At 35.4% G+C, this 236,595-nt stretch overlaps 6 protein-coding genes, 1 long non-coding RNA gene and 2 pseudogenes across 11 annotated transcripts; 6 read left to right on the forward strand and 3 right to left on the reverse strand.

The window, feature by feature from the left end:
• The first annotated feature begins 33,734 nt into the window (after positions 1-33,734).
• On the forward strand, positions 33,735-35,131 carry LOC146136223 (uncharacterized; annotated as a pseudogene).
• Positions 35,132-45,830: 10,699 nt separating this feature from the next.
• LOC146136224 (U6 spliceosomal RNA) lies at positions 45,831-45,921 on the forward strand (annotated as a pseudogene).
• An 18,976-nt stretch (positions 45,922-64,897) lies between these two features.
• On the forward strand, positions 64,898-102,849 carry LOC146136225 (laminin subunit alpha-5-like). 3 transcript variants are annotated; one of them, XM_083395030.1, is made up of 72 exons: positions 64,898-65,118; positions 65,222-65,478; positions 66,255-66,491; positions 66,732-66,902; positions 66,985-67,079; positions 67,168-67,283; positions 67,520-67,729; positions 68,639-68,773; positions 69,012-69,152; positions 69,261-69,433; positions 69,577-69,679; positions 69,841-69,961; positions 70,102-70,321; positions 70,422-70,565; positions 70,633-70,835; positions 70,949-71,105; positions 71,392-71,560; positions 72,685-72,807; positions 72,897-73,083; positions 73,202-73,351; positions 73,443-73,572; positions 73,644-73,807; positions 74,500-74,709; positions 74,802-75,013; positions 75,117-75,238; positions 75,374-75,514; positions 75,623-75,748; positions 75,854-76,053; positions 76,162-76,318; positions 76,384-76,526; positions 76,607-76,718; positions 77,002-77,151; positions 77,218-77,311; positions 77,567-77,758; positions 77,837-77,997; positions 78,077-78,215; positions 78,298-78,465; positions 78,648-78,851; positions 79,022-79,198; positions 79,281-79,418; positions 79,480-79,631; positions 79,926-80,027; positions 80,463-80,561; positions 80,842-80,988; positions 81,053-81,194; positions 81,483-81,692; positions 81,794-82,008; positions 82,128-82,280; positions 82,560-82,703; positions 82,965-83,061; positions 83,132-83,296; positions 83,388-83,545; positions 83,624-83,791; positions 83,927-84,066; positions 84,865-85,042; positions 85,151-85,281; positions 85,860-86,040; positions 86,115-86,299; positions 87,031-87,126; positions 88,274-88,406; positions 88,573-88,710; positions 91,810-91,937; positions 92,519-92,689; positions 96,537-96,709; positions 97,710-97,835; positions 98,823-98,937; positions 99,009-99,258; positions 99,486-99,654; positions 99,799-99,948; positions 100,101-100,238; positions 100,316-100,441; positions 102,208-102,849. In XM_083395030.1, exons 1-72 carry the CDS (start codon positions 65,001-65,003, stop codon positions 102,351-102,353), a joined length of 11,196 nt encoding a protein of 3,731 aa, XP_083251156.1. In that variant the 5' UTR covers positions 64,898-65,000; the 3' UTR covers positions 102,354-102,849. The 3 variants fall into 3 exon arrangements, with proteins under 3 accessions (XP_083251156.1, XP_083251157.1, XP_083251158.1); XM_083395031.1 differs by lacking the exon at positions 71,392-71,560 and adding an exon at positions 71,870-71,993; XM_083395032.1 differs by lacking the exon at positions 80,463-80,561.
• A 10,394-nt stretch (positions 102,850-113,243) lies between these two features.
• On the reverse strand, positions 113,244-120,256 carry LOC146136226 (methionine--tRNA ligase, mitochondrial-like). 2 transcript variants are annotated; one of them, XM_083395140.1, is made up of 4 exons: positions 119,753-120,256; positions 119,551-119,675; positions 117,463-117,590; positions 114,480-114,699 (listed from the first exon to the last, which is right to left on the reverse strand). In XM_083395140.1, the coding sequence occupies exons 1-4, from the start codon at positions 120,088-120,090 to the stop codon at positions 114,619-114,621; spliced, it is 672 nt and encodes a 223-aa protein (XP_083251266.1). In that variant the 5' UTR covers positions 120,091-120,256; the 3' UTR covers positions 114,480-114,618. The 2 variants fall into 2 exon arrangements, with proteins under 2 accessions (XP_083251265.1, XP_083251266.1); XM_083395139.1 differs by lacking the exon at positions 119,551-119,675 and having other exon boundaries at positions 113,244-114,699.
• Positions 120,257-129,600: 9,344 nt separating this feature from the next.
• LOC146136227 (FHF complex subunit HOOK-interacting protein 1A-like) lies at positions 129,601-177,195 on the forward strand. The gene is made up of 23 exons (XM_083395526.1): positions 129,601-129,839; positions 135,911-136,070; positions 143,986-144,098; positions 144,170-144,276; positions 145,041-145,199; positions 145,453-145,564; positions 146,201-146,359; positions 148,567-148,653; positions 150,260-150,427; positions 150,610-150,689; positions 150,777-150,975; positions 153,871-154,090; positions 155,526-155,688; positions 156,891-156,961; positions 158,212-158,574; positions 158,703-158,833; positions 166,496-166,594; positions 166,903-167,075; positions 167,252-167,400; positions 167,968-168,146; positions 168,283-168,454; positions 174,933-175,030; positions 175,278-177,195. Exons 1-23 carry the CDS (start codon positions 129,714-129,716, stop codon positions 175,503-175,505), a joined length of 3,516 nt encoding a protein of 1,171 aa, XP_083251652.1. The 5' UTR covers positions 129,601-129,713; the 3' UTR covers positions 175,506-177,195.
• Positions 161,748-162,741, reverse strand: LOC146136228 (uncharacterized). The gene has a single exon (XM_083395581.1). The coding sequence runs from the start codon at positions 162,594-162,596 to the stop codon at positions 161,748-161,750; it is 849 nt and encodes a 282-aa protein (XP_083251707.1). The 5' UTR covers positions 162,597-162,741.
• A 4,178-nt stretch (positions 177,196-181,373) lies between the features above and the next one.
• LOC146136229 (uncharacterized) lies at positions 181,374-189,343 on the forward strand. Its single transcript, XM_083396184.1, has 8 exons — positions 181,374-181,514; positions 181,887-182,037; positions 183,393-183,604; positions 184,007-184,163; positions 184,412-184,528; positions 184,782-184,970; positions 185,138-185,352; positions 189,284-189,343. Exons 1-8 carry the CDS (start codon positions 181,374-181,376, stop codon positions 189,341-189,343), a joined length of 1,242 nt encoding a protein of 413 aa, XP_083252310.1.
• On the reverse strand, positions 186,730-209,619 carry LOC146136230 (uncharacterized). Its single transcript, XM_083395367.1, has 9 exons — positions 209,501-209,619; positions 205,449-205,525; positions 204,598-204,676; positions 201,957-204,510; positions 201,729-201,796; positions 198,891-199,013; positions 196,326-196,467; positions 195,123-195,860; positions 186,730-187,314 (listed from the first exon to the last, which is right to left on the reverse strand). The coding sequence occupies exons 1-8, from the start codon at positions 209,556-209,558 to the stop codon at positions 195,275-195,277; spliced, it is 3,687 nt and encodes a 1,228-aa protein (XP_083251493.1). The 5' UTR covers positions 209,559-209,619; the 3' UTR covers positions 186,730-187,314; positions 195,123-195,274.
• Positions 209,620-227,166: 17,547 nt separating this feature from the next.
• LOC146136231 (uncharacterized) lies at positions 227,167-229,450 on the forward strand. 2 transcript variants are annotated; one of them, XR_014501575.1, is made up of 3 exons: positions 227,167-227,263; positions 228,625-228,724; positions 229,312-229,450. It is a non-coding gene; the product is annotated as an uncharacterized LOC146136231 (long non-coding RNA). The 2 variants fall into 2 exon arrangements; XR_014501576.1 differs by lacking the exon at positions 227,167-227,263 and adding an exon at positions 227,499-228,334.
• The last annotated feature ends 7,145 nt before the right edge of the window (positions 229,451-236,595 follow it).

Consider the following 236,595-nt stretch of genomic DNA (forward strand, 5'->3'; position numbering starts at 1 on the left):
TGTTTTGTATTGCTCTAGGTCAGTGGTTCCCAAACTTTTTTGACTTGCGGCACCCTACAGGAATGATAAATTATTCGCAGCACCCTTGCTTTTGTTGGATGGTTAACTTAAACATTACAATAAACAAGATTGAAACAGCACATTTACTGTGCAACAAGGTTGAAAAAAACTTTTGAATTCTGGGCATTTTTATCATACACAAAATATTGTATTAAGAAACTTCATTCTAAAGAATTTTAAATATCTCCTTGGCACCCTTGAGCAATATAAATGGCACCCCTGTTGAGAACCACTGATAAAGACGAAAGGTGTGCTTAAAATTTTGCGTTTCGCACATGAAACTTAAGAAACAACGCTGCTGATAGTGGAATTATGAATGTATTAAATATTTATTAGTTAATAATATTGCCTAACCTACCCAAACCACAACCGCTAACCAGCACCCTAACCCAAATAATGTTCGTTGTAGCAGCAATGTAGAATGTAGACCAGTGCCAAAGTTTTCCCAACCTAATTACCGAACTTCGTCATTCGCACTACTATAACCTGATCTGCAAATTTACAATACGACTTATTGCTTAAGCCGTTTATAAATCTTCGAAAACAGAAATCCGAAAATTTGCAGTACTGTAAACGGCTTTAACAATAAATCGTATTGTCATTTTTACAGACCGGTTACACCTATTAGTATTCTATGGTTACACCATTGTGATTTCGGCGAAATAACTTTTTGGTATTTTTTCATATCTGTTTACCACAAAAGCAATTTTTGTCTATTTTATAATACTTATTGCAAAATGAGCTAAAATTGGCAGAAACGCTAGTCTAAACACCTCTTATTTAAATGATATTGGAACTCATCCCATTCGCTGTCTTTCAACAAAATAAGTTATTTTAAATAACTTTTTCGAAGACTTACCATGGCGAAATACGCGAAATAGCGACGGCGAAGGAATTTTTCCCTTATTGCAGAATGAGGTGATAATTGCAGAAAGCAAGTTTAAACACCTCTTATCCAAAAGACGTTGGTCAATAACTCACCCCATTAACCTTTTTCACTAAAAATGACTACCCATATCGCAAAAATTTCCATTCCTTAATTGTATAATAGCAGTAGGCCGATGTATAGTTTATAGTAATACCACCATTTCCAGTAAAATGATTGTTTTGGATACTGAGCATGCGCAAATTCTCATAAAATATTAAACAAAAGTAAGATCGATTTAAAACACTTTCTGTGCCGATTTTCTTAAATCTCTACATCACATATTAAAACATCACTAAACAATATAATGATCGTCAAAATTTTGCCCTATTTGCCGTTTTGGATTTGCTCACAATATTTGAGTTAGGGTGAGAGTTGGTGTTTTTTTCAAGTGTAGAGGAACGACGCATGTCTGTTTGTGCTCGTAATTATACCGTTCTGGCAAATCCAGCCGGCATTTCGACTTAATTAATCGCACCTTTACCCCCTTTTAGTTCGTATTCTAGAGAAAACGACTCTACGCAACTAACTACAGTTTTGCGATTTGAAATTAGAACTGAGTTTTAAGACGATCCTTTTCTGCATTATAGGCTATTTAAAAGTGTTTTGCATTGGTTGTTTATTGTGCCTTGCAAGTACTATTTCAGACGTTACATAGTGTCGCACAATCAGCTACCCCTGAAGTTGTTCGTTGGCCGCCAAGACAAGGAATTCGCGAACCCTCTTTGTTTGAATACCATGATTCCCAACACGTGCTGTTTCCAAATTACACAAATGTCCGACGTTCTGCGTTTGCTGGTCGATTCGTGATCGGATCCTGGGAAGATTTTAAAGAAGAAGCGCGGCCCAACAAACTGCTCGAGACCTTTTTCGTTTTCCAGGGAGGAGGGAAATGATGTAGAGGAACGACGCATGTCTGTTTGTGCTTGTAGTTATAGCGTGTTCGCCTGGTAAAGTGTTAAATATTTCACCTCGATACTCATTTCCTTTCGTGGCCGTTCTGGCAAATCCAGCCGGCATTTCGACTCAATTAATCCCCATCGCAATCGCTCTTGTGCTATATAGTGTCACGCTACTGCTGGATAAAACTCTACAGTCAAGATGCATGCCTCACTTGCGAGACGTGTTTTTACTGCGCTGTAAGCTATTTCATTGAAAGCGAACTATGTTGAATTATTTGAATGTACAATAAATTTATAGGCGACCTGACAGTACGCTCTTTGAAGTGCAATGACAGTTTGTTTAGTGGAGTTAAGATAGTACGGTGGTCATGTCTCCCCTGTTGAAATATACACAAGTAATATTATTAGGCCTTTATACTTATTTTTACATATTGATGACTTCGTTGCAATTTTAACTCTAACAACTCGTTTCGTCAGTGTTAAAATAAATGTGGTAGTGTTCTAGACCAGCACCAAAAAGTGTCCTATAACTTTGACTAACCTATTTGCTATTCAAAAAGCTAAAATCAGGTCAAAACAGAAGGTTTACTATGAAAATAAAAAAATATCGGCCATCAATAGGATGGAATTCAAAAACTAGGATCATCAGTTTACCTCAAAGAGATTATAATCTCTACCTTGATCCGAGATCAACATTTCAAACTCGTATCAAATTTAATCCGATATAGTAACGCGTCATTTTGATTCGAGAAAATCGGTGGATCATCCATTTAGAAAAGGCATTTTTGTTGATTCTTTAAAATATTTAACTGCAGCCGATTAAGATTTTGTAGATTTAAAAAATAATAATACGTAATACCGGTATTATAAAGCCGGATACCATAATTTTAACCTTGGCTGTTGGCCTGTTGCGATGAACGCTGGCGCTGGGTAGGCACCACTGTCCACTACGCCACGGCACTGATCTCTATGAAACCTGGATAGCGCAACTAACGGCACGCGTGTCTCAGGCACACAGGCAGACCAAGAATGTCGATACCTAATGGTTAAAATGACAATAAATGCAACCCCAATAGTAATTTTTAATGTTTATGCGTCGGATAAGGACGATTCAGGTTTTTTCGACAATTTATTCGCCGTAGCCTACATTTTTTGCCAATGCCACGATAACCATGGGAGGGGACTTTAATCTAGTTCTGGACAATGTCCTATAGACCTAGACCAAAACGAAAGTAAAAAGCACGGTAACCGAAAAGCAAGAGAAAGTCTTTTGCAATAGCCTACATGACATATTAAAAACTTAAAGACATTTTTCGCCACAAATTTCCAACCGTTAAAAAATTCTTAAGGCTTCAGAAACTACCAGCGGCATCATCGCACTTTGATTTTTTTAATTGGAGGAAATCTCGTCGAAAACGTTAAAAATGTAAACAACGTTAAAAATGTAAACACCCTGTATAATGTCCGACCATCATATGGTAACTCTAGGGGCTGATATTAACCCAGCTCCACGCGGCAAAGGTTACTGGAAATTTAATACCTATCTAATAAATGACCAGCGTTACAAGAAAAAAATAACAACGGTAATCAAATACTATAAATATAAAAACCATATAGGTGCAACCGATCCTCACGTTTGATGGGACGCCTTGAAAGCAGTGGTTCGGGGAGAAACTATAAGATACTCGGCCGAAATAAAACGAAGGCTGAATATTAAGCAGAACGATTTGGAAAAACGCAGATTAGGGAGAAGCAAGACGCTACTTTAAATAATTCTAAAACAGGATTAGCCCCTTGCACAAAAAATTGTCCAAACTTACAGCGGAACTTAACCAACTAATGCTGCACCAAACCAAGGAGGGCTCGCTGGGCCGAGTAGGGCGATAAAACTACAAAATAGGCTACGTTTTAAACTTGGAAAAAAGACATTGCGAAAAGAAGGGTATTAACAGACTCTGACCAAACCAACATTTTGGACGACCTGGTCGGCTTTTACAGACGACTCTAAAACAATACGGAAATCTATTGAACAAAACCTCAATCGCTTTAAAATTAAAAACACTATAAGATCTCCCAAAAATTAAGGCAGATCAATCAAAAATACAAGAAGCGGAAACAACAGAAGCGGAATTCTTCACCGCTCTTTGCAACATGGGTAAAAATAAATCCCATGAGCTAGATAGACGGTTTTCCAGCAAAGTTGTATATCAAATTTTGGGACAATATCAAATGTGTCTATATGGCAGCTTGGCGACATATTGTAATACGGGTAGGCTGTCATCTTCTCAGTCAAAAGCAGTAGTTACTCAACTTCCAAAAGCTAATAAAGATTGTCTTTAACCGGAAAATTTTAGACCAATAACTCTACTGAATGTAGACTACAAAATTACTTCAAAAGTAATTAACACTAGGGTCCGAAATGTACTAAAAACGACATTATTTTGCCTGGCCAAAATGGTTTTATTCCGAAACGATACATTGGGACTTCGTATATGCAGACTTAGCTGCTTTCGGGTTCGGTGACGAGATTAATAAATTAATCGAATGTTTTTTATCAAAATATGTCGTGCGTGATTGTTAACAACAACTTTTTATCACAATCGTTTAACGTTGAACGTGGCGTATGCCAGGGGATCCTCTCTCTCCAACTTTATTCGTCCTGTGCATTGAATGCCTTGCCGCTGCGTTAAGATAGGGCCGTTACAACGGCATCACGATAAATAGCAAGGAATTCGAAGTGTCCGTTTTTGCAGACGACACCACGATATTTTTCTATCGGGTGATGATCCATATTTTACAAAAGTCTTTCTGAAAATTGAATACTTTGGCAAAATGCCAGGCTGCAAAGTAAACATGTACAAATCAAATGCGTTTTTTGTCGGAACAAATCGTAAAAACAGTAACAAATCTATGGAACAAAGTGGTCTTCTATGGCCATTAGGCACTATCAAATACTTAGGCGTTGAAATTCCTACTAGCCCGAGAAACGACACCGATCTAATTGGACAAAAACTTTACACCACTGCTGAAAAACAGTCACATAGTATCAAATATCTGGTGCGCAATGGGTCTCTTACTCCTCGTAAAAACAACAGTTATCAAGACCCTTATGATCAAATGGGTTGGATATAAACGGAGAGTAGGCCTACCTACAATATGTCGCATTGGCAAATAAATTTAACTTTTCATTAAACAAAACAGATTTAGTCAAATTCATTAAATTAATATCAAGTCTCCCAGAAGTGTGATTCGGGTAAGCACAACAACGTCACGATTGTGAAGAACCGAAACATTAAAAATATATAGTCACCAGTACAACTCCAAAAACAGTTTACGAACAATTACAAACGACAACCCTCTTTCCACGTAAAGCTCAATTAAAATGGCACCGGACCTTAGTTGCGGGAATGCTCGTCTGCCATGGAAAAGCATCTATCGTAATCTGTGCAATTCAACAATCAAAAAAAAATTAAGAAGCTTTCAGATTAAGTTCAACTTGCGGGCGCAATTATGACAAATGATTCACTTTATTCGTTTGGTAAAGTAGAATCGAACGTATGTACTTTCTGCAAAAAGGCTACCGAAACCGTATATACCACCTGTTTTATTAGTGTCCTGTGACGTGTTCATACTGGGAAAACGTGAGCGCGTGGTATGAAACTAAGAGTATTGTGTAAATCCTGAACAATTACTCTTTGGATTGCACAAAGATGGACCGTGCAAAACATTTGTGAATTTTGTCCTTTTATGCGTAAGATATGTAATTTATCAATGTAGATATGCCGACAGTGCCCCGATATATGTTAAGCTTTTTCGCTATGTTATCTTCTGTGCAAACTTCCGAGAAATATTCGGCTTTAAAAAGAGGAAGTATGGCGATGCACAAAAGTAAATTGTCGTTAGCTGCCTGAAAGCTATTCTATTATAATTTGCTTTCCTTGTGCTTTTTTCGCCATTTTATTTATTAATAAAAAAACTAAGATGTTTAGTAAATACAATTGACCTTGTTTTCTTTTTGGAATTGACGGCTCTGGGACGGTAGACTATAATAATCAACATTTTAGTACCAAGCTGATACTTCGTATACTGCTATTTCATGACTGGCATTAGACAAATTTATTTTGGAGTTTGTTAACTTAAAGCTAACGAGTGGGACGTGATAACTTTCCAGTGCAGTTGTAAAGATTGTAATCCGGTTTAAATTTAGCGCCATGTTATTACGATGCTGCAATGGATTAAATTTCAATCCAACTTGAACCTTAATCTGATCAGGCTTCAAAAGGTACATGTAAACGGGCTTAGTGATGATATTTCGTATTGGATAGGATCGCGATAGTTTTTGTCCAAAATATCGGGTATCGGCATCGGATTAAAATCAAGTATCGGACATCCATAGTTGTAACGTCAACTTAAATTGATAACATGAATACATGCAACCCTTTCACCATTTCTACAAAAAATCACTGAGCATCAATTGTTTTCCTAACTTGTATATTTGTAATTTTTGACACCAACGTTGAGTATCGTGCTTGGTGATGCTGGCTAGAAACTTTTTCTTTGAATATGTTTTTCTTCTGCGTAAGAACAGAACGGCATCCTATTCACTGTTAGGCTGTCAACTCTCTAAAGAATGCAAAAATAAAATCATAATAAAAAAGCGGCAAGTAAACGAAAATAAAACCATGTCAGATTTGTTTATGCCGGGTCATATTGTTGATAAAAATCATCAGCTACCTAAATCCTTGTCATCAGCTACCTAAAACAATGTCGCACTGAATGTATGACATTTCAAATCAACTTGACCGGGTGTTTGCAGCCATTTTCGTATGACGGACCAGTTTAAAACTGAATCTTTATCACGGACCGGTCTCCTAAAAACAATAAATGCTCAATAATGGAAATTTATATCAACTTTGATATAATGATAACCTTAAGCTTGTTTTGCCGCAACAAGTTCCTAAAAGTGGGTATGTAGTGAGACAACATATAGTTACGTCACAGAAATTCTAAAATATTTGAAATATGAGAAAACAAACGATTAATAAGAAAACAACGACAAGCCGGAACCTTAACGAGTAGCAGACCGGGACCAGTCCGCGACCCGGAGATGACCGCTGACCACCCATGCAAAACAAATGTCGACCTTCTCTCGTGATAGATCACAGAATGGTCTAGCAATGCTAGTATTACAGTCATGCACTTTGTAGAGATGTTAAACAACATTATATTTCTGCGGAAAAGGCATTGTCAGTATATGTGAGTAAACACGAAAACAGTATAGACCAGTGGTTCCTAACCTTTTTGATTCCCGTGAACCCATTTAACCGCTATTCAAAACTCTTCCCTACTTCTTAGAAAATTAGTACCTGCAAATATACCTTTAAATATGTCGATACAAAGAGACTATAAAGAGAGTATGCATGGAATTTAATTTGGCTAAACATGATAGGTCAAGCCGAATAACAGAAGGATGGCGCTTATCTTAAAAATATATTGAAAAAAAATTACCAATTTGTGCATCATTAATACAAACACTGAAAGCACTAAAATCCAATATCGAAATTCCCACCATAAAACTTCAAAATCCACCCCTGGGGGTGATTCTCCCAGGTTGAGAATCTCAAGTAGACTATAGCAACTAGGCAGAAGTTTCTTATATATGCTACTGCTAACGTCTGCCTAATGTTATACTGTTTTTAGGTTTACTCAGATATGACGATGTCCTTTTGTATCTTTTTTTAACATCTTTACAAAGTATCTGACTTTAAAACCAGCATATAGCTAGACCATTCTGAACTGATTTGTGTCATATTTGCATAAAACGAAATATGTAATCACAAAAAATGTTAGCCATTACCTGAAATGTTTTGCTGGTTACAACAGTTTCACGTCTGATGACAAAAGATCGTAGAGCTGCAATACACATCGCCTCAAATTCGTCAGGAACGCCACAGTCGAAGTATCGAATACGTTTTGACAAAGCCTGAAAGTCAAATAGGCATGGAAATAAAAAACGAAGCTATGTAGTAATTCTACCAAAAATCATTTATTTTCCCATTTTGATGTAAAATACTCCACTGTCCCCTTTTACGATGTTAAACCTTAATGGGACTCCGGCAATAAAACCTTATTTAGCGACTCTACCAATAAGACCGACATTAGCATAACATCAAATAAAAAAAAAACAGTTCAGGATAAGACGAAACCCCAACTAATACCTAATAGTCGGGTTAATATGTAGATTGCTCCTAACTTCATCGCTGTTTCCCCCAATAATTTCACCCCTAATCCAATTTATTACCCCAACCATTATCAATCCCTAATCCCAAACAAAGTGTCTGTTTTTCCAACTGTCCAGTGGAAAAAACAGTGGCGCCAAACTGGCGGCGCCCAAACGTCACACACCTTCTTCCAACGGTTTTAGGTGTTATTCTAGTTATTTAGTTCTTATTCTTGTGAGTTTAGGACTCATTTTTTTCACTTTCCGACGATTTAAGATCCCTTCCTGTCGTAAATATTACTGCGTGTTATTTTGTATATTTAGTTCGACCTTAATATTTAGTTCGAGTAGCTATCGCGACCCAATTTTCACTAGTTTTTGTAAGTTCACAAAACTTAAGACATCGACATTATCAAGTTCGGATTTAACTAATAATAGTCATGTAGGCCAGTGGTTCTCAAACTGGGCGATATCGCTCCCTTGGGGGCGAAAACCTTGGAGGGGGCAACAGGGGGGCGAAAACCTTGGGAGGGGGCGATAGAGCGTACTCTAAATCCGGTATCGGCCACTTACCGCCCGCTATCTCTTTTACAAACTGGGCACGCGGGCATTCACCATATATCTTTTGGGTATTTTAACTATATACGTAAATGTAAAAAAAATTCAGTTATATATGTAGTATTTTTGCATTTTGAGGGAATATTCTTTCAACCTAAAGGCGCCCCGCATAGCGTTCAACTATCAAAAATCTTAGTTTTGCAAACTTACACCATAAAATAGATTAATGATTAAATTTATCGCGTTTTCCTAGTATTTTAATTACACCCTTTCATTGTGACCCTTGCTCTATAAAAAAGTTTAAATAATCACGAAACTTATTTGTTTATCTGCAAGTCTAGTGTAAAGGCTGTGAATAACCTGGTACAATTGTGACGTAATAAGAACAGAACAAATATTTTAACAAGTTACTAGAAATCTCTGTTCCATTGTGAAAAGCAGTTAATTTAAGTTCAGTTAAATTTGAAGCTAGTTTAGTTCAGCCATAGACACTTTTATTATAAACTGAAACCGTCACCTCTGAAAGCTAAAAATATGTCCTCGCCATCAAGGAAGTTGCAAAAAATTCAGAAAATCTAAGTAAAAACACGTCAATATAACTGTACTTATTTAAAATTTGCTTTGTTCCACATGCAGGACCCGTTCAATGTGCCTTGTGTGTCCAAAATGACCACAAACACAATGATAAAACAACACTGTGGCAACAATGTTGCATTAAACTTACCAAGGCTAAAAGTAAAATTACGGATAAAACTAAATTAAACCTCTGGTACCCAGGGCCGGATTAAGGTTTTCATGGACCTGGGGCTGTATGGTAGTCAGGGGCCTATTGGTCTATTTTCATTTTGTTTATAGGCGTAGCCAGGGGGAACAGGGGCCATATCCCCTAAAAAATGTATGAATATTTTACTCTTAATAATTTGTTTTTTTAGTATTGATGAGCAGTACCACAACAGTGCCACACCTTTAATTGTCATTCACTGTTACGTCATAAACGATGCAGTTAATATTACATTTGCTACACATTAATGTAGTTTTACTACGGTACCTTTAGTCAGTTTTTGCTCTTTCAATGGTTTTTGAGTATTGCGTTAACACTCACTCAGTTGCCGCTCGAAACGGTTTCCTAGCGTTGTTATTTGGGTTTATTTTAGGTTACGGCAGTTGATACACTGGTAAAAGCTAAACAAAAAAGTTTAAACTTTTATCTTATCAAACTGATCCAATTAACGTGTTTTTTCCATCTGTTTATAACGTCATCGCTGTATATTTTTTCTTCAAAATCTCGTTTTTTATACAAAAGTAAAGCTAAGGAGTGCAACCTAGATTGATCCATAAACTAACGCATTAGATTCAAACATCAGACACAGATACATTCTTCATACAAAAGATACCTCATTTTCATTATTAAATCTAAAGTCTAAACGCTTTAGCGTCTTTGCTGCTTTTTACGTTAAAATGGTGTTATTTTAGCAGATCTCTTCAGGCAGTGATTCTTCCAGTTCATCTGGGTAATACTTAAACAAGGTTTCAGCATAATGGTTTAGACGTGGTATCTAAAATCAGTCCAACTTTTGTACTACATCACATTCTTACATGTTTTTTTGTACTCTTATTGGAACGTATAGGGAAGGGGTGTTCAAATGATTTCTGCCATGACCTTTGTAAGTGAGGGCGGACTGGGCGAGCGAAGCGAACGCGATTTTTTTTAGGTATACCGACATTTCTTGCAAGTTTTTATTACATTGCCGAAAATACAAAATGTTAAAAAATATATCTCCAACATTTTTGAATAAGTTTTCCATTAACAGTCACGAAGCGCTGATCTAGTTCAAAAGACCGCATCAAAACGTAAACAAGCCGGACGTAGAAAGATGATTCGCGCGAAGCGGGAAAATTTTTCGCACTTACGTAGTTAAAATAGTCAAAAAGTAATTGAAATGGACTCGCATCTAGTTTGTCAAAGAGGCGGCGGGCCGAATAAATTACATTGGCGGGCGCATCCGGCCCGCGGGTCTTAGGTTGCCAACCCCTGTTTTAGACTTTAGGTCTTACAATAGCATCGAATTGGGGCTTTCTGTCGCTGACTGATATCCTCAAAATAACGCGAAAAACATACCTTTTGAAAGCACGAATAAGTAATAAGGTTTCCTAGTTTGACCCGGTATGAAGAATATCGCTGATCTATTGTTTACTCTACACATCTGGCTTTGTCACGTCGCAATAAAACCATAGCGTTGTCTGTTGCGGTCAGCTGTGGTTATTTCATGACACTTCTCTTAATTTTTAAGTTACTGTAGTTGGTTTTTGTCAAATAAGGTTGCTGAAATGACCAAAACTCTATGTAGAGTTAATCCTAACATTGGATAGGTTATTCAAATTCTTACACAAGGGTCGGCAACCTTTGTGTAGTAGTCGCGGGCTAAAACCAAACTCAGTAAGGTCTCTGCGGGCCGCACAACATATGTTAAATGAGATTTTGTGTTATTTCAACTTTATTACAATTGTGAATCAGGTGGGCCTCGGATTTTTTTGCACTTTAAAAACGTGTTTATAATTACTTTTAAGGAGGCAGTAAAGTCTTTGGCGCAATTTCGAAAAGCGTATACTTGGTTTAAAATTCGAGTCCACACGTCGCCACGTGGCCAGTCGGAAATTTTTCCCCGTTTATCCCCGGGCCATCACGGAAAATATTTATATCCGGCTAAAGTTATATAACCCTGACAATAATCGGTGATATATGACATATTTTTCTGGGTTATTTCTGTCGAAGCTTCATAATCATCGGCGCTTCCCAGAATTTTGGTGATAAATGTGGTTTTCGTAACTTATTCGGCGATTACCATATTTTCTGGGAAAAATCGAACCTAACCACAAAGTTGTTTTTTTTACTTTGTAGACTCGCCTATTTTAACAGTTTCTTTGCTAAACCAAAATTTTAACCTATACCATACACATATGTAATAATGTTTTGGGGGTTACTATTTTTACTTGGGTATAAGTTAGCTGTTATAATCTTTATAGTTTTCTTGTTTAGGCAACATATTTAGCAAAGTTAAGAAGGTATATTTAGATATGCTGAAATAAAATATGTTAATTGATAAAATTTATTACATTAGTAAAGGTTAAGTTGCCTGAACACAAATCTTTTGGAAAAGTACTATTCGTACCAACGCTATACACATGGTTTCCTACTGAAGGCAACAATACTGGCTAGGTTACCCGCTGATTCAACTTTCCCCGCTCTGTCATTGCAATTTATTATATTGCGTTTTTTTTTATTACGAACGGCACGCATATTTTTAAACTCCAGACGTCCGATTGGCCGATATGCGGATGACATCACAATCAAGTTTGAACGATTATTGTTAAGACAATTGAAATCACAAATCAGTTGAAAGCAAGGCTGCCACTCGTAGGGATATTACCCTACGGTAGGGTATTTTCGCCTAAGTAGGGAGTAGGGAATACCTACGGGATAAATGTACTTTGTAGGGAAAAGTAGGGTATTTTGGTAAAAAAGAAAATTTGGGGGATCAGACACTTGCAATGGAGTTATTTACCAAGTAGACCTACTATTAAATTATACAACTTGTTATTTGTTTTAAATTTATGATTTTCCCATATTTTAGGACGACTTATTTAAAAACGAGATTGATTTGGGGCTTCATTTTTTTTGTATAAATTTACTCCTATCTAAATGTGGTAGCAAATATCCGTCATTCCGCATCGTTTTTACTGTTTTTGTCTATTTCCTATTTGTTGAAACAGGCTATTTTCCCGGCTCGCCTGTTTACCGAACTTCGCACTGCTGTGACCGGATCTGCAAAATTGCCTCACGATTTATTGCTAAAGTCGTTTACAGTAGTGTAAATTTTAAAGTTTGTTTACGGCGTACTGTAAACGGCTTTAGCAATGAAGCGTATGTAATTTTGCAGATCCAGTTACAGTACAGTAGCGCGAATTTTAAAGTTCGATAAACGGATGGGAAAACTTCGGCACTGGTCTTAATCTTACGACAACGAGATAATATTGTGCAGAAGAAGGCACTAGCCGTTTACCGAACTTAAATTTCGAACTTTGGGGACCGGCTCATTTTTCTAAAAATAGAAAATTAAAAATATAGCTTCAAATTTGAAGTACGGCAACAGGTTGCCAGGCAAATTGCCTCTTCCTATTTTGTTTTTTTAGCCTACTTACGTCAATAGAGTCGTTATAGAGCCCATAGATCAACCCGCCATAGCGTAGGGAAAACGTAGGGTAAAACTTGCATGTGTAGTAGGGAAAACTGAAAATTTAGAGTGGCAGCCCTGGTTGAAAGCTATAGGGCAGCTGAGTGTTAGACTTTTTCGTTAGTTGTTGTTTTCTTTTTTTACCTGCCCTAAATTTTTTACCTTAGCCCTAAAGATCAGGTTAGCTATCAAATATATGTTTAGGATAGTGTAGGCTAAGCTATATTTGTAATTATATTTGAAGTTTTATATCAGAATAAAAAAATAAATTCATTGAATAAAATAACTTTTAGCAAGAACTAAATTTGTATCTAAACAAAGTAGTAAACAAGCTCCATTTTACATCTGTTGACAAGTTTATTTCTGTGGCAGGTGCACATCCCAGATTTTTTACGCAGTCTAAAGTCACATCTAAATATTTGTATTGAGCATAAAAATCCTGACTAAATACCTGGAAATCTTAAAAAAACTAAAGATATCGACATGAAGTGCCAATAAATGCCAACACCAACATGGCCTCTGGGATTTAAAGCTGATAGATGTTAAAGATTTTCCTAATTTGGGCGGCAGCTTATCAAAATTTGCAGGTAAGTTAGTTAAATATCATACTGTATAAAGTGCATGTGATTTTTATTTACTATTTCATATGTTGGGCTCTAATGTTTTGCCAATAGTTTTTTTTTAATTTTGTAAACGAATTATGTGTATTTTGGACTGATTTTAACTTAAAATAATTTTGCTTGTCAACAAATAATAATCGCCCTTCTTATTAGTTACAAGCTAATTTTTTAGGCGTTCTCCTGTTCATAGGTCACAAAGATCAAACTGCATCTGTTATCGACTACAAGGTGCAATAGACTGGGATGGTGGCAGAGGTGCAAGAAGACAAGCCAATACCATTGCTAATAAAGAAAACACAGAACCTGTGATGACCACTCCCTGCGAATCAAGTCCGATATAGCTGAACCTGTGTTGACTGACTCATTTTCAGAATCTATATTTCTGACAGTGAATAAATCATACAAAAGGAACCTTCAGACAATTATTGATGTCTTTTTAAACTGCAGTTTGTTATTGCCTTGTACAGTTTCTATTTCTGTGTTTCTTTTTGTTTCTTTCCATATTTTTAACGTGCATGAATAAAAGCTCAATGTTTTTTGGTATACCGGTGCATGAATAAAAGCTCAAGCGATTTTTTTGGTATACCGGTATTTCTTTTAAATTTCTTGTTTTTTGTTACATTTAAAAAAAAATGGTTACAAAATATTTGTCGATTATGTTTGAATACGTTTTTCGTTTGTCCGCGACGCACTTGGCAGCTTTCCACGGCGCAACGGTAAAGAAGCGCTGATCTAGTTCAAAAAGAGCATCAAAACGTAAACACACTGGATGTATAAAGATCATTAGCGCGAAGCGCGAAAATTTTTTGCATTTACACACTTAAAATAGTCAAAAAGTATTTAAAATGGACTCGTGTCTAATTTGTCAACGAGGCGGCGGGCCGGATGAAGTATATTGACAGGCTGGTTCTGATACAGATTTGCATTAACAACAAAAAAGCTTTTAATTGTACTTGGATATAAGTTAGTTATTATATAGTCGAGGTCAGCGTACGGTCACTTAAGCCGTCTCTGCAAATCTGAAAACCGACGCTTTGCGCGAGTGCGCGAAACGAATTTTACCATTTTTTTGAAATATTCATTATATGGCGCCATAAGCTCGTACACCACTACAAAGCTTAAAAATATGTCTTATTTTGGCAAAAATAGGCCATACTACCTAGGGAACCGCGAAAATAAGCTGCCTATTAAGTAAAAAAATGTACATATTTCTTAGTTTGGGGGGGGGGGGGGCATATCGCCCCCCCCCCCCCCCTAGATCCGCCCCTGCCGCTGTTATAGTAGCTTCATTTTGTGAAGGAACAAACACGCATAGACGTCAAAAGCTAGTCGTCTTATAAACGCCTCAAAATAAGCATGATATAGATATTTTACTGTAAACCAGGGGTCGGCAACCTACAGCCCGCGGGCCGGATCTTGCCCGACCATGAAAATCATCCGGTCCGCGACCTGTTTTACAAGCTGGACACAAGGTCATTCCCATTTTAACTAACTATGTTTAAAATACTTAAAAGCCACAATACGTTATATAAAATTGTTTTATTACGGCCCGCCTAGAAATTATTGAGTTTGCTTTGGCCCAAGACCCGGAAAAGATTGCTTTAAAGCAACGGTGTCCAACCTGCGGCCGTTGATGAATAATTGTGCGGCCGTTAACACGTATTTTAATAAGCATGTGTTGGCGGCCGTGGCCGTGCTGGCGTGCGTTAATGGTAAATGCTAAATGCAGATTAGAATTTTTTACGACTTTAGGGAGTGCAGCAGTTAAATCAGTGAGCTAAGCTCTTTCGCTACATTCTCAGTGAACAGATTTCTTATGTGCGCTAAAAAACCTTGATTTCATTGATTGATTGATATAAAAAGAAATCAGTGTAAGACAGGGGTCAGCAACCTACGGCCCGCGGACCGGATCGGCTCGCCAATGTAATTCATCCGGCCCGCGGCCTCTTTGGACAAACTAGACACGAGTCCATTACAAATACTTTTTGACTATTTTAACTATAGGTACCGTAAGTGCGTAAAATTTTTCGCGCTTCGCGCGCATGATATTTCTACGTCCGATTCGTTTACGTTTTGAGGCTGTCTTATGAACTTTACCATTGAACAGTGGAAGGATTAGCGCTTCTTTACCATTGAACAGTGGAAGGCTGAGAATGGGGGTTGCGGACAAACGGAAACCGTATTCAAAAATATTGGGCATATATTTTTAATTTTTATTTTTATTTTTGGCAATGTAATAAAAACTTGCACGAAATTTGAAACAAATGCCAGCATAGCAAAAAAATGCTGAATTTGGAACTTTGAAACAGGTCTAAAATTAGACGGTTTTTTTATGTTATCGGTCAGCCAGACATTCGTCTACCATTGCTAGTCATCAGATTGGCTAAGAGCATTAGAGCAGGGGTGGATCCAGAGGGGCACCTGGTCATGCCCCCTAAAAATATTATTTTTGACAAATTTTAATGCAAACACACCTTTTTCGCGCTTTGCGCGAACTTCATCTATCTGTCGTTATTGTATTTTAGTTCCGCTTGGAAGTAAATCAGTTAATATAAAAAGTGCTATTTATGTCATGGCATATTGCGACGCATTATTAATGAAATCCAATTTTTACATAAATGCTTGTGTTTATAGCAATATGCGATTATTTTATGTGCCTAGGCCCAATTCGACTAAATTAAAAGTTTGGCCAAATCTAAACCAAATAAACGCATTTTTTTTCGCGCTTCGCGCGATTAATCTGCATTTAGATTTCATATTTTACCACGAGTTCGTTAGACAACAAAACGTTTTTTTAAGATTAATTATGTTATGATGTCACGATTTGACAACTTTTTGAGTCATCCCTAACAAATTTTAACTTGCGGCCGTGAGGAAAATAGGACTGTCAATGCGGCCGTCAACAGCTAAAAGGTTGGACACCCCTGCTTTAAAGCTACCTGGCACCAGTGGCGATATCATTAGATTGTAGCTTTACAGTTATTTTACAAAGATAACGTCGGTTGGTCTTAAGTTGTTGCGGTGGGCCTGGGGCTGCAGCCCCCGCCTTAATCCGCCCCTGCTGGTACCTATACTATATCCAAAATGACCTTTAAAGAAGAAAGATATGACACATTTTGGTGCAAGGCATCCAACAAATACCCGCTTATATGGAATGAAGTAAGAATATGGATTCTTTCATTCCCGACGTCTTATTTGGTCGAAAAAGAATTTTCAGCCGTTACGCTATTACTAACAAAACAAAGAAATCGCCTTTCCATTAGAAAACGTGGTGATTTACGATTATACCTTACTAAAATGTGACCAAATATTAAAAAGCTCGTTGAAGATCATCAAGCTCATCCATCTCATTGAATAACACCATTTACTGCGTTTATCATGCTTGTTCAATATATTTGTAATAAAATTCGTTCTTTCCGTCTTTTGTATTAGAGAGGGGGGCGATGATGACGTATATGTTGCTGTAAGGGGGCGACAGTGCTTATATGTTTGAGAACCACTGATGTAGGCATTCGTGTTACCTGTGCAGATAATATAATCTGTACTGCTTTTATATGTTTTGACTTTTTTATTAATTTTATTATTACTTTGCTATAGAAATGCATTTTACTTTGCTTATAGGAGCTGACGATGCCAGTATAGGAGAAATATATGCCTACGTTCCTTCAACAAATAAGGAAGTAGGCCTAAATAAGAGTAAACCAATTGTCGTTATACCTTCTCAATCAGAAATTTCAGAATAAGGCCTATATACAACCCTTCATTTAACCCCACTCCTAACTTTATCACTAACTGCCGTAACCTTTAGAAGAGGCAAACATCCAGTGCCAAAACAGTGCCGTACAAACCAGGGCGCCGAATCATCGGCAACAAACCGGTCGATTTTGCTTTAATAGAAAAGAGATTAAAAAAATGGTGTTCTAGCTCGATTTAGCTGTGATTCTAGCTTAACGTTTATAGATTCTCATCGTTGTATCGTTATGCGTACGTTTATTACGTCGCTTTTAACATTGTTATTTATCGGTTGTTTATCTCAGTATAATTTGATCATCCAAAAGTCATTTTGACTACGTTTACATTGCCTGTTTTAGCCCCGTGAAGATGTTTGGCCGTACCAACCAACTCAGTGCTATCTTTGCAAGATGTTCGGCCATTTAAAAAAAACTGTCAAATTCGCCGCCCAATGACCACCAGACAAGACCCTTTAAGAAATCCAACAGCGACCTTACGCCAAGGACCACAACCAAGCGTAAAACTACATCAAACAAAGACAACCACCTGAACAACCAATCAATGTCCACCTAGAGCAACCTTGCCCAAACCCTCGCTTTGCCAACCTTACCGAATGACCCTCCATCATTACAAACCAACAAGCCACCAATGAAAGAAAAAGAAAATTTTCTTTTAACACGTCCACCTCGTCACCAAGCTATCCAACTTCTCTCAAATGTAAATGCGGAACCATCGCCAATTACCACACAGAGGAATATACCACCATTTGCCCAAAATGCCAAGCACTGTACTGCCTTGTATTCGAAGCCTTTTTCCCCAACATGTTTAAGCAATGCCCTACATGCCTCAACATAGGTCTACAAACCACACTGCCACAACTTCGGCCAAAGGTGTTATTCCTTTGTTTAACACAAACGATTTAATATGTTGCTTAAAATAGCAAAAATTGTTGGACTTTTTTGCAATAGTAATGGGTAACAGTTTTCCTATTGACTGATAAAAAATGATTAGATTGTCCTTGGGGAAAAATTTGCAATTTGTTGTGTATATACAGGGTAGGCTATATATGCTAACAAACAACAAATTACACAAAGACTAACCTTTTTTTCTGCACCCGGGCTGCTTTGAGGATTATAACCTGAATCATTGCTTGATGTAAACATAAACGGAAGTGACTGGTCTGAATTCAAAAAGTCGTTACATTTTTCCTCTGACCGTAAGATTTCGTTGTCAGGTGGGCGGGGATTTTTGTTCTTTTTCGTTATAGAAGGTTTTTCATCAACGGTCGAAAGGTTAACTGGTGCGTTGTCAACCGGTGAAGAAACGAGGTCTTTTGCAGATTTTTCTTCGAACTTAAGATTTGTCTCTTTCTAAATATGTTTTAAAAAATAAAGTTTTAATGTTGTTTGCTATGCCCACAAAAATAAATTATGGACACATAAATAATTTCATAATGATAAAAATAATAAGACAAACAATGACTACTTTATAGGTACAGCTGAGATCCAAATAAACCAACAGTTTAACCTTAGGCCCTACGTTTTTTTAATTTCGGAAACGAGCTCAACTTAGTAATCACCACCGAACATACGCTTATTTTTTACAGAAAATTACATAGATTACATGGTACCATGGAATTATATTGACAGTTAAAGCGTGTGACATTTGCAAACTCACCAAAGGATCCAACAGGGTGTTAATCTTCAAAAATTCTTTTGCCAAATCTGGAGTATATCTGAAAATTACAAAAAAATACCGACGCGTTGGAAAGAACGATTTTGTTGGAGTGAAATAATAATCCCATATTGCGAACGATGCGGCAAAATTTACGAACAAGTTCTCTGCAAGAACCTTTAACAAAGGATTTCTTAAACTTTTTGGGCTGCGCCCTCCTTAATACAATTTTTCGAAACCCGCGTTTATAAAGGCAGTGTTTTCAGATAAATAGTAACATGGCAGTGCAGAGAGGCACTTCTATGTAAAATCGTTTTGATACCTGGGGTGAGTGGGGTGTTCTTAAGCTAAACGTTTGTTTGGCAATTTAATTATGTTAATCAAAGTTTGTTTATTATGTCACAATCACGAATAGTATGAAGGTGAGCTGCAGATTGCTTTGTTCAAATTTATTTTTAACAAAGATAATACGATTTTAGAAAGCACAACACATTTATGATAGTTTGCACACTGAAAATTTTCATTGATTTTTAGTTTTTTTGTTATCTTATTAATACAACTGTCTTTTTGCTTTTCTGCTCAGTTAGCCTTTACTCTTTTTTTACAAATTAGTGTTTTGTCTACGATAATAATTTACTTGTAAATAATTCCATGTGCATCAAGAGCTTTAAAATCTATCGTATCTAACTCTGTATTTCGGTTTGGTACGGCGTCATCAATAATTTGCGCACTTGTCTGAGGTCGAACTTCCACATCTTCTGGCTTTATCTCTTCTGGCTATAGAGTATAAAGCAAATATTCGAGCGTGTTAACCCACATATCAATGTCGATCTGACCTATGATTGTAAGACTCCGCATGGCATGGCGTGCTTTTCTTCTTTTAAATATGGACATGATATCGAAAGTGATTATTAAAATTACAAGTTTCGCTAACTTAAAGTAGATAACAATTTGTTCTGCAAAAAAATCTCAAGTCATGGTTAAATTAATAGAATAGATTGTATTTCACAGATATTTTTCTATTGTCCGTCCCTGAAATGTAGCCTATTCCCCTTCGCAGTTCAATTATAGGTTAAGGCGGGAAACCGTTTTTTTTATATGTGAAAATCGAAACTTTAACACTCGACCTCTGGATAACAAAATCTGCTGCAGAGTTACTAAAATCCGAAAACGTGAATAATGCAAAACAACATTGTAGTAGAGGATGAGGCACATGATGGAGTTCCGCTCACTATATTTTGTTTAGTACCGGTAGTTTAAAGCTGGAGTGTTTAAACCTACATCGTTGGTGACTTAAATAAAAAGCCCTGAAGCATTATTAATTTATTTCACTTAACTCAACTCAACCGAAAGAAGATTGTGAAAATCACAAGCAACTATAGTTTAAATTTAAAATAATTCTGCTAAATATAATGGACATGTTTATAAACAATCATTTTATAAAAAAAACGACCAAAAAATATTCAACAGTTTCTGGGCAATTGTAGTAATCCGAAAATAAAATCCCCTTTCTTAAATTGGGTACAGTAATTTAGATATCATTCATTTTACCTTTTGGCTGGGGAAAATTTGCTTTACTAAAAACAGAACGAAAATGTCAGTTACATGCATATTGAAAATGCTTTCTTTTAAAAAGCATTATTTCATTTAATGCTTTTTAAAAGAAATTATTTTCAATAATATTCTTTTAAAAAGCATTATTTCAATTCTAATTTTAGCATGCCAGTACTTCAGTAATAAGGTTTTGAAACCACTATCCGTTTTACCCAACAAAAGAGATTTAGTGCAGTCTGTATATGTTGTTGTACGACATACGTGTACCGTATAAGTTTAGGCTTGCAAGACATTTCCTAGGTTTGGGACCTAAATGGTTTAATCATCACAAGAAAAGTACCGTACTCGAATATCTACATTTGGATTCTGCTTGGCGACTTGTGCCTCACTGTGGGGAAGTGTAGGTGCCTAAATTTATTTGTTTACCTGACATAGTCAAGGAATATAATTGGCTTTATAAAGAGATGGAAAGCTTTGCGAATGACAGTTGTGGAAACGTGTTTGAAGTAGTTCAGCTATTCAGGAGATATTCAACTAGGAGGAGATGAGTCATCTTATCAGGGATTTTAACTTATCCAAAAATGAAAGGATTTTAACTTATCTAAGTTGCAGAAATTTTGGCATTCCTATTTAAAGACAAAAATTGTCTTGGAGGTGAAGCTGTTATTACCTTCTACTGAATGGCAAAAAAAAGGCTTTTGTGGGAGACTACACAATGAAAATATACAGGGACGCCGGAACGATTTCAGGGCAAGGGGGGCGACTTTTTGGTAAGGGGAACATAGACCGCAGGCGAGCGTAGCGAACTGAAATATCGGGGGGTCCGGGGGTGCCATCCCGGAAAATTTTTTGCGCCCACGCCCTCTAGATTGGCTTAAAATGGAACCAAAAATGTTTTAACAAATGTCAAACATGTCGTTTTACGAATTTTTTTGCATTTTTCCGTAGCTCAAGCCCTACTCCTGTCGGCCCTGTGGACTAGTAAAAGTTACTTGAATTTTCTAATTTTTCTATTTTTAAGTTAAACAATAGAGCAAGCGAATAAATTGTAATTTACCCTAAATTCTACTGGTATAGCGGTTTCTTATGCATACAAAAAACGTTTATTAAGAATTGTACACTTTTTCACCAGCACTCCCGTCGCATAATATTTAACGTTGTGAAAGCAATATATCATTTTTCATGAAAAGGGCACTGACCAACGAACAGCAAGCATACTGCAATTGTTTGGTTATGATCACATTTTTCCGGTTATACCATGAAATAAACCAGTTTTCTATCGCTCACCGAATTCGGATCCAGGAGGTGTCAAGAACGCCTAATTTTGGTATGTGTTAGACCGGTTTGAGAGAAGCCGCAGTGCGTCCTCCTAGGACCTTTCTAATATGCTGTTTTGCGAACTTATAAGTTATATTTTCGTTTTACTTTTAATGTACGATAAAAAATCGCGCTGCTAGAAAGTATTGTTTTACGGGTTTTCACTGTGACTTTAGCCTAAAAACGCCCTGAACTTTTTCAAGATGCAATTTCAACCAAATTAATCTGGTTAATAAAATATTTTTGCGCAAAACGATAACTTCTTTGTAGTTTGTCGATTGTGTAGTATCCAACATCTCTCTTAAAATTTCAATAAGATACGCGCACGGTTTCCGCGAACATGCTACGCTTATAAAATGCAGTCTTCCAAATTAAAAGTTTTGTGCAATACGCAAATTTTTCGCGCTTCGCACGCACTAGTTTCACCAGTCTCATAACACTCGATTCCTTTTGCGCACAAGTTGGACGATAGCAGCAAGTTTCTGGAGCTTATATGTCTTTGACGATGCCTTGTGGCGTGTTTTTAAACATTTCATGCACCGACCAAACGAAAATCGTTGATCCGCACATAACCTATGATTTATGTGGCCCGTAAAGAATATGCAAGAAATATTGTGGCCCGCGATGCAGTAAACCTTGGACCACCCTGGTATAGTGTTCCAATTTTAGAATCGTTTTGCAATCAAAATATTTTATTTATTTTCATTTTTTGCAGCTTCAAAACAAAAATCACATTCCCAGATACGGTGACAAACTGGCACTTGACGCCTAAAAGCTTTACAGTCAAGAAAATTTGCAGGCTTTTTTGACTTAAGGTCCAAACTGGCGACATTGTTGACGAACGTCATATAATTGAATCTTCTAGCTTATTTAACTAGACGGGGGTGCGGTTGTTGTATATTTTGTCATGAGGTATATTTTCAGGGCTTCGGTGTGTTTTTTTTTTATTTTAAATTTAAAAATTATTTTATTTTTTAATATTGTTAATTAATTTCATTTTTTATTGATTCAACTTTTTATTTTTTTTATTTTATTTTTTTTATTTTTGATATTTGATATTTTGTATTGTATATTTTATATTACATATTTTATATTTTGTTTTTTTTTTCCTTAACTTGTTTCTGCAAGCAAAAACAGATATGGGCCGAAAATTTCTCCATTTAACTTGTGGCTTTAAGGCGTAGGATTTGGGAAATGATCGAAATATATATTTGATAAACATAATTTAGGTAGATAATGCGTACGGTCATGTTATTACATTTTGACCACCTAGCATGTTTAAAAAGCAAATATTATCATTCTCTTTAAATGGTTTAACGTCCATGGTTTGCTATATTTTTGCCAATTTTTACTCAAAATATGTTGTGTTGTAAGAGCAATAATTTTTTTTACTTAGAGAGGCCTCTTTATAAAAGGCAAGTCGCATGCGCCTAGTTTTACTAGGCAAGCCACTTCCAACACAAATGTTGCACGCGCGGGACAATAGGGCGCAGCAGGGATGCCAGCAGCCGCCTCGTCGCGACGCGAACTGAATAAAGCAAGTGATATGAAAGCATTCTGTATTGAAGGTTTTCTGACGTCACACTTTTGTTTTTTGTCCCCCAATTGAAGGCGCCTAGCGGTGCAGCCTCATAAACCTCTACATAGCATACATACCACTCTACGTCATAAAAAAAAATTTGGAAGTTCTACGATGTCTACTTTTTGTATCATGCTCTGGACAAAAATCGGTCTGAAAGATACCAAGCAAACCATATCAAACCAAAAAAGAACTAGACGGGGGTGCGGTTGTTGCATATTTTGTCAGGGGGTATATTTTCAGGGCTTGGTGTTTTTTTTGTTTTTTTTTTAATTTGAAATTTTATTTTTTTGTTGATATTTTGTATTGTATATTTTATATTATATATTTTATATTTTTTTCCTTAACTTGTTTCTGCAAGCAAAAACAGATATGGGCCGAAAACTTCCCCACTTAACTTCTGGCTTTGATGCGAAAGGGGTTCAAATATGGCGTCGTAGTATTTGGGAAATAATCGAAACATATATTAGATAAATATAATTTGCGTAGAAAATGCGTACAAGCATGTTATTACACTTTGGCCAGCTAACATGTTTAAAAAGTCAATATTTTCATTCTCTCTAAATGATTTAACGTCTATGGTTTGCTATACCTTTTCCAAATTTTACTGGGTAAATTTGTACCATGCCTTGGTCTGAGCAATCACTGTTGAAACAGAGTTTAAATCTGTAGTTTTGAGCAATATGCAAACACGTTTATGTGCCTAATAAGCCACCTTTTATATTGAAAGTTTTGCCAATTTAAATCCAATAAACGCAATATTTATTTATTTATGACGCCATGTTATGACGTAGCTTTGTAACGTCGTCGTTAAGAATGCGTTAAACCTAAGCTTTTTGTTGTTGCGGCCCTTGTATAATTATATTTGTTTAGGCCTGGTGTTGATATGTTTGAATGGTGTAACAACAGGTGCTAACAGAGATGTGTCCACTGCCTCAAGGATTCGCACTTAAATTTGCGGTGGTGAAATATTTTGTGTTGTAAGAGCAATAGTTTTTTTACTTAGAGAGGCCTCTTTATGAAAGGCAAGTCGCATGCGCCACTTCGAACAAAAACGTTGCACGCGCAGGACAATGAGGCACAGCAGGGATGCTTAAAGCATGCGATATGAAAGCATTCTGTATTGAAGTTTTTCTTCCACTAGATAGTAGTAGATAGCTGTTATGAACTAAAACGATGACGTAGCACTTTTTTTTTTTTTATGAATATTAAAAAAAAAAATGAAAAGAAATAAAATCAATTTAAAAAAATAAATAAAAATAAACACTAAGCCCCGAAAATATACCCCCTGACAAAATATACAACAACCGCATCCCCGTCTAGTTATATGGGCTGAAAATTTATTTTCGGGACATATCTTGTTTTTGCCGTTATTCTTTTTTGGTTTCCTATGGTTTCCTATGGTTTCCTATGGTTTCCTATGGTATGTTTCAGACCGCTTTTTGTCCGAAGCTTTATAGAAAAAGTAGACATCGTAGAACCTTCAAATTTTCAGACATGGCGTAGAGTGGTATGTAGGTGCTTTGTAAATTTATGAGGCTGCACCCCCAGGGGCCTTTGCTTGGGGGGTAAAAACCTGAAATATTGCGTTTTAGCACTTTCTAGCTAACGACAGCCATCTAGCAGCAGAAAAACTTTCATACAGAATTCGTTCATATTCGCTTGCTTTGTCCAGCTTGTGAAGTGACTAAGCGACTCACCGCCTGCTGCGCTTTATTGTCCCGCGCGCGAGACTTTCATTGTGTGAAGTGGCACGTCGCTCGTGCGACTTGCATTTTAAAACGAGGCTTCTCTTTAGTAAAATTACTTAATGCTGTTAAGAAACAACTTATTTTACCGCCGCAAATTTAAATGCGAAATCTGGTGGCAACTCTAATCCAACATATCAACACCAGGCCTTCACAACTTAAAATTGTGTGTTGATATGTTGGATTGGAGTAACATACTATACAGGTGCAAATAGCAAATATTCTCCAAACACGATTTTTCCAATATTCTCCAAATCGTATTTCATCGTATTGTCGCGGTAATACACAAAGAGGTAAGGCCGTGAATAAACTTTCACCCACCGTACAATTAACGGAGGGAAGCATTGCGAGTAGAGATGTTCAAAGCAGAATATCGGCGACTCATTTATAATGCTTGCGTTCAATGGGGCGTTAGTTTTTTTACGGGCGACCAACTACTTCACGATAATCTTCGCCTAATAATTAAGTGTCAATAGACACTTAATTATTATTTATCCGCCGCAAGTTTAAATGCGAAATCTTAAGGCAGTCTACGCCTCTTTGTTAGCACCTGTCGTGCATCTTGCTCCAACCAGCATACTACCAACATCAGGCCTAAACATCTAGCAAAACTTTCGATTTAATAGTTTGCGTATTGAGAACATAATAGTGTTTTTCATATTGTTTAAAACTACAGATTTAAAGCTTGTTTTAACAGTGATTGCTCGGCCCAAGCCATGGTAAAAAATTACCGAGTAAAAGTTTGCAAAAGTATAGCAAACCATAGGCGTTAAACCATTTTTAGTCTTTAAGAGAATAATAATATTTGCTTTTCAAACACGTAAGCTGGTCAAAATTTAATAAAATGACCATACGCAATATCTACGTAAATTCTATTTATCAAATATATGTTTCGATCATTCCCCAAATTCTAAGCCATATTTGAACCCCTTTCGCATCAAAGGCATATTTTAAGTGGGGAAGTTTTCGGCCCATATCTGTTTTTGCTTGCAGAAACAAGTTAAGGAAAATGAAAAACAAAATATATAATATAAAATACACAATACAAAATATTAAAAAATAAAAAGTATTAAATAAAAACAAAAATAAAAATAAAAATAAAACATAAAAAATGAAAAATGAAAAATAAAAAAATTAAAAAATTAAAAATCAAAACAAAAATAAAAAAAAACTAAATCAAAAATATAAATAATAAAAATAAAAACATTAAAAAATAAAAATATTGAAAAGTAAAAATAAATAATTAAGTCAATCAAAAATATTAAAAAAAAAATTGAAAAAAAAAAAAAATTAAAAATTAAAAAAAAATAACACTAAACCTTGAAAGTATACCCCCTGACAAAATAAACAACAACCGCACCCCCGTCTAGTTCTTTTTTGGTTTGCTATGGTTTCCTATGGTTTCCTATGGCATGTTTCAGACCGATTTTTGTCCGAAGCTTTATAGAAAAAGTATACATCGTAGAACCTTCAAATTTTCAGACATGGCGTAGAGTGGTATGTAGGTGCTTTGTAGATGTTTATGAGGCTGCACCCTTAGGCACCTCCAATTGGGGGACAAAAAACAAAAGTGTTACGTCATCGTTTTAGTTCATAACAGCTAACAGCTATCTACTACTATCTAGCGGCAGAAATTATGAGGCTGCACCCCCAAGGTCCTTTGCTTGGGGTGAAAGAACATGAAATATTGCTTTTTAGCTCTTCGTAGCAAACGACTGCCATCTAGCAGCAGAAAAACTTCCATATAGAATTCGTTCATATTCGCTTGCTTTTACGACCTCGGGTACCAATTTCACGACCTTAGTTATCGTAAATAACAATTTAGCGTGAGTTCTGTTTATTTTTATCTTAGCGCTAATGTTCTGCCTCAGTAAGAATATCGGCCTGATTCTCAAAAATACCAAGAAACGTAAATACCATTATTAATTATTTACAACAAAAACGAGCTTGCGCATTACAATAAATTACATACATTTTCGACTAAACAATCAACAACTGCAATCCAAGACTTTTACATAACATTTTCCCTTATCATAGAATATATCTTCAAAACGGCAGCAAATACATAGCGACAATGCGCTAACAATCTATAACAATCTCTAACAAATACCCATGCATACTAAAATAATAACGAAACATAATCCAAAAATTTTGCCTCAATTTCACAATAATCACGTAACCTCACATGCTATAGTGATACACAGATTCGCGAGGTAAATAGCGTGGTAACCGGCGCCTATGAAATGCACGAATGTTTAAAACCCGTCGGGGTACTGAGTGTGTTAATTTAGTATTCCTTAAGTATAATTACTAACGGCTAAAGATGTTGCAAGACCGCAACACTTGCTTTGTCCAGCTGGTGAAGTGACGAAGCGATTGGACGCCTGCTGCGCTTTATTGTCCCGCGCGTGAGACTTTCATTGTGACTGTCCAAAACTGGGCGCGTGCGACTTTCATTTTAAAAAGAGGCTTCTCTTTAGTAAAATTACTTGATGCTTTTGGGAAACAACATATTTTACTGCCGCAAATATAAATGCGAAATTTGGTGCGCCTACACAACTTAAAATTGTGTGTTGATATGTTGGATTGGAGTAACATACGAAACAGGTGCAAATAGCAAATATTCTCCAAATACGATTTTTTCAAATATTCTCCAAATCGCATTTCATTTTATTGTCGCGGTAAAACACAAAGAGGTAAGGCCGTGAATAAACTTTCACCCACCGTACAATTAACGCAGGGAAGCATTGCGAGTAGGGATGTTCAAAGAAGAATATCGGCGACTCATTTATAATGCTTGCTTTAAATGCGGAGTCAGCATTTTTTCGGGCGACCAATTACTTCGCGATAAGCTTCGCCTAATAATCAAGTGTCAATAGGGTGTATTTACCGCCGCAAATTTAAATGCGAAATCTTAAGGCAGTGTACGCCTCTCTGTTCGCACCTGTTGTGCATGTTGCTCCAACCAACATACCAATATCAGGCCTAAACAACTAGCAAAACTTTCGATTTAATAGTTTGCGTATTAGGCACATAATAGTGTGTTTCATATTGTTTGAAACTACAGATTTAAAGTCTGTTTCAACAGTGATTGCTCGGACCAAGCCATGGTAAAACTTTACCGAGTAAAAATTTGCAAAAGTATTGCAAACCATAGGCGTTAAACCATTTTAAGTCTTTAGGAGAATGATAATATTTGCTTTTCAAACACGTAAGCTGGCCAAAATGTAATAAAATGACCATACACATTATCTACGTAAATTCTATTTATCAAATATATGTTTCGATCATTCCCCGAATACTACGCCATATTTGAACCCCTTTCGCATCAAAGGCATGAGTTAAGTGGGGAAGTTTTCGGCCCATATCTGTTTTTGCTTGCAGAAACAAGTTAAGGAAAATGAAAAACAAAATTATAATATAAAATACACAATACAAAATACAAAATACATAAAATATACAACAACCGCACCCCCGTCTAGTTCTTTTATGTTTTTTTGGTTTGTTTCAGACCATTTTTTGTTTTTTAGTTTTACAGGGAAACTATAATTTGGAGAGACTTCAGATGTCCATACAAGACGGGGGCGTATATGTAGATGAGCCTTTAAGGGTTTAGAAGTCTATTTACCTAGGGGCCTTCAGCTGGGGGTAGAAATTGGAAACAAAATATGACGTCATCGTAAAATTGGTTTTAGCTTTGTACTCCTACCTAGCGGTGGCAATATTTCCTAAAAAAAGGATCTGGTTAAAACGACACCGGTTATACCGACTGTCTCGCGTTAAAAGCGACAAAGGGGCACTGTTAAAGCAGCGAAACAGATTCCGCCAAGGGAGTACATTCTACTTTGAAACGCCAGACACAAGTATGTCAATATTTACAGCCGAAACCTAAACATCTTCCCTGCCATCGGCTGTTATCTGCAATTACGAAAACTGTCCATTATGTTTTTATAAGCCTTTAGATATGTGTATTTTTATTTTTATCATTAATGCATTAGGATATCATTAATGCATAACCATAGTATAATCAATTCTTTGAAATATATCACGTCACAAACACGTACTACGCTATGTTATGGATTCTACACTAAAAGCTAACATTGTATAACGTTGTAACTCTAGTATGATTTAGCTCTTTTAGTTTCTACTGCTTTGTTGCGGAATGAAATAATCTTTGGTTGGCTGTAAAATCTAGAAACTGATGCCTGGCCGCCCTAAACAGACACCGCGTAAAGCAATCTGATTTCTGTTTAATGTCGCGTACAAACTGCAGTGATGTGGTTCTAGTGACCTCCATTGCAGACAAGAGAACGAAAATACGTAATGAATAGTAAAACAGTACTAAACGAAAATAATTAGGCTACGCTTAATCAAAACCGGAAACTTTTACGCGCCTGCAATTACACAACAACGTTTATTTATTGATTCGTAAGGATTAGGAAGGATTACAATTTTGAACTTTAACTGGAAAAATTAATTACCCCAAAACTGCAAAACTTTTCGCTTGCAATGGTAGAATATATTGGGCAATTATAAAACGAATTCAGTCTTTGAATATAATGCCACAATTGTTTTGTTGTATTTGAAATTTCGTTAAAGCACCAACAATTTTAACGACGAAACCTAGTCGATATCAGGCCGTTTTAGCCAAAACACGCACTTCAAAGAAACATTAAAATCTCCATTACTGGGATTAACATTTAGAACGCAAAGGCCTGGCATAATAAGTTATGTCAAAAGCCGAATATTGGATAAGATCAATTATAAGTGTGTAGTATACAATTTTAACATTGTGTACAGCTTTTTGAACTATAATTTTGATAGCCATAATAGGTTAAAAGGAAAAAGTTGTGGAGGCTGTCTCGCGCTAATAAATGACAAGGGGGCACTTTGATTGCAGCAAAACAGAGTACGTCAAAGCGTTGTGTTTTGCTTTAAACCGCCACCAGGATCCCAAACAAATACAGACAAAACCTAAACGACTAAACGTATCCCTGGCTATCGGATGTTATATGTAATTACGAAAACTGTTTAATATGTTTCCATAAGCCTTTATATTTCGCAGTATAACCAGTTCATCGGAATGCATAACGTCACATTAAAATTGGGTGCGCAATCTAATTTTTTATCTGAATAAACAAATACAGAATACGGTAAGAAACATTCTAATTAATTATAGACTAAAATCTCACAGTTAAAGAAAAAAGGTAATTGACGAAACTCCGCAAATATTTTGACATGATGGTAAAATCAATCATCTATTTATACAATGAAGATGATAAATGATTTTTTATTCACAAGTAAACAAAACAAATCTGTTGGGGAATACTATTTACTAGGGTTGCAAGATTTTTTACATAATTTCTGATAAACAAAACGATGGTTTAAGGGGCATGAAAAGGCCGGAAACGTCCGAACGTTTTACATTTTTAAGAAACTTGCTGTTGTCACGCATAACAGTGCACAAACAAGAAGCATAAGTTAAGTGTTTTTGCGCAATGCGCGACAATGTTTTTGTTTATACCCTGTTCGTTGTTCGTATTTAAAAAACGGATTTTGGTAATTGCGCCTCAAATAGAGGGTCTATAACCTGGTACGGTACCAATAAAGTTAAACTTTAAAACTTAACATATTCGGCTTTCATCTTTAAAATTATTGTTTATTATGTAAATTTATAGGTTCCAAATTATAAGCGGGTTCTAGTTAAATAGTGTGACGTTAAATTATTTGAAGCTCTCTACGCCTACCTAACGACAGTAATATCTAGCAATATATCTCCCTTTTGTAGTGTTCGCCAATATGCTATTTATGTAAATCAAATCGCTAGTAAACCATTAAAATAATACTACGAATCCCTTGTTTATTTTTCATTGGTTAACAACCCAACAATCTGGTGGTTTTATAGCAAATTAATACAAAAAGTTGATTTATAAGAAAACTGTTGGTTTTACTTAATTCTAATTTAGATAAAAAAAAATGATTAACAATCTTGTAGATTTTTGTGGTTCGGGCCCAAGGGTTGGGGATGCATTTTTTTGAAAGGGGTTTGAAAAAAAATAATTTTAAAGATACTGTTTTGTTAATAAAATATTTACTCCCGGGTGGAGACTATTGTAGGTTTTTTATTAAAAGGGGAAAATAGTTTTTTTATTTGGTTTGAGGGCAAGGAGGAGAGAGGGTTAAAACAATGAGCGTTTTTTGTGGTAAAGATATTTGCATTTACGTCAGAAGGGATGGCAGAGAATTTTCGGCCCATATCTGTTTTTGCTTGCAGAAACAAGTCAAAAGAAAGTGCAACTTAATATAAACCTTAAAATGAGTAAACCAAAGTGTAATATATTATATTACAAAAAATAACCTGGTAAATAACGCTATTTATAATGACCCAATTATTAAACCACCCATGAAAATAAGGCCTTTTAAAAATACTCCCGACAAACAACCGCAACCCTGTCTAGTTAAAATATTTTATTCATTGATTAATTTTTATTTTTGGCGCTTTAGAACAAAAATTCCATTCCCAGAGACAGTGACAAACTAGCACTTGACGCCTGAAAGCTTTACTTTCAAGAAAATTTTCAGGCTTTTTGACTTATGGTTAAATCTGGCGACATAGTTCACGAACGTCATATAAATCAAGCTTCTAGCAATGCTTCTCTGCTTTATACGATGTGTGAAACTTTATTTTATGCTGGCCTTGCCTCTTCATGTATTAACGCGACAATAAATTCAAATACGGCGAGGTATTTGGGGAATGATCGAAAAATATGTTTGATAAATATAATTTACGTAGATAATGCGTACGCGGTACGGCCATGTTATTAAATTTTGGCAAGCTAACATGTTTAAAAATAAAATATAATAATTTTTTTTAAATGGTTTACCGCGTATTGTTTGCTATGCTTTTGCCAATTTTACTCGGTAATTTTTTTACCATGGCTTGGTCCGCACAATCACTGTTCAAATAGACTTTAAATCTGTTGTTCGAGCAATATGCAAAACTCTTTTATGAGCCTAATAAGCACCTTTCAAATCGAAAATTTTGCCAATTTAAACCAAATAAACACAGTGTTCTTAACATTTATTTTTGTATGACGTCGCTAAAAATGCATTAAAGTAGAGCATGTTGTTGCTGCGGCCCTTGTATCATTATATTCGTTTAGGCCTGGTGTTGATATGTTTGGATGGAGCAACAATTACAACAGGTGCTAACAGAGAGGTGTACACTGCCTCCAGGATTCGCATTTAAATTTGCGGCCGTAAATATGAGCATTAAGTAATTTTACTAAAGAGAAGCCTCTTTTTAAAATGCAAGTCGCACGCGCCCAGTTTTGGAAAGTCTCACGCTCGGGACAATAAAGCGCAGCAGGCGTCTAGTAGCTTCGTCACTTCACAACCTGGACAAAGCAAGCGAATATTAACGAATTGTGTATGGAAATTTTTCTGCTGCTAGATGGCAGTCGTTAGCTACAGAGAGCTAAAACGCAATATTTCAGGTTGTTGCCCCCCAAGCAAAGGCCCATGGGGGTGCAGCCTCATAAACTTCTACAAAGAACCTACATACCATTCTACGCCATGTCTAAAAATTTGAAGGTTCTACGATGTATACTTTTTCTATAAAGCTTCGGACAAAAATCGGTCTGAAACATGCCATAGCAAATCATAGCCATAGCAAACCATAGCAAACCAAAAACGTATGGCGGCAAAAACAAGATATTTCCCGAAAATAAATTTTCGGCCCATATAAAAAGAATAGCGGCAAAAACAAGATATGACCCGAAAATAGATTTTCGGCCCATATAATAACGGCAAAAACAAAATATGTCCCGAAAATAAATTTTCGGCCCATATAATAAATAGAATGTACGTAGACGGCCATGTTGTTAAAATTAGGCCAGGTATAGCATGTTTAATAGCAGATATAATCTTTCTCTTAAATAGTTTAACGCCTATGGTTTGCTATACTTTTGCCAATTTTACTCGGTAAATTTTAATCATGCCTTGGTCTGTGTAATCACTGTTAAAACATCATTTTAAACTGTTGTTTCTAACAATATGGAAACACCTTTATATGCCTAATACGCCACCTATTAAATCGAAAGTTTTGCGAATTTAAACCCAATAAATGCAGTGTTCTTAGGTTTATTTTTGTATGACGCCATTTTATGACGTAACTTTTAAACGTCATCCCTAAAAATGCATTCAACTTTAGTATTTTGCTTGCTGCGCCCTTGTACAATTTTAAGTTGTGTTGGCCTGGTGTTGATTTGTTGGTTGGAGCAACATGCACAACAGGTGCTAACAGAGATGTTTACACTGCCTCCAGATTTCGCATTTAAATTTGCGGCGATAAAATATGTTGTGTTGTAAGAGCAGCAAGTTTTTATACCAAGAGAAGCCTCTTTTTAAAAGGCAAGTCGCACGCGCGGCTTATTCCCTTGGTGACAACGTAGCTTCGTTGCTTCGCGACTTTAAAAAAGCATGCGAATATGGATGAATTCTGTATTGAAGTTTTTCAACCGCTAGATGGGGTGCGGTTGTTGTATATTTTAACGAGGGGCACATTTTTAGGGTTTCATTTTTTTTTTAGACACTCGAGGAGTGCACATCTAAATGGAGAAGGCGAGTACAAGCTATGCACAAGCGGCAGTAAGAAGCGCAGGGAGTGCGCTGAAAAGGCCAAACTGTCTAAGTTTTAAATCTGAAAGAATGCTTAAACGAGACGAGTTATGGCAGTTGTTAAAAAAGGCTGATTTTCCTATCAGTGAAGTACTTGGAATTGCAGAAATGAAAGGAACGCAGGTGGATGTGACCTGCACAAGTAGACTAAACGTCTAAGAATTACAAAGTAAGGTGGCTGGAATATCCTACATTAAAAATGTTCGACTTTATGACAGTGACCTTATCAACGTGGGAATTGGCTGGGTTCCAATACCGTTTCAAAATGACATAATCGAAGAAACATTGAGTCAACATTATGGAGAAGTTAAAAAAATGATACAAAAAAAAGACAAGGTTGGATTGCTATCGGGAATGCGTATAGCCACTATGAACAAGACAGATTTGTAGGGAAACCCAATTCCAAGTTACATAAGAGTAAATAGCTTTGAATTTTACGTAACTTATCATGGACAACAATTTACATGCAAGTATTGTGGTGACGCTGGACACAAGCAAGCGAATTGCCCAAAAGGAAAAAATGATTTTCCAGAACTACAAAGAAACAATGGCGGAAGAGTGGAAAATGAAAACCGGCGCGCTAGACTACGCAACCAGCTACTGATAACAAGTTGCCAAGCAATGGAAGATTTGCGGGGAGCGATAAGACGAACAAGCAGGATACCCCAAGCAACATTGAAATCTCAGAAAACAACTCCGACAACGAAAATGCACTGTCCACATGGTTTTCACCGGGCCGTTCTAGCATTGAGCATACTGGTAAACCAATCATAAATAGCCCGAATCCTAAAAAGAAAGTTCGAAGAAGTCCCGAATTGCTACCAAACAGCAAATCACAAAGCATGTGTGAAACGCCGATCTCGCTTGTATGCCCAGAATGCCACACCGAAAGTTGCCTGGCACCAGAAGCAACCCAATTCTATTACTACAAGTACAAACATGAGTTCAACATATCCAAATCATGCTGCGACGAAGAAACTACAATTTTGGTGCCTACCCAGGAAAAGGCTATCAGCTGCCCGAAATGCACAGCGGTGATGCTTTGGATGCCCTGCTGCAAACAATTTCAACCGGAGTTTGTGACGAAGGACAACATATTTGAATGCGTACAATGTAACAGGTCCTCAATTGCATGTGTGTGTAATACATTTAATTCAGTTCCGAAACTCGCAATGAGCAAACAGTGCTCCTATAGCTCATGTAACTATAAATTAATCAACTGTAATGGCGGGAAAAAATCCAACGAATGTATCGAACCAAGTAAACCGTTTCGATGCCTATGTGGACTCGAATATGACGGTGACATAGAACTTGGGGCGGAACAGAAATGATAGCCCAATTGTATTTGTATTATTTTTGTGAATCCTTTTTTTTTTTTTGCCTAATGTTGGCAGATGGAATGAGGAGGAGAAATTGTTTGGTCACATGGTACAAATCGCAGCAAGGGGGTAGCCATTTTATTTTCCAAAAACTTAACGTATTCTATTAATCAATTGTCAGCTGACCCAAGCGGGAGGTATCTCATATTAACCATTAAACTTGGTGATAAGCAATTAACATTAAACAAAGGAAAGGTTAAACAATTAACAAGGAAAGGTTAATACAATTTTAAACATATGGTCGTCCCGCGGTCTAACTCTCTTGGGTCGTATATGTATTTTAAAAAGCCTTGTAATACCAACGTTAATTTACAAATGTAGTGTGCTACCAATTATCCTGCCGAATACTTTTGTTCGTCAATTAAAAAACAAATTATTTCAATTTATCTGGAGCTCCAGCTGGGAAAGAGTAAAAAGAAACTGACTGCAAACTTTGAACTAGGAGGTGCAAATATGTTAGATGTCGATTCGTATATTTTTTAGATGTCGATTCGTATATTCGCACAGCAGGTCACTGTGGGTGTCAAAGAGCGTTAAATTTAAAAGCCAAACTTTTTACTTGAAGCCTCTCGTCTATGCGAGAATACACGAACACTCAGACTTACTCGATTCGGAGGGAGAATACCTTAAGTATGACTAATTGGTAATAAAATACGACCTTAAACCGAATAACGAAGACTTCAAATCCTTCATTAAAATGATTGCTGCCTTACCACCCGAATGGGACCATACTGACGACATTTCGAAACCTAAAGTGTGCTTAGTTAGCAAATGTGCGGAGCTGTTTCAAATATGTGACACTCCAAAGGCTCTTTACAATAAAATTAAGAAGAAGTATGCATCGGTTCCCCAGCAAAAGCAACAAAAAAATTGGGAGCGGGACTTATGCCTTTCTCCAAATACAACTCCTTGGCAAAAACTGTATTGTAATGTCTATAATTCAACAATTGAAACCAAGCTACGCTCTTTTCAAATCAAACTTAACCTACGTGCGATAGTAACAAACGAAGCATTACACTCCTTTGGGAAAACTGACTCCGACCAATGTGTTTTCCGTCGAAATGCCCCTGAAACTATTTCACACGTATTTTATTATTGTCTTCATATTGAAAGCTATTGGGAAGAAATAACATCTTTGATTTCTTCAAAACTTTTAATTTCATTGCAAAACGACCCTGTAACTCTCCTGTTTGGAACTGGTGTTGACAATGATTTGTTGAATTGCTTACTGTTATGTGCGCGCTTCGTTATATACCGTTCTAAGTATGCAAAGACATTACCGACGTTTTCCATGTTTGTTTTTATGATCAAGTCTGTAAAACACTCTGAGTATATCTGTGCTTTAAATTCAGAAAATCTCGCAATTCATAAAGTTAAGTAGACTGGCCTTTAGCCCAACCTGTCGCTTCTTGATCTAGGTGCTATTTTTTATTCTCGTCCGTCTTTCTATTTTGTTGTTTCAGCGTAATAAAAAAAGTTTAAAGTGAAAAAATAAAAATAAAAAAAAATAGAAAATATATTTTTAGGGTTTGGTGTTTATTTTTTTATTTTAGGCCTAATTTTTTGTATTTATCTATATTTTTTTTATTTTTGCTGTGTTAGTGGGCCGTTATAAATAACGTTGCTTATATCAGGTTTGTTTTCAAATATTATTAATTTGACTTTGGTTTGTGGTTTAGTACAAACGTTGCATGTTCTATAGTTTCCTTAACTAGTTTCTGCAAGCAAAAACAGATATGGGCAGAAAGTTTCCAGACTTAACTTATGTCTTAGATGCGAAATGGGTTGTTGCCGGGGTCTATTTTCATTATACGTTAGTATATATAGATTGTTAATCCAGGAAAAGAAGCATAGCAGGTTGGTTTAATTTTACCAAACGAGTATTTTCTAGAAGTTTACACAAAATTATCACTAACTCCAGAAAATTAAAAACAACAGTAATAGTAAAAATTGATGAATATATCTACGTTTATTAAGAAAAACCCTTTCACTTGGTAAATGCATGTTAGTTTATTTCACTGTTAGAGCACTAACTAGTTTAAGCTGCCCAAAAACTGGCAAAACATGCCACAACCACGTCACCCAAACTTCTCGTGATTGATGTTTTGAGTGTGACAAGTTCGTGAACTAACTTAAATTAAAATTCAGTTTTCGCATTAGGGAATTTAATACAGCGCAAATTACGAACATTTATTGCCAGGACGGTTTGATGACTTGAAAAAAAAAAAGGCAATATGCATGCCTTGGTTTTTGCGATAAAAATAAAAAAATGTTGTGAAAGTGACTACAGGAGTAAACTTAAGAGTTAAACTAGACAGAATGTCACAAACAGCCTTATTGACTGAATTAGTGCGGCACTCTGCACCTTCGCCATTGTTTTTGTTTTTTTAAATTGTGTAATATTTATATAATGACACAACAAAGCGAGTCAAAAGGAAAAAAAGAAGCGAGATAAAACACGTGTCAGAAAGTGACGAATTAGAAGGGAGACATTAAAATACAGTTGGCGATTCGGGGTTACTTGTACTGAGCTTAAAAATAGCCCTGTCCACTTGCAGAGAAAGTCATTAATTTTATAATTTTATTTGACCAAACGGAGAAACAAGACTTTCTAATGCATCGCAGCAGAAAACACATTTTATTTCAGTCTTTAATTCCAAATGACCACCGGAGGTAATTTTATCTGAAAACCTCTGTTTGTTTTCCAAGGTACAGTCGTAGTTAATTTGATAAAGTTCGCCCCAAGTGATACGGTTTACCTTCGACATTGTTTTTTTGTATTACTACGCGATAATAAGTTACACGGCGGAAGAAAAAGACGCACGAGAGATAAAAAATAGATAGCACTTAATAAGAAGCGACCTAGCGCAATATGGCATTCTGATTGTTTCACTGCTTTTACCATGTTCTTGAACGTTATTAAAGAAGGCAAAGTTTTGGCGTATTTACATCGATAAATCACAAAGCGAGCACAAATCAGTAAACAGTTTAGCCAATCATTCTCATTTACAGTACCAAACAGAACAGTTACTGGAATGGTTTGTAGGGATACAACAATTTTTGATGAAATCCAGGCAGTGAGTTCTTTCCAAAATTTTGAAACATGTTCGCAACAGAAAAACACATAGAAAATTGTTTTAACATTTAAATTCTCGGCATAGTGGTAATTGCCGCTAGAATTTCCTCAAGCGTGATTGGGCGCTCGCTCGATGCTTTCTGTATTGCGTCTAGTCTCGGCAGATTTAGTGTCGATAAGTGTACGTTAATTTGTGTCTTAGTATATTTAGAATCGCAATGTTAGTAGAGACGTTTCTCTAAGTTTAGAAATACTTCGAGTTTTTTTTTTACCCTTCTCTTCCCAGCGCGCTCTGCTTCTAATCATTGTACCTTGTGTACGCCTTTCAATCAAGTTATCTAACTCCAGTTTTAATTTGGCCAACTTATCATTTTAAACCGTGTTGGCTTGATTTGTCAGCGATAATTTCTGTTCAATGTCTTCTATCGCCCGTTCTAAATATTGCTGTTGGCTGTGGTTTGCTCGTTTTACTTTGGCGCTGTGTTTAATGGACTCCCGACGGATTACTGCTTTAAGAGCATCCCACCGAGTGTGTGGATTCACCTCTTGTTTAGGATTGTTGGCCACATAATCACGTATTGTGCGCCTCGTGTTTTTTATGTATTCGTTGTTTAGCAAAATATTTGTGTTTAGCTTCCAGTATCCTTTGCCACGAGGAGGACTCGAGACTGTCATCCAAAGAGTTACTATTTTATGATCTGATTTAATGCCTGGTGTGATGTTTGCGGAATCTAGGTAATTTAATAATGACTCCTTAAAAATAAATCAATACGCGTGGCGGTCATGGGGTTCACCTAAAACCTTGAGTATTGGCGGGCCATTGGGTGCAAATATCGAAACGCATCACTTAACTTGTAGGATTGCATGTGCGATACAACTCTCGCACGATAGTTTCGGTTAGAACGAGAGGGACCCTATTTTTTTTTATCTAAGTTACCCTGCAAAATTGTATTAAAATCAACCCTCAAAATTAACTCCGAGTTGTCAATAGATGCTAGTTTCGCAAATAGTCGATCAAATAACATAGGATCGTCGTTGTTTGGGGCGTACACGTTGCACAATTCGCACTCTTTGCCTTCAACCGTTAACGAGGCAACCAGATACCTCCCTTCGGGGTCTATTTCTAGTTCCTTAATCAACATCGAGGTATTTTCTGTCAATAGAATGGCAACTCCTTTACTGCGAGTAGAGCCATATGCATATGCCCATAATACTTTAAATCCTCACTCCATTTCCCATCATTTTTCTTCCCTTACTGAGGAGTGCGTTTCCTTCAAAAGGACAATAATAAAGTTTTTCCCTCGAAGAAAGTTAAAGATTGGCTTTCGCCAAAATAGTAACCATAACACGTGTAATTGTTCTTCTGTACTCCTAATCCGATATCTCAGTCATATTCGAACCTGCAACTGCAGTTATTTAGCGGGCTCGGTTCAATAACCTCGGCGGACATTTTCCCGCAACTGCAGTGTATCAGTTTATATTTGCATGGATGATTTGAACATTTCTTAGACATGGTAACGTTTGGAAGGGCATTTACAGTGTTACACACACACACACACGTTATTGCGTACCTTTTGCATTGAATGTACTCGGAACATATTGCCGTCCATTCCACTGTTCATCCAAAGGCACCAAAAAGAAGACGGTGTCATCACAGCATGCGTTGGTAATCCTGTCCCCTTGTTTGCATATGTAGCAGTAAAATGTCGGCATTGGGGATCCAGAAGACTGTCCGTGTGACAATTTAGGCAATCCAGTGAGACGGTAACTTCGCTCATGCTTCTTGATTTACTGTCAGGGAGAAAAGGTGGACTGTTGCGGAGTCGCTTTCGGGATGTTTTTAGTTGTAGGATTCTGGGTTGTTTTTGTTATCAACGGGGATTACACCAACCCCGGGCAGTGAGTCGTTTTTATTCTCAAGCGTTTGCGCTGCAGTTTTGTCACCCGCTTTAGAGCGCAGAGGCGTTGATAAGCTGGTAATCTGGCCTGGCGCAATTGCTGATTGGTTTGCTTTACTGTGAAGCTGTGGGTAATCAGATTTTCGCTTTGCGGAATCAGCTTGTCTGTGGCCAGTTTCGCCACAATACATGCAGATAATTTTTTGTCGGTGGTAGGTAACATAAAATTCACAACCGTTCTTTCGTATATAACTTGGTATGTTTTTTTTTCTAAATCCGCTTTATTCATTCTTGCAATCCCCATTCCCGTTAACAAACCTTCTTTGTCTTTTCTGTGTGTCATTTTTTAACTTCTCCAAACTGTTCTTCAATCCTGTTTTCAATAGCTTCATTTCGGAGTGGAATTGGTACCCAACCAATTCCCCCAGTAATCACATCGGACTCGTAAAGACAAACATTTCGAATGTGTGACACATCCAGTAGTATTCTATGGAGGTAAAGCACATTTTGCCTGGACGTACACGTCACGTCTACTAGAGTCCCTTTCATTTCCGCAATTCCACTTTTTTTGGGGAAAAAACATCAACCTCTTTTATTAGATTCCAAAAGTCTTATCTAAGTCTTCTCTTTTAAGCTGATTAACTCCTCTTAAGCTTAAACAGTTAGGCCTTATCAGTGCACTCACTACACTTTCGCCTGCCGCTTGTGCATAACTAACTTTTTTGTTCATTTTGCTCCGTGCTCTATAGGAGCGCCAGTCTCGAAAATGAACCTTCGCCATCTACATAATAAAAGAAAATATTTATGAGATGTGTGTGTGGCAAGATGTTCGCCCGGTCGGTCGCTGGCAGAGCAACGGCGTCGTCGACTAACAGTCGCTGGCAGAGCAAGGGGTCGTCGGCTAAGAAAAGGAGGGGCGACTCCCCGTCGACTAACAAAAGGAGCGGCGACTTCCCGCCGTGTGCTCGCCTCTCCCCGGGCGGGTGAGCGACATAACACATGTTATAATTTATGTTGACAAACGTATGCAACTATCCAAGTAAAGACTCAAGTTTAACAATGCCAAATTTAGGCAGAGTTCGCAAAATATCGCGTTTGTTGTCGCAGTAAGTAAAAGATAGTCCAAGTTTAATTTACCTGTCGGGAAATAAAAAAATAAAAATTTAGGCAGATTTCGTAAAATATCGCGTTTGTTGTCGCAGTAAGTAGAAGATAGTCCAAGTTTAATTTACCTGCCGGGAAATAAAAAAATAAAATTAAGTATATTTACTTCATAAAGTAAAATTTTAATGTTTCCAACTAAGACTATTATGCTTAGGAACTTATTGATGCCTGTTTACGCGTAAAATTTAGTTAGAGTTCGCAAATTTACGAAGAAGTTTATTTTTATTTTTAAGCCGTTTGTTAGCGATAGTGATTGAGGCCAAAGCCTAATGACTTCTTACAATGTGTTTACCCACGCAATACTTAGCAGAGTTGCCTTGGTAAAAATAAAATTTCATGTGGCCCTTGACGCGGGGTTCAGGCTTTCCACTAAGACTGCCCGGCAAAACCTACGCCTTACAGTATATACCCTACTTAACCTGGGCAACGCCGGGTATTTCGTCTAGTTATTAAATATAATAACACTTGACCCACCTTCACCCAAACGCTAACCCCCACCCTAACTCAAATATTGTGCGTTGGTTTAATAATTGTTTTAACGGGGTAACACTTAAATTAGTGAGCGTTCCGACCATTCCGACCATTCATTATTCCGTAAATTAGTATTACCCAGCGCAAACACGTTGGAATTACGTTAGTAATGTCACTTTGCTCGTATAGGTCGAGCCTGAGTTTGGCTTTCCTTCTTTTGTCCCACAATTTAGGCCTATGTACGGCATAGTTACTAATATTGTGTTTGTTAAGCTTGGTTTGAAAAGTAAGTTGCCTGAAAATTTTATTGCATAAAAAATGTTCTTGTTTAGGAGCGTCGTGTTGATTTTTATTAGGTGCTTCGCGGTCCCAGAAAATTGTCTCGCGGACCCCAGTTTGAGAATCACTGCGCTAGGCGCTTCCGCGCGGTTCACAGTTATCTTTTTTATCTGTAATTTATAAAAGTCAAAGTCATTCTGTAACCCATAAACAGTTTTACTGTTATCACATGGTATATTTATGTTAACGAACGTGTGCAACGTTCAAAACAAAGGCTCAAGTTTAACAATGCCAAATTTAGGCTGAGTTCACAAAATATCGCGTTTGTTGTCGCATTACGTAAAAGTAGTCCAAGTTTAACGTATCCGCGCAAAACTTTTTTTCAAGCGCAATTACCTGCCTGGACATAAAAAATCAAATTAAGTATATTGGTTTAATAAAATTATTTAACGTATTCGAGCAAAACTTTTTTTTAAGCGCAATAACCTGCCTAAAAATAAAAAAAAATAAAACTAAGTATATTTTCCTTAATAAATGCCAAATTTAGCTTACTTTGGCGTTTAGTGCAAAGGTTTAGCAATTTTAAATTTTTTTAAACATACTTAAATAAAAGAATAAACGTCAGGAAACCTACAAGGATTTCGTACAACAAACGTGTTTAACTACGCAATACTTGACAGAGTTCGCAAAATATTGCGTTTATTGCAGCAGTTTAACAGTAGGCATTTGTTTTTTCAATAAGGATTTTTCTCACGTTTGACGCAGTTTAGCACCGGGATTACGTATATCACGTAATTAAGCAGATTTAAACAATTGCTGCTACATTGCTACAACCTAAAGTTTTACGTCTGAAAGTTATTCTCAATTGACAAATGTTAGGGGGTTTCGTTACAGATGTACGACATGCTTACCCAAGTGATGTGTGCTAGTATAGTCGATTATTTAGTCGTACCATTTCAAAAACATCACACAGCATTGCACTTTGTTTGCATGTTAAATGCAAAGGGCGCGCGTGCGACTTTTTGCAAAACATCTTGACGTATAAAGGTAAAACGTTTCCAAACATTTATAGGGAAATAACCTGTGTACATTGCCTTGGTAAAAATAAAATTTCCTGTGGCAAAATTTCTACTTTATGTTTAATAGCTTTTTACAGTTTGTTTAACCACGTAAATGAAGCTTAAGCTCGCAAAACATTGCGTTTATTGCAGCGTTTTCCGTAACATTCTTTCATAAGACATTAGGACACTTCACAGATAACGTACAGCAACCCTAACCGAGTATAAACTACGCAACATTTGGAATAAGTTTGCAAGATATCGCGTTTATTTCAGCTGTTCGAACACTAAGCAAATTTTCTTTTTAAACGTTTTTTTTTCGTTGGACGTATTTGCTTGAATTTCGCGCAATTTAAACAATTGGTGCTACGACTTTCTTACGTTTGTTAGTAATTTTTGATCGACATATGTCACGGGTTTTTGTTACGTAAAATATGCGATACGTGTTTAGCCAAGATTGTCTGTTTAGTAGCTCCATTTTAAAAAACACACAACGTTGCAATTTTGTTTGATGTTAAATAGTATGTTTAGTAGCTCCATTTTAAAAACACACATCGTTACAATTTGGTTTGAAGTTAAATATATTTTTTTAAATTATCGGCTATAACTTACGGCTTCAGGAAAAAGGTTATACAATGATGGTAACACGTGATTAGTGATTAAATGGTGAGGGCGCGTTTGCGCCTTTCCTTTAGTTGCCTATTTCAGACACAAAACTGATTTTTAAACGTTAATTTTTCATTTTTACACTGTTTTAACCAAATGCAAAAATAATGGGAGTTGACGGAGACCAAGAATTAAATCTTTAGAGCCACGCAGATAAGTCACAAAATTAAACACGTCATTACATTAATGCCGCTTTCACACAGGCTGTGGGGTGTTGCTCTGATTGTGGGGAAGCATTAGGTTAACCTTTTATTAGACACAAGATATGACATGATTTGAAACACATCACAATCCTCACATGATTTGAAATTTCTATTTAGTGACACGTAATGCAAACGTTTAGGCATAAGCGAATTTGTTATGGCATTACAACAAATATGTTTGCATTATTTAAGCCTCTTACGAAGTTCTTGCGCTATCCGTAACATTACCTTTTGGGTATATTCTGATTACCACATTTATCTTCCATAATCATTGGGTATAACATGAGGCCAGTAGCAACGTAATGTGCAATAGTGATAAAGAGCCCACAGGATGATGGATTGTTTCATTTTGTCACAGCACACAAAATTCAGGTATACTTTGTACATTATGATGATTATTGTGGTGTAATTCATTTTTAACCAGTTAAAATAACTGATAAATATTATATTTAACCTGGGCAACGCCGGGTATTTCGTCTAGTTGTTAATATTTGTGACTTCATCTGAGTCGGTCTGCGCGACCCCTAGTGGCGGAAACCATCTTATTAGGACAAAAAACTGCCATATAAAAATAATTTTCTATTTCTACATAGGTTCTCACACGATTAACACAATAATTCGATTTTTAAAGACGATCAAAACTTACATATATATATATTATATATATATATATGTATATAGGTTTTTAAGTAGGCCTACTCAATTTCACAACAAAAACTACAAGGAAGAATTGAAACATTCTAGATTTTCTGTTTGTTAAAAAAAGTTAATACCATCATCAACGTCTAGCTACAAGAAAGGTTCATAATATGAGTATGAGAAAAACAAATAAGCCTAAAACATTTAACAAAGCACAAATTATATTACTGTTTTGATGTCACCCTTACTAATATTCAGTTTTTTGTATTTTTATTGTCAGTTAAACTATACATTAAGCCCTATTTTGCTGATATAAAAAATTGTCTATACCTCGTCGCTCTGGTGTTCCTGTGGTTTTCGTTTTAACTTGTCGAAGCTGTAGTTGATCTTTAATCCACGCAGATTGATACCATGTTCCAATCCGAGACCATCGCTGGCATTCATGTGCCACGTCAACATACTGCTTGCTGCACAGAGATTTAGCACTTTAATTTTTTACTAAAATATTAGGCGATAACAAATCAAATGTATGCTTAGTTTTGTTAACCAAAAATAACTAAACAGGCAAAACAAATTAAGTCTTCATATTTACAAAAAACACATATTGGACAATTATGTTACAGTGAAAGTTTATAAAATTTATGCATGTGCCTGTTTAATCACAGTAATTTTAAAGCTAAAAAAGAAATATATATATTGGTATTTATATCGCTTAGTATTTTTAATTATACACATTCTAAACTCCAATTTAAATACACTAAAACGTACAATATTTTCGTTGCGTTCGAGTTTTTTGCCAATACGGTGTGTTGTAAGTGCTAAGCGATTTCCACCAAACATCGTCAGCAATTAGTTTCCTAAATCAGTTTAACAAAGTTATTGGCTGATGATGTGTGCTAACTCAGTAAGCCTTTAACTCATACCTTGGCTTGGTAGTCTTTTTTAAGACCTTTTGGTGCTTTTGTGGTGATTTTTTTCGTTTTTCAGGATGGTTTCCACCTATATAAATCAATAAAACACATTTATTAGGTCATCATATTTTTAAGCTTAGCAATATATATATTGTACTTCTTATAAATGCTAAACAAAAAATATAAACCTAAATGCGTGTTATCCACAAAACAATCCACAAACAATTCTGTTTTTGTCGAAACCAGGAGTGGATGTATAATGGTACAAGGCATGGTACCAAGGCATGGTAAAAAATTACCGAATAAAATTGGCAAAAGATTAGCATGGCCCCTGCGCAAGGATGACACGCGTTAGCCGTTTTATAATAATGATTATAATTGCTTTTTAAACATGTTACCTGGCAAAATTTATTAACATGGCCGTACGCATTACCGGTACCAACGTAAATTCTATCAAATATATTTTCGATCATTCCTTGGTATGTTTGATTTTTGTCCGAAGATTTGTAGAAAAAGTAGAAATCGTCGAACTTCCAATATTTCAGACATGGCGTAGAATGGTATGTAGGTGCGTATTTCAGGTTTAGGAGTCCGCTCCCCTAGGCGCCTCTGATTGGGGGACAAAAAAATAAAAGCGAGACGTCATCATTTTAGTTCTTTACAGCTATCTATTCCTATCTAGCGGCAGAAAAACTTCAATACAGAATGCGTTCACATTGTTGCTGTATTCAGCTCGCGAAGCGACAAAGAGGCTGCTGGCATCCTGCTGCGCTTTATTATCCAGCGCGGGCAACGTTTTCGTGCAAAGTGGCTCGTCTAAGTACAACTAGGCGTGTGCGCCTTGTCTTTTAGAAAGAGGCTTCTCTTAGTAAAGAAAACTTATTGCTGTTACAACACAATATATTTTACCGCCGCAAATTTAAATGCGAATTGTGGAGGCAGTGTACGTCTCTCTGCTAGCACCTGTTGTAGTTGTTGCCCCAACCAAAGGGCCGCAGCAAGCAAAATGCTATGGCCGCAGCAAGCAAAATGCTAAAGTTTAATGCATTTTTAGGGACGACGTTACAAAGCTACGTCATAACATGGCGTCATACAAAAAAAAATAATAAGAACACTGCGTCATTTATCATATATATACTTTGATCATTCCATAAATACCTCGCTGTATTTGAACCCCTTTCACATCTAAGCCATAAGTTAAGTGGGGGGAATTTTCGGCCCATATCTCTTTATGCTTGCAAAAACAAGTTACGGAAACTATAAAACATGCAACGAATATATTAAATCACGAACCAAAGTAAAATTATTAATATTTGAAAGTAACCCTGGTAACTATCGATATTTATAACGGCCCACTAACACAAAATTTTATTTTAATAAAATAAAGTAAATTAAATAAAAGTAAATTAAATACAAATAAAAAATAAATAAAAATAAAAAATTAATTAGAATAAAAAATACCAAGAATATAAAAGCAAAATAAGCACCAAGCCCTGTAAACATATCCCCCAACAAAATATACAACAACCGCAACCCCCGTCTAGTTCGTTTTTGGTTGTTATTGTATGTTTCAGACCGATTTTTGTCCGAAGCTTTATAGAAAAAGTAGACATCGTAGAACTTCCAAATTTTCAGACGTAGAGTGGTATGTAGGTGCGCATAAGAGGTTTAGGAGTGTGCACCCCTAGTGGCATACGATTGGGGGCAAAAAAAATAAAACATTGTGACGTCATCGTTTTAGCTCTCTGTAGCTATCTACTTATACCTAGCGGTAGAAATATTTCAATCCAGAATTTATTTATATTCGCTTGATTTGTGTAGCTCGTGAAGTGGAAAAGCGACTCACACCATGCTGCGCGTTTTATTGTCACTGGGAAAATAAGCAGCACATGCGACTTTTCAAAACTACATATTTTACAGCCGCACATTTAAAGACGAAATCTTAAGACAGTGTACACCTCTCTGTTAGTACTTGTTTCGCATGTTGCTTCAACCAAACATATCACCACCATACCTGCACAACTTAAAATTGTACAAGGGCCACAGGAAGCCTAATACTAAAGTTGAATGCATTTTAGGGAAGATTTTACAAAATTGCATCATAATATGGCGTCATACAAATATAAATTTAAGAACACTGCGTTTATTTGGTTTCAATTGGCAAAATTTTCGATATGAAAGGTGCTTATTAGGCTCATAAAAGAGTTTTGCATATTGCTCGAACAACAGATTTAAAGTCTATTTGAACAGTGATGGTGCGGACCAAGCCATGGAAAAAAATTACCGAGTAAAATTGGCAAAAGCATAGCAAACAATACGCGGTAAACCATTTAAAAAAAATTTTTATATTTTATTTTTAAACATGTTAGCTTGCCAAAATTTAATAACATGGCCGTACGGCGTACGTATTATCTACGTAAATTATATTTATTAAACATATTTTTCGATCATTCCCCAAATGCCTCGCCGTATTTGAATTTATTGTCGCGGTAACACATGAAGAGGCAAGGCCAGCATAAAATAAAGTTTCACACATCGTATAAAGCAGAGAAGCATTGCTAGAAGCTTGATTTATATGACGTTCGTGAACTATGTCGCCAGATTTAACCATCAGTCAAAAAAGCCTGAAAATTTTCTTGAAGGTAAAGCTTTCAGGCGTCAAGTGCCAGTTTGTCACTGTCTCTGGGAATGGGATTTTTGTTTTAAAGCGCCAAAAATAAAAATTAATCAATGAATAAAATATTTTAATTACAAAACGATTCTCAAATTAATTTTGCATAGTCTCTACAAAGCTAACGTATAATAAAATGAAACCCTGACAACTACACCTTTCGCATCTTAGACATAAGAAGGCTGGGCCCTTTAATTGGGGGGCAAAAAACCTAAAATAGTGTGACGCCATCGTTTTAGCTCTCTGTAGTTATCGACTCCCATCTAGCGGTTGAAAAACGTCAGTACAGAATTCGTTCATATTTGCTTGCTTTGTTGAGTTTGCGAAGCGACAAAGCGACAGATACCACGCTGCGCCTTTTATTGTCACTGGTAAAATAACTCGCGCGTGTGACTTGGCTTTCAGAAAGAGGCTTCATTGGAAAATAACTTATTGCTGCTACAAAACAACATATTTTACTGCTGTAAATTTAAATGCGAAATTTGGTGGTAACGTAGACCTCTCTGCTAGCACCTGTTGTGCATGTTGCCTTAACTAACATATCAACACTAGGCCTAAACAACTAGCTTTCGATTTAAAATAGGTTGCGTGTTAGGCACATAAAAATGTTTTACATATAGCTCGAAACTACAGATTTAAAGTCTGTTTTGACAGTGATTACACGGACCAAGCCATGGTAAAAGTTTACCGAGTAAAAATTTGCAAAAGTATAGCAAACCATAGGCGTTAAACCATTTTAAGAGAATGATAATATCTGCTTTTTAAACATGTTAGGAGGCCAAAATGTAATAACATGGCCGTACGCATTATCTACGTAAATTATATTTATCTAATATATGTTTCGATCATTTCCCATATACTACGCCATATTTGAACCCCTTTCGCATCAAAGCCACAACTTAAGTGGGGAAGTTTTCGGCCCATATCCGTTTTTTCTTGCAGAAACAAGTTAAGGAAAATAAAAAATTAAACCATAAAATAGACAATACAAAATATAACATAATAAAAAGAATAAAAAATTAAATTAATTAACAATACTAAAAATATTAAAAATAAAAAACAAATCAAAATTAAAAAAAACACTAAGCCCTAAAAATATATGTGCTTTGTAGAAGTTTATGAGGCTGCACCCCCAGGGGCCTTTGCTTGGGGGGCAAAAACCTTAAATATTGCGTTTTAGCTCTCCGTAGCTAACGACTGCCATCTAGCAGCAGAAAAACTTCCATACAGAATTCGTTCATATTCGCTTGATTTGTCCAGCTTGTGAAGTGACGAAGCGAATAGACGCCTGCTGCGCTTTATTGTCCCGAGCGTGAGACTTTCATTGTGACTCGTCCAAAACTGGGCTCGTGCGACTTGCATTTTAGAAAGAGGCTTATCTTTAGTAAAATTACTTAATGCTCTTAAGAAACAACATATGTTACCGCCGCAAATTTAAATGCGAAATCTTGAGGCAGTGTACGCCTCTCTGTTAGCACCTGTTGTGCATGTTGCCCCAACCAACATACCAACATCAGGCCTAAACATCTAGCAAAACTTTGATTTAATAGTTTGCGTATTAGCCACATAATAGTGTTTTTCATATTGTTTTAAACTACAGATTTAAAGCCTGTTTTAACAGTGATTGCTCGGACCAAGCCATGGTAAAAATTTACCAAGTAAAAGTTTGCAAAAGTATAGCAAGCGTTAAACCATTTTAAGTCTTTTAAGAGAATGATAAATATTTGCTTTTCAAACACGTAAGCTGGTCAAAATGTAATAAAATGGCCATACGCATTATCTACGTAAATTCTTTTTATCAAATATATGTTTCGATCATTTCCCAAAATCTACGCCATATTTGAACCACTTTCGCATCAAAGGCATAAGTTAAGTGGGGGATTTTTCGGCCCATATCTGTTTTTGCTTGCAGAAACAAGTTAAGGAAAAAAAATATAAAATATGCAATATAAAATATAAAATATCAAAAAATTAAAAAAAAAAATTTTAACTCGAAATTAAAAAAAAATACCAAACCCTGAAAATATACTCCCAGACAAAATATACAACAACCGCATCCCCGTCTAGTTCTTTTTTGGTTTGCTATGGTTTGCTATGGTTTGAACCCTCAGGGGCCTTTGCTTGGGTGGCAAAAACCTGAAATATTGCGTTTAGCTCTCTTTAGCTAACGACTGCCATCTAACAGCAGAAAAACTTCCATACAGAATTCGTTCATATTCGCTTGCTTTACAGCTTGTGAAGTGACGAAGCGACTGCACGCCTGCTGCGCTTTATTGTCCCGCGCGCGTGAGACTTTCATTGTGACTCGTCTAACACTGGGCGCGTATGACTTGCATTTTAAAAAGAGGCTTCTCTTTAGTAAAATTACTTAATGCTCTAACAAAACAACATTACTGCCCCAAATATAAATGCGATATCTGGTGGCAATGATCTGCTGGCAATCAAATCTGGTGGCAATATACGCCTCTCTATTTGCACCTGTTTCGCTTGTTAGTCCAATCCAACATATTAACACCAGGCCTACACAACAAATTTTGTATCGATATGTTGGAATCGAGTAACATACGAAACAGGTGAAAATAGCAAATATTCTCCAAATACGATTTTTTCAAATATTCTCCAAATCGCATTTCATTTTATTGTCGCGGTAATACACAAAGAGGTAAGGCCGTGAATAAACTTTCACCCACCGTACAATTAACGCAGGGAAGCATTGCGAGTAGGGATGTTCAAAGCAGAATATCGGCGACTCATTTATAATGCTTGCTTTAAATGCGGCGTCAGCATTTTTTTTCGGGCGACCAATTACTTCGCGATAAGCTTCGCCTAATAATCAAGTGTCAATAGGGTGTTATTGGGCGAGCGAGCGTCTAGCGCAGGGGTGGGCATGTAGTTCCTTTGTCGTATTTTGATTTATTATCCCGGTATTACATGAAGAGGCAAGACCAGTATAAAATAAATTTTCACCCATCGTAAAGCAGGGAGGCATTGCTAGAAGCTTCATTTATATGACGTTCGTGAACTCGGTCGCCAGATTGAATCATAAGTTGAAAAAGCCTGAAAATTTTCTTGAAGGTAAAGCTTTCAGGCGTCAAGTGCCAGTTTGTCACTGTCTCTGGAAATGGAATTTTTTTTGAAGCGGCAAAAATGAAAAAATAAATGAATAAAATATTTTGATGGCAAAACGATTCTAAAATTAATTTTGCATAGTATTTACCAAACTAATGTATAAGAAAATTAAACCCTGGCAAATACCCCTTTCGTATCTAAGACATAAGTTAAGGCTGGTGATTTTCGGCCCATATCTGTTTTTGCTTGCAGAAACAAGTTAAGTAAATAAAAAAACAGGCAACGTTTATACTACACCACAAACCAAAGTCAAACAAATAATATTTAAAAGCAACCATGATAAGTAACGCTATTTATAACTACTCCATGTTTTAACATTCAAGCTTCGCCTACAGTTACCTAACAATATTGTTTTGTACGAACGGAAAAACAAGTTTATCATTTTTTTGAAAACTGGGAATTTGTCCAGCGCCGCATTCTACACTTTAAAGGTCATTCATAACACAGGACCGCGGTCTGTTGAGAAGACCTGCACGTTATGACGTAAATTTGTGCATGACGTCATCTATAAAAATTGCATGTGGAAGAAAGTTATTCTACGTTTCCCTTTGGTGTAAATATACGGTAGATGAAGGATAAGTTTGTGTGACAGTTCAGAATTTTGTCTCAATCCATAATTCTCCGCGTACTTTATGAAAATCACTATTTGAAAGCATTGTTTTTGTTTTGGTAACAAGTTTTCGCTTAAATAAATCTCACTATTTATCACTCACCTAAAGAAATATCTACGTATTTTTACGTCATTCGTGCCGATGACTTAGGTCAGACATTGTTGTAAGTTTCACTTTGATGTATGACTTAAAAACCAAGCACGATTTTTGTAATTAAATTCTATCATACTAAATCATAGTTTTCCTTTTAGCAAGTAATACAGTAATACACGGCGACTCGTAAGGCGGACAACTCCTTTCGACCCCTGATTGGCATCCACTGGTCTACGTGCTGGTACATTCATTCACTTTTGTGAAAAACTATGGTTGAAGGATAGACAAAACTCTGGTTAAAGAATGGGTTATGTTTGTCACACGGTGTAACAAGGCTTACTTTTTCGAATATCGGTCTGGCGACCGTCTTGGTTGCTTGTTTCGTGTAAATAACATTCACTTAGCGGTTGGTCTTGATTCCCATCTGCTGGCAAACGTCTCAAATCTCGCTTGTAAAGCATTTGTGGTGCTCTTGTAGAACAGTACATATCGAGAAGGCCGCCCGTGCACACATCACATTGACAACTGTAAATGAAATCTTAAGTTCGTACACTGAAAGTTGTTTAGATAAAACAACATTTTCAGATAAACAAAATTTCACACACAGTTCTATTTATAAGGTGAATGAGATTTATTGTGTTAAAGTTCATTGGAGTCAGGAGAAGCTATTTTTTTTAAGTCTCCTACAAGAGTGGTTATGAGTTTGATTTAATATGTTGTTTCAGCATTTGTAGTAGGCCAACATTTACAACATTCAGGATTACAATGCAAAAGTCTTTTTGAAACCGTAAATCGACTTTATACTTACTTCCAACTATCTACTTCAGAAACGTCATGAATGAGAAGTTTCCCGTCTTTGACCTTTTTACGTACATATTCTGTGTCCTCGCTGTTCTGTTGACAAGACGAGGATACACTTTCCAGAATCCAGCTATTTTCAAAAAACGAACTTGATGGATTTAAGTCCTGTTTATTTGTTACATTAACCAGGTTTTGAAAGTTCTGCCTGTTGAACCACCATCGTTCGTAAGGGTTTGCGGCATCTTTAAAAGCGTTTTCCAAAGTGCAATACCTAGAGGCAATATGTACAATGACGAAAGTAAATCGTGCTAAATGATTTTTCTTAGATCCAATAAACTTACATGTTGTTTTTACGACTAAATATCTCTCTTTTTGTCCTTTTTTTGCCCAAAAGCATCACACGATATAGTGGATTTAAAATTGAAGAGTTTATATGTGAATTTTTGTCTCTTGACAAAAGCTGCTCGCGGTTTTGGTCCCAGGATATTTGGCCAACAGTGAATCTCCTATTAGGGAAATAAAATAGTTTATAATTTTAAACCACACTTGCAAAACTTTTAAAATCGAATCCAAGGTGTCAACAGGCCATGCCCTACCAATTTATCTATATGTTTTTAACGAAATATTTAAATGCCAAAAAAAAACTCTCACCATCGTTTGATAAAGTGTTTCTCAATTTCGACACCTGAATAGCCCGCTTATCGTAAACACAACAGCGAAGCTGTGACGTCCCAATTTTATTCCCCTGACATTTTATATTGTAACATAAGACAAAGAGTATAAATAACTTCAAATTTGAATAATATGAGCCATGCCTTCGTATTTCTTCCACAATTTTCTCAAAATATGAAGTAAACTTGCTCTGGATCGATCTTAAAAACTCTAACCATATGAACTACTGCAGTGGGCGACCCAATCAAATTAAATGGCGAACTATAGGTTGAGAAACACTGGTTTAATATAGGTTTAACTCGTTTAATTTTTTATAAAAGCATATAGCTAGTCTTTTAAATGTACTTAACACTGAAATTATATCGGGCATGTTTAAATTGCAATTTTTTTCCAAATTACTATAGCCCTTTATAAAATCCAATTTCTGTTAAATTAATCTAGTGCAACAGAAAAACTGGTGTACTTGATTTTCAAACAGGCGTTCTTGGTCTCCTAGGGATACGTTAAGCGATTTTAGGAGTAACGTAGAAGTTCTTACGAAATTATGTCAGAGGATTTAAATAAGCAGTCATATTTGTAGTTGTAAACTTATTCTCTACACCAGTCGTTCTAAAACTGCTTAAGTTAGGACCCCATTTAGGCAGGAAACACATCGTGCCTCCTCCTGTTAACGTTTAAAAAATATAGTTTACAGAATGTCGCATTGTAGATTTCTGAAAGCATAATAATGACCACGAATTGGAGTTTAACTGGCAAGGCATTAAAATAATATATTTGTTAAACCCACCATGGGAACCGAAGGCCACGGTTAAGATACATTGATCTATTTAAGTGATTCAAACTGTGTGTCGACTGTCTATAGGTACGCTAATGTTCCTCGAGAGGTTTCTAAGGGTGGGGTTTGGGGTAGGGTTATTTGACTAAACTTTTTTTCCAAATGACTGTTTATCTAGATTTGGGGTTTACAGTTATACTAAAGAAGTCTTGATAGCTTAGTGTGTTTTTTGCAGATAGGCATTGGTAACTGGACCATGTCACCTAATAAGTGTTAAGTAAGAACATTATATTTGTAAATAAAATAGATTTTTGCAAAAAATGTGCAGCTGTTGCTTTTTGTAAATTGAAACTATAACCTGTGCGACCCACGTTTCATACTAAATTTCCCATTGTTTTATTAAGTACAACATTATAAAAAAAAACAAGGTTGGCATTAACATGACTTCAACATATTTTACGTTTTGTCTTACCTAATTCGTTTTTGATGAAATTCAAGTATTACACAAACAAATAAATAACAGTTTGAGAATCACTAATGTATAGTGTGTTTCATTTAGCAAGATCCTAGGTTTTGCTGCATTACGGTTAACCAAGATGGACAATATCAACCAATTAGCCCTAGAAGTAAAAAGTTGTTTTTCCACTGCAAACAGCTAAGTCGAGGCCTAAAGGTGTTGGTTGCAATTAGGTGCATTTTAAGTCAAATAATAATAATTGACTGTTAACAAACACATATAAGTTAACACCTATTAAGCGCTTTACGAATTTTCGTGACATCCTTGACCAATATTTTCATATTCACTTGTAATTTTTACCTTTTAAACACTTTTCGCTGCCTTCCCGACATGTCAACGAAACAAAGTGGTTTTCGCTCATCCAAAACCGGGTTTCCCAACCTCAACACCGTTGGTTCCGGAACAATGGCATTTGAGTTATTACAAAGCTCCCACAGACTCAACAAATTATGTGTCGTACATTCGTGGCACGACGTTGGCGAATTTTGTGCTCTTATTTCATCCAGCGTAGCGTGTAAAATTCCATCGCGAGTCAAAACCGTGTGTAGTTGCTCTACGCTCGTGCCGTAATACGTGAAAGTGATTTTGGTCAATTCTTCGCCGACTTTGGTGTGGTCTGCCAGCATATACAACACTAAAATCACCCACCTAAGACTACTAACCGCACGGAAATAAGAAATGATTACATATATGCCGTCAAACATTTTGCTGTAAATATGTGCTTTGAAATTAAAAAGCAATTATATGCTTTGGGTAAATTTACAGCAGCCATGTCGTGACAAAACATACTTTAATAAAAATGGCATTTGTTAAACGAAATAACACTTGTAGGTTTGCAACTATGTTCTTAGTACAAAATTAGAAAATAAAATACAAAAGCTTAAAAGTCAAGCACAAATTTATCGGTAAGCAACCGTTAAAATATACCGGGTACCTTCGTGATTAAGTTGACCTAAACAACTGGAAAATGGGTGATTTTATATTCTCACCACTTTTTAGCGTCCCTGAAATTGCGGTCCAACCTACGTCTGAACTGGTTGACAAGCGGGCAGTAGGTGGCGATTTCATGCAAACTCGTGCTTTCGACATCACCACAGTGTCATAAATGTTTGTCGTATAACGAAAAATCTGCAAAATGTTAAGTAAATATATTGTTAAAAGAGTTAGGTTTGTTAAATAACTCACTGAACTGGATTTTGTATAGTCAGATGGGGTCATATTAGCCTAAAAACAACTTATTAGGGTAACATTTTTGACGCTATATTTGTTAGACAGAAACTGAAAAAAAAAAATTTCTAGCAAAAAAAAGATGTCGCCGCAGCATGTACTTTGCATTTAATAAAATTATTGTTGTTAGTTTTAAAAAATGTAACTAACGACCTTATTCTAACAAACCATATCTATGGCAAATGTAGACACATTTATAAATATCTAGGATTTGTACAGAGGAGTACACAGGGTATTTTGCGCCCGGGAACAAACTATAAAACTGGCGCCTTCTCCTCCATGTTTTATCACATTTTCTAATACATTAACATAATATACCTCACTTTATACGGAAAAATCATTCAAATTTTAATACAACATTGTATGTTAAGAAGAAGCAGCCTCATTTTGGCGCCCCTGTACCTTAGCGCCCGGGGACATGTACCCCACCTGCATTTTTTTCCTTTTAAAGACCGTTCGCCGGTTTGATTCTTATGTCGCTGCCAAATATACTCAAAAATGGCATTGAAGCTACTAAGTACAAAATATTTTGGTATGAGAATGTATTTATTTATTTAGAATTTCTAGGTCTGTTAAAAACATGGGCGCAAAATCCTACCATGACTAATCGCATGATGGAAATGTATCACGTGACCGATCGCAGGTTGGAAAATTATCACGTGACCGATCGCAGGTTGAAAGCTGCTTGAACTATAGGTTTACATGCTATCTGGTTCACTGAGGCATACATCATTAACACAATTGTTATAGTGGCCCAGCGATGCCAGCGCTAGGGTTTTCCATCTAGGTTTTTTGGAGTTCATCTAGGTTCCTAGATTTTTTCTTTAAAATAAAGAAAATCAGGTTTTTTAATAAATAAATGTTTTACAATATAATATTTAGAATAATTAGAATATTAGATATAAAACGACAAGCAAAAAATAAGTGAAAAAAATTTCAATATAATTTATTTTAAAATTGTATTTCATATTCGTAAAAACTCGTCCTAAATATGAACGTAGCCCGGCATTCTACAGTTATATTTTTTAAGGTAGTTACAGTCAACTTTTTTTAACGACTTTTATTTCCTTTAGCGACGCTTTTTTATAAGCTAGCAGTATTTAGATATGTTATTAAAGTATATTCTTATTTATCTGTATATTTTTAAACTAAAGATTTTTTTCCGTTTTAAAAAAAGTTTTGGCTAGCAAAAATTGGTTATGCAAGACGACTGAAAACGTTTATAGTTAAAATAAAAAAGAGTGTAGAAAATTGTTGAAATATGCATTGGTTTGTGAATGAAGATTAGGAACAATAAGTAAGGAGAATCACTCTGAATAGAGACACTAGTTATTACTAGGGCGATTATTTTTTGACTTGTCAAAAAAGTCAAAATTTTGTCAAAATATACACATTAGGTCAAAATTTGTCAAAGTTATTTCAAGCCAAAATCAACCAAAAATACACATAAATCATTTGCAAAACTAAAAAAAACTTTAGTCACTAGTCAGCTTTTTGAAACTCTTGTTCAGTTTTCGTTCAAATTTTATCAAAAAAAATATGTGTTGAGTTATATTCAACGAGTCAACGACATTTTAACTGTATTATATCTTCATTAGAGCAATATACGGTATACGCAAGCTTGCAGAATTAATCACCTTATAGCTTTGCTTATCGCATTAGGCTCAGCTCAAATTTCGCTTTTGTATTAAACAATTGTTTATCTCTGATTTGGACAAATGTGTTGAACAGTATTTGCTGTCTTTTTTCGCTTGTGATTTGCAATTATCCCATTTCCTATTTTAATAACTAGGTCTTGTTAATTTTTACGTTGTATTTCAACTGTTTACACAACATTTCCATAAAACAAACAGCGCCTTGTTTGTTTTCCTTTTTAAATGACAAAAATCTCAATTGACAAAAATCTCTCAAGAATGACAAAAATCTTTCAAGAATTTTCTTCAGTTTTGCATAAATCCGAAAAAAAAAAAAAAAATAATAATCAAGTTCGAATTTTTAGGTAAAAATTTCTCATTTTGTATGTCAAAAAATAATCGCCCTGGGTATCACATATGAAGGCGGATGTTAAATAAATGATGTAAGTCGGCTACTTAGTTTTTTTAATTGCAATCCAAGTTTTTCTATAAATTTTCGCTGGCAACCATGTACTGTCTGTTGTTCTCGCTCGTTTTACTACTAAATTTTGTAGTTTATATTGCTGTTTTTTTGTCAATTTTTCGTTAAGCAAATAATCGTACAACTTCTTGTAAACCCCTTGGAGGTCGAGACCCTCGGCCTCAGTTGAAGCCACTGCTATGGGTCGGCTATTTACTCGTTTAACAATGTCGTCTTAACTTGAAATTATAAAAACTTCTTAAGACTACTGTCGTTGTCCCGGCGACGGAAAGTAATCTTAATACGTCCCCACAAAAAGAATAACACAATAATGAATACGGCCTGTGTTAAAGGGTATTTAATCGACTGGCGTAATATTCTTTTCGGCTTCTTATTTGATAAAACAGGTTAACACATAACCAAAATTCGTGTGTTTGAAACGGATCAAGTAAATATTTGCCTGAAGCGCGCTACAATTGGCTAAGCACGTCACGCATTAAAAATCCATTTTACTCTCTATCTGGGATAAACCTTTATCTTTAATATATTTTGAAGCAGGTGAGGACGCTCGGGAAGTAATTGTAGACATGGTGTTTTTTACACAATGTGCGCAAAGTGTGCACGCGGAAATGTCCACATTTTCACTGATTTGTATATGACAATATAACCTTTAATTTTTCTCACATTTTCAATTTCCAATGGGCCATTTTTTCTCAAAGCGATTTGTTCAACGCAAGTTAATAACAATTTTAAGATTTTAAATTATGTGTTACATGGCCTGGTGAATTGACATAGACGGCAATATTGAACATCCAAAATAGCGGCTTTCGCTAGGTGTGATGACCTGGAACTTTTTTATATTTGACATGTTAGGCCCTAAATGACACCAATCAGTAAAAAAGATTTTTTTATATTTTTCCAGATTGTCCTTTTTTGCCTTTAAATGGGGTAACTAAGTTGAAGGCTACTAAAACTCAACACCAACTATCCAATAGTTGTATGGCTAGACATTACTTGGCCAAAAATTATTTAGTAAAGTCATTTGCCTAATTGACTTCAGTCAACATGTTATTTTATGTCAGATCATTCATTACTATGTTGACTAGTTTTTAAATTGCATTAAATTTGGCACCTTTTGCAAACTAAGACACGCATGTGGATAAAATAATTTACTATTGTGCACTGATCTTGTGCATGCAAAACTCATGGACCCCATATTTGTAGAAAATACCTCTCTGTACCCCTGGTTGGGAAACACTGGCCTAGACAGCGACAAAAAAGATAATTTAACAAGCTAAGTTTCATGATACATTTATAGACATATAATATCTCAATCGGAACTAGTGATTTTCTTATTTCGAGGATTTTCGAGTCTTCGGATAGTCACATTCAATATTTTAGGATTTTTTTAGTTAAACTCAAACTTGTGGTTTTCAATATAACTTTAAAAGTGTATGGACAAGTACTTTTTTGTTACGTTGCGTAACCTATTTTGTAAAACGTTGACAGTTGGACTACCAATCTGTTTTGACATTGAAAACGTTTTTATTAAGAATGAATAGACAACTAGGCTAGTACGCAATCAAGTTTTACTTGCATTACAAAACAGAAGTTGCTAATTGTCTTGTGTTATCGAACCCGCAGTGTGGTATTATTATCGCTAACGTTATCTTCTAAGAGCAATTTTCACCAAAGTGCGAATTCACCATTGTGGATGACCTAGAATAACCTGCGAACTAGGTCAATTAAACAAAGGAACTCCTGCTTTTCACAAAACACAACGATGTCCCTTTTAACAATGCTAGGCGGTAGTAAAAAAGAAAACGAAAACTAAAGTAAAAAAGAAACGAAAGGCTCTAACAAAAGACGCCGCAAGGCGTATCGCCATCCTGACAGGTTGGTGAGAGGATTGACAAGTAACAACAATATCGTTAACATTGTCACTACACGTTCCAACCTAACCAATGTTGTGCTTAGATTAAACGATTTTTAAAACATTGACTATTGTAGTAAATATAAAAAAACACCCGCAGTATAAAATTTAGGCACGGATTGTTTATGTAATATTCAAATGTATGCAACTTGTACAAACAAAGATAACGGTTTGCAATTATGTGTCGCATATTTCAGGCTATATCCTTGCTATAATTTTTATTTTTTAGATATAATTGATTTATCAGAGATCCCAAGGAAATTATCTGCGGGTGCTTGTGTATTGCCATACAACAAAGCTGCAAAATTACATGGCCGGCTTCCTCCATTTCGCGGTATGTTTGTTCCAACATAAAGAGCAGATCGCCTTCCGTCACCCTTAGAGATGTACAATCCGACCATTTATTGCTGGCCACAAACGGCCAAAACTGCGACTCCTGAAAGTAGCTTTAGCTGATGTTCACTTAATTACAGAGAGCATATAGGCTAGTTAGCTATGAAAGTTAGTAGGCTATGCTGGGTGTTTACCTTTATAAAACACCATTCTTCAATTGCCCTTTTAAGGGTGCTTTGAACATATACAAATATGTCAGGGAAAGCAAACTAAACAAAATGGTAGAAACAAGTTTAAATACTGCTTAAACACATATAAAAAAAAAGACTCAAAAACAACTGTGAATAATTAAAACAATAAAATGCCTGCTTCATATACAAAGAAGTATACATGACAAACAACGAATTACGGGGTTGGGAATCACAGCTTTAAATCATCAATTATATATTATGTATAAATCAATATTCTATATATTAAAATTCGTTGCTGTTGTTTAACTGTATGTTTTTTTTCAGTTAATCAAAAAAGGTTTCAAAACTTGCAATTTACCTTCATCTCATGTACCGTCAGCAAAGGATATTTTTGGCCATAAACTTCGGCGAAGACTTCAGAACGAGTTTGTTTTGGGTCATGATAATCAGGCGTGAATTGAAGCTCGTGCACCGCTTTGTGTAAATCTTCATTTCTGAGTAATTATATTTCGAAACATTTATTACCGAAATCTTTTTCGCATCATTTTATAGTCTTCATTTACTTATGATATCGGTTTCTCTGTTTTTAGAGGAGTGTATTATTTTCACTACTACTTTTGTGACTACTTTTGTGCGGCAAGCAAATATATCCAAGGCTCAGTCATACATAGAATACACCACATATTGGGATCGGAACCATACGATTTTAAACTTTTAATTTGATGAGAAACTGTACCAAACAAATTGTAAGTGTTTTAATAAAGATTTTTGCTACCGTTTGAATGTTGCCTACGAAATTCTGTCTATGCTATATATACCAAAGGTGGCCAAACCGCAGCTCGCGAGCCGCATGCGACGCTTTAACCAGTTTTATGCGACTCATTTAAGTTTTTAGGTTGTTAGGTGTCAACGTTAAAAAAAATAATTCGTAAAATTTTGACGACAATGTATCGGAATGATATCATAGGCCTACCTACAGTATGTCTAACTGTAGCCAAAGCAAAACCTGCAACGTATTTAAATCAAATGTAGTGTAGTCTAACGAAGAAGTTTTTGACTCTCCGCCTAAAAAATTTAAAATTTAAATAAAAAAAATTAGTAATGTGTATTATGGGCTTACCGTACCATATTTTCATCGCCACAAATTAGAAAAAATTTGCGAAAAGATCTGACAAAAGTACAATGCAAATCGATTTTACTTTTCAAGAATTTATCACTTTTTTGATTTATACATATTCAACAAAGTAACATCACAAAAACAAAGCAAATTTATTTACCAAGAATATTTTATGTTTTCCCTAAATATTTAATAAGAATCATTAATAACTAAAATGATTAGAACTAATTTTGCGCCGACAAATTAATTTACTTAGGTCTAATGCCCATAAAATCACGTAGAAATATGTTTCTATTAAAAATATGAGCCATAAAACGCAATATGAATAAAGAAAGGCATTTCGGAATTATAGGTGTCCTCGGAAGACAATTCATTTTCCTTCGGAAAAGAGGGCAAATCCCTATAAAAGAGAATGTATGGTAGCTCTAGCGCAGTGGTCGGCAAACTGTAGGCAGAGGCCAAAATGTGGGCCTTTTAAATACTTTGTGCCGCGAACTATCCAAGTTAAAACAAATAAACGCCATTGGGTTCCAGCTGCACATTTGCACACGAATTCGCGCAACAGCATAGTTTTTTAAAATTAATAGTTTTATTACATAACTTTGTAGAGGTAGGCTTGCCATACGTCCCGGTTTCGCCGAGACAGTCCCGGTTTTAAGGCCTTGTCCCGGTGTCCCGCCCGGTTAACCAATTGGTCCCGGGTTTTCCAATTTGAAATTTACCAAAAAAAAAATGAAAAAATGTAAAACTCTTGAGATAGCCATTTAGCAAAAAACTAAGTAGCCTAATACTTACTTTTCATTTTTGGTTTGTAAGGCTGTCAAGCAATTTTTTTTTTTTAACATAAACTAATTATTTTCCAGCGGGTGTTATGAAATATTTTGCTGGGGGTGAGGTTGCTGGGGCTAGTTCCTTTTTTGTGTGTGGTGAGTAAAAAAAATTAAATGGATATTATCCGTCGGGTGCTTGGAGATATCTTTTTGAGAAAGGTAAGCGAGCGCCGTCGCAAACCGGTCACCGTTAAGCAAATTTTATTTTCAAGGATTGTTTTCACGTATGACGCAGTTTGGTGCCGGTATTATTTGATTAAAATTACGCAAGTCTTAACAATTGCTGTTACAACTTAAAGTTTAACGTTTGTTAGTAATTCTAGATCGATAAATGTCGCGGGTTTTCAGCATTACAAATCAAATCGAAGTCATAACATACTGATTGCCCTAATAGAAATAAGTTTTAATGTTTCCAACTTAAGACTTATATGTTTAAAAACTTATTGATGTCTGTTACCGCCCAGAATTTAGGTAGAGTTTGTAAAATTTCGCATTCAATGCGGCGGTTTTAATAGTAACCAATTTTCAGTTTCAAACGAGATTTTACTCACGTTGGACGCAATATGGTACAGGGATTACGCATCTGCTAAAAGGATTTACGTTTGTGAGTGATTCCAAAATTGCTTTTTGGTTACATACTTTGTTGCATTGTTACCGCGCAAAATTTAGGTAGAGTTCGCAAAATATCGCATTCAATGCGGCGGTTTTAATCGTAGCCAATTTTCAGTTTCTAACGAGATTTTACTTACGTTGGACGCAGTACAAGGATTACGTATTTGCTGAATATCACGCAATGCGAACAACGTCTGCTATACAACTTAAGGTTTTACGTTAGTGAGTGGTTCTGGTTTTCGTTACGTAAAATATGTTTGACGTGCTTAGCCGTTGAGTATTTATCCGATTAAATGCTGCTTCCACACACGCTAAAGAATGTGACTCCATTTGTGGGGAATCGTTGAGTCAATCCATTTCACGCATAATAAGCAAAAAAAATAGTCAAGGGTCTACCAATAAATATACTGTGTAACAATAAACGATTAGAGAAATTAAAATGTTATGTTTACGACTTAACACACTAGATAGAACTCAAGCCAGGATATTACGCTATCCGTTACATTACTTTTTAGTAACATGGTAAATGACCTTTTCGGCAATAATACGCGACTCAAGCAAATGACGCAGTATACAACATAATATATAATGGTTTTAAGAGGCCAGCTTGACGAAATCTTACATTATGCTTGAGAATGATTTGGTCCGGGGAATACGGATTTGTTATGGACACAGCGCCTTTGCCAACATGTACGGCCTAATATTGTTGCTGCTTTCACGAGGGCCGCATTCTACTTTAATTGCAGAAAGTATTTATCCGACTCATTTTATTCACAATACAGAACACTACTTTCGGTTACAATTTAAATTACTTAGGCAAACCACCCTTAGAAAAAGGGCCCTGAAAAATACCCCCTGACAAAATATAAAACAACCGCAACCCCGTTAAGTTAATTATTGTCATTAAATTAATTTGTATTAGTCTACATTAATTGTTTTTTCAGTTTTAAATATGCGTCCCGGATTTACGTTTCTAAAAAATGGCAAGCCTATGTAGAGACATTCTAAAAATTTACATGGGAGCCCCAAACAAAATCCTTGATCCATCCTAGTTGTCGTTGTGGTTTTACGTAGTGGAACTTTATTAGCTCATGAAGAGGAATTTGGACCGCTGTAAGTTTGTCGACCACTGACCTAAAGTATCGCCATCCCACGTCTTAAAAAACACCAAAGTTCGTTTGTTCAGTATATAGTAAGAGGCTATTACACTACGTTTGTTTTAATTACCTCTCCAAGTTTGGATTTATCTGGAAACTGACCTTTTTCCTTTGATGAATAGCGAACCACCTTGCTTTTGAATGCAAACAATCCAATACGCTGGCCTTAAACATTTTATTGGAAAATCAAATATGTAATGAACACAAGCGTACAACAAAATATTTATAGCCAATGTGGCGTAATAATAGGTTATAATGTGATGTATTTCAATTACAACCGAAACAGAAATTCGATTAAGTTATCATCATGGCACGGCGACCGGTAAACACGTGCATTGAGATGCAGCATTGAATGCCTTTCACGTTTATTGCTTTTGTTAGTCACACAAAAGCTGGTTATTATAAAACAAGATTTTGTATTAATTCTATAAAGTTACGTAATCATGAGAACAAAAGAAAAAAGGTCTACGGCGACTTGAGAAGAGTAAATACCGCCTCAGAAAGGAAAGAAAGGCGGCGCGCTTTTTTCGTGCACTGGTCCATGTAAATACTGTGTTGCCTGTTGCTCTTGCAGCTTTCGTTCAGTGAAACTTGTTAGTAGCAGGAGAGCGCCGGGTTTGTTCGAGAAAAATTATTGTAAAACAGCCAAGAACAGAAAGCAAGGGACAAAAAGGGTGTACTTTTTGCGGTAAAATGCTGCGCTCTGTTATAGCGTTATGCCTGCTGGTTGGCTGTTTTGCCGAACTGGCAGAAGATCACTTCGTCTTCGAAAAAAACGTATTGACACCTCCTTACTTCAATATTGCAACTGGTTAGTGCAGTAGTTCGTTTTATGTAAATCGTGAAGTTTTTGTTAAAAAGCGGCGTGCTTCTGTGCTAAGACTAGAAATTTACATGCATTTATTTCATTTCAGGAAAGAAAATAGATGCATCCGCAACGTGTGGAACAGGCGGACCCGAACTATTTTGCAAACTTACCGGCGGAACCAATTTTGAATTTAGCGATGGCCTTCATCAAGGACAAGTTTGCGATGTATGTAACGCCAATAATCCTGCAAAGGCCCATCCAGTTAAATATGCCATAGACGGGACTGAGAAGTGGTGGCAGAGCCCTCCGTTGTCTCGTGGAAGCGAATACAACAAAGTAAATGTGACGATTAATCTCGGACAGGTAAGAAAATTAAATGTTATTGTTTTTCGAAACTGCAGTGTATGTCCGTATGACTTTAGGTAAATTAAAATTTAAATACACCTGTTACATTGAAACGTATATATTTATTAGCAATACAAAGTGTTAATTGTAGTGCAAGAGGTTTTCAAGTAAGGAAAAACATTACAAATTGTCGAAGGGCGGTCTCAAAGGTATCCCGCTATTTTCACCACGCCGGTTTCCGCTCCAATTTGCTTGTCTGGAAACTTGCCTTTTTTTCCTTTTCCCGGCCAGACTAGGTCGCGTATGCTTCGCCCTGTATAGGCCATTTTTTACGTCTAGAGATCCCAAGCAGGAAACGCTGGTATCCTAATTGCGACAAAATTGGCGGGTATATTTCCTGCAGAAAGGCCCAATCACTTCCACGTAATTCTCTTCATACACATGTTGGTGTAACCTGTATGGATTTAACTTGACTTCTTTCCAAGCGATTTAATTGTTTTCAATTGTAACACCATTATTAATTTAAGTTAAAGCCCAAAAATGGAAGCCCCTTCTGTAAAAAGATCTGTGATATACACTACCATAGAGCCACACAATTACTTAATGATATCAGAAGCTTGGTTGACTGTTCAAATACCTCTTATGTTTCTTATGCTTAAATAATTGCTTACACAGATATATTTCTTATGCTTACATAGTAATTCTAATATGTTAACAATGGAGGTGCTGTTTCAATCCTTCAATTGTATTTTAGTGAATTTATGAAAGTTTTGTAACATTTCCTTGACATTTAGGTGTTTCATGTTGCATATGTATTGATCAAATTTGCGAACTCTCCGAGAGCTGGTACTTGGGTTTTGGAACGTTCCTCAGACCATGGAAAGACATTTCAACCCTGGCAGTATTTTGCCAACACAGACAGCGACTGTTATAATCTTTTTGGCATGGACAGTCTGGAAGAAATCACTAGAGATGACAGTGTTATCTGTACGGCAGATTATTCTGGTGTGGTGCCATTGGAAAATGGAGAGGTGATGATTATTTAATTTTGTTACTCTTTAAAAAAATGAGTTTTATTGTGTTTTAACAATGAATAAATTTTGACATGAAATATAAAAAAGCAATACTATATTGACCTAAAAAATTCAATCATTGCATAATTAAATGTACTACTTTTTAACAAATGCATTTAATTGATTAATTTGTGAATTGACATTTGACATGTATTTATGTTTGTACCTGAATGAAAACACCTTAATAATGTTTTCCAGGTTATTGTTTCAATGGTGAAAGGACGACCAGGTTCTCATAACTTTTCGTATGCTACTGTACTTCAAGAATGGAGTAAGGCAACTGATATCAGACTAAGATTTCTAAGAACTAAAACACTGTTAGGTCATTTGATGGCTGTTTCAGAACAAGATACAACCGTAACAAGAAGGGTAAAGATACATTTTTTGTCACTTTATAAGTTTATAACTTGCATATACTACTCTTAAATACTTACAAACCTTGTATTTTTAGTACTACTACAGTATAAAGGATATAAGCATTGGAGGAAGGTGTGTATGTAATGGACATGCTGATACATGTGAGGCAGATGAATATGATCAGTACACGTAAGTCAAGTTACAGTTAGTTTTATTTTCTTAAGGCCAAAAAATATTTTTTTCTCCACCAAATACAAATATATTTTTTTTTTTTTAGATTAAAATGCCGATGCAGACACAACACATGTGGAGACAGTTGTGAATATTGCTGTCCAGGATTTGAACAAAAGGCTTGGAGAGCAGCAGTACCCGAATCCACCAATGAATGTGAAGGCAAGCAAATGAATACATAAATATTTATTTATTTATTGAAAAGCAAGAATATTTATTTTATAAATCTTTCCCATTTTGTTTGAACCGGAGTTATTTTGTCATGTCTTGTTTTTTAAATTACAAATGTTGATTTGATTTGATTTTAAATATAAAATTCTTGTCACAATTTGTTGTGTTAAATTTCGTGTAAAAACTGTAAGGCAACTTATAATTTATTGTTGTTTTTACTCTTTCAGCATGTAATTGCCATGGCCACAGCAGCTATTGTCGATATGACACTGATATATCTCAGCGAAGATTGTCACTTGATCTGCAGGGCAACTACGAGGGTGGTGGTGTTTGCATCAACTGTACACATAATACTGCTGGTATTAATTGTGAGCAGTGTGCAACAGGTTATTGGCGTCCATTTAGTGTCAACCCTAGAGATCCAAATGGATGCAGGCGTAAGTTTGTATGTTTTAAGAAAAACAGATTTTATACCAACTGCCCAGTGTGGTAAACATATTATATATTATATGTCAAAATCAAACCTATTCAGTGTAGTTGTGTTGAAAATTTTCCATTGTTTTCACAAAAACAAACAACATATATACAATATACATATACTTTCTCAGTTTTTCCTCACCCAACATCACACTGCTTCTTATTTTCAATTTTCTTTGACATTCATGTGTGTTTGCTACTCAAATGTTGCCAGACTAACAAACAAATTAAACTAGGAACTTTTGCAATAGATGTTAATTGTGAATGACAAATGTGGTGCTAGAGCAACAAAAACATTTTGTCTAAATGTGTAACAAATACTCTTAAAATTTGTTGCCATTGGGCGTTTTCTTGAACATGCACAGGCAGTGCACATGCAGTTTTTAACTCTTAACCCAAACTTATATGTTACTCAATTACCATATTGACAGAATACATAAATGAAGGAGATGAAATAGTTGATATAGATTTGAATCCAATATCTCACCATGCTTATTATCCATCACAACAAACTTTCATTCAAGTTTCATCAGTTCACTTGGACCGAAATTTTCCCTTCGGAAGAAAATATTATTATTTTTGTAGGTTTTTCACACACGCCTTGCCTTTGCTTATAAAAGCAAGATATATCTACATTCTACACTGGCAATGATTAAAAACAAATGATGCATTGAAATGACACTTGTTGATTGTCTAATCTTGCCACTCTCTTTAACACACCTGCACATTTGTAAAATTGTCAAAAAATTAAAACAGGCACATTGCATTCATAGTGTTTATATGATTATGTTGGAATACTCTGCATGGTACCACCACCATACTCATGGAAATGTATTTATTTTACTAACGTTTAAATTATTTTATTGCAGCCTGTGATTGTAATAGTGCTTATACACTTGGATCATGTGAGCCCAACACTGGTCGCTGCTATTGTAAAGTCCAGTATGCTGGGGATCGATGTGACCGCTGTGCACCAGGCTACTACCAATTTCCAGAATGCAAGCGTAAGCAGATTAATCAATGTTTGTTGTGTAAATTTGTTCTTACAGATATGATACAAAAAAGTGGTAAATGTGTGGCTGACAATTGTGTATTAAACACATGAACATGCATAATCAGTGGCTTTACATGTTTAGAGTGTATTTTGCCATTTTCAAGTGTGTATTGTTTAGACACTAATGTCTGTTCCATGTGCCGTACCACACATATTAAACCTCTCATTAAAATATATTATTCTTACAGCTTGTGATTGCTACTACAATGGAACTTTAAATGAAGTTTGCTTGCCAGTAAATGATGAAGCATGTCCTTGTCGATACAACTTTGCTGGAAAGTATTGTACGGAATGTGCACCAGGGTTTTTTAACTTTCCTGAATGTCAAGGTGTGTTGTACCTACCAATAACTGTCTGTTAAAACAGTTTGCAACAAATGTCAAATCCTGTTGTATTGTTGCACTAAGATCTTTTTAAATGTAGTTTTTCAATTGCAGTTTGTGACTGCCATGAAGATGGTGTTGCCTCAGATGTGTGCGATCAATTCACTGGTGAATGTCCTTGTGTTGATGGTTATGCTGGAGCTATGTGTGACCAGTGTGCTAATGGTTATTTTAATTATCCGCTTTGTCAAAGATGCCAATGTAGTGATGTTGGAACTACGGCAGAAGTAAGCTTTATTTGAATTAGTTTAGCTTTATATTTTCTGTTGAAACTTTACCCTTGAAAGTGGAAATATTTGTATTAAGAAATATAATTTGTTTTCTTACCATGCCTTGTTTTTGTTATGTTGGTTCCGTTTTACTTCTATAGGTGTGTGATGCACAAACTGGGGAATGTTTCTGCAGTGAGAAATATTCTGGGCTTAGCTGTGATGATTGCAAAGCTGGATATTTCGGATTTCCCCTTTGTCAGGGTATGGCATCTAGCATTGTTGAAAAAGCAAATGTGGACATACTTAATGTGCTGCTTTTTTATTGTCACTGTTTTTCGTACTAATATTGAATCCTGAAAATGTTCATTATGTTTTGTGGATCTAGTTCTATTTTAGTTTACTTATAGTACCTTTTTCTTTAGAATGTCAATGCACTGATCCAGGTAGTCTGGACAATTCATGTGATTCAAGAAGTGGACATTGTGTATGCAAACAAAATTACCAAGGTGATAGTTGTGATCAATGTGCAGCTGAATATTATGGGTGAGTATATATACATATTAATGTATGTGTTTAAATTGTAAGGGAGCTGGCAAATTACATTTAGTGCCAACTAGTATTAGTTTGCCTTCTAACTTTATGAATGTATTTATTTAAAACATAACTTTGTTTTTTTATTGTAGTTATCCAAACTGCATTGATTGTGCATGCAACGTATATGGTTCTCTTAAAACTACATGCGATCCTGTGACTGGAAAATGTCTTTGTCGGGACAACATCAATGGTCAGAGATGTGATGAATGCTCCCCAGAATATTTCAACTTCCCTAGTTGTGAAGAGTGTAGTTGTGATGTCAGAGGAATTGTCTCTGTTGTGCCTGGAGTTTGTCTTGCATTTAGCACTGTAAGTCCAATAGGTGCAGTATTTGTGAACTAGATTCTACTTAGTATGCCTAAACAAATGAGATATATATCTTAATTCTTTCTATGCTTTTTTGTGTTAGGGACAGTGTGAGTGCAAGGACAATGTCATGGGAAAGAACTGTGATGCGTGTAAACCACTTCATTATGACCTTGAGCGTGGATGTGTAAGCTGTAACTGCTTTATCCAAGGAACTCTTGATGGTGTTGGCGAATGCGACAGAGAGGTGGTGCACATCAATTAGTTTATATTTTTTCTCACTATTTTCTTTAAATCCTTATAATTGACTAAAGGATGGTCAGTGCTGGTGTCGTCCATATACATGTACCCAGCGATGCTCACAATGTGAAGATGGGTTTTTTGGACTTGAGGAATTAAATTATCTTGGTTGTACCAGTTGCCAGTGTGATGTTGGTGGAGCAATGACCTCTCAGTGTGACAAAAATGATGGCCAGTGTCGGTGTAAGGATGGAATTGGTGGCAGGCGATGCACCAGGTATTTTTTATGTCAAGTTTGTCATATTTTATGTTAAGTTAATAAATGGTAAACTTGTACTGTAAAAACAATTAATTAAATGTTTTTATGTATTGTTTTTTATTAACTTCTAGAGCACTTGATGGTTTCTTTTATCCTACGTTGTATCAATACCAATATGAGTTAGAAGATGGACAAACCCCAGATAGCAGAATTTTGCGTTACGGATTTAACAACACCGTTTTTCCTGACTACAGCATGAGTGGTTATGCTGAATTTTCTGTTGTACAGGTAGTTAAATTGTTATTCTTAACATGTAGCTTCTAAGTATGTAAAAGTAATAGCTTGTGTTTTTAAATTAGTTTGCTAAGTTGAATCAAATGGTCTTTAATTTGTCTTTATATAAGTGGACATGTTATTTGGGTTTCATATCGCTAAATGTAAACATTTATATTGTTGTTCTTGTGTGCATGACTGTTTTTCAGTACCTTAATTTTAATAAGCTTTCTATGTTTAAGTTTTAACATTTTGTATTTAAAACAAAAAAATTAACCATTTGTCCCAACTAATATCGCAGCCAACAATAGTGATGCATTTGTTGATGGAACAGCATAACCTGTATCGTGTGCTTGTGCGTTATGCTAACCCAACTGATAAGGCTATTGCTGGTAGTATTTCATTTTCGGCTTATTTGGATGGAAATGGTCATAGTGACAACTCAAGTTCGGCAAATAAATGTCATGATTGTAAGTGGCATAACTTTGCTAGAATTGGTTTGCGGTAGCGCATGGTTTGCAGTAATATTTTGACCACATAAATGAACAGCATCATTTTTTCAATGCATGAGCAACACGTTTAAAAAAAATTATGCCTTGAATGAAGAATGGTTTGACAGAGTACATTCCTGTCATATTGTATGTTTTAGGAGTGCTTTAATTTTTTGCATGATGTGTAACTTATCCACATATGAATTCACTTTACTGACCATTTGAGACTCCCTGTTCCCTGTTTTTGTAAGCATACCGTTACCTAATTTGTATAAATACCACCCCCAGCGAAAGGTTATTGTACCTGTGACCATCTACAATGGTGGCTTGTATCGACTGATGTTCCGCTACGTCAATGCTGGATCAGCGGCAACAAGGGTGAATGTAACAGTCACACCAAATTCTGCTTCAGGTTTATTTTAATTATAAAATAGTGTTATGTTGACTCTTTACAAAAAAAATACTACCAAGTAAAAATATTTGTTCGGCATGATGAATTGATTTTTAAGGGTTATATGCATGTGTTTTGGTTACAAACATGTTTTACACCTGTGTAACTTAATGAACTTTGGAATTGCAATTTACTAAGAAAATATAAATAAATTTGCACCACACCAACATCAAAATGATTTTAACAATCACCCACTACATACATGGCACACAAAAAATAAGACGATAGGTATAAAATTATTTTCATGGATTTTATGTACAATGTGTATTAAATTTTGCATGCTTTTCTGCATGTATATTTGTATAGGTTATTTTCTCAAAATTAAAAAAAGCAATATTGGAGAACCGCTAAACCGATCACACCAAATTTTGATTATGAATTTAGTCTGAATATCAGCACTCAACATAAAATTTGTGATAATATGAAGTTATTATATGTTTGCACAGACATGCCACTGAACAAAATTTATATTTATTTAATTATTATTAAAACTAAATGTAATTGAAATACGTGAATCTCTTGCAGACAATAAACTGATTCTGCTCTCTTGACTATTTATATTTAGGTTTATAGTATAAACCGGTATATATAGCATAAAAGTTTGATTTTTCATAACATCAATTATAACATCAACTGTTGTTAAATGACAAAGGTACGGATCAAAGCATACCTGTAAACTTTGAAGTTTCAAATAACCCTCGAATGCTCACCGTTTCAAATCCACCTGTCCTACTAAACCGTGGAACTTGGATTGTGGCCATTGAGGCTCAGCCAGGTAATTGGTTATATCTGCTCTATGAAATTTTTCTGTGTTTTATCTGCGTCTCAAAACGTTTAACCATCATTTGTATGTGTGCAAAACAGGACTCCTTATTGATTACCTGGTTCTGCTGCCTTCAAATTTCTATGAACCCGGCATCTTACAGCTTTCAGCTACGAGCCCATGCATCCCAACATTAACTGTCACAGGAAAAGAGTGTGTCATGTTTACACATCTCAACTTAGCCAAATTCCATCCTTTAGATGTGACTAGTCAAGTAGATAGAAGCAGGTAAACTTTTTGGTGTTTAAATGTATGTTCTTTGTATAAAGAAAAGCAAGGTCATAATTTGATTTTTAAGGTAATTTGAAAGCTAACAAATATGTTCTACATTATCTGCCTCTTTTAGGCTTTTTAGTCCTTCAACTGCTCACCCAGAAATGGTAAGGATTGATGCTACTGGGGCAAATCCTGAACATCGGTCCCTTTTAACTGAAATGAACTTACCCAGAGCTGGAAAATATGCTCTTGTTTTGGAATATTCAAGCAATGTTAACAGGTTTGTTTCCTGTCTTTTTGTTTACTAAAACTATTAAATCATCTGCTAAAGCTTTTTGAAATATTAATTTTAATGATGCAATTTCCTTCAGAATGCAAAGAGCTAAATTGACAGTCACTGATGGAGCCACCAATTCATACAACTCAAAATTTAACATTTATGCTTGTCCATATTCGTTTTTATGTCGACAAGTTGCCCTTGGAGTCCTTAATGATGTTCAGGTTGGTGTTTCTTAAAATCTAAGTGGTATTAAATGCCTGATAGTTTTATAATATTTTTGTGTTCTCTTAAGGTGTTTGATGTGTCCCTTCCTGTCATGCGGGTTACCATTGACTCTGAAAGTGGCGACACATTTTTTGTTAAGTCTCTTACTGCCATTCCATTAGAAGACTGGAACATGGAATTAGTTGAACCTAAAGCAAGATGTATTACTTTGACTGGACCTGAATTTGACCAGTATGTTGTCGGTGAAATAAAACCTTTTGCTTAGCCACTAGGGCCATGATATAATTATGGTAATTTATCAGGATGACTTTAAAGCAGGGGTGTCCAACTCAAACATGCCGGCGTGCCAATTTTTAGCTTATAACTTCTTCCCATGCCAGAGATTCGTAACCGAACCAGTTCTTTTTAATCATAAAAGCGCTTATTTTACCAATAATAAGAACGTTTATTTAAACTTAAAAAAAAAACTGTCTAGTAGAAATGCGCATCACTACATCAAAGTGTCTCTCGGTGAGCTGACTTTTGTTTCTTCACATCAAGCTATATAATATTATGTGAATTCTAGCCTCCACACAGCATAATGTTACTATATCAAAAGTAATTGTTGGTTGTCGTGATTGCCGCGATTATTTTATGTTGTGAACAAACAATGGTATATTGCAAACAAATTGGCTGTATAACAAACTTAGTATTTTCTGACAATTGGCTGACAAAACAAACTGAGCTTTTATGGCAATTGGCTAAATAACAATTTTAGTATTTTTTGGGAAGGGCTTGCGTGCCATTTTTTATTAGGTCACATGCCACATTTGGCACGCGTGCCGCTTGTTGGACACCCCTGCTTTAAAGGGTCTATTTACAGCTGCATACAATCAATAAACATCTAAGAGTAAAATTGTTTCAAAAGTGTTTCTAATTAATAGGTGCATTGCAACCTCATACAAAGTTCCATTTGGATCTTCACAATTTCTGCCTCCACAATTATCTACTGACATAAATGGAGAACAACCACCAACAGACAGGCCAGATTCTATTAGAGATGAAAATGTTGATCTTGTTTATCTTGATGGTGCAGATGAAAACTCCAATGAACAAACAACATTGCAAATTCCAATGGACTTGAAACCTGGCCGGTAGGTGTAAATTAACATTTAAGTTGTTTTAGGTAGTATTTTTAATTCAAAAACTTATTGGTCGACTTATCCTAATTTTCTGTTATTTGCAGATATGTTTTTTTGGTTCAATACTACAATCCTGATTTTACCAGCTTTGCACCACGAGTGGTTATTGATAGTGGCGTGGCCTCCACTGGATCTGCCAATGTCTCATATTGTCCATTTAGTGAGGGTTGTAGAGGTGTGGTGACAACTGATGATGGGCGTGTTGTCATTGATGTTACTGTGCCAACTACTACATTTACCATGTCTGTTCCAGAAGGTTAGAATTTGCAAAATGTAGCCGGTTAATGACCTACTACATTCATGCTTCTGGTCTGTTGTGGGGCAAAGTCCTTTTTTACAAGTTTACTTATACTTTGCAGATAAAGCCTTTTGGGTTCAATATATTTTGGTTGTGCCAGAAGAAAATTATCACCGCAGCTTGTTGAATATTGTTCCTATTGATAAGTCTAGCGATTTTATTCGTCAATGCAGTGATGGACAGGTACCTACATCATTTGTATTTTAATAGATTAAATTAATTTCTAATGTCTCTTTAAACATAAAAAATCATGCCGGATGTCTCTATAAAAAATTATGCTGGATGGTTTTATTTTTTGTATAACATATATTTTTATAGGACTTCTATAGGACTCTAAATAATCCAAGTGAATTTTGCCGTGAATCAATATTTTCACTGACTGTTGATTATAACGATGGAGGTCTCTCTTGTAATTGTTCTGGAGCTGGAACAATTGGAGGCGGAGATGCATTATGCACGGTTTGTTTAAAACAATTATTTATTGCGTTTTGCTATTTGTTGCTGGACTTAGTTTTAAAAACAATTATTTGTTCTTAAAATAATCTTGTAATGTTTAATTGGCAACAGGAATACGGAGGTCAATGTCCATGTAAGCCAAACGTTATTGGACGCCAGTGTACTACATGTAAGACTGGCTTCTATGGTTACCCTGAGTGCAAGCCATGTGATTGTAATGGAGCTCTTTGTGACACAGTAAGCATTGTTTTAAAAAATGTCTGACGTAACATGTTCTGCCTTTAAAATTGATATTAAACTATGGTGTTTGTAAACTATTCTCATTACATATTTTTATGTTAGGTCAATGGAGATTGCATATGCCCACCAAACACTGTGGCTCCTGGATGTAACATTTGTGCCCCCTTTACCCACTCCTTTTCACCTGTTGCTGGGTGTGAGGATTGTGAGTGTGATGTGGAAGGTGTTATAAATATAAATGATACTGGTTGTGATCCCATTAATGGACAGTGCAATTGCAAAGAACATGTTGCAGGCCACAAGTAAATATACCCCATTACTAATATACTATTTTCTGGTATATATATATAAGTGTAGCTAATTTATAGTTAGTTTAATGTAAATTTTAATATTTATATTTATCCTGATAGATGCGACAAATGTGTACCAGGCTACTTTGGCTTTCCTAACTGTCAAAAATGTGTTTGTGATGAACGTGGGTCAGCATCGCATGGTTGTGATAGCACAACAGGCCAGTGTATTTGCAAAGAAAATGTTGAGGGACTACAATGTGATCGATGCAAAGAAGTAAGTACTATTATTTTACACTTTAAACATGTTATCTGTGTCATTTAATAAATTTCTCTCTCTAGGGAACAATATACCTTGATAGTGAAAATCCACAAGGCTGTACAAAATGCTTCTGTTTTGGTGTCGGCACAGGATGCAGTCAGTCTCAGTATCCATTCACTGAAATCTATGATATGGAAGGATGGCGACTAATAGGACTTGTCGAGTATGTCTAAAGAATAATAAAACCAAAATGAAGGTAAAGCTGTAATTTCAAAAAATTAATTTCGTTTTGTGATTGCTTAGTGATCCTGATGTTGTGAGCACTAACAATGGACAAACAATAAACGTTGATGTTGATCTCTATGGTGGCCAGAAAGAACCTAGCAAACCAAACCTGTATTGGGCGGCACCAAAGGTAAATTATATTGAAAATCATGTTTTGAACAATATGAAAACTCAAAATGATAGGCTGTACCTTTAATTTTTGTATGCCAACTATTCCCACCAGATATTCTCAGTCGTATAATTTAAATTAACAACCAACTGAATGGTTGAAAAAAAGTTTTTTTTTTTGTAGTTTTTGTAATTAGTTTAAAAAAATTAAAAAAAACTGAAACAAACAAATATGAAAATATTTTATGCTGTCTTTGTGCAGTCCTAATATGCACATGTGGTTTTTGATCTATTTGTTTTTTAAGAACTATTCCGGAGATTTTGTTGGATCTTATGGTGGTGAACTGAGATACACAGCAACAGATTCAAAAGGTGGTCGAGGTGATTCAGATGCCGGTGGTTCATTTGAAATTGCTGCTCCTTTGCTTGGAAACATTCCTGATGTCATACTAAAGGTAAACTGGTTGACTGTTTTGTTTTTTGCTGATCATCTGTAAAACAACATATCTATATTTTTACAGGGTAATAACTGGGAAATTGGTTGGGTGAATCCAGATCCATCTACAACTGTTCGTCTCAAGTTGATTGAGGAAAACTTCAAATATGTTGACACTGGTAACATGTCACACATTTTTGTTTCTAATTTGGCCTAACTTTTAATTTTTCAACTTATCTAAGTTTCTGTGTTTTATACATTTTTAATCGCTGACAGCTAGACAGCTGTAGTCTAGCAAAGTTACTAGGTGTTACTAGGCAAGGTAAAATATTTTATGATGTTAAAAAGATACATATATTATATATATATCGCTAGCAAAGTCATGTCAGTATATCCTAATTCAAATCATTTGTTTAAACATCGTATTTTTACAGGAGTACAAGTAAAAAGGCCGGATATGATGATGGTGCTAGCTGACCTCCGTGCTGTCCACATTCGAGCATCCCCTGATATTAACATTAGAAGTGTCTCACTTGACAATGTGGTCATGACAACAACTGATTATTTCTTGCCAATTGGATCTGCTCCAGCCATTCCTGGGGTTGAAGAGTGCTCCTGTCCCCCAGGTAAGTCTTATAATTAAATTATATCCTATTTATTTAAATTTGTTTATTGCCATGTTACAATAAACTTAAACTTTGCAGAATATGTTGGACATTCTTGCCAGGAGTGCAGCAGTGGCCATTACAGAAAAGAGAATGGACCTAACCTGGGTTTCTGTCTTCCGTGTAACTGTTATCCAAATTGCATTTCCTGTGATGAAAGTGGAGATCTAAAACAAAATGACTCTTGTCTTCATAACACAGTAGGTGTATTTTAAACTTTAATGTCAAAGTACCTTTTAATGAAAACATTAATACAATTCACTTCCCATTGTTATTTAGGCTGGTGATGACTGTGGAATTTGTAAAGATGGTTACATTAAAAACACAACAAGTGGTAAAGTTGAATCATGTCAACCATGTCCCTGCCCGTTCCCAGATGTTGATGGGAACTTTGCTGATACCTGTGAAGAATTGGATGGTGAGCATTCTGGAATATTGACATTGTTGTATTTTGCATTAAACAAAATGTATTTCTATATTTTCGGGTCTTTTTTTTAAAGGTGAACTGATATGCCATTGCCAACCTGGATATGCTGGTGAAAGATGTGAGCTATGTGCCTCTGGTTATTTTGGCAATCCTGCAATCCGTGGTGGCTCATGTCAGAGATGTAATTGTCATGGCAACCTAGATCCCAACCTAATAATGGAAATTTGTGATCCTTTTACTGGTAAATTTTGAAGAGTTTTATGACAAATAACCTTATCCTTGAAAAGTTATTTAATTTCAAAACTCAATTGGTTTATTACAGTATGTCATTGTCGGGTCACTTTTATTCATTAGTTTTAATTATAGATTTATCACCTTTTGTGTTTTGGACATGGTTTGTAAATATATTATAAATATATATAGGTGCATGCAGTGACTGCATGTTTCACACTGGAGGAAAATACTGTGAGCGTTGCGCAGATGGTTACTTTGGTGACGCAATCATCTCTAAAAATTGTACAGCATGTTCCTGCAACTCCTGTGGGACTGCTGTCTGTGATCACATTATGGGCCACTGCTCCTGTCAGGCAAATGTCATTGGCAAACTATGTGATACTTGCAAGCCAGGTATTTTTTTGATATTATCTTTCTTCAAAATTACAACCTACAGACAGGCCGGAATAGAGCATATTTTAAACTTACCAGGTTATATGATTGATAATATTTGATACAGTCCAGCTGGTCATGGTGTTGCATTGAAAAATGGGATAAATTTAAAGGTTAATATTATAATGCAGGTTTCTATAATTTTCAAACTTGCACTGGATGCCAAGGTTGTGACTGTGCAGAGGGTGCACTGAACTCTCAGTGTGACATAACAACCGGACAGTGCCTTTGTGCACCAAACATTGTTGGCAAGGCTTGTGACCGCTGCGCTCCAGGATTCTATGATTACTCACCGATGGGATGCAAACGTAATTTGCATAAAATATGCACCAATTTGTTTTTAATGTTGTAACCCTGAAATAAAACCTGTTTTTCAAATTTTGAATTTAGCTTGTCAGTGCCATAACAATGGGCCTTGTAATCCAAAGAATGGCCAATGTGAGTGTCCCCCTGGTATTACTGGTGAGCAATGTGACCAATGCAAACTTAAAAGGCACATTCTACAGCCTGGACAGGAAACATGTACAAGTATGTCCTAATTAAATACCACTTTAATGTTTCATTATTGTAATGATATTTTAATTTTTAGAATGTGGTACCTGTACTGATGATTTGTTGGATGATGTTGAACCTCAGACAATGAGAGTGCTTCAGACAATTAGTGAACTTAAAAATGTTTCTTTGGGAGTATATGCGTATAGGAGACTAGAAAGCCTAAATGAACTAGTCAGTACAGCAATGGTGGGTATTTTTTAGCGACCTGCACATATTATTTCCATTTTTTTAATTATATTAATTCTATAACCAGAATCACTGAAATATTTTTACACAAAACCACAGCAAACTGTGATCTAGACTTGATATGGTACAGTAGATCCCCTTTTATTTGAAGTTTATGGCCAAGTCGTGAGTTCGAACCGCATCGCAGTTGTTTTCTAGTCGGCCTTGCTTGCCTGAAATCCTAAAGTGATCAACTGAGGCCCCTGGTATATCATTAGTATCTTTTTGTTCAAAAAAGTTTATTATATCTTGTAGAACAACCTTGAAATGGATGAGGGTTTAATTTCTGCGGATGTTACGAATGTTCATGACTTGTTGAATGGAGACTTCGGTGTGATGTCTGGCAGTGGAGTAAATGTAAGATTAATTTACCATGTACAGATACTATATTTTGTGCAGTTTACTAAGTTCTTTACTTAGTTTAATTTTTTTACAGTGCTTGTAAAAAGCAGTTGTGTGATGCTTTTTCTAAGTTTTAAATGTGTTTGTATATGTTGTAGAACCAAAATAAAGTAATGTAATCACTAGCCTTAATGCTAAAGTGATTAAAAATGATTTGCATGTTCTGTTATTAATGTCAATTTCAATGGTTTAGAATCTAAACTTTAGATTCTATAATGTGGGTTCTAAGCAGGTTTGTGGAGTCCCGACTTCACTCACTTATGACTCTTCGCAATCAGCATATATTTCACCTATAACATTATATAGTTTACATAGTCTTCCGTCGAGTCTGATCCCATTGAAATTGCTTGCTTGCTTGTTTAATTGTGGTTGGCTTTTTGCGCTATACAGACAAACGAGATGTCCGGGGCTTCATCAACTGAATTAGGTGAAATGACATCATCGCCAGTTAAAGAGCTTGATAATCAAATTACAAAAATTGAGAATGATGTGAGTAGATATACATTATCACCCTCATTCAGTGCATGCTGTCATCTGTACTATTGTTGCATTATTTTTCTTGCTTTTACCTTTTGGTGTGGTTTATGGTAATTAAATCATAAATTGCCTTCAGCAATTTTATCTGAATTACTGCAAATTTTAAAACTTTATATAATAATTTTGCACCATTTTCTTGAAAAGAATTAGTGACTTTTGGTGTTTATTTCATGTATTTTATAAAACATTTTTACACTGTTAGAGCGTAGAACATTATAGTATAACCTTTCAGGTTTCCCAAATGTGCAATCACACTGATGTTTTGATCAGCCGTGTGCGCTCCACAGAAAACAGAACAATGAATGCTTTAACAAATGCAAGAGATCTTGATGGTATTTCTTCCGAATTTTTATTTGAAACAAAAGATTTGTTACAAAAGGTGGGAAGGTGTTCTCAGGTTAAAAAGAGAACCAAAAAATAAATTATTTTTTTAATTTTGACAGTTGAGTAAAGAAGCATCTGGTGACTCTGATGACTATGCTCAAAAACTTTTGGATGCAGAAGCAGTATTGCAAACTATGAGAGAACGCGATTTCTATCCATTGCAGAAAATTGCTGATGATGAACTAACTCTAGCTCGTGGATGTAGGTTCTAGCTTAGGGTTATTTTAGTTTTGGCTTCCTTATTGTATCATAAAAATGACCAACCCCTTTTCTTATTTGTATCAATGTGACATATCCAGTATAGCATACCCATTTTTTGTCATTTTAGAAAGAACTGGTAAGCAAAATAACAAAGATAAGGTTTTTGTTCAACAAGCAGAACCCTACATTTTGTTACAAATACATTATCCTAAAAATTTATTTTTCTAAAATCTTATCACTGACAAAAAAGCAACTATTTGTTAATATAGAGATGTTTTAAATTCACAGTACTTGATCAAATGATGCTTGACTTCACATATCCTGCAAGTAATGCCTCTGCTAGTGTTGATGCTATCAGTAATGATCTAAACACCACACACAATAAGCTTAAGGATCTCAGGGCAAAAATGAACAATGCCACAGATCAGATAAATAGTGCAAGCACAGCAAATGCAGTAAACAGCAAAAACCTGACCAAGCTGAGGAATCTGATCAATGGTGAGTGTGCATGTGTGCAGTGGCCACAATCTGACTGTTTTGTCCTTGATTGTTTCTTTAAAGAACCCCCTTACTAAAAGCTGATTACTGTCTTTTTTCAGATATTGAATCAGATGCAGCAATGGGCACAGATCTCCTTGGTGATGCAGACCAGCTTTTAAACACTACACAAAGCTCTGTAAATGGCCCAATAAGAAATGGCATTGACGAGTTGGGAATTTTACAGGATGGTCTTGAACAAGAAATGAATGACCTTCGGCCATTTTTTGAAAAACTTCACAAGGATTTACAGATGGTCATTCCCATTGCCAATGAGGTTTGTGCTTATATAATTTTGTCTAGTTTTTTTAGGCTACTTACTGTGTGTAAGATTTTCTGTTTCACTGAGAGAAGCTTAAGTAATTCTTCATTTCTTACAAAATTTTAAATATTTAGTCACTTGCCAAGGCTGAACAACTTGCTGAAGATGCTGCCGCTCTTCAGCGCATAATTGAAAATGATGTTGATGCTCAAGATGCTGCAAATGCATACCAAAGAATTGTCATTGCTATGACAAAAGCAGCTAATGCAGCTGATGAAGCTCTCCAGGTGCAGAAACACAAATAGTAGTGCGGCGGTGTTTTCAAATAAATTCCAATGTATTCTTTGTATTTTAGTTAGTTTTTTGGTAATCATATGTTAAGTTCACCTCAAAGAGAAATGTAAGTGGTTTAAACACATTGTAGTTAAACAAGGCTCACTTTTTGGTTACTTTAAACTCTAATTGGGTAGATTGCCAACCTACTGAAAAAACACCAAGGTTGACAAGCTATTAAACGACATTTTATAGAAAGTATAATAACAATTTTTGCTACATAAATCTTGCAGGATGCAATACAAGCTGAAGCAAATGTTGCTGGTCAAAACCTTGAAGTTAAAGCGCAGATAGCTGAGAACAAAAGCAGCATCGTTTTATCTGAAACAGAGGATCTTAGGCTGAAAGACCTTGCCAAATTGCAGCAAAATATACTGGTGTGGATTGGCTTACTTAAATAAATTAAGGCTATAATAATCTTGATAGATAATTTATTTATTGTGTCGGAAGTTAGTTTCCAGGTAGCAGCGAAAGACTGTAATGTTGGTAAAATACATGTGTAAGCACACGGTTAGCATTAAAAAACAATAAATAAGAAAAAAATTATAAAACAACGGTATATCAGCCGCAATGGTGCAATAACTTTTTGTCTTTCCTGCTATTCTGCAGCTTTTATATGAAACTATATTAATGTTAAGGACACCAACGCAAATCTCACACACATGGAATCCCAAAGCAATGATGTTAAGACTGAGCATGCAACTATTATGAAAAAACTTGCTGCGCTCAGCCCTGGTAAGTTTTGTATGTTGGCTATGTGTTATAGATATTTCATGACATTGTGCAATAAAATGTATTATTTCAGGAAATATTGAAACCACTGTCAATGAAACAGTTACAGTAGCAGGACATGCAAGCAACTTGGCAGACGAGGCTAACAAACAGGCTCATGACTTAGAAGAGCAAATTCGCAATGCCCCTGACCCCAATGTTGATCTTGCAAGAGAACTTGAACTTGTCAGATCCACCAGTAAGTATACAGATAAGACTAAATGTTGTTGGATATTTAAAATTCTTTATTCCTTTATAAATGTGTAATGTAATGTTGCAATGTTTGTCAGTGGCAAGTTTGCCAGACATCACTGATGCAGAACAACAAACTAATGAATTGATGGCTAATGCACAACGCTTGCAAAAATTGGAAGTTGATTTTTCAATGGTTCAAAAGATTCAAGACATACAAAAGAAGATTGCCCTTACCAGAAATGTAGCCAACAGTGTAAGTAGATGGTTTATAAAATACCGCAAAATGGAAGTGTGTATGCACCTAGTAATATGATTGTTATTGGAATTTCAGGTCAGATCTTCAGTTAAATTCCAGTCTGGTCAAACACCACTAGAATATGTTGAGCTACGTACCCCAGTTACTGTTGTAAAAACTGAAGATGCTCTTTCAGCTGAATTCCTTGTCCATTTAGATGCAGCCGATGCTGACAATTCACTTATGTTTATTGGTGACGCAAAGGTATGTACGTTACATTTAACAGTTTTGTCTGTGTTAAACTAGTTAATATACTGTCAGCTGGGTTTTTTTAATATCATGTATGTTGGTAGTTCAATGGCTTTACCTAACATGCACTTTTTTATTTTTATTTTGCAGTCTATGGATGGTGATTACATGGCAGTAGAGACAAAAGGTGGCATTGTAAACTATCACTTTAAGGTTGGCAATGGTGTTGGTACCCTTACTAGTGACAACATTATCAACACTGCCGCATGGCACAAGATAACCATTAAAAGGTTTGTATATTTTATACATCTTACCAACCTTTAGTTCTGATGAAACTGTGAAAACAAATACACTAGCAAGAGCAAGCTAGAATAAGTTGAATGGCATTGTAAACATCCACATGCTAACTAATAGATAGAGACACAAATTGTGTTGTACTGTGTCAGAGTATCTGTTTCACCATTTTAGTTTGTTTGGGGTATTTTTGCAAAGGATGTGATTTAATATTACATTTAGTCAAGTAAAAATTGTATTTTGCCCTTCATTTCTTATTAGTTTCCTATCGCTTTTATTTATAGTTTAACAGCTGGTATTATTATGTGTGTACAAAGCTTAGTTAATTTTTCAGATACGTTGGGTTTAACCAATTCCTAATCTGCTGCAGACAATGCTTTAATTGAGTTTACATTGGCTATGCCTAAACTGGTCTGCTCAAGTTACCCTTTTTATTCTCATACTGATTTAGTGATACCCTACCTTTTGGGTAAACATGCTGTGGTCTGACCTGGCCCCAAATAATCCTTACTCATTACTATGGTGAAAAAAGCTATGGTGATAATTTTAATTAAACAAATGTAATGTTTACCAAAATTTGGCTAAGGTTTTCATACAGCTAAGTTAGATCACAAACTAGACTAACATGCTCAGTTAATTAGTATCAGTACCCAACCCAGTATCGGAAGAGTGTTGTTCAACTCATCTGGAATCTAGTAATGCACAGATTTCATCGGACATCTCTATGTGCAAACAGTTTTTGTAATAAAATACAACCTTTATGTATGCAATAAAATGTTACAATGGTTTGGTAGGCGTGGTAATAAAGGAACGTTAATTGTGGAGTATCCAACTGAGCCTGGCCGGGGAGATGGTTCTGCAGCCGCTTCTACAAATGCAGAAGAAAAGTCAACAATCACAAACGGCACAAATTTGATTTCAAGCATGGCTGCACGAAATATTGACTTTTACTTGGGTGGATTACCGCGACCGGTACTTATTTGATTTTAAGTTCTGTGTTTAAGACAAATTTGTATGCTTATGTAAACTGGTTGGTTCTGTTTACCAATCTCTACCTTAACGATAACTATATTAAACTAGGCTCCAGCTGCAATGCAAAACACCCAAGCAGATGCATGCATTAGTAATGTGCACTTAAATAATGAGAGTGTAGGAATATGGAATTTCAAATCCTATAATGGACCAAAGCCAGGAAGAAACTGCATCAGCGGGTAATTCACTTAAATATTTATTTAAATTCAATAAGTTGTTCAGTTGTCTTGGGTTGTAAATGTGAAGGGCTCTTTTGGTATTAGTTATTAACATGGTGAATAGAATTAAATTGAAACTATTACTTTATATTCCTAATTTTTAAAGCATAACATTTCTCTAGAAAATTAATTCGATTTGCTTGATACTATTTTTTGATATTGTATGATAATAATCATGTATTAACCCTAAGCAACAAACAAAGTTCTAACAATACTAAAAAAAATTTAAATTTGTATTGCATATCATTTTCTTCACTGCATGTTTAGCCTGTTGTCTTGCAACTTTTTATTAAAACCTTTTTTTCATTTCACGCTTACTAAAAGGCCGAATGGTTTGCTGGCGGAAATACCTACAGATAATGGGTAAGAATCTAGAATATTGCATGTTTCAACTCAAATCAGCCTAATTAACACCATATATTATGTCTATTTTATTTATTTTGTTTGTTAAAGCATGCCACAGAACAATATAATGATGTTTTGGTATATTTTGTTTCTGTTAATACAAAGGACATGGTATTATTATTACCTGTTTGTAGGCCATCAAGTTTGAATGAAGGAAATGTACGTTGGAGATTCCGTGGATATGGAAGTTATCTTCGAATTGCAAGGGATCAAACTCCATTCCTTAATAGGGAAAATGTTACCGCTCACTTTGTTGGATTCACCATTGACACTTTTCAGGATAACAGTTTACTGTTTTTAGTTGGAGAATCACCTGTAAGTTTTTCTAACCTGTTTTTTGTATAATAACAATAAGACAAAGGTGTTTTATCTTCTTAATTCATTCACAGGAGCAGTTCATGGCACTGGAAGTTGTGAATGGAAAGTTTAAGATGTCTTGGAACTTTGGTTTTGCTGATGGCCCCGTGAGCTCTGTGGTGGACAATGTTCCTGATATAACTCAAAACAACCGTGTTATTATCAGAGCTGGTGTAGCACCAATGCACAAAGTCATGGTGATGTCTGTTAATCTCGCGTAAGAACCAATACTTTTTCTTAAACAGAAAATTGACAAATATTTTCAAACCTACAAACTTGAAAGGTTTGTTATAAACTAAGGGTCGGCAACCTTTTTCTAGTCGCGGGCCAAACCAAACTCAGAAAGGTCTCTGCGGGCCGCTTTTAGTCTCTGCGGGCCGCTTTTTAGAAGAGCTAACTTAGTTGACAAAAATTTTACGCACTTGCGTAGTTAAAATAGTCCCAAAGTATTTTAAATAGACTCGTGTCTAATTTGTCCAAAGAGGCCGTGGGCCGGATGAATTTTATTGGCGGGCCGCATCCGGCCCGCGGGCCGTAGGTTGCCGACCCCTGTTATAAATAAAACTACAAATATCTTTACCACAGGAAGCTTAATATGGACTAGTTTAATCCTTGAAAAAAATATTACCAGACTACTTTTACCCCTTTTTGTATCTAATTTTCCATACTCTTTACAAAGTTAAAATTTCGAAAGAAATGTGCAGTTTTTAGAAGCATAATAAATAAAAATGTTGAAAAACATGATTTGCTATGCTTGCTAGAGTTTTTTTTTAATTTCACAAAACATACAATTAAGCCAAATGTGTATTTGTATATACATATAAAAGGTTTGCATGATAAAACACTTTAGGGAAAAGTAAACCCATCTAGTTATTTGTATAATGGCTTTGACCACATTCAAGCATATCATCTAGTCTCTACAATGTGTTTTAATATGTATTATTTCAGATTAAAGCTGCAAACTAAATTTCCTGCGGACAGCAAAATTAACATTACAGGAGATGTGTACATTGGTGGAATGTGGCAGAATGATAAAAATCCTGCGTAAGTTGTGTTATCATTTGCCAACCTTTTATGCCCCGTGGCCCCCTTCGAAAGGCTTTTAATCCTCGTGGCCCCCTCGATTATAAAAAAAAACTAGCTAGAATTTGTGGCGGCATTATTTTTTCTTCAGGAATTCTTTTTATCACAGTGATTTTTAGGTTTTGAGGGTAGTAACATCACCACCGAGCAGTGCAGACACTGTGCACAATTATGGCCGTCTCGTCTAACATTTGTGAAGCCAAAAGAGACAAAACTCTCTCACCATTTGCAAATTTTTGACATTTGATAACACAAAACCTTGTTTAAGCTTTGTGTAAAAACATATTTTCATTAGTAAACCTCTGAAAGTATGTGCAATTCAACTATCGTTCTGTTAAGCTTGCTTTGACCACGTAACACAATTAGTTTTGCAACAAAATTTATCAATGGAACAACCACAAAACTGAGTAAACTAGAAAAACATAAACGTTGGTTGTAAGTGATGTAACAATGTTTAGCAATTAGGCGACAGACAAAGAATTACAAGCTAGAGACATAGGCCTAGTCAGGGGGCCTGAGGGGCCATGCCCCCCCCAAAAAAACAATTATAAATATTTTACTCTTAATAATTTGTTTTTTTAGCAGTTATGAGCAGTAGGCTACCACAACAGTCGATCACACCTTTAATTGTCATGCACTGTTACGTCACAAACGATGTAGTTAATATTATGTTTCCTATACATAAATGTACTTTTACTACTTTTAGACATTTTTTTCTCTTTGAATGGTTTTAAGTGTTGCGTTAACATTCAGTCAGTTGCTGCTCGAAACGGCTTGCTAACATTGTTATTTGTCTTCGTTACGGCAGTTAATACAGTGACAAAACCTAAACAAAAAAGTTCAAACTTTTTGCCCCCCTTCCAAATTTTTTCGTCTTGCTACGCAACTGGCTTGAGGTCGACTGTTGCAAAACGTAATATTAGGAAAATAAAAATATTAGGAAATAAAAGTGTGCAAATGAATGAACGACTAACTATTTCTAATCAGAAATTTAATGGGACTCTTGTTGTATGTTTGCCCAACTTTTTGATTTGAACAAATCACATACTTATTTCTCTAAGCGTAGATGTTACTTCTTTTTAGCTATAATATTTTTTATTATTTTTAGATTCCGCAGTGTTTTGGAGAATTTTGACACATCATATCGTGGCTGTCTTTACAGTTTAAACTTCAATGCTCTTAACTTTGACATTCAAGACGCAACTGAAAATATTGGTGTTACACGTGGCTGTAAAAAAGAGGTTTGTTAGTGGTGATTGTCTGTAAATCCTTTACAAATTTTGCATCTATTATAATTATGAACATTGTTCCAGAGCTAGTCCCTATTTTTTAATAATAAACTTTAGTATCCCGAAGAGACCGTAGTGAAATTGTGCACAGTTTTGTAACTAATATTTTCATTTCAAGGATGCTCAAAACCTAAAACTTCAAGGCTCAGATTACATTATGTCAGATTCCGGAATGCTTAATGCAGAGCTTGATGGTACAGTTGTAATTAAATCTGATCATCCAAATGGATACATTTTAACTTCCAAGGATGCAGAGGTAATGCTGTAAATGTATGTTTGCCCATTTTATGCATGTTTTCTATAATACTCTTCTAAAATTTGTATTATTTTATACTTTTGGGCATGAAATTGTACTCATTAATTTATTAACCGCTTTTAACATTTATTTGAATTTCCTTTTGGTTGTTATTTTGTGCCCTTTTATATTTGTGTGATAAAACCATGAGTCGGCAACCTTCTCTTAGGCTCAGGCTAAAGCCAGTGTCGCCGGACTGTGATAAATTTGATAAACCTGTATCACGGGCCAAAGCAAGTGTCAGTGTGCCATAAAAATACATTTTTTTAATCTTTGAAACAAAATCATAGATATCTATCTTGACCAGATCTGGTCCGTAGGTTGCCGACCATGGTGATAACTTCAATTGTCTTGCTGTGTGTTTGTTTTTTTAGTGCCAGATCATAATTGCTTAGTGCTTTATTATCAGTAATATTGTGGTGACACACTCGGTCAGTGCTTCTCAACTTTTTTCACTTTTGTCACACTAACAGAGCACAAACTACTTAGCAACACACTACAAAGTATATGTTTATCGATAATCTACCACATCAGTCAAGCCACCATTCGAACCGGACAAGTAACCAGACAATTGTGTTATACTTCATATTTATGCCTAATGTAGTTTTTAAAACAGCAGCAAAGTTTAGGCAATGTGAACCGAAAAGATTATAGTAAGCACAAAATGCCAATAATTTTATAATCACATTTCATCGGTTTTGACCATATAACTATTCTTTTCTTCGTAGTTGAGTTACTATTGAAATTTGATTTGTGGCGATTTAATGTAGCATAGGTTTTAGAAAAGTTATACATTAAGAAAGTTCATAAAGTTACTACTGAATAATTACATAATCTTGAAATGCTTGTCTTGATAAACATTTTTCAATGTTTCTTCTACTATTAGATAAACCCTTCTGGCATGGTCTCGCACTGATAAGTATGTAAATACTATAACCCCGTTAAAATTTAAAAAGCTTTTGAGCCACCATAATCAACTGCGCTAAGTGATATTTTAATGAAAACAGTATATGCTGTAATAGTAAATAGCAAGAGTATTCGTGGGCATGACGCTTTGTAATATATTAAAGAACTGCACACTGCAAACTTAGTTTTGTCTCGCTGAAAAAATACCTCTACTGTTTTAATTTTGAAGTACCTTTTGCTCATAACTTGCCCAATATGCATATGCACCTTAGTTTTACACCCAATTAAAAAGTGGTTTATTTGATTTAAAATAGTCTTGTTGCACACCATCTAGTTATGTCTATACTTTGGCGTTTTTAACTTTGATTCCACTACCACTAAAAAGCACAAGCAAAAAAGGATTTTTGGTTGCATTGTATGGATTTAGCAAATTTTTCGGTTAAATGATTTAGCAGGTTGCATACCAGACTTTGCAAAAAATATGACCCTTAGTTGTAGCCTTATTAAGAGGATATTGGATTTTATTGAGCCAAAAGTAAAACAACATGTGCTTAAAAGCACACAGGATCAGCTTGTCCTAATAACATATTTAACAAAAACTAGATTTTGTACCATTAATACAAGTTTCCCCTTACTCGGTGAAGTTTTCTGGCTTGAAAGAAGATAAAAAATATGTGTTCACAAGATTTAAAATAATGCATTTTATAAAGTAATTTTAATACAGCACACCTTTTTTGACAATGTGTGTATGCACTTTATTAAAAAACCTGATTATCCAAGGTGAAATGTTTGCATGGTTTGCAGAATTGAAATGTTTGCATGGTTTGCAGAGTTAAATAGTGTTGTTTCAATCTGAAGTGTTTTCCGTAAGTTCTGCTTTGCTGTGTTTGTTCTGGGATTGTTTGTTGTTCATCAAACAAATCAACCTTTTTTAAAGTATTACACTTCTAAACAGAATCCATTATTGGAAACCAATAAAATACATCCCAAAGTTGTTGATCCAAATTCCGATGATAAACATTCTGCTCTTGACAATCCCATGTCAACAGCCCCCATCCGGAATTCTACTAAACCAGAGTTAAATGGCCATGATGACGTTGTAGAGACAATTCCCTCAATTGTTACTCCTGTAGCAAATATTCCTACTGCAGATGATGTTGATGAGGAACCAGTTTATGCAGCTTACGAGGAAGATCCCTTAGTTGGCCTTCCCCCAAAAGATATCCAACCTGATAGTGCTAGTGGCACAATGCTTCCATTAGTTTTGATTGTAATTGGTGTTGTGATTACGATTGTTCTTGTTGGAGCTGTTGTCTCATCATTTCTTAAATCAAGTCTTTTATCGAGTGGTACTTCAGCTTCCCCACCATCTGTGCCGTCAGAAGAAATGCCTTTAAATAATGTACAAGTTCAGCGTACAGCTCAAATGGATTGGTGATTCACTTTAGTTATTTATGTACCACACTGATTTGTTGTAGCATGTAAATAGCCACTGAAACCATTAGGCGTTTCTAAATTTTTCAACACAATATTTATTATACACTAACTTTTACAATCCTAATTGTGTACCGTTTTTTATGGTTCGCTTGTTTTTAATTTGTTAAATTTGCCACTGAGGTACGTCTGTAACTGTTTCCATGTTAGATCGGTACAGTGTTTTTTTTTTTAATATATTTTACATGAATGAATAAGATAATGTTTTTGTAATCTTTACCAACTCCTTTATAAATATTTTGCTAAAAGATTTGGCCCTGTTTATTGTTACTGAATCATATTTTTTAAACACGCTTTACCCAGTGTTGATAAATGTTGATTTTTCACTACATATGACAGAGTAACTACCAATAAAAAAATTGTACATAGAGTAATGCACTATTTGCATTTTGTTTTGTCAAGCAAGAAAGAGAAAAAATCAGTTTTAGGTAGCAAGTATTTAACTGTTTGTTTGAATGAACATTGAGAATACCTAATTACCATAATAAATACTTTTGAAAATTTCATTTTTATTTTTTTATTGTTTTTTTATCAAATAATTAAAAACACCTTTGGTTATCACAATTAACAACATAATTTCAAATGTTTGCTTTCGGTAAATATGTCATCTTCTATTTCATTAAATAAAGAACACCTGTCTATATGTTTTTAATTGTGTAGAACCAGGCAAGCCTGTTCTTGAGAAATGGTAAAGTAGTTTTGGCACGAAATAATTTAGAGTTGGAAACTCGCTTATTTTATGCTGATGGCAAATCTCACATGATTCAATTTTCAACAAGTTCATCTGGGTAAGAATTCTTAAATTTTAAACTATCTATTACAAATATTATTTTGTTCTATTACCGAGTTCTGCCTTGAACTTGTTTTGGGAGGGGTTTCCAGTTAATTTCATTAAATATTTAGAAAATTTATTAAGGCAATTGTTTCACCTAAAACTGTGCACAAAATAGTGAACACGAACACATTACAATGCTTGCTGCTAACAACCCTAGTATTCCACATTGATTGTTGCTAATAAAGTTTAAATCACTGGTTTGGATGCCTTGGTAAACCAATGTTTAGTTTAGTTATGAAGGCATAGCTATGTTGCACAACAAAAAATGTTTAATCTGGTTATGACAGTAAACATGTCAATCAGATATTAATTTTGTCACATTGTGAACCCTGGTTTGCATTTGTCATTGTTCCCTTGTCACATTAAGTTAAGATGAAACTTAGTAAGTTTAAGAAAACAAACTGAAGACAAACCCTAATGGTGACGGTTTGGCAGCCGACAGCAAAAAGACATTACCAATGTTTAATTCCAGATTTTGTTGTATAATTCTGTGATGCTTAAAACAAGCCAAAACAGATGTTTATTTTGTCACAGTTTTGTGCTAAACGTTGACAACAGTGAAAACCTAATGAAAGAAGATTTAGAAGAAATAAGCATGCGAAAAAGACGTCAATTGGATATTCATTCTAATGTTAAACTATATATTGGTGGAGGAAATGATCTGTCCATGTTTCAGGGATGCATCAGTGATATTTATCTGCAGAAGTTAGTAAACGATTTACTTAAGCATTTCAAATGTTTTGACTGCTTTCGTGGTGTTAAACAGGGGTTCTGAAATTCTTGGCTATAACGTTAGTTTGGCACTATTTGTACAAATCGGTATAGGTCTGGTTTACCATGACAATAGCAACAGGCTTTGTACTGCCACACAAGCAAAATAGCACCCCTCCAAAAAGTTTTGCTTTTGAGTGCATTTACGAAAAAAATATATACATGTCTATGTAGATTGCAAGTTTTGGTACTAAAAATGACATTTTTACATCTAATATATCATTTTTGTTATATAATTTACAATCACTAGTGTTATAAACCAGTCATTTTGAAATGATTTAAGTTCGAGTTAAGTCATTTAAAAATAAGTTCAAGTCATTATTAGTACAAGTAAACTTTCAAGTCAAGCCTTTGACATAAAAATATAAAATTAAATCATTAAAATTGATAAACTCGTCCTTATATAAGCAATATTGCAACTAAAGAAAAGGTAACAGCAAGCAAATTGTTTACAGTCTAAAATAAATAACCCAAATTTATTAAACAAAATTTAATGAAAACACTTATTTTATATATTTAATGAAATTACTTTAGTTATTTGACACCATGATTCAAGTAGTGCAAGTAAGGCCAGGCTAAAAAAATACTAACCTGCCATAAGGTTTGAACTCACAACCTCCGGCCATACTGGGACACAGCCGCTTTACCAACTGAGCTTTACAGGCTTAGAGGGGAGCAGGGGTCGTCACTATACAGACCATGTTTTTAGACTAAAAGAAACATTGTATAGACATTAAATTAATGGAGTTTTTGATATCCAAGGTGTTCTTTAGCTAAATCTGTGTTTCTCAACCTCTTGGTAGCAACTCAAAATTGTGGGCTGTTGATTTGGTTGAATCGCAGACTGCAATATTTTTTTTAACAATCTTACAAAGTGTAAAATCACATGGTAGCCTAAAGCATAATTAAACTTAAAATCTGTGTAAATATATGGTCTTTCTAACTTCAACTTTCAATATGGTCTTTCTAACTTCAAGACAATCTTGAAAGGGCTTGAATCTTATTGGTGTAACATACCTATTATATTTGTGGGTAACGAGCCACTCTTAATCACAAAATGGATTATGTGAAAGGTCAAACAGCCTACAGGCAGCCTAAGGGGTTGATTCTTCCTATTTGCTGAAAAAAATTAAAATTGCGATTATTTATAGTTAATGAACATAAATGTTTATAATCTAAATTATTTTTTACATTCTAAAGCAGGGGCTGGTAAAATGATTTAGCAAACTTTTTAAAAGTACAAATGCAACTTTTTTGAAAGCACAAGGCGAATTACTGTTCTGTTCATTAGCTCCCTTTTGAGTTTCAACTCAATATATTTAATTGGTTTCCATAGCCATACTCAAAACTTGAAATGTTCATATACGGACTGCAACCCACTAGCTGAGCCCTGTTTAAAGGCTAAACAATAATTTGATGAATTTAATATTTTTTTCCTACCTTCAATAATATTTTTAATTAAATTTTACATAAAACATTATGTAGGACACGATTTGTGAAACAAGTTGAGTGCCCTTGGCAAGTTGGGTGCTATTTTTCTTTATGATAAAAATCTTTCTTGTTTTGCAGTGACCTGCTAGGCCTATCCACACTGTAAGGTATTATTAAATGGACGCCTTTTTTGTCAAATGTAGCCACTTTTTATATTCTTTGGATATTTTGCTCAGAATTACCTAGAGTTGTTACATCACAAATATCAATAATTGTGCTATGTTGAATAACAGCTTTAAGTAATCACTTTGCCAAAGAAAATCATTAGTAAATGGAAACCATAGCTACCAACAACATTTTGTATAACGTTTTGTATAATATCATGTTTATCAATTAAAACACTATTTTACATATAATACTGTCTGGACTCTTTATATTTGTGAAAAATACTGTAAAAAGTTACTTACAAAGTTTAAAAAACGCAAAATTAAAAAAAAATATTTAGTAAGGTTTTTGTTGTAAAAATGCACGGAGTTAGCTGTGCTAACTTCAGGGTTGGCCTTAAGCACTCGCCCGACTGGCGAGTGGCTACGGCGAGAAATTTAATTAGTTGGTGTAGGACGACTTGTGTTGGCGAGAAATTTAATTAGTTGGTGCAGGACGACTTGTGTTAAGCACGACTATTAAGCGAAATATTACTTAGCGCCAGTTATTTCCCTAAACACTAAGATGCAAATACCTTCAACACTACACAAATAATAAGGTTAATCAAAGTTACGTTCGAAGCTCGTAATAAAGACTCTTTGTCCCGTTTAAAAAAAATTAAAAAAAAAAAAAAAAAAAAAATTTGTTTACCGGCAAACAATCAAAGACGTCATTGCTGCAGTGGCAAATAGTTATAAGGTTTATCGTTTAACTTAAACATGGTTAATTTTTAAATGTTTAACCCAGTCATTGACGCCTTTGGAAAAGTTTATTGGACTTGAGATATACCCAGGATGTATTTATTTAATTGTTTTCTATTAGGAAATTAAGAGCAATTGGTGTAGTTTTTGGCAACAATACGTTTGAATGCTTTTTTTTTGGCAACAATACGTTCGAATTATAATAATATAAGCAGTGTTTTTTTATGTTTTAAGCCTTTTAAGGGACCGAAAATATAGCCTACTTGTGTAACTACAGCTAAGAATTAGCAATTGAATTAGCAATTAGTCTACGTAAGTATGTTTTTGCTACATAAGTATGTGTTTTTCTCTTAGCTTAAAAAACAACTGTTTGTGAATATTTTATATCGCAATTATGTTAAGGTATAAGTGGAAGCCATTGCGGACGCCCTTGGAAAATTGAAACGACCCACTATACGGCGTCGCGCAGCACATAACCTCCTGTGCATGTTTTTCGAATAAATCGTTTATAGTTGTAAATTTACAATTATTTTGACATTATTTGCTGTTAAACCAGTAACTATAGTGCTAGGCGAAATGTGGCGTTTCGTTTGTTGCGTTAAACAACCTGCGCTAAATGCATTCAAGCACAGAAAAAACAGAATACGAAAAAAGAGAGCGTGAGGATTTTTAGAAAAATGGAAAACAGGCAGGCCGTGGCTACTAAATTGTCAGTGTTCACTAAAAAACATTGTTTTATGGGTCATAAATTTGTTCATCTGTGCATGGAAATAAACGACCAGACTTTTATAAAAACTAATGTTTATGTATAAAAAACACAAGACAGAATAACGATAACCCAAGAAATGGCCGCGCTAGGACGGAAATTTGCAGACGGCGTGCCAACATGTTTGGCGAGTGTTATTTCATCCAAGCGAGTGGCGATGGATAGCCGCTCGCCCGACTGGCGAGTGTAAATTTTTGCTTAGGAACAACCCTGAACTTATTTGCTTTTTTCTTTTTTTGTCTGGTGTATCCCTGCATAAGAGAAGCGGTTGCCAAACTGGGCAGTTTCATAGGGTCCGCAAGGAGAATAAGTCTTTAAGTTTTTCATCATTAGGCTTTAGAGAATGTTTTTAAACATTAGTCTATGTTTTAAACATATCTGTCATCATTACTGTCTTTAGCTTTATTATTCAATCATGTAGCATATTTTTTATAAAGCATCTATTATGCTGTACTACATCAACGAATCGTTTCTATTAGTTAAAAAGTTGTTACATTAGAAAGAATTGTGACTGCACTAGTGTACTACAAGAAACATGGGTCAACTGACCCTTGAATATTTATAGGGCCGCGGAATATTAAAATAATTGCAACGGGTCCACCAGCAAAATTTTTAGAAAAGTTTGGGAACTGCTGATATAGAGCTTTTGTGTTAAAATTCAATTTAATTTATTTTATAGTGATCCGTTGTATCCAGCTTCTTTAATTGCTCAAATTAAATGTGGCAAATCAGGTACACAGTGTGTTGGATATCCTATTTTCAATGGATGTAATGTTGGCAACTTTTCAACTGTAGAAGATCTAAATGGCAAATATGGTGCTCTGCAGGAAGGTGCACATATTTTAGTTGGAGGTACATACAAATATGCTTGTTTGGTAGAAAGTAGGCCATATACCATTAGGACATCTCAAAAATTTTCTCACATCTATGCAAGTATTTTTTTAATTTAAATTGAACTGTGTTATGTTGCTATAAACAAGTGTCATATTTGCAACAGATGTTGAGTAATGTCTTTATTTTTAAAAGATACTTTGGAATAGACCGGGGTTTTGCCGCAAAGTCATTTCAATCAAATAACATCCCCTATCTGTACTAAAGTCAGGTATACATATACATCTGCTGATAATAAAAATTTCACTAACAAGAAAAAAAAACTTCACATACCTTTTGGTCTTATTGGAACACCAAGATGCCAAGTTGTGAAACAAGGCTATGGAGCTTGTTTTCTGATATATTTTTTCTCAAAAATTTAGGATATCAATTTGAACTATTTTTTTTATTTTATTCTTATTTTTAAGTGAGGAATATAGTGGCTTAGTGGACATGCCTGCTTTCTTTTTTACTGAAAAAAAAACAATGTTAATCCAATCCAAAGCAAACTTTTGTTCCGTTTTGTTAATCTCTTTTCTAATTTCAAACCAGTTCCGTTTTTTACCAACTCAAATCCAAAGTTGACAAATGTTTTCTGTGTTTTAACAAAATAAAATTGCGCTAATGCTTAAGTTAATAAAAAATCAATTAGACATTGAAAGTTAAACAGCCCTACTGAAATTACATAGTTTCTATGTAGTCATAGGCTAGTGCTGATGGGACTCAACACTTTAAACGGAACAACTTTTGCCAAACAAATTCAGTTTTAGGTGACTGGTAATATAATGGCTATAAAAAATGCTTTGAGTGCATTAAGTTGACCATCATCAGGGTTTATCCACAGGTTACATGTTGTATGACTAAATATTTAAAGTCAGTTTTTGATGTTACAAAAAATCTTTCTGTGCCACTGGTTTCTTGCAGCCCCTTTAATTATTTCTGGTAGTACAACTGTGTACTTCATTTTATTTATTACTTTAAGATGAAACACGAAGTGCCAACAGCCTAAGGCCTATTGAAGTACCCATTGGATTGATTGAAAGTGAAGGATTTTATGAGGAATGTAGTTTACCTTACAGACCAGTCACCACTGGATATCGATATGTTGGTATGGTATGGCAATAACATAAACTTATTTCATTGAATCAGTATAAGGTAGCATATACTCATCACTATTTTTTAAATATTATAAGTTGGGAACAGAAAGATAGACTGTTTTTCTTTTTTAATCTAGTTTTAAGGTTTTTTAGAATTAAATTTAGTTGTTTTGTTTTTTCCCATATAAAATAAAGTTTTGTTTATATCTAGATAATTACGAATAATGATGGTCCTAACACTGGTTAGGTCTAAACCTGTTAGTCTTTCAACACATAGAACAGCTGTAAAGAAACAAACTGGCCAAAAATTATTTAATAAAAATCGTGATTGCTTTAATATCCCATAAAATGCTAATTGTTAGGATGCATATGACTTTTTAGACCTCTTTTGGTGCAAGTCTTTTTCAAAGTAAAGTATTTTAAGTTGAGAGGACAACTAACTGTCATTCTTATTTTGTGTACATAAAGAAGTGCCAGTCAGGCAAAAAAGGAAAGCAGTAGCAATGTATATAATATTACAGATATGTACTAAGTTAAGCTATGCATGATAAAATTGTCTGATTCACTTGTTGCCATTCGCTAAGTTGTTTTTTTTGCATCTGAAATCTGCAGGTGTTTTATAAATTTTATAGTTTAGTTTTTAACTACTATTATGGCATTTTATACATATTTTTCGAAATATATATTTTTATGACATATAAGGGAATTCTTTCTGAACTTTTTAATGTGCTAACTTTAAAATTTATTAAAACTCTTCGCCACCCTTAACGTTTTGAAGCAAGAAACATAGCATCTCTCAGGTTAAAGTAAAGTACAGTTAAGAAGGGGTTGGTGTTTGCGTATTTTTCGGGACATTTGTATTTCAAAATATTTTTAATTGTTTTTTTACATTTGTATACCGAAAGTCAGAAAAGAACAATTTTCATAGGACTACTTGTGTAAGGTAGCTTTTAAAAGTAACATCGGTTAACCCCTTAAATGAGTTTTATCATATATAGGTGATGGATACTCAAAGTATTATGTTAAGCTATTTAATCCACACAATTGGAGATTTTCTCTTAGTATGAGGACAACAGAAAAAAAAGGATTGTTGTTCTTCATGTCTGATGGGAGGTATGCATGTTTAAGTGTGCAATTCAAATTTTACAATATAAAAAAAACAGTTAAATGTTTAATACTTGTAGATGCAATGAACACATCTCACTGTACCTGGTTAAAGGTAAATTGACATTTAGTGTGTTGTTTGATGAAGAGCGCTCTCGCTTAAAGTCGATTAATCGATATGATGATGGAGAATGGCATGAAGTAATAATTGAAAGGAAGGGAAATAAAACACAGTTGATGCTGGATGGAAGCATAGAAGGCATGGGCTTAATGTTTGCTGAATCGCAAACCTTCCCAGTCAATATGCCATTTTATGTTGGGGGTTTGCATGTGTGTATATTTTTAATTATTATTTTATATTTTATTGTGATATGAAAGCCTTCTGTAACAAACAAAAAACATGTTTAGATTTATCTTGACTCATAACACCAGATTGCAAGACTGCTATAAGAATTTATCAAATAAAAAATGTTCTACCTGGTACAAAAAAATAGTTTTATTAATTCCAATAACATTAATCCCTAAAACTACATATAAATCTGTGATTCCAAATTAAGGCTGTTCCAAAATTGATCGTGGCCAATCACATAAATCGCAAGCATCTGGCAGACTTTGCTGGCTGTATCAGGAACTTTCGGGTAAATAACCAGCTTGCAGACTCTCTTGGAACGGGTTCTGGGTTACGAATTAATGTTTCTCCCTGCTTTGATGGTGGAATTGAACCAGGTTTAATATTAAATTATTTGTCAAACTATGCAAAAATTTTATACCAGTGTAGTTTTTAAATGGAAAATCATAACACATTGTCGCATTAATTTATTGTGTTAAATTGTTGGGTTGTAATAAATACTTACATAATTGCGTTTTAAGGTATGTACATACCATATCAAGAGGAAGGATACCCAAGTGCTTACATGATTGGAATGAGATCTTACACACTTGGCACTGTCCAAGAAATTACAATGCAAATTAAACCAAGAATGAGAGATGGCCTCATTATTGCAATAGCAGGAACAACAGGTTTCATTTAATGCTATGTATTTCATTGATGTGTATTGTTGAAAGCATGATGAAATTAATGTTTTTATTAAATGATATATCATGTAGATATATTGTAATCTTAAAAACAATCACAAATATATTTTTGTAACTACTTTGTTTCATCGTTATAGGAGATTTCTTCAATGTTGCCATAATTGATGGTGATCTGACAGTACGATTAAGGCAAAGTGGTGAAACCCTATTTACTAGATACAGTGCTTATACCTATGGCAGCAGTTTGTGTGATGGTGCTTGGCACACTGTAAGAAGTAAGTTGTGTACAAACAATGTTGTATTAAGTGAGTTACATACTAAAAACAAAATTGATATAAATCTTTATGTTTAGTACATAAGGCTAAAAATGTGTTGGCTTTGATTGTGGATGAAAACCTGGTAATACCAGTTGAAGAAGGAGATCTTCAAAATCATTATTGCAACACTGATGGTCATTTGTATATTGGTGGAGTTCCAGGTAAAGTAGTTAAGACCATCCATAGCAAATTGTATTGCTAAAATATTGCTTAAGACTAAAAAAGCCTTTTCTGTAATATCATGCAACACGAGTGTTCCGTGAAGAGATGTCAGGTGTTCTGTGGGAAATTTGTCAATTTGGATAATGTTCTATGGAACACCAGTCAATAATGACTGGTTTAACACATTGGACGTATAGAGTAATTTTGTTTTATCAAAGTATTTATCAGGGATCGAATAACTTTTCCAGTTCAGGGAACCAGATTTTTTAGAACCTGGTTCAGTTCCGGTATTCAGAGAATTTAAACTCACAGGTTCACTTCCAGTTTAATAAAATTTGTTTCAAAACTGGTTTATAAAGTTCTGGTACTTGCCTAAACTTACACATTTCATAAATTTATTTATTTATAACTAGGGTTGGGTATTTGACCAGTCAAATAAAATCCGGTCAATTGACTGTTCAAATACTGGTCAAATAGGTCAAATAGGTCAAATACTATACGTACTATCAAAATGCAGTTGAAGTTAAAATACACCTTGATTTTAACTTTAAATAAATATAGGAACGTTTTGACTGGTTTGTAAAACAAAAACAATTATTTTTTTGACGATCAATGAGAATTTTATCAAAACCATGCCCATCTTGCAAGCAATACTTTAACAGTATTGTAGTAATGTTTGCCATTACTACTTACCACAGATCATGTGTTTGCACCAGGTAAACCCTACCATTTTATATTTGAATTCTTTAAAAAAGTTACAATCAAGATTATTGAAAACTCAAATCACAAAAAACCCTTTAAAAATTTACAACATTTGAATCCAATACTAGTATTTGACCGGTTAAATAAAGTGCCGTCAATTGACCGTATTTTTGACCGTATTTGACGGGTCAATTGACAGGCTTGCCAACCCTATTTATAACTAATGTATTGTAACTTTATTTAATCTAAAATTCGATGAAGTGGTAAATTTGAAGAAAATAATGACCTAAATGTTTTAATAAAATATCTAATCAATAAAAGGGCAACGTATATTTAATAGGCATGCTGCGTTTTTATTATATTTTCTCGCTGTTGTTGCGTATTTCACACTTTTACAGGAGTTACACGAGTTATTTCTCTAATACCCTTTTAAAGAATATCTATGATAAATATTTATATGGTTTAATATCTTTGCTAAAACATTTTTATTAACGTTTATTTTAAGCACTTTTTCATAGATCTTTTACCAAACACAAATTTTTGATATATTTTGCAAACCTCACTACATTTAAATACGGTATAACTGGACTCTTTAAAATAATAGTTGTGGCATCATGCTGGAGTGAGCCGCTTTTTGATAGGTTCAGGTCCAATTAGGCCCTAACTTCTTTCAAAATATTTGATTAAGTTCCATCTTGGCTTCTTGTAATTTTATGATAAACGTTTTGTGTTCGGACTATTATAAAATTTGGTTCCTTATTATGGTTATTATAAATTATTCACCAGGATGAATGTTCTATTGTGAATTGCTTCATTTATTGTGGTATATATTATAAAGATAGCTATAATAGGGTTGTAATTGCATGTGTGTGTTGCTCATTAGGTACAATACAGCACGAATATATTTTGTAAGCATCGTAACAGGCTGAGATATCACACAAAGAGAAACTGAAAGTAAATAAAGATTATTTTAATGCCTAATATAGTGTTCCGTGGCACAAAAAGGTTTAAACACACTGCTATACATAGTAATACTCAAAGAGTGTTTTTAATACTCTTTCAGAGTGGGAGACAGTCGATGGTTTGTTGACGAATGTGCAGTTTACTGGCTGTATCCGCATGCTCAGGTTTGATAATAACCCTATCAACCCAATGACTGCATTTTCTGTCCATGGAGATATTACCACTAATTCATGTCCATTGGCCTAAAATAAATTTGTATTAATAATGAATGTTATTCAATAAAATTATTATTTTGGAATTGTAAAATTCATCTTTTTTGCTTGTAACAATAAAATTGTTTAATTTCCAAATGAATCACTGCTTAACTATAAACTCACTAAAATTTTTATTGGTGTAAATATTTGCAACAATGAATCATATTTGCAGATCTTAAAATGCTTACCAAAGGGTATTTTCATCTTCCAATTAAAATTTTTGTTATTACAGTACAAGCAAATGTTTGTACAATATTATACAACTGCAGGTGAATAAATCAGTTCAATGTTTGGTATATCATAATTAAACATAATAACCACCGTAAGATATACATTGTACACCTATTGAAGTCTTTGTTTACGGTTAATCATTAAAAAAATATTGAACTGTTTACTTCAATGTGAAATAATTGTATTTCTTCAATCAAATCATCTCTCTTTTGTATAAGCGAAAACTGTAATTAAGAAATTCAATAAAATATAATATCTTGTCTTGTACATATTATATATAAAGAGACAAAATACCCTACATGTTGATCAGGTTAAATAGAATATTTACGTGGAGGGTTAAAAATTGAGACGTGAGAAAAAAGGCAACAAAATTTACTATTCTCAGTCAGACTCCTGAGCAAATAAAAAAAAAGTAATAATAAACTAGACAGGGTGTGCGATTTTTGTATATTTTGCTAGGGGGTTATAGCGCGGTTCTACTATATTATACCAGGGGGGGTATAGCGCAGTTCCACTATACTTTACCAGGGTGTTATTCCTTGGTTATTCTATATTCTTTCAACGGGTCTTATTTGTCAGTGTCCATATACTCCCAATGTTGTGCTTCCAGTTTCGGTGCTTTAGCAGGCAAAAGCGGATGTGGCCCGAAGTTGCGTGTTACAGGTTGGACATGGTGCACTTTTACAAGATTGATTGCCAGTGGTCTTAATATAAATTTGGCTGCGAAGCAAACCTATAACTTGTCTTTATAATTGAAAAATATTTGACAATTTTTTCTTGCACCCCTATACGCCTCTAATTGGGGACAAAAATCAATAGTGTGATGTGTTCGATTTAGTTCGTTACAGCTATCTACTCTAATCTAGCGGCATAAAACCTTCAATACAGAATTTGTTCATATCGCTTGCCTTATTCTGGCCGCGAAGTGGCTGGCTCCCTGCAGTGCTTTTTTTGTCCAGCGCGTGCAACATCCATTGTGCAAAGTGTCTCGTCTTAGTAATTAACTTATTGCTCTTACAAAACAACATATTTTACCGCCGCAAGTTTAAATAAAAAATCTGCCAGGCAGTGTACACCACTTTGTTTGCAATTTTTTTTCCATCAAAAAATCACTTTAATTTCTATATTTTTGGTTAATTATTTTCCCCCATGGGTTAATTATTTTGAGTTGAAGGTCAAAATTTTGCTGTGAAGCAACCTACAATTTGTCTTTATAATTGAAAACTATTTAACAATGTTTTCTTTAGTTTTTTAGACACCTCTAAACACAAAAATGGCCGAATTTTAATTTTGCCCCCCTAAAATACTCCCCTATTTTCAAGAGGTAAAATGTTTATTTTAACATCAGCTTTAAATGGTTCTCTAACATTTGTGAATTTTTCAGATTTTTATGTCATTTCCTTCTAGTGTAAATATATCATTGAAATTTCCTAAAGTGTTGTGCTGTTTGACCCCCCGGATAAACAGTTCAGGGCTAATGTTTAAAATTTTGTTACTTAGCATTGTATATGTCATGTATCCATCATCCATAAATATATCAGATTTTTTTTACATTTTTTCATCTCTGAAAAGTGCCCAAAACCAAAATTAACAAAAAATGACAGTTTAACCCCCCTAAAAACCACCCCTTAGAACCTAGGCAATTTTTTTTTTATTAGAAACAACTTTGGGAGGGTATTTAACAGTTGTGAAAATTTCATGTTCCAACTATGTTTTTTTCCTTGTCAAAAGTGAGCCATAAAAATTGACTGAAAAAAAAATAAATAAATAAAAAAAAAAAAAAACTAGACAGGGTGTGCGGTTTTTGCATATTTTTCCAGGGGGTATAGCGCGGTTCTACTATATTATATCAGGGGGTATGGTGCGGTTCTACTATATTATACCAGGGGGGTACAGCGCAGTTCTACTATACTTTACCAGGGTGTCATTCCTTAGTTATTCTATATTCTTTCAACGGGTCTTATTTGTCAGTGTCCATATACTCCCAATGTTGTGCTTCCAGTTTCGGTGCTTTAGCAGGCAAAAGCGGATGTGGCCCGAAGTTGCGTGGTATAGGTTGGACATGGTGCACTTTTACAAGAATGATTGTCAGTGGTCTTAATATAAATTTGGCTGCGAAGCAAACCTATAACTTGTCTTTATAATTAAAAAATATTTGACAATTTTTTCTTGCACCCCTGTACGCCTCTCATTGGGGACAAAAGTCAATAGTGTGACGTAATCGATTTAGTTCTTTACAGCTATATACTCTAACCTAGCGGCAGAAAACCTTTAATGCTGAATTTGTTCATATCACTTGCTTTATTCTGGCCGCGAAGCGTCTGGCTGCCTACTGTGCTTTTTTTGTCCAGCGCGTGCAACATTCATTGTGCGAAGTGGCTTGTCTCAGGGAAACTAAGCGCGTGCGACTTGCCTTTTAAAAAGAGGCTTCTCTTAGTAAATTAACTTATTGCTTTTACAAAACAACATATTTTACCGCCGCAGATTGAAATGAAAAATTGTGGAGGCAGTGTACACCACTCTGTTTCCAGTTTTTATTCTATGAATGAAATCACTTTAATTTCTATATTTTTGTTTAGTTGTTTTCCCCCATAGGTTAATTATTTTAAATTGAAGTTCAAAATTGGCCTGAGGAGCAATCTATAATTTGTCTTTGTAATTGAAAACTATTTAACAATGTTTTCTTTAGTTTTTTAGACACCTCTAAACACAAAAACGGCCGAATTTTAATTTTACCCCCCTAAATTACTCCCCTTTTTTTCAAGAGGTAAAATGTTTATTTTAACATCAGCTTTAAATGGTTCTCTAACATTTGTGAAATTTTCAGATGTTTATGTCATTTCCTTCTAGTGTAAATATATCATTAAAATTTCCTAAAGTGTTGTGCATTTTGACCCCCCAGATGAAAAGTTCAGGGGTAAGGTTTAAAATTTTGTTACTTAGCATTGTATATGTCATGTATCCATCATCCATAAATATATCAGATTTTTTTTACATTTTTTTATCTCTGAAAAGTGCTTAAAACCAAAATTAACAAAAAATGACAGTTTTGCCCCCCTAAAAACCACCCAAAAAAAAAAAAAAAAAAAAAAAAAAAAAAATAATTCGGACAAAAACAACATGTGTCTAAAAAAAATTTTTTTTTTTCGGGCCACATAATAATTCGGACAAAAACAACATGTGTCCAAAAAAAAATTTTTTTTTTCGGGCCACATAAAAATCGAGTCGTAATACATTTAGGAAGGGCGCTTAAAAATAAATTTTGGCAAACAAGTTGTAAGCTGTGTACTCCCAACAGCTGTTTGGCAGCACAATAACATCGTATAAACTGGCACCAGTCACAAAAACATATAGGCCTAGACCTAATGCGTTTAGTTTAAACTTTCAATTTAAAAAGGTGTTAATTCCGACACAACAGCCATAGTAGATTCTTGCCAAGTGCTCAACAATTATATTTTTTAGAGTTAATAAAATGTTATAAGAGAGTGCTATGGTAGACTGCCCATATCTCTATGGAACTGGAAGAATTCTAACCAGGGCTGCGGAGTCGGACTCTACAGCCTGTATTTCTCCAATTTACGTTACTAAAATAACGTGGATATTCAGCAATCCACTTATAGGTGTGTCCATCATGTGCGAAGCGGCTTGCTTTTTAAGTAATTAGGTCACGCGTTAATCTAATGCGAAACCAAAATCGAGCGAAAAACGCTGTTTTTCGTCTTTTGTTTGGTCGAGCGTAAACCCTGGATAGTTTTTTCTTTCGTTATTTGTTTAGGTTGATTGATTAGCAAGTGTGTATTATACGCAGTATGTTCCTCGTTGTTCGGTCTCTGCGCTAATATCCGATGTTGGTGTAACATCGACATTTGTTTACTGAAGCAGATTTTTTAAAGGAGGTATAATGCGAACTGTCTTGCTAGTTTCAAAGTACATTTTTAAGTTATGATAGTTAACGCAACATTATGCTCTTTAAGCATACTCTAAGACCACGTGCTAAGTGTACAATGGACACAACTTATTTCCCCTCAACCGCAGCTTGTAATTTAGCTGAGTTGGCACACAGCTCGGCGCAGATGTTGCACTAATCGTGGCATAATAACAACCGGTAAAAACGATCTTCGCTTAGTATTGCAGGTGGCGAAAGGCGTGCTTGTAATTTAGCGCTTAATGGAACTTGAAAACTGCGCTGCTGATAGTCGAATTATGTATGATTCTACCACAATTAATCACACATATTTCACGGTCTTGGTTTATTTTTTGTGCCTGAAATTCACGATTGCACACTGTGGTTTCGCAGCTGGCGCCTGACAGTATTGTCGACGACGCACGTGGTCGCTTTTGTTGGACGTATTATGGCTGTTTCCGATTAGTTTTTTTTATGACGTCTTGCAATCACCATTGTACGACGTCATACTGTCACTGTTTTATGACGTCATTATTCATTAACGTCAGACGAAAAATTGGGGAATTCCCTAAGTTGAAAGACCCCTTTTTGATTTTCTGGTTACGCCCCTGATTGCCCCCCCCCCCTGGACAATTTTCTGCGGGCGCCCCTGGGTGTGTCGTATAATTCATTCACTCACAATACATGGTTGGAAAATATTCCACCATATGTCATTTCGCCTTTACAATTTCCATTTGGCGGCCATATCAGTTTTAAAATTTGGTACTGCGCATGTTGGACTCGGGACTCGAGTAGTTTTACAAGGTCTTACTCGAGTCCCGAGTCCGACTCCAGCAAAAACAAACATGGCGAAAGCTCTACTCCAATATTTAAATTTTTATAATGATTTTATCAGTTCCATGTTGCGTTAGTTAATAAATCTGCTTGTATGTTGTCCTATATGCATAACATCAAAATTACACATGTTTAGACAAGTAGCCTAACTAAAGAAAAACGGTTCATAATTTTGCGAACTTTGAGGCTATACTTATGTAGCCTACAGTTTCTCGAATTTTTGGACAATATTTGCTACTTATTACGGTCAATTGGGGCTGTGTTTAGTCAGAACAGTATGACATGGTTGAAGAAGATCTAAGTTGTGCACCATGCCACCCTCTCCACAAAGTGTGTTTGCCAAATTAAACAACAAAACTACGAAAAAAACTTTGCGCTTTGCGCAAACTACGACCTGCTTTTTTTTGCGCATCACTAATTGGGGGGAACTCATACTTTATTGCGCCAATTTGTAATGTCATTTGCAGTATATAGCCTTTGCATTGTGTGTCATCACACCTTTTAAAACACGATTAACGATGTTTTATTTTTTATAACATGTCTGTCAAAATCAGCTCGATGTAAATGCAATATATCGAGCACGATCGAGCAGCTTTTGTGTGTCTCCCAAAATAAAGCTTAGCCAATACAAACCATATAAACGCATTTTTCGCGCTTCACGCCACAAAGAGTTAACTTTTCAATTTTTATGCTATCTGATTGATATGTATTTAAAAATACCGAAGTTATTTCATTATTATTATTTAATATCTAACGGGGGCGACAATTACTAAAGATGGGTATGGTAGAAAAAAGGATAAGTAGGCTACCACTGTTCTACAAGAAGTGGTACGTGTGGCAGTACAGGACGTCCAAGTGGTACGAGATTGGAAAAGGGTTGGGAACCCCTGCATATTATCAAAAAAGGAAATAAGATAATTGTAAAACACATTCGAAAAAAGACACACCAAATATAATTTGATGCATTTTTCAACATCACAGATACCGTAAGCAATTATCTAAAGCAGGAAAAACGAAGTTCAATCCAAACCTAATGCGATAACCCACGAATTCGTGGTAAATTCTGTTAATAAAATTGTAGGCCTATAGATTCTATAGAAGGCTAGGGTTGCCATAACTCAGGCTTTTCCTGACATGTCAAGGAATTTAGTGTTGAAATCTGCGTCAGGGAAAAATGACAAAATCTGCTTTTATGTTATTTTATATATGTCATGCTTAAATGGATTTAACCGTAACTGTATAAAATCACCCGATCCGTGCAGTTCTAAGAAAAATAGGTCGACGGCAATTAGTGCTTACGAAGGATAAAAATTTCTAACTTTTAGAATTTGAGGTCTTAAACCAGGGGTTCTTAAACTGGGGTCCATGAACTCCTTGGGGGTCCGTGAACTAGTTTTAGGGGGTCCATGAAACCCAATTAAAATATTAGTGTATATTTAAGAAGTACCGGTAATATATTTATCGAAGAAAAAAAACGGTTTTGCACTAAATGCATTAAGAGTCCATTTTACTTTTACATTTTTGGACCGGCAGATTTCAGCAGATTTATGAAGTCTATTTGTATTGTGACGTAAATTTATGACGACATTTTTGAAATTTTTGCCTACCGTGGTGGTCCACGCGAGACAAAAAAATTTTTTAGGGGTCCGCGTTAAAAAAAGTGCGCACATGGTCCTCCAAGGATACTCAAAAATGCCCAAATGTCCTCTTTTTTCGCATATCTCGAGTTAGTTGATTATACTTTCAACAAGACTTTTAGACGAGACGTTGCACTTATTTCCAAAACATACTGTCTTGACGGTAATTTTTTTTAAATAATTTTTTTTCATAATTTTAATGATATTTCGTGTAAACAATTTCACGATCTCGTTAAAAATTATCATTCCTTACTGGCAAAAGTTAAGTAACCGCAAAGTATTCAAGGCCTTAATCTGAAAAATAAATTTGATTTGTTGTTTTTGTGTCTGTTTAACTTTTGCTTTGATTTTGTAACTTTTGGCGGCAACTACCAAGGAAATGTAAAAACATCAAACTCAAACGTAACAATTTTAATTTCGTTTTACTTGCGGCAAAAATTTTTTCTCTAACTCAAATATTGTGTGTTGATTTAATAATTACGTAAACGCTTTAGGTCCCAATACATCAATGTATAACAATTCTATATACCCTGAGAAACTTATGCCCACCCGAGTTTCTGCCCTTGGATCGCAATTTAGAGCTTTTTTCTTAGCACTAATTTCTAACGGATCGGGTGATAAAATATATCGCCAATAAATGCGCAATATTGACAACAATATTTGTTAAAACCATAATTTGTTTAAATTTTACTACTGTTTATTAAATATCTCAAATATTCACAATCGCAGAGAGTAACTCAGGAGTGCAAATACTGTTCACTGTTTGCAATTACTGTTCATTGTTACGTCACACCACTTAAACGTAACATCATACAGGGGCGGATCTAGGGGGGGGGGCGATATGTCCATGGCCCCCCTAAACTAAAAATTATGTACATTTTTTTTACTTAATAGGCAGCTTATTTTCGCGGTTCCCTAGGTAGTATGGCCTATTTTCGCCAAAATAAGACATATTTTTAAGCTTTGTAGTGCTGTACGAGCTTATGGCGCAATATAATGAATATTTCAAAAAAATGGTAAAATTCGTTTCGCGCACTCGCGCAAAGCGGCGTTTTTCAGATTTGCAGAGACTCGACTATATAATAACTAACTTATATCTAAGTACAATTAAAAGCTTTTTTGTTGTTAATGCAAATCTGTATCAGAACCAGTCTGCCAATATACTTCATCCGGCCCGCCGCCTCTTTGACAAATTAGACACGAGTCCATTTTAAATACTTTTTGACTATTTTAAGTGTGTAAATGCAAAAAAATTTCGCGCTTCGCGCTAATGATCTTTATACTTCCAGTGTGTTACATCACGTTTTGATGCTCTTTTTGAACTAGATCAGCGCTTCTTTACTGTTGCGCCGTGGAAAGCTGCCAAGTGCGTCGCGGAAAAACGAAAAACGTATTCAAACATAATCGACAAATATTTTTTAACCATTTTTTTTTAAATGTAACAAAAACAAGAAAAAAAAGAAATACCGGTATACCAAAAAAATCGCGCTCGCTTCGCTCGCCAGGTCTGCCCCAAATGGTTAACAAACACTAAAATAGATTAACTATAAGATTTATCGCGTTTTCTCAAAGTAGTTTTATTAGGCTACATTTTTTAATAGTAGTAGGGGGATGGCGACGTGTGGACTCGAATTTTAAACCAAGTATACGCTTTTTTAGCGAATTTGCGCCGAGACTTTACTGCCTCCTTAAAAGTAATTATAAACACGTTTTTAAAGTGCAAAAAAATCCGAGGCCCACCTGATTCACAATTGTTATAAAGTTGTAATAACACAAAATCTCATTTAACATATGTTGTGCGGCCCGTAGAGACCTTTCTGAGTTTGGTTTTGGCCCGCGACTACTACACAAAGGTTGCCGAACCTTGTGTAAGGATTTGAATAACCTATCCAATGTTAGGATTAACTCTGCATAGAGTTTTCCTCATTTCAGCAACCTTATTTGGCAAAAACCAACTACAGTAATTTAAAAATTGAGAGAAGTGTCATGAAAGAACCGGGAACACACAATAAGACCTAAAAAGCAACAACACATAAAGCCCAAAAAACTATAAAACCATAGTATTAAGACAAAAGACATAATAAAGCCAAATACGCAGTAATATCCAGTACAGCATACGATCAAAATCGTCTGACTAAGACCTAAATCTGTCGGAATAAGGCCTAAATTCATCAGAATTAGTTCTAAATTCATCGGAATAAGACCTAAATATGTCGGAATAAGGCCTAAATTCATCAGAATTAGTTCTAAATTCATCGGAATAAGGCCTAAATTCAGCGGAATAAGGCCTAAATTCAACGGAATAAGGCCTAAATTCAACGGAATAAGGCCTAAATTCATCGGAATAAGACCTAAGTTCATCGGAATAAGGCCTAAATTCATCGAAAGAAGGCCTAAATGGCCAGAATAACGCCCGAACCTGTATGGGACGATCGGGGGCCATCGGTCTCGCATCGGCCGTTTTGGTGACTACGTTTGGACGCCCTAGTCTGACCGGCGCCGTCAGGGCGCCGCTGTTTCGGCACCGGATTTTTTGTCCTGTTTGGGGTTATTGGTGGGTAATGGGTGGGGTTAGAAAATGGGTTAGTGTTGAAACTTTTAGGGGAGTTAGTGATGTACTTAGGGGTGGGGTTTGGGGTTAGTTAAAGTGTTGTTTAGGCCTGATTTTGACCTTTTAGGTCTTATTCCGACGGATTTAGGACTTATTACGATTTAGACGGTACTAATACCATAGGTATTAGTGCTATTTTGGTCTTATTCCGAATTGTGTTTTATTCTGACGTTGGTGTTGTTCTTATCTTGGTCTTATGGCTGGAGTCCGAAAGAACCACAGCTGACCGCAGCAGACAACGCTATGGTATTATTTTGCATCACGAATCCTATTATTTAAAAATTGGACATTTGTCAATTTTTGCTTTGTTGCCATATCCTTGAACATGTTTAAACACAATTGCAGTTGCATATACAAGTTTATTGAGAATAATTGTTGCACGACTTCACGCTTTGTGAAGTCATCTTTAAAACTTTCACGATTCGCCCCCATAGACATTGATCTGCCGCGGGCCCCTGCCAACGCAGCCTTATAATATTCTTGCGCACTACAAAATATATTTGCGCAGTAGAAAATTTTCTTAAGGGAACACTGATCGTAACACTAATCAAGTGGTGTAGTAAGTTACTCATGTTTGGCTAGGTCGGCGGTCGCATATACGGGCGTTCGCAGAGTCGCATATACGGGCGAATTTCTCTACCGAACATACTGTGGCCATTATAAAGTGTTAGTGTTGCCTGCCAGTTATGACGTCATATCATCCCACCATTGTGACGTCACACTAACTTCGAATCGGAACTGAACCGAACAATTTAGAAGAACATGAACCTTATTAACCAAACCCGAACCTGTAAACAAAGGCGGTTCACTCCAGCATGACGCCACAACTTGCATTTTACAGAGTTAAGTTACGACATGTTCGAAATTTTATGACAAAAATATGAATATTGATTAAATAAAACGTTGATTTTTTATTTTTTAGATATTTCAATAATGAGTTGCTGTTTTTTTAATACGTCACGTAACTTAGCTTAAATGACTTACAATTCAAAGATTATTCTCTATAGTACATTTATTGACCCACATTTTTAGATTTAACTCAACTAGGCTATATTGTATACAAACCGGAACTCTATGAACCGGTTTTGAAACAACAATGGTCGAACCGGAACTTTTAAATTGCTCGAAACCGAGCCAGATTTCTAAAAAAAAATCCCTGCTTTTATGTACCGAATACGTGACGTATGCTTTTAAAATGAAAGTATTTCCAATTTAAGGCAAACTAACAAGTGTTTAATGTTACTTGACAAACAGTCTGTATTTTACACATTTACGTAACTCAAGTAAAGTAATTATTTATCAATCCACTCATAGGGGAGTCATTATCCATCCACCCACAATACACTATTTCCTTTTCAACTTCTACAATTTACAGTTCGCCGCCTTATTAGTTTAAAAATGTGGGAATGCGCATGTCGGACTCCGCAGGTCTGCTTCAAACATACACTATTCGGAGTAATGCCTTTAAAGTAAGCAAATATTATTTGTGCCCCAAGTAGCACTAAAATAAAGTTTTGCAACTTCAAACTTTTCAAGTTAATTTTACGTTTTCTAGTTTCACATACTCATACACTTATTTCGCTATAAGCAATTAAACATTGTGAGGTTAAAAATATATTAAAAAGTTGTTGAATGTGTTTGAACAGAAAAAAAGGTTCAACAGCATACAGTCATAATATAAGTAGATTTATTAGGACAAAAGTGGTAAGATACAATTACTTAATTGATAAACAATATGTAATTTGTGAGCATAATGGTTGAAGGTTTTAGTTGGATGTAGGTGTATGAAAGCCTTTGCAGGAGTAGGTAACATTTATACTATTTTATCCTTTTAAATAGTCAAATAGTAACTATGGCATTTTTAAACTCTTGAATAAAAGGCTTCTGTTATTTTCAAGGATAACGTTGGTAAAGGGTTCTTTTTTTCCATCTAATTCAACAAAGCTTTTGGTAGCGTCTTTCCAAGACCGACTACAATTTGGTATGGACAATCTGTTTAAAACTTTCATAGCCAAATTGGGTATAATAGGCTGAAGTAATATTCCACATACTCTCAAACCTTCAAATGCTAAATGCAGCATTGACTCTGAAAATGCAAGTTGATGTTGATCAGAACAATCCAATTCCCACAGCTTATGTCTATGAATTATTAAATTTGCCTTTTGTGTTGTGTTTATAATTTGTGCAATAGCAAGATAGAAGTGAAAATTTTCCATGTGTGTATTTACAACATAAGGCAAGTTTTTTACTTGTTCCATGAAATCATATTCTTCTTTACCAGCGACATATGGCTGGTTTAGATCATACGAAAATGTAGTTTTATGGAGACATGGATAAATACCTTTAGGATTCAGTTTTTTTGCTGATACCCGATTTAAGCAGTTTCCTAGGTCATGGGCTAAATCAGAATTTAAGATTTTGTACAGGTGAAGTTCCGAGTAATTGCAATCACTGTGTAATACACCTTGACGTAGTAAGTAGTAGCGCATTGCATCTGCAGAGACACGACTTGCAACTTCAAAGGGGTCAATTACATTCCCTATACTCTTTGACATTTTCTTGTTGTTGTAAAGCCAATGAGAGTGTACCACAATTCGTTCTGGTAACTGTAAACCAGCAGCCATTAAAAAAGCTGGCCAATAAATAGCATGAAAACGCAAAATATCTTGTCCAACAAGATGAACGTTTGCTGGCCACATGTCAACAAAATTACTAGAACTTATGTCCGGATAACCAGCAACAGTAAGATAGTTTATAAGGGCATCAAGCCAAACATAAATAGTTTGAGAAGGGTCACCAGGAACTGATATGCCCCAAGATATTCTTCCTTGCTCTCTAGAAACAGAAAGGTCCTGTAAAGGATTTTCCAAATCGGAAAGAATTTTTTTTCTAAACTTTTGTGGATAAATCCTATTTTCATCATCAATTATCCAGTCACGGATTTGAGTTGTAAAATCTGACAATTTAAACATATAGTTAGTTTCCTCCATCCACTCAAGGGTGTTGCCAGTCTCTTTGCAGGTTCTTTTTAACTGGTGTGTCAATTTATCTTTAGATACCTCAACTGACGAGCTTGGAACAAATGCTTCATCCGAAGTTGAATACCAGCCTTTATAAACACCTGAATAAGCATTACACTTATTTTAGAAAAATGTTGTTCAAACTTTTAAAACCAAGCTTTTTATGCATATATAAAAAAAATCAGAGAACTATGTATTTTTTTTTTTGAGAATTAGCCTTAATACTGTGATTTTTAAAATAATAATAAGCATCTATGGCAGTGGTTCTCCAACTGGGGTCCGCGAGACAATTTTCTGGGACCGCGAAGCACCTAATAAAGAACATTTTTTATGCAATAAAATTTTCAGGCAACTTACTTTTCAAACCAAGCTTAACAAACTAAATAATAGTAACTATGCCGTACATAGGCCTAAATTGTGGGACAAAAGAAGGAACGCCAAACTCAGGCTCGACCTATACAAGCAAAGTGACATTACTAACGTAATTCCAACGTGTTTGCGTTCGTCATAACAATTTACGATTAGTTGTTCATTCATGTGTTTGCATGCTTTAAGTTGAATTGTGACGTCATAGTGTTGCATTGTGCTAATGAGAATTACATTTTTACAGCTTGCTGCGCTGCAACTGTGGGCGTAAGGTCACGGTTACTAAACTGTTTGTGATTGCTCCGCTCAAATAAAGTGATTTCGTTAGCGTTACATTACTAAATACGGTATCAACAAGCCTATCTTAGACTGCAAGTGCACCCGCTTCATTTGATGCCATTAAAAACAACAAGTTATTTTGTGTATATTTTTAAGGGGATCGTGAGCAATTAAAAAAATTGCTAGGGGACCGTGGCATAATTTTTTGAAAAAAGTTTGAGAACCACTGATCTACGGTATTACATCACAAACTGATGTAAAAAGCAAGTTTGTTAACTAACTTTGCTGTGCCCAGTTAAACTAAAGTCTAAATATATTCAGTAAACCATATGCCTTCGGAAAATCAGTCGGTTTAATTAGGATTATTGTCCAAGCAAGGCCATGCTAAAAAACAACTAGCCTGCGGTGAGGTTAGAACTCGGGATCTCTGGCCAAACCAGAACATCCCTTTACTTTTTTTCATGGAAGAAAAAAAATAACAAAAAGTTGTTTTTTTACCTAAAATTTGGCCTCCAGTCGTCTTCTGAAGTGCACATAATTACTGTTTTGCAAAAATTAATAATAAAATATCTTAGTACCCCATTTTAACTTTTCGAAAAGTTTTATTTGAGCAACGTACAAACAAGAAAGTGCACAAATGAGTTTATCCAAGCTATGTTTGGATAATAAAGTGCCCAAAATTGTTTTCATATATTTAAGCTATGTACGACCAAAAAAGTGCCCATTTAGTTTTATTGCAGCTACATACTAACAAAAAAGTGCCAAAGTGACCAAATATTGATGTGTCATTTTGAAAAAAGTTAAGAAAGCAAATTGTTTAATCAAGAAAAACCAGTGTTAGTAGGCAAATAGACTGTTTGTTATACTTTGTTTATTAAGTGCTTAATTTCGATCATAGATTTGTTGTGTGTTTGCTGTTTTACTTTGATGCTGCAATTACTTCTATATTGAGCTATCACGATAGACACTATTATTGTTAAACAGACAGGTATGACATTGGGCACCCAGCCATGCTTCTTCGCCTAAGCTTAAGGCTTAAACTATATTTTTGACTGTTTTAATTACGTTAATGCAAAAAAAATTCACGTTTTGCGCGAACTTCAGCCTAGTTTTGGTATGATTGTGTCTTTCTATTTTAAGAAAATGTATTAAGCCCATAAACACTATGCATACTATGGCATGCACTGAGACTGTGTGACTCTAGCCTCGGCAAACGGTTTTTATTAAATTGGATTATAAAAATTTTTATTTCGAGCAATTCATATTAGAATTTCTGCCAATTAAACAAAAAAACTTTTTTTTTAATTTTTCAATCTGATTTTGAGCTGCCTGTTTGCACACAATTTCGCCCCAAAACAGCTTGTCCATGTAACACGGTTAGAGTAAGAAAAGCAGGTATGTGCACCCCCAGGCCCCAGGTTGTACTTTAGCATGCAAGGTGCACCTTGTGTATTTGTTAATGTCACAAAAAATGTTTTTCAATTATGTTTTTGTGCGTTTGTGCGATTATGATGCAACAAAGGAAATTGACTCTAAATCCATAAACTCGTAAAGGTACTTTAACAAAACAATAAGATATAATTTACTTCATTTTTGTAAGCCTAAAATTAAAGTGATCTTAATATAGAATAACAAGTTAGTTAGCAGTTTTTTATATTTTTTTTTCTTGCTTTTTCTAATTTTTTCTAGTTGGAAAAATACAGTCACAGAAAATGTAATGGTGTACAAATGTTGTTAGCATAACAAAATGGCTCTTCGGTGGTCTAATGGCCACAGTTTATTTTTATATTAGACAGTGCCATTGAACTGAACCTATGCGTCGGCCCAAAAAACAGTAATCTAGACGGCATAACTATGACTGGTTAACTATCAAATGCCATAAAACAATTGTTAAAATAGTGGCTGTCTTGCTCCTTCTACTGCAAATTTTATGGTGGTGTTTCTTGTCTATTCTCTATTTAAAAAATATATTAAACAGTGACCCCAGACATGGGGTCATGAACACCAGGCTGGAAAAATTTTCCCTATGGGATCATGAACACCAGGCTGGAAAAATCTTGGTAATACATTAGAATATATCTTGACTCAATTTCATTTGTTCAATGTCTCTGTCGGCACAAGAGGTTTCTGAAGATTACTAAATATAAAATAATTTATGTGATGGCAAAGCTGTATGCCCCGCAAACAAAATCCCTCTGTGCAAGTACATAGAAACATACCTTCATAAATATATCCATTTTTTTTAATTGTTTTCCAAAAATGTTGCACTGCATTTGTATGTTCCGGTTCGGTTGTTCGAATAAACTTGAATGGTTCAATTTCAAACTCTTTACACATCTTGAAAAACCTATAAAAACAACCAAAATAATTTTGTTTAAAATTTGCGCACAAGTTTAGCTAGACACAAACTTAACTGGACAGTAAAATAAAGTGGCTTATGACAAAATTTCAGGAATACCCACGGCACAAAAACCAGGAAGTTTTGGGTCACCAGACATATTCTTGTTAATACAATTGATGTCACGGAAAAAGATTGTGAAAAAATGGGATGGTATAAGTATAATGATCCTTAGTTTAGAAAACAAATCTACATTAAAATCAGGTAGTTTAGAATCCTAAAATGCATTTTAAATTATGTTTTTATGCGAAAGGTTCAAATTTGTAGTATACAAGTAGCAAGTTTGAAAAAAGTTGAAGTGTCTGTGGTCTGATGTAGTATAAAATAGGAGGTTTAGTGAGACGTCATATTGTTTTAGGCAATCAATTAATACCTCATACATGATAAACTTTGTTTAGGGCAGATCCAGGATTTTTTTGCCTGGTTGGCGTCATTAATAATTTCCAAATAATAACGGCACCAACTTTGCTGTGTAATAAAAAAGACCATTTTCCCTTGTACAAACAGCAAAAAGGTAAAACAAAATTTTGGGGAAATAAGTATGCAACTGGAATTAATTTGTAGTATTAGTGAAAATGGCTCCAAAGGACTCACATGATGCGGTTTAAAGTATTTTTTATTTAAAATTGCTTTAAAAACATGTATATTAATTTTTATTAAGTAATACATTGGACAAAATAATTTTCTCATTTAAAGCTTAAAAATGGATGATTTTGCAAATGTCAAGGCTGAATGGCTTAACAGACACTACATGAAAAGGTTGTTCATTAAAGAATACAGTGCATTTATGTTGTTTACAATACAACACAACTACCATAATGACCATAGAAATTTTCCTAAAGTATGTATAATAGTAATGTTGTATTACTATTTCATAATTCAGCATCCTTTCCTCAGCATTATACATCATGGGATGACTTCTGGTTAATTTTTGTGAAAATGGTAGTTGTGTTCTCTGATGCAAACTATTTAACTGCCAAATAGATCCTGGTTGCAACCAAGTACAATTAAACCCAATTGTTTTATAAGCAGCGATTCTCAACCTATTTATTTTGTGAACCCCTTTAAGCACTATTCAAAACTAAATTCACTTCATAGAAAAACAGCCTTTATTGACAGAAACTACATTGAGTGCATTGTACCAACAGAAGTCCAGCCTGCAAAAAATACAGGCACTTACTAAGACAGAAGGCTGGCGACTTGGAATCAGCCTGAAATCTAAAGAAATAGGTCTAAAAAAATTATTAGAAAAAAATATATTTTTTCATTTTTAATTTTATAACTTATGCGAAAAAGGTTGGAAAACATTAGTTTATAGTATATTTTATTTGGTTTTACTAATTCCTTGTTACAGTATATGGACTTAGTACCAGGGCTGGGGAGCCACCGTAAAATAGCATTAGCTCCGGCTCCAGCGGAGCCATCAGGCAATTATTAAATGGCTCCGGCTCCAGCTCCTGAGTCGGAAAACTCAATCCTTTGGCTCCGGCTCCAGGGCCATCAAACACACACCCAATGATTCCGGCTCCAGCTCCGGTGCCACCAGTCACTTATTCAATGGCAAGTTTTAAAAATTGCTTTTGGCTAACTAAAGTTGGAGATGGAACAAAATATAATTTCTTAGCTTTAGCACCACAAATTGAAAAATGGCTCCAGCTCCACAAAAATCATAAAAAGGGCTCCGGCTCCAGCTCCACAAAAATAATAAAAATGGCTCCGGCTCCACAAAAATAATAACAATGGCTCCGGCTCTGGCTCCAGAGAAAATGCTTAGCTCCGGCTCCCCAGCCCTGCTTAGTACATTGGTTTTGGAGAGGTAATGTAAGAAATTATGTGACGCATTAAGCAAAAAACATTAGCATGTTTGTTGACAATTAGATAATAGGGGCAAAGATCAAGGGGGCAATACCTTGAGACCCCTCTTTCTGATTGGACCACCCCAAAAGCTTTCTGCTTTGATCCATCCCTGCTTCTGGATAAGTCAAGCAAAATGAAATGTGCATGAAAACAGAGGAAGGTAATTGTCCTGAAAAACTATTTCCCACACAAAATACAAAATTACCATGTTGGAAATTAAAAATCCCCACTAGGTGTATATAGCATTTGTTTACCTATTTGAAACTTCGTCACAATAAACTTTAGCGTCTTTCTTTTGAGTTACCGCTGCTTGCCATACTTTCAACCCATGTTCATCAGTCCCTGTTGCAAGTCTTGCATTACTAAATGGGCTATCCACCAATTTAAGTTGTTGCCATCTATTTGCTGCATCTGCTAATACAGTTGTGTACAAATGTCCAATGTGTGGAACTGAATTGGCGTAATAAATTGGTGTTGTGACATAATAGCACTTCAATCTTCTTGCAATATGTTGACCATTCTTGTTGAAAAAGCTTACACTGAAGAAAAAATTCTTTCTTGATTTTATGAATACATGATGCAAGATTTGCATGTTTTATGTAAAATATATTAACATATAAATTTTGTATGAAGTCAACTAAAGTTAAATAACACCAATGTAAAAGCAATTCATAAATAGAAGAAAAACTTTAACCAAATATAGAAAACTACACATTGTATGCAAAGTTGTCAAAGTGGCACTCATCTTGCATAGTAAATACGCCCTTGTGCATATTTATAAGAGAGGATGTTTTGAACATTTTGAACATTTTAACCAGCCTCAATGACCTAAGCAATTTCAATTTCGACTAGGAATCTTTAAAGTATTCTAGAAATTTAGGTTTACGAGAATGTAAGTTTTTCATCTGAGATGTATTTTTCACGCTGATTACGAATATACCTTTAGTTTTTCTCTAGCACATCACTTTTTTTAAATACTGTCAAATTTAAATTTTCTTCTGCTATAGGCATATAGTCTATTAGTAATGTAGTTGGTAGCACAACTGTTGTAGCAAAAAGGACCATCTACTGTAAGTTGTCTTTTGAAGTTTTATTTCCGTTATGTCTTAACACTACATCAATCTCAAGCAAGTTACTTACTTTAATCATAACACAAGCAGTTCTGACATTTCTTTTGAAAAAACACGCAAACTAAGGCTGTTTAAATCGATCTGGAAAACAGAATTGGTTTTTAACTTTTGTTTTGTTCTTATCAACTCAATTCAATCTTCAACTTTATCAGGAAGAATTCAAGACTTTCATGAGGAAGAAGTGAAACAAGCATTGGGGCATTATGTGGCATAGGTCTCCTTGCTAAATCTAACAGCTAAAGTACAATTGTCAACTTAATGACATGTGAAGTGCTTGTCTTTGGTTACTCAAATTTGAAAAGGATATGTAACAACAATACTGGTTAAAATCTGACATTACCGAACATTTATTCATTTTGTGTTTTTTTCTGCTGTAGTGCTACGAGAACTTGTTTAAACAACATGTATATTCAGCTTAGATGCTGTTTTTACATCTGGAAGTTAACTACTTAATTAAAAAAATAGTTGCTAAAAAATCTTTCTCATATTGTTTTTTAGAGTTATCAGTAAGAAAACAGATATGTCACAGTGCGCAATTTGCCTATATTGATAATACAGCGATACATAAAAAAAATTAAAATGCGAGCATTTCACAAACCTGGGGCGGCATTATGAACAGTTCCTCGCTCGCTAAGTTAACGAGCTGGTTTTAGCGAGGGATGAGCGAGCAAGAATCTTGCAAACGCATTTGGTATTACGAACAGTCCTCGCCAACATCTCGCTATAACGAGACGCGTGCGTGAGAGAATGCGTCAAAATCACAGGAAAATGCCTCAGCAAAATTGTCGCAGAAACAACGTTTGGCGCTTTGTTTTGGAAATCGTAAGCTGCTTTTGAATGTTAAATTTATTAAGAAACAATTTTCAAGGTGAACCGCATGAATTTATTTCCTAATTAGTCCTGTAGATTATAGAAAAAGGTTTTGGGAAACAACGTTTGGCGCTGGTCTATAATCCTACCACAACGCATAATATTTGGTTAGGGGTGCGAGTTAGCATTTGGGTTAGGGTAGGTCAAGTATTGTTATTAAATAATGAATGTAATAATGCTTGACACACCCAAACGCTAACTCACACCCTATTTTATAATTGTGGTAGGATTCTAGACCAGTGCCCCACGTTTATTATATACGTCTAAAAAGTGTTGAAAAACCATGTGTTACTACTTTACCAAGAAAATAATAAAACTTAGGAGACACTGAAAAAAGCAGTCTAATTTTGACATTCCTGAACCACCGATAAGTCTTGTAGCAGGACAGCAGCATGAGAAGAACCAACAACATTGGGTAGATCAATTCAAGGTGAAAAAACACAAATTAGTCCTAAATCATCTTACTTTCAAAGAGCAAGACAATGGAATAGTTGGTGTGCAGTGCACAAATATTGTTTTCTTTAAGTAACCAAAAACAGGGGTGGTACTAAATACCGAATGGAACCATATGCAATCGAATGCTAACGAATCCCAACAAAATTAAACATCTGTTTTACTTCTAAATCTAATTGAATTATAGACTGAAGCATATTATTTCGGATGAGAGCATTTTAAAACGTATGAGACCTAACGAAGGTTGCAACAAAGAGGAATGAATAAATCATGGCAGATGCTGGACCACTGGTACACCATGGTATTATAATACCCCAAGTGTAACAGTTATTCATACAAAAATACTATTTTGATGCAAAATATACATGCATGGATATCAATTGCTGAAATTTACCTCTATCTTATAAAAAATGTTCATATTTTTGCATTGGTTGTTTAGTAGGTACTGAATATGTGTTTAATAAAGTGACCCAAAAGCACCAATAAAATGAGTCATGAAATAAATTTGCTACTTTTGTAAATCCTAGTTGGTTGAAAAAATAAAACGTTTAAAGTAAAGAACGTTTTTAAATCAGTGTGTAGCGTAGACACTTTTTTTGACAGGGGACAGGGGTGCTTAAGATTTTGTGCTAAATATGACGTCACAAAATGTCCACTAAAAATATAAGTTTCCATGCAAAGTGGTGAAAGAGTACTCCATGTTGTGTAGGTAGGAGATTGCCTAAATCCATATATCACGCCATTTTGGTAATAAATTCACAAATTAGTGTCTGCATAAAACGTTTATTGATTAAAAAAAATTCATTTAATTAATAGCAGTTAGGTTTTCAGAACACAAATTAGGCGTCACCGAGTGGTCTGAGCCACTCGTTAGTTAGCGAGGAGTTAAGCGAGATTTGTTTAACGAGAAGTGGGTTCGTAATACCAAAAGCCAACTTAGCGAGCTTGTGCGTCGTTAGCGAGCTCGCTTAACTTAGCGAGGTGTGTTCGTAATGCCGCCCCTGATGTGCTAGAAAAAAAATAAGGGCATTTTCAAAATCAGCACTGAAAACACATTAAGAAACAATCATTAACAATGTATCACATCTCTGTTTAAAATTTGTTGTTGACCAGTGTTATTTAACCTCGACTTGGTTTCAGGGAGAAATTAATCTTAACATACCCTACAGGGCCCACAGTTCACAGCAATTTGCAAAACAACTTTTATTTGAAGTAGTTGTGTAAACTGTAATACATGACCATATTATTAAAAACTTAATAGTCACTAATTTCAACAGGGGTCATGACTTTTTATTGACACCCTGTCTGTGTCACCAAATCCATGACACCTGTCACCAATTTCGTGACACCCTGTCACCGATTTAGTGACAGGTGTCATCAATTTGGTGACACCATGTCACCGATTCCGTGACACCCTGTCACCGATTTAGTGACAAGTGTCATTGATTTGGTGACACCCTGTCACCGATTACGTGACAACTTGTCACCGATTCCGTGACACCCTGTCAATGATTCTGTGACACCCTGTCACTGATTCCGTGACACCCTGTCACCGATTCGTGACAACCTGTCATCGACTTTCCCAAATCTGAAAAATTTGCCAAATTTATACTGCTATGACCTATGGGTAGAAATATGTTTGTTTTTTGATAGTTTTCCTGAAGTGTAAAGGCTTGTCACTTTTTAACTGTATACTTAGTAGTACATTACTCTTTAAAATTTGTTGTTGAGCACAAACTTAAACCTAACAATACCCCTAATGTACTTGTATATAAGTATTTTCAGCAAATAAAGAAAGCACAATTATAAAACCAAGCGACAAAACAAACAGACCTTTTTTGTTTTATTTTTTTCTGTTGGTAATGCACATTTTAAACAACAATTCAAAAAAACTAAATACAGGTATTAAATGTATATTGCAGTTACTGGAAGCCAAGGCTCTATTTATTTTTATAAATTTGAAGTTTTGTATTCTAGCAGTGTGTAAAAACATGAAAAAATGGCTTAAAACTGATGCATTATGTGAAATGGAGGAATCTATGAAACTTAAAGGCTTTGACGAATCTTGCCAAGGAAGAAGTCGATAAAACCCTCGTCAATTGAAAGCTGATATCGTTGGCAATCTGTGGAATTAAATACTGTTTTAAGTTTATTATCTATATGCAGCGCAGTGTTGGCCCATTAGTTACTTAGTTAGTTAATTAACACAACGCCCTTAGTTAATTAACACAACCAACCTTATAGCTTTCTAGTTTATTTTTATAAGATACGCCAGCATACAAAAAGTGAATAAGCAATTAAATCATATTGACAGCAGTATGGATAATTGGTAAACTTTGTCTGTTTTACACAATACACGCCCTAAAACATATTTGGTCACAGTAAAAGTTGAATAAGTCCTTCATTTAGTATAATATTGTTTGTGAAATATTTGCATCAGTATGAAGACATATTCAATATTTTAATTTGTTATATTACCAGGACCAAAGTAAGAGTATTAGCATACATTTTAAGTAGAATGATAAATCAAAAAGTATTTCAGTTAAGCTGAATCCCCACCGGACCTCAGACACGACGCGACGAAACATGTCTGACTGTTGACTGTCCAATCCCCACCGACAAAGGGCGCGAAACTTAAACTTGACAAAGCTAGGCGATATAATTCAGTCATGATCATGGCGGAGGCAAATTAAATGGAAGTTTTGGCAAAAATATGTATTTGGAAACGTAACAAGCCGTTTATACGGCAACACAAGTGCGGGTACACCCTATTTGTGAAAAAAAGGTATAAATAGGCTTCTTTTCATACACTTTTTGCACTTTATTGAAACATGAAGTTAAGTTTCAAAATAACCACCAGATCCGTTAGAAATTAGTGCATTTCTAAGCAAAAAGGTCTACGACAATTAGGGCATCCAATGGCAGAAAAGTCTAGACTTTTAGACCTTGAGGTCCTGGCAATGCACTAATTTGGACCTTTAGGCAAACTCCTGGCGTAGATAAATTGAAAATATTCGTTGAATATTCACAAAAGATTACAAAAAGTGTGAGATGGCATTAATAACACTTGACCCACCCTAACCCAAACGCTAACCCGAACCCAAATAATGTGCGTTAATGTAATAATTATTTGAATGCTGGTGAAAAAGCCCAAACTCGGGTGGGCATAAGATAGTTTCTTATCTATGGTACCATAGGATTGTTACGTCACAAATTGAGGTATTGGAGCCTAAAGCGCTTATGTAATTATTAATTCAATGCACATTATTTGGGTTAGGGTGCTGGTTAGTGTTTGGGTTTAGGTAGCTCAAGTATTATTAAACTTAATCTTTTGAAGCACATTGTTAAGTCAAATTAGTGCATTGTCCGAGACCTAAAAGTCGGACTTTTTGATCCTTTGGATGCACTAATTGTCGTAGACCTTTTTGCTTAGAAATGCACTAATTTCTAACGGATCAGGTGAAATTACGCAAGGATGTCATAAAAATTTTTTTTTAAACTTGTCAAGCTGGTAAAATCAGACATAGAAAAGAAAGATTCGAATTAAAAGGCTTTTTAAGCGTTTCAGGAATATATTTTCATAATAATTAAAAAAAAAATACTTGCTAAACCTTTCAAAATAACATTCCGAACATAAAACCTACCAAAACCCGTAAAAAACTGGTGGTTTCTATCAAAAAGCATCTTCAGACACGGTAAAAAAGTAGTGCACGCGCTATCCCGCTAAAAACGCGTTTAGTCGTGTCTATCTGCTGTGCGTAAGATTTGCGTCAAGTCTGGTCGGTGGAGACGCGACAACAAAAGAAATAGCGTTCCATCTCATTAGTCGCGATCAGTCTGCTTTAAAGCGTTTTTGTCTAACCGGTTTCAGCCTTACTCACTTATATTTTAATTAACAGTGTTAAAATAATTGAGGATTCCCGTTTCATGCACTTGAAAAACCACACAGCAAGTTAACAAGTATTTTTTTAGCAATTTTAACCAGTGTATGTATGCTGTTTAATTTCCTATGGTAGTATGTTTATTTTATTTTTGTTATGATGTGAAACTTTAAACAAATAATATTTTATCTTCAACTTAAATTGTATGTTTCCTGCGATTCTTGCGGCAAATGGTTTCATGCAGTCTGCATGGATCTTAATGATACAAAAATAAAAGAGATTGCTGCAAAACCACGGTGGTGTACAACTTGTTATCCACAGGATACTTGATTGTTCTGTAGTTTTGTTTTTCTTTCGATTTCGATTTCACTTTTTATTTTTTATTCGGATTGCGTGCAATGCTAACCTTTTTTTGTTTACGTGTGTGTATAGCAGTAAAAACCTCAATGTGTGGCCAAAGCTAGTCCGTATTTATTTCGTTGTGCGACTGTCAACCTTTTTTGGCATCCGTTGCTTTGTAATAAAATATAATAAAACGATGTGTTGAATGTCAACTGCAAGAATCCAGGAAGAATAGTTTTTTTTGTGTGTTCTGCGAGTGAATTATTGTGATTTTGCAAAACAGTTATAAACACTGTTTGATATAACTTCTAAGGACATGTCTAATGTCCTTTTTATTTCGGGGCAGTAATGTGTGACAAGCAGAAATCATTTTGGTACAAATAACAACTGCTTAAAATTTAAGTGTTCCAAATTACTAATAAACTTAACCATATCGTAACAGGCAAGTCAAATAACATACAGAGTGCTTCTAATAATTACTTTTTTTATAAATCAAACACAATTAAAAATGTTTTTAACCTAATAAAAGTGCGCTTTGAGCAAACTTTTTCCAGATTAAAAAAAATGAGTGACAGGGTGTCACCAAATCCATGACAGGGTGTCACGAATCGGTGACAGGGTGTCACCAAATCCGTGACAGGGTGGCACGGAAACGGTGACAGGATGTCAGTGATTTGGTGACAGGGTGTCACGGAGTCGGTGACAGGTGTCACGGAGTCGGTGACAGGTGTCACGGAATCGGTGACAGGTATCACGAAATTGGTGACAGGGTGTCATCAGATCGGTGCCAGGTATCATTTATTTGGTGACACTAACAGGGTGTCAATAAAAAGTCACCACCCTCTCCTCACTAATTTGGTGATACCTTGTCACCGATTCGAATGACAACCTGTCACTGATTTGGAGACACCCTGTCAACAACTAGATGACACCCAGCCACCGACTTGCCAAAATCTCTAAAAGTGTCCTATACCAAAATTATGATTTAAATGGGCTGATGTGGGTAAAAGATGTTTGCTTAGTAATTTCAGCAAATAAAAAAAAGCATCATTTTAAAAACTAAGCGCCAAAGCAAACAGACCTCTTTGTTGGTTTATTATGTTGGCAATACGGTATACATTTTAAACAACAATCCAAAAAAACTGAAATACAGGTATTAAATATATATTGCAGTTACTGGAACCATCGAGTAGCGGAATTACTCAAAAAAGGAAATGCTCTATTTGTCATTTTTTTATAAATTTAATCAGTAACTTGCAATATTAAGTAGTAATGTAACACCCCATCCGTCGGAAATCAGTGCAGTTTTAAGCAAAAAGGTCTACGACAATCAGTGCATTCAAAGGATCAAAAAGTCCGACTTTTAGACTTTGAGGTCTTGGACAATGCACTAATTTGCATTAACAAATGTGCATAAGAAGATTAAGTTTAACAATACTTGACCCCACCAAACCCAAACGCTAACCAGCGCCCAAACCCAAATAATGTGCGATAATTTAATAATTATAACGCTTCAGGCCCCAATACCTCAATTTGTGACGAAAAAATCTTAAATACAATGGACGAGAAACCATCCGAGTTTGGGCTTTTTCCCCCAGCATTTAAATAATTATTGAAATAACGCACATTATTTGGGTTAGGATTCGGGTTAGCGTTAGGGTTTAGGTGGGTCAAGTGTTATTAATCCTATCTCTTATTTTTTGTTATCTTTTCTGAACTTTTAATGAATATTTTTAATTTATCTTCGCCGGGAGTTTACCTAAAGGTCCAAATCAGTGCATTGCCAGGACCTCAAGGTCTAAAAGTCTAGACTTTTCTGCCATTGGATGCCCTGATTGTCGTAGACCTTTTTGCTTAGAAATGCACTGATTTCCAACGGATCGGGTGAATGTAATGACTAGTTAAATCATCGCTGACAGAGTGTCATGAATTGGTGACAAGGTGTCACGGAATCGGTGACAGGATGTCACGCAATCGGTGACTAGGTGTTACGGAATTGGTGACAGCAAAGTTCATAGAAATTATTTTTTGTTTTGTTTCTTTGCATAACTTTCTAATTGCAGCAGTGAAGGAGCACCGGATCCAAAGTTCCAGCACCAAAGTTTTTCCACCTGTTTACCGAACTTTAAAGTTCCCTACTACTGTAACCGGATCTGCAGAATTACAACACAGATTTATTGCTAAAGCCGTTGGCCGAACTTCGAAAACTGAAGTTCTGTAAATGATATTCATTTATCGAACTTCGAAATTTGCACTACTGTAAGCGCCTTTAGCAATAAATCATATTGCAATTTTCCAGATCAGGTAACAGTAGTGCAAATTTCGAATCTGGGGCAAATAGCCTTTTCCTTATATTTTCAACTTGTTTCGTTACTATAAAAAGTGGTAGGTTTTTAGACCAGCACCAAGCTGCACCTTACATATGGGCAGAAATGAACATAACCCTATTTCTTTTTTTGCTGTGTTTCCTTTCTCACCTAAAATTATTATATATTTTGCACACCATTAATATTGCACTGGCTGCAGTGCGACAATTTTTATTTAGATTGCAGAGCTTTTCAAATAAATGTCATCACATTCAGCAGGACTTGAAACTGTGCAAAGTGTCCACCAAATGTACACATAGGGACACAGTTATAACCAAATTGCAAAACTGATTAATTTAACTTTAGCCGAACGGTAGATATCTGCTGATCTGTGACCCTGAAATCTTCGTAGCAAAATTTTTTTTGCTGAAATCCCAAGCCAGAATAGAACGATGTATATGCCAATAAGGCTATTTTTCTTAAGAAGTTCACTAGGTTGGAGATGTTTCATGCCAAATTGCGTTGATGGCATGGTTTTGGGCAAGCATTGCTTTGAAGAACCCATTTTTAAATTCATTTGAAAAAAGATATATTTCTTCATTGGAATTAAGTGTGTTTTCTTACATCCAGCTTTTATACAATTTTTAAATCGTAGCGCTTGAGGTTAAGGTTAGGTTTAGCGTTAACATTTGGGTTGTTATTGGCCTTCCGGTTTGGGTTGGGGTTAGCGTTTCGGTTCAGGAATGGACGCCAAACTTTCAAAAAAACGGGCATACTTTGAACAAGTAGAAACTGCTCCCTAATCACCAAGAAAATGTAACAGCGCTTCTTGGTAAACCTAATTTGCAGTTCTATTTTGCTTCAGACGAAGCATATGCCCATTAAAATTTTCTCAAAACACAAAGTTCTTAAAAACTTAATATTGACCTAGATTAACGCGAGTTTGTATTTTGCAATTTCAGCGCTTTGGTATGCTTCCAAAGAATTTGAACAAACAATATCCTACCTTACCAAACAAAAGAAAAAAAAGATTTGCAGCATGTGATTGTAATATAATATATATAAAAAAATGAGTTTTGACATGCAAATGTAGAAATATTTTTTTACTTTGCAGTGTGTTTTAGTTTTCAAATTAAAAAAAAAATGGGATTTCAGGGACTTCGTTTTGTTTTAATAAATTAAAATTAGACTTTCCCACCAACTTATTAAAAAATCATTTGACAAATCCCGAAAATGAGTTGGCTGAAGAAATTAAAGAAAGAATGGGATGGGCAGTCAACAGATTCTTCTGATTCATCAAAGGTTGAAAAGACCCCAACAAATGCTCAATGTGATACATTTAAATCTCACTGGGAACAGGTAACAAATCAAGTATTGTAATTTTGTTGTGGATAGGGATGTTCAAAGTAGAATCCCAAGGTATTCTAGAATAATAGGTTTCGAATCTAGAATAACGGTTCCAGAATAGCGAATCCTAGTATATTTTTATTAAATTATTTAACCTCGATTTTGTTTGGGAAGGGATTAATCTTAATCTACCCTACAGGGCCGACAATCACAGCAATAAATCACCCAAACAATTTTCTGACATGTGTACATTATAATAAAAAAAATCTCCCATATGTTTCACATTCTTAACAACTGCCATTTGAAGCAGTTGTGTAAACTGTAATATGTCAACTGTCCAGGTTGTTGCCAAAACTTATATTTTTGCCAATAGTGAGTACAATGCAACACTGCACACAAAAGTTTTAAGCAATTCGGTCCTGTTTTTTAAGCATTGTTGGTCTTGGAGCTTATTTTTTTACTAACGTGATCTGTTATGCAGTCAAATAATGTACTGCAAAGAATACAAAGTTACTATTGACTTAACAAATTCTTGACAATTACACTGCGCATAACTGCATAAGCAGCGAGAGGCCAACTTACCACACGTTTGTGCAATTAGGTGCAACAATCCGCGGTAAAACATTAAATTATATTGGTTCCAATTACCCGAAATAAACGGCAGAATTGGATTCGATATTCTACTTTGAACATCCCTAGTTGTGGATTACCATTTCTGCATTGTAATGTAAGCTCACGCTTTCTACATTAAAATTTTATGTAATATTCATCACCTAGAAAAACACTGTCAGGGTTTATTTAAACTGCTCTAACTAACAACATAAAATTTAGTTGTCTTATAAAGCAAATATAGAAAAAAATTGTAAAAACTTGTTGTTTTAAAAAAGATAACAGCATGCTAGTGTTAGACATAATGTGCTATGGGGTTACTCAACGTCAATATTTAGCAAGTTTACGCACCCTGAAGTTGAAACTTAATATTTTAGGAACCGCTGGGATTCTACTTTGAACATCCCTACTTCCAAGTAAACTTAGCATGTCTATTATTGTGGATGGCTTGCGATTACCAAGTTGTGAGAATGTTGCTGTCCTTTTGGTGACTGACCTTTTTAATCATCACATTTGTGGTGCTCTGGGTCTGTAAAAAATAATTAATAAGTTTTTGGTCTGCTTTTTGATTTCACACAGAAATTACATAGTTATACTTTGTATCGTCAGAAATTGTTTGTATTGGAGCGAATTGTGCTTCTATCTGCTTAAACCACACACATGAGTTTGAAGTTCATAATTGGTACAGAATAGAAACAGCATTATGTTGTAAAACTTCTTTGTGCTCCATTCTGCTTATTAAAAATATTGTTTGTAAGAGTTTAGGCGTCACCAGTTAGGCGATGTCAGGTATTTCTTTCAGGTGCGTTGTATTTAAAAGACCACACTCTAACTGGTAATAAAAAAGCACAAGAAAAATAAAAGGGCTCACAATTAGGGATGTTCAAAGTAGAATATTGAATCCAATTCTGCCGTTTATTTCGGATAATTGAAACCGATATAATTTAATGTTTTACCACGGATTGTTGCGCCTAATTGCACAAACGCGTGTGGTAGGTTGGCCTGTCGCTGCGGCGACCAATTTACAGTGCTTGCTTTAAATTTAACCTGGTAGTGCAGTGTCAGCGTTTTTTTTTTTCGGACGACCAATTACTGCGTCTCGCGATAACGTTCGTCTAATAATTAAATCAAGCATCATTGGGCGAGGGATCAACGTGTAATGTCTGGTGTGGAGTTCGCAATTTCCCTAAATACGTTAAGTTGCAAAGGTAACATTACGTTGTAAAACATGCTGGCCGTCCACAAAATGCGCTATAGCGTTACTTAAGGTCAACTTTAGGCCAATATTATTCAGCGAGGTTATGCAGTTATGCGCAGTGTAATTGTCAAGAATTCGTTAAGTCAATAGTAACTTTGTATTCTTTGCAGTACATTATTTGACTGCATAACAGATCACGTTAGTAAAAAAAATAAGCCCAACAATGCTTGAAAAAACAGAACCGAATTGACTTCTGTGTGCAGTGTTGCATTGTACTCACTATTGGCAAAAATATTAGTTTTGGCAACAACCTGGACAGTTGACATATTACAGTTTACACAACTGCTTCAAATGACAGTTGTTAAGAATGTTAAACATATCAAAGATTTTTTTTATTATAATGTACACATGTTAGAAATTTAAGGCGATTTATTGCTGGGCCATTCCGTGTCAATTCACACAGTCAAGAAATTCAACCTCTCCGATTTTCCTTAAATTTTACACACCTTTTCACTATGCTATATAATGAACACCTGAAAATTTGAGCGTAATTTGTCGAGAAACGCGAGAGTTATGAAGCATTTAGTTTGGGGGGGTCTGTTGAGAGGGCGAAATTTTTCTATTTTGGACCATGTTTGATGCCCTATTACTGCTAAACTAAATAATATAACAACCCAATTTTTTTACAGATGATAGTACTTCTACCAAATATTAAAAAAACAACATAGTTTACATTGTCACTATAAAAGGTCAGAGGTCATAGGCATACAAAGTTGGCCTTTTCCAGCACTCGGCTAATATTTTCCCTAATTTTGAAACCTCGTCAAGACTCCATTTTCGTTTGAATTTGGCTAAAAATGGGTTGAAATGTTGTTTATAGGATTCTCTCTGAACTGTGAAAATTTAAGTACAAAATAATAAAGGGGTTTGGCAGGCATGTAGCTAGGGATGTTCAAAGTAGAATCCCAAGGTATTCTAGAATAATAGGTTTCGAATCTAGAATAACGAATCCAGAATAGCGAATCCTGGTATATTTTTATTAAATTATCTAACCTTGGTTTTGTTTGGGGAAGGGATTAATCTTAATCTACCCCACAGAGCCTATAATCACAGCAATAAATCGCCCAAACAATTTGCTAACATGTGTACATTATAATAAAAAAATCTCCCATATGTTTAACATTCTTAACAACTGTCATTTGAAGCAGTTCTGTAAACTGTATTATATCAACTGTCCAGGTTGTTGCCAAAACTTATATTTTTGCCAATAGTGAGTACAATGAAACACTGCACACAGAAGTCTTAAGCAATTCGGTCCTGTTTTTTAAAGCATTGTTGGGTTTTAGTGCTTCTTTTTTGACTAATATGATCTGTTATGCAGTCAAATAATGTACTGCAAAGAATACAAAGTTACTATTGACATAACGAATTCTTGACAATTACGCTGTGCATAACTGCATAACCTCGCTGGATGTTGGCCTAAAGTTGACCTCAAGTAACCCTATAGCGCATTTTGTAGACGGCCAGCACGTTTTACAACGTAATATTACTTTTGCAACTTAACGCATTTAGGGCAATTGCGAACTCCACACCAGACATTACATGTTAGTCGCTCGCCCGATAATGCTTGAGTGACACTTAATTATTAGACGAACGTTATCGCGAGACGCGGTAATTGGTCACCCGAAAAAACGCTGACACTGCACTACCAGGTTACATTTAAAGCAAGCACTATAAATTGGTCGCCGCAGCGACAGGCCAACTTACCACACGCGTTTGTACAATTAGGCGCAACAATCGGCGGTAAAACATTAAATTATATCGGTTCCAATTACCCGAAATAAACGGCAGAATTGGATTCGAATCCCATCTGGATTCGAATCCAAGGATTCGATATTCTACTTTGAGCATCCCTACATGTAGCGTGACCATTTAAAAGGGGGGTGTCCCGAATTTCCAACTTAGGGAATTCCCCTATTTTCGGTCTGCCGTTAATGAACAATAACATCATAAAACAGTGACGGGTGTAACGTCATAAAATAGTGATTGTAATGACGTCATAAAACATTCTAATCAGAAACAACTAACGTCCAGCAAATGCGAACAGGTGCGTCGTCGACACTCCTGCCAGGCGAAAAACTAAACCAAGACGGTAAAATATGTGTGATTGATTTTGGAAGAATCCTAAACTATCAACAGCGCAGATTCCTAAGTTCCATGTACGGGGACTAGCGTTAAATTACAGGCAAGCCTTACGCCATGTGCATTACTAAACAAAGATTTTTACCAGGTGTTATTATGCCACAATTAGCACTACATCAGTGTGCCAAGTCAGTTAAAATACAAGCTGCGGTTGAGGGGAAATAAGTTGTGTCAACTGCACACTAAACACGTGGTCTTAGACTTTTGCGTTAACTAACCTAACTTAAAAAAGGGTGACTTTGAAATGCGCACAACAGTCATCATTATACCACCTTTTAAGAATCTGTTTCAAAAAAAAAATCCGTTGTTAACCAATATCGAATATTAGAGCAGACAGCGAACAGAGAGGACTCACATTAGCTGCACCTAACTTCGACGTTTTAGCGAGAAAAAATAAAGAAGGTTTGTCTTCGCGTTGTTAATTGTCGAATTCACACTTGATAATAATCAGCCAACCTCAACAAATAACGAAAGAGAAAAAATATACTACGTTTTCAGGTCGACCAAAAATAGACAAAACAAAGTTTTGCGTTAGATTTTGGTTACGCGTTATCTTAAGACGCGTGACCCAAATACATTAAGAACATTGCCGCTTCGGACAGTTTGCTAAACCCTGACCAAAACGAACAACAAACAATAATAGTACTCACAAAAAGGGGGGTAGAAAACCCCGGCCCCCTGGATACGCCACTGAGTCACATGATTAGTAACCTAAATCACCTAGGGGGCTGGAGAGGTGTGTTATAAACACCCCTAGAGGGTACGGACGGAGCCCGAAAAATTTTACGTCTTGTGTATTCTAGACGCTAAAAACGGCGTTTAGTTATTATGAGCTTACAATAGAAAATTTGCAACACCTCGTATTCAAGTCCGATTGTCTTATTCACTTCCGATTGTCAAGTGATTTTAATTGCGCGAAACGCTATGGAATTGCGGTGTCAGAACAGTCTCTGTGGCATATCAATCACAGACTGTTGCACTTTGTTGTCAGCAAAATTAGCGAGGCTTATCAAAAAATTTGGTGATATTTGTAGTTTAATTTTGCCGATGGTATGAAGCATGGCTTTAAAATCGCCCTTTTTGAACTCTGTATAATTAGTAAATTATTCAGCTGAAACTGTGCAAGAAAAACACAAACATATTACTGAAGTTAAGACAGCGGTTTATTATCGGGCAATAGTTCGTTGACATTTTAATTGATGTTTCAAAATGCGACGGTCAAGCGCTCCTTTTCAAGATTTAGGCTAGAATAAAAACATTCAATAGAGCGACCTGCGGTGAAGACGTTTGCTGTAGCTTACACGCCTGTTTTCTCTACGTCGTTGAGAAGACGGTTCATTTTTATCAATAAAATATATATTCGTTAACAGGCCTGCTTGAGATTACTTGAGTCGGTGACAGGCCACTGCTAAATGAAACAACGATAACGAGCGGTGATTAGGCGTTGGCGGCGATAAGCACCGACGACTAACGTGTTTTCAATGCCAGGTGCAATGTTTCCGATGTAAAAAAATGTTACCGATGTAACATTGCAGCAATCACGGTTTTAGTTTTGTGCTAATTGTTTACTGAGATTTCAAAGGGTGGTGTCAAGACTCCTAGACTCCCCCCCACGCTACGCCCCTGGGGTTTGGAGATATTGATTGTGAAATCGGAGAGGTTGAATTTCTTGACTTTGTGAATTGACACGGAATGGCCCTGCTGTGATTGTGGGCCCTGTAGGGTAGATTAAGATTAATCTCTTCCCCAAACAAAATCGAGGTTAAAAAATAAAAATAATTTAAAAAAAATTATACTAGGATTCGCTATTCCAGATTCGTTATTCTACATTCGAAACCTATTATTCTAGAATACCTTGGGATTCTACTTTGAACATCCCTACTCACAATATGCTTTTATAAATCCAGCCTGTTTTTTTGTCGCTACAGTTTGTACATAAATCACTTTTAAAGTTAAAAGTCCAACCAAATTCCGGAAAACCTGCAGTCACTATTTTGTACCATCCTTACCTTCCGAATTTGCGATAAGTTATAGATTGTCTTGAACTGCTTAATATTTACCCACATTTTTTTAGATTTTGGATGTGATCCATGTTAGCAGTCCTCAAACAGCATTTATTCATACAAGGAAAACCACAATTCCCCAAATTGGCGGTGTTACTGCTGATGATATTGATGTTGTAAGAAACCTTTTGGAGCAAATGATTTTTCTATTGGTAGAAGAACAAACATCTGGTATAATATTACAATACTTGATAGAATTATCTGTTCTGTATTTTCTTTTGCCATTTCCGAAAGCTACCAGTGATTTAAAACTTTCCTAGCTAACAAAATCCATAAATTTTTCTAAGTAAAACAAACTCTATTACTCTAAATTTAAGTTTCTGCTAGGGTTGCTTAAGAGTACCTTAGGTACCTCAAACTTGTCTATAATTTTAAATACCAACATAGAATCGATAAGAAAAAGCTCTTCAAATTACATTTATTAAGAAGTTATACTGGTTCCCAAATGCATAGTTATTACACTTTGACCATTCTCGCTATGACTCAGTTTCAGTGAATTTTCGGTTTAAAGCACTTTAACTGTTATAGAAGTCATACTGAAATTTTGTAGCAGCATTTGACAGTGGCTTGTCCAATTCAAAAAAATAATATGGAGTTTTGCAGCTTTGCATAAGATGAGGTATATATACATTTTGTAGTATTTTTACCATTGATATGTTCTTTCAAGAAACACTTCAGTCTAGATCAGTGGTCCCCAACCTGTGGGTCGCGACCCCCAAGTGGGGTGGTCTGATATTTTCTGTGGGGTCGCCATAAACTCTTTTAGTATGATTTATATATTTCGTTTTCTTAACAATGACGTCACACTAATAAATGTGACTGAGTGCATCTTCTACATAAAATTGCTGCTATAGCTCTAAAGAGCTGCTAAATCAACTAACGGGACATTTAACCAAAATTAGCTTTGATTTAGCGCAGCTAGCACTTTCCCTCGCAAATTGTTTCACTACTGGGTCATTCCATTCCTACTGGTACAGTGGTGGCACCCTATGTCATAGATTTTTTTTAAATTTTATTTGTAGAATCTCCCTGCAATTCTATGAAAAGTGATACCAATTTTACCAAAATTGGTCAAGTACTTTTTGAGATATCAGCGACTGAAAATTGGCCCTTTTTAGGCTTTTTCATGATCACTCATGCATAAAATTTAACTGAAAATTTTGTTTGACCTATTGTGAAGGTGTTTTAAATGGTAACTTAAAAATTCCAATGCATATCAGTTCTCCGAAGTAAGCAGATTCTAAAAAAATATATTGTTGTTTGTTTTTGTATCACTACAGGCCACCAAGTGGCTAGTTTCACACAAGACTATTTGTGATCAGTCATGCATGACAAAACTTTGAACGGTTATAGCGAAAAATACTCTACTTCGATTTTTCTGCAACTTAGCTTAAATGAAAGGTAATTTTGTTGGCTTTCTACCCTCCAAATATGAAGTGGGATATTTAAGTAGAAATTACAAAATTTCATTGCTTTGTAATAGTTTGCGAAAAAGCTTTATGTCGCACTATTATAATGTATAATTATGAAATGTGATTGTCTGGTGCTTCCAGAAAGTCAAAAAAACTTATAGAAGTCTGCTGGTACAGCAATGCACACTAGAAGCCAATACATAGACCAATAATTTCAGTCAATGTATGGCGAAAATTGCCAATAATTTTAATGATTTGCGACTGAAAACTTTATGCACAATCAGCGCACAATACTACTTATACTAACAGAGGAGGATTCTATACGATGACAAAGAGAAAGATACTATACAATGTTAAGTACAAGTAATATGTATATTGGAAGACACCTCATATTCAAGTAACAGACTACCAAGAGCTTAAATCTATCGCAATGTTATTACAAAGCACCGCCCTTTCTTCAGTTACACAATAATAACTGCACCGTATGTTCCAAGTAACCCTTATTACTAACTAATAACTAATAATACATCTAAAGAACTATCACTTATTAAGGTTGAAAATTTGATGGAAATAAACTTTGGTTTGATTATAAATCATGACTGGAACTAGCTGCAATTCACTCTGCTTCAAGTTACAAAAACTTATAAAGATGTGTGAGACCAGTCACAACACTTTTCCAAAAACAGGCTTCCATCAGACTTGGAGATTTGGTATTGTCCTCTTGATGTTAACAAAACATGACATGCAATCTGGCACAAAACATGGCCAATGGAAAAAATATTGGTCTTGCCTTTGAGGCCAGTAATATGATTGAGCAGGTCTTTTTGGATGCATGCAGTAACAACTTGACATATATACCATTATCTTTAGCAATAGAGACTATGCAGCCTATGTACCAGTCATGCTCATATACAAACTTGTGCAACATAAGCAACAGGAGAAAGCATTGGCATTTAAGGTGGTGTAGTGCTTTTACAAATTTTAGATTGCGCAGCAAATTCAAGGTCACAACTTGTCCTTATGTTGTATAACTCCTTCATTCAGTGGTTCAAATAGTGGAGTATAGTACCTTTTAAAGTCGGTCCAGACTAAAACCTATCTTGCAAATGGGAAGAAACTGATTTCATGTCCTTCGGAATCACTTCAAAACTAATAGTTGAAAAAGTTTGGCAACAAAAACACATATTACTGGCCTCAAAAGCAGGACCAATACTTTTTTCCATTTGATCATGTTTTGTGCCACATTGCATGTCATGTTTTGTTAACATTAAGAGGACAATACCACATCTCCAAGTCTGATGGAAGCCTGATTTTAAAAAAGTGGTGTGACTGGTCCCACACATCTTTATAAGTTTTTGTAACTTGAGGGAGTATGAATTGCAGCTAGTTTCTGTCCTGATTTAAAATCTCAACCTTAATGAGTGTTAGATCTTTAGATGTATTATTAATTAGTACTTAGTAATAATGGCTGTTTAGAACATACTGTACAGTTAATATTGTGAACTCAGGGGTCGGAAACCTGAGTTATGTATGGTTCTTTTGGTAAGGCAATATGGCTCTTTTGATAAAAGAATCTTGCTTGCAGATAAATGTAAGCTATCATTTCTCAGCATGATCTGAATAAAATTGCAAGCGGCCACAACCGCTTTCCTAACTCTATATTTTCTTTTCATTACTCATAGTAGCAAATTTTTTTCCTTCTTCTAGCGAATCTCTTTATATTCGAAAGGCCCAATTCTTTTAACCGAACTCCGTAATCAAATTTGTGCAAACCTAACTAATTAAATTTAATGCACATTATGTTCTGTCCTTAAAATGAGAACAAAAATAAATGGCCTTGCACAATTTACTAGTTTTTGCCAACATATAGCTAGATGTTTGTCGCTCTCATGAAAACACAAAATAATATTTGACTATTATGGCTCCCTTAGTTAAAAAGGTTCCTGCCCCTGGTGTAACTGAATGAGGGGCAGTGCTTTGCAATAACATTGCTAAAGATTTAAGCTCTTGGTAGTCTGTTACTTGAATATGAGATGTCTTCCAATATACATATATACTTGTACTTAACATTGTATAGTATCTTTCTCTTTGTCATCGTTTAGAATCCTTCTCTGTGTTAGTATAAGTAGTATTGTGCGCTGACTGTGCATAAAGTTTTCAGTCGCAAAACATTACAATTAATAGCAATTTTGCCATACATTGATTAAAATTATTGGTCTATGTATTGGCTTCTAGTGTGCATTGCTGTTCCTTGCAGACTTCTATAAGTTTTTTGACTTCTTGGAAGCACCAGACATTCACATTTCATAATTATACATTATAATAGTGCGTCATAAAGCTTTTTCGCAATCTATTACAAAACAATGAAATTTTGTAATTTCTACTCAAATATCCCACTTCATATTTGGAAGCTAGAAAGCCAACAAAATTACCTTTCATTTAAGCTAAGTTGCAGAAAAATTGAAGTAGAGTATTTTTCGCTATAAGCGATCAAAGTCATGCATGACTGATCACAAATAGTCATGTGTGAAACTAGCCACTTGGTGGCCTGTAGTGATACAAAAACAAACAACAATATATTTTTTTAGAATCTGCTTACTTTGAAGAACTGATATGCATTGGAATTTTTTAGTTACCATTTAAAACACCTTCATAATAGGTCAAACAAAATTTGCACTTAAATTTTACGCATGAGCGATCACGAAAAAGCCTAAAAAGGGCCAATTTTCAGTCGCTGATATCTCAAAAAGTACTTGACCAATTTCGGTAAAATTGGTATCACTTTTCATAGAATTGCAGGGAGATTCTACAAATAAAATTTTAAAAAAATCTATGACATAGGGTGCCACCACTGAACCAGTAGCAATGGAATGACCCTACTACTTGAACTTTCAATGAGTTATAAAGAGCTGTTTTTTCAAACATGGTTTGTGAAGCGGGATTCAGCGCAATAAGGTTATTAAAAGCAATTGTGTGCATATAAAGGGCTGTTTTTTTCAAAAACAGAACTTTTTGTTACTTAACATGGTACTTAACAACTTAACATTGCAGATATAAGGAGTCCGCTTTATATTCTTAATTTGACAGCGGATGCAGCAAATCGCATTTCTTTTAACTCGTTTAATGTAAAATAATCAAAAGTGTCAGTAAATATTTTTCTAATAACTTTGATGCAATCAACTTACCCGGCCCGTTTTTAAACACACGGTTTGTGAATCGGGGCAAAGAGCAACGACCATATTCATCACAAAACATCGTAGGCTATATTGCTTGGAAGTAGAGCATGACATGCGGTTATGATTTTATAAAGTGGATGTCAAATCAAGTGGAGATACTATGCAGCCGCAACTATAGCACTGAATGCAATTTATTGTTGAAACAAAATGAAATTTAAAATTATCATGTTCGTTCGTGTTTTAAATCCAAATTCATTTTGTTGTGTATAATTTGCCCTCGTACTGCTTTGTTCAAGCATTATTTGAAATTTTTTTATTCGTATCTCAAAACATAATGGGGGTGCAATGTAAATTATACATGCATTTTATTTAAATTGGGGTCGCCTATTAAAAAGGTTGGAGACCACTGGTCTAGAGCACCTTTCTTTATTGAGCCAGGTTGTCGGATCACCAAATGTGCATTTAACACATCAGTGAATAGAATAGTTTATTGAGTACACATAAAGAACTTTGCAATAAAACCGGAGTTCATGTACTGAAAATAGGAAAGGACAGTTAACACCATTCGCAATACTTAATCAAGCCGTCTTCCTTTCGCACTAATATAGTTTTGGTGTAACAACGGCCTATTATTTTTTTTTGTGAATTTGGGGTTCGTCAAACATGGGTTAAAGTAATTTTCGCCCATCTCTGTTTTTGCTTGCAGAAACAAGTTAAGGGAAGGTATAACACCAAATATGTAGCTTAAACTAATGTACTAAAGTGAAATATATAATACAGGGTTGGCATTGAGTTAATATTTGCATTGCACTTGCCAGTCGGGATAGCGTGTACCTATCAGAACTCGCCTGAACAAAATGGTACTTGCCAAAAATGTTGGCATATGGTTTGCGAATCTCTATCCAACTAAATTGCTTTCAAAAATAGTAATTTAAGTTGCCTTACTATTTCGATAAATAAACATGTTTGTGCTCAATAGAGTCCCATATCCAGGGGGTGGGGTGTATCGTTAAAAACGTTGAGTCAGGAGCAGCTAATGTCCCTCGCTTTTTGCGCTAATATCTGATCTTTTTTTAACTAAAAAAAAAAATTTATTCTCTATAAGCATATCCAAGACCATGTGTTTAGTGTGTAATTGACACTATTTTTCCTCAACCACAGCTTGTATTTTAGCTGATTCGGCATACTGCTCAGCGCAGATCTTGCGCTAATAGTGTCATAATAACAACCGGGAAAACCAATCTTCGTTTAGTATTACGGGTGACAAGAGACATGCTCGCAGTTTAGCGTGGTCCTGAAATGCGCTGCTGATAGTCTAAACATGAAACTCAATCACACATACTTTACCGTCTTGATTTAGTTTTTCACCTAAAGTTAACGTTGCACACTAAGCGATTTGACGCACGTGTTTGCTTTGTGTTGTAAAAGTTTTCTTTTGCTGGACGTTAATTGGTTGTGTCTGTTTATTTTACATGACGTCATTGCAAATCACTATTTTATGCTATCATAACCGTCACTAGTTTATGACGTCATTATTCATTAACGATAGACCAAAAATAGGGGAATTCCTAAAGTTAAAAATGCGGGACTCCCCCATTTTTCTTGGATTTTTTGGATACCCCCCTGGCCTAACACTACTGTTTTGTAAATTTTTTTTGAAGAAAATGCTAAAAGGGTTGCGCAAAGTGTCAAAAATTTGCATAATTTAGATTTTAGGATATGAGTGCAAAAATTATTCGCAGAAATAATGTGACAGTAGTTAGATAGCAGCTTTTGTGTTGTTGCACATTATGACAGAAACAAATCATTAGGCATAGTGACTTTTTTACAGCGCCTCTAGGCTAAAAAAGTTGTAATTAGGCAAAATGTAACATTGAATCTAAAAGCTTGCATTTACATAAAATTGAAAAATTATGGTTTTGGGGTTTAATGGCCTTGTGCTGCCTACGTGGTAATTAACGAAAAGTTTGGAACACTTTTAGTGAACTAAATAAAACTAAGCTACAGGAAATAATTTTTGCACACTAATTGCGCGCATAAGTTGGTCAAATTCCAGGGCGGTATGACGCCTTATTAGAAATTCAGAGCGTCTGAAAATGCTCTGCATGGTCGTCGCGTATGGCAGATAAATCACTTAATGGTCATATTGCAAATTCGGTATGAACTAATTATATGAAACACAAAATAATAATAAGCTTTCGCACAATCATGCTTCATCAAGTTTTATTTTTACCGTTTTAATTGTTAATTGAAACTTTGAATGCATATGACTTTTCACTATGTGTGATGCATTTCTTCAACTTCTATTTGTAGTTGCGATAGAGCGATTAAAATAAATAATTGGCTTTAGTTGTTGAAGTTAAACACCATTAATTACATGTCAATAAATTAAGACTTTCAGTAACTCTAAAAACAACAACCAATTTTCGCTTTGGGGCACTTCCTGTTGGCGAGTGGATGTCAACCAGCACTCGCCCACAACAGCTGACTAACACAGACAAACAACAAAACCATGTAAAATCAATCCCTGAAATTATAGCCCCTGACAAAATAACAAGTTGATACTAATAAATGATTTGTGGGAAACTTGGCTGCTTTTATTTCTGATTTTGATAAAAAATTTAAGTGGCTTGTATATTTTTGTGACTGGGAACCCCAGTTTAGTTGTTTGTTTGTGAAGGGGTGAGATACAAAATCTATAAAAAATAAGAAGTGATTCCATTAAAAATTATTTTTTCTAAGCCAGAGTCGGACTCTAGTTATTTTAATCCGACTACACAGTCCTGTTTTCTGATGTTCTGATTTTCTGTTTTTGTGTATTTTTAATTTGTAGAAATTAGACTAGCTTAAGATAATTTGTCTGTCTTTGTTACTTATGGCAACAATGTCATTTGTTAGAAATGGGGTTTCTGGTTATAATTGATAAAATCGTGTTTCAGCGTGCTTACATTTGGTTTACAAAAATAGTAGTTTATGTTCCAGAACAATGTCGTCACCACTTTGGGTAAGTCATTGTTTTTAATTGAAGGGGTTATCAAGAAAGCTTTTTAGCTCAAGCTGTCACTGATAAAATTAACATAGCGTTTGTATTAATTACGAAGTGTTTTTGTCATTTAAAATTTTACATATCAACCAAACTATTCTAGAGTAATCTTCCACACATAATTAACTCTATTTGTTTACTTGTGTAAAAGGTAATTTAAAAAAAAAATGTCAGTAAGAACAAACATGAACCACTAGCTATGATAGAAGGAAACTCACTTTTGATCATAAAACAATGCAGAAAATTTGTCACACATAAATTACATTTACTAGGATGTAACTGAATCGCTAAATGTTTAAATCAGACAGACTTATTGAATTTTTTTGTCACAATCGTTTGTTAAAGTAATAAATAGCGTATATGCAATAATCAACAATGTTTCCTACCTGCTACTTTAAGTTACTGATTTTGATTATTTTGTCTGATATTTTTCACTACCTTTTTTCATTTTTAAGGGGAACTTCTTGGACCTATTTTGGAGTTTGCAATAACACAATGCATTTTCCAACAACTTTTTGACTGGTGGTTGGATACACCTTCATTCCAATCAGAAATTTTGCTTAATCTGGTAAGACACACAAGTTTTTTATTTATTTCCTGACTATTTTGTTGTGATACTGTTTTTTTTTTTTTTTTCAGTTAAAAGTATATGAAGTTTTAATAAGCCAAGCACAGCATTCTTTGTTGCATCATAAACAGCTTGTTATCCCAATGTTAAATTTGTTATCAACAAATTCCAGTGCAAGGTAAGGACATATTTATCTTGTGGTTGATATACTTTATTTTGCTTAATTGAATTGCTTCTATTATTCCGGTGTGTGATTTTTTAAATCAGACAAAGATTTTGTCAGATTTGTAAATGATACACAAACAAATCCCTAAGGAGGATAATAAATTTCATTGTATAAAAGCCTACGATTTGTAGCACATTCATGAAAAGTGTGCCGCAATGTTTAAATTTGTTAAGAACCAAATGTGAATTCAGTATGGCAGAATGCTTGCAACTTTGAATGCACCTTTGCTAAACAGCCAACCTGCACAAATAATGAAAGGCGAAAGAGAAAAAACATCCTGCGTTTTATGGTCAGCCAAACAAGAGACGAAAAACGGCATTTTGAGTTATTTTGGTTTCGCAATAGCTTAAGACGCTTGACCCAATTACATTGTAAACATTGATGCTTTGGACAGTAAGTTAAACCCTGACAAAAATGAACAAAAAAACGCTAATATTACATATGAAAGGTGAATGGTATTATATCCCCCCCTGGATACGCAACTGGTCATGGCCCCCAATCTACATATACCCTTTTGTCAATATATACATTTACCTTAAGTTTCAATTGGTTGGCAACGTGTGTAATGTTACATGCTACAATATCAAGAAAGTATCACATGAAGGATATGCTTAGACCCTGTTTTGTTTAATGTATTTTTCAATATGCTTATTTGTTACTTGTTTTTATATTTTATTTTTAGTATACTTTTAATATATGTTTGATTGTTTGTGTAGGTCGGAAGAACTTGATGGGCACATTGTGTTGCTTTTAAATCTATTGTGTGTTTGGATGAATAGAGATCCAACACTTTTGGAAGTTTTCTTTAATGCTTCCACAAGTCATGGACCTGCAAATTTTTTGATTTTTTCTCTTCTAATTGACTTCATTCACAGGTCTGAAACGTTTGTAACTCAAGCAAAGTATTTTCCTAAGATATGTTAGTTCTGTTTTTTATTGCTTTATTTACTAATTTTACATCTGATCTAAACCAGTAATAAAGTCTGTGTAACTTTCTTAACATATGTATACCCAAATCAAACAATGTAAACCAGAAACCATTTCCTGATTATAAATATATTTTTGTAATTTTATGTTAAACCATTGTTTTATGCGTTTTGGTATGTATTGTTTTCATAATTTATTTAGGGAGGGTACAGTTGGGCAGCAGGCAAGGGATGCTTTGCTTCTTTGCATGGCACTATCTGCAGAAAATGAAATGGTGGCAAACTACATTGTTAAGCAGTCGAACTTTTGTCCTGTGAGTATATTTGTTTGTGTAATTAGTGTTATTTTGGTATTCCAATTTAAAAATTGAATTGGCAGGTAATTATTCACTGCTTTTTGACTTAAATATATACATGAATCCCCTTGATAACAAACCCAATGATAAAATTTTAAAAGAGTTAGTTTGTCATCTATCACAACTCAAGATTGAATCGATGAATTACTTTCCAGAATTTACATGTTGTGCTTACCAGTGATGTATTCATGGGGGTTGGGTTCTGACCTCCTTTTTTAGTGCTATTATCACTTTTTGTTTGTTTTTCTTTCTTTGCTGACATCAGGTGTTGGTGTTACAACTGTTTGTTTTAGATAAAGCAGATTCTCTTGAAAAGTGGTCTAACTGTGACTTTTGTAACTGTTTTAAAGTCTACATTTTTAGAAAATTATAGTTTTCGCAAAAAAAATTATGAGCATTCTAATACCACATGCAATTAACTCAATTTTTTTCTTAATCACAGTTTGTAAACAGCTCTATTACATCTGACGAGCATAAACGAAAACCCACTGGAACAGAAATTTTAGGCAAATAAACTTTTTTGGAATTTTGTAACCACTTTAACAATATTATAGTACTTCTGAGTAACAGTATTTCCACTGTTGTTGCTTTCAGGTCCTAGCAACAGGATTAAGTGCTTTATATTCTACATTGCCAAGGAATATGGTGGTGAGAACTGATGATTGGCATTGCCTTCACCGGAGTGACTGGTGTCAAGTACCCTCTTTAATAAATTTTATGAATTCCTTTGAATTCTGCAATTCTGTTATTGAGGTAAAATCTTTTCTCGTTTGTTTATGAATTTGTTTCACACCCGAATTTGTGTATGTCATGTCATGATCCGCCGCCATAGCAGTAGGTTATATATAAATGTTATAATCTTCTGTATAAAAAGTTGCACTTGTTTACTTATGTACCTTTTTGACTCCATAATTTACACTTTCTTACAAAACAGGCAAGGATAGAGTTGCAGATGTAATGTGTTTAATTATTGCATAACATGCTGAATAAAAAGTGTTTTAAGGAGAATAAGCTGTTAGCCCAATCAGGGGCGTATCCAGAAAATCAAAAAGCGGGTTCCCGAATTTTTAACTTATGAAATTTCCCTATTTTTGTCTGACGTTAATGAATAATGACTTCATAAAATGGAAATTAAATGATGTCATAAAATGGCGATTGAATAACGTTATAAAAAACATGAGAAACAGCCAGTTAACGTCCAGCAAAAGCCAACCTTTAGATCCAAAGCGAACAGCTGCGTTGTGATCCAAAGCGAACACGTGCGTCAAGCCTTTAGATCCAAAGCGAACATGTGCATAGCAATAACTGTTTTTGACTGTACATAATTACTAATTGGAAAAGTAAACAAACTAATTTGGAAAAGTAGAACACATTAGTTTAGTGGTAAATAATGTTCAATTACTTTATGTTTCTTTTTGCTTTTTTTAGGCTTTTGGATCACTTAAAGAGTATTATAAATACTGAAAAAAAAGAAAAAAGCCTTTTACTTTTTTACATTGTGTTTTTGGTCTAAAAAATAGTGATTTATCTACAAATCAGTTTTATCCTTTTAGGTGGTGTGGTGTCAACATGTAATCACATTGAAAAACATTTAACAATATGGCTTGTACTATATTAAAAGCATCGATAATCCAGCGGGCATGACAGCATGCCCTCCACAAACTATATTATTTGCCTGATTTAATAGCCAAGTAATACTCAATTTTTTTGTGATTCATGCAATTCTCATGTGGCAGTTTATATGTTTACCTGATTTGGAAGAAACTTTTTAGTCCAACAGACCCATGAGTACCACGGTACTCTCTAAAGTCATTTAAAAAAAGGGAAAATTATTAAAAAAATAAAAATTAATAAAATAAAAACTTAAGTCCTTTCAAAACTCCTGTCCAAAACAACACCAAAGGTCTAATGACAAAGAAAAATAGAAAAAAAGAAAGAAAGTAGAAAAGCGTAACACAATAGCAACATGCAAACACTACTCAATTCGGGACACTAACATTTTTTGTATATTAATCTAGGTTTAATTTTATTAAGCTATTTGTCTTGGCAAAAATCTAGCATGAAAAACTGGGCAGCAAATTGTACCACAGAGCATTAAGAAATTAAAGGCCTGCTTCACTTAACAAATGCAATTTTTTGACATCTTAACCAGATTCTACTATGGCTGTTATATTGTAAATAACACCCCTACAACTTGAAAGTTTCGAAGGTAAACATCTTATATGTTTTTTCTGGTTTGCGCAAACTTATGCAATGTTTTTGTTCTACCATATAGCTCTTGGGGTAAATGGCTCACAACTTGTTTACGAAAATCATCTCTATATACCAACTTGTTTTCGAAAATCATCTTTATCGTCATGTCTCCACTAAATAAAATGTTTCAAAATTTAACCTTGATAAAGAAAAAATGATGTACATGACACAAGTACCTTGCCTCCTTGAAGCTATTTAGATTTAATTTCATTTGCACATTCATGCAAGAATTTATCCAGGAGAACAGCAAATTTCTCAACGTTACTTGTTTTATAAGGAAATTTGAGACGTCATCTCTATTATTCCCCCCAAATAAAAATCCTAGATTATGGCCTTACAAGAAGAAGCTTGGGTCAAGAGATTTTAGCAGTGTGGTCTTTTCTAAATTTTGAGTTGCCTTGAGAAGAAGGTGGAAACAACAAAATTTCAGAAGACTTTAATTCAAAATTTATTATGATGAGTTTTAGGAGATGCATTCATATTTTAAAATGGATAAATACCATGTTTTGACTTTAGATGGTGTTTGTAGTAAAAATAATATTCGTTTGTTAAAACTTATGTTTATTAATATTTTACAACATTGTTTTTTTAATTGTAGCCATATATGTTATGATTATATTTTTGACACTAGTTTATCTGTTTGAAAAAAATAAGTGCCTATTGTAAAAAAATGTTACCCATGCAGTTATTTTGAAAATATTTTTTAGGTGGCACATGTTATTGTGGGTCAGCAACTATTAGATTTTTTCTACAATGGATTTCTTGTATCAGTCTTTGGTCCCTCATTACACAAAGTAAGTACAGAATTTTTTAAATAGAGTAATGTAAAAGTGGTTACTGTGGTGTCAAAATGTAGATTAAAATATATCTAGTCGCCTGCAAGAGTCAATTATTAGTTAAAGCCATCTAGAGTGGTAGGACTGAAAAGTTTTTGTTTTAATGCCAACGAAACTTATTTGAGGTAAAATTAATAAAAAAGTGTTTTTCATTAATAATATTTACAGAAAAGTAAATCAGAAACAAAGAAAGTAAGTAAGCTTGAAATTTTTAAAGATAAATTATTAAGCGATTGATTGTACATGCAACTGATTAGATGTAATTTGTCTTTACATTACAGATGTGATTCAAACTATTTTTTTTAATTTTGGCAATAATGTCATATGCAGATAATTTCAATAGATAGACAGATAATATCTTTTCATAATTCAATTCTATATTATATCAATATCAGTAAATGTGGGCCAATAGTTTTGCAGATATTTTTTATATAAATAACTAGACAAAATACCCGGTGTTGCCCAGGTTAAATAGAATATTTACCAGGTATTCTAACTGGTTAAAAAATAATTACACCAGAATACTCGCATAATGTATATAGTCTACCTGAATTTGTCTGGTTAAACAAAACGAAACAATCCATCATACCGTGGTCTCTTTATCACTATTGCATAGTACGTTGTTACATATTAAACTGCTAGCCTCATGTTATAGCCCTTTATGGTAATCAGCATATACCCAAAAAGTAATGTTACGGATATTGTCAGTTCTTCGTAAGATGCAAAAATAATGCAAACATTTTTTTGGTTCCATTTTTTGTTGTATTTCTGTTGGGTGCCATGAGGATTTTGAATTCAAAAGTTTCTCTTAAAATAGGCTAAAAGATACTGCTACAGAGCCAAATTAGAAAAAAAATGGATCGTCAGTCATAGGTTATCGACCACTGCTCTATATAATGCTATAAATAGCATTACTTTTATGTACATATTATCAGCTTTAAAAGGTATAGCAAATGAACACGTTTGCATTTAATCAATCGAACTGTCACACACTTGGATCAAATGGAAACTTTCGGATTTAATATCGTTTATCAACTTTTGTTAATGCTCTAAAATCATTAGTAAATCTGAACAGCAATTGGCAATCAAAAAGTATACATGTCTTTGTAAACTGACAATTGGCACCAATGCCCTCATAGTACTGTACATATTATTTAAAATGTGTTATTTTTAAAATTAATTTGTCATCACTAAATAAAATTAAGCATTTTTTTATGTTTTTACAATTATTTTTTCGTCAATTTTAACCAAATATATCTTAGATATAAAATTCCCAAGAAAACTAAAATGCAATAAGAATAAAACTAAAAATTACATGATAGGGATTTGAACACTCTGTATATCATATCTAAACAATATGATATTCTATTTGAAACATCCCAAGCAATCACTATTTGTATTTTAATTTTTTATTAATAAATATACAGCAACGTTTCAAATCAATTTTATATGTGAAATTTGTTATGTTCAACCATTTTTAGAAAATCAATTTTATTGTTATGTAACTTTAAAATTTTATTTTTTCTGTACTGGAATGCTAAAAGTGTTTTCTTGTATTTGTCAGACATCTGCTGATGAGGTTGTTGTGACAACAGCATATCTTAACTTATTCCTCCGCTCAGTCACTGCTCCATCACTGATGTGTTGCTTTCTTCGCTTTCTTCTTACACATCGACATGAAAGCAGTCTTATCATCAACACCCTAATTCAACGTATTGCTAGCAATAATAGGGTGAGTGAGTGAGTGATAGATGAATAAATGAGTGGGTGGGTGGTTGGTTGGAGTGAGTGAGTGTTATATAGAACATAATAGTACATGCATATTCAATATATGTACTGCAACAATAATAACACTAAAACTACCATAATGTAAAAAGGTAACAATTTTTTCACTAATGTTATTATTAATTTCAGCTTGCCTTGGTTTCACTTTCTCTCATGAGGACTCTTGTCGATCTTAACTGTGAAGATCTTATGCTTCAACTAATCTTTAGGTTTGATTTGTTGTCTGTTTCTAATATTAAAAATTAAATATAATGTGATCTAATTTTTAAGCCATGCTATTTTGTGTTTTGTATCAGATACCTTATTCCCTGTCAGCATTTGCTGGCCAGTCAGCGACGTGCAATCTGTGATATTGATTTACACAATGCATCTGCTGCTCGATTTTTGGCTCTTACTCCCATTGCTTGTCAGATCGAAAGCAAGAAAAATATTGAGACTGATGTTGCAATGTTTCGGCCTGTTCAAGTTGATGAACCGTCTAATAAAATTGCTAAGGTTGTATGGACTATCTACAATAGTCGGGCATAAATTATCCCTGTAAAAAAAAGCTAAATATGTTGTCTCAAAATGGCATCTAATGTGCTAATTTTACTTGAAACTTTATAAACTAACCGTGATATACTGAATGGTATGCATATTTGTTGCTCTTGACTTTGGTAAAATTGTTACACAGCTTTTCTGCCATTTCTACCGTATTTTGCGGACCATAAGGCGCAATTTAAATCCTTCTTTTCCTCAAAAATTGATCATGCGCCCTATAAGCCGGTGCGCCTAATGTATGGATCAAGTAAAGAGGAGCGCGGAGAAAAAGTGGGAGGAGTAGGAGAAAGAGCGGAGCGGTTTACCACGCGGCTGAAGTATCGGCTTTTTTGTGGAGGCCTCAGCGTGCTTTAGATTGCAGGCGATTTGGATAAATTGATCGTGTGCCTTATAGCCCGGTGCGCGCCTTATTTATGAACAAAAAACTAACCACAGCAATTTATTGACAGTGCGCCTTATGGTCCGTAAAATACGGCAATTTAAAAAATATGGGAATTGGGAAGTATGTTTTCCTAAAGAGAAAATTTGGTTGAATGTTTTATTTGCTAATGTCACTTAATATAAGTGATGGATTTACGTATGTATGTGCCATATATAAACCAGATTAAACAATTTCATGTATCACTGCGTTTTATGGTGCTGGCCAATATTCTTTATGGCAAAATTAATTGGTTGAAATTTTTGTTTTCTTTAAAAACCACCAAATTTGTTCAATACTTTTATGGTTTGATTACTGTTCAAATACTTTTATGTTTTGACATTTGTGTCACACATTAAAAATAGGGCCTCAAACTGACCTGTTAAACAGGGAAATATGTTCCAAAATGGAATTGTTTAAACTTTAAAGTATGCCAGCTATTCTTAAAAATGAAGTTATAATGGAGTTTAGCAATAATTCCAAAATTTAAATACCATCTCTACGTAATAAAACACATTTTGCAATAGGACTAAACTAGAACTAATATCTATTAGTTGCAATAAGACCTGGGATTTTCAAGTTTTTTAACACCCTTGCAATTTATCTGTATGTATGTATGTCATAACTCTTTTTTTTTTTCGGGTCGTTAGCATAGCCATAGCTTTGGTATATCTGCAGTATATAAATGTAAAATTTAGCTAAAATAGTTTTCAGCCGATTAGTGTATAAGTGCAAAATTTTCCAAAACATCCCTGGCTTACATAATTGATCAGGACAGCAGCGGATAAAATAACATCCACTACAGTTGGTAAGTCTTGATATCTATCAGAAAACCCATAAGCATTTGTAGCAGGCAGAAAGGGTAACACCATGAACGTCAAAACTGACGTGATGCTTTCTGCCTGCTACAAGCACCTGCTGAAGGACTAGAGGCAGTCGCTAATTATTTTCTTACCGTTTCTTTGCTCACTTTTATTTCTGCTTTTTTCCTTTTTTGCTTTCCATTTATTGTACTAGCGTTCAGTGTCATTCACCCTGACGAAGGCGGCTTGTATAGGTTGCCGAAACGTTGGTTAACAATTACAATTACCAGAGGAGCTGTTTTTGATTTATTTTATACTTTTATGTTTAATAGCTTTTTGCAGTTTTTTCAACCATGTAAAAAATAGTCCAAGTTCGCAAAAAATTGCGTTTATTGCAACGTTTTCCGCAACATTCTTTCATGAGGCATTAAGACACTTACACAAAATACACACAGCAACCCTAACAGAGTATAAACTAACGCTTAGGCATACGCAAATTTGTTATGACTTTTAAATCACTATGTCTTTAGTGTATATGCTGATTACCACATTTATCTTCCATCCTTCTAACTTAACCGTGCAAAACTTTTTTTCAAACGCAATTATCTGTGTGGACATAAAATTAAATTAAGTGTATTGGCTTGATAAAAAGAAATTTTGTTTCAAACTTAACTCCTTGAAGTATGTTACCGCGCAAAATTAGGTATATAAAGTTCGCAAAATATCGCACTTATTATGGCGGTTTTAATAGTAACCATTTTTTAGTTTTAAACAAGATTTTACTTACGTTGAACGCAGTATACCTGGGTTACGTATTTGCTAGAATACCACGCAATGCGAACAATGTCTGCTACAACGTAAGTTTTGTTTACCTGAAAGATGTTTCCGTGCTTAGCCGTTGGGTATTTAGTCTTTCCAAGTAAAAAAATAATAAAGTTTAGGTTTGTTAGTGATTCCCCATCGATATACATATCACAAAATGTCATTAAATTGAAGTCGATTAGGTTAGTGCTTATTTACTAAAGCATCCCGAAAATGATGTGGCGCCGGCAGTTTTGCTAAAGTCGCAAGATTACAAATATTAACCCCACTGTGGGATTCTTTGTAAATTTTCAAAACAGTTTGTTAATCATGCATGATTTTTGTAAAATAGATTTTGTCGGATTATACTAAGTTCCAAAGTAAGGTTCATCGCTGTTCAGTAACAACTGTAAAACTAAAGACAGTTATGTTTGTTAAATGCTTTCAGTTCACTGCAACAGAATAGCTGTTTGGTTAGGTGCTTTTAAACTGTACCGTTTGTTTGTTTTGCTAAAAAGCTGTTTTGGTAAAGTCGCGAGATTAGTTAGACCTAATACTGTTGCTGCTTTCATAAGGGCCAAATCCTACTTTAATTGTGAAAAGATATTTACTCAAACCAGCCCTCTTTAACCACGCAAAATCCGGGCATTGCCCGAATGCACATGATACTTGGAAAAATAATATGCATGATGTATATTATTTTTCCAAGTAAATACCCTATTTAACCTGGGCAACGCCGGGTATTTCGTCTAGTATATTATATATACCATCTATGGTGGAAAATACTTTTTTCTAAAAGTTTACTGTGAAATTAATTTACTTTTGCAGGCTGAAATTCTTCCACCAGCGAAATCATCCAGTGTTGTATCACCTAACTCTACAAGCAGCTTGGGTAAAGAACAATTTCATTCAGTTTCATCACCACCCACACAGCATGACCCTGGTTTTTCATTTTCTTCCTCAAAATTACTCAAAGCAAACAATAATTATGCTTTTTCTGAATATACTGTCAATGAAGACTTATCTGTGACAATTGACATGCACTCAGGTTTTATTAATTTTTACTTAATTTTGTTTGTTTGAGAAGTATAGAATTTTTAGTTATAAATTGCTTGACCTAATTTGATGAGATTGAATATTACAAATCATGTTTTTAAATATGTTTAATTTCAGTTTAATTTTATGAAACTTTAAACCGAGAAATTTTTGGCAGTATAAAAAATAAATCTCGGCACACTTTTTTAAACATTAGTATAACTTGACAAAAACACCAACTGAGGTACATTTTATTGTGATTTTAAGACGTTTTAAAGCAAGTTCGATGTGACCCCTTGTTGGGTATAGCCTAGTATACACATCAATGTTTTTTCAATAATAAACATCTATTTAAATAAAAATCCCTGTTGTAAATCTCAAGTGGCGTTTTTTGTAAATCAGTGAAGCGAATAACCAATTACAAAAAACAATTTGATTTATAAAATTTATGAAGCATGTCTAATGAGATGGATGCACTTGTTAAATTTTCAATGTAGGACAAAGAACATTCTCAACAGTTTTAAAAGACGCTCGCTATTTTGACATAATTTACTGTGTAACACAATATTTGTTTCCAGCTTGTTAAGAGTAATTTCCTGATTGGTTAGGTCTTGAAAACTCCAAACTCTTGTTATTTCGTATAAACTTTGCTTCTGTAAATTTAAGAATGATTTTTTTTAATGAGGCTCAAATTTAGTGCAAAAATGTGTAATCTAGCATACAAATTTTTTGTTATTTCCTTATACACTTCTAATCACTGCAATAAAATTTTTTCAAGCTGCCCGCTCTTTCGTTGATAATTTTTTAAGAATTTTTTTTTGCATTTTAGTATCTTTTTATCTGTGGGCAAAAAAAATATTTTATGTTTGCTTGTTAAGCCTGTTACGAAAATCTATTCAGCCCAAAGGTGCTATGCACACTATGACATGTTGCCCTGACACAACTTAGGCAAGCAATTTTATTAAATTGAACTATACTGTTAATGCTATTGTTTAAAGCAATCAACTAATCTATGTTATGTGCCTAATGCGTCATCTATTGTTTTGACTTGAAATATTTGCTAATTTAACCTAATAAACATACTTTGGCAAACCCCTTATGTATTTGTTAATATCAAAAAAATTTACGGTAAGGCCAGCTCCTAAGAATTACTATTTTGATTTATAATTGCCTTGCTCATGGTCTTAACATGACGAGGTTAATATATATTAGTTAAGTGAACACAGCATTTAACTTTTGAAACCCAATCAAAAAAATAATAATTTTGGCCAAAAATGCTTGTCACCAGGAGGCTGCAACCTTTTTCCAGTCTGGTGCCAACCATTAACCACTAGTTGACCAGCATATATTTTAAATGATTTTAATTAAAACAGCGTTAGTCATTAATGAATAGCTTCTTTCCACATTATGCCATATTATTTGTAACTTTTAATTATGTTTTTCCACAGCTGTAAATAATGAGCAACCTGATGATGTTGAAATACACCCGCAGACAATTACCAGTCCTAGTACTATGGCGGAGTTTGGGCCAGATCTGCGATCTCAACTTGAACTTAACACTAGCTACATGGATTACCTGGAAGATGCCAGAGTTTCAATTACTCAATGCAGGTGATGAACGTAATATATATTTCTTATATATAATTCTTTTTCAGTCACTCTGTTAGTCAATTGTGCTGTTCTTTCCTGGCTCTCTGTTGTCTGCGCTAATATCCGGTGTTGGTGTAACAAAGGCCTCTTTATTGGAAGAGACTGTTGTGTCTGTTTTGAATTGTCCGTTTTTATGCAATAGTTACCGCAAAAAATATTCTCTATAAGCATTTTCTAATACCACATAATAGTGTGCAATTGACATGAATATTATTCCCGCAAACGATTTTAGCTGACTTGCCACAATGCCACACAGCTAAAGTTCAGATGTTATGATAATCATGGCATAATTTCACCTAGGACAAAGTCTATTGGTTTTGTTTTGCAGATGGTGCAACATGTGTAATTTAGTGTAGTCTTGTGCGTTAAACTTACGAAACCTTACTGTTAATGTTAGAATTATTAATGCAGCTGTTGCCTAGCAGGAGTGTTTGCTACACATGCGTTGAATTTATGGCTGCCCAACATGTTGTGCAAGTTGTACCATCTGCGGCAAGCAATGGTGTCTTAGTTGTTGCTTTCCAAGCTGTTTAGCTCAGTTGGTAGAGCGACATTCCCGGTATGACTGGAGATTGTTAGTTCAAAACTCCCTACATGCTTCTGGTTTTTCTAGCCTGCCTTTGTGGCATCATCTATTGACTAATTCAGTTAGTCTGTTGAAGGCTTCTGGAGTACTTCAGGATAACATAGCTAGGGAGGGATGGTACAACATAATATATAGGAATGATTGAGAGGCAACAACTTGATGGCTTCATAGGTAGCAGTTTTGAATTATCTCTATTCGTTTTCAACATGTTTGGAGATATTCGAAACATTAAAAATGCTCCATACTACTGTATAAGCTTTAGAATTCTCACTATAACTGTTTTTTAGTTTATGTGTGTCTCTAAAGCCGGCCGAGCTGCCAGTTGTGTTGCGGCTTCTACAGTGTTAAACGGACCGATTTTCAAACGACACCCAATTATAGATAAATCAAATTCATTATTTGGTGTACTTTTAAACTTATTTCTAACATCAATAGGTTGCTGTTCAAAAAAAATACACTATTACCTAACTTGGGTCTCGAGCACTCTATAGGTTTTTCGATATAAATCCTCGGTCATTCTTTTCCTAGTTGGATATTTTACAAAAATATGTTATCAAAATCTAGCTTTTTGTTTCAGTCAAGCTTGTTCACAATGGTCTGCTCCATATGATGGGGAGAACCCTCATCCACAAATCACCAACAAGACTGGTGAGAAGTTTTATTTTATTATTTGATTTGATTTGATTTGTTGGTTACAAATAAAAAAAGGTATGTTTCTTTTTTTTGACAAAAAAGGGAAAATGTCCATTCATTAAACAAGCCACTAAACCAGTACAAATAATCTGTTTACGTCATGGTCACTGTTTTTTTTAAGCTAGGTAACTCAAATACACTTGTTAAAATGTAATCTCATTTGCACAATAAAAGGTGAAAACAAATTTGATTGATGGAATCCATTGGTACTGTTTTTGATATAATTTCAATTGTCGGTGGTTTATATATAATGTTATGGTTATGTGAGTTTGTAAAATAAGATAAAAATGGCAAAAAGGTTCAGAACTTATGATTTACTAATTTTTTGAAATTGAATTTTTTAGTAAAACTTTTTTTAGTTAAGTCAGTTTTATAACCATGTTAGATGGTGGTTTTAACCTTTGGCAACCTGTTGAAACCTTTAAATGTTATTTTGCAAGCTTTTGGTGAACCCAAAATTTTCGCTCAGTATCCGTTTCTTCCTATATTGGCCATCAAAATGGGCAGATCCATGATATTTCTTTCACAGAAACATGAAAGTTATGTCAAACGTGACGTCAAGAAGCTGAAAAGCGGACATAGTCAAATTATAAACTTTCGCTTTATATTATATCTGTGATGCCAAGGACATATTAAAGAGATTGAAATTTAGCTTGAAATAACAGCATCTATGTTTCAGAGGACTTTCTCACCAAACCCCTGAAACGTCTTCGTTGAACCATGTTTAAGAACCACGGCTCTAAGCCAACAAAAGGCTCCTTCAAGTTGTGTTCAATGATATTGCTGCCCCGATTTAATAATTTACTTAAACTGCCAAAATGTTTTTTTTATATCTTTTAGTACTTATTTATAGCAAGTTATTCTCATAGCATTATGAGGACCTTGACACTTCCAAACTAACATTTTGATATCCAATGACAACACCATATTTCAATAGTAGACATGAGAAGGGTTTTTGAGATTACATTTAGGTTCCAAAAGAAAAAAGTCAGAAGCAGTTGTATAGCTCCTATATTACTTACATGGTTTTCCTTAAAGTCATATAATACTTTCCGATGAATTGTGAAAAATCCTATTTACGCTTCACCAGTCAGGTATGTGTACACCTGGTCAGTTTGACACACTGGGGACTTAGTGCTCCCCTGCAGCAAAACTCACCCACAATGGCAATCGTAAGATTGGTAAAACACAACTTTTTTGTTTAGAATCATCGTTTGGTAGTACACCGGAGCTATCACGGGAGTACAAAAGTAATGATGTACATAAAAACTTGAAACAGGATGATACCATCAGCAACGGCTCACACAGTGCTATGAAGGCACTTTCTGCTACATTTCAAACTCTTAACCTGACTGCTTTAGCATTCAGTAGTCATCCACCTAAGCATGTCAAACCAAATGAGACTAAACAGAATGATATTGGAATATCTCAACTTGATGAAAATGTGCAAGACAAACTTACAACTGAAACATTTTCTGAACAAAACATTGATAACTATATTGATAGTAAACCTAAAACTGAAATAGGTTTATTGGACAAAGAACAAGAGTGGGAAGGGCATGAAACAAGTATGTTATAAACATTTTTTGCTTGCCCCACTATTTTTTTAGTAAAAATTGGAACGTATTAATTTTTTGTGTGTGTTTTTCAATTTTGTCTTGGTTTACCAATGTTTTTTTTGTTATGTTGGAAACAGATAAAATAATAAAGCCCTACTCCAACTCAGTAAGTCAAACTTCATCCGTGGATGATTTCTTCCGCAGTTTAATGGACATAGTACCCAAATTAGCACAAGGAAAGATTGATGGCGAAAAGCACAGCAATACGGTTAGTACCTTTTATTTTAGTAAGGATTTGTAAACCAAATAAAAGTTAGTTTTAAATTGCAAACAGAATTCCCAGATTTTAGAAAAAATAAAAAGTTGGCATGTCAACCTGTGAAAAATAGCCCATACCTTATAGTAAGTACAACAGTAATTTTATTTTTAGCTTTTATCTGGAAAAGTCACAGGAAAAACACACGTCAAATGTCCAATATATCAAAATAAGTTGTCATGTTTTTTATAGGCTACAAAAATAAAAATAAAAAGTCAGAAGCCACATAAATTCCTTTTCACAGTGGCAGCCCTTCACAGTGGCAGATCAGATGATTTTAAACAAGATAAAAATGTTTGCAATGCGAACTGAGGCATATATTAAAGACAATAATGCTATAACTTTGCATTCTTTTTAGCATGGATTTTAAGGGAACACGCCATAAGACCTAAAATGCAACAATACGTAAAACAGAAAAATAATGACATATTAAAGCCAAATACGCAATATTAAAGCTGGTCAAAGTTGTAATACAATTAGTCATTTTCATTCGATTTTTTAACATGTAGGTTCTCTGTTTTCTAAAATTATTAAGCTGTTTGTTATTTTTTGCTATTTGACCCGGTTTGTTACAACATCAAAATTTTATAACACTTTCATAACCTAATCTGTCATACCACATTCTACCCACCAACATAACAAAACATTTTTTTCAATTTTTTTTAATAATAATCTAATATAGTCATGTGTATGACAAAAAAAAGCGAAAAGTAAGCAAGGGTGCTTAATGTGAAGCCATTTGTTCTGAACATTTAACATTTGCAATAAAAATACACAAGCTTATATGTTGCGATCTAATCCCAACATTGAATGTAGGTATTTTATGCAGTATCGACTAGAGACTAAAAATCTATTTTTTTTAAATGAATATTTTTTTTAACTATTAAAATAAAGGTTATTCCTTTGATAAAATCATAACCAAATAGTGTGAAGCTTTTGTATAACTCATTTTGTTATAAAATTCCTTCTATGATGGTTAAGATAAAAATTAGTTTATGTCATTTTATTGTTAAGATGGTGAATCTCCATTTTTTTACTGTAACGTAGAAGAAAAATACCAAGATATTCTACAATATTAGGTTTCTAATAGGGGATCCAGAATGCTGAATCCTAGTATATTTTTTTTATTTAGTTCTACTTTATGGGGAATTGGTTATAATATAATATATACAATACACCCTTTAGTGACAAAAAAGCAATTAACTATAAAACATAATATATTGACCTAGGACAGGGTTTCTCAACCGTGGCCCTCGCCCCCCTTAGGGGGCCACCGGCATAACTCTCCAGCTAGATGTTGCGAAAACCAAAGTGTCACTATTTTCAAAATTTGCCAGTTAACTTAATTTTGTGTTTTTATTATGACTGTAAACCTTTCTTGTAACGTTTTGTAACACATTTTTCTGACAACTTCTTTGACTAGTCAGTATGTTTAAAGTAGAATATTGAATCCTTTTTATTCGTTGAATCACAGAAAGTTACGCCTAATTGGTCGTTAGCGAGTGGCAGGTTTGTTTAGAGACCTGTCGCTGTGGCGAAACAAATACTGTGCTACTTTGTAGATGGTCGTATCATGCGGCGTCAACTTTTTTTTTTTTTTTTTTTTGAGCGGCCAATTATTACTTGCCGATACCCTTTGCCTAATCATTAAGTGTTCGACAAATGCTGTAATGCTGTAAGGCAAGCAACTAGTGTGTGTTGCCAGGTGCAACGGCTGGCAATTTCCTTTAAGGACGTTAAGTTGCAAAAGAAACATTTCGCCGTAAAACACATAAAGTACGCTACCGGGTTATTCAAAAGGTCATTTTTAGGCCAACGTTCAGCGGTTTATGCAGCTCATTTGTCAAGTAGGCTAATAGTAACGCATTAATAAAACTAAAATCGAGTAATCCTCTCGATGAATGTAGTGACATCGCTTGACTCAGTGTAAAACAAACCGGAATATAAAAAAGCATTGGTGGCGTCGAAGAACAAAATTTGTAATGACTAACTAAGTTAGGTTAAATTAAAATGACTTATTTGTTAAATTTTTAGAAATTAAGTGCATTTATTCGTTGATTAATGGCTGTATTGGTAATAATGTGAAGAAGTAAAACAAGTAAAAAGACTATAAACACAATGCTTGTTATTTTTATAATCAGGGGGGCCATGAGGGTCGAGAGCCTTTCAAAGGGGGCCACAAAGCATAAAAGGTTGAGAACCACTGACCTAGGAAAAGGTTGTTTACTTTTCTGTGACTTATATAATTTATTTTATGGTCCCATTTCAAATAGTGTTTTGTATAAATTTTCGACAGCTCCCTATTATTTTTTACTTTCTGCAAAATATCTTGAAAGAGCCATTATGTTATTTGTAACTCTTTTAATACATTAAATATATATTAGCATATAAGACAATTAATTTTCCCGCTCCCCCCACAAATGTCTATAAGAGACAATTGTCATACCATAATTTAAAAAAAAATACATTACTTTTAGAATTGGAAAAATAAGTAGTGTAAAATCAGGTCTTGATTCCTTTTATAAAATTATAATTGAACAGTAAAGCATTTAAATATTTCATTTATTTTGATTTTACCAGTATTATGGCTAACATATGGTAAATATTTTTTTTCATTAATGCTATTCCATACTATTATTAAACTGGTGTATGTGGTGACCTAGGGATTGCTAGGTTTTTATGAACTGAATTTAAACTAAACATTACCTGCAACACAACATGTCACAAATAAACACAGCGTAATAAATAACATAGAATAAGGTACATGGCACAAATTTACCACATTTTTCCCCTCTAAATAATGAAAGTACACTGTACACCCAACAAAAAAGCATCGTTTCATTTAAACAATTTTAAGGATTCATTTTTAATGAGTCCAATCCCCAAACCGTGAAGGGGGTTTATGAATTCTGGATGAACGCCTCACTTGCAAACCAGTAGGCGAAGCAGGTGGAAACGCAAAAGGAGAAGGTGAAGTAGGAGGTAACTCATCTGTACCATGAGCCAAATCTTCTACCGATGATCTGTCCAATGCAGATTCTGGTGTAGTAACTGTAGATGGCCTAGTAGTATGGGGAGGCGAATTGGTAGAAATTGGGACTCCATTTTCAAGAGACTTGCCAAAGGATTTTGCATCTGGCAGTGGAGGGACTTCATGGTCTTCAGGGCAAGGAGCTAAATCCTGGACAGACACTCTCGATTCACGCCCCCCTGGAAGCCGAATATGTGCAAAACTTTGATTGGCTTCCAGCAAGTCTACCTCATCAACTAAGGGATCTCTTTTATTTCGCACAAAACGTCTCATCAAAACTTTTCCAGGCTGGAGCAGCCATGATGGTAATGATCTTCCCAGCATAGTTCTTCGTCCGAAGTTTAAGAAACGCTCATGAGGGGTTTGGTTTGTTGAGGTGCAAAGCAGAGATCTTACGAAATGAAGGGCCTCCACTAAGATTTCTTCCCATCTATCTTCTCCCAGACCCCTGTCCTTTAAAAGGAGTTTAACTGTTCGCCATATGGTTTGGTTCACTCTTTCACATTGGCTGTTACCAGTAGGATGATAGGGAGTAGTCCGACTTGCTACCACTCCTCTATCGGTCAAAAACTTTTTAAATTCACCAGAAGCAAAGGCTGTGCCCCGGTCACTGTGGACGAAAGAGGGTAGACCAAAAAGAGCAAAAAGTGAAGTTAGCGAAGCTATGACGGTTTTCGTAGTCATGTCAGAACAGGGAATTGCAAAAGGAAAACGGGAAAACTCATCCACCACAAAGAGAATGTAATGTCTTCTACCCCTGACAGGTCCTTTAAAATCAATGCTAATTCTTTCCCATGGAGCAGAAGCTTTGATTAAAGACTCATTAGACTTGCGGTGAAAACGAGGTTTTACTTCGGCACAAACTTTACATTCTGCACATGTTTGCCGAACCTCATTAATAGAGTAAGGTAAGTTGCGCGCTTTTATAAAATCAAGTAGGCGTGTTACCCCAGGGTGCCCCAATTGCCTATGGATTTGGACTAGTCCAGCATTTCCCATGAAACATAGAGAAGAAATTCTTGAAAGGGCATCCGGAGCAGTGTTTAGTTTACCAGGACGGTGGTGAACGCGATATGAAAAGGCCCCCAGTTCAGCTCGCCACAGCTGGAACTTAGCATTTTTAATTTTACCTGGGCGCACAGGATCAAACATATAAGAAAGAGCACGCTGGTCAGTCAATAATGTAAAGGTGTTACCATGCAAGAAATGACTCCATTTTCTCGTAGCCTCCACAATAGCTGTAGCCTCCTTCTCCACGATAGGGTAGTTGAGTTCGCTTTTTGTAAAGGTCCGGGAGTAAAAAGCGACAGGGCGACCACATTGGTTCAGGGTAGCGGCCAGTGCAAATTGGGAGGCATCACACTCCACAGTAAAGGGTTGATAAGGATCAATATTTTTCAGACAGGCGGAAGCCAAACTTTTTCTAAGCTCTGCAAAAGCCATAGCTTGTGGTTTAGCCAATGGGAGAGCCTTTTCCTGAATGGCTTTGACAAGGGGTCGAACCTTATCTGAAAACTGATGAACCCAACGGGCATAGTATGCAAATAGACCCACAGCGCGTCGGAGTTCAGCAAGTGTTTGAGGTATGGGCATGTCCAAGAGTGGCTTCAACCGCTCAGGATCAGGCTGGATTTTACCAGGCTTTACCAGGTATCCCAACAGTTGAATTTCCTTCTTTGCAATATGTGACTTTTCTTCGTTGAAGGTGAGGCCTTCCTTCCCGGCAGCATGTAATAGGGCTTCAAGATTTCTGTCATGTTCCTCCTGTGAGTTTCCCACCACAGTTACATTGTCCAGGTAGGCAAACGTTTTTCTTAACCTATATTTTGAAATGATAACATCTATCAGTCTTTGAAAAACAGATACTCCATTGGTCAGTCCAAAAGGCAGTCTTTTATACTGATATAGTCGACCATCGGCCTCAAAAGCGGTAAAAGGTCTATCTTCTTCATGCAGGGGAATCTGATGATAGGCAGAGCGCAAATCAAGCGTGCTAAAGAGTTTACCTTTAGCAACAGCATTTACTTGATCATCTATCCTGGGCAGCGGATATGCATCTAGAAATGTAAAGCGATTCACAGTTTGAGAGTAATCAATGACCAATCGACGGCGGTGATTACCACTCTTTGCAACCAAAACTTGTGCACGCCAAGGACTTCTTGAAGGTTCAATAATATCCTCTTCTAGAAGTTTTAAAACTTCCTTACGGATAAAATATTGGTCATCAGCTGAATACCAACGTGATTTTACAGCAATAGGTCTGAATCCCCTTTCTAGATCTGTAAAGAGTCTAAATGGTTTCACATTGGCTGCAGCCACACTACAAGTGCTATTATTTGGGTAAGTAGGGCAAATGTTAAGAAGAGGACGAGGACCCTTAAAGTGAAAGAATGCCCCTTTATGAAGGCCGAGAAATGATTGTCCCAGAATAACTTCAGCACATAACTCATCAACCACCTCAAATGTCAGAGAATAGCGGGATTTATTTAGCCACAATGTTGTACAAGTAGTGCCAATTACCTCAGCTGAAGCCTTTCGTGAAGCCATACCTACTTTGGATCTTTGCCCAGAAACAGGTAAGTGATGTTCCTGACATACTCGACTATCCAAGTAACATCCAGTTGCTCCAGAATCCACCAAAGTGTTTAGCATCCTGGCACCAAGGGAGACTTTAATAAGTGCAGGATATAAACCTGAAGGTGGATCAGGGTGCCCATTCATCATATATATGAAAGAATTTGTGATAGATGCAAAAGTAGACTCTCCACTTTCTGTTTGTGGCAGAACTGAAGCCGATGTCTTGAAGGAACTACTAAATCCCTTCTTTCTTATTCTCGACAAACACTTTTTAGCATAGTGACCTTTGCGACCACAGGAGTTACAAGTGGCTTCTCTAGCTGGACAAGAGGAGCGGCCTCCAGGATGCATAGAACCTCCACAGTAGAAACAATCTTTCTTAGCTATTGCAAAAACAGTGGACTCAGGAGTCTCTGAGGCTGCAATGGTCACATTTGTAGTTTCCTTAATAAAGGTCACGGCCTCATTCCTTGCTCGTTCTTACACCAAGGCTTGATCGAAGGCTTCTTTACAGGTAACCTTATTTTTCTCAAGAAGTCTTTGTCGGATGTCGGGGGCTACCATGCCACTAATAAAGGAGTCGCGAACCATTTCTTGTCGATAAGTATCTGCATCGACATCCTGAAAATCACAGGATTTAGAAAGCTCATGCAAAGCATACATGAAATCAGTTAGGTTCTCATCCGGTTTCTGTTTTCTCATCATCAATAAATGACGAGCTACTGTGATGTTATTTTCTTTCAGAAAAACTTTGTTAAGAGTCTCTTTAGCAGATTGAAAGGTTTCACAGGATTCTACATAGGAGTAGAGTTTATGTGATATGCCATTGACAAGGAGGTCTAATTTTTCTTCTGATGATAACGTAATAACACCACCTGTTTCTTGGCTGGTTCCACTCTGATGGCTATTTTGTGTTTTCTCAATGGCTCGAATAAAGCCATCAAATGAACGCCACCAATGTTTATACATTTTAATGGCCTCTGGGTCATTGGGATCAAGTTCCAGACGGTCTGGCCTCATCAGTCTCTCCATGGCGATTGGTAAAGCACAAGGTCAATGTTAAAAATTCAGTTCATAAAATTGTGGTGACCTAGGAATTGCTAGGTTTTTATGAACTGAATTTAAACTAAACATTACCTGCAACACAACATGTCACAAATAAACACAGCGTAATAAATAACATAGAATAAGGTTCATGGCACAAATTTACCACAGTGTATCTCTATTTTTTAACCATTTTCCGTTTGCCACAATTAGTAATGTTCAAAGTAGAAGACTAAAATATTTTAGAATATGAGGTTTCTCATCAAAATAGGATCAAGATTTTGAATCTACATTGTTGTTTGTTAAATTTTGATTATATAATATAATAAAATTAGCCAACATGTTTATAAATATTGCCATAAAAAACTAATAAATTGCTTTTTAAACAATGGCTACTTCCGCCAACTTTTCAAGAAATTGAAATATATAACTACAAACTAACAACAAAATTATAACAAAATTTGTTGCAAAAAAATTGACCAGATGCATTTTAATTGTTCTACCAACCTTCTTTGTGACAGCAGGCTAGCACTCGGGGCTGAAACTTTTTTTCTCTTTGCCCTTATATATAATGTGTTTTTGTATTATAGCCAATGCATTGTATGTAGCATTTAAAAAATAGCTAATTAATGTAGAAGTGCTTGAGCTTAGCAGGAACTTTTATTGTGCTTTAACTACAGCTTTACAACTGTTTCAATAATTGCCATTCAACATCATGTTTGGTAAAAATCATTTTAATAAAAGCCAATATGTTGAGCACAAGCAATGTGCAGTTTTCTTTTGTTTACCTAATGTGTGTTGTCTCCTAAATTCAAGTTTAATTAATTTAAACCATTTTTTATGGTTTTCCGTTGTTTGCCTTTAAACCCCCCGCACCCACGCACATTCAATAATGTGTTGTGGTTGAGATATTAATTTTTTGGTAATAATACACTGTATTTATTGCATTAACATTTTTACAGACTACTTTACAAAACGATGAAGATATTGAATCTGGCATAGAAGTTTCATCTGATGGAGATATACACAATCATAGTTTTGAACGAAATCTTGTTGATGAGGTTTGTAATTAAGATAACTCATTCCTTACCCCAAACATAGTTGATCTGCTGTCTTTTAATTACCTTTAAAAAAGTGTTTTTACCTAATTGTTGGCTAGCTACATTTGTTGAGTAAATAAAACACGCAATTCTAACATTCTTTAAACTAACAAAACAAGTATTTTATTAATTGTGGCACCTCTTTAACATGTTTTTGGATATGGTTTTGCACAACTACTATATCATCAACTTTTCATTTTATGTATGCATTGTATTGTGTGATAAAAAATTATAATTTTGATATTTATGGCTTTACACGAATTACTAAGTTTACTCTACAGGTTGAGTGTGAGGTTAGCAGTAATCACAATGATGATACTATGAGTCAAGTATCTGTCAACACTGATGACATGACAGACGTAACCGTGAAAACATTCGCTAATATGCAACCAGTATCTGGTACAATTGAAGACACAAGCACTGATTTTTCACACAATTATTGGTGAGTTAAAATCACACATACATTTTGATTTGACTTGGTTATTTCGTCAAATCTTATTTACTTAATAAGGTTATTTAAAACAAAATTGTAATTTTATCAAAAAAACTAATTGATGCCCCTAATTTAAAACTTTAATATATTTTATAGATAATTGTGTAACTAGCATGTCTTTTTAGCAATTTTACTGAGAATACAGATGATGAGTTGGATGACACTTCCTCTATTACTTCATCATCTTTTTACGAGCCATGTAGTGATTATGTTCCTACTGAAATATCAATTATACCTGCGCAACCTCTTAAGTTACAGGGTTTGCCATACACTGGTGAGTTTAAAACAAGTTGTTCAGTAAATTGTTTTATTTCCCCTAATATTACCACATGCGCATTATTTCCTTTAATTTTAACCACATGCGCACTGCGCTTTTATCCAGAAAATACCTTTAGATGATTTTGACCAAATTTCTATTCAAACAAAAAATTGCTTATTTTGTATTTCACTGATAAAAATATGTTACTAAAATACACCTATAACAACTACTGGATAAATTGTAAATACGTTTTTCAGACAAAAATTTGCGAAAAAAGTGTGCAAACACCTAGTCGTTGATTCAAGTATGGTAGATAATGAATTTGCAAGTACCTCTCAAGACACATGTTTTAGTTTTAAATAAACAAATTGATTGTTTGTAACATTTACTAGTAAAGCCAATCAACTATATCAGCACTTATTTATAACAAACAGCTACAATTCAATAAAACTTTGCATTGAGAACCAATAAGATATTAATTGTTATATCACAAATACAATTAGCAGTAGTATAATTTACTTTCTGTCAAACTCGTATGTACTACATATAAAGCTATTTTTATATCAAGCTTAATATTTTCAGGTCCATTAATTGGAACATTATTTGCCAAACTTGACCAGATGATCAACAATTCTCTGTATGAGAATTTATTACTCACTGGTATTATGACTCGCCTCGCCTGCTACCCCCAACCTTTACTTCGCTCATTTCTTCTCAACACCCAAATGGTTTTTCATCCGTCGGTCCGTTCTCTTTACCAGGTAAGCTCAAATTTTTATATTTATTCTTATTATTGTTTATCACGTGTAAAAAAAATACAAATTTATTCTATTTCTAAAGGTAAAATTGTATTTTCCATCTAATCGTTTATAAAGCTACGATATAATTATATTGTAGGTGTTGAACAGTGCACGAAACAAAATCGACAATTTTGCGGCAAAGGTCAGTGACTTTGACGTGCTTGTACAGAGAGCCCAGAAGTACTTGCTTGCTAGAGGAACTATTCCATTATCACCTGATGCAAGAACACGCAACACGGTACAGGAAAAGCCAATGCCAGTTCCAAAAAGTAACTGCTTTTAATTTATTTATTTTTCAATAAGTATGACAATAAATATTAAACAGTAGTAATTATAAAATTATTTGATTTTACTATATTGCTACAAAATATATAACGTGGCGTAGAATTGTCAAAAATTCTCCTTCTATTTTAATCGCCGAAGCATTTTAGGGACTTTTTTATGCCAAAAACATTGTCGCTTTTCCAGGTTTCATCTTTATTTTGCTAATATGTGAATATTATTAATATTCAATTTTAACATTTGTCATGGAAACCACATCATAATTTTTTTAACTGAAACTAACAAATTTATGAAGTGAGTAAAGCAATAAAAAATCCAAATGGTCACATTTATTTTACAAATTAACTTAGAGCGAATATACAATACCTATACCTAAAACTAAAACTCCAAAAAATGGTAAAAAATAGTACTTAGATCAGTGGCATAAAAACGAATGCCGGAATTTGTTTTTACGCCCAAAGAAAGAAAAAATCTGATGTCATCAGAAAAAGTTTAAAGATTGTTAATGTTTATTTTATTTTGTGTAAGCGGGCCGTTATATATAGCGTTACTTAACAGGGTTACTTTAAAATATTATTAATTTTACTTTGGTTCGTGATTTAACATATTCGTCGCATGTTCTATAGCAGAGGCGTCCAACCTTTTTGTGTAAAGGGCCAAATTTGATTTTCAAATTTTTCGCGGGCCACAATTCAATAAGGTTACAATAATAAAAAAATCAACTACAAAAAACACCTTTAAAAATCGTGATTTATTTTTAAAACAAAACATTAATGCGAAACTTGGCATTGCTTATTACGAACGAGACTTGTTATTTTTGGCTCAAATGAAGTTGTGGCAGCACGCGGAGAATCCTCCAGGTGACTATCAGATATCAGTGACCTCTCCGGAGATTTAGCGTACTTCATTCTGGAGAAAACTTGCAGACCATTCAAACATGTTATAACAGCTTCCAGTAAATCACTGCTTTTGGTGTGGTCCCTTTCAGGGAGGTCATAGAAGCTAATTCTGCTATACCATCAAAATGTTGGCCAACCCCACGCACAAATATGGCTAACTGAGCGGTATGTATGTTGTCTGTCGCAAGGCTCTTTTTAGGAAAGTTTCTAACTCTTCGACTCCTTGCGCAATGGTTTGTTTAGAAAGACTTATTTTTTTTAATTGTTCTTACTTGTCAGGACAGATGGTATCAGCAACGCCTATAGGCGTTGGCATCAGCAACCCGTAGTAAACCTTCTTTGACAAATTCACCATCAAAAAATGGCTTGCATTTTTTCGCAATCGCTTCGGCCACAAAATAACTAGCTGCAACCACAGATTCTTGTTGAATGGAAATATTGAAAGAAAAAACAAAGTCTTCTTTTTAAATATTGCGCATATAGACATCTAAGCGTCTGTTGTTTACACTTGCTAGATTTTTAGTAAAAAAACGTTACTAATGTAACAAAAATTGTCTTCGTATTAACTAGTGAGAATTAACATGAAATGCGGAAAGTTTAACGGGCCACAGGCCGCGGGCCGCGGGTTGGAAGCCCCTGTTCTATAGTTTCCTTAACTTGTTTTTGCAAGCAAGTACAGATATGGGCCGAAAATGTCGTTTTACGCCTATGGTTGCTATACTTTTGCCAACTTTTACGCTGTAATTTTTTACCTTGCCTTGATCCGTGTAATCACTGTTAAAACAGACTTTAAATATGTTTTTTAGAGGAATATGTAAAACTCTTTTATCTGCATAATACGCAACCTTTTAAATCGAAAATTTTGCCAGTTTAAGCAAATAAACACACTGTTCCTAAGATTTTTTTGTATGCATCGATGTCAGGGCTGCGGAGTCGGTTAAAAATAACCCGAGTCCGACTCCGGCCCAAAAAATAAACCCGAGTCCGACCCCTGTCAAATGTGCGATTTCGTCGAGTCCCGAGTCCGGCCCTTGCTTTAAAGCCTGTATTCCACCAATTTACGTAACTAAAATAACGTGGATATTTAGCAATTCACTTACAGGGTCGTCGTGCAATTTATTCACTCACAATACATGGTAGAAAATATTCCACCATATGCTATTCCACCTTTACAAATTTCAGTTGGCGGCTATATCAGTTTTTAAATTTGGTACTGCGCATGCGCATGTCGGACTCGGGACCCAGGTAGTTTTACGTGGTCTTACCCGCGTCCCGAGTCCCGAGTCCCCAGTCCGACTCCAGCAAAACCAACTCCTCGAGTCCCGAGTCCGGCTCTGACTCCGCAGCCCTGCTTGATGTTATGACGCAACTTGGTAACGAAATCCCTAAAAATGCATTTAACTTTAGTATTTCGCTTGCTGCAGCCCTTGTACAATTTTAAGTTGTGCAGGCCTGGTGTAGATGTATTTGGCTGGACCAACATGCGTAACAGGTGTTAACAGAGAGTTGTACAACTGTACATTGTCTCCAGATTTCGCATTTATATTTGCGGTTGTATAATATGTTGTTTTGTAAGAGCAATAAGTTATTTTACTAAGAGAAGCATCTTTCTAAAAAGGAAGTTGTACGCGCCTAGTGGCAATAAAACGCGCAACACCGTGTCAGTCGCTACGCGAGCTGGACAAAGCAAGCGAATATGAGCTAATTCTGTATTAAAGTTTTCTGCCGCTAGATAGGAGTCGATAGCTACTGAGAGCTAAAACGATGACGTAACAATATTTTAGGTTTCATGTACACCAAACAAAGGCCCCTAGAGGTGCACACACATAAACCTCTTATTCGCATTTACATACCACTCTACGCCCAAAGCCGGGATCGTCGCTCTACTAACTGAGCTACACGGCTCGGAGACGAGCGAGTCGAGAAACAACCATACGCCAATGCTTGCATAATTTGTTAGTACAAGCAACTGGATATTTAAGGGGATCCACACTCCACAGTACCATATCATTTATTCAATGAAACATGCACACACATATGTGTGTTAACAACTGAGATCTAGCCCTTCAGAAGCTAAGCTGCTTTTTGACCAACTATTACGGCTAACGTATCATTAGTAGACCGAAAGGTGAGCGTAGGCAGGTGCGCAGTGCTCAGCGGTTGAGGAAACCAGACCAAAGGTTGCTGTTCCCAGTGTTGGGGCGCATGCAGCCCAGCCTGTTTTCGTCGATCGACAAAATTACGATACGTGATGTTATTTTTCCGCAGTGATAGTGGCAGCGGCATAAAGCCAAGTTAAGTTTTGCTTCTCTGTGGTTAGGTGGTAGGCTGCCCTAACAGTTTTGCATTACTAAGCGCCAGTCTAAATTTTAGTTAGCGAAGGCTGTCATGTCCTAAGTTAAGGTTTTCAATGACTTACAATCTCCAGAGACATGTAAGATGGCTATATCGTAAGCATAAGCATTCTTTTTTTAAGACGATTCCCGGCAGGTCATAAGTGTAGATGTTGAAGAGTAGAGGTGCCAGGACTGAGCCTTGTGAGACGCCGTTTATTTTCTGTTGACATGGTAAAACTCCGATTTTGGATAAACTCCAAAATCATACGGACCATGTGTGTTGCGGTCTTGCAACATCTTTAGCCGTTAGTAATTACTTAAGGAATACTAAATTAACACATTCAGTACCCCAATGGGTTTTAAACATTCGTGCATTTCATAGGCGCCTGGTACCACGATATTACCTCGCGAATCTGTGTATCACTATAGCATGTGAGGTCACGCGAGGATTGTGAAATTTAAGCAAAATTGTTTGATTATGTTTCGTTATTGTTTCAGTAGTGGAATTCGGAAAAGAAGGAAAATAACTTTGGAACACTATATACGGATCTGTTCATAAGTTTAATGGTGAAAATAACGGCCCAAATAGACGTTAAAAGCGACATGCTTTATTTTCAAACGTTTCTGAAATTTCTAATGCCATCATCAGTGATATGAAGGCCACATCGGTTGCACCCGTTAATACACACTTTGGTCGCACCAAGAAATGATAAGAATGACAAAAAAGTGCGAAACAAGCGTCGCAAAAAGATAGATAAAAAGGTGCGCAGCAAGGTGCAGGTGGCTTACACCTCGCTCCTCGTTTTTTGCTGCGCACCTTAATAAAGCATGTCGCTTTTAACGTCTATTTGGGCCGTTATTTTCACCATTAAGGAAAATAACATTTGTGCAGTACATACTTACCTTAAAATTTACAAAAAATTACAACAGGCAGTTATCTTTATTAAAATATGCTGCAATAAGTTCAAACACTTTAAAGAAGCAAACTCAGATTATTAAGCTTTGCATTTTATTTTGATGTTTAACAACAAAACTTGAGTGTTAATTTAAATTAAAAAAAATATAATATAACAGAAACTGCATGATCACGGGGATATGCTGAGGACACAGAATTAAAAAAAAGTCTCATCCCTGTTTTAGCGATTTGGGGTTCAACTTAAGCAATAATAAAGTTTGCTTTCTAAAAAAAATAAAACTAAAGGTTTATTTGAAATAGGAATCCTGCAAGGTTTGCCTTAAGGAAACAGCCTTCTAATACAAACTATTTTTGCCTGTACTTTACGACATCATTTAAAAAATACCTTGAAATTTGATCCACGTATTTAATTTACAATGTTTTGCAAGTAGGTCTTGCCGTTTTCTTGTCATTGTAAATCATAAAAACAAAACTTTTGTTGCGTGAAACATTGTAATTACCCTAAACTAAACCAGTGGTTGTCAAACTTTTTTCAACACGACGCCCTGAAGAAAACAATTTGCGTTGTTCTAATGATAATTACGTTTTTACAGTTTGCTGCGCTGCCACTGGGGCTTGTACGGTCACGGTTTTTAAACTGTTCGTGATTTCTTCACTTAAAAAAAGTGATTCGCTAGAGGTTAACATAGCCGAGCTGGTAGCAAATAAGCAAGTGCACCCGCCCCATTGATACCATTAAAACAACGTGTTATTTTGTGTTTATTTGTGTATATATTTAAGGGGCCGTGAGCAATCAAAAAACTTGCTGGGGGACCGTTGCGTAACTTTAAAAAAAAAAGTTTGAGAACATCTGCCCTAAACAGTGAGTTCGTCATGTTTGCTAGCTGTTCTTTCACACGTAACTGTTCTTTTAATGGTAAAATTACGATTACTTCTCCGTTTTTAGTTTAAAAATTTGTTTAACAGTGTAGAGCAGAGACCGTCAACCTTTTTTGAGTCGCGGGCCAAAACCAAACTCAGAGACGTTATGAATCGGCTAGTAAATTTTAGTAAATAATTTTGTTTTTAAAATGTTGAGGGACCGATCAGGATTTTTTCATTTTGAAATGAGTTTAACTAAGAAGGCAGTATAGCTAGAATGCGTTTGTTTGGTTAAAAAAATGTCCAGTCTACAGTACACAATCATCCATAGTGTTATCAAACGTATAACCATATTATTAAATGAAATGCTTTTTTGCCTGTTATTGCTGTTAGGACTCTACATATGCTTTTTACATTCACGGACAGCGGTAATGTAAACCAAAATTTAAATAGAAAACGATAGTTTATAATTAATCTGTTTTTTGCTATTTCGGTAAACGGCAGCCTTTTTCCTTTAACCTTACGATTTTGAATTTTGGTTAATCATTCAAGGGTTGCAATCGTGGACTTTAACGTAGCCGTTTGTGTTACTAAACAATTAAGAAACTCGTTCATTAAATGTTACAGAGAAATTTGTTTACTTCTTATAAATATTAATGTCTTCATGAATTAATTAATTATTTTTGTTAGCTTAGGTTGATTTGCATTGATTAATCAGTGACATTTGATTTCCGCGATAATTGTGCAAAGAGGCATAATACATATTTGGCATATTTGCTACAAAAAGCACAAAATTGTAAAACGAATCCTTTTTTATGAAGTTTAGCTTCTTAAAAATAATATAGCGTTTTCGCAGTTTGACGTGAATTACGAATTTGGCTGACTAAACCATTTTTCGTTACGATGGTTATAAAAACAGGATTTAATTCAGCAAATATGCTATTATTTGGAATTGAAAGCATTGGTGAGTTGTAGTTATTTAGAAACATACACCCATGTAGTGATTGACTGATAAATGTGCTTTATACTAATTTAGTTTGCTTTTAAAGTATAGCAATTTTCGTTTTGAATGATGTTGCGGTGATGGCCTTGCACGCCCCAATGGGTATTTCTTTACTTGTAGTTATTTTGTAATTGCGGTGTTGCGATCTTAAGACGCGGAACTGTGCATTTCTTTAGTCATCTTCTAACGGCATACTTATTTAGTTGTTAGAAATGTACCAGCTGTGAATATTGTTTAATTGTTATTACCTTGTCCCATTTATAAATTGTTTGTATCCGATTTGCCTGAATAAAGTATTAATTGCTTTACTTTTGTGTAATTGTAGTGCATTTTCGGCAATGGCGGTATTGCTAAATGTAATATTTTAAAAAGTATGCCCAAAAATTAAAAAAAAAGCATAGTCCAAAACTTTGTCACGTTTGTTTTAAAAGTTTTGTTTATCATTTTTAGTTAAAAATCGAACCTTTGGAGATATGTTTATGAGACGAAAGCCAAAGGACACCAAGAAGAAATCAATCCTACCTCGATTGGAAACTTTGCTAGAGGTGGTAAATAAAATTCGATGTTTATGCAGAAATCCTCTAGGTCTAGGGTTAAACAAACTGCATGCGTCGTGAAAAAACAAAAAAAACATCACAAAAAGTGTAAATTTTATATGGGTGAAACTACTAAAAGAGAGGTATTACTAACAATACAAAAGCCACATTTCGGGATATTTCAACGAAAACATTGTATTTGTGCCTATTTTAGCATAATTCTAACGCGATTTTATGACTTACATTTTGCACAAAATAGGGTCGAAACCGCAGTAGAAGCAACGAAAGTGCTGCAAGTGAGTCACAAGATGGCGCAACTCAATCGAGCGCCTCGCAATTTTACGTGAAGCAATCAAACCGTCAACGTGAAAGGGAAGAACGTAAGCTAAGGGAGCTTCAAACCAAGAATGCAGTCTACGCTAGCATCGTTCTTGCTGAGTTTCTCAAAGAACTTGCTGCCGTTGCTCAAGAACACGCAGTCGTCTGAGCTTGTTAATTTCATGCCGTATTCGCTCCCTAGAAACTTTATATTTATCTGTCTTATAAAAACAAATTTTCAATAATTCTAAAAAACAAACATTTGTACCTCAAGAGATTTTTAGATAAATAATCAAATAAGTTTCAACTCATATATATACTCATACTAAACAGACGAGTCGTAACTAAGTGCCTTTTTTATCTTTAAATATCATACCGGACTAAATTTACAGAAATTCAGTAAAGGGAGCGTGTATTAGGATTGTATGTCAAGGTTTTTAACCTGAGATACTCCGTTGTCCCCCAACAGATCTCTAAAGTGACAAATAAAGGAGTACTTATTCTCAGCTGTGAACTGCTGATTGCTCTGCTCTATGAGTTCTTCATAAAATACCCTGGGACTCGGTCCCAGTCGATATGTTTACCAGCTTACTAAACATGCTTATTTAAAACTATATACAATGCGTCTGGTAAACCGTTTTTATTGTTATTATGGTTTATTAAACTGTTGGTTTTTAATTAAAATCAAGGCGTCACTAATTTACAAAAAATGTTTGCTATTGCGTAATGGCCAACATTTACAGGCGGTGAAAGCCGTTCAATTAGAGGAGATATGGATGTTAACGGCGTCACATTTTCTGTGTATAATTTCATTAAGCAAGCATATTAGTGCCCAAAATCAAACTTGTCGTTGGAAAATATAAATAAGCACCATCACAAATTATGTTCATCCAGCGCGTTGCGTTGTTTTGGTTTATGGACAGGAAACAATATAGTTATGTATATATTTACTGTAATTATGGATAGTGTATTGTATATGTACAAACTTGTACATTATTTTAATGTTTTTTTTATTATTTTTGGTTTAACATCTAGTAGTGAAACTTTACCTGATAAATTGTTGCCCATTTTGTATCAATATAATTTTTGTGAGTAAACATATTTTCTATGCATGAGTATCGTGGTAATTATTGGTACAGATTTTTGTGATGTTGTCTGTACCACTTATATATGCTATTACAGAAAATAAAAAATCATATCATTTTGTAGAGTATGGATTCCATAAACAGAATATACATTGTGGTTTTAACTTTACGTAAATGTAAATATAATTTCAATAAGCTAAATTCTATTAAATTGTCGATTTTTTGACACTCTCCCGCATCGTTTATTCTGTAATTGTTTTAATTGCGCTTATCTCCTATTCTCAGTTTAATGGCATGGGAAATCTAAATCGTGGACTGCGATAATGCAATCGCGTAGCCTTGCCCCGTCCCTACGGACCGTTTCATTCTGGCCCACCTCAATGACAACAAGGCTAAGCGAACTAATTTGTCTAATGGTTTTCTTTCGTGCTATGACGCTGGTTATAACGAGTTGGGGATGAAAAACGCAGTTCGACGCGAAATGATTTAAAATCTTGAACACAGAAAAGCGATTTGGTTTGACACGTCGGAAGGGTTTGACGTTTGCATTGTGGGATACAATGAAAGTAAATGTAAAATATTAACCTTGTTATACTTTCCGTATTTACAGCCTATCTTCGGTTTGATTTTAACAATTTTTGTTGTACCTATCACGAAAATAAGTGCATGCATAAATCTACTAAAGTTCTCGGTTTGACAAGGTTGGCATTTATGGCGAACCGGTCGACTTTGGTCGCCAGTGAGCTTGCCAAGTATTAGGATGGGCTTTTATTGTCTTGCCTATCGTTTCTTGCTGTTCACTTGCCACCCCGTGCCAACGCCGCCCGACAGAAGCAATTAGCGTAATTGGCCGCCGATCGACAATAACAAATGCACCACGTCAGTCAAGTCTGAAGCCTAGCTCCCAACAGACCTATGTTTTTCGCTCAGCTCCTTATGTCGCGTTTACGCAGCAAGACCAAAATTTATCTTGTGTCACAAACGACAAAGGTGTTTTTGATGGAATAAAAAGTAGAAAAACAATGGTAAATTTCAGTGCGGCATGATTGTCATTTTACATTACCGTTAGCCAAGCAAGTAACTAATTTGTTGGCCCGTGTTTGTGGATTGTTAAATATAGCATCCGGTTGAAATAACTAGAGCAAAACATTTTGTCTGTGACATATTTATGCGGTGTGATTCTCGTACCGTAAAACCGCGTGCCGCTTGTCAATTTGAGATCATAAATCATCGGGTAAACCATGCACACTACCGTTATTTCCTTTTGAACTAATCGTGATCCATTTTTATCAGACATATATTTTGTAAGTTGTTACCTATGATGGGCCTACATAATGTACACGTCTTACCTATAATTGTCGAACTGGTATGCAAAAAATGTCCTCTCAAACTACTGTTTTTAATATGACTACTGAAAAATACATTAAAATTTGTACACATGTTTATGTTTAATAGTGTCGTATGTAGTTATAATTAGGGAGATTATTTTTGATTATTTTTTGACTTGTAAAAAAGTCAATTTTTTTTTTAAATATTACACGTTAGGTCATAATTTCTCAAAATTATTTCAAATCAAAATTGATTGAAGATGTAGATAAATGGTTTACAAAATTAAAAAAAACATAGTCTTATTTTTAAAATTGCCGTTCAGTTAAAAAAAGTTTGAATTATGTTAAACAACATTTCAACTGTGTTCTATCTTCATTAGAGCAATATGGTAGACACGAGCCGGCAGAATTAAACACCCAAGACTAGTTTATCGCATTAGGTTCAGCTCGAACTTTGGTAATCACTTATAGCTAATACCTTATGTCAGCTAATGGACCATTTTTAACGTTGAATCCAATGGTGTAATTTTGCTTGTTGGGAACAAAAAGCCGCAAAATAATGCCAGACAAGCTAAGCAGCTTTTAGTCTTGTTTTATAGGTTTTCGCAAGTTTTTCGGCAGGCTATAGAACCCCAATGAATCAGTTCGATAAGTTTGATTCCTGTACATATATTCAACATTGTCTCTTGCTGATGTCGACATATCAAAAAGAAAAATACAATAGTCGATTTATTTTTCCACAATAACAAGCATTTCATATATTGCAAAACACATATTTATTTACAAGCTTTACTTTTATGCAGCCACATATATTGTAGTTGAAATTATCGATAAACCTCAGTAGAAAAAATATAAATGAAGTCTTTTGAAGTGTGTGTCAGATCATAGTAATTGCTTTTAAGCGCACATTGTCGACAGATTGGGCAATAATTCACGGCATTTGGCCAACGTTAACAAACGCTCAATCGACACAGTGGGCGGTCAACGCAAGACGAATAAAAAACATCCCTGCGCCGTAAGTCGCCATACGATCGCGATAAAGATATGTGGCATCTATGAAATCGAGCGCTACGTATTGTAAAATTACACATATAAACTTTGGTGTCATAGATAGAAAACACGAAAACCTATTGGCAAGAAAATTAGTTTAGTTCATGTTCTCGTACACAGTGTTTTTTTTAAGGTGTTTTGGGGGACCGAAACCGTCCCCCAAATTTCTCCAGCGGTTTCCCAAATTTTGGACTTGCAACATTTTGGTATTTAAATGAAACACTTGCGGTCTCTTAAAACTACTTAGCGGTCACCCAAACCAAACCTTAAAAAAAACCCTGCTCGCACATATCGCCTAATTAAGAAATGCGCTACACTGTTGAACGCTTTCCTTTGCTACAATTCTACAGAATAAAAACGAATCATTATTAAATCATGCTACATGTACTAGTAGGCAAATATATGCTCTACAATAAGGTTTTAATATAACGGTATATTCCATTAAAAATTCATCCTGTTGATGAAATAAAAGTATTTATCTTCCCAATTCGTCCTTGTATGAACCGAATACACGTTGGGCCGTCGATACGGTTGGCCGCTAAGAACATGACTTACCATGCGTGAAATGGCCAGCGCTTCCGCTTGCTTTTCAGAATGACCGTTGGAGCATTCAGCTTTTCGCCGCCAGTTCAAAGAAATCCGAAGAGTAACGATGCAAATTACACGATGGGCAGCGACCTAAAACGTCCTGCGATGCCTATCGCTTCCTTTCCCTTGCATTGTTCATATTTATCGCTGTGATGAAAAAGCTTTTTAAGTCGGTAATGTTTCAATTTCGCCAGACCGAAGCTATAGCCTTGCCTAACTATAAAATTAAACACAACACAAGAATGTACACACAAAAATTTATCATATTTTGTTGTTGTCATATCACTGAACAATTTCTATTTTAAGGAAAGGTCCTTAAGTGTATTTACGTGAAAAGCGAAGGTGTAGACCTAAACTTTCCTTCGAATTTTCGCCAAAGGGCTTGTTTACATTTCCTTCGTTGGTAAATCGAGTTTAAAAACACCCCTGCTTTAAAATAACTGGCCCAGAGCTTCAATTCGATGCTAATTTAGACCAATAGAAATGTGTCGCAAGTCGGTTATAATGCTTTAGCCCTTAACGGGTTAATGTAGCCTAAATTACCTATAAGCGTTTTATCCGTTCTACCTGTATTCACGTTTAAAATTAAGTCTTTTGCTTTTCCATATCTTATATAGGCCTAATATGTTACGAAACCTCAACAACAACGTATTAAAATTATAGGTAACAATCCTGTACACAAATCGGTAAAAAAACATTTTAAAAAGCGAAATTTGCGCATAACTTACATGCGTTTTTCCACAGGAGACATCGTGAGCTAAACAAAATGGCCGCGAGTCGCAAAACTAGACTGTCCTAAGCCGTTCCCTTGGTTTGCTACAACAACCAACAAAAAGGCTACAACAACAAAAAACAAATGGTTTAATTTAAAGACAAATTCCCAAGCTGGCGGCAGTGAAAAGGTCGTGTCTTCCATTGCTTGTTCTACCACGGTGCAAACATGTCGTCGATTATAACTAAGTTAGTCGACGGCGCTGACGTACCGGGTCGTTCGAAATGTTATTAAATGCCAAATGGAGTATATTAAAGTGGCCAAACGTGTGCCACCTGTCTCCACTCTGTCACCCTGGCAAAACATTAGACTATTGTATTTTATTCCTTATTACTTCTTCCGTCACTTTTAATAGATATGCGACTAAATGTCCTTCTGTTTTTGGTTAGTACCCTATTTATTTTTAATTATTTTTTTTGCTTTCCATTTTGCACATTATTTTACATTTAAAGGTGTTGTTACCGTTGTAACACTTTCTTTGATTTTTCCTACTTTAATTTTTCTAGAATCGCGTTATTTTCGTTTTTCGTTTGTCAAAGTTTTAAATTTAAATTTAAAACTTTTACCTAATATTTAGCTCCGTGCAATGGTGATGACTTTTTAAACTACTTAAAAATAAACGCAGAGTTCAAATATATGCTGTGTAATACAATAATTTTATGGTTTTACTCCGTTTAAACAAGACGATTTAAATCCATTCGAAGGCACGTTTTTCGTCGCAGTGTCTAACATTTGGAAGGAGACAGGGTTCTTCCGATGCGTTTCCAGCGTCTTCGTGGGAAAAAAGGGGAAAGGCCAATTGACTTTATATCGGGGGAGATAACGACATTGGCATGACAGACGCAGTAGATCCTGGTTTTATTTGGTCAGGTTAATGCTGTTGAGATTAAAAATTGAATTTACTGTTGATTATGGGCGTGAAGGAACTCTGGCACTTTTATAGATAGCTATAAACTTACTATAGTGTTAGTACTTTTAGGACGTGATTAACCTTCGCCCCCCACAAAGTCAGCTTATTTTATTTCTATAGATCTAGTAACGTAATAAGGGTTGCATTTACGCCGTTTGACAGTCGTGGACTGGAAGCTATGAATAAATATAATAATATATTGTTATTATTTTCTTACATGTATTTCATGATGTCGCCTTTTAAAGTTTAAACGTGATATTTATACACAAGAAAAAATAGCCTGAGAATATATTGTTGAATAGCCATGGATTACTCCTCGTATTTGGGCGTGGGTCCTAGCTATGACACGACTGCGTGCATGGCCGTTGCTGCTGCTGGAGGTGAAGTGCAGCCTTACCAGACCAACCCATACAGCACCGACTTTAACTCGTGTGCCCATGCGCAGGTATTCTACGAAACTTTTTTATTTGTCTCAATAATTTTTTGTCTTGCAATCTAAGAATACATTATTTTGTGAAGTAATCGAAAACACACCCTATACTTATTTATATTAGGCTTGATATTGTTCGATATATGACTTAACAAAACATGAGTAGAGTCAATTAACCAACAAATAGCTAAATTAATGTACCGCATTTTATATACATTAAACTCAAAAATATGCCCCTGCTAACAAATATACCCCTAATTAAGTCGTTTAGTCTAAATAAAAAAACACGATAAATTATAACATTTTAGATTTAAGTTTTGTTGTAAAAATATGTTTTAACATATTGGTTTGCAATTACAAACGAATAATATTATGTTATTTTATCAGCAAGCAACACAAAGCAATTTTTCGGCGGCGTACGGTGCTGCCGTCCCTATAAGAAATGCTCATTTCGGAGTTTCGACATGCCAGCCTTCAATGAGTGCAACGCCAGCCTATGGCCTCAACGGGCTTAGAGAATCGTCGCCATATTCTTCAGGTACAGGTCCTCTTGCCTTGAACGGCGATTGCGGCGTAATTTAAAACCCCGCTCAGTCTAACGCAGGGGTTCTTAAACTGGGGTCCATGGACCCCTTGGGGGACATCATTTTGGAGCATTTCTTGCCTACCGGGGTCCATGCAAAGCTGAAAAAAAATTTTAGGGGTCCGAGGTAAAAAAAAGTTTAAGAACCCCTGGTCTAACGTTTATCAGTAAAGTACAAAAACTACAATGTAAGCAATTTTACTCTTTGTTAATTGATTCACAATGTGTAAACTTTAAAAAGCTTAATTGTAGGTATTTTGTGATATAGACTCCCATTTGCATTGTTACTGATGTGTAGGAGATAACAATTGTAATCTTTTACAACTGCAAAGCAATAACATCACGCAATATTGGTTTTATTTGTTTTTCTCTTGCAGATCAATAGTCTAATATATTAGTACAACATGACAGTTTTAAAATACAAACAGAACTCCCGAAAAAAAAAATGATTAGATAAACACCGTAAAAAAATACTGGAAGTGCGACGTCTTAACAACGTCTTAACAACGTGGTATATTTGATATTCATTGTTATTGAAAAATACTTTAAGTGTTATTGACTTAACTTTTCAACAGATGTAGCCTATATCCAATTTAACTTGTAAAATCTTATTAGCCTATAAATTTTACAAGAATTTAGCTTGATGTTCCAAGCCGAGAGCAACAATGATATTGTCGTTTGCCGCATCCATTTTGTCGATCCTAATTTTGCAGTGTGTAGCCTATGTCTTAATATTTGAACAATTTACTAAGTGACCGAAACCATATAGCTGGTAAAGTAATTGCACCCGCTGGTCGCAAAGAGTGGATCGCTTTATACAAATAATATTCATTTCTTCTCACGATAAAAAATCTCAACTGTCTCGACGGGAATTCCCCAGTTACCGTCAGATGGCGATCGTACACGTTTTCTTTTCTAGTCAAAAGGGTTTAGTGTAATTGAGATAAATGGGTCTTCGCGGATGTACATTTGGGGATTGACTATAATTCTCAACCAGGGTGGCAAAAATGCCCTTAATCGCATTCGTTACTTGAAGAAGCATAAAGCGAATAACGTACAAATTTTCTTTGTAATAAATTTGGCCAGAAACATGTGTGGCTATACGTCAAGGCATGGCTTTTAATTTAACAAAACATGTATTTTATTAAAATTCCGTGTTGCAGCACCTTCTTAATAAAAACATATATTTTAAACAGAAAATTTTGTATAATTTAATTTTAAGTTGTACATACTATGTATAGGCTATATTGTAAGAAACTAAAATTAGAATTTACAGCCATTGCGTTCTTATTTTCTATTTCGTAAAACAGTGCCATGTAAGTTTTTCGCTGAAACAAGTCATCAACACCATCCTGGTTATGGTGGTTTGCATGAGCGTAGAAAGCAACGAAGGATTCGTACAACGTTCACAAGTTCCCAGCTCAAAGAACTTGAAAAGGTTTTCGCAGAGACTCACTACCCGGACATTTACACACGCGAGGAACTAGCATTAAAAATAGATCTCACTGAAGCAAGGGTTCAGGTATTAAATGATTTTTCTTACAAGTGTTTTACAAGATGAGTAATTTTAAAACCACTCAGCTTGAGACAAACTTTGTTTCCTAAATTCCAACATTTTAACTCATAAACGTAAGTTTTAAACTTTGTTTAAACTTTGTTTAAAACTTCCGAAACACTTTCGGGAGTGAGGAATCTTTCGCAGACAATAAAATGTAAAAAAAAAAGATTTTTGCTTTCGTATCAGATGATTTTAAGACATGCTTTAATGTTTTATATCTGTTTTTATAAACAGTCTTAAGATCGTCTGTTTAAAACAGTATTTTAAGTGGGTTGTGAGCCAAATGAACCTATATGAAAAAGTAAATTTAGTGGTTGATTGGCATTTCTTACCTTATTGGTGATTAGGTAATCGTGCTTCGTACAGGTTTGGTTCCAAAACCGTCGGGCTAAATGGAGAAAAATGGAACGCGCAAAGCAACAGCCATCTGCTAGCATGCAGCGATCGCCTAGTCCCCCAGGCAGTCCCAATGCAATGACTGGAATGAACAGCGGGGATTCTATCAATAGCTCAAGCCCCATTGGTACGTAACCATCGAAAAAAAATTCAAAAGTATTTTTCGAATAATGAACCCTAAACAGAAATACGGGTGTTTGTGTTAAATTGGATATCTGGTAAATTTGGTCAATAGGTGCTTTGACTGTTATGGAAAGTGATTTAATTAAGATGCATAAACAATAGGCGACCGTTTTTTTGGTGTAAAATGTTTCCAAGTATATGTAAAAATTAAATATTTTACGTTTTACACTAAATTACTATCGTGCCTTTAAGGATCCAATCCGCCAAATCTTAGTAACGTTGCTGCCATCGATACAATTTCTGGTGACCGGGATGACAGAAAGAACTCACTGAGTGGTGGCGCAGGAGAGCTGGTGAACATCAACGCTGGTTAGTTGAATTGTGTCATATCAACAATAAGGAAACATCGTATTTTGTCTTTTTTTTGCGATAACCTTTTCGAGTTATAGGCACACAAATCATTTTTTATGTTTGAATTAAAACCTTTAGAAGCACATCCGCCATACGTGCTAGCGTGCTGTACACTAAAAAGTTTTGGATCTACCCTACAAAGGGCTTACGCAAATACGTCCTTTTCCGGCAGGCCAAACCTTGGTAAAAAATAATGCGATATTTCTTTAAGGAGGCAAAAACCTAGCATTGCCTGGACACATAAGGCAGCCTACAAGTCTTGATGGTGGTATAGGACAAATTCATCAATCTGCAACTGTTGATGGCTTGATGTCATCTAATCTTCGTGGAAAACAAGCCTCGAGCAACCAGCTGCACGGCTATCCGGTCCAATATAATTCAGCACCACACAGCCTACACAGTTAATACTTTAGTCGTGTAATGTCTTTGTTAATACTTGAATTTAATTGCAACATTGAACGCAATGCGTAAATAAAATTAATCAAATATCGTTAATTGAAGCTTTATACAAACTGCGTAAGATAATAATCATTGTTAGTTTAACAAATAGGTAATTGTTATTTACAGGTCATGTTCGTTCGCAAAATCCTCCGGCAGCGTCATCAATGTCTTGGCTGCTTTCTGGCGGCAACAGCAAGGGTGGAAGCCCGCTAAACAGCACACCTTTCGCCGATGTCTTGTCGGTTTTGACAAGAAACACTTCTGGTTGTTCTACTGTAGCAGCAGCTGCCGTTTTAATGACTCCTAACCCTTCAACTCCTGTCACAAGCACTTGCTTTGGGGTACATTCCATAGGGGCACATTCCAATCAAAATACGACCTCAGGCGCCTTTCCTAAGTCATTTCAAACCCCAAAATTACCCAAAGGTATGGGTGCCAATAACGGCATGTTTGTAGACCCGCAGGCAAATAACTTAGTCCTTTCAAACAAGTTACTACAGGACTAATATGTTTTATCTGCAAAACGTAGTATTCAAGCAATCCTTAACTAACTTTTACTCGAGTATCTAGGTATTTTGCTGAATTGCGCATATTTTTAATTGATTCATTTTTTGATTTAAAAATGTTTTTCCCAGAAAGCTGGAACCACGGATTTAAATCCTACAACATCTGCCTTGATAAAGTAGGTAAAACGAAAGCAATCTGGTAATCTTACATTGATTTTGAATCATAAGTAGTGCAAATACTAGAATAAACTATTTTGAAAATGGTTTTCCAATACTTAACGAAACATACAGGTGTCAGTAAAGTTTCGCACAACTTGTGTAAGATTCAACCCAACAATTTAAACCGTTTGCGGGATTTTAAAATTTAAAACTTGCAAAGCACTTCTTCCTATTTTATTATTAACATCGCCAGACTAAGAAATATGTGACTGTGGTAGTTGTTATTTATTGGCTTCATCAGATGTCAATCCTTGCAAAATAAACACAAACTCGCCAGAACACGAAACTTTCTAATATTCTATTGGAGCAAACTTGACAGCACATTTTAAGAAAGTCGAGGAGTCAGTTGTCATTATTTCCTTACGGGTCTTTCATATTTCTGTCGTATTGCGAATACGTCAACGTTCGACGAATATTTTTTTCAGAAAACAAGGAAAGTTATATCAATTTTTTTTAAATGATTCCTAGAACTCCGTGACAGTCAACCACGTTACCCATGCGCTTAAATACTATATAAATGTGCTTTTTATGATATCCGAAAGTTAACAGAAGGTTTCCGCTTGTCGATCAGTGCTTCGCTGACGCATATATAAACAAGAAAATTCAAAGTTTAAAAACACAAAAGAAAATTAGGGATCAGACTTTTGTTAAAGATAATATATATATTTCACCCAAAACGATATAAAAATACATACGTAGCAAATAATTGTTTTCATTACTTTTGCTGTATATGTATTTTACTGTAATTACAGGAACAAAATATGTCATTTTAGGCGAAATATGTATTTATTTCAACAAAACCTGATCCTGTATTTTACTTTGGTTTTGATACGCTTATAGGCACATAAACATACTTTCACAATAAAATTTGATGTGTCTTTGGAAAGATTTTGCTCTTATTTTACTGTTGTTCAGTTAATATAGCAATATAATGTAACTTTGCACAACATTCTATATTGCGTTATTTTATTAAACGTGTTACTGTTACACCATATAGTTAGCCAAGCGAAATCGGTTAATGCATAGAAACAAAGCAGATGAAAGTTTTTTTTCCATTTTACGAGAAAACTCATCGTGCAAGTAGTAACCGAAACTAGACTACATTCTTGGAGATAAGCAAATAAAACAAGAAAACGAGGTTTATGCACTTCTAACTAAAATGAATAAATTATTTGCACGAAAAAAACAGAAAACAATAGTTTCACGGTAATTATAAAAACAATACTTGGTTTACTTTGATGTTCTAAAACTAAACGAAGACATTGCAGTGCAGAAAGAGTAAAACCGTACACAGTATACATAAGTAAAGTAAAGTAAAGTATTTCTATCAAACAAACAAATCGACAATAATATTAATAGTATTGATTAGTATAATAATAATATTATTAACACTGACGATAGGGTCCAGCATGAAACAAATCACTAAAGGCATAAGTAAGGCACATTTTACAGGCTGGAAATGTGACAAGCACGCGGAGAATGGATTGAATCGCTGAGGCCCTGAGCGACATCTAACGGACAACATATTTCATAACCAATCCGCATCGTGGGTACGTAACGATGAAAGAGCGGCAACACCTGTAAAACAAAACCTGGTGTTACAAAATGAAACATCAGAAAATAAGTATAATAGCATGCACTTCTCACAAACAAAAACGTAAAAGTAAGGGTTAACCTACAAAATATTAATTATATGAAAAAGTAAATGGTGAACAAACAAGTTCTATTGATTTAGTGCTTTCTATTTTCCCTCTATTTGGTTTGGTGCTAACTATTTTTTTTTCAAAGCAGTCTAAAACCAGATTTTTTAGCTAAAGACTGCAAGGGTAGCACCAAAAAGTGAGTTCAGTTTGCTATACCAACAAATATACTTATACCAAAAAACGCAAAATCCATAGTCATAACTACACACAAAATTAATTACGTATTGGCTGCACCTAATCACCAATGTTCATAGTTATTAAAGCGAAATTAAAGCAATGTAAAAAATCAAAGAATAAGGTCGTAAAATAAAAAAGAATAGAAAAGTTGTATTTTGAAGCCTTGGTAACCTGCGTTTTTTTTAATATATGTCAAATTCAAAATGTGACCATTTGTCCTTAGGAGTGAAAAGCGAATTGAATAAAAAGTATAGTTTTTGCAATGCCGTCAGCAACTTTGAACTTGTCCATTATCGTTTCCGCGTCGGCAACAATTTGACATTTAAACAACCTGCGTTGTGACGTAGCAATAACGCATACACTTGGTCCACGAACATGTTAGTTTCCGGTGCATCCGAAGTCACTACTCGCAAGCACCCGCTGTTCATTGGCGGAAATTAAGATAAGCTTGTTGTTACGTCATAAATGGTAGTATGTACGCCACGAAGTGATAAGGTGCCAAGCAGCGATGATATGCGACAATGCATTGAGCGCAAGAAGCCTAACCACATTTTTGTAAAAATAACTTTAATTGTGATATTGACCGATTATGTACAGTATACCCACAAGCAACACAAACATTGTCTGAAAGTCTTGCCAAGAACTGGAATGACGTAAAACGCGTACCACAACACTCACAAATATTTTATTTTGTACCACATTTTGAAGACAATCTGATATTTCACTATCACGTTGCGATAATTGCAAAATAAACAAACCAGATCAAGGCGCCATGCAAGACCGCATTATAGACGATATGACGTTGTGGTTTGTGCTACACCCTAATAACAGGAACAAACCATATCTGCACACCAGCACGGAATAATCGCTCGCTTCTTAGCTTTGGTGATGTAGCGATGCGCTGCTCAGTGAGTTTGCGATGGCAGCACGCCGTTTTAATCCCCAGTCGACGCGTGTTATGGGCCAAATAAGAGGTGCCCTGGTACGACGCGCTCCGAGCTGACGAAAAGCTCACAAAACCAGACAAGACATTGACAGTAAAGGTCTCGCTCCTGCTCCTTAGGTTCGCCACGAAGACGCTGACAAAAATATCAACACAACCACGATGAACGCTTAACGTTCCGAGTTTTGGCCAACCCTTTTTGATTTTGTTTTTCTGTTCGCTTTGGACACACATATCATCGGGCATTTAACGGACTACTCCTGATAGACAGCATAAAGTCAACGGACTACTCCTGATAGACAGCATAAACCTGATTGATAAACAATGGATTCAAACATTATATTTTTAAGTAAAAATGTTGTGCAATTTTCAAATAAAACGCCGAAAGTAATGTTGCTAAAGTTTAAGAACACTATCGGTTTGAATTGCCTATCGGTATACTTTTAGTTAAAGATCTTTTAAAATTTGCGTTGAATATATTACATAAAAACAATTTAAGTTAAGCGCCGAATTTTTGAATAACTGCGCACAAACCGGGGCTTAGGAATACATTAGCATTTGAGGACATAGAGTGAATGTTTTACAATGGCGGTTAAGCAAGTATACTGCAAATATTTTCAAAATCGGGTAAGCCTGAAAAAATTATCAAGTTTCTGTGTCATATCTAGTTTGTGTAAGAAAATGTTTTCATATATGTTTTTTTATCATTGCTTCTTTACTTTAGAGTCCAGACTTAGAGGCAAGCTTGGACAATGCCGTATCAGAGAAAATTCAGCACGGCTGAACCCCTTAAACCGCGCTGCAAAGTTCCCTTGTAACAATAAATTCAGGGAGGTCGCAGCAATTTCGCGGAACTCGTAAGAAACTTATCAGCGGCTGGAATGGAAATCAGCCCTCACGCGTTGCTAAACCGCAGAAAATTCAAGGAGAAATTTTAAAGATCTTTCACTGTATAAAAAATAACTTTCGTTGATGTGGCGCTACAATTCGAATACGTAAAATAAAAATAATTTATTACATTTAATTAATGTTTTTTTTATATGAACATTGTAGCTTTTAAACCCTTTTTAATAATGTATACAATAGTCTTGCAAAAACATTGGGCTATCCAGTATATATAAAAACACTTAACCGTCGGATTAATTTAGTAATTACAACCAAAAATTATGTAGCAAATATGGATACGAACTTTGCGTTCACAATATTAATAATTGTTAGTGGCATTAATCAGCATTAAACGTTCCCCAGTTTATGCTTAAAATAGGCCAAAGTAAAAACGAGTTGCCAAATGTAAAAGGAATGACACTGCCTAAATCGTAATACAATATGAAACTGCCTTAAAGTTAACAAACAACATTAATGATTTTCGGACATTTTGTCTTTTCATAAGCAATAAAACAAATCAACTTTAAGAGTGAAATTTCATCACGAAATCATTTCCAACGGTTGAATACGACGTTCAACAAAATAGTGTCGTTAAAATTGCGCATAAAAATATAGTTGTTCAAACATTTTGTATAAGCGTTATATCCATTCGGTTTGCGTTACGTAGTCAAATCTCTAATACTTCATCCTTCGTTACGGTATTATGTAAAGTTTAAAAACATTTTTACCCAATGAACAGTCAATCATCGACATATTCAACATATATGTTTTTTGGAGCAAATTGCCCAAATAACAAACGCCACAGTTTTATCGTTTTTGCATAAGTTTATTCGAGATTGAATCACATGCAATTGAAACGACTTGGGGAAGTTGGGGGAAAGGTCAAGGTTGCCGAGTTTGTTGACGAGTGTTGCCACCCGTAAGCGACATAAGCAAAGCGGAAACAATTGGCAACAAGGCTGACATTACACGACTGGCCGAACAGCTTTAAGATAATGTAGGAAAAATTCTGTGGACATTTGTACTTTTCTAAAAGTTGCAATTGTCACTGGGTAACGGATTTCCCATTCAAAATTTGTAATATAAGTTGCTAAAGTGTCCCACAAACGCTTTTCCTATAAAAATTGACAAAGTTTATAAAAAAAAATCAGGTATTGCTTTAAATGTCAAATTCTAACCAACGGTAGAGATTTTAGTTCAGCTTACTGTACAGCGATGTTTGCCTTTGTTGCACAAATTGTTTGATTGGGGGCGTCGCAGTGCCCTAGATCCCCTCCCTTAACCGCATTTGCAAACACAAATATTTAACGTCTGTAATTCGGCGACATCGGCAAGTTGGCCTTTTCATATTACAAATATGATTGCTTTTGCTCTCAATGGAAAAACAGCGAATGGGTTACCGGGTGCATGGAGGGTGGCACGTACGCTGATTTATTTACATATATATAAACGCAATTTTTGACTAAAAGACATACCTGTTTAACTTTGAGTAAAATTGTATGACGCGCACAATCTATTCCTTTTTTATTTTTTTTAGTATTAACAAATATAATTTTTATTTTTTATTTTTTTATTTTGTTTAATTGGAGTAATCTACGAAATTTAGTATTATGCAAGTTTACCAAAGCTGTGAAACCTTAAATTCGGTCACTCGTTGGCATTTCCACGTCTGCTTTTTGTTGGCCCTATTGGGCTTTTACAACGCTGATAAAAAAACAAGTTAGGCAAACATGAAACAACCTCGAATTCACTGTTTGATGTCAAAGCGGTCGCTTGTAAACGGTAAACAAAGTAGGTCCTTAAGTGAGACTATACGTTTTATTATGTTACCAAAATATAACAATATATTACATTTTAACAATGTTATTTTTTCGAGTTATAGATATGTTTTGTGTAGCACCAATGTGTTGGACGCAAAATAATCAAATTGCCCTAAAACAATTAGAACTTTGAAATGTTTGAAATAAGAAAAGCTTAAGTAAACAAACGTTTAAACAATTGAGGTACTTCGACTAATTTGTTACGGAACACAGCAACACGACACGAGTCAGAGATACTGTCTTGTGGATCGACAGTTAAATACCCAACCTTTTTACAATTATAGATTTCGGTGCACTGACTGGAAGGGAGTTTATGTGCCTACTAAAAAGTGCATTAAATCCGCCGTTGCTTTAACTTCATTGCGGGTTGGCCACTAAATGGAAAGTCCCGACGTTTCAACGTGATCGCAAAGATAAATGCGGATTAATAAACACGCCGAGTCGCGGTTAAGCCCTGCCACTTGTTTGGGTAATGCCATAACCACCCGGGCGCATAAACCAACAGCTACTTCGAATCAGTTTAATCTCGTGTAAACACGCAAACAAAGTCCATTGTTATCAAGTTGCTTTCCGATATCGAGTGCAATATCTATCTTATTTTGCTTCTAATTTTAGGAGATAATTGTAATTAACTGGCCATATGTACTAAAAATTACTACAACCAATAATGTTATCCCTATATGAATTTAAGAATGGGAAAATTTTTTCGTGAAGTTTTCTCGCTTTCATCCAGTCTACAGACCTTGAACTTGAGCTATAAGTTATTAGTTGTGCAAGTAACAAAGTAGGGTCGATATGGCCTTGTTTACAAGGGGCCAACGTCAAACAGTGGTGCAAAACTGCCATTTTGGATAAATAGATAAATGCGATAGCGCTTTAAATGTGGTCCATGGTGACAACTGCAATATAGTGCCAATCGATCAATTATAAGGTTTCACATATTTGGAAAATCTTTCTGTTGAAAAAAATTATTTGTTCTTTCGTCAAATTCCATATTTAAAGTTTTGGAGAACTTCACCTACGACTTAAAATAATAAAATCCTAAAAAACAAAATCTCAAGACATAAAATAATAAAAAACTGATCTTAAACGGTATGATGATTGAGCTCTCACCGAAACGTCCTGAAAGCTGGGATTTTTCTGATTTACCTATCGATAAATAATTTCTGCTTTATTAGGTTTATTCATTTTTTGTTGAAAGATCGGAAGCAATCAACATGCTACAAATATTTTACCAAGATATGGTGGTAAACTGTCGAAAATACTGTAATTTCAAAAAGTGAACTCCCACCGCTTTAAAGGCGTTCAACGGCAAATTTTTTTATTAAATAGAAAGTTGTTGTTTCCATTCAAAGACATCACAATAAACAATCTAGTTTACGAAAATAGACGTTCAAGGCGCTTGGGCTTTCAACAGCCCCGTGATTTTGTTAAGAGAAACACGTTGTCAGTCCAACAAAGAAAGTGTCGATATGTTCAATCTTATCGGCTTTCGACAAGCGTCGCAAAAGGCAAACTTTCCAAAGAAAAATGTCAACGATTGTTGATTACCTAAGGTAGCATAGTGTATGGGAAGACCAGAACAGGTAAAATTGCATAAAGATACTGGACATGGTTTTCGACTTCAGCATCCTGGACAGGAAAACGTAACAAGAGTGTCCATTTTAGGATCTTGCGAAAGGGCGTTGGTTTATTTGCGGTCACACGGAGTGCACTAAAACAAACCCGTGCCATGTGTGCTTAGGGTTGGCGACTCTTGCTCGTCGCATGTCAGTATTTCGGCCTTCTCATCGAGAAATTAATCCTCTCGCACAGGGCCATTGAAAGCCTGTGACGCAACAAAGGGTCGTCTACTGTTTATTCTGATGATGTGTTGTTTGCGGGCGGGACCGTTCGATCGCCGATGCTATTGCCAAAAGTCAAACATATCATGACAACAGAAAAGAGTATAACGGCTCCGGGCGAAAACAAGGTCACCATATATGTTGACCCTTACAGGTGGTCTCTCTAAGTATGGACGGAGAATAATTTCACGGATTGTATTGTCATATTGTACATCCGACCGGTGATATACATTGTTCGTTGACCATATTTTTGCCATATCAAATGTAAGCGTTTTACGTTGGTGATGATTTGTATAGTAAAGCTTATGATTAGATTTACATTTTAATGATATAAGTAACTGGTATTCCGTACAATGTCCAGCGTCCTTCCATTTTGTTTCAGAGAGAAACAGTCAATTGATAAGGGGTATCCGGGTTGAAAGTGGACCGAGAGTGGGGTATATGTTAAAGGTTCGTATATTTTAATTTATATTAATAAAGTACTTTTAGCTGTGCCTACATAAGTAAACTATCGCAAAAGCATACCTTACTAAATATTGAAAAATGCTACTTGCATGCATGGATCCCCTTTTTAGGCACGACTGACAACGAGATCAGACACATTCGAAAATGTAATTGTCAAGAGATTGTTTGTGCGTAAAACTACACCTATCAGTTATAAAAGATTCGCGGAAGTTGCCAACGAATTGCATTTAGCCAGATTAATGTGGAATACCTTTCAGTATAAAAGTCTAGATTCCCATGGCGCTATTTAATCATTTAAAAAAATTCGTAATAAAAATATATTCCCAGCCTGAGTTGGACGACCGTTACGAAAGGCGCAAGCTGAACGTAGAATAAGCCGAGGGTTGTTCTATCTTCCTGTTCACAGGCTTGTGCCCTGAATTGATCATATGCGTCACATCCGCTGGGGCCCAATTATGGGAAATGGCGGTTTCAAGGGTAAACGACAGACAATTTACCAAAAAATCGCAATGCTTCGAAAATCAATGCACTGCCCTAGACTTATAAATCACTTTTTATGTTTTACCAACGACATTCTTTGCATGGGCGACTAACAGTGCGTTTTAATGAGAACTAGGTCATATAGTTTATGCGATTCGTAAACGGTGTATGTTTGTGTTTGCTTAAACTAAAAAAAAACAATTTTAGTCGTCAATGCGCGATCTTATGACAAGCGACAGATCTAGGGTAAAACATCAGGACATGCCCGCACCTGTATTCAGCTACAATTGTGCACAAGTTTGCTAAAAAAACAAGTGTTTGTTAAAGTAATTGTTTTATGACGACACGTCATGATGTAATTTTGCGACGTTTTCCTGAAAAAAGACACTCAGTTGTTGTTAAGCGTTGAGGAACAAACCGAAAAACAAACGAGATATTTGGCCCTATGGGTCTGAAAGACTGTAGTGCGGTAAAATTACCATCTTCAAAACAAATACGTAAAGCACTGATTGCAATGTTCCACAGTCAATGGTCAAAACGTACATGTTTTTGTTAATGGTATTGGAACATATTATAACGATTGGTATTTGAAGTATAACAGTGAATAATTCGGTTAAATTGTGTTTAGCGGCACAAATTACTTGTCGCCACAGACCTTCGCGGGAGTTAAATTCTTGAAGTGCTTTTGCATCGCCAAACCCTTTGTACGTTACGGCTTAAATAGCAGTTAAACCGTGTTCGAGACTTGTGCTTTTCGAAACCTCGCCGCGTAAAATAAATGGTGGCAATTATCCCTGTGTTCGTGGAAGTATCACGTGTGCACATTCTAGTTGATTGAAGTGTAAGTGTCACTCAAAAACTATAAATTAAAGGCCTAGAGGTTTGTTGGATTATACTATGCCAAAGTTATGCGAAGGGAATATTTGCCATACCTTTTTATGCTATTTGGTTGTCTGTCGTAGAAACTGCTTTCCAAACACTTTGATGCGTATTTATTCGAGGGTTGTGTAATAACCTATTGTCAACTTAGCCAGTAAATATGCCTTTATTATAAAGCTTTAACACTCACCAGAGTATTCATGGTTCTTTCTTGTCTATTGGATGTAGCTAGTTGATGTCACTCACAAGCGAATAGTTCAGGCGAGCGAAAGTAAAGGCAAACCAAAATTCAAGATTGTTTCTGTAGAGTGTAGAGCAACCAATAGGACGACTTGAAGAATTTTACGGGGTGATGAGTGCAGCTCGTACCTTGAGTGAGTAACTACCTGGATTGGATAACTGGGCGCTGGGCGAATGGGACCCATTTACTTGTCCTCCCAAGTCGGCTGCATGCATAAGAGGAGAAGGAAAACAAAATGGGTACATATAATGTGGTAGGGCAGGCACGGCGGCAGCTGTAGAATACTTGTGAAATAATGGTGCATAAGACACTCCACCTTGTTCAACATTGTTCTTTATATTATTACCTGCAGTGCTTTTGATATGACTCGATTTTTCGAAATCAAAACAGGATTGAATTAAAGGTGATTTTTTTGAAGAAAGATCTTTTTTTATACGTTTGGTCGACCTAAATCCCTCGTCGCTTTCATCCTTACGCTGGCCATTATTAGGATCTACTGAGATGTAGAGCGACCCGGACTTGTCCTTTCTCTTGTCGTGCCGCACTGCTTTATGCTGTGCCAGGTTATCTTTTCGTTTGGCCGCGTAGTTGCATTGATCGCACTTAAATGGTCGCTCACCGGTGTGGATTCGGATATGCTCTACCAATTTGCTCAAGTTTTTACCTAGGTAGTTGCATACATCGCACCTAAAAATTTATACAATTTACCGAAGTGAAATTGATTTAAAAGTTGTTTATTATATTTTATTGCCTTTGAACTGAAATGTTTACATTCCGAGGAAAATTAGCTAAGCTTTGGAAATTTAAAACGATCCAAGGAAAATAACACTGAATAAAATAAAAAGTGCTGCTGTCTACATAGGCTATTTCCCAAATTTTTGAAAACGTGAGGTTAATTTTAAACTACATAAGTAGTTAGCCTAACGACCAATCGCTTATAATAAAAGGTGAATATAATTTTAGGCTGAGGCGAAAACTAATAGGTGCTGCGTATGAAGCAAAAGGATTGGTTTTTAGAAAAGTGATTTGTTAAACTGTTTTGGAAGAAATCACCACAATAAGCTATTAAAAGTATTACATATTACAAAAAACTAAAACATAATTAAAAGCCATTTAAGGGTAAACATATTTCTTAAAACAGTCGGTTGTTACTTGTAAAATCCGTCATGTTTATGTGTGATGAGCAAATGCGTTTGCAAATCGTTGTTGCTGATAGCCCGAAACTGACAGAGGCGACAAGCCAGTATTTCTTTTGTTGGCGACGCGACATTCTCGTACTTTTCATCTTGGGTGTCTGAGAAGAAACAAATACACAGCTTGGCCGACTAACTCGCTTCACAGGTCAATTGTGGTATTTTTAAGCTAAAAATTAGGATTTAGGGCAATATTGCCATTCTATTTGTTTTACTGATAAGGATTTATATATTATCAGTTTCCTTCCTCCGAAAGTACGTTACAAATGAAGCAGTTCATGCTGTTAAACCAGTGGTTCCCCACCTTGTAGTTCTCGCAACCCTTTTTTCAGTTTTTGAAAACTTACCCCAAATTTTGGTGTATGATAAAGAAACCAGAGTCATTTAGAATCACATTGCATAACAAGCTAAAGTTACGCCTTAAGCCTCCATTCTTCGCATAACGAATCTTTGATCACAATGAAGGAAACACATTGTGCGTTTATGAAGTACCAATGGAAAATTTACTTTCGGTCGGCAATTTCAATTACAAACATAATGAATTAATTTACTTTTATAAATCTTAATCTAAAAAGAAATGTGATCTTAAAAAAGATTAATATATATGTATATACATATATATAAATAGATATGTGTATATTTATATTATCTCGATTTTCTCTAAATTAGTGGCGAATTGGTTGTTCCACAAAATTTAGCTGTGTGTAAATGAGGTTACAGAGAGTTTATTATTTGTCAAAAAACGGGCCTTGAGAGATTTAAAAATCACCACAGCCCACAGCTCCCATTTTTATAAGACAACGTTTTTTTACTAAAGCCATGCTTGAATCGTTGATTGAAAATAAGCATAATGGTGTTATAAATCAACGGGTTCTATGTATAGTGGCCATTATAAAAACAATAATTTTGCTAACACCAATATGTATTTTTAACTTATTTTATGTCGTGACGAACACACATTATTTTACCCCTATCACCTAATTTATTCTTCTCAAAAATAATAATAATTTTGTTTTTTTTCATTTCCAGTGACCAGAATATGGTAGAATAACTACACACTGTGCAGTGTTGTCAGGGGAAATTGCACAAGGACATTTCTCGAAGATAATTGTTTGCCAATTTACCTTGAAAATCACAAAAATTAGCGCGTCGCTTGAACGTTTTTCTTGTTTTAGTAATTTTTTTTATTGTTTGAATGATATTTTGCCAGTCCAAGAACCCATGATTTATCTACAATACATTCTAGGACAGTGTTTACCCTTTTTTCGCGGCGACCCCAATACTAAGCTTAAATATAACAGCCCAGCCCGACATATTTCTGTTTACTTAACTTATATTGTAAGCTTGAAGTTAACAAATCACAATGAAGACAATAATATTAGAAGTCGTAAATTTAAGGAATATGAGACATGTCTTTGTATTGATTTCGCAATTTTTTCAAAATCAAAAATAAAATTGTCTAGAAATAATCTTTTTGGTCTAACCATATAAAACTACAGCGGTCGGCGACTCAAAAAAATTAAACGGCAACCCATTTTTGGGTCGTAACCCAGAGGTTGAGAAACGCTGTTCTAGTTCAGTGCTCTTCAACCGGTTTGCAAGGTGCACCCCTAGGGTGCATCAAAATATGCATGAGGTGCACCAGTACGAAAATGTATACAAGGCTGCATTACAAACTTTTAATAAAATATTAACATTCAACACTGAATGCTGTTTTATGACATGCAATAGTACTCGTAAGCAGCCTACAGCCATAATCGAACTCTCATCGACAGTGTTTAAAACTTCGACAGCTCCTCTCGGTTTAATTAACATGATGATATTGTTAAGCATAATGATTTTTCAGATGGCTTTTTACCTCAGTTTACCTTTTAAGTGAACAGGGTGCATGAGTTTGTCACAAAAACTTTAAGGGTTCACCAAACCAAAAAAGGTTGAAGAGCACTGTTTTTTATGATATATTTTTGGATCATTATAATAAAATGATTGTATAACCTAAGTTGGTAAAAGATTCATTATCCAAGATAAATATTTTAATAATTTCATAATTTTAAATTTTTGCTAATCGCAAATTATATTAGTTTACTAGGCATAAAATCAAAATTTCTATACTTGTAGTGATTTTACTAAAATGTTTATGAAGTAAATCTTGGTTATTGTTTATGATATAAATGTTACATTTCAAAAATAATTCCGAATTATTTTCTAGATTTTTCTATAAAAAATTGTAAACAGGCGGTTGCATTTGCTTCTTCTACTTCTAAACTTTTAGTTCATATTGTGTTGTTGTCAATTTTTTTTCTTTAATAAACACTACAAGGCGACCCCTCCAGATAATTCCCTTTGGATCACAAACCCCAACAGGAGAATTACAATTTTTAAATGTCGGGATTTCCATATTTAAAACAATATTTATTAAGCCACTAGTTAATCTATATCTAAAATACAAAATGTTACAAGACTACCAATCATTAGTTTATCAACCTAAACATTTTTAGCATTTCAGTTTTGACCTTTGCCTTACCGCCATTTGAATGCTGTATAGATTTCTTTTCCGGTTCGCTTTTAACATTATTTTGCTCGCTATACATCACAGCTGATTCGACCGATTCGGTAAGGCATGATGTACCATTCAACTGAAGAGATCCTGTTGCAAAGATGGCATAAGGTTTGGGGTATTCAAACTTATATTGTTGATCTACTGCGGTATAATTATCAAAATCAACGTTATTTCGATAAAGAGGTGAAGTGGCAAAGCTTTCGTAAGCATTTTAAATTTTAAGCAAACATAGAGAAAAATATATATTAACAATAGGCCCACTCGCACGCCACACGCACATACAAACAAGGTTAATTTTCGAACGGGAACACACAATAAGACCTACAAAGCAACAAAACCTAGAATTTTTTTTTAAATAGAAAAATCTATAATAACATAGTATTAAAATCAACGACATAATAAAGTAAAGTACGCAGTAATATCTACGACAGAACAAAATCTAAATTGTTTGAATAAGACATAAACCTGCCCGAAGAAGTCTTCAACGGAATAAGGTCTAAATGGCCAAATAACGCATGCAACTGTGTAGGGAGAAGGTATGGGACGATCGGGGGCCATCAGTCTGGCATTGGCCGTTTTGATATCGACGTTTGAGCGCCCTATAGTTTGAACGGTGCCGCAACAAAGACAACACATACAGATACGCGGCATGCATTTTGAAAACAATGTTGAAATGCATTTAACGATTTTAATTGGTTTAACATTTGTGTTTTTAAATACGTGATTTGAATTAGGAAATTACTTAGTGTTATTTTATGAAGAAATTGTTGAGAATTATTTTTCAATGGCTTAACCTACAACTTTTTTTTGTTTATACCACTGGTAATAGTTTAATAAATTTGTAATCTGGTTCATTTAAAATAAGATTGCTAAGCGATTAGAATTGATCGATGAGGTAGACCGCTAGTAAGAATGATGTGTAGATATTAATGACCCATATAAGGTCGTGTCTGTAAGTGGCGCTGGACGTTTAGCGTGTAAATCTACTTTTCGCCTTATTTCGCCCCTCTATAACACGAAAAGTCGGATTGTCACTTCAAAGCTACACCTTCTGGCACCCTCACGCATGACAGCCAACGCAGCCTAAATTGGTCTGAATCATGAGAGCATGTTTACAAGTCGAGCAGCCCTCTTAAGCTGATTATAGGTTAAAATGCACGAAAAGAAATGGACGCTGTTGCCGTTGTATGTCATTACGTTGTTTGGGAACGCTCGCTGTAACTTAAATCTGGTTTATTGACATTCTCTTCTGAGATATGTGCGTTGCGTCAGAACGTTCGCTAAAACTAACAATTAAATGTTTGAGTGGCGAAGTGAAGGGAAAACACGTAAATTGCCGGCTTAAGAAGTCTTTTTCAGGATCAAGTCCCACCCGGAGCCTGGTAGATGTGGCTTGATAAACCATAACGTAATAAAATTGGTAATTGTGAGTGTTTTAATTTGAAGGTACCGGAATGCAAAATACACGTGACTATCTAAACACAAATATAATTAAAAAATATACATTTAACCTCACGTTTATGAGATGCACATACAACATACATAAGTGCGCATTTATGATCAACACATAGATATAAAGGTATAAAAAGTAAAAAAATCAGAGCTGTGTTTTGCGAATTTGTAACCTTCTGCGGTGTACATACACTGTTATACACTGTATAGCATGACATGCTTTTATCGTAACGACGGTAAGAACTATCTGCTTACTAAGATGCGCATTATAATTAGAAGGATTAAATGTTACCTACATTGAAACAGATAGAAGTCAGTTCACAAATTTAACTAGTAAGGTCACCGTCCAAGTAAATCTTAAACGTTTTACATGGGAATACAGACTTTTTGGCAACGCTTAAATGTAAACCCAAGCATGGTAAGAGTTTATTAATCTAAATTAAAAACGGATAATTATACCACCTTTAATGACCCCAGTATTTGCTGGCGTACACACTTGCATAGAAACTATTTTCGGGTCAAGGTTCTTATTGCAGATTGCGTACGCGCAGTATTTTTTAAACGTTCTATTTTTGTTGCAGTGTTTGATTTCCTGAAATAAGATTGAAATGTCGACGATGTGGTCGTTTCTTCACATGGGTCAGGTAATCAGTAATTAGTTCCCCTGATTGCTGCCTGATTATGATAGAACGTACATTGACATAATTAATTGTGGCTCTTTACCAGAACAAGCCTTGTCAAGCAGCTTTGTCTTTCAAATTTAGCAACAAAGAGCCCAAGCTGCTAATGCGATAGGTCAAAGAGAAAAGGCGATATTAGTTTTCGGCGCGCTATCGTGTCCTACGGCTAACTTCATAATGGGGATATCTAAATCGCAACAATTAATTCATTTTTTGGCATAAAATATAACAGTTTTACTTTGGAATTTCGAAACTCATTCTATTTTAAGCAATACTCGCGTGGCAATCACCAAACACAATATATTATATAAAAAAAGTATTGTATCTATATTATAAACATGTTTAAACACAATTTTTATACAAATTTTACAGGAACAAACCACTTTCTCTATACAGATTCTTTTATCCAAAATCTAAAGTTAAGTCGTTGTATAAATACGACATGGTCGGCCATGTCGCTTCTGTATGGGTTTTGCTACTGTTACTACGTCAAGTACAACCTCTACCTATTATTAAGTTTTTTTAGTATTTTAAGTCAAAGGGCACTTTAGTGTATGCTAGTTATTATTTGTGTTAAAGTGCATTTTATCACTATGTTGTTTAACTAACAAATATAGAGGACATATTTCGCCAAATACGAATTAAATAAAATGTACAAGACATAGCTCACTTCGCTGGATATTGCCTTGATGTTCCTTCTTGACAAGCGCCAAATTCTCGATCGTAAGTTCGTCTTGGCTGCAACGAATTAATTTTCAATGTGTGCGCTTGATGAAAATAATGAAATAAAAATGATACAGATCGATGGATATACGCTAATATATAAAAATACGTGTGTATGCTATAAAATTATTATTTATAATAAATGTGGAGATTAAAAATGGCAACATATACGAACCCTGCAGAAAACTTATTGAAATTTTGAAAATCGGTGCTAGTGATGGAGCTGTTGTCGAGTGAACCGCCAAAGGGTGTGGTTGTTGGCAACTTGTCACCTGTGGAACCGGCTACATCATCGTTTCCCCAGGTTCGGAATATATGCCCAGTTTTTGTACTGTTGCTGTTGTTCTGATTGTCATTCCATGTCTTTACCAGGCTAATGTCACTTTGCTGTAATGAATCTTCAGAATTTTTTATTGCCCTAAAAATATTTTTGTCTGACATGTGCTTTGGCTTGTTGGTTGATTGACCGTGAGACAGCGGTGCAGAGTTATTAACGATCGTTGTTTTATTTGTCGGGTTATCCGCATCAGGCGAAAGAGGGTCGCTTGAAGAGGAATCGCTTTTCCTTGAATATTTCCCTTTGGTAATTATGGCGGACGTTTCGCCTTTAACAGTTGCTTTATCGCGGTGATTCGGTTGATGGTGCTGCTGTAGTCTGGAAGGAGAGATATTTACATAAGGGCTAGAAGAATACTGTTGGTGGGGGAAGTAGGGAAAAGGATACGGCGATGCGTAGGAAGAGGTAAACGACGCTGAGTACTCGTTGGCTGCTCGATGGGCTGGTAACGCACGTTGCTGCTTTTCCGGCTCCTCTTCGTTATTTTCAATCACGCTACTTTTTCTGCCATCGGCGTACTGATGGGCTCGACGTTCTTGGAAGGTATTTTCATGCACAGTTCTTCTGGAGTTTTCGATACTTTGTTTCTCATGAGTTTTCATGTGACTTTTCAAATTATCTTTTCTTACCGACTTGTATTGACAGCAAGGGCACTGATGGGTCTTTTCGCCTGTGTGAATACGCATGTGTCGTTGAAAGTGGTATAGTCGTTTTATTCGCTTTTGGCATATTGGGCACTGTATATACATGTTTTCAGGATCAAGACCCTTAAACTGTTCCTTGGCTTCTCGAACTATTGCGGCATGTACACTGTCTATCGGTTGTCCGCGACTTCGGCTTTTGCGGGAAGAATTTATCTTACCCCCCGCTGAATGTACTTGAGGAGTTGTGTCCACATTGGATGCAGACTGTCCTATATTTCCAAAATGCGACGTTAACAGATGCGTATTACAAAATCCCCCGAGTGGTAACTGGCCTGGAAGAAATAAAGGTGTTTGAATGACAGGAGCAGGTAAGCCGCCGAAAGGGGAGGAAAGCAATCCTGATGGTAATTTTGAAGATCCTAGTAACTTGGTTGAAATTGGTAAATAAGGCATTTGTAGCTGACTACAAACGGTATTAATGTGGTTGGGGGTAAACATGGCGATTTCGTTTCCAGATATATTTGTCATCGGTGATATGTCGCTGTTTAAATTGCATGAGTTAATATTTGCAGGACTAGACGAGTTGGAAAGCTTAGGACAAGGGCTGCCTTGATTAGATGATTTAATGCTAGAAATCGAGTGTTGTTTCACATTAATTGAGGCTGTGTTTAAATTGTGCGATATTTCACTGTCCCTTGTCTTGAGATGAGCTTTGACATTAGGTATTGGGCTAAAACAAACGGGACTTGGAAAAGAAGAGGTTTCGGCATCGCCTAAGTCCTGAGGCGATAAAATGCCAAGTGGACCAGTTGAAGACCAAGGACGGATTGTCTGCTGATCACGTTGAGAAACTGCTAGTTGTTGCCATGGTGAAAATTGATCAGAGAAAGAGGCTGGAGCAGAATGAGGACTAGCTATTTTAAAACCTCTGTTTAAAGTTGAATCGCAGGTAATTTTCAACGAAGGTGAACATTCAATGGACGACTGATCATCTTTTGAACCTATATTACCATGTGAGGGCTTTGATACGTATAAATCCCGGCTGGTTTTCTCTGATAAAAGTGTATTATTGGGTTCAAACCTTGAATTTTGGTCTGCTGACTTGCCAAAAGGCAAATTACAATTTGAATATATAGAGTTATGCTCTTCTTTCTTAGATAACTTTTGGTTAATGATGGACGTCCATCTTTTACTAAGATTTGACATATATGAGTGGACCAAATTGTTATCGGTTTGAGCTATGTGTTCTGCATGATGAGGATGTTGCTTTCCTGCACTTGTAAGCATTGACCAAAAATCAGGTGTAACAGGTTTATCTTTTCTGTTCCTGAGAAATGATGTCTCCGAAGATTTGTTCTCCATCAGCTTTTTGATATTTTGAACATACTGGGCAGCTGCAGCTGACAAAACCTTATACTGAACGTCGTTGCTGGTTGGGGAACTGCCAGATTTTCTCGGATGTAACCAATCATTTACGTAGTCCCTCGATAAGGTATTTTCTTCAGAAAGGCGTTGCAAATACAAAGTATCGTCTTGATTTCTTGAAGCTCTAACGCTTTCATTCGTTGCAAAAGTTTTATTTATACCCCCATGCTCTTGGTTTGATAAACTTTGATTTGGAGGAAGACAAACGCTATTACTTTTAAACGAATGGATGACCGCGCCATCCATGTTGGAGACAGTTTGTTTACTTTTTGTCAGAACGCCGCCTGAATCGTTGAAATCTTTGCTGGGATGCAAAGAAATTTCTGCGGTTAAAATGTTTTCCGATTTATTCGTTATTCCGAAAAGCTGAATGTTTAGCTTTACAAAATAACAATTCGAGGCGCACTCACCGGGGGAACAGGGATCGATAAAGTTCTTATTTCCATCAATCTTTGTTACTGTTTCGATTGCGCGTTGAAATGGAATGTCCTAACAGTACACATATAAACACAGTTAATATTTTTCTTTATGAGCGGTTTCTTTTTAATTAAATATAGGTTGTAAGTCAAACAAAGTCTATTTTTTTACTTTTTAATCGTGAGGACATAGAATTTTTTCAAAATAAACAGGTCATAATGCGGTTTCCCAAACCACAGATTTTTGGTACAGGTATATCATTTGTTTAAACCACAAGTTACCAGCCTATATTTTAAAAAGGCGGCATAGCCTTTAAGATGCGATATACGTCTAGATTTGGTTGTGTTTAAATAAACGAGGATTTCTTAACATTTATAAGCTATTAAAAACACACCTCGTTAATAATAATAATAATTTAAAATCGGGTATTATTTTTGTTGTTGTTAACGTTTGACTGTGGTAACTTTCACAGGATTTAATTATTCTACGTCACGTGCTACATACGGTGTATCCAAGGTATTTTTAATATATGTTATGTAGAAATATTAAATGTTGGTAAAGTTGGTTTAAAATTGGTATTTGTCTAAAATTTCAGGTGAAAAGCGCACGTTTACATGCACTTCTTAGATTTGGGAAAAACACATTTTCCGCTACGCCTTCATCTAATTGCGTAATTTTTTTTAAGTCATGTTTTGCGTCCGATCGATTGTTACTTGTCGCCTGTTCATAAACACATGTAGTTTGCCTATATGACACTCAGCTTTACCTCTTATAATTTATCACTTCAAATGTGAGATTCCCATCCATCAGAAAATAAAACTTAGCGTAGTTAATATGCGTTTACCTCAACAAGTTCGTCCTCGGAAGAATTTTTGCTAATTACGTTGGCTGAGTCAGAGAAATATCCATCCCCGATTTCATCTGTAAATATTATATAGCGATTTTTATCGAGCGAAATTTTACAAACAAAACGATTTGTATAAAAACTAAAAACTCAGTCAATCCTAAACTTGTTTCACTCAAATACTATACATATACAAAGCGTAAAATATTTGTAGCATTGTTTTTATTTTGTGGAAAGTATCTACATAAGATATTTTTGCAGCAACACCAAGCAAGCGGCAATGGCTAACGGACCCTTTCTATGTGACAGCACTGAACTTTTCTGCAAAGTGCAAACAAGCACAAGTTTTTTTGTAATGGTGGCATTGTCTTATTTGTTAAAATCGACAATTTAAAAGTTAAATTGAAAGCCTATAAATGTATCTCAAAAATCTAATTGCATTTTGGGACATTTTAAGATCATTCATTTTTTTTCAAACAAAGCAGTTTTATACTTTTTGGTAAAGTGCTAACTTTCAGTTTACTTATATGTCAGATAAACAGAGTTAGTGGTAAAACTGAGATAGCAACGTGTTTTTCATATCGCTATTTTATAACAAAAAACATTACAATACACAAATAGGTTAACTAACTAATAGAGCATTGTTATTCTACGTCTACGTGACAACAAATGCGAGAAAGTGTGTTGTATGTTTTAGTAGCCTATGTTGTTTATAGGATAATTGTGGGGCACACGGGATATCTCTGACATCTCCAGAACGCTGGGCAGAGGCCAACTGGTAAAAATATGACTTGTTTTTACCCAGAACGTCGGCGCGGGTCGGGATAAGTTAGAGGAAGGACATGCAATGTATACACACGAGCGCTCCCTGATGGAGACGAACCGATGTTCTGGTAGAAAATAACCGTTTAACATATTTAACGGGATACAAATGGAAAATGTCATCAACACGTCGAGACTATTAACCAATACGTATCAGCATATAATTTTAGTTTTGAAATTGGAACAATTGTGACGTGTGCAGAGTTGCGAAGCGTACGAATACTTATTCTCAATAATAAAAATTCAATCATGTGTTAAAAATTTAAACATTTTGTATCGCATTCTCAAAACCGCTACTAATTAAGGAACACATCATACACATTTACAGAATTTTAGAAGGCATTAAAAAACCCTATCGCCTGTTTATGATTTACAGTTTTAGAAAAGGGTAAACGACTTGTCGTAAAACGCAACACATAAGACCGCCCAGAGCAAGTTTAGCAGCCACAATTCAGGAAATAAGTTATTCCCACGTCACGAGATAGGGCACATCCTACACAGAACAATTCAGAAGTACAGCACAAAGCAATAATAATATGCTCACATTGTTTGTTGTTTTTACCAATAATTCTTATTATTTTTTATGTTGGTGAACTGTTCGGCAGTTGGCCTGTTAGCAGATAGGAAATTGACTGCAATGTTATGGGGGTACGCTGGTTGTTATGGAAACAAACATAGAGAAGCGGCCGAGGGCTGAAAACCATACAGCCAAATAGAGAGAGAAGGGTTCTGCCAAATATATACATGACGCTGTGTAGGGAGCAAATCAGCAGAGGTTAAATGGTGCAGAAAAAAGTGTCTGCTTTATCAATTACATTGAGCTTGGTGCTATTAGGGGTAGAAAATCAACCCGAGGATATCACATAACCTATCGTGGCGCTGTTAAAAGGTTATGCTCACTTTTTTCTTCAATTTATTAACTTAACTTGGCAATATCCTTGTGGCACGTAGGGGGCAACCAGTGCGAACCCACCGTGCGAAAGTTCAACCCGGATTATGAAGGCGTGAAAAGTCCTATTATTGCACAGGCGAACATTTTAGAATATAAACATAGGCGATTTCGCTTGTGGCTAGACGCATTTAATGCTCGGCTCTGGCCTACCGAACAATTCATGCGTGGCCAAGTTTGAGGGCCAACACAAATTACAGCTTGTTTACGATACAACTGTTAGAAATGTGTTTGACTATAAGTACCAAAAATATGTTTTTATCTAGTACCATTTTCAAAAATAAGCATAAGCAACGCTAAATATTTTTTTTTTGCAATTTTTATACCATTGTAAATTATTTAATATATATGGTATATTGGTTTTCAAACAAATCTTTAATCCTTGGGTCACAGCGCCGTTTGTGATTCAGCCTCGGTCACATACGCGGGGGAAGACTGAGTCAATTTATAAATCACACAGCGTCCACTCGAGAGCCCTTTGCACCGTCGTCCAACACAACGCCCGTTCAATGCATCATCGTCGTCATCACCATCCTCTATTCAGCGCCAGTGTACTTTACTTTTATTGCCATAACAAGTAAAGTGCAATATCAATATGTTCCGTTTAACAAGGTAAAAAGTGAATTAAATACTAAATGGTAGGAATAAGCAAATGCTTTTTTAGTTACCGCGTAACAAGACAACCAATCGATGCCCAAAATGGTGACTGCATGGATTTACGATATTCGTCTAATTCCCGAATACAACACAAAAACACGTTCACGAGTTTAGCTTTAATAATACAATTCCCCACATTAATGTGGAAAATAGTTATTAACAAGCTTACTTGTGACTTTTGTATATTTATTATTGCAAAGTATGTACAATTATTTTGTCTTTGGGGTAAATTAAATTAAATTCTTGTCATTTTATAACTTTTGGTTGACAAACAGGCATCAGTTCGCAAATTTAAAAAACATCGCCATTTGTAGTCATGAACACATTCTGGTGCCAATACCCTACGCAAAATCTGGCGAGTTGGGATGTTCCTGTTTAAAAGTGTGAGGGGAGGACACATCTCATCAGCCTCATAAACGCGCGCGCACGCGCACACTCACAATGCTTCGTGCAAAAACAGCACAATACTTTGGTGAATTAGCTTTAACGCGCCTATACTCAAATGGCCACATTAGGAACGACGATTGCTTGCTCTGAGTCTAAACAGCAACACAATAAATATATGAAAGAAATGTATAAAATTCTAAATATATACAATAAATATATAAATTCGGTATATATAAAAGACAAAATGGCGACGTCACGCACATCACATGTTTTTAATAAGAAGTCGCTGTGTCGAACGATAATTTTTGTTTTTATTCACAAATAGTTTGAATATTTTTGCAAAATAAATGTGCATGTATACTTGGTTAATTAGTGTAAAATCTCATTTGTAGTATTTTATGTTAATGTAAGCAAACAGCGTAGATGGACATTTTATTTTAATTCGAAATGGTTAGCTGTCATTGTTAGTGTCACCGGGCAGCATCTGATTATTATAATCAGCCACTACAAGGCATGTTAGCGCAGATAGATTTCAAATAAAGCGTGGTTAACAACTAACATTTTTCCACAGCATTATTTCTACACATTATCATATATAACAGTGTTTCACAGAAAATCATTGTCAGCTGCATATTTTAAAATATGCGACGAGTTACACAGCAAATCAGTAGAAATACCTTATAAACCTTTCAAGCCAGGTTAGTACGAAAACATATCCTTTTTCATAATCAAGCATTGTGTTCCTATTAATATTCTACCCATACCAGCTATATAAAAATAAACTACCCTAAAATGTTAAAATGTTATCATAAAAATTATTTTGTGAACAGGTAATTTGTGTAACACAAAAGTAATTTGTGTCACAAACGAAAACCTTTTCAGGATATGCATAGTGCAAAAATCAATAGAAACGACGATATCACGCCTTAAAACTTTTGGAAATATAATTTACACGCGTTCTGCAACACGACCTCGTTTTATACAACAACAAAACTAATGAGATTTAGAGTTATTTTTAAGCTATTTAATATCGAACACTTCAAAAACTTACAAATACAAAAATGTGCCTTTGTATGTTGCCTACATGGTATACCAAGAAAAAAATAGTGTAATTCAATCTTAATATATATTTAATTATTATGATTTAAGTATATGCGACATGTAGTGAGAAACTACTACTTTAACGTTAATCAAACCTGAATTACACAAACAATTCAAAATAATGTTTAATACTCACCATTACGATTTTCCCGATCGACGATGTGTCTCGGCTTCTGCTGTTTTGTTCTTGGCATTTCAAAAATAAAATAGTCTGAAACCAAAAGGCAATCAACTGCGCAAATTTTGCATTCTGAATCTGCGAAACGACCACGAAAGAAATGAATCATCGTGATGTGAAAAGCAAATAAGCTGTGGGATACAAGTTGCTTTCTTGGTAGAGTGCGACCTCTAGCGGTAGAAAGTTTTTCGACAGTAATTCTGACGGCAACAAGTTTTCTTTTAGCAGCATACAAAATTACTAAAACTCAAATGCAAACTTAATTTAGGTCTATTTTTTCTTTGTAAGAGCCCTAAAGATGCCGTTTGTTTGAATTATTAATAGAGGGCAAAACAGTTTCCGCTTTGCGGGAATTTGTTTTGCCTTATTAATATGTTTTACCACTATTTGGTCAAATCACATTATTGCCTTTCTGTTTAGGTTTGAACGTGGGGAGTAGGGCTCAAAATCATTAGTTTTTGTGTAAAAATTCTGTCTGTAGTGTATGGTAGAAGCAGATACAACACAGGGTTATCAGTGTCTCCATTAAACTTTTTTTAACACACTTTAACTATATAAATCTGTAATTCGTTCGACTTTGCGCGATTCTTTATAGATTTTTAATAAATTTTATCCCGTATTGAGAAAAAATTCCAAACGGGGTAATTTGGAAGTTTGAAAAAGGAAGTTTTTTCGATACTATTAAATTTCCTGTTAGGCGCCATCCCTTACGTTTTCATGTACGTATGGTTCGCTCGGCTATTCGTTGTACTGTACAAGAATGCGTTCAACGCAGAGATAGAAGTAAAACAATTGCCGAACGCAGAAAAAAATTCTTGTTGAAACACTTATTTTTTTAGAGAAATGACGTTACACAGTGTCGTTATAACTGGAAGTATAAAACAAGAAACCTTAGGAAACCTAAGTTTATCGCTCGAAGTGGTGCACAACTATGCAACCGGAACTTAGTTTAAATAAAATGAAAGGAGGGGGTGGGTGGGCATGGGGAATGATCTGATGAAAAAGGGAAATGGCTCATAGTAAAAATCTATATTTTACTGCGTATCGGCAGCAATCCTTTTACCGAAACGGCATTCCGAGCCCTTTCGGCATACTTCCACCATTGGTTCAAAGGATCAATTGGAAAAAGCAGTGGGGTGGCCTAAATGCATAATGCGCTCTGTTTTCTTTCTTTTTTTACTGGGACTACAATCACTGCACATAATGTTTCTACTAAAATACCACTCGGCCAAGTTGATTACTAATAATTTGGTACAAATATAAAGGCTAAAAAGCTTCTTCATTTTAAACAGGTTATTCTCTTTTCGTACTGGCATTACTGCAGGTGTTATTTTCTTATGAGGAACTTGCATGCAAAGGGTCCAGGGATAGGGATGGGTTCAAGTTAAATATTCACTTTATTACTTACTATACTTTTTAGTTTGCTTTGACAGCTTTATCAAGTTAGTTACGTATCTCTGATTTGGACAAATGTATTGAACAGTACTTTCTGTATCTTTTTAGGTGTTGATTTGCAATTATCCCATTTGTTATTACCTTTACTTTGTATTTCAACCCTAACTGTCTAGTGTCTACTCAACAATTTTCTAAAACACTCAACATCTTGTTTTTCTTTGATATTTTTACAGCTGTTTGTTATTTTGATATGCCAAGAGATTCGCATGAACCTCAAACATAACTGTGTTGCGTTCCACCGGTCGTCAGTTGTAGGGTTTTGACCCACACAGTAAAATATCAAAAACAAGTTTCTGGCGACGGACGCCCGAAAAAACTTTACACTATAGACAAAACTCACCATCACATTCAAGTGGGGTATTTTGCGGAAGATAGTTGAGCCTCGTATTATTTTAAATACTGAAATAAATGTTTTAAAAGGTGGTAATTTGATATTAAGCGAAATTGTAATTTTAGTGCTTCAGTGCAGCAGGATTGTTCATTTCCAAGTTTAAATCTTCTTTTTTTAATGACAGTGTAATTTTTCGCTCGTTGGTATGTTATGAGTTATGATTGAATATCTAATATGTATGCATTTTGTAAATTATTACGCCCAATACGTTCAACTTATGTCCCTATATGGTAACTCTATAAAAGCACAGTTTATTATTGGCTACACTGAATTCCAGAAGCACGTCCAACAGTGGCTAGATCTCGTGAAAAGTTCTTCCGCATGCACAATGCATACGCCGTTGCCTGACAGCCCCGCTGACGATGCAGCTCGTAGTTCAGTCCGAGGATTACAACGATACCATCCTTGAGGCAGAGCAGCGCTCGACAACGGGAGAGCTGAAAAAGGTCGGAAATCGCACTCCTTAATAGAATACACGAAGAAAAGACAGCCAAGATACAACTTCAACTACAGGCAGAAGAGGCTGAACGGAAGATTCCACGTAAACGAAAGGTACTGGAGCGTGAGTTCCAAGAAAGTTTACCCGAGACTCGTCATCTACACGAGCTATCGGAGCTGGAAGCTGCCTGCGACGAGGAGGAGTCGAACTGCGGCTTTAGCCGTCGAAATGGGCTTTATTAATGCAACTATTCGGATTCCATAAATCCGATTAATCCTAAAATGTCAAGAAAGAAAGAAGCTGTGTCAAACTGCGGTTCAACTCGCTAAAGAGACCCGTCGCAACGGAAATGTTCGGGTTCTATAACTCCGCTTCTTCCCGGATTTTCCGCACATGTCATATTATTCTACCCCAGATTAATCGGTCCGGCTAGTCTTGCCCATGCCCCCCGTTCATGTCTTTCCAATTCCGCTGCAATTACGACTTCAGGGCGGTCGACAGCTCCTGTTTTCTCTACTACAAGCCACGCACCAGTTATCCGTGAACAAGGTGACGTCAAAAGTTCCCTAGTTACGGGAAAGTCCTTGCTGTCCGGCGCAGGAAAGCACACTATTCCAAAATTAGAACTAGAGGCCACTCAGGACGCCATAAAGCTATCCCGCCGTATCAAGGAAGAATTCGAAATCCACGATTTTTCATTGTGGTTTTTGGACAGATCCCTCCATTGTTCTACAATCATTAAGAGCAGAAACCAAGAATTTCCCGACATTCGCACGAAATCGTCGGTCGCAAATCCTCGAACATTCGAAATCCTACGATTGGATGCACGTTCCAACCGAATTAAATCCGGCCGATCAAGCTTCCGAGGAATGTCCGCACGAGCTCTGGTAAAGTCTGGAATGTGGTTTAACGGTCCACCTTCCTACAGCTTTCTCCCGACAACTGGCCTTCTTTAGGCAACGAGAGATTCATTGGGACTTCAATCCTCCGAGCGCTAGCCATTTTGGAGCGCATCATTCGATCGTTATGCCGAGTTCTATTGGCAGTGGTGTCCGACAAGCAACTTGACGACGACGTGACACACACATTGTTCATAGAAGTGGAAGATGTCGTGAACTCCCGCCAATTGACGTTCCCTTAGAAGCCGGAGAAGACTTACCACTTACTCCAAATCACTTGCTGAGGATTAACCCGGCGTTCGGCCTTCCGCCGCTCCCATCTATGCAAGGGACTGCTACTCCCGACACCGCTACTGACTTGTACAATACGCCGCCAACGCATTTTGGAGGCACAGGGTGATCGAGTATCCGCGTACTATAATTGCAAGAGGAAAGTGGCACGACAGGAACGAAAACTTACGGCAGAACAACATGTTTTTGAAAATGGACCACTCCACTCCTCACAGTCGTTGACCCTTGGGCCGTGTCGTTAAATTGCACCCGGACAAACACGGCGTTGTTCGCATCGTTGATGTAACCACATGTGGAGGAACGTTGACGCGACCAATCGCATAACTTTGCGTCATCCTTCCAGCAGCCGCAGACGATGACCAGTGACGATGATCGACAACGGTGATCCCCGTCGTCCATCCATGCTACTACCGAGTAGCAAGATCTCCACGCTACCTCCGTAGCAACGAACACTACGCTAGCCGCGAGCGGCAATATTTTGTCTTTGTATGTAAAATATGTAACTTATCGTCTCTTATTTTTAAGGGGATTTTGTTCGTTTTCCCCCTTTAAGTTCCATTTTTCATTCTTGCGCGCGCATAATGGCGCGACGCATCATATAAGTACAATCACTTAATTTTCCGGGTTAAATTTAATCAGCTTCTAGCCTTTGGGGCCAATTTAGTTGCTATATAAAGCTCTTGTTTTTCGGTGCATGGTGCAGTCGGACCAGCACCAATACGAAGACACTATACACACGCCAGACACCAAACTTTGGGTATGTTTTATTTTCGCAACCGTTTGTTTGTCAATGTCGTTGTATTCGCTAAACTCTCAATTTTCGTTTTACAGAAAACCTGCACCATTTCTATACTGTTTGGCTTTGTACTGTGCGAAAATTGTACGTTCGCAATCGTTATTGAATACGCAAGCATATAGAAGGAAGTGCCGAGTATTGCAAAGCTTGATTAGTACACCTAGTTTGACGTATTAAGCATAGTCGTAATAGTGAAATTAAATCAATCATATATATTTCACGGTTTTCGTTTAGTTCAGTGGTCTCCAACCTGTGGGTCGTGACCCCAAGTGGGTTCGCCTAAAATTTTTGTTGGGTCGCCATAGCTAACTATATTCCCGCTGTTTAAGTACGATTGGTGTATTTCGTTTGCTTTACAATGACGTCCCACTAATAAATGTGATTGAGTGCATCTTCTACATAAAATTGCTGTTTTTAGCTCTTAATAATTGCTAAATTAGCTAAAGCGACATTTGACGAAATTCGGTGTCTTTGATTTAGCGCAGCGAATGTCGCACTTTCTCAAATTGTTTCATTGCGTCATTCTTTCAATAAGTTATAAATGGGCTGATTTTTCAAAACGTCAACTTTTTGTTACTTAACTTGGGCAACGTGTTTTGCAGATATGGGGACTAGGCTTTATATTCTTCATTATGACACCGGATGCAACAAAACCCTATCCCGTATTCAAACTTATGGTTTGTGAAGTGGAATTCAGCGCAATGAGCATATTAAAAACGAATCATCGTAATCACTTGGAAGTAGAGCATGTCATGCGGTTATTTTATTTAAATTGGGGTCGCTTATTAAAAAGGTTGGAGACCACTGGTTTAGGTATCCAATTGAAGTTAACGATTGCACACTACGCGGTTACGCAGCTGCAGGCGCCGGTCATGAGTGTCGACGACGCACGGGGATCACACAATAAGACCTAAAAAGCAACAATACCTAAAGTAGAAAAATCTACAAAACCATACTATTAAGACCAACAACATACTACAGGCAAATACGCAGTAATATCCAGTACAGCATAATATACAAATCGCCTGAATAAGACTTAAATCTGTCGGAATAGGGCCTAAATTCATTAAAACAAGGCCCAATATCATCGGAATTAATTTAGTCCTAAATCCATCTGAATAAGTCCTAATTTCATCGGAATAAGGCCTAAAAGGAAGATTTCTATAAAAATTAACACAAATGTATAACTGTTACGTGCAAGTAGACCATTGCTCATTTTGAAAAAACACACGTGAGCTACTTTGATCTCGAAATCTATCTGATCGGTGATGCAAAAATCAGATAAGATGCAAACAACCACTGACAGTAACAAAGTGCTAACTGGTTGGATAATCTCATAAAATTTTGTGAGATGGTTCTATAGAACCGGTGCGAACCGGCTGAATCCCACGACTGGGTAGAGGGTATGGGACGATCGGTGCATGGCCATCGGTCTGGCATCGGCCGTTTTGGTAACTACGTTTGAACGCCCTAGTCTGACGGGCGCCGTAAAGGGGTCGCTGTTTTGGCACTAAATTTTTGGTTCTGTTTGGGGTTATTGGTGGGTAATGGGTTGGGTTAGAAAGCGGGTTAGCGTTGAAATTATTAAGTGAGTTAGTGATACTTATTCCGATTTAGTCGGTACTAAGACTATTAGGTATAAGTCTTATTCCGAACCGTATTTTATTCTGACGTTGGTGTTGTTCGTATCTCGGTCTTATGGCTGGAGTCCGACGCACGTGTGTTCGCTTTCGCAGGACGTTAATTGGCTATTTCTGATTAGGGTTTTTATATTTATTACGTTGTTGCCATCACTATTTTATAACGTATTATTAACTTATACCCGTCATTATTTTATGACGTCATTACACAACTGTACACAACTGTTGCTATACCAGGCATAGTAATATTAATCAAAAAATAGAAATTGTAAATTGAATTACAATTACCGGTACCAGAAGATTGAAATACAATTACCAGAAGAGCTGTTTTTAGATTAAGAAGCAGTACCGGTACATAAGGCACAATAAACGTCCAAATCGGATTACGACCTAACCAGCAGGAATAGAACCTAAATTGGTACCTATGCCTTATAAAACCCTGTACTTAACCCCAATCTCGACCCGTAACTCCATCACTAACTTCTCTAAAAATTTCAACCATAACCAATTTCCTAACCTCTGCCATCACCCGCCCCTAACCCCAAACAGTGACAAACAATCCGGTACCAAAACAGCGGCGCCTCAATGGCACCGTTAAAACTAGGGCGTCCAAACTTCGACACCAAATTGGCAAATGCCAGACAGGTGACCGCTAATCGTACCATATCCTCCCCCAAAAAGGAAGAATTTTCTCGCGCGAATTATTTGACTCTTTAGTTCGTCGTAAACAACCGGAACACATTTAGTCCTGTTTTTAATTGCACAATCGCGTGAGAAGTTGACTGGCAAAATAAACCTTAAATCAATACATAACCACGTATGGGTGAAAGCGTAAAAGAGCGATTCAGGCAAATAACCATTTCCCAAAAGTATGATTACCCTACATTACACCAATCCCCCCAAGGGTGAATTCCATCCCAGTTGAGAACCCTTGTATTTAGCTTTTTACCGATTACATAATAGCCTACTGTTTACGAGTAACACCAGGCTAGGGTTCCTCTTTTTCCTGGATTTTTTCACACATGGGAAACAGTTAAAAAATGAAAATTCCCAGGAATTCCGGGAATCTCGACGAAAAAATTATACCAAATTACGTCATTATGATGTTTAAAATTATTGTATATTAGCTCCAAATATTTAATTGAGCTCATTTGTGTTCTGTAGTATTGCTTCTGCAATCTTACAAGACCTTCTAATATTAACGGCTGCACCCTTATTTGTTTTTATTTTGAAAAACGCACGCAGGACGCGTTTTTATTGGTAGAACAAATTTAAATAGATTTTTCCGCAGCGCAAATAAAGCAACTCAGGTGTATATTTCAACAGGGGAGACATGACCACCGTATTATCTTAACTCCACTAAATCGAAACTAAACAAACTGTCGTAGCATTTCAAAGTGCATACTGTCAGGTCGCTTATAGATTTATTGTACATTCATAAAATTCAGCATAGTTCGCTTTCAATGAAATAGCTTACAGCGCAGTAAAAACACGTCTCGAAAGTAAGGCATGCATCTGTTGACTGTTGTTTTTTATCCAGCAGTAGCGTGACACTATATAGCACAAGAGCAACTGCGATGGGGATTAACTAAGTCGAAATGCCGGCTGGATTTGCTAGAACGGTCAGGAAAGGAAAAGAGTATCGAGGTGAAATATTTAACACTTTTCCAGGCGAACACGCTATAATTACAATCACAAACAGACATGCGTCGTTTCTCTACATCATCTCCCTCGTCCCTGGAACACGAAAAAAGTTCCGAGCAGTTCGTTGGGCCGCGCTTCTTCTTTAAAATCGTCCCAGGATTCGATCACGAGACGACCAGCAACCGCAGAACTTCGGACATTTGTGCAATTTCGAAACAGCACGAGTTGGGAATCGTGGTGTTTAATAGAGCAAAGAGGGTTCACGAATTCTTTGTCTCGGCGGCCAACGAACAACTCCAACTCCAGGGGCTGATTGTGCGACACGATGTATAACGTCTGAAATAGTACTTGCAAGGCACGAAGAACAAACAATGCAAAGCACTTTTGAATAGCCTATAATACAGAAAATTATCGTCTTAAAACGCAGTTGTAATTTCAAATCGCAAAACTGTAGTTACTTGCTTAAAGTCTTTTGCTCTAGAATATCAATTAAAAGGGGGTAATTAAGGTCCTAATCTCAGAAACGCGAAAACAAATTACATCGCCTAGTCCACATTAGTTTGGTTCCCTAAAGCATAATAACCTTGGCGCAAAAGGTTTTTCTAGAAAGATACTCTCTGCATGCTAGTAACTTCATGTGGGCTGCATGACGGTTGTCTCAAACCGTCTGAAAGGTACAAGCATGGGCTTATAATACCGTCCCAGAGCATGCTCGCTTTGCAGTCACAAATGAGATAAATCTCCCGTTATGTTGGGAATTGGCAACAAGGTTTGGCCTTCTGCTCTGTTTTCCTTCTATAATGAAACATAACGGTTAAGTGACGCAGGGATTTTAAATAAAGTGGTCGGGTTATTTTGGGTGAGATATAAAACATCAATCACCATAACACGTGACCAGAGAAAATAGCCACAGTGGCTTAGACACTTTTGAAGAAACGACTTCTGTAAGTGCTGGTTGAGATAGCATCTATCCGTTTATTATATGGGCCGAAAATTCATTTTCGGGACATATCTTGTTTTTGCCGCTATTTATATGGGCCGAAAATTTATTTTCGGGACATATCTTGTTTTTGCCGTTATTATATGGGCCGAAAATTTATTTTCGGGACATATCTTGTTTTTGCCGTTATTATATGGGCCGAAAATTTATTTTCGGGACATATCTTGTTTTTGCCGTTATTATATGGGCCGAAAATTTATTTTCGGGACATATCTTGCTTTTGCCGCTATTCTTTTTTGGTTTCCTATGGTTTCCTATGGTTTGTTTCAGACCGATTTTTGTCCGAAGCTTTATAGAAAAAGTAGACATCGTAGAACCTTCAAATTTTCAGACATGGCGTAGAGTGGTATGTAGGTGCTTTGTAAAAGTTTATGAGGCTGCACTCCCAGGGGCCTTTGCTTGGGGGGTAAAAACCTGAAATAGTGCGTTTTAGCACTTTGTAGCTAACGACAGCCATCTAGCAGCAGAAAAACTTTCATACAGAATTCGTTCATATTCGCTTGCTTTGTCCAGCTCGCGTCGCGACGAGGCGGCTGCTGGCATCCCTGCTGCGCCCTATTGTCCCGCGCGTGCAACATTTGTGTTGGAAGTGGCTTGCCTAGTAAAACTATGCACATGCGACTTGCCTTTCATAAAGAGGCCTCTCTAAGTAAAAAAACCTATTGCTCTTACAACACAAAATATTTTACCACCGCAAATTTAAATGCGAATCCTACAGGCAGTGTACACATCTCTGTTAGCACATGTTGTAATTGTTGCACCATTCAAACATATCAACACCAGGTCTAAGCAAATATAATTATACAAGGGCCGCAACAACAAAAAGCTTAAGTTTAACGCATTCTTAACGACGACGTTACAAAGCTACGTCATAACATGGCGTCATAAATAAATAAATCTTGCGTTTATTGGATTTAAATTGGCAAAACTTTCAATATAAAACGTGGCTTATTAGGCACATAAACGTGTTTGCATATTGCTAAAAACTACAGATTTAAACTCTGTTTCAACAGTGATTGCTCAGACCAAGGCATGGTAAAAATTTACACAGTAAAAGTTGGAAAAAGTATAGCAAACCATAGACGTTAAATCATTTAGAGAGAATGAAAATATTGACTTTTTAAACATGCTAGCTGACCAAAATGTAATAACATGGCCGTAAGCATTATCTACGTAAATTTTTATTGATCAAATGTATGTTTCGATCATTTGCCAAAATCTACGCCATATTTGAACCCCCTTCGCTTCAAAGCCATAAGTTATTATATTATTATACACAACTTATAATTGTGTGTAGATATGTTGGATTGGAGTAACATACAGAACAGGTGCAAATAGCAAATATTCTCCAAATCGTATTTCATCGTATTGTCGCGGTAATACACAAAGAGGTAAGGCCGTGAATAAAGTTTCACCCACCGTACAATTAACGGAGGGAAGCATTTCGAGTAGGGATGTTCAAGGCAGAATATCGGCGACACATTTATAATGCTTGCTTTAAATGCGGCGTCAGCATTTTTTGGCGCGACCAATTACTTCGCGATAAGCTTCGCCTAATAATTAAGTGTCAATAGGGTGTATTTACCGCCGCAAGTTTAAATGCGAAATCTTAAGGCAGTCTACGCCTCTCTGTTAGCACCTGTTGTGCATCTTGCTCCAACCAGCATACCAACATCAGGCCTAAACTTATCTAGCAAAACTTTCGATTTAATAGTTTGCGTATTAGGCACGTAATAGTGTTTTTCATATTGTTTGAAACGACAGATTTAAAGCCTGTTTTAACAGTGATTGCTCGGACCAAGCTATGGTAAAAAATTACCTAGTGAAAGTTTGCAAAAGTATAGCAAACCATAGGCGTTAAACCATTTTTAGTCTTTAAGAGAATGATAATATTTGATTTTCAAACACGTAAGCTGGTCAAAATTTAATAAAATAGCCATATGCATTATCTAAGTAAATTCTATTTATCAAATATATGTTTCGATCATTCCCCAAATTCTACGCCATATTTGAACCCCTTTCGCATCAAAGGCATATTTTAAGCGGGGAAGTTTTCGGCCCAGATCTGTTTTTGCTTGCAGAAACAAGTTAAGGAAAATGAAAAACAAAATATATAATATAAAGTACACAATACAAAATATTAAAAAAAAAATTTAAAAAAAAAAAATTAAAATAAAGTAAAAATTGAAAATAAACACTAAGCCCTGAAAATATATCCCCTGACAAAATATACAACAACCGCACCCCCGTCTAGTTCTTTTTTGGTTACCTATGGTTTCCTATGGTTTCCTATGGTTTCCTATGGTTTCCTATGGTTTCCTATGGTTTCCTATGGTATGTTTCAGACCGAGTTTTGTCCGAAGCTTTATAGAAAAAGTAGACATCGTAGAACCTTCAAATTTTCAGACATGGCGTAGAGTGGTATGTAGGTGCTTTGTAAAAGTTTATGAGGCTGCACTCCCAGGGGCCTTTGCTTGGGGGGTAAAAACCTGAAATAGTGCGTTTTAGCACTTTGTAGCTAACGACAGCCATCTAGCAGCAGAAAAACTTTCATACAGAATTCGTTCATATTCGCTTGCTTTGTCCAGCTCGCGTCGCGACGAGGCGGCTGCTGGCATCCCTGCTGCGCCCTATTGTCCCGCGCGTGCAACATTTGTGTTGGAAGTGGCTTGCCTAGTAAAACTATGCACATGCGACTTGCCTTTCATAAAGAGGCCTCTCTAAGTAAAAAAACCTATTGCTCTTACAACACAAAATATTTTACCACCGCAAATTTAAATGCGAATCCTACAGGCAGTGTACACATCTCTGTTAGCACATGTTGTAATTGTTGCACCATTCAAACATATCAACACCAGGTCTAAGCAAATATAATTATACAAGGGCCGCAACAACAAAAAGCTTAAGTTTAACGCATTCTTAACGACGACGTTACAAAGCTACGTCATAACATGGCGTCATAAATAAATAAATCTTGCGTTTATTGGATTTAAATTGGCAAAACTTTCAATATAAAACGTGGCTTATTAGGCACATAAACGTGTTTGCATATTGCTCAAAACTACAGATTTAAACTCTGTTTCAACAGTGATTGCTCAGACCAAGGCATGGTAAAAATTTACACAGTAAAAGTTGGAAAAAGTATAGCAAACCATAGACGTTAAATCATTTAGAGAGAATGAAAATATTGACTTTTTAAACATGCTAGCTGACCAAAATGTAATAACATGGCCGTAAGCATTATCTACGTAAATTTTTATTGATCAAATGTATGTTTCGATCATTTGCCAAAATCTACGCCATATTTGAACCCCCTTCGCTTCAAAGCCATAAGTTATTATATTATTATACACAACTTATAATTGTGTGTAGATATGTTGGATTGGAGTAACATACATAACAGGTGCAAATAGCAAATATTCTACAAATACGATGTTTCCAATATTATCCAAATCGTATTTCATCGTATTGTCGCGGTAATACACAAAGAGGTAAGGCCGTGAATAAAGTTTCACCCACCGTACAATTAACGGAGGGAAGCATTTCGAGTAGGGATGTTCAAGGCAGAATATCGGCGACACATTTATAATGCTTGCTTTAAATGCGGCGTCAGCATTTTTTGGGGCGACCAATTACTTCGCGATAAGCTTCGCCTAATAATTAAGTGTCAATAGGGTGTATTTACCGCCGCAAGTTTAAATGCGAAATCTTAAGGCAGTCTACGCCTCTCTGTTAGCACCTGTTGTGCATCTTGCTCCAACCAGCATACCAACATCAGGCCTAAACTTATCTAGCAAAACTTTCGATTTAATAGTTTGCGTATTAGGGACGTAATAGTGTTTTTCATATTGTTTGAAACGACAGATTTAAAGCCTGTTTTAACAGTGATTGCTCGGACCAAGCTATGGTAAAAAATTACCTAGTAAAAGTTTGCAAAAGTATAGCAAACCATAGGCGTTAAACCATTTTTAGTCTTTAAGAGAATGATAATATTTGATTTTCAAACACGTAAGCTGGTCAAAATGTAATAAAATAGCCATATGCATTATTTAAGTAAATTCTATTTATCAAATATATGTTTCGATCATTCCCCAAATTCAACGCCATATTTGAACCACTTTCGCATCAAAGGCATATTTTAAGTGGGGAAGTTTTCGGCCCATATCTGTTTTTGCTTGCAGAAACAAGTTAAGGAAAATGAAAAACAAAATATATAATATAAAGTACACAATACAAAATATTAAAAAAAAAATTAAAAAAAAAAAAAATTAAAATAAAGTAAAAATTGAAAATAAACACTAAGCCCTGAAAATATATCCCCTGACAAAATATACAACAACCGCACCCCCGTCTAGTTCTTTTTTGGTTTCCTATGGTTTCCTATGGTTTCCTATGGTTTGTTTCAGACCGACTTTTGTCCGAAGCTTTATAGAAAAAGTAGACATCGTAGAACCTTCAAATTTTCAGACATGGCGTAGAGTGGTATGTAGGTGCTTTGTAAAAGTTTATGAGGCTGCACTCCCAGGGGCCTTTGCTTGGGGGGTAAAAACCTGAAATATTGCGTGTTAGCACTTTGTAGCTAACGACAGCCATCTAGCAGCAGAAAAACTTTCATACAGAATTCGTTCATATTCGCTTGCTTTGTCCAGCTCGCGTCGCGACGAGGCGGCTGCTGGCATCCCTGCTGCGCCCTATTGTCCCGCGCGTGCAACATTTGTGTTGGAAGTGGCTTGCCTAGTAAAACTATGCACATGCGACTTGCCTTTCATAAAGAGGCCTCTCTAAGTAAAAAAACCTATTGCTCTTACAACACAAAATATTTTACCACCGTTAAAATGCGAAATCCTACAGGCAGTGTACACATCTCTGTTAGCACATGTTGTAATTGTTGCACCATTCAAACATATCAACACCAGGTCTAAGCAAATATAATTATACAAGGGCCGCAACAACAAAAAGCTTAAGTTTAACGCATTCTTAACGACGACGTTACAAAGCTACGTCATAACATGGCGTCATAAATAAATAAATCTTGCGTTTATTGGATTTAAATTGGCAAAACTTTCAATATAAAACGTGGCTTATTAGGCACATAAACGTGTTTGCATATTGCTCAAAACTACAGATTTAAACTCTGTTTCAACAGTGATTGCTCAGACCAAGGCATGGTATAAATTTACACAGTAAAAGTTGGAAAAAGTATAGCAAACCATAGACGTTAAATCATTTAGAGAGAATGAAAATATTGACTTTTTAAACATGCTAGCTGACCAAAATGTAATAACATGGCCGTAAGCATTATCTACGTAAATTTTTATTGATCAAATGTATGTTGCGATCATTTGCCAAAATCTACGCCATATTTGAACCCCCTTCGCTTCAAAGCCATAAGTTATTATATTATTATACACAACTTATAATTGTGTGTAGATATGTTGGATTGAAGTAACATACAGAACAGGTGCAAATAGCAAATATTCTCCAAATACGATGTTTCCAATATTCTCCAAATCGTATTTCATCGTATTGTCGCGGTAATACACAAAGAGGTAAGGCCGTGAATAAAGTTTCACCCACCGTACAATTAACGGAGGGAAGCATTTCGAGTAGGGATGTTCAAGGCAGAATATCGGCGACACATTTATAATGCTTGCTTTAAATGCGGCGTCAGCATTTTTTGGGGCGACCAATTACTTCGCGATAAGCTTCGCCTAATAATTAAGTGTCAATAGGGTGTATTTACCGCCGCAAGTTTAAATGCGAAATCTTAAGGCAGTCTACGCCTCTCTGTTAGCACCTGTTGTGCATCTTGCTCCAACCAGCATACCAACATCAGGCCTAAACTTATCTAGCAAAACTTTCGATTTAATAGTTTGCGTATTAGGCACGTAATAGTGTTTTTCATATTGTTTGAAACGACAGATTTAAAGCCTGTTTTAACAGTGATTGCTCGGACCAAGCTATGGTAAAAAATTACCTAGTGAAAGTTTGCAAAAGTATAGCAAACCATAGGCGTTAAACCATTTTTAGTCTTTAAGAGAATGATAATATTTGATTTTCAAACACGTAAGCTGGTCAAAATTTAATAAAATAGCCATATGCATTATCTAAGTAAATTCTATTTATCAAATATATGTTTCGATCATTCCCCAAATTCTACGCCATATTTGAACCCCTTTCGCATCAAAGGCGCCGCAAATTTAAATGCGAAATCTGGTGGCAACTCTAATCCAACATATCAACACCAGGCCTACACAACTTAAAATTGTGTGTTGATATGTTGGATTGGAGTAACATACTATACAGGTGCAAATAGCAAATATTCTCCAAATACGATTTTTCCAATATTCTCCAAATCGTATTTCATCGTATTGTTGCGGTAATACACAAAGAGGTAAGGCCGTGAATAAAGTTTCACCCACCGTACAATTAACGGAGGGAAGCATTGCGAGTAGAGATGTTCAAAGCAGAATATCGGCGACTCATTTATAATGCTTGCTTTAAATGCGGCGTCAGCATTTTTTGGGGCGACCAATTACTTTGCGATAAGCTTCGCCTAATAATCAAGTGTCAATAGGGTGTATTTACCGCCGCAAATTTAAATGCGAAATCTTAAGGCAGTGTACGCCTCTCTGCTAGCACCTGTTGTGCATGTTGCTCCAACCAACATACCAATATCAGGCCTAAACAACTAGCAAAACTTTCGATTTAATAGTTTGCGTATTAGGCACATAATAGTGTGTTTCATATTGTTTAAAACTACAGATTTAAAGTCTGTTTTAACAGTGATTGCTCGGACCAAGCCATGGTAAAAATTTACCGAGTAAAAGTTTGCAAAAGTATTGCAAACCATAGGCGTTAAACCATTTTAAGTCTTGAGGAGAATGATAATATTTGGTTTTCAAACACGTAAGCTCTGGCCAAAATGTAATAAAATGGCCATGTACATTATCTACGCAAATTCTATTTATCAAATATATGTTTCGATCATTCCCCAAATACTACGCCATATTTGAACCCCTTTCGCATCAAAGTGGGGAAGTTTTCGGCCCATATCTGTTTTTGCTTGCAGAAACAAGCTAAGGAAAATGAAAAACAAAATATGAAATATATAATATAAAATACACAATACAAAATACAAAATATTAAAAAATAAAAAGTGTAAAATAAAAAAAATATTAAATAAAAAAAAAATAAAAAAATAAAAATAAAAAACACACAAAAAAAATAAAAAATAAAAATTAAAAAATAAATATGAAAAATAAAATTGAAAAAAAATAAATAAATAAATAAAATCAATTTCAAAAAAAAATTAAAACTAAATAAAAATAAACACTAAGCCCTGACAATATACCCCCTGACAAAATACACAACAACCGCACCCCCGTCTAGTCTTTTTTGGTTTCCTATGGTTTCCTATGGTATGTTTCAGACCGAGTTTTGTCCGAAGCTTTATAGAAAAAGTAGACATCGTAGAACCTTCAAATTTTCAGACATGGCGTAGAGTGGTATGTAGGTGCTTTGTAAAAGTTTATAAGGCTGCACTCCCAGGGGCCTTTGCTTGGGGGGTAAAAACCTGAAATATTGCGTTTTAGCACTTTGTAGCTAACGACAGCCATCTAGCAGCAGAAAAACTTTCATACAGAATTCGTTCATATTCGCTTGCTTTGTCCAGCTCGCGTCGCGACGAGGCGGCTGCTGGCATCCCTGCTGCGCCCTATTGTCCCGCGCGTGCAACATTTGTGTTGGAAGTGGCTTGCCTAGTAAAACTATGCACATGCGACTTGCCTTTCATAAAGAGGCCTCTCTAAGTAAAAAAACCTATTGCTCTTACAACACAAAATATTTTACCACCGCAAATTTAAATGCGAATCCTACAGGCAGTGTACACATCTCTGTTAGCACATGTTGTAATTGTTGCACCATTCAAACATATCAACACCAGGTCTAAGCAAATATAATTATACAAGGGCCGCAACAACAAAAAGCTTAAGTTTAACGCATTCTTAACGACGACGTTACAAAGCTACGTCATAACATGGCGTCATAAATAAATAAATCTTGCGTTTATTGGATTTAAATTGGCAAAACTTTCAATATAAAACGTGGCTTATTAGGCACATAAACGTGTTTGCATATTGCTCAAAACTACAGATTTAAACTCTGTTTCAACAGTGATTGCTCAGACCAAGGCATGGTAAAAATTTACACAGTAAAAGTTGGAAAAAGTATAGCAAACCATAGACGTTAAATCATTTAGAGAGAATGAAAATATTGACTTTTTAAACATGCTAGCTGACCAAAATGTAATAACATGGCCGTAAGCATTATCTACGTAAATTTTTATTGATCAAATGTATGTTTCGATCATTTGCCAAAATCTACGACATATTTGAACCCCCTTCGCTTCAAAGCCATAAGTTATTATATTATTATACACAACTTATAATTGTGTGTAGATATGTTGGATTGGAGTAACATACAGAACAGGTGCAAATAGCAAATACGATGTTTCCAATATTCTCCAAATCGTATTTCATCGTATTGTCGCGGTAATACACAAAGAGGTAAGGCCGTGAATAAAGTTTCACCCACCGTACAATTAACGGAGGGAAGCATTTCGAGTAGGGATGTTCAAGGCAGAATATCGGCGACACATTTATAATGCTTGCTTTAAATGCGGCGTCAGCATTTTTTGGGGCGACCAATTACTTCGCGATAAGCTTCGCCTAATAATTAAGTTACAATAGGGTGTATTTACCGCCGCAAGTTTAAATGCGAAATCTTAAGGCAGTCTACGCCTCTCTGTTAGCACCTGTTGTGCATCTTGCTCCGACCAGCATACCAACATCAGGCCTAAACTTATCTAGCAAAACTTTCGATTTAATAGTTTGCGTATTAGGCACGTAATAGTGTTTTTCATATTGTTTGAAACGACAGATTTAAAATCCCTGTTCTAGACAAACACGTAAAAATTAAAAAAATAGCCATGTTTTATGAAATAGATAATCTTAGATCTAAATCACCAAGCAATACCCTTGATGCAACGTATTTATTGATTTTTTTACTAGATTGTTGTATAAAAATATAGATATAATTTAATGTAATTCTAAATATTTACTGTTCGAAAAACATGGCAACTATGCTGATTTGTGTTTAGGCATAGGTAAGTTGTTCTCTTGAATGTCATTAAAATTTAGTATCTTTTTTTATAACTGCACTGATTTTGTCAATAAATGGTATGTCTGGCGAGTTTGAAAGAACATATAACTGAAGCTGATAATGAGCTTGCTGCTGTAATAATGAAATCAATTCATCAAACATCGCAAGAAATAATTCAAAAATGTGCGAGTAATAATTGTATTTTTTATTACAATAAAAAAAAAAATCAAATTGCAACCAAAATGTTAGCAATATGCTACCATATTTACCTCAAAAATTGAGGGAATACACATCTTATAATGAACATGTAACAGAAAAAAATAGTGAATAAAACAAAATGATTCTGTTAAGTACAACTAAATATGGGAAACATTGCAGGATCTAAAAGCATTTTAACCATATTGTAGATATGTTAGCGACACAAAAGTGGTTTCTTTGCATCTGCAGAACGATGTTCTCCAATTGAAAAGTCAGTGTAAAGGTAACCTGACATGGCGCTGATAGAAAAGCCTGTTATAACAATCAAGCCATGGCTACCTTTAAGATGACAAATTTGAACAAGTTATGTGTATGTTAGATCTGTAGCCAATAAAAAATCACAATTGTTATATAGTACCATAATCAGAACCAAACATTCACTTTCAAAGCCCTACAAATGTGATGGACATAGCAACTTTACAGTTTAGTCATCCAAGTGGGCAACCCTCTGTTCTGAAGTGGCGTCAAACTCTTTAGGATTCACGCTACAGTTATTAATGTTGACAATTTTGCTATATACGTTGATCGTTTGTTTTGTTTGTTAACAAGTAGGTAACTTCAATACAAAATTGATGAAAAATAATAAATATTTTTTACCTCTCTCCACCCAGCATCTTTAAGGCCTGTTTACACTACAGCTGAGCTGTGTGTTAAATGCAGCAACAAACAAAGCAAAATCACTTTCAGGTTTCGATGGCAGTTGGGCAAAGAGTGAAACTCTCGCCACAATATAAATGAAATGTAAATTACACTTTGATCAGCCCCACACAGCTGTAGTGTAAATGGGCCTCAACAACTTAATCAATTTATTAATTATGTAAGATTTGTGTCCTACTCTCCTAACATGAAATATATATTTGAGTTTTGTAACCTTATGCATATTTTAAAGATTAAAAAAAAATGGAAAATAAAAGTATTCATTTTCAAGATGAACTTATACCTAAAGTTATTTTTTGTTGAATAGTTTATTGAGGGTACCTTATGTTACGTGGCAAAACTTGAACTTTAAAACCCCAAAATTAGTTTGTTCATATGTAAAATAAATGTTTTATAATGCTATTTGAAAAATATTGAACTATCAAAATATACAATGTATTTGATCTACAGACCATTGTCCGAAAAACTCCAGCTTGGTTAAACTGGGATGGGGATGATGACTTTAAATCAGTAGGAGATTTGTTTGGAGTCTATTGAAGAGTTGAAAAAGGTAATTAATCAAGATGAAGTAAACCTGATCAATGTAACAAGACATTGTATACTTGAATGTGCTGTTTAAATCCTTGTAAGGGCTGCATCCTGAAGTTGGAGGACAGGATAAAATACTAACTCTAAAAAATTGTTCTTCATGTGCAACAAGGTGGCCCGTATTAGAAGGATAAAGCCTAGTAAAAACAAAAAAATCCAAAAAATGTAGTTACAGGATAATACATAAGAACCCGCCACTATTTGTGACCATGTCAAGGCAAAAATTCTCCACATGTTAATTCACTAAATTATATGCAGCTCTTTATTAAACTACTGATTTTAAAATGCGGCTTGCAAGCTAAAAAGTTTGCCAACTGAATTGGTTTACCCAAACTATTATATTCATACCAAAATCATGTGCTTGCTGTTTTTGCCAAACATTAAAGCAATTATGCAAGCAAGTCCACATTGATTTACTTGAAATAAACCGTAAATGTTATTACATTGCAAAACGCATGCAGCCCGCATAGAAGGGTGACACTAGTGTTAACTTAGCATTCTAGGCTTTTGTCTAGTTGATTTCTTACAATATATAAATGTTTTTTATAGATGGAGAATCGGAAATTTGTTTGGAAGCAATTATAATATTTGCTACTGGTGCTGTCCAGGTACTGCCACTGGGGTTTGACCCTCAACCTACAATAGAATTTCCTAATGATACAAAATCCCAGTGTTGTAATGACTTAAGTCAATGTTTTTAAATGACTTGACTTGACTTAAGTCTTTTGGGCAAAATGACTTGACTTGACTTAAGTCATTTGGACAAATGACTTTGGTTAAAATAAATTGTTTTAATTAAGCAATTATTTATAAAATTGCGTTATTTATCCCAATCTTTGCACATAAAATAATTTGCTTGTAATATGCTGCTTTTATGTTATGTTTGACTTGAATTGCTCATAATAATCGGAGGAGTTTGCCGGTTTTCATAATTTAAAGTTTTATTTTTTTGACAAGGGCTGGACTTGCAGTTGACTTGCTCTAATTATGACTTGACTTGGGCAACCAATGACGGACTGGGACTTGACTTGGACTTAAGTTATTTCAAAATGACTTGTTTACAACACTGCAAAATACCCTTTGGTCAACACATGCTGCAATGTGTTGACAATTGCTTGGGGTAATAAAGATTTTAAACTCCCCTGGATTTGGTGTTACATAAATCTGTGTTGTTTTTTATTAAATAAACACCAATCATAGATTTGTACAGATTTTTTTATTTTATAGTCTACTCTAGAGAAGGGCAAGCCAACAAAATGCTACTTTACTCAAGTTACACATCTATAACATTATTGAATGTCAAAATAAATTTTTCGTTAAGTATAAAATAATATTTGTTGCTACGAATTGAAGACTTAACTTATATAATATGTTTTCGGCAAGGATTTCATTAAGGCTTGAATTGTGCGATCAAACATTGGACATTCAAAGAGTCAAATCATTAATATTCCTTGTTTTTGGCAAAATGGTGTCATTGCTATCAATATTAAATGAAGGGCCCAGACTCTGCAGTTGTAGTAGCTGGTACCTTCATGCAATACAGTTACAGTGGTGTGTGATACGTTCAGTGGACCATAGATAATTGTTTATACTATGCGAAGACAAAAAAGATCTATGCTGTTTGTTGGATCAAGAAACAACTGCTCCTCCAGATAATTAGATTCATTCACAAAATGGTTAACTACTTGATAAATTTGAATCGTATTTAATCTAAGTTTCACGATAAAAATAACAACAGATTATGTTAATGTTTAACGGACCCACATCGGAGTTTTATGAACTGAATTCGGGCGTTAAAACATTGCCAATTCTTGTTCTTGTTTATTTTTCATGGGACACTTTCATAATTGTTTTATTTTTGCCCCCTTCAATATTTATTTTTTACGCGTTATATTTAACATGGCGTTCTATAATTTGATATATGTTATTACCGGTATAGACTATCAGTTTTTAGTCAAACATTTTGACTCCCTGCAGCCTGCATATAGGAATGTTAGTAACTACAAATTGAAAAAACATTTAAAAAAAAATGTATTTTAAATAGATTTAACAAGCCTATACTAAAATATTCTGAGGGGAAGGCCTACTAAGCAACAGGACTCAAAACCAAAACTTGCGATATGTGCACGGTTCGGTGCACATTCCGAGGTGCACATTGTGCACTTGTTATATGTACGCAAACCGAAATGTGCACATTGTGCACTTGCGATATGTGACGATTAAGTGCACATTGTGCACTATCGCTCAATGTGCAACTTACAATGTATCAGTGAACGTTATACAGAAAAATAAATAACTTTATATTAAACGATTTTTCCGATGATGTTTTTGTATGGAAAAGATCAAGTAATACATGTTATCTTTCGTGCCATTCTTTTTATTATGATATATTTTTTATTTGAGTTCCACTTTTATGGATTTCCGATTATATGGAGTGGATTTATTATGCATGTTATTTTTCGATCGATTCTTTTTTTTTAATTGAGTCCCAATTGTATGGATTTTTGATTATATGGGTTAAATTTACCAAACAAATAAGTTAACAACTGAAGGTAACTAAACCTGCAAATTTAGCCTTAAAACCCGTAAAAGTATTTTTAAACGTTCATAATTTTTAACTACTCTGCTTATGTGGGCATGGTTATGACGTCATTGGGTATCGGATTGTGATACTTTTTGTTCACGATATTGGTTATCGGAAAAAATGTCACGTTTTGGGCACCCCTAACCAATTGTATGTTAATAGGACATTTTAAACGTAAGGCAACACTTCTTGTATTTAAAGATCTATGTTTGACCATTTTTAATCTAATTCAACTGCACTATTGCATTTCAATTTTGTTAACTTAAAAAAAAATTGGTTAGAATTAGTTGAACATTGAATAGCGATACGTCTGCTTAGATTGTTTGTGTTTGTTTTTAAATGATCAATGAATCCTAAGAATAACTTACGTAATTAGTGGCTCTATCGACCTCGTAATTAGTGGCTCTATCGAATTTAAAAAACTTCTACACAAAAGTTTATTTTATAAAACCAGAAAATTGAAGGCGTCACGGCACACATATAGCACAAAAGCAATTAGGAAACAAAAGAATACTCACTTCTGGGCGATATACCAATCGTAAGATATAAAGTTGGAAATGGTTGAATAGAAAAATTTTAAATGGAAAACTGCAGCAGCAATATTTGCGAAATACTTTAAGCAAGATTATAAACGAAATAGGCTACTATCGATAGGTAGGTAATATGAAAATGCGACAGAAACAAATTAAATATAACCTCAAATGACAAAGGAAAATGAAATTATAGTAAAGTAAATAAAAAATGAATAAAAAAGGAAAGGCTATCGAAATAAAAAAATTAAAAGTCCATACACTAAAGAAAAGTTAAAGACGACCGTAAAAAAATGCTACAGAAACATAAAAAATATATAATGTTAGATTACAGAGAAAAAAATAATTACTGAAAATAAAAAGTAAAGGCATAGGCCTACATTTAAGCAACATTCAAAAAGGTAAAGAATGCTGAACTGTTACCGAATCACCGTTTTTTGTAAAATTTTAAGGACCAGAAACGGAACTGAACGGAATAATTTGAAAGAACATAAACCTTAACCGAACCCCAACCTGTAAACAAAAGCGGTTCACTCCAGCATGACGTCACAACTTGTATTTTACAGGGTTAAGTTAACGCCATGTTCGTAATTTTATGACAAAAATATGAATATTGATTAAAAAAAACGTTGATTTTTCATTTTTTCTATATATTATCAATGAGTTGCTGTTTCTTTAATACGTCACGTAACTTAGCTTAAATGACTTTACAATTCAAAAATTATTCTTGCCTCTAACCAACGAAATTGCAAACCGTGCTCAAAATGCGTCCGATTCTCTCGGTATCAACGCGACGAATGACAATGCAACACAACGCCATCCAAAACGCAACCGCACACAAAGTTGTCAGCAGCGCTAGAAAAACTGAGACTTCGAAATTCACACAAAGTCCTGTCCCTGAGGGAAAACCAAGTCGGTGGGTAGCTGACCCGAACGGCGATTCCCGCGGACAAACGCATTAGTCCGGAACGAAGGGTCTACAATAATTAAATTTGTGACAATCTGTCTATCTTCTGGTAAGTAAGAAAAGTACAAATCCTACATCTGCCTGTCTGTCTGTTTTTAAGTTCGATAATAATAATCGGCTGCCGGACAAATAGCGCCTTACCATCACACGCGGTGGAAAAAGTGATCACGGAAAACAGAGTGTGCAACTTTTTAGCCACCTTTGCCGCACCGGCACATTAATAGCACATCAAATTCAAGTGAGGTGCACATAAGATGCAGATTTAGTGTACATTTGGCGCAAATATCGCAAGTGCACAATGTGCACCTTCAAATGTGCACTGAACCGTGCACATATCGCAAGTGCACATTGTGCGCACAATGTGCACCTTCGAATGCGGTGCACATATAACAAGTGCACATTGTGCGCACAATGTGCACATTTTGGTTCGTGCACATATGACAAGTGCACATTGTGCGCACAATGTGCACCTTCGAATGCGGTGCACATATAGCAAGTGCACATTGTGCGCACAATGTGCACATTTTGGTTTTGAGCCCGTCTCCTACTAAGCAACAACAACGAACACGCTCCGAAAGAAAAAACAGCTGATTCTAACTTAAGGCATAACAGAAACTTTATTAATTTTGATACGCCCTATAAACAACTCACGTCAAAGTTATATCAATGATACTATTTAAGGTTATATAGTATCATTGGTTATATCGTAATGAAATTTTGTCCGATTTAATTTAAAGGGACAAATTATATTCCGATTTAAGCTAAATCGGACAAAATTTAAATCGGAAAGGAATTTTGAACGATTTAGCTTGAATCGGAATATAATTTGTCCCTCTAAATTAAATCGGACAGAAAATTTGTCCGATTTAAATTTTGTCTGATTTAATTTAAATTGTCTGATTTAATTTAAATCGGACAAATTTTCAGTTCGATTTAAGCTAAATCGGACAAAAAAGTTGTCCGTAGAAGCGTATTTGTTTTTTTCCAAACGGCGCCCGATATTTTTCTCTCTAAGCCGCCGCCATTGTAGGTATGTTTTTGCGTAATTATGCGCACGTTTTAATGTTGTCATATCGGTCGAACAATGCAGATTTTAAACCGCGTTTAAGCTAATAAATTTACGGCATAGCTGTTCAGTCATTTGCAAAATTACGTTTCTTTTTGTTACGTTAAAAGTGAAACTTTACGCAAGAGAATATTCTTCTCTCGTAAACTATTCTCTAAGCCTATAAACAGATATATTTATCTCTCACACTTACAGAAGTTGTGCCTAAAGTGCCATTTCCGTTTGCAGCTAACCTGCAGTCTGGTCCTATATGGTTTACGGTGTTTGATCAAAGATATCACACCTAAAATAACCTGACCGTTTGTATTCCGGGCAAAGTTCCCGATGTTTTCAAGGCCACGTGATGCCTTTTTACCTTACTGACAGCTGAGGTACCGTCGCATGTCCATTTGGGTTACAAGCTTGCAAGAGTGTAACTTTTTAGTTTAACCTTTACGCCAAGGTTAAAGTGTCTGTCATTTAGGATTACTTTTAAAATGGGCATGGCGTTATTTTGTTTTTGAGTTTCAGAGTTTAGCACCTTTTACTTCCTTGATTTCGGTATTCTAGAACGATAGGTTCTAGGCATTTGTCTGACGGTTTTTCCTTTCTACATTAAAATTACGATTTTTACGGCTCTATTTCTGCATTGTAGGCTACATTTAAGTATATTCGCATGTTGTTAATCGCCGGTGTAAGTATTTTTACACAGATCGTTCAGCAACAAAGTACCAGCTCGATAACGGATGGGTTCTCGAACGCTACTACCAACGCGCTTTGTACGAAGCGAACTTTTTCATTGTTGGACAACAGTCATCTATGTTTCGGAGGTCGCCACCGTTCCTGACTTGTTCTACAAAGAGCCGATCGACAAGGAGGACATGATCATCCCATGAACAATGTTTGACTTCCTGGAGGAAGAAGTCCAACATGGAGTCTCTCCGGACCTATTCTTTCAAGGACAAGGGGAGTGCATGTAGCAGCTTGCGCTGCTCCATATTATTACCGGCTTGAAACCCCGGCCATCCAGAGCTGGCGTCACACCAGCCTCTGTGAATTCATCGAATTGACAGCTTATTGCCTGATCGTGTTTTAGTCGATTGTCCGAGTTTCCTCTTTTTCGGTGCGTCGCGGAATCGAACTGTTATGAATTATAATTAACGCCATCTGGCATTAGGCATAAAAGGGATTTTGTTTTATGCCAAAAGCAGCAGTCCCACTGTTCACTTAGCTGGAGTCAGATCGCTACGTACCGTACACGGAGGTAATTTATTGTATGTGTCGTAAGTACCTGTGTAAGTACTGTTTTACGGTTTGTCGTTTGTTTGTTTATTGGCAATAAACATTATTTCATTGTGCTTAAAACCCACATATATTTCAACAAGGGAGACATGACCACCGTATTATCTTAACTCCACTAAATCGAAACTAAACAAACTGTCGTAGCATTTCAAAGTGCATACTGTCAGGTCGCTTATAGATTTATTGCACATTCACATAATTCAGCATAGTTCGCTTTCAATGGAATAGCTTTCAGCGCAGTAAAAACACGTCTCGCAAGTAGGTAAGGCATGCATCTGTTGACTGTTGTTTTTTATTCAGCAGTAGCGTGAGACTATATAGCACAAGAGCGATTGCGATGGGGATTAACTAAGTCGAAATGCCGGCTGGATTTGCCAGAACGGCCAGGAAAGGAAAAGAGTATCGAGGTGAAATATTTAACACTTTACCAGGCCAACACGCTATAATTACAATCACAAACAGACATGCGTCGTTTCTCTACACAGGCAACGACTTTAACAGTTTCGGTAATGTTTGTTTTTATATCAGTCAAAAGCGACAAGTTTTTCTAAAGTTTTGCTATGTTGTCTAATAACCGGGAATCCGGGATTATAAAAAAATTCCCGAGATTAGACCAGAAGCTACACAGCACAAAAGCCATCACAAAGAAATACAAAGGCCAAAATAAACATATTCACGACGAAAATTTAAAAAAAAAAAAAAATTATACCACAATATTAAGAATTGCCTATACATTATAAATTTAATAAAAAATTATAAAAATTAAAAAAAATATTAATATTCATAATTAATATTTGCAATAAAATATGGAAAAAAAGCTTGATCCATTATTTTACCAAACAAATTCGGGTTGCGCAAGAAAATACCTTTCCAGTGATATAAAACTTGCTATAAGTTTAATGGGGGAAAGTATTTAATAGCGCCGATAATCGATATTAATATTCATAACCGATCGCGGCAAATTTTCAAATGGCTCTAGATTGCTCAATTCAATTTGAATTTGAACGAGATTTTCACACGCTACTTTTGTCTACTCTATCTTCTTAAGGAAAGAAATTTTGAAGAAAAAAATTAAAGTTTAAAAAATTCATATTTACAACTACACAGACGAAATATCGTGATTTTTCATCCTGGTAACATCCGGCCAAAACGATTCGATATTGCCAACTGCCCCAATAATGACCTATATTAAGAGGAGGGCAGTGGTCACACCTTTCTAATGATACACCATTTGTTATAATTTTGGCTTGGATAAGTGGTTCAGTCGGCGATAGACGATAATCGATATTAATATTCATAACCGATCGCGGCAAATTTTCAAATGGCTCTAGATTGCTCAATTCAATTTGAATTTGAACGAGATTTTCACACGCTACTTTTGTCTACTCTATCTTCTTAAGGTAAG

The sequence above is a fragment of the Ascidiella aspersa genome, chromosome 8 (assembly GCF_963924565.1).
Source record: "Ascidiella aspersa chromosome 8, kaAscAspe10.2, whole genome shotgun sequence".
NCBI lineage: Eukaryota > Metazoa > Chordata > Ascidiacea > Phlebobranchia > Ascidiidae > Ascidiella > Ascidiella aspersa.

Bases quoted from the DNA above. Each gene is read 5' to 3' on its own strand.
- LOC146136226 (XM_083395139.1), bottom strand. From the start codon at position 120,090: ATGCAAATCTTGCATCATGTATTCATAAAATCAAGAAAGAATTTTTTC. The intron at 117,591-119,752 runs GTAAACAAATGC...TTGTTTTTATAG, and splicing joins TGTGACGAAGTTTCAAATAG to GTTTTTCAAGATGTGTAAAG. The intron at 114,700-117,462 runs GTATGTTTCTAT...ATGCTTATTCAG, and splicing joins AAATGGATATATTTATGAAG to GTGTTTATAAAGGCTGGTAT.
- LOC146136230 (XM_083395367.1), bottom strand. From the start codon at position 209,558: ATGCCAAGAACAAAACAGCAGAAGCCGAGACACATCGTCGATCGGGAA. The intron at 204,677-205,448 runs GTAAACGCATAT...GTGTACTGTTAG, and splicing joins CCGAGGACGAACTTGTTGAG to GACATTCCATTTCAACGCGC. The intron at 199,014-201,728 runs GTGAGCTATGTC...TCTTTGCAACAG, and splicing joins TCAAGGCAATATCCAGCGAA to GATCTCTTCAGTTGAATGGT.
- LOC146136227 (XM_083395526.1), top strand. From the start codon at position 129,714: ATGAGTTGGCTGAAGAAATTAAAGAAAGAATGGGATGGGCAGTCAACA. The intron at 154,091-155,525 runs GTTTTATTAATT...GTTTTTCCACAG, and splicing joins GACAATTGACATGCACTCAG to CTGTAAATAATGAGCAACCT. The intron at 167,401-167,967 runs GTGAGTTTAAAA...TAATATTTTCAG, and splicing joins ACAGGGTTTGCCATACACTG to GTCCATTAATTGGAACATTA.
- LOC146136229 (XM_083396184.1), top strand. From the start codon at position 181,374: ATGGATTACTCCTCGTATTTGGGCGTGGGTCCTAGCTATGACACGACT. The intron at 184,971-185,137 runs GTTAATACTTTA...TGTTATTTACAG, and splicing joins AGCACCACACAGCCTACACA to GTCATGTTCGTTCGCAAAAT. The intron at 185,353-189,283 runs GTACATTCCATA...TCTTTACTTTAG, and splicing joins TCACAAGCACTTGCTTTGGG to AGTCCAGACTTAGAGGCAAG.
- LOC146136225 (XM_083395030.1), top strand. From the start codon at position 65,001: ATGCTGCGCTCTGTTATAGCGTTATGCCTGCTGGTTGGCTGTTTTGCC. The intron at 66,492-66,731 runs GTGATGATTATT...AATGTTTTCCAG, and splicing joins TGCCATTGGAAAATGGAGAG to GTTATTGTTTCAATGGTGAA. The intron at 77,759-77,836 runs GTAAGTCTTATA...TAAACTTTGCAG, and splicing joins AGAGTGCTCCTGTCCCCCAG to AATATGTTGGACATTCTTGC.
- LOC146136228 (XM_083395581.1), bottom strand. From the start codon at position 162,596: ATGACTACGAAAACCGTCATAGCTTCGCTAACTTCACTTTTTGCTCTT.